The sequence below is a fragment of the Gorilla gorilla genome, chromosome 1 (assembly GCF_029281585.2).
Source record: "Gorilla gorilla gorilla isolate KB3781 chromosome 1, NHGRI_mGorGor1-v2.1_pri, whole genome shotgun sequence".
Lineage (NCBI taxonomy): Eukaryota > Metazoa > Chordata > Mammalia > Primates > Hominidae > Gorilla > Gorilla gorilla.
Genome location: NC_073224.2, coordinates 184,957,704 through 185,228,422, shown reverse-complemented (window position 1 = coordinate 185,228,422; position 270,719 = coordinate 184,957,704). Strand labels below are relative to the sequence as shown.

At 48.1% G+C, this 270,719-nt stretch overlaps 6 protein-coding genes, 1 long non-coding RNA gene, 1 other non-coding gene and 1 pseudogene across 10 annotated transcripts in view; 4 read left to right on the top strand and 5 right to left on the bottom strand.

Moving 5' to 3' along the window:
• Nucleotides 1-12,532: 12,532 nt before the first annotated feature.
• Nucleotides 12,533-20,199, bottom strand: PARS2 (prolyl-tRNA synthetase 2, mitochondrial). The gene is made up of 2 exons (XM_004025852.5): nt 20,089-20,199; nt 12,533-14,825 (listed from the first exon to the last, which is right to left on the bottom strand). The coding sequence occupies exon 2, from the start codon at nt 14,794-14,796 to the stop codon at nt 13,369-13,371; it is 1,428 nt and encodes a 475-aa protein (XP_004025901.3). The 5' UTR covers nt 14,797-14,825; nt 20,089-20,199; the 3' UTR covers nt 12,533-13,368.
• A 15,148-nt stretch (nt 20,200-35,347) lies between these two features.
• Nucleotides 35,348-59,748, bottom strand: TTC22 (tetratricopeptide repeat domain 22). 2 transcript variants are annotated; one of them, XM_004025853.5, is made up of 7 exons: nt 57,523-59,748; nt 43,641-43,696; nt 43,310-43,425; nt 42,556-42,674; nt 41,582-41,743; nt 37,923-38,075; nt 35,348-37,424 (listed from the first exon to the last, which is right to left on the bottom strand). In XM_004025853.5, exons 1-7 carry the CDS (start codon nt 58,087-58,089, stop codon nt 36,888-36,890), a joined length of 1,710 nt encoding a protein of 569 aa, XP_004025902.3. In that variant the 5' UTR covers nt 58,090-59,748; the 3' UTR covers nt 35,348-36,887. The 2 variants fall into 2 exon arrangements, with proteins under 2 accessions (XP_004025902.3, XP_004025903.3); XM_004025854.5 differs by lacking the exons at nt 35,348-37,424; nt 37,923-38,075 and adding an exon at nt 40,186-41,243.
• Nucleotides 59,749-62,990: 3,242 nt separating this feature from the next.
• Nucleotides 62,991-99,181, top strand: CIMAP2 (ciliary microtubule associated protein 2). 2 transcript variants are annotated; one of them, XM_063698353.1, is made up of 11 exons: nt 62,991-63,148; nt 63,919-64,006; nt 64,449-64,613; nt 64,812-64,934; nt 68,830-68,967; nt 69,082-69,225; nt 70,863-71,024; nt 71,966-72,091; nt 74,043-74,176; nt 98,730-98,866; nt 99,022-99,181. In XM_063698353.1, the coding sequence occupies exons 1-10, from the start codon at nt 63,045-63,047 to the stop codon at nt 98,800-98,802; spliced, it is 1,257 nt and encodes a 418-aa protein (XP_063554423.1). In that variant the 5' UTR covers nt 62,991-63,044; the 3' UTR covers nt 98,803-98,866; nt 99,022-99,181. The 2 variants fall into 2 exon arrangements, with proteins under 2 accessions (XP_063554423.1, XP_055205776.2); XM_055349801.2 differs by lacking the exon at nt 99,022-99,181 and adding an exon at nt 98,545-98,631 and having other exon boundaries at nt 63,008-63,148; nt 98,730-98,867.
• Nucleotides 99,182-106,483: 7,302 nt separating this feature from the next.
• Nucleotides 106,484-146,520, bottom strand: DHCR24 (24-dehydrocholesterol reductase). The gene is made up of 9 exons (XM_004025855.4): nt 145,554-146,520; nt 142,270-142,425; nt 134,609-134,714; nt 133,760-133,878; nt 128,021-128,284; nt 121,966-122,109; nt 110,892-111,089; nt 110,288-110,466; nt 106,484-109,242 (listed from the first exon to the last, which is right to left on the bottom strand). The coding sequence occupies exons 1-9, from the start codon at nt 146,004-146,006 to the stop codon at nt 109,089-109,091; spliced, it is 1,773 nt and encodes a 590-aa protein (XP_004025904.2). The 5' UTR covers nt 146,007-146,520; the 3' UTR covers nt 106,484-109,088.
• On the top strand, nt 146,151-223,260 carry LOC129524411 (uncharacterized). The gene is made up of 4 exons (XR_008668164.2): nt 146,151-146,446; nt 147,163-147,345; nt 166,351-166,439; nt 222,986-223,260. It is a non-coding gene; the product is annotated as an uncharacterized lncRNA (long non-coding RNA).
• LOC134758493 (syncytin-1-like) lies at nt 169,407-171,358 on the bottom strand (annotated as a pseudogene).
• TRNAK-CUU (transfer RNA lysine (anticodon CUU)) lies at nt 217,216-217,288 on the bottom strand. Its single transcript has one exon. It is a non-coding gene; the product is annotated as a tRNA-Lys (tRNA).
• A 17,005-nt stretch (nt 223,261-240,265) lies between the features above and the next one.
• On the top strand, nt 240,266-251,887 carry TMEM61 (transmembrane protein 61). The gene is made up of 3 exons (XM_063706098.1): nt 240,266-240,414; nt 245,698-246,047; nt 251,435-251,887. The coding sequence occupies exons 2-3, from the start codon at nt 245,698-245,700 to the stop codon at nt 251,700-251,702; spliced, it is 618 nt and encodes a 205-aa protein (XP_063562168.1). The 5' UTR covers nt 240,266-240,414; the 3' UTR covers nt 251,703-251,887.
• A 6,625-nt stretch (nt 251,888-258,512) lies between these two features.
• The window catches only part of BSND (barttin CLCNK type accessory subunit beta), an 18,518-nt gene continuing 6,311 nt past the window's right edge, over nt 258,513-270,719 (top strand). Inside the window, exons 1-4 of the mRNA XM_004025859.4 lie at nt 258,513-258,962; nt 264,935-265,029; nt 266,881-267,156; nt 268,098-270,719. The exon at nt 268,098-270,719 is cut by the window's right edge and continues 6,311 nt beyond it. Of these exons, the coding sequence (XP_004025908.3) occupies nt 258,786-258,962; nt 264,935-265,029; nt 266,881-267,156; nt 268,098-268,512 (963 nt within the window). The 5' untranslated portion in view covers nt 258,513-258,785 and the 3' untranslated portion in view covers nt 268,513-270,719. The remainder of the gene's footprint in view (nt 258,963-264,934; nt 265,030-266,880; nt 267,157-268,097) is intronic.

Here is a 270,719-nt window from a genome sequence, read left to right as displayed (position 1 = left end):
AATCTTTTGCCAAATGACGTTAATAATAGTAGCTGCACTCAGTATTACAGTGAAATGCTCCTGTCTGTCCTCCATCAGGAGGCAGTGGGAGCAGCAACTCAAGACACTGCATGTGAAAAGGCTTTGCCACAGGCTGCAGGGCGTAATTCCTTAAGAATTACGGGTATTGGGAGTACAGGCACCAGATGCAGGCCTGGTCCTCAAGGAGCTCACAGTCTGGTGGGGCAAAGGGGTAGGAAGTCCTGCGAGTGGACAAAGATGTTGGGAGCCACACCTGGGGAGGGTAGAGGGTCCTGTTTACGACCCCTGGAATCAAGGACACCTCCAGTCCATCGGGTACCAAGGGTACTCTAACTCTTGGGCAGAACTGCCTCCCCACCCACTGCTGTGGAGGTTGTTGGACATTTCCGGCCACACCAGGCTGGGGAGACCTACTTGCTTCTGTCACTTAGTCACAAGCCTCACCGAAGCTGGCTCTGGGTCAGCTCCCACCCTGGGCCCTGCCCTTGAGGAGCTCCCAGGCCATCAGGGAGAGTGATGTGGAAACCAACCAATATGAAATGAGGGTGCACAAAGGGGGCCCAAGCCCCCTTTAGCTGAGCAGAGGTAGGAGTGACTGATCCTGATGGGGTGTGGGGGAGCTTAGAAAAGGTTTCCCAGAGGTGACCTAAACTGGAGTTCAGGGATGAAGAGGCCCAAGCTGAGCATTCCTGGCAGAGGGCTCAGCATAGGCAAGGACATGGAAGCCTTTCCTTGACCCTCTGCCCTCCCCAGGTGTGGCTCCCGACATCTTTGTCCACTCGCAGGACTTCCTACCCCTTTGCCCCACCAGACTGTGAGCTCCTTGAGGACGAGGCCTGCATCTGGTGCCTGTACTCCCAATACCCCTCAGAGCCGAGCACAGAGGTACTCCAAGAATGTGGTGGTGCCTCACTGGCATGTCTGAGGACTAGTGAGTGTGATAATGCTGGAGCAAAGAAGAGATGGGCCAGTGGCAGGAGGTGCAGCCTTCCTTGATCGTGGGCCCAGGTGTTTGTTCCATACACCCTGGGCAGCCATGGATGCGTTTGGCTCAGGGAGTGGTATGCCCAGAGGGGTTTTCCAAAGCTCTGTCTGGCAGCCAGAGTACAGGCAGGGCCAGGAGGGCAAAGGGCCTGCATACCAAAGTGGCCTCCTCGTCGCGCTCCCTTGGCTGGCACACGACAAAACACCAGGTTGTAGAAGGTGCAGGCAGAGCCGATGTGGAAGCAGAAGGGGAAGATCCGGCTCTGGATGGAGCCCAGAATTCGCCAAGGTAAGCTGCTTTCCCACAAAGGCCGTGGGACGTGGTGCGTGCAGTATCAGTGGCTAGAAGTGACTGGTGGGCCCAAGGCCCCTCTTTACCCTCCCCGCAGGGTCCATCTACATCCAGGGTCTGTGGATGCTGATACTCCAAGGCAGTTGGAACATAATAGTTAAGAGCACGAACTCTCAAACCCAAGGGCCAGGGTTCAAAGCCCAGTTCTGCCACTTAATAGCTGTGTGACTCTGGGCAAGTTTCATAACCACCTTGTGCCTCAGTTTCCTTATATATAAGGAAATTTAATAATATATTCTCAGGATTGTTTTGAGGATTAAATGGCTGGCACCTGGCACACAGTAGGTGCTTAGTAAGCATTGGTTGTTATGGGTATCAGGCACTCTATTGCAGGGGTCCCCAACCCCTGGGCCGTGGACTGGTGGCAGTTTATGTCCTGTTAGGAACCAGGCAGCACAGCAGTTGAGTGGTGGGCAGAAAAGCATTACCACCTGAGCTCCACCTCCTATCAGGTCAGTGGCATCATTAAATTCTCATAGGAGTGCAACCCCTGTTGTGAACTGCACACACAAGGGATCTAGGTTGCACGCTCCTTATGAGAATCTAATGCCTGATGATCTGAGGTGAAACAGTTTCATCCCAAAACCATCTTCCTCCCCCATCCTGTGGAAAAATGGTCTTCCACCAAATTGATCCCTGGTGCCAAAAAGGTTGGGGACCGCTGCTCTATAGGACAACTCTTTGCCTAGGATGCTTCTCCCTGACTTGACCCCAGATGAGGAACTGCCATGGCTCTAAGGCCCCATGAAGGGTGGGCCTCTCCACAAGTGGACTCAGCCCTCAGGAGTCATCTCTAGAAATCCTGGATTCCAGAGGCATAGCCAGACTGAAAAGGGTCCTGCCTCTTTATTTTTATTAAAAAAATTAAAAAAAAAATTTTTTTTTATAGTGATGGGGTCTTGCTCTGTTGCCCAGGCTGGTCTCAAACTCCTAGCGTCAAGTGATCCTCCCACCTCAGCCTCCCAAGGCATTGGGGTTACAGGCGTGAGCCACTGACCTGTCCTTCCCTGTTTTAGAGTGTCCTGGATAGAAGGCAGGAGCCCTAGGACCTGCTGACAGGGCCAGCGCCCAGGGACTGCCTAATCCTAGCAAGTCCCTGCCCTCCCTGGGCCTTGGCTTTTCTATCTAAAAAATGGGAACAATATACTAGATCCTGTAAGGCTTATTATTCCTTTTAAACAGCATGTAGCGTAAGTCCTCACCAGAAAAGTAGTGTTCTAGCCCACAGACAGCATGGGTTGTGGTTTTTTTTCCTTTCTTTCTATTCCTTTGCATGAGAGACAGCATGGTTCTTGATATCCAACAGATACCGGTTTGAACTCTGGCTCTGCTACATAAAGGCTGTGTGCATGTCACTTAATCTCCCTGAGCCTCAGTTTGATCATCTGTAAATCTGGGCAAAAATACTGCCAAATATGGGAGGTTAGGGAGTGCTGCAATGCCTCCAGGCGGTGCAATATATTCAGTACTTTTACTTAATGCCTGGCATGCGATAAGTAGTGCTCAACAACCCTAGGAATCCAGCCAAAGTCATGGGCTGGACAAGTCCCTTCTCTGAGACATGCCTGAAAGAAATATCACCCAGATCTGCATGCCACAGAAGATGGCAAGGAAAACCAGATGCAGGGTCTTGATGAGGTCTGCAGGCTCCCTGTCCAAGGACACCTGCCTCCAGCAATCTCTCCATAGGTACTCCTGCTGCTTTAAAGGCCCAGAACGAGCCCTAGAGCTGAATACTCAGCCAGTGGGGTGAGGGGTTGCCTCTGCCACCTAACAGCAGTCCACCCACATACCCTGGCTCTGCCCAAACCTTGGCCTCTCCAGGCTTTCCCCCCAACTACCCACATCAACTTGATTACAGTGCCTGTAACACACCAGATGCTTCATATGTCCATGCCTTTGCTCCAGTTCCCTCTACTTGGAATGTCCTTCCCCTGCCTGGTCTACCTGCCAAAAACCTACCGATTTTCAGAGAAGTCCAAAGGGTACATTCACTAGGACGTTTCCCCTGCCTGCTGGTAGAGTTGGCCCTCCCTGATGGACATGCACACACTCCCATCATCACCCTCCATCTGTCCTGCCCCTGTAATACTGCACGGCACCCAGATGTCCAGGTGTCTGCCTCCCCTTACAGCAGGTGAGCGCTTAGTGGGCAGGGACCAGATAGGGATTCATCTGAGTGCCCAGCGCCTGACACATGGTGGAAGCTCCGTGCGTGTGAGTGTGCTGAGTGGATGGATGGATGAACCAACGAAGGAACTAACGAATGAAAGAGTAAAATAAGCCAGTGCCCTGTTCCCAGGCCCCCACTTGCACACACGAGCATCAGCAACAGCATTCCCAGGCTCAAGCCCAACGTGACCACCTTACATCTCCTCCAGGGAGACTCTTGGCCTCCCAGCCCACGGGCTCTGCCTTCTTTGGCCTCTGCTATCCATCTATTCTGGTTGCCAGGACTTTGGACCCAGCACAGACTGGGGAGCCCCGGGTTGGGGGGGAGTTGAGGTGGTACAGCTGCACCTGGCATTCTGGTTCCTGCCCACAGAAAGTGCAGGGCTTCCCTCCGCCCTGAGCCCGCAGAGGGAAGGACTAGAACTGGGCCGGGTGGGAGCCCCAGCTGTGGCTGGCTTGAGCGCAGTGCAGGAGGGTCCCGTTGCTTACGGCAGGCACAGAGCCTAGGCCCTGCTGCGGCGGCAGCGTGTTTCCAGGAGCCAGGGTGAGCCAGGTGAAGGGCCCTGGGGGCTTCCCTTTCTCCGGGGGCTGGCAGAACAAGGAGCAAGGCCAATGCTCCCTGCAGGAGATGTGGGCCTCCCCCGCCACCATGCCCATGCCTGGGACTCTGGCAGAGCCAACCTCCCCTGCCTCATCGATGAGAACCAGGCCAAGGCACCTGCACTCACATCAGCACACCTGACCACAGGGCAGAGCCTCCTGCACCCGCCATCCCTGGAGTGGAGTGCCACCCTTCCTTCTCAGGGCCAGGGGTCGGTGATGGAGGTGGGACCACCTGACTTCTGTCTGGTTACCTCTATGGATTTGGGGTGGCAGCTGAAGAAGTAGGCATGGGGACAAAGCCCCCTGAAATACACTGCAGGCAGGCAAGGAAAGACGCTGTTGACATTGAATTCTCGTACCGCGTTAACCACTGTACCTGGATTCTCTTATTTAATCCCAACGGCCACCTTCTCAGGTCTGTTATCCAATTTTATAAATAAGGACGTGGAGGCACACAGTCATCCCACTAATGAGTGCCAAGCCAGGAACTGAACCCAAGCACCTCACTCACTGGTTCTCATCTCATCTCACCTCACTCCAGAGCCCGCCTTCCTCCTCTTGTGTTCCCTATTCCGTTTGCTTTACGAACATTTATGTGGCACCTGCCACGAGCAGAGCATCGAGGCTGAAGTGCATCAGGCAGCCTCTGCCTTCAAGGTTATGCTGTTAAATGGATGCAATAAATCGAATGGTCTGGGAACTGCTCCAGTGAAGAGAAATACAGCCACAACGAGCAAGTCTGTCATCAGCCCTGCTCTGAGCCCCCAGTGACTCTCCCTTCCCTCATCAGCGCTCTTGGTGTGGCATTCAAGGCCGTTCAGGATCTGGGCCCTCACCACCTCTACAGCTCCCACTCTCTGACCTCCTTAGCCCAGCCATCCTGAATGGTTCAGCTATGGGGCAGGAGGGTGCAGTGGCTGAGTATCGATTGGCTGTGGAGCCAGGCGCCTGCATCCCAATTCCAGCCTCAAAGCTTACTAGCTGGAGGAGGCCTTGAGCACTTTGCTTAGGCTCTCTGTGCCTCAGTTTCCTCATCTGCAACATGAGCAGGATAACAGCACCTACCTCACGCAGGTGTTATGTGGATTAAATGCATTAATCTGCATGAAGCATGTGGAACACAGCTTGCCTCAAAGTACGTGTTCAATCTATGACATTGTTATTTTCTATTCCCTAACCTTGTCACGCTCCTCTGGGCTTTGGGCCTTTGTTCATCCTATTCTCTCTGCTGGGACCATTCTTCCTTCCGCTTGTTCCCCTCCTTCCACCCCCAACTGTTCCTCCCTTCACTATTTAACACGTAGCCTTCAATCAGGCCCAACTGCCTCCTTCAGGAAGCCCTCCCTGTCTGCTTATCCCACATGTCCCCATGGCACCTGCACCACAGTGCATTGTTAATTGTTTACTTGATGGTTCCCACTCTGTAAACTGAGTCAGGGACCCTGAGCTGTGCACTTTCTAATGCCAGGGGCTACTACTGCACCTGCTCAGCACATAGTAGATGCACAACAAATTATTACTAGCTGATGATATAGAGCAAGGAGTGATTAATTCTGAACAGATCAGGGATGGAAGCCACCACATATGATGGACTTGGGTCATGAAGTTGAAGAAGGAATTGGGGGGTGGGAGGGCCTTCTGGCATATTCCAGGGGTGGTGCCTGTGCTGGCCTGGCTCAGTAATAGCAGTGGCCACCTCTTGAGCACATAGGATATGCCAGGCAACATTCTTGGTGCTTTATTTGGATTGGTTCACTTAATCCTCTCAACACCTCTAGAAGGCAGGTAGCTTTATAGCCCCATTTTACTGACAGGAAAAGTGATGCGAAGAGATTAAGTAACTTGCCCAAAGTCAGCTAGCTAATGAAAAGTAGAGCCAGAACTTGAATTCAGGCTCTTGAAAGTAAGCCCCTCAGGAGATATCGATATTAATGAGACCAGCCCTCTGCCTTTAAGGAGTCTGCGGTAGACCCAGCTGCCCTTGCCTTGCTCAGTCCAAGCTTATGGTAAAGTCTTAGCACTCACTGTGTCATGCAGTGTCCCCATCCTGTCTGCCCGGGTAGAAGAATTCAGTCTGTGGAAACCCCTGCCAGATCCCACCGTCGAATCCCCATAGCACCCAATACCTTGCCAATGGGGCTCCCATCACCCTATGAGCTTTTCTTGGCAAGCCTTGGCAGCAAGTGCTGCCCTAGAAAACGGGCATCCTGAGTTACCATGAACTGGTGCCACCTTTTCACTCTCCTGGCCCTACACAGTTTTGATTAGCTAAGGGCACTTAAGCTTTAACCACAGGGGCTCATTAGCAGCCTTGGGCACTGCTGGCTTGACGGGAATCCCTGCACCAGGATGGTGCTTAAAGTTGCCACCCCGTTCTGCTGGCCATAGTGCACCACCCACCTACCTTCTGTGCAAAGTATCACTTAATATACAGGCAGCTCCACTTGCCAACCCTCTGCTGTGGGCCAGGCATTGTTATCCCCATTTTGCAGATAAGAAAGCTGAAGTGGAGGGACTATGAGGAAATGCCTTGCACAAATGTCACGGAGATAGTGAGTGGCCCAGATAGTCTGACTCCAGAGTCTGTAGCTGGGGTCACTATAAGCCTTTTATTCTAATTTTATTTTTGAGACAGGGTCTCTCTCTGTTGCCCAGGTTGGAATACAGTAGCAGGATCTTGGCTCACTGCAACCTCTGCCTCCTGGGCTCAAGCCATCCTCCCACCTCAGCCTCCCAAATAGCTGGTACTACATGTGCCCGCCACCACGCCCAGCTAATTTTTGTATTTTTCGTAGACACGGGGTTTTGCCATGTGGCCCAGGCTGGTCTCAGACTCTAGGATTACAGGCGTGCGCCCAGCCTCATTATATTAAATTAAGCAAAATACCTTGACTTTTTTCAGATGTTACTTAAGTTTGCAATAACATCATAAAAATATTTTCCCATTTTCCACGTTATAAGGAAACTTAAAAATCCTTTTCCTAACTCTAAAACAAGCCTCACATGCCCTTGGATGCGTTAACAACCCATTCTAAAAAGCACTCATGCATCTTGGTGTGGAAACGGATCATGGAAACTCTGGAGACCTGGCACTCAAGTAGTTAAGGAAATGACAATTTCAACAGATTTCTGCAAAGCTCCTTTATGGATAGCCCAGCAGGTGTTTCTTCCATTAAAACACAGAATATTAATGGAGGCCTTGATTTACATTCTAAGCCTGATTTACACAATGGTTTTGTTATGCACCAGCCTTTGTCCCCAAGTATTAATTCTGCTAAATATTTCCCAGGCAGTCACTGCTAGATCTCCCCAAGGAATGAGCAATGATAATACAGCCTGTACCTGCTATTTTGCCAGCATCCCATTTCATCAATTTATGGCAAGAGGTAAAACTGGCAAGTTCAGAAATGAGACAGTAAGGTACACAGTTTGAGTATTTCTGTCTTTTCTCTAAGGAGATACAGCTATTCTGCAGGTGCTTCCTAATTCTTGCCCGTGGCACTTCCCAGGAAAGTTGTCAAGCATCTTATCAAGAAAACAAGATCAGGTCTTGAGATAACAAAGTTAACGGCAGAACCTGAGCTCCCAGTGGGGGGATTTCCTAAGTCATCTGGTGTAAGGGAAGTGTCTCTGAATGCAGACTAAGGGGTAATTAAGCATTTCATATAAGTGAGCTTGGTCAACCCCCAAACCACCTACAAGGTGGGTACCGTTAGCACGAGTGTCTCACCGATGGAGAATCTGAGAGGCACACAGGGCAAGTAATTTGTCTGAGGCCACATCCCCAGTAAGTGAATCTAGGATTATGTCTCTTCAAGGTTCTGATCTTTTCGCCAAATCACACTGCCCCTGGCTACTAGAAGAAACACTGGCTTCCTGATCAGGACACTTGGGTTTCATTCAGCCTGACCTTGGGCAAATTGATGTCCTCCCTGTATTTCTCTCCCTATTGTAAAATAAAGAGAATGGGCACCTGTTTCACGAACTTACACAGCTTTGGCAGCTCAAAGGTTGATCCAGCCAGTCTTCTCTTCACTCAGCAGGACCAACCCGAGAGGAGTGGCGCCTGTCCTGTCCTCGGGTGTCTTGCGAGTCAGATGACATGTGGCAGGTTCATTCCTGCTCCAGGCCCACTTCCCAGCTGAGAGCCAAGGCCAGCTTCAAGTTTACCTAAACTCTAAAGCTCCAGGATTCTATATCATCCTCAATTCAGTCTAGGCCTTGAACATTAATCAAAAGTAAAATTAACTGGCTCTCTATTCCTGGAATCTGGTTTTTAAAAGTGCTTACATTAGGCTAACCTCCCATAAACAAGCAAGCTTATGGGGCATATATTTAAAGTTAAAAAATTATTTGGCCAAAAAATAAAAATAAAAATTTTTTAGCCAAAGTGGCACACTACTTGGGAGGCTGAATTTGAAGGATTGCTTAAGCCCAGGGGTTAAGTCCAGCCTGAACAACATAGCAAGAACTCCGCCTCTCTTTATTTTTTGAGGCAGGGTCTGGCTCTGTCGCCCAGGCTGGAGTGTAGTGGTGCCATCTCAGCTCACTGCAACCTCCACCTCCTGGGCTCAAGCGATCCTCCCACCTCAGCCTCCCAAGTAGCTGGGACTACAGGTGTGTGCCACCATGCCTGGGTTATGTCGTCCAGGCTGGTCTTGAACTCTTGGGCTCAAGTGATCTGCCGGCCTCAGCCTCCCAAAGTGCTGGGATATCAGGCTTGAGCCACTGCTCCCAGGTAAAAACCCTGTCTCTTAAAAAATATATATACATTTAAAGCACCCATTTGCATGAATCCGAATTTCTCGCATACTTTAGGCTAACTTGGTTAGAGAGATATACATAATTTAGTTTTATTTATTGAAATCACTTTTGCAGAGGCTAAGCAGTGTGGTGAGAAGGACAGTTTTTGGCCAGTGCCTGCAATCTAGCTGTGATCATAATAGCTGTGCATCCTTGGGTAAGTTGCTGAAATAGATCCTCATGCTTCCTCATCTGTAAAATGAGATAACAGCATCTGCCTTGCACAATTGTGAAATCTGAAAATGGTATATAGAAGTGCCTAACAGTGGCCAGGTGCGGTGGCTCACACCTGTAATCCCAGCACTTTGGGAGGCCGAGGCAGGAGGATCGCTTGAAGTCAGGAGTTGGAGACCAGCCTGGGCAACAAAGTGAGCGAGATCCTGTCTCTTAAAAAAAAAAAAAAAAATTAGCCACCATGGGTGGTGCACACCTGTAGTCCCAAGCTACTCAGGAGGCTGAGGCAGGATTGCTTGAGCCCAGGAGTTCGAAACCTGTTGCCTGAGCAACATAGCGAGGCCCCATCCCTAAAAAATAAAAGTAAATAAAAATTTTTTCTGATGCCTGCAGGCACCACCCCATATGGGTTTTCCAGCCCACTCCAGTGTGATCTGCACCCTGGCAGGGCCTGGAGGGCCAAGGCTGCCTTGCCCTTTGGGCTGGAGATGCTTTGCCAGACTAGCCTGAGGCCTTGTCTAGACAGGGCTGGGCTGTTTGTCGTTGGAAATTGAGGCTTGGCCAGAGGCGGGAGCCCCTAAGTGCTGTGATCAGGCTGAGGCTCACCACAACAGGAGAGATGAACCCGCATCTGCCTGCCGCCCCGCTATGCTCCCTCTCCCCCGACTGGCGTCACAGTGCCCCCACCCGCGTTGCTGCCTGTGGTGTGCGTGCCCTGGGGAACACAGCCCCCGAGGGCGGGGACCTTGCTGGGGGCCCCTCAGCGTCTTTCTGTGCCTCTGAATTGCCAATACTGTCCCTGCATCTCTGAGTCTACGTGCATGCTTGCCCCTGGCGTGCCACCTGTGCGGAGCGCGTGAACCTGGTGTGTGCGTGCTGTGTGTGTGCGCGTGCGAGAGAGGGTGTGAGAGTGAGTGGCGTGCTGGGCATGAAGGATCTGTGGGGTGCTGCAGTTCCTGCAGAATGGCCCAGTGGCGAATGGTGAAGGTGTGGGTTTCAGTCCAGGCCCTCCCCCTGGTAGTCAGGAGGTGCTGGTGTCCACCTCCAGGGCCCCCAAGCTATAGGGGGCACACGGACCCATCCGGTGGGTCACGACCTGCAGGGGACCCGGAGGCTCCCACCCTCACCTCTCAGGACTCTGCCTCCACCACCCCCGTGGGCATGCACTGAAGGGTTGCCCGCAGGGTCTCCAGGCAAGGGGGACCCCATAGGGTGGGCAGCACCTTCTCCCGGCTTCCCCACAGTCCCCTGCAGCGTCCCGTCTGGCTGTTGAGCTACATGCAGTCGGGCACACCTCACACTACAAGGCTACCCCTGGGCCCATCCCTGCCCCTTCCACGGCCCCCACCTGTGGTCAGGGGTTGCCACCCCCTCAGGACCTGGTCTCGAGGCAGCCCCACTCGAGTCTTCTGGAGTCCGAGGCACGCCACTAGCCCAAAAGGGAGGGGGTGTTTGAGGGGGGCTCTGACTGTCTCCAGACCTCAGGGAAGCTGGGCAGGCTCTAGCCAGTGGTCCTCCAGAGAGCAGCGTTGACCACCTGGACCCCTGTGCCGAGTGACAGAAGGCCCTGGTCCTGCAGGCCTGGTCTTGCCCAGCTGGGCCGCCTCAGGTGTCAGGAAGGGGATGGGTGTCCCTGGCTCCCAGGCCAGGCAGCTGCTGACCTCCAGCCCCCCACACTTGCTCACGAGGACCCCACCCCCGCAGGCCCTCCCGGGTCCTGACCAGCCTCTGGTGCAGCATCTGCTTTGGCCTCTAGGCCCCCTCGCTCCCCACCCACCCCAGCCCCTTCCTCCGGTACTCACCTGGGGCCTCCATCCCAGAAGCGCAGGGCTTATTTTTCTGATTAAAGAAAACAAAAAGTGCCGTGCCACTATTTAAAAAAAATTTTTTTTTAAAGTGCCTCACACCACAGTGGCATATGGCAGATCCTCAACAAATAAATGGCCAGCCCATTAAAAGCAGAGTGCGCACATCAGTCTGATAATGAACAACTGAAATTACTAAAAGAAATGCCCAGCTACAAAGTGGACCCAGAGGAGGCAGCTCTTGCACCAGGTGCTCTCAATTGACTTTGACTGCACATTACAATCAGCTGGGAAGCTTTAAACTTCCCAATGCCCAGGCCACACCCTACATGTAACCAGACCCTCTGCATGGGACCCAGGTGATTCCAATGTGCAAGGGTAAGATCCTCTGCCTTGTAATCTAGCCTTACTAGGTTTGCTCTCAGAATGCACGTCTCCTAGCCTGAAAATCCGAAGTATTCCAAAGGAATCCTGGGCCCGGAGCTCCAATGGCAGGGCTGGGAGCTAGTAGGGCTTGGCTACACATTCATTAGAAAACCTGATGCTGTCCGGGCATGGTGGCTCAAGCCTGTAATCCCACCACTTTGGGAGGCCGAGGCAGGCAGATCACCTGAGGTCGGGAGTTGGAGACCAGCCTGACCAACACGGAGAAACCCTGTCTCTACTAAAAATACAAAATTAGCCAGGTGTGGTGGCGCATGCCTGTAATCCCAGCTACTCGGGAGGCTGAGGCAGGAGTATTGCTTGAACCTGGGAGGCGGAGGTTGTGGTGAGCCGAGACTGCGCCATTGCACTCCAGCCTGGGCAACAAGAGCAAAACTCTGTCTCAAAAAACAAAAACAAAAACAAAAACAGGAAGCCTGATGCTATGTAGAGGCAGGCAGGGTTGCTCTACCAGTAATAAGCTGCCTGGAGGCTGTTTAGCAGGTGGAACCACTGGCCAAAATAAGAACTGCAGTGCACTGGGAATTAGCTCAGGGGCCTGGCCTCAGGGAGCTCACCATCAACAAGAGGCAGGACCACTGTACAATGAACTGTGTATGCACAAAACAAGAAGGGATGTGATCTGTGCTGTGGGAGGCAGAAGGAAAACCACTATTCAGAGCTGCCAGGCAGCTTTTTAGGAGGTGCTGGCTTTGAGCTTGGTCTTCATAGATTCTTGTCAGATATGGACATGTAGAGACCCTAGGGGGCCAAGGATGGAAAACTTGGTTATGTTCCTTATCTAGGATGCAGGAGCAATGAAAGTAGTTGGCATTGCTAGGGTAGTTCAAGCTTGCTCCATCTTTCCATACAATTCAGGCAGAGAGTAGCTTTTTTTTCCTTTAAAACCAGCTTCTACATTAAGGACACAAGAGACCAGCTCTTAATATTCACCCAATCTTGGCTCTAGGATCCAACTCTGCACCTAGGATAAGGTCACTGTGGCAGTTGAAGCCTGCTGCCCCGATACTTGGGGGAAGAAATGGCTTAAACCACATTTTCCTAACCACCTGATTTTTTATGTTAGGGGTGGGGTGTGTGGGAACAGTCAAAAAGGAAAGAAAAGGAGTAGGAAGCTGTTGCACTGTTAAAATGGCAGATGTTATCATTGTTTCAAATTAATGTGCAAGGCCCATTCCAATAGTTTGACTTTATTAAATCAATAGAACGGGATCTCAGTGGTTAAGCCGTCTTAACAGGGCCAGGTCTCTTGAGGTAGTTTTTGGGCCATCAGTTAATTACATCGACTTTCCAGGAAACAGACTATGGAGAATGAGAGGAATCAGACTGCCTGTCACACACCTCTCATGGAACCCCCTAGTGACGCCTATAAGGACGTTACAGATCTAGTTCCAGACTTTACAGATCTAGTTCCATTTTCTCAAGTTACAGATGGGGAAACTGAGGCCCCAGCAGGGGGAGGGGATGTATCTAAGTCACTAGTGAGTTGGCGGCAGTCAGGTCTCTTGATTCTTTTCCCCATACTCTCAGCCCAACTTCTCAGTGGAGAGGGGCTGGCAGGCCTGCTCTCTGGACAGAATGTAGCAAAAGGCCCGTGGTCAAACTGATACGGGGTGGGGAAGGTTGGTGGGCTCTCAGCCATCAGCCATTCTCATCTTACACGTGAAAAACTCAGCTGAGAGAAGGGAAGTGACTTCCCCCCTCAGGGTAACACCCAGGACTGGAGCTTGGATCTCCTGCTTCTCAGCCTCCTAGAAGCTTCCACAATGGAATACAAAAGGAAAGGTATATGGCGGCATGGCCAGTCTGGAGAAAGGGATCAAGTTAATGACTTTAAATACAAATAATCTGAACAAATGACTAGATAAAAATTGGTTTCCCTAACATGATCTCACCCTCCATGAGCTGTGCTGTTTCTGGAGAGAGCAGTCCAGGAAAGGGGTGTAGGAAAATGCAGTGTTAGAACGAACACCAAGGCTGCAAATGGGGGCAGGGGTGGGCTGGGGGCATTTAGACAGTCTGCACTTGGGTCAGTAAATCCATGACTCCATCTTTGGTGAGGAAGGCCACCTCACCAGTGTTCTGACACCAAACCTCAAAATGTGCAGGGTCCTCCAGGGCCCTCTTGCCAGCGATTATCACAAAGGGGTAGCCAAACTTGTTGGCATCTTTCAGTCTGTTTCCGATGGTCAGATGGGTCCTGTCGTCCAGGAGCACCTCCCCGTGAAGCTGAGGCACTGCCTCTGTGATGTGGTCGTACAGCTGCCCTATGAGCTCGGAGGCCGCCTGCTCCTTACTGCCCTTCTTAGGGGGGATGAGGCAGGCTTGGTAAGGGGCCAGTAGGCTGGGCCAGCGGACACAGTCTTCTGTAGAGAGGACTTCAATGGCAGCAGCCAAGATCCGTGTCACACCCAAGCCATAGCACCCCATTTCAGCCAGGGTTGGTTTGCCACAGACATTGGTAAACTGGGCATTGAAAATGGATGAGTACTTGGTACCCAGGTAAAATGTGTGCCCCACCTCAATGCCTTTGGTTTTAGTCAATGGGCCCTGGCAAGCAGGGCAGTTCATTTGTGACAAGTCTAGTGTCTCCATGTTGGCTGAGAAGCTGCAGCGGGGACAGATGGCAAGCCGGTCCTCTCCAATATCCACTGGGAGCTGGAACTCATGAGACACTGTGCCCCCGATGGTGCCCACATCGGCCTGGACCTTGACAAATGGCAGCCTTAGCTTGTTGAACAGGCTGCAATAGGCATCACACACCAGGCTGTAGGTCTGCTGGGCAGCCTCTGGGGAGGAGTCAAAGGTGTACATATCCTTCATGTAAAACTCTCGGCCACGGAGAAGACCAAAGCGGGGCCTGGGCTCATCCCGAAACTTCCTTGTCACTTGGTACAGCAGGAAGGGAAGCTGCTTGTAGGACAGTTTCTTCTGGGAGGCAATTAAGGCCGTAATGGCTTCCTCGTGAGTTGGTCCTAAGCAGTATTCCTTGCCATGCCTGTCTCTAAGTCTTAGCAGCTCTTTGCCCATCAAGTCCCACCGGTTGGTGGCTTGCCAGAGCTCTGCCGGGCTGAGGCTGGGCATGTTGACTTTCTGGCCCCCGATGGCCTGCATCTCCTGGTCTATCACTCGCACGAGCTTCTCCATGGCACGGACGGTATATGGCAGGAGGTGGTAACAGCCGGGGCTTGCTGGGTAGATCAGGCCCACCTGCAGCATCAGCCGCTGGCTCTTACAGGTCAGGTCATCAGATTTGTCCTGCAGGGAGAGCACCCGGTCTTCCCGAAGGTTCTGTGGCTGGAACACACGAGACAGCAGCAGGCGCCGCCCTCTTCTTGGGGCACAGTGGTGAAACCTGCAAGGAACATACCCAGAGAGCTGGCGGCTGCAGGTGGCCAGGGCGGGCAATGCTCTGCATCTTGTCAGCAGCCCTTCCATGACACCCTGGAACCGGGAAGCACAGGCACCTGAGGAAAAATGAGTTGTATGAGAATGAGCCTCATCCGTGTTCCAACACCACGAAGCAGCCAACCCAGCCTGCTCTCAACAAACTTTGAAGGCAGCCACTGATTTTGCAGATACAAATCCTTCCATTTCTAATATCCTAGCAGATCAAAGCACTATTTCTCTAACCTCTTACTTCCGTTTTTGAAAAATCAATATTTTCCTGATTATAAAAACATTAACAACATCCTGTGGAGAGACAGCGTCGTGTAGTGAGTGCACAGGCTCTGGAATCAGGCAGCCTGGATTCCAGTCAGGCCTCCCAATGGCTGCACCCTGTGTAGCTGGGGACACGTGTCTTAACCCCTCTGTGCTGTTTCTTCATCTGTAAAATGGTAATAACAACAGAACCTACCTTCTAGGCTTATTGTGGACACTTAGAAGAGTTATAAAAGTTCTTGGAACAGTATCTGGCATGTACTATGAGCTCAACTAATGTCTGCTATTATTATTATAGAAAACTAGGGGGGAAATCTGAAAACAAAAAAGAAAAGAAGGCTGGGCATGGTGGCTTATGCCTGTGATTCCAGCATTTTGGGAGGCCAAGATGGGCAGATCACCTGAGGTCAGGAGTTTGAGACCAGCCTGACCAACATGGCAAAACCCTGTCTCTACTAAAAATACAAAAATTAGCTGGGCATGGTGGCACACGCCTGTAATCCCAGCTACTTGGGAGGCTGAGGCAGGAGAATCACTTGAACCTGGGAGGTGGAGGTTGCAGTGAGCTGAGACTACGCCACTGCATTCCAGCCTGGGTAACACAGTGAGACTCTGTCTCAAAGAAAAAAAAAAAGGAAAAGAAAATCAACTGTAATCCCTCAGCCTGGAGTCAACTGCAGCTGACGTTTTGTTGCCATCTGTCTCTTGCAAACCCTGTCCTTTGCACATCCCTCTCTTGTCCCTCTACCTGCCCCCAACATTTAAATGTCATGGGCCTCTTCCCTCTTCACAGCACACACTCCCTGGACAGCCTGCATGCTGAGAGCTGACTCAAAATCTCCACCTGCCTCCTGGAGAATACATCAGGCAGGTACTTCAAAACTCTGTGTCCCAGAATGAACTCAGCATTCTCCCCGCAAACCCACTCCCCCTCCAGCACTGCCTGTCATTGTGAATAGCACCAAAAGTTGCACTTTGCCCAAACCAGAATGTGGGGTTCGCCTGCTCTGCTCCTCTCTGTGTCCCACATTCACAGCCCTCTTGGCCCTGTCATTCCTACCTCTTCACTTGCTGTTCAATCTGTCCCTCTTCTCTCTACAGCCTCTGCCCAGGTCCAGGCCACCCTCATCTCTCACCTGGATGGTTGCAACAGCCTCCCCACTGGTCTCCTGACTTCCATTCCTGCCCTCCTTCAATCCATTCTCTATACTGCAGCCACAGGGGAGACTTCCCAAGCACAGATGCTAACAGCTTTTCTTGGTTATAACGGCCTCCTGCTACCCTTAGAATAAGGTCTAAGCTTCTGACTTTCAGGGTATGCACAGCCCCACATAAGCTGACCCCCTTGGGCCTCATCTCACCACTGCCCCCTCTCTGATCAGGCTTCGCCACGCCCACTCTTTTTTTTTTGAGACGGAGTCTCGCTCTGTCACCCAGGCTGGACTGTAGTGGCGCGATCTCGGCTCACTGCAAGCTCTGCCTCCCGGGTTCATGCCATTCTCCTGCCTCAGCCTCCCGAGTAGCTGGGACTACAGGCACCCGCCACCATGCCCGCTAATTTTTTTGTATCTTTAGTAGAGACGGGGTTTCACCGTGTTAGCCAGGATGGTCTCGACCTCCTGACCTCGTGATCCAACTGCCTCGGCCTCCCAAAGTGCTGGGATTACGGGTGTGAGCCACTGCGCCCGGCCCCATGCCCATTCTTAAACATACTGTCCCTTTTGCACAGAACACCCCTCTCCCCTTTTCCTGCCAACATCTAGCCGTCCTCTAGGCCTCAGGATTACCATCCTCTCCCCAGGAAGCCTTTCTTGTCCCACTCCCCATACCCCCAAAGGGCTGGCTTTTCCCGCATAGCCCACTTGTCTCCTAGGGTTCCTGCCCATTTGGCTGCCTGTCTTCTCCCAGACACTTGGTTCAGTGCAAGCAAGGACCTGTCTAGCTTGCTCACCACTGTATCTTCAGCACATGACAGGGGCTCACTAGACATTGTCCAATAGGCAAGTATGTTTCTCTGATTTTACAAAATAATCACACATTTCTAATGGCAGTACGACATTCCACTGATTACATCAAAAATCAGTAGTTGGTTTTCTCTGTTATACATAATCTACAATGAAGAGAAGGCTTTTTTTGTTATATATTTGGGAGAGGCGTTGAAGAATGGAATTACTGAATCAAAGGCTATAAATTCTTTTCAGACTTTTTATTTGTATTGCCAAATTTAGTGAGTACCTCTACTTTTCAGCACAGTCCATGCAACAAAGCTCCCGGCAGTATGCTGGGTATGGGTTACTGATTCCCCTCAGCTCTAGGGAGCTGGGACCTCCCAGCTGGTTACCTCTAGCAGCCTCAGGTCCTCCAGCTTGTCCCCTCCAACCTCAAGCAGCCTCATTCATTTCCCCTGTGCACTGTACAAATGTTTAAAGGTGGTGAGGCACTGCCACAGAGCCCTAGTGTGGTGTTGTAGGAACGTACGGGCCATGGAGGCAAGGCACATGTGGATTCACCCCTGGCTCTATAACTTCCTTGTGATCCAACCTTACTTAGGGCCGTGGCTCCAGCCAGAAACTCATCCTTGATTCCTCCTAAAGCAAATGAGTCTGTCTCAAGGTTTCCCTTAAGTCCACCCCCTCCTTTCTGGCCCTTACTGCCTCAACATTAGGTTAGCCCCTCAACACCACTTGCTACATTACAGTTACCCAGTGGTTCTGAAATCTAATTGAGCATCAGAATCGCTGGAGGGCTTGTTGTTTTTTTTTTTTTTTTTTGAGACAGCGTTCACTCTATCACCCAGGCTGGAGTGCAGTGGTGCAATCTCAGATCACTGCAACCTCCGTACCCCCAGCCTCAAGAGATTCTCTTGCCTCAGCCTCCTGAGTAGCTGGAATTACAGGCATGTGCCACCATGCCCAACTATTTTTCGTATTTTTAGTAGAGACAGAGTTTCACCACGTTGGCCAGGCTGGTCTCAAACTCCTTGACCTCAAGTGATCGGCCCGCCACGGCCTCCCAAAGTGCTGGGATTACAGGCGTGAGCCACCATTCCCGGTTGGGTTTGTTAAAACAGTGACTGCAGAGGCCCATCTCCAGAGCTTCTGATTTAGTAAGTTTGGGGTGTGGGCAGAGAACCTGTGTTTCTAACAAGTTCCCAGGTGACACAGATGCTGCTGGTCCAGGGACCCCACTGGGAGAACCACTGCAGGGGTCTAGCTGTGTACCACCAATGACTAATGTCTTAAACTCCATGAAGACGACAGCTATGTCTATTTTATTCCAAGTTTTATCTGCAGCATTCAGCACAGTGCCTGGACACAGTGGACACTCAATAACATGTTCCTTTTTTTCTTTCTTAAAAAATAGAGATGGAGTCTTGCTATGTTGCCCAGGCTGGTCTTGAACTCCTGGCCTCATGCGATCCACCTGCCTCAGCTTCCCAAATTGCTGGGATTACAGGTGTGAGCCACTGTGCCCAGGCTCAATACATGTTCTATCAATGAATGAATGGAGTAATTCTTGAACCCTGTCAGTCCAGTCTCCGTATTAGTCTCCAGCTAAAAAGATAGCTGACCCAATCACTCCCCTGTTTACATCCATAACGGCTGGCTCTCATAATTTTCTCAGAATGGCACCAAAGCTCTTCACATTTTGATCCCAACACACCTCTTCCAGCTTCTTATCCTAGCATTCCCCACGTTGCTCATTATTCTTGGAACAGACTGACCTCCCCCCAACCCCCAGCAATTCCAACTCGAATTCAAGGTTTACTTACTCCAAGAAACTTTCTCCAACTCCTCTAAACAGAGAAAGTCACCTCCTCTGTGCTCCACTGCACACACCTCTTTTTAGTATACTGTATTAGAATCATCTCCAAAAATATTTTTGAGGAACTATTGTGTGCCAGGCATTGGAAGCGAATGGTGTTTCACATACTTTTTTTTTCTTTCTGGGGGTGTGTACGGGGGCCAGGAGGGGAGGTCAGTGTCGATGTTTAACATTCTATTCCTTGATGAAATTACAAGTTTATGAAGTTTTATACATCTTTAAATTTCAGAGTCTAGCATAATGCCTACTATTTAGGCTATTATTATCTGTTGATCAAATATGTTAATAAATTAAGAGCAAAGCAAACAGGTGCAATGATATAATTATCTGGATAATTTAAACGAGAGCTTTAAACTCTTCTCCTCCACGTTTAGCATGTCTGTCCTCAGACCCCTCAGCTTATACAAACAGGAGAATAAGTAGAATTATCTCAATTTTTCAGGAGCAATATAGTAACCAACGTATGCAACACTTCAGGCTCTGGCAAACAGCCTCTGAGTCATTCAGTCGATTTTTTTGAGTACCTACTCTGTCGGGACACTGTCAGCCCTTCCAGCCCAGGCCTTTTTAAAGATTCTTTGACTCACCATTGCCCCCCAGTCTAATCAGAAAAGTTGTACATAAAGCGTTTACAACGGTACCTGATACATAATATTAAGTCTCACAAAGTGCTATTATTATTATGCCCAACTCAGAAAAGGGAGGCTCTGAGATATAAAGTCACTTGTGTCAAGCCACACAGCAAATAAGCGCAGGGTCGGGCCTGGAAGGCAAGGTCCCCGCCTCCAAATCCTACAGTTTCCATCACGAACTGTGCTACATTAAACAGCAATGGAACCCTAGGCCTAGTTCTAAGAACAAGTTCGGCCTTCACTCGCTCGGTGACCCTGGACCACTCACTTCGCCCCGGACCTCCGTTTTCTCCAACATAAAACGGGAAGGCTGGCTCAGGCAGCAGGTGGTCCCAGGGCCTTTCCAGACCTGGCACTTCGAGAATTGTGTAACTCTCACGACGACCGAGGGAGAGACCAGGAAGTGCTGCCCTCATTTTACAACGGAGGACACGGAGACCAGGAGTATCGAAAAGTTTATGGGATTCTCAGCCCGCCCCAACTCAAGGACGGGATGCAAGTGGGAAAACGGACACCAGGGTCCTAGGTCTCCGCGCCCACACCGCGTGCTCGCTTCATTTCGCTGCCCGCGCCCGTCCCTCAGGTCTGGGAGTCACCCACGTTCACCTACCGCAATCCCAGCCCACGCCTCCCGCAAGACCACCGCCGTGCCGGGCCAGCGCGCTTGCGCCTCGAGCAAGCCCGCTCCTAAACCCCGCCTCCTGCCCTTCTCGCCAATTGCAAAGCCGCGCTCACGGAGGCGGGGCCGAGGGCAGGGGCGCTCTGGCCCCGCCCCACGCTAGGCGCGCGTGAGAGTTTTTCCGGAAGTGTAGCCAAAGAGCGAGTACCCGGCTTTCCCCAAGATCGTTGATTGGCCAGGGCAGCCTTGAGTAAATCACCGTTCCGGAAGTACTTTCTAGGAACTTGGGAGGTATAACTCTATGATGATTTGAGGGTGCTGTTCCTGTCCCTGCCAGGCCCCGCCCACTCCCCCAATAGGAGAACCACTGGCGACAGTGTAACCATGACGACACACTGGGCAGTGTAGTTTCTAATCTATCCTATGATTTTTACGGGCTTCCCATTTAAATAGTATAAAATTGTGAAACAGTTGGAGAAAGACGCCTTTATTACAGTGCCCAAGACAGTCTTTAAGACACAGATTCAAACTTCCATTCACAAAATATTTTTTGAGCTGCTACCACGTAGAAGCCACTGCTGTAGACACTGGGGACAGTGAAGTGAACCAAACAGACAAAATTAACTGGGTTCAGTGTAGCTTGTGTTCTAGAGAGGACACAGTCAATAAACCAATAGAGCGAAATTTAAGCAGGGCAGGGAATGGGAGCAAAGAACTCAGTAACCAAGATAAACAGTATTTTAATACAATTGTTTTTTTAAAAAAACAAAATGCAAAAAATCCATGGCAAACAAAATATCAAAATTTAAAAGAATCTGTCAGTCAGATGGTGATAAGGGCTATAAAGAAAAAACTAGGGAAGGAGAATGGAGTGTGGGAGTTAAGTGTTTGCAATTTTTTTCTTTGTTTTTTTGAGACGGAGTTTTGCTCTTGTCGCCCAGGCTGGAGTACAACGGCGCGTTCTCGGCTCACTGCAACCTCCTTCTCCCGGGTTTAAGCAATTCTTCTGCCTCAACCTCCCGAGTAGCTGGGATTACAGGTGCCCACCACGTCCGACTACTTTTTGTATTTTTAGTAGAGACGGGGTTTCACCATATTGGCTAGGCTAGTCTTGAACTCCTGACCTCAGGTGGTGATACACCCACCTCGGCCTCCCAAACTGTTGGGATTATAGGTGTGAGCCACCGCGCCCAGCCAAGTGTTTGCAATTTAAAATAGGAGGATCAGGAAAAACCTCATCAAGTAGGTGGCGTTTTTAGCAAAGACCAGAAGGGGGTGAGAGACAGAGCCTTGCAGGGGAAGAATTTTCCAGACACAGGAAACAAGAAATGCAAATGTCCTGAAGTGGGAACTGCATGTTATATAACTCAACCTGATAACAACTACAGTTATTGAATGCCTAAAACATACCAGACCCAGTGCAAGACACTGGTGATTCCGATACTGGCCCCAAGAAGCTCTCAGCACGACAGGATCTTCCAGGAACAACTCCGTGTGATCAGTGGTGTGATAGGGGCTGAGCAAACCCCTGCGGGAGCATGGGGAAAGAAGGCTTCACTGAGGAGGTTACCTTTGAGCTGGACCTGAAGGATGAATGCGGTCTACCCAGACAAGAATGGCAGTGGGAGTGGAGTGCAATGTTCAGGCAGAGGGACCAGGACATTCAAAGGCACAGCTCAGGAAATGATGAGCCAGTGTGAGGGAAGCATGGGGTGTGGTGTGGTTTACATCTTTATTTCTCCCAGCTCCTCACACAGAGCTTGGCACACAGGCCAGAGCAGTGATTCTCAACCTTGACTGCATTAGAGTCACTATATGCACCCACTGCCACCCTCTGTCTCAAGATGCTGGTTGTGCAGACATTATTATTTTATAGTTCCCCAGGAAATTCTAATGTGCAGCCGGGGTTAGATCTGCAGCCCTAGAGGAAAGGCACTGGATAACCTGGTGGTGGAGGCGGCAGGGGTAGATGCCATGTTATTATCCTGGTCTTACAGTTGAAGAAAACACAGCTTGGGTGGAGCACACGACTGCATTTGCCTACCAGCTAGGAGGCCAGGCAGGGCTGGGGTGGACCTGAGCTCTTTTGTCTCTAAGAGCCTTGCTCAACCTCTACAGCCCAGTGCTGTGGTAGAGGCTTTCCCCCAGGAGTGCAGTCCCAGAGGTTTTGCTGGACTGATATTTCTCACTCCTCCTCTTTGGGGGCAGGGGGCAAATAAACTTCAGAATTTCTTGGATCTACATATCCAAAGTAGCCTTTAATTTCTCCCTGTTCCTGTGCACGTTATTACATCCCTTCCGATCCTGGAAAAGCCAGGCAGCTGTCCTCAGCACCCTGAGGTGTTAATTATTTCTCAATTAGCAGTCCCTAGGCTGTAGAGCATAGTGGTGTGGAGAGGCCTAATGACTTGCCGTGTTTATACACCCCCACATCTTCAGAGCACTTTACCAATGGTAACTAATTAATGCTCACAACCCCCTTGGGAGGCAGGCCAAGAATGCTGCATTTTACTGTGAGATTGCAGGAGGATCTGTAGCTCCAGGCTGCAGAGTCCTATCAAGACAGTCACAGAGTAGATTTGCTCCCCATTGAGAGAGTCCAGGGTGGTGGAGATCCCAAGGTCGTGGAAACCCAGAATCTAGCCCTGTTGCTGCTAGTGACTTCCTGTGTGATATTTCAGTCAATCAATTGATCAGAATTTATTGAATGACTTAGTTTACAGAGCTTATTCATGGTTAAAGCCCCATGACGCACCACTCCACCCCCTGCAAAAAAAAAACAAAAACAAAAAAACCCACACAGAAAAAAATCTATTCATTCCCTCATTTATTAATTGGTTATCACAAAGAAATAAAGCAAGAAAAGGACTCCACACCTGCCTTGGTGCCCCACAGCTCTGGGGACACACCACGCACATAGCAATTTCCCCTAGCCAGAATAGGATCTCCTTGAGGGCAAGAAAAGGTTTTGCTTTTTTCTCTATCCTCATCCCTGAGCAGAGGGCCTGGCCCGGTGTTGGGGCTTATCACAGGGTTTTGCTTTTTGGTTTATGTGTTGTTTTAATATAGCAATCAATAAATGAATGGATGGGTTGTCTTCCCTCAGATCATGGGCTCCTCTGAGGACACACTGAATCGTCCTTGCATCCAGAGCCCCTTGCCTGGCATCAGGAGGGGCTCTGAATGTGTGTTGAATAAGCAAATGAAGGCAGAGTTAATGATGAACTCCCCAACCTCATGAGCTCACGGCCTCCTGGAGAGGCTGCCTCTGAAAGTGGTGACACAGTGCCCTGTGGTAAGAAGCTGTGAGGAGGGAAGTGCAAGGTGCCGAGGGAACACACTGCAGATTGGGGGGTTGGGAAAGGACGTGACATTCAGCCATGAGGTGGGATCAGGGAGGGCTTCTCAGAGGAGGGGTACTTGGAATTGACCTTAAGGAATACATAGGAGCTTCCCAAGCCAAAAATGGGATGGAAAGACATTCTGGTCAGAGAGGCAATAAATTGCTTCTGATAAGGAAGATGGCTAGAGATAGTTCTGGCTGGAGCATAGAGCACCCCCAGGTGTCATGGACACACAACTGGACAGCCATCGGAAGCCAGGTGCAGCAGGGTCTACTGGACAAATCTCTGAGTTTATCTCCATCTTTGTGGCCATTGAAACCTTTCTGATGAGGAACGATACTCCTCTCTGCCCCTCTCTTCCCCCCAACACACACTAACTCCTGCTCTGAGCACAATCCCTGGACACTTTGCATCCCATTCTGTAGCATGGACTTGTCGTAACTTGAAAGTATAATTGGCACCACAGGAAGGCAGCCTTCTCCTCTGCTGCATGCCCCTAGGCAGACACTGCTCATGTGAGAAGCAGGCCTGTGGGCAAAAGAGGGTTCTACACCAGGAGAGGACTGGTCCACTGTGTTTTTTTGTCTGAAGTGAGAGCTCAGATTGGAGGAGGAGGATGGCGAGAGAGGCCGGAAAGGAGACTCCTATAATAGCCCAGACTAGGGCAGTGGGTGGGAGAGGAAGAGACAGATTCCAGAGATATCTGTCCAGAGACAGTCCACCTGGTGGACTCCTGAGCCCACCCCTGCACCCTTAGCCCAGCTCAGCCCAGACAGGCTGGACTGTGAGGGTGGCTTTGCAGTCAGGAAGGCCTTGACTAGGAATCTGCCCAGGCTCTTCTCAGCTACATGACCTTGGTGAGTTACTTATCCATTTCTTTATCCATAAGACAGAAATCATAATAGCATCCCATGGGGCTGTTATGAAGGGACACCGAGCAATGTCATTGAAAGCTTCCAGCCCATCCCTCAACGCTTATTTACTCACTTTCTCTCCCATGTTGACTCTGGGGACCTTACTGCTCCCCTCATCCATCGTAAGGAGAGAACCCTCATCCTACTGCTGCTGCCTCTGGTTCTGAAAGACTCCCCACTCTTGCCACTGTGTAGGATGCAAATCTTTGGTCTTTGAGGGCCCCTTCTCCTTGGGCCCAGAGCACACCACTTGTTCATTTTTTCAGTGCCTAAGCCTAGCAGAGTGGAGGCCAGCAGGGATCAGGAAGGTGGGACTCTGTTTTTATGAGGAGTCCTCAGAATTAGAGTGTGGCTACTACTATCATCACCATCCGCATCATCAGTAACATTTATGGAGCCCTTGCTATGTGCCAGGGACAATATTAACTACTTTACACCCATGTCTTTTTCTTTCTTTCTTTCTTTTTTTTTTTAAGACACAGTCTTGCTCTGTCGCTTAGGATGGAGTGCAGTGGCTTGAGCTCGGCTCAGTGCAACCTCTGCCTCCCAGGTTCAAGCAATTCTCATGCCTCAGCCTCCTGAGTAGCTGGGACTACAGGTGCACACCAGCACGCCCAGCTATTTTTTTTTTTTTTTTTTTGTATTTTAGTAGAGACGGGGTTTCACATGCTGTCTAGGCTGGTCCAGAACTCCTGAGCTCAGGCAATCTGCCACCTTGGCCTCCCAAAGTGTTGGGATTATAGGCGTGAGCCACCACGCCTGGCCCATTTTACCCCTGTGTCTGATTAAATCCTTAGAACATCTCCAGGAGGCATAAATATCACGGTTATATCCATTTTACAAATGAGGCAACCACGGCTCAGAAAAGTTGGCTGGCTTCTCCATGGTCAACACAATTAGTAAAAGGGGAAGAAGGGAGTCATACCCGGGCTTGTTGGATGCACAGCCTGATGTCTACACTCACAGTTTCCAATAGCAACTTATTTGTATCAGGCATGTCTTGACCCAGCACCAAAACTGCAGGAGCAATCACCCAAACAGACCCTGTCTGACTTGGCCCCTCTGTCTGGAGGCCTGCTCTTCAGCTCAGTGGCACCCCCATCAGGAGCCCTTCCTTGAAGCCCCCTTGGGCAGAGACTCTCCCTCTCCTGGCACCCCTTGTAATTTTGTCTTTGTCTCCCATCTGACCGGCTCACTCTCTGACATGTGTCACAATTGTGTGTGTAAGTGTGACAGGGCAAACAGACCAGAGGAGTGCAAATCCTCATTTTGTTACCTACTTACCATATGGTCATTGGTGAGATACTCAACCTCCTCAAGCCTCAGATGCCTTATCCTTAAAATAGTAGTGACATCTCCCTCATGAAGCTCTAATGAAGATGAAATGAGTTTGCCCATGTAAAGGGCTTAGTACAGTGCCTGGCGCATAATCAGGGTTCAATAATGTTTGCTATTATTATTATTGTTGATGTTGACGGCAGTGCCCATGGCTGGCATGATGCCTGGCACACAGCAGGTTATGTAGCACATACAAAAAGTTCATCTCTTTATCCCACTAGACTGCAAGCTCCCAGAGGGGAGGGCCCATGTTTATCTCTGGCCCTGCTAGATGTCATAATGAATCTCAATACATATTGGCCAAATTAATGTATTTCTAAATAATTCCATCAATTCATAATAATGCCCTGCTAAAAATGCAATAGAGCAAAACCAGTAATAGTTAATCTGCCAACCAACAACTTCTTTTGCTTTCTTTTCTTTCTTTCTTTTTTTTTTTTCAGACAGAGTCTTTCTCTGTCGCCCAGGCTGGAGTGCAATAGCATGATCTCGGCTCACTGCAACCTCCGCTTCCTGGGTTCAAGCGATTCTCCTGCCTCAGCTTCCCGAGTAGCTGGGATTACAGGCAACTGCCACCACACCCAGCTAATTTTTTGTATTTTTAGTAGAGATGGGGTTTCACCATGTTGGTCAGGCTTGCCTCGAACTCCTGACATCAGGTGATCCACCTGCCTCGGCCTCCCAAAGTGCTGGGATTACAGGCATGAGCCACTGTACCCAGCCACCAACAACTTCTTTTGGAACACCTCTTTAGGTTAGCTCTATGGAGCACTGGGCACAGCCAGTAGTCTGGGGCACAGTGTGGGTGCTCCAGGACAAAGGCAAAAATCAAATGTATGTGTGTCTGGGTGTGATTCCAGCAGTTTATCTGGTGTCCCTCATCTGGAACGATGATGGGAATTCAGTTCCTTTTGAGAAAACTCCCTTTTCTCTTTGGTGCAGGCTTTTGGTTTAGGCGTGTGGGGTTGACGAATACAATGTTAAACATGGTAGAGTCCATGCCCTCCAAAGTTGGTGGCTTAGAGAGAGGAGTGCAACGTCTGGATCCAGACATACCTGGGTTTTCTTCCTAGCTTCAGCATTCACTGGCTGTGTGATCCGGGCAAGTGATTAGACCTATCTGGCCTTCAGTTACTCTATGATGGGGTCGGTAACCCCCCTGAAATGTTTTGGGGATCAAGCAAACAACAGTACAAAACTTTGCAAACTGAAAGAACTGTATTAGTGATAGAAATATATTAGTGATAGACGTATATTCAGATCATCTGTTTGTAAGATTAAGGGTATAATGAGATAATGACTTTTAAGTAATTAAATGAGATTAGGTACGTAAAGCACTCAAAGGGCCCCGGCACAGAGTGCTCATCCAGCATTAACCATTGTTAATACTCCCTTGCACCTGCTGCCCCTCTAACTGGTGTCTGTCCCTGCAGCCCCATTTCCACAGGGCTCACTCCTTCGCCTCCTTTGGGTCTTTGCTGGAATGTCACCTTTGAAGCCAGAACTTCCTGACACCCTATTTTTTGCTTCAATCTACTCCTACTCCCAGCACCTCCAGCACTCCTGATACTCTCTCTCTTGCTTTATTTTTCTCCATAGCATTTATTGCCATTTAATATAGTAAATATCTTTCGCATCTTTTGGTTTACTTGTATTCTGTTCCCCACCCCACCCCTAGCCCCAGTAGAATGTAAGCTCCATGAGGGTAGGGATTTTTGTTTAAAAGTTTTCTTCACTGCAGCATCCCCGTGCCTAGACTGAGGGCACCAAAAATTTTCTGTAAATGGCCAGAGCATATTTTAGGCTTTGCAGGCCATATGGTTTCTTTTTCTTTCTTTTTTTTTTTCTTTTTTTGAGACAGAGTGTCGCTCTTTCGCCCAGGCTGGAGTGCAGTGGCGCAATCTCAGCTCACTGCAAGCTCCACCTCCTGGGTTCACGCCATTCTCCTGCCTCAGCCTCCCGAGTAGCTGGGACTACAGGTGCCCACCACCATGCCCGGCTAATTTTTGTATTTTTAGTAGAGACGGGGTTTCACTGTGTTAGCCAGGATGGTTTCGATCTCCAGACCTCATGATCCACCTGCCTCGGCCTCCCAAAGTGCTGGGATTACAGGCGTGAGCCACCGCGCCCTGCCTTTGCAGGCCATATGGTTTCTGTCCTAACTAACCAACTCTGTCACTGCAGCACGAAAGCAGCTATAGAAATATGTAAACAGATAAGCATGGCTGTGTTCCAGTGAAACTTGGCTTAATTAGCCAGGCACTGTGGTGCCTGTCTGTAGTCCCAGCTACTCAGAAGAGTGAGGCAGGAGGATTGCTTGAGCCCAGGAGTTCAAGGTTGCAGTGAGCTAGATCTCACCACTGCACTCCAGCCTGGGCGACAGAGTGAGAGAGATCGTGTCTCAAACAAACAAACAAAAACAACAAAAAAGAAACTTTTTTTTTTTAAAAGAAGCAGGCAGCAGCCAGAATTTGGCCTGTGGGCCACAGTTTGCCAATTCCTGGCCTAGATCAACTCATGGCACATTGTATTAGCTTGATGCAAAAGTAATGGCAAAAACCATGATTACTTTTGCACCAACCTAGTAGCTGCTCAATAAATATTTATTGACTGAATTAATTGTGAACAAATGAGCACAGGACTCCCAGAGACACCTGGTATAGTCCCTGGTACACAGCTGCACTCAATAAATACATATTCCTTCCTATTTTGTACTTAATAAATATGACAAGATAGGCTATGATAAATTGTATTAGAGGCACGAAGAAAGTGCTGTGGGAGAATTGAGGTGGTGGCTCTGCCCCTTGGGATGAGGGAGGACTTCAAGGATGTCTGTATAAGAGTTCTCCAGAGAAACAGAACCAAAAGACCAATAGGATGTGTGTGTGTGTGAGAGAGAGAGAAAAAGAAAGAAAGAGCAAGAGATGTATTTTTAAGCAATTGGCTCATATGATTACGGAGGCTGGCAAGCACAATATTTGCAGAGTGGGCCAGCAGGCTGGAGACCCAGGGAAGAGCCAATGTTGCAGTTCAAGTCCAAATTCCCTCTTGCTTGAGGGAGGTCAGTCTGTTCTAGTTGGGCCTTCAACTGATTGGATGAGGCCCACCCACATTAGGGAGGCCAATCTGCTTTACTTGAAGCCCACAGATTAAAATGTTAGTCTCATTCAAAATATACTCTCCAGGTCCAGCCTGGCTAACATAGTGAAACCCCGACTGTACTAAAAATACAAAAATGAGCCAGGCATGGTGGCACACGCCTGTAATCCCAGCTATTCAGGAGGCTGAGGCAGGAGAATCACTTGAACCTGGGAGGCAGAGGTTGCAGTGAGCTGAGATCGTGCCACTGCACTCCAGCCTGGGTGACAGAGTGAGACTCTGTCTCAAAAAAATTAAAAAAAAAAACCAACAAAACAAACCCAAAAAACCCAAAATATACTCTCACAGAAACATCCGGAATAATATTTAACCAAATATCTGGGCACTAGTTGTCTTAGTGTGTATGTGCTGCGATGACAGAATATCTGAGACTGGGTAGTTTATAAACAACAGAAATGTCTTTTTTTTTTTTTTTTTTTTTGAGGCTTGGTCTCACTTTGTTGCCCAGACTGTAGTGCAGTGGCACGATCTTGGCTCACTGGCAACCTCCACCTCCCAGGCTCAAGCGATTCTTCTGCCTCAGCCTCTGGAGTAGCTGGGATTACAGGTGCGCACCTCTACTGCCCAGCTAATTTCTGTATTTTTAGTAGAGACAGAGACACTATGTTGGCCAGGCTGGTCTCGAACTCCTGACCTTAGGTGATCCTCGTGCCTTGGCCTCCCAAAGTGCTGGGATTACAGGGGTAAGCCACCGCATCCGGCCCAGAAATTTGTTTCTTACAGTTCTGGACACTGGAAAGTCCAAGATCAAGTCACTTGCTTTCAGTTTCTGGTGAGGGCTGCTCTCTGCTTCCAAGATGGCACGTTTTTGCTGCATGCTCACTTGGTGGAAGGGGACAAAAAGGGACCAGTGCTGCGTCCTCACATGGCAGCAGAAATGGAAGGCTAGTAAGGGCCAGCCAGCTCTCTGAAGCCTCTTTCATTTATTTATTTATTTACTTATTGAGATGGAATCTCTCTCTGTTGCCCAGGCTGGAGTGCAGTGGTGTGATCTTGGCTCACTGCAACCTCCACCTCCTGGCTTCCAGGGATTCTCCTGCCTCAGCCTCCCAGGTAGTTGGGACTATGGGCGTGCGCCACCATGCCTGGCTAACTTTGTATTTTTAGTAGAGACAGGGTTTCCCCATGTTGACCAGGCTGGTCTCTAACTCCTGACCTCAGGTGATCTGCCCGCCTTGGCCTCCCAAAGTGCTGGGATTACAGGCCACCGCGCCCAGCCCTGAAGCCTCTTTTATAAGGGCACGAATCCATTCCTAAGATCAGAACCCTCATGACTTAATCACTTCCCCCAAAGCCCCATCTCTCAATACCATCACATTGGGGTTTAAGTTCCAACCTATGAATTTCAGAGGGACAGATACATTCAAACCATAGCAGTAGTCCAACTAGGTTGATCCATAAAATTAATTATCACAGTGTGCAAAGCTGCTTCCCCCAGAAGCAGACCCTAAGTCAAGGATTCAAGGGCAAGTAGTTTATTTTGTAGTGATCCCAGGAAGCACTGCTGGGGAGTGGGGAAATAAGAGGAGAGGGAAATGAATACAAGGTGTGATAATGAGCAGGTTTTGCTGCAGACAACTGGGCCTCAATCCCTCTGGGCACCTCAATCCCTCTGGGAGACAATGCCAGGCTGCCTCAGAATTATCCTACTCCCAGGACTTAGGAGGCTGGGATATTTATCCTCCAATGTCCATTCACCATTATTAGCGGAAGGCTGCTCCTGGGGCCACTGACCACCCGGTGCTTCCCGTCTGCTTGGGCTGAGAGAGAGCCCTCGATTGAGAGTGACAGATGCTTGTGGTAGGATGAAGGGCACGCACCTGGTGGGTGAGGGCAGAGGGAATGTGGGCAGGGCACTTTAGTGATACTTGGGCTGGCCTTGCAGGATAAGCCCCCATCTTGTTTAATATACTGTTTTTCAAGTCTTTGACGCTCAGCGCTAAGACTAATCCTAAGTGGGGCAGTCACTAATAGCTGTCTCTACCTCTCTGTGCTAGCAGAGAGGCAAAGAGCATTTTCTCTTGTGCCCAGTTGGAAAACTCTCTGGGAAGGACTGTGATTGGCCCAGCTTGGGTCACATGCGTGCTCTTCAGATCAGGGGGAGGGGTATTATGATTGGCAACCTCCACCACCACTCATAGTGAGGGGAGGAGCAGTTAGTAGCCCACCAAGAAGAGGTGTGCTACTCCCAGCAGGGAAGGGGGCTGGGCAGGTGAAAAAATGGATCTCTTGTACAGGAAGAGTTCTTTCGTTTGTTTATTTTATTTTGTGGGTGACAAATAAAACTCACAGAGGAGCTGCAAGTTTAATGAAACAATTTACATGCCAAAATAGAACAAGCCTCACCAAAGAGCTATTGACTGGTTTGGAAACACAAACACAAAACATCCATCCTAATTTTATGTATTCAGTGTATAGAGCAACATATGTGATAGAAGAGAAAATAATTTAAACCCCAAATAGTTAAAAAGCCATTCATTAGCACTCTTTAGCCTGCCTGCCATTCAATGCTGTATAAAGGGACCTCAGGAGAGTTACTTAACCTCTTTGAGCCTCAGTTTCCTTCTTTGTAAAATGGGAATGATGCTAATCTCAGCACTTTGGGAGGCCGAGGCGGGCGAATCACGAGGTCAGGAGTTCGAGACCCGCCTGGCCAACATGGTGAAACCCTGTCTCTCCTAAAAATACAAAAATTAGCCAGGCGTGGTGGCACGCACCTGTAGTCCCAGCTGCTCAGGAGGCTGAGGCAGGAGAATCGCTTGAACCCAGGAGGCAGAGATTGCAGTGAGCCGAGACTGTGCTACTGCACTCCAGCCTGGGCAACAGAGCAAGACTCTGTCTCAAAAAAAACAAAACAAAACAAACAAAACACTACAGAGGTTGTATTCCAATGAGACCTGGGAGGCAGGAAAGGTGCCCTAGGTAGTGGATCATGGGGAGCAGAGGCAAGGAAGTGGGAAGTGAAAGCAGGTGTACAGCCGGCTGTGCAGCCTGGGGTGCTGTGTGGCAGGAGGAGCTGGGGAGAAGGAGGGAAGCCAATGTGTCTCTAACCTCATCAGCAAGCTCCACCAGAGACTCCGGCCCCAGGAGCCGGGGAGGGTTTCTCCCTGGAAGCGTGCCCGCAATGCCGGGGATCTGTTTCCATCTACTCATTTTACTGCTAAGTTGTAAAGTGCTAAATGTCATTATCCTCCCCTTCCTTAAACAAGAAAAAAAGTTAACAGCCTGAGAAAAGGAGATATTTCACTTCATTTGGCATCCAGCCACCGTTATCCACACAGGGTGCTCCCTTGGGGTTTGGCTAGGGATGGAGAGGAGCCCTAATCTGTTCTGTTCTGCTTTCAGCTTCTAGCACCCACTCTTTGCAGGCTCCAGGCTGGGTGGCCAGGTCAGAGCTCAGCCTGGCTGCTGGCAGAGTAGCCAGCCACCCTCTGAACAGCTCAAACACTGCAATAGGTGCCAAAACAGAGGGAAAGTAACGTGTTCAAGGTCACTCTGCTTATTAGGGCCTGTTCTATATGGCCCAAGAAGGTGAACTTGAACCAAGGAAAATTACAGATTTCAACTCAATAGAAGGACAAACTCAGAAGACTTAGACCTGTTGAAAAATGATTCCTTCATGAGGTAGTGAGCTGTTTGTCTGCCAGAGGCATGCAAGTGTTGACTAGACCCTCCTTTCAGAAGACTCACTGTAGAGAGGAGTCTGCTCTAGATGGCAGGGTGGGGGGTGGGGGTAAAAAAGCTTATGATTAAAGTTCTTTCCAACTCTGAGACTCTAGAAATGTATACCTGAGAAATCTCACCCATTTTCATGATCTTTAACATGCCTGGCCCCTGCTGTCTGAACAGGAGTTTCTGGCTGCCTGATGATGGCATGACACAGAAGGAGTGAGCAGGCAGAACAAGGTGTGATTCGTCTTCATTATTCTGATTATGGGGTCATTAAGGCTTTCACTCTGCAGTGCTCCCTCGAGGACCTCCTGCTGCTTCCACTGTATGACACTTGATCCTCCCAGCAGCCTAGTGGGCAGGGGTGTCCCACAGGGCTCAAAGCCGTACTTAAACATCACTCACCCATTGAAGCTGCCGTCCCTGTGGACTGCAAGGCCTGGCCTTAGCGGTGACTTGTTGAAGGGGGCAGCCATAGGCCAAATCCCAAGGTCTGGGAACAGCCATGCCCTCTTCTCCATTGGGCTGTGGAAAGGCCACTAACCCAGGATGAGTATGGCTAGTGTGGAGAGACTGAGGTTGCCAGCTAAAACCTTCAGTAGCTTCTCTTAGGTTTCCTACTGGTCCCTAGGGCCCAGTATAACTTGCTCATCACGGTCTAGACTGTGAGCTCCTAAAGGCAAGGACAGGGTCTGTTTTGTTTCCCACTATGGCTCCAGAGCTTGGCAGTATGCTTGGCACTTGACCAGCGCTTGGTAAATATCTGTTGAGTGAGTGAATGGAAAACCTGAAGTCTTCCCGAATGTGACAGAAGTGAAATTGGCAAGCAGGCATCCCTAAAAGGGTGGACAGCGCTGTACCATGAGTGATATGGTTTGGCTGTGTGTCCTCACCCAAATCTCATGTGGAATTTTAATCCTCAGTGTTGGAGGTGGGGCCTGGTGGGAGGTGACTGAATCATGGGGGAGGTTTCTCATGAATGGTTTAGCACCATCCCCCTTGTGCTGTTGACATGATAGAGTTCTCACCAGATCCGGCTGTTTAAAAGTATGTTGCACCCTGCCCCTCTCTCTTGCTCCTTCTCTGGCCATGTAAGACGTGCCTGCTTCCCCTTCACCTTCTGCCATGATTTGAAAGTTTCCTGAGGCCTCCCATGAAACCGACCAGATGCCAGCATCATGCTTCCTGTACAGCCTAAGGAAACATGAGTCAATTAAACCTCTTTTCTTTATAAATTACCCAGTCTCAAATGTTTCTTTGTAGCCATGTAAGAAGGGACTAATACAATGAGTCTGGAGGTTTGGACAAGTCCCTGCTCTTTGGGCCTCAGTTTCCCAATCACAGAATTGGGGAACTGGCATGAGGCTGGATGGGGGTAGGAAGAAAGGCCATGTTTCCTGGCTGAGCTCTAGACCTCAAGGGTCCTTGGGCTGCAGAGTTGGCCCCAGCCTCTGTCATTGGACTTGGTAATGGAGCCACATCTTTGGGACTGAGGTGCCACATCACTGCTGGGCATTTACTCAGTTCAACATCCAAAACTAAGTCTGTCTTATATGCCAAGTGCACTGTGGGCCATGGGGCCAAATGAGTTGTGGTTCCTGCTATGAAGAACCCAGAGTTGAGTGGGGGCAATGGACATGCAAAGAGAAGGAAAGAAATGCAACACAGTGGGACAAAATGCCCAAGAGCTCTCCATGCGTGAAAGGGAGTGATTAATGAGAGCTGAAAGGATGTGCAAGACTTCCTGGAGGAGGTGCCTTTGAGCTGACCATTTGGGGTAGAAATGACAGGAAAAAAGCCAGTGGAGGAAAAGGGTGGACAAAGGCACCAAGGTTAAGGCAGTGTGGGAGCAGAGATGAGGGGTAAAGTAACAGGTAGGGTTGGTGCTCACAGGGCATGGAAGAGGCCCAACTCTAGACTGAAGATGACACAGCTCTTGCACAGGTCCGTGTTCCAGGACAGAGCACTGAACGAGGCTGGTCTGGTTCAAATCCTGGCCCTTCGCATACTTACCTGTGACCTTGTTCTGTGTCTCAATTTTCTCATCTGTAAATGAGGATTCTAATACCTAACCTTCAGAGCTGTTGAGAACATTAAGTGAGATTACACCATGAGATTGCATTAAGTGAGATTACATGAGATTAGCACAGAGTAGGCAGTCTGGGAAATGGGGTTTCCTATCTCTCTTTGGCTTTTTGTTAATATGCAGATACTCCTGAGAAAAGCTATAGCGGGCATGTGTTAACCATTCATATAATTAGGGTGAACGAGATTATCAGAAAGTTTACTGAAAAAGTTATGAGAGGACAGGGAAGCAATGGAGGGAGAAATGCATGCCTTTAGGGACAGGAAAGGCAAGAAAGGAAACAAACTAGGGAGCCTGGGGCAAAAGATAAACTTCATCAACCTCTAAGTTTTGCCAGAAGACTGCCTTAATTTCAGTTTGTTTGTTTAAGGAAGGAGAAGAAAGAAATGGGTTCCCATCCTAGGGATGGTCATGGGTCACAGTCTTGGGCATAAGAGGGATAGGGGTGGGTGGGGGATAGAAGTGGACAGGGGTGCGTGTGGCCTGCTGTGGAGTCACCTCCTGGCCTCTGCTGCAATGGTGGTGAGAGGAGAAGGAGGGTGAGAGAGAATGTCACCATTCAAAGTGGTGAACCATGGTGACCCATGAGGTAGAATTCAGGAGCCTTAGGGTGGCCTCCCTGCCATATTTCACAGGTACCCGGAATGCCACCGTTAGCATTGAAGCATTGTCCAAGTGGATATCAGAGTGACTCGTGTAACAAGTGACACACAAACCTTTAACATATAAACACTGAATACTTTAGTGTTGATCAGTTTATTAGTATTTTTCCAAACCTGAAGAATGGTGAAAGTTTGTGGTACAGTGTGGGGAAAACAGTAAGTGTGGCTTTGGGCAAGCCACTTCCCTTCTATGGCTCTCAGTTTTCCCATTTGCACAATGAGGGGGTTGGAGTGTGTGGTCTCTAAGGCACTGAATTTCAGTCTGTTCTCCATCCATCAGTGGATATGTGAGATGCAATGCAGGGGTGCTGGCCTGTCCCTGGTAATGAGTGAGGATATGAGCAAAGCAGTGAGTACAGCCTGGAATTCCAGCTACTCATGAGGCTGAGGTACGAGAATCACTTGAACTTGGGAGGCTGAGGTTTCAGTGAGCTGAGATCTGGCCACTGCACTCCAGCCTGGGCGACAGAGTGAGACTCTGTCTCAAAAAAAGGATTCTACGACTATGATTCCAAGAGTGTAAAATTCCAAGATGTTCTTTAAAATTAGTAGAATGGTCAAGACTGGGGGCAGGGCCGGGTGCAGTGGCTCACACCTGTAATCCTAGCACTTTGGGAGGCTGAGGCGGGTGGATCAGTTGAGGTCAGGAGTTAGAGACCATCCTGACCAACATGGTGAAACCCTGTCTCTACTAAAAATACAAAATTAGCCAGGCCTGATGGTGCACGCCTGTAATCCCAGCTACTTGGAAGGCTGAGGCGGGAAGATCGCTTGAATCCAGGAGATGGAGGTTGCAGTGGGCCAAGATCGTGCCATTGCACTCCAGCATGGGCAACAAGAGCGAAACTCTCTCTCAAAAAAAAAAAAAAAAAAAAAAAAAAAAGATGGGGGCAGGTGGCACCTCCTAATGGGTGGGGCCCTTAGTTTCCCCCAAGAAGAGGGAAATCAAGTGAAGGTTCTATTGATGAGCTCTATTTCAGAGCATTTGGGAGGCCTTTTGGACCAAGCTGACCAAGAAAGAGGCCTACTAGAAAAGTAGCAGAGAGGCAGGAATGAGCCCTGAGCACGAGGCTTAGGCTAGGGCCCTGTCCCGTAACTCACTCGAGGTGCCACCTTGCCCTCTGCTTTAGCCAGGGCTTTTCTGGCTGCAGGAGCTGAGACCACACTTCAGTCAACTAAAGTAAACGGGGCTTTCTCATAAGGATAGAGTGTGGCCTACGGGAGTCCAAAGACAGGCACTCAGGCCTGAAGGATTGAGCGCCCGGACTAGAAAACTGCCACACTGAGGTAGCTGTCTTCTGTTTCTCTCAGAAGCCTCACAACCATCTTATTTTACCTGTATGTCTAGAAAATTCTGTCCCTTAATTGGCAGCTTCCCAGTGTTTTCTCACCTCTGCTCCCAGCCTCTTCTGCTCTCGGGAATCAGGCCTTCCAGTCTGGGTGGGCATTTCAAACCGCCTGGGTGTCGCAACATCCCCATTCACAATTCCCGACCAAGAATCGAACTGGCTCCGCTCCCAGGTCAGCCTAAGGCAGGGAGTCCATCCGCACCTGGTCCCATCAGCTGGGCGGGGCCTGGGCGGGGTCCCAGGGAGCCTTCGGCCTGGGCACCTGAGCCCTAGAATGAGACAGCCCGGCGGTCCCGCGGCGCGCTGGCGCCCTCGCCCTCGCGCTCCATGGTCTCGAAGAGCAGCCGCACCAGCGCCGGCCGTCCCTGGGCCACCAGGGCCCGGGCCAGCCCCAACACCTCGTCCGTGTGCCCGCGCCACACGCGCTGCAGCTCCTGGCGCAGGCGCGCCGCGGGGTACTTGTCCTGGGCGCGGCGCAGCCAGGCGTCGACCTCGCGGCCCAGCTCCCCGTCGCTCAGCTGTGCCTGGCTCCACTGCGCCAGCAGCGCCTCGAGCAGGCAGCGGAAGCCGTCGGTGTGGCTGGAGCCCGCGTCGTCCAGCTCCACTGCGCGCTTGAAGCAGGCGGCCGCGTTGGCGTCCTCGCCCTTGATACGCAGGCACTTGCCGCGCAGCAGCTGCAGCTCGGGCAGCGTGGCACCCAGCTCCGACTCGCCCGCCTTGGCCAGGAACACCAGCGCCTGGTTCAGCGCCGCCTCGTCCACCGCCAGCAGCTCCTGCACCGCGTCCACGCCCATATAGTAGTAGACCTGGGGTGGGGGACGCGGGGTGAGCCCTTCACCGCAGGCGCGGCTCCACGCTCATTCCCACCCTCTCTCCATCGACAATTATTAATCACACGTTTTATTCCTGCTCCTCTAGAAAAGGAGTACCCCGATTCCAGTTCCAGCCCCTTCACACCTAGCCATATAACCTTGAGTGAGTCAATCTCTGGATCTCGGTTTTCTTGTACCTAAAATTATGATATTGCCACTTCTTGGTAAACATTCGCTGAACACAGATAGAGAATAGGTATCTTCTAGATAAAGAATAATGCCCACACTTCCTGAGTGCTTAGGAAGAGCCAGGCCTTATTCTAAATACTGTACACACGTCTTATTCAGTCCTCACCACGGCTGGAGGAGATGGGTACTGTTATCAGGGAGTGAAACTTTTTCCTCTGCATCTTGGCCTAGCCCTTGGTCTAGCCTGGCAAGGAGTAAACAGATTCTTGCTCAGCTATTGGCTAAGCCAAGAGACTGCCTTACCTGGCCGATGTCCAGGTACGCCTTGAAGCCTGGGCACACCCTGACCACTTCCTCGAGGTCAGCCTTGGCACAGGCCAGGTGGTTCCTGTCAGGCATGCCCCCGAGACCCATCTTGGCCCGCTCGAGGTCATGCAGGTAGGCTCTGATGTGGATCTGCCAACAGAGAGCCAGCTTAGGAAAGATGATCCAGGCAAGGGCCTCTGCCTTCCTCTCTGCTCTAAATGAACCCAGTCTTTTTTTCAACAGCAACCAGGGAGGTTATGTGTTGCAGTAGAAAGACCCTGAGGCCAGGACCCAGGAGTCCTAGGTCCTAGCCTTGGACCAACTTGGGTTAGCCATACCCTCTTTCTGGTCCTTAGTTTCCCTGTCTGTGCAATGAGTGAGTAGGATGAAGTAAGAGTCCCTTACTCATTCAGCAGATATGTATTGAGTGCCCACCATGTGCCAGTTCCTATGCTGGGTACAGGAGGTACCGTGGTAACAAGATAGATGCGGTCCCTGCTCTGGCAGAACTTAACATTCCAGTAGGGGAGGCAGTCAATAGTAAACAGTTCTATTTCAAGTGGTAAGTGCTATGACAAAATAAATATGGCAATGGGATAGAGGTGATTGGGGAGGATTATTTTGGGTAGGATGGCAGCACCGATTTTGTGAGAGTCTATGTCAACAAGCAGTTCGGGAAGAATGGCAGGTGGCCCCAACTGACAAGCATCACATTACAAATGATCTCAGACCCTTGCTTTCCTGAATTCCTCCATTTTCCCCACACTTAGAGCATTTACAAAGTTTGGAGGTTTAGGAGGGGTGGGTTTGGGTTGGGTAGAAGGAAGCGAGGGAAAAGGGGTTATTGTTGTTGAAGGTATTAATGCTTTATAGTCATCAGAAGGGATTTGCTTATAAGACAGCATCATGGAGGCAGGGGGAGATGAATCTCTGGCTTTCGGGTCAGTTGGACTAGGGTTTGAATTCCAGTCCTTCCCTTAACCCCTAGCTATTAGCCATGTCATCTGGAGGGAGTTCCACAACTCTATGAACCTGAACCTCATTTCTATATCTGAAAACTTAGTACATGAATATCTTCCTTGGGGAATTACCATGATGTCTGAAAGAACATATTCTAGTCAGGAGCTAGCATATGGTAGGTGCTCAGTTCATTCATTCATTCAGCAAATATTCATTAAGAGCCTCCTCTGTGCCAGACACTGTTCCAGGCACTGAGAATACAGTAGACAACAAAACCACAAAAATCCCTGCCATTAAGTAGCTTATATGTTTTGGGGGAGAGAGAAAATAAACATGATAAATATGTAAATAGTGTGTAAGGGAGTGATTAGTGCTAAGAAGAAAACTAAACTAGGAAAGGAAAACATAAAATGTTGGCGGAGGCTGGGTGTGGTGGCTCACACCTATAATCCTAGCACTTTGGGAAGCTGCAGCTGGAGGATTGCTTGAGCCCAAGAATTTGAAACCAGCCTGGGCAACATAGGCAGAACCCTGTATCTACAACAAATAATTTTTAAAAAATTAGCTGGGCGGGTGTTGTGGTGCACACCTGTGGTCCCAGCTACTTGGGAGGCTGAGGTGGGAGGATCACTTGATCCCAGGAGTTCAAGGCTGCAGTGGGCCGTGATCATGCCACTCCACTCCAGCCTGGGTGACAGAGTGAGACCTTATCTCTAAAAGAATTTTAAAAATAAATTAATTAACAAATTAAATGTTGGCATGGCTTTGATATTTTCAATTAGATGGCCACTAGAAGACCTGTAGGAAGTGTGGGAGGAAGCCAATCAGATATCTGGGAGAAGAGCATTCCAGGCAGAGGCCCAGGCCAGTAGGGTTGGAAGACTGAGAGAGGCATGAGCAGAGGGAGGTGGGGTAGAGAGGTCATGAGGCCAGGGCCACGCTTATGGGCCGCAGCATGGACTGAGGCTTTTACACAGATAATGTGAGTTCCCTCCTCCTCCCATCTCTTCTCCACCATCCTGTGCTCCTCTAGTCATCTGAGTAGTAAGTGTGACCTTTGGCACCACAGAGAGGCCAGGATCATAAGACACCAGACGGTGATGGAGGGAGGAGAGTAAAGTTGGAGTTTCTGATTATTGAATGCAGTTCCTTGGGGAAGTTCCCTGCCTCCCTGGTTCTATGTGGCCTCATTTGTAGGATGGCACATGTCCGGCCTCTCTCAGAGGATTCTTGTGAGCATTAAATCAGACCATGAACTTGCAAGTGCTTGATGAAATGCAGAATTTTATAGAAATATTTTATTATTTACTATTATGGTTAATGTCATTATTATCTAGAATAATAACCACATCCACGACAGTGAAGGAATTTCACTCCTGCCTCGTACCTGCTGGCAAAGTAATTAAGCCACTGAGACCAAGACTGGGAGTAGATTTGCCACTAGGTCATGTGGATAGTAGTGGAGAAGATGAGGGGATGGGAGGACTCTTCGGCTTGCAGTGAAGTAAACTGGGAGCTCCAAGTCGGCTTCCTCAAGCACATGGGCTCTGTGTGGGCTCTGGGAGGCAGGTCTGGGACCAGTGCGGGAAGCTAGCAGGAGGCAGAACTCACCTAAGTGTGTAACTTGCAGAGCTGAATGACTATGCAGTGGACTGCATCAAGAGACAGTGAGATAATTCAAAAATATGCCTAATATTAAATTAGTAGCAGTCAGTCTCTTATGAAATCTTACTGTGTGCTTGATGCTGAGTTTTACATACAAAATCTAATGTAATTCTCATAACAACTCCAGTCTACAGATAAAGAAATTGAGGCTCAGAATCTGGGCAAGAGTATTTTGCCAAAGGTTCCGTAGCACGTGGTGTTGTGGGATTTGAACCAAGGCTGTCTGTGTTCAGAGCCAAAGCTCTGATCCACTATATTAAATGACCTCTACTGGCTTTCAGAAAAGCACCCCCTATGTCCAAGGCACTGTGCTTTAGATGCTACCTCACTGTGTCTGTTGACAACATTTTAAGGAAAGTGTTGTTATTTATATCTTACAGATTTGGGAACTGAAGTTTGTGAGGGTAAGTGGCTTGCTGCAAGTTCCACAAGGCGGAGAAGCCAGATTTCAACTCTGGTCAGTCTGATTCCACCCGTGCCAATCCAGAAGAGGCTGGGGGCTCACTGACCAGGAATTGTAGAAGGGATTCCTGCAGTGAGTGGAGGCTCCTGCATTCTTTCACTCAAAAACCTTACAGGGCTGGGTGTAGTGGCTCACACCTGGAATTCCAGCACTTTGGGAGGTCGAGGTGGGAGGACTGCTTGAGCCCAGGAGTTTGAGACGAATCTGGGCAACATAATGAGACCTCGTCTCTACAAAACAAAACAAAAATTAGCCGGGTGTGGTGGTGTGCACCTGTAGTCCCAGCTATTTGGGAAGCTGAGGCGGGAGGATTGCTTGAGCTTAGGAGGTCTAGGCTGCAGTGAGCCATGGTGGCACCACCATACTCCAGTTGGGTGACAGAGCGAGACACTGTCTCAAAACAAACAAAAAACTTTATAGAACCCAACTGTGTTTTTTGATGGCGCCTAAGCTCCCTTCCACCATGAGGACTCCCTGACCCTTGGGCCCTGGCAACAGGGTCTTGGCCTCTGGCCCTTGTTCTCTGATTCCCAATGGCAGGGTGTGGTGGGGCAGGAAGTTGACCCACCTTGGCCCTTGTGCAGTACGCCTGCCAGTTGAGCTCTGGATCTCGCAGGACATCCAGGGCCATGTTGCAGGTTCCAATGGCCATATCCTGCTTTCCCAGGAAGTAGAAGATTTTTGCCAGGCGATTCAGGATGGGAGGTTGGTTCTTGGCAATCTCAATGGCCTAGGTAAGGGAGGAGTGCAAAAACAAACCACTTGCTTGGTCATTAGCCAGAGCTGGCTAAACAGTGCTGAACCACAGGAACCCCATCTTTGGATACAGCCGTATCAACACGATGCCCTTTACCCATATCCACCCTTATCCACCTGCCAGTAAGTTGTCATATCACGAAGCCCCAACACCTTGGGGCACAACCTATTGGCACTCAACTCCTGAGAGCCTGGCCCATGACCACATCACCGGTCACATCCAGTAAAGCCTTCCAGAGCCCAGTCAGACCCCTCCTTCCCAGTGTATGCTCTCCCATCTTCCTAGGGCAGGTGAGAGGAAGGGCCAGAGGCAACCCCCATCCCCCAACCTTACAAAGTACAGGGTTTCTACCTGGGTAATAACACTTATGCCCACTATTGTCATTGACTGCTTCCTGTTGTAAGTGACTTGCCTTAGGGTCACACAGCCTATGGGCAGGGCTGGCAAGGAGACACCAGCTAAACCCATCTTTCTACTATGCCACTGGGGGTGGAGAGGTAGGGAACTCCTGGCAGAGGGAATACTGTGAATGAAGGCCTCAAGGGAAAAAGTCTAAGGGTCTATTTCAAGGCTGGAGAAATGGGCTGGGGCCAGACTGGGTATGGGGAGGGTCTCTTTTGTTTTGAATGAAGAGAGGATGGAGAGCAAGGTCTGGGGTAAGTGTACTTCCTGGGTGGGCCACGCGGTGGGGGTTGATACCCAGAGAAGCCTGGGTTCTGGGTGGAGAGGCTGGGGTGCCAGGCTCCTTCTCAGTTTAGAGGGTGGGTGTGGCTGGGGGCACGTACCTTGCCGAAGCAGTCTAGAGGGTCGGTCCCTGAGTACCCGCAGTCATGGACGCCCATGGGGGTGGTGGAGAAGGTGTCCTTCCGCTCCAGCAGCATCCCGAGGTAGCACCAAGCCAGGGCTGGGGGTGAAGGGTGGGAGAGGGTCTCTAGGAAGCAGCAGGGTGGAGAGAGGGAAGGGGCCATCCCCATCCTAGGTGTCACCCATGAAGACAAAGCAAGGGATAGTAGAGTGAGATCACTGAGGGCAACCCAGGGACAGAGAGAAGCAAAGGTGGAGAGAGGGGCCATGTGAGGGGTTAGTGAACCCAATTTAGTGCTTATTCTGTGCTCAATGTGTCATCGGGGGACCTCATTTCAGGTACGTAGGTCTCTTCTGACTTCAGCTCTCACCAGCTCTGGTGGTTCTAGTCCCTGCTCTTGCTGTCTGGCCCTGCAAAAAAATGACTCGACTCCTCTCCAACAGAGGCTTCAATCTTCTGACCATAAGTAGGTGGAAATAGGGGAAACTACCTCTCACCCTCCAGGTCATGAGCTGCAGACGGGCAAGCCTGCAGTCGCAGTGACTTGTAGTTGGCATGTTCACTTGGGCAAAGTATGTGGGCTCCTTGAGGTGCACAGATGAGTGTAGGGGACAGAGCGAAGGAGGAAGAAACAGGAGCCAAGAAGGGGAGGTAATGCCAGAGGTGGACGCAATGCCAGCGGGCTGTTGGCAGGGGGCAGAGGCTGCTGTCCCACCCATCCCCCGGGTCCCCACCTTGGTGGCGGGGGTCCTCGGACTTTAGCACTTGCCGGAGTAGGGCCAGCGTGCGGTTGAAGGCAGGCAGTCTCTTCTGCTCCTCACTGCCCAGCTCCAGGAAGATGCCATCTAGCCTGTGGCCGAGAAGGAGATGTGGTTGGGTGGCACCCCTCCCGGCTGTCCTGTGTGCTGCCAGCCCTGCCCAGGCCCGTGGTGGTGGGGGGTGGCGGTTTGGGGAGCCCTTTCCAGTAGGAAGGGCCCAGCCACCTCTGCCCTTACCCTGCTGGCTGGGTGCCAGGCCACACCTCTCCCTCCTCCATCCCGTACCCCCACCACCCTCTTGCCTGACCTGATGTAGAGTGTTGCCATGGTGAAATACCAGCCCCTTTTCTCCTCCATCGGGATCTAGGGAAACAGAGAACAGCCCACACTGCCATTACTGAGGTACTCTGGCCATTGTTCATAAACTCCCACACTCACTGAACCCCAAGAGGCAGCAGGCACAGTGGGAAGGGCTTTGACCTTAAACACCTTTGATTACAGTCCTGGTTCTGCCCCTGACTGGCTGGGTGGCCTTGGGCAAGTCACTTCACTTCTCTGACTACAGAGACTTTGTGAGGGCCCCCAGTGAGGTGCCTATCCTAGAGCAGGTATGGCGAGCATTTCCTCCCCCCCGCCACAGGCCCCCCAACCCCAGGGCGCACACCCCACTGCCCACCTTCTCCTCCACGCCCACCTGCCTCCCCATTTGGTGCCATCCCTGCAGTCTTCACTTTCCTGAGAAAGCCCCTTTGGGCATGTTAAGTGAGCCCAGCTCAGCTGAAGCCCAAGAACCCCCCTGAACTGTTTTGCCATTATTATTCTTGCCAACCTTGCTGTGCGACTTGGGCACCAGATAAAATATTTATGCTGTTATTTATGGGAGTAGCTGCTCCAGCTTCGGGAAGGAATTTTAATGAAAACCAATAAAACCCCCAGTGCATATCAGCAGCTCTCCCTCAGGCTCCAGCCCCTCCCTCCACATTCACCTCCCGTCCCTGATCTGGAGGCTTCACTCTGTACTCGCCACCCCCACTGTGGCCTCCTCAGCTGTGGGGGAGGGGGACCCGTCATCTCTCTACCCCCGTCCCCAGCAGCTGGGGTGAATGCATTTGTTAGCACCTATGGCATAAGGCCCTGTGCTGGGTGCTCTGGGAATGTGGCACTGAATGGGACCTGCACCCTGACCCAAACGCACTCACAACCTGGCAGGGGAAGCAGATCCAGGCTTCAGTAATAGGATGCCACTCAGTGCCTGCATGTGCCAGGATCCTGACACCCATTTTCTCCATCTCACAACAAACCTATCAAGTAGCTGTTATCCACATTTTATAGAGGAACATAGTGAAGCTCAGAGAGATAAAGTGACTTGCCTGAGGTCACACAGCTTTTGAGGGTCAGAGCTGGGATCTGGTCCCCGTTTGTCAGCCTCCAAAGCCCATGCTTGCTTCCCCACACTGGGTTGCCAATAGCTGTGGTATGAAGCCAGGCCTGATAGAGGCCATGAGAGTGGTACAGAGGAAGTGTGGGGGATGGGCAGGCCACTCCCAGCTGGGGAATGTGGGCTTAAGGAGGGTCTTGGGTCATATTGGCACTTCAAAGGGTGGGCTCCAGATGGAGGGCTCCCGTGAGCAGAGGCCTGGAGACGTTGGGGATGGGCAGCTGATGGGTGTGCAGCACACAGTGTGTGAATGGGGATCTGGGGGAGCCAATGCTAGCAGGTTAGGTGTGGCTGCTCCGGGGACACCTTGGATGAATTTGAAGGGAGGGGTCCTTGTGAGTCAGATCCCACCAACTGGTGTGACCACCCATCAGGACAGGGTCTGGAACCCAGGTCCCAGTCAGACCACCCAAAAGGGGCCCCACTAATTGCATTTCTCAGTCAGTATTCCCTGAGTATCTTCTCTGTGTGGCTCTCAGCTGGGCAACAAGGACAGGAGAGAAAAGGCAGGTCCCACATTTAGGGGCTCTAGGTCCTGCAAGAAAACCAGACCCAAAGACACAATAGAGTAGAAGGAACATGGGGGCAATGGGAGCCCAAGGAGGTATCCTATACAATCCAGGAACATCCCCATGGCTTTCCAGAGGAGGAAGTACTAGGGCAGGGTCTTCAAGGACAAGTAGGAATCACCCAGGTGGATACGGTGAGAAAAGGCAATGTAGGAGGATGGGACATCAAGTGCAAAAGCTCAGAGAAGAGCGAGCAAGGCGTGCTGGGGTCTGCATGCAGCTGGAGGGCTGGAACCCTGATGGTAAGGAGTGGAGGGAAGAGCCAGCAGGCGCATAATCAGGAGGGGCCCCTGAGTGCCAGGGTCAGGACTTGGAGCTCATCTGCAAGGTAGTGGGGAGCTATAGAAGGAGATAGAGCTGGAGGGTTGGGCGCAGTAGCTTATGCCTGTGCTCCCAGCACTTTGGGAAGGTGAGGCAGGAGAATCTCTGAAGCCCAGCAGCAGTCCAAGACCAGCCTGTGCAACATAATGAGACCCTGTCTACTCAAAAATCAAAATCAAAATAGCCAGGCACAGTGGTGCAAGTCCATAGTCACAGCTGCTCTAAAGCCTGAGATGGGAGAATTGATTGAGCCCAGGAGTTTAAGGCTGCAGTGAACTATGATATCACCACTGCCCTCCAGCCAGGGCAACAAAGTGAGACCGTGTTTCTTAAAAAAAAAAAGAGGCTAGAGCTCAGGAATGCCAAGATCCGACTAATGTGTGCTTTTACATTTGTATCACCTTGAAAGGTAATCCTGTTACTTACGTGGGAATATGTATATTGGGACTTTATCTGGGAATAGGACTGTCTGGAGGGGAGAAGGGATGGCCTCAAGGCTTAAAGGGCATCCCTGAGAAGTGGGGAACACTTCCCAAAGCAAAAGGCAGGGATAGGACTCTGGATACCCTTATCTGCTTTACTTACACTGGACCTGGGAAGGAAGAAGGAGACTGGGATTTATGGAGCGCCTAGTGTGGGCCAAACTGGCATGATGTGTCAAAGCCTGACCATGTAAAGGATCAGGGGCACATGGGGTGCCTCAGGCTTCCTGGCTCCTGCTGCTGCTTCTTCTTTCTTCTTTCTTCTTCTTCCTTCTTCTCCTTCTTCTTCTTTTTCCTTCTTCTTCCTTCTTCTTCTCCGTCCTCCTCCTCCTCCTTCTTCTTCTTCCTCTTTTTTTGAGATGGAGTCTTGCTCTGTCACCTAGGCTGGAGTGCAGTGACGTGATCTCAGCTTACTGCAACATCTGCCTCCTGAGTTCGAGCTATTCTGCCTCAGCCTCCCGAGTAGCTGGGATTACAGGTGTCTGCCACCACACCCGACTAGTTTTTGTATTTTTAGTAGAGATGGGGTTTTGCTATGTTGGCCAGGCTGGTCTTGAATTCCTGATCTCAAGTGATCTGCCCACCTTGGCCTCCCAAAGTGCTGGGATTACAGGTGTGAGCCACCGCGTCCAGCCCCCTGGCTGCTTCTATGTGAGCGATCCCATGACCTCTGGTCCCTCACCTGCTTTGAGGTTGGCTCAACTGAGTTATGGTGGGGAGAAAGAGAACCCACTCTGCCTTCCTTGCTCCTGGCAAGGGAGCCTAGCATCCAGCAAGAACAGGTGTAGTAGACTTGAGGGGTGGGAAAGCGAAGAGCTGAGGCTCGTGTGCCTGGCAGGCCTGGCCATATGAGATGGGCGACCTTGGGGGATAAGTTACCCCTGGCAGGTTATGTTCTTATCTGCAAAGGAGGATAATCATATGGGCCTCTCAGGAGTTGTGAGGGCAGTGCCTGGCCCAGAATAGATGTCTGTTCCCTTTCTCCTGGTCTGGGTAGAGCTGAGTAGGGTTAGCGTTCCCTAGGAGGTTACTTTGTCCGCTGTGGCGTGTTTCAGTGCCCGATGAGGCAACGTGGTCTTTGGCCCTGGAATCTGGAGCCATCCTGTGGCACCCTGCTGTCCTCTCCCCACTATGCTCCCAGGACCTCAGGACCTCCAGTCCCCTGTTGGGTCCCAGGCACCTTTCTTGCCTCCACAGGTCCCCAGTGTTGGAGACTAATGTGTTGTCCTCAGGGCTCTCCCAGCCACTCTCTTGTTTGGTATTCAAGTGGCAAGAAGTTAAATTATGTGTCCAAACCGCAGTACATAATAGAGCTGGGGCTTAGATTCATGCCTCCATGATCCTATTCCCAAGCCTTGTCCACAACACTCAGTTATCCTGATCATTCTCCTTACTAGATATCCGAGGACACCGAGACAAGAGAGGCGAAGTGGCTTACCTAAGGTTCCACACTAGTTAGCATCAGAGCTTACAGTCCAGTGGTTTCACCACCACTCTGCGCACCGTTGACTATTACTGATTAATTCAAGAGCCTGGTTAAGGTTTTCACTAAGCAAGCAATACCACCACCTGGTGGCAGTATGCCTGAATTGCAGGGGCAACTCCTAAGCGTCAACTCTCCTCCCCTTCAACTTGATGACTAAAATTGATTTTCAAAAAAGTAGCTAATTGGGTGACATCTGTGTGACAAATCCCTAAAGTAGTCCCTCATCAGATCCCGCTTGAGAGCAACATTTGCAGGAGGGCTTGTGGGGTTGCAGATGGGGTCAGTGGAAATGGAACAGAATTAATGGGATACACAGATCTAGTCAGAAGCCTCTTTGTGCCTGGGCTTTATTCCTCTATCCCTGTGGTGAAGCTGGTGTTGGCTGTTCACTCTGTGGTGCAATTCTAGCTCCAAAATAGACTGTCTCTCTCTTTTTTTTAGACGGAGTTTCGCTCGTTGCCCAGACTGGAGTGCAATGGCGCGATCTTGGCTCAACGCAACCTCCGCCTCCGGGTTTAAGCAATTCTCCTGCCTCAGCCTCCCGAGTAGCTGGGATTACAGGCATGTGCCACCATGTGCAGTTAATTTTGTATTTTTAGTAGAGATGGGGTTTCTCCATGTTGGTCAGGCCAGTCTCGAACTTCCGACCTCGGGTGATCTGCCCGCCTCGGCTTCCCAAACTACTGGGATTACAGGCTTGAGCCACTGAGTTTGGCTCTGGACTGTCTCTTTAAAAATCCTTCTGGTTGTAACTGAAGCAGTAACTGAAGCAGCCGCTGAAGCTGTTACCAGGGGCAACCTGGCAAGCCATAGTGCATTAAATTAAATTAAACAGGCTTGTGACTGCCCCCTCCCCTGCTGGAGAAGGGAGGGGGTATTCCCCCTCTATCCTGGAGAATAAAGTTGCTGTGAAACCTCTTACGGCTGCAAGGAATTCAGTTACAGAGTTTACGACTCCCAGAGGCAAGATGTTTGGAGGCAGCCTGGGAGGAGGCTCACAGGACTTCTGCCAGAAGAGGAGTATTTACAGTGAACCTGCCTGGGGTGGGTGGCCTCCGGTCAGGACACCCCCACCTTTCTCTCATTCGATCCTTATCACAATCCCGTGGGCTGGGGATTCCGTGCTCTATGAGAGAGGCTGGCCAGTGTGTGAGTCCAGGTTTATGCTAGAGGAGCTTACATTAGGCTGCTGTTCTGTGGCAGATTCATGGGAGGGAACTAGGCGAGGCCCATGTTGACCCTAAAATGAAATCTGTAGACCCTGGTACGAGCTGAAGGTGAGAATGAGAGAGAGACCTCAGGTGAGGTGTTCTCAGCACACCTCCCAGCTCTTCTGAGGCCCTTGCTATTACTTTCCTCATATTAGGGATGGGGAAACTGAGGCTGGCAGAAGCAGAGGCTTGCCTACTTAACCTGGTACTTCAGGCCAGGTCTCTCTGACTTCAGTGCTCTTCCCACAAGATCTAGCTGCAAGGAGCTAGTGTTTGTACAGTGTTTACCATTTACAAAGGGCTTTCACACAGATTCCATGTGATCCTCAGAACAGCCTCATGGAATGTAAATGGAGTATCATTACCCTCTTTGTACAGATGGGAAGACTGAGGCAAGATGCTATCTTCACAGTCACATGTCCAGTGTAACAGTCTCGACTGAAACCTGGAGATAATGCTCTTTTGCTATACTAATAATAGCAACTTTTGAACACTTACTATGCACCAGGCACTTCATTTACATGCGTTACCCCATTAGACTTTCTCAAGGGTTACCTATGGGGTAGGGATTGTTATTCTCCCAAGTTTACAGATGAGGCAACTGTGGCACAGAGTGGTTAGGGCATGCACCCAGAGTGACACAGCTAGCAGGTAGTAGGGCTGAGAACTCTGCGAGTTAGCTGCAGAGTCTTTGCCTCCAACTACCCTAGACAAGCGGTTTTCAAAGTGTGGCCCCCAGACCAGCAAGATCAGCAGCAGCACCTGGGAATTTGATAGAAATGCAAATTCTTGACCCACTGAATCTAAAACTCTGGGGTGGGAGCCCAGCAACCTGTGTTTTAACAGGCCCCCTACTGCATGCTGAAGTTTGAGAACCATTGCACGAGGCTCTCACTGTACTACCCTAAGGTGGAGCAAAAATGGGCTAGAAGATTTGTCTCTTTTTTAGTGAATAAAAGGATCAGAAATTGTGATCCTCAGGGAAGCCTGAAGATCAAAGCTCCTGTGGGCTGGGTGAGTAAGCAAAAAAGGTTAGTGACCTGACAGAAACTGCAGGAAATGGTAGGATTAGGATAAGCCATTACCAGAGTAGGTATGTCTTAACTCAGGTGGGGTACAAGGTTGGATCTCAGCATCCCATTTACTTCAAAAGATGGCCCCAAAAGAAGGAAATGTTGGGAAGCTTGGCTATTTTAAGTTATTCCAATAGAAGATCTTTCACTACACCAATGACTTACAATATATATGCAATTGAATACGCTATACAGACACCTTGCTGGTTCTTAAGGAAAATATTTGCCTTGTATTTTGAACTTTGCCCCTGATGACAGGCTGTCCTCTAGATTCAGAGTCAGTTCCTGAAAGCTAATTTTCTTTCTGGGGAGGAGGAATGACAAACAGGAAAAAGAATGAACATTTCTCCAGTGTCACTGGGCTCCTCAGTGCATCATGGCACTGGGTTCTCACAGCAGCCTCAGAAGGTATAATGCATCTTCCTCCTTTTACAGATCAGGAAACAGAGACTACAGAAAAAGCCACCGGCCCAGCCCCATAGCCCAGGGCAGAAGTGACGGGATTCAAGTTCAGATCTGCCTCCCTCCAATGCGCCTGTTGTTTCCACCTTATCATGCTGACTCTGTGAAGGCTGACACTGCAGAAATAAAAGTCACAAGGTGGCAGGCCTGTGGATATGTCCTTCCTGCACAACTGGAATGTCCTCTGTGATGACACAGAGCAGCCTTTCTGCTCCTGCATACCAAGCCCCGCCCCACCTGGCCCCAGCCTGCCACCTGTGGGCCATGTACAAGACAGGCCCTAGGGAAGGGGGTTGCTCTTCCCCACACCCAGCTGCGGGTGGTGATGCTCTTGTGCTCCTGCCTTGTCAGGTGTGGGGAGGAAACAGAAGATGAGATTGGAATCCCACCCCTGCCTCTCACTCCTCTAGGGGTCCTGGAGAGCCCACTGGCGTGGCTCAGCTTCTACATCTGCAAACAGGGGTGACCCCACGTGGCCTGCCTGCATCATACGCATGTTGGCTGAGGTGGTACGCGCACAGGTGGAGGGAATTTGGGACTTGGGTGTTAGGCCATGGAAACAAATATTTGGCCTTGTCTTGGGCTCCCCGGACAGTTCCCTGCAGATTTTAAGCTTTGAGCAGCTCCCTGCTGCCACCTCCTTTCTGGTCCTAGGTCTGTCATGCAAACACAGGCCTTGTGAGTCAGCTTTGCTCTGTGCTGGGTCCCAGACTTGCTGGCCTGTGTTGAGCCACTTCTCTGTTTCATTGTCCCTAGTGAGAGGGCCATTCCCTGTCTGGTCCAGCGTCCAAATCCAACTCTAGCACCGGTAGTAGCTGAGTGGGTCTGCAGAAGTCTCTTACCCTCTGCAGTAACAACAGTGATGCCTGAATTTTCTCAGCTCCTCCCATGGGTCTGTGTTGTGCTGCACTGGCGCATACATCATCTTTTCTCCTGTAAAAGAGGTGGTTGGGCCGGATGATGCTAAAATCAGCTTTCTCTCTGGGCTTCTGTATCTGTGAGGAGGAGGGTACCCAGCTCTCAAACTTTCCAGCTAAGTGGGGAGAGAAGCCAGTAGCAAACTTAGAGGGCACTGATATGCAAAGGTGAGCACCCCAAGACCACATAAGGCTGGAGCCAGACCCTTAGGAAAGCTGTCTCTCCTCCTGGGTTTTGATGTCCCATAGACCTGAGTTCAGTTCCTGTCAGCCACACGTGCCCTTGGGCAAGACACAACGCCTCTCTGCGCCTTAGTTTGCTGTCTATAGAATGGGGTTAATGGATCTGCCAGCATTTCTGTGATGATCAAATGAGATAATCGATGAAAAGCACTTGTGTGCACAGTGCCTGGGATATCATCCAGCTTCATCTACCTCCTCTTGTAGCTGAACCAAATCAAACTACTCAGAATTGTGGAGTCGTGTGTGTGTGCGTGTGTGTGTGTGTGTGTGTCTGTGCGTGTGCACACGTGTGGACATGCATGCATGCATACCAGGGATCCTGGGCTTGCTGACCTATGACACTCTCTTGGGCCTTCCTGCCAGGTCCCCACCCCGCTGGGCGCAGTGATGGATTGGAATGCCCACACCTTTGTTTGTGAGGCTGGCCACCTCCCTCCCCAGCCGCCTCAGCTGGCTGGTGAAGTATGGACAGCCCTGTGTGCACTGGGCCTACCTGGGCAAGTCCCTTCCCCTCCCTGAGTCTGTTATGCCCGGGGTGCAAGGGGGAATCACAATACCTGGCGGTGTGTCTGTGAGGTTTGAATAAAAATTAAATGCGCGAAGGCAGGTAAGATCCTGAGCTCAGTGCCCGGTGCACAGACACCATTGCGGGTGTGGTTCCTGTCATTACTCAGGGCCTGCCCTGGTGTGTATGTGACTGCATGTGTGTGTGTTAAAGCACCAGTGTTTTGGGAAAAGGGGAAGAAAATAACATAACTGAGTTGGCTTGGGACAGGGATTTTTTTTTAATCTTAGATAATAAATAGGGATTTTATTTTAAAAAATAGGGATTTTTAAATTTTATTTTAAAAAATAGGGATTTTAAAGGCAAAATCCAGTTATTCGACTAAATTAAACAATGGTTGCAAACTCCTCTTGGGTGTTCAGCTCTACATCAGACATTGAGGAAGGTGGATGGGGAAGAGAGAGAAAAGCCCAAGACAGAGTGCCCACACTCTAGGGGCAAGAAAGAAACCATGTGGGGGTAAGCCAGAGGTTGGGAAGGCTCTATTGAAGAGCAGTGGTGAAGTGCTGTGGGCCAGGGCAGGCAGGGAGAAGCCCCAGGCAGGACCTCATGTGCCCCTGCCTGGTGCTTTTCATGTTTTCTCAATCCTCACAGGAATCATGTGAGGTTCATGTTAGAATCCCATTTTACAGAGGAGGAAACTGAGGCTCAGAGGAATAAAGACTTGCCTGTAGCCAGCTAGTGATGGAGGCAGAATTCTCACCTGGTCTAACTCCAAAGCTTATGCTCTTAATAGCTACTTAATCTAGAGATTTGCTACCAAGGGTCCATCTGTGAGTGTATATGTGTGTAAGAGATGGCGTGTGTATACACATGTGTGTATATTTAGAGGGTTGATGGGAGGAGGAGGGGAGTGATCAAAGCGATCTGCCTCCTCATATTTTTTGTAATTTAAGAAAGAGAAATGTGGCTGGGTGCGGTGGCTCAGCACTTTGGGAGGCCAAGGCAGGCGGATCACCTGAGCTCAGGAGTTCAAGACCAGCCTGGCCAACATGGTGAAACCCAGTCTCTATAAAAATACAAAAATTAGCCAGGCACGATGACAGGTGCCTGTAATCCCAGCTACTTGGGAGGCTGAGCTGAGAGAATTGCTTGAACCCGGGAGGCAGAGGTTGCAGTGAGGCGAGATCGTGCCATTGCACTCTAGACTCAGTCTCAAAGAAAGAAAGAAAGAAAGAAAGAAATTGTAGGGAATGAAGAGCAAAGAAAGGAAGTCACAGAGACACACCCCCTCCCATACAAACAGTGATTATGTTTGGATTATGGGCTGAATGATTAACTTTTATAATGTTTTCTTTTATAATTTATTATTATTGTTATTATTTTGTAGTTTAGGTTAGCAGATGAGCAGCTGTTCACGGTTCTTCAGCAGCTCTTTGTCCTTTGAGCTCCAGAGGCTCTTCCCCACCTGGGAGAGTCCCAGCCCCACAAGGATGGAAAATCTCTCACTGCAGGGGGTCCCTCCTCCTCCTCCTTTCCTGGCCTGACTCTGACTTCACCTTCTACCTCATCCTCCCCAGTCTCTGGACACATGGCAACCCACCCACCTCCTCTCTCTCCATACTCCTCTACCTTAGATTTCCAGGAGTATGCCTGCGAGGGGTCTCCCCTCACCATCCTGCTCGCCATCTGCATTATACCCCATTTCTCTGAACTCTCCAGAAAGAGCAAAGGCTGTGCAGTCAACCAGGGTGGCATGGATTTAACTGCCATTTACTAGCTCTGTGACCCTGGGCAAGCCTCATTCCTTGCCCCAGTTCAGCTGGCACTCAAGCCCCCGTGCTCTGCAGGCCCCACCATGGGGCCTTTGCATGTACCATGCCCCTGCTGGGTGTGTCCCCCCTCGTTCCTGCCTGGGAACTCCTGCTGAAGGGGAGTGTTCCCTCTCTGACTCAGTCACTCCCACTTTATCCACAGGGCCCGGACTTTCCAGGTCACTGTTGATATCAACCTTTGGTCCCCATATCCCCAGAGTGTACTTTCATTGTCAGCCCCTGGGGCCCTGTTTTTGGTTCAGAAAGTGTGACCTCTGGGTGTACAGTACTTAGAGATGATTGCCAATGACACAGGCTTGTGATGAATGCCTGTGTCCTCAGCCAGTGGTAGACACATCTCTGATTTGTCCCTTTGGCCCCCATTCCCAGAAGAGGGGCTCAGGTAAGCATAGTTAATGAAGAAGCAAATGTTTGCTTCTCCTTTTGTTCAAGGGCTTCTTAGAGGCAGGGACTTCTTAAAAACAGAGCCTGACACATAGTAGGTGTTCAATAAATGTTAAAATGCTCAGTAAATGCCTCTCAGACATGCCCAGAATTTTCCAGTTTATGGGCATTTTTACTCTCATCATTTGTGGCATAATCCCAATAAACCTGGAGCTGATCAATGTTTATGAAGCAGAAACTCAGGCAAGTCACAAGAGATGACAAGTGACTTGTCCACAGCCACACAGCAAAATAATAACAGAACTAGGTGCTCAGAACCAAACCTCTGACTCTAAAAGTGATGCAACCATCATTATTGTCATCCTGCCTGCAACTATGTCTTGAGCACCTACTCTGCCAGGTGCTTTAGAAGCATGATGTCATCTAATCCTCAGATGATAAATAGGGTCTCCAAATCCCAAACTCTCTCTGGAGGTTTGTGTAGGGGGCTGACCACAGCTGCTCTGTGCAGAACTGTGGAGCAGCTGCTGGGCCATGCCCCAGGACACAGCACAGGGTTGGCAGCCACACCCCCATGAAGCAATCGGCTCCCTCCCTGGAGTGCTGGGCACCCTGCTTAGCACTCTCTCATCTGGATGTTCACTCACTGGGGAATCCCCACTGTGGCTGTGTTCCCAGAGAGAGAAGAGCCAGCCTCTGTTTGATAGCTACCCCTGAATCACTGCTTTCCTGCTCACCTCCTCCAGGAAGCCTTCCCCCAGTGAATGGCCTCCTAAGAGCAGGAAAGTGCCTCAGAGACCATGTAGCCCCTGCTTCCTGCACCCCTTTCACAGACGAAGAAACCACAGCCCGGGGAGAAGAAGGCCCCACTGTGGGTAGTGTTGCAGCTAAGACAAGAACCTAGGCCTCCTGGCTCCTAGCCCAGGGCTTTTCAGGCCCCTCTCTGCTGCCATGACCACACTCAACACATCAATGTTGGTTGTGCCTTCCACTGAAGGTAGCCTGGCATTCAGGGCCACAGGCTCAGGACTGAAACAAGAGACCTGGGTTCTTGTTGACCTCATGCAATCAATGGTCATGTCTACACCCAGCTTAGGAGCAGAGGAAGCTTTCCCAGCCGGGGAGAGGGAGGGGTCATCTGTGACCCTGCTCATCCCTGTGCAGGCTCTTTCTAGGTGCTTTACAAATATTAACTGTTAATTATGACATCAACCAAGTGAGGGATGTCCCTGTTTTACAGATGACAAAGCCTATGACATATGTAACATTACTATCTCCATCTTACAGGGAGGGAAAAGGAGCTTGGTGGTGCTAAGCACTGATTTGAAGTGAGTGAGCGCGGGGGAGCTGGAATTTGGATCCAGACCATCTAACCCAGGGTCAGCTCTCTTAACCCCTACCCTGCATGCTGTCCTTAAGTCAGGTCCATGCCCCCCAACCTGTACTTTCTGAGGTCTTGACTCTCACATCTTCTCTTACTGAAGCCATGAACATTCATGGAAAAGGCACTGAGGGGAGTGTGTGGAGCCTTTGTGAAGGGAGCTGTGCTACCCATGTGTGAAGGCTTGTTATTTACATATCACAAATCTAAAACATTATAAAACATCATTGTTATCAGCTCAACCCTGTCTGTGCTGTGCCTTCATGGAACCCCTCTGAACCGTGGTTTCCTCTTCTGTAAACGAGAATAATGCTCTACCACATCATTTGTCTGTCATTCAGTGCCCAGTGTGGCAGGCTGCCCCCGAGATAGCCCCAGTGATCCCCACTTCCAGGTATTCATGTCCTTGTGTAATCTTCCCCTTTGAGTGTGGGCTGAACCTATGACTTCCTTCTGATGAGCAGAAAATAGCAAAAGTGGTGAAATGTCCATGTGGCAAGGAAAAGAGGGAAGCCATTTGCAAGAGCCAGTGAGGAACTGAATCCTGCCAACAGCATGTGAGTGAGCTTGGAAGCAGATACCCCCTAGTCAGGCAAGCCTTCAGATGAGACCACGGCCCAGAGGCACTGAGTGAAGCCATCCTGGATTCCTGACTCACAAAAACTGGGTCATAATATATACTTATTATTTTAAGCTGCTAAATTTTGGGGGTATTTGTTATGCAGCAGTAGATAATATACCTAGTATTTGTCTATTGAATGCTAGGCCCTATGCTGCACATATATCCATTCATTTATTGGATACATTTATCGAGTGCCACTGTGTGCCAGGTGCTGTGCCAGTGTGTATTGGGTTTACAGTGGTAAATCAGACAGACATTGTCCTCACTCTCAGAGACCTCACGGTTGAGCTGGAGGCTTGGAAACAGACAGTGTGAGCAGTGCTATGGGAGCCCAGAGGAGGCACCTGACCCAGCCTGAGGAGTTAGTGGAGCCTTCCTAGAGGAAGGGATGTCTGAGATCAACCTGAGACTGAAGAGAACCTTCCAGGCAAAGGTGGAGCTGAAGGGAACCCCAGGAAGAGGCTGAGAAAGGGACAAGGTGAGCTGTAAGGAGATCTGGCCCATGGAGGAACAAGGGGGAAGTAGAGTGTGGCAAAAGCCTGGCTTGGAAGGGGGAATATGGCAGAGGAAGGACAGAGAGGTAGATCATGGAGGACGTCAAATACCCACCAAAGAGCCTAGGACTTATCTGCTAGGCAGTGGGGACATGGCCAGCAAGATGGAGCACCACCACACTGGCAGCAGATGGGAAGATGAGGCAGAAGGATCAAGCTGGAGAGCAGGACCCCAAGGATGGGTGACAGCAGCTACACTGGTGCAGGCAGGAAGGTATGGAGGCTGGGCTGGCAGAGGAAGGCTGGAGAAGTGTGGAGAGACCTCAGAGATAACAGGAGATTGAGGGGACAAGATTTGGGGACCGAATGGATGGGGATGGAGGTGAGGGGGAGAGAAGAGGTGGGAATGTGCCCAAGTTTCTGGCAGGATGCCTGACTGTGCCTTTTACTTAGGTGGGTGTGCACAGGCGCAAGAACAGGCACTTGCTGGGAGGAGCAAGGTAAGAAGTATGAATTGTCCAGGTTGGGCTTGTGCTGTTTCCAAAAGAGAGGCTTGGGCAGGCAGTCCCACTAGGAAGCGGTTCCACTCCCAGGAGAGAGCTACAGGCCTGGCTGGGGCAGGCGGGGGATGCACATTGGAAAGGCATTTGGGAGGCCAAAAGACCATGGTTGAGGGAGAGTCAGGGGTAGCGGGGCATCTCTGCAGACAGAAGGGACCATGGTCACAGTCCTCCCAGCGGGAGGTAGGGAGACAGGGGTCACGTACCTGCTGCCCGTAGCCTAGCGCCTTGTCGTAGAGCGCGATGCCTGCCGCCAGCCCCCGCGCACGCTCCTCTGGGCTGGCGCAGCCCACGTCGAAGCCGTGCGCGTAGCCCTGCTCGGCCAGGCAGCGAGCGGCGCGGAGCTGGGGGTCCCCGGCGGCCTCGGGCTCCTCTGCCAGGCCCATGAGGTCGGCCAGCCGTGCGGCGCACGCCTCCTCCTCTTCTTCCTGGCCCAGCCGCCCGTACACGTGTGCCAGATTGGCCCAGGCGTTGAGGTTTCCCGGGTGCTGGTGGGCCACCTCGAGGAAGCACTCGCGGGCCTCGTCCAGCTCCTCCAGGTAGAATGCGAAAGCGCCCAGGAGGTGACGCACAGCGGGGCGCTGCGGGGCGGCCGCCAGCTGGAGCTCCTGCCGCAGACCCTCCCGCTGCAGCTTCAGGTCCCGGGCGCGCTGTGGGGCCGGCGAGCGCGGCTCGAAGTTCAACTGCATCTCCAGGTGAAAGTGGCCCGGGAGGTAGTCCAGGTCGTCGATGAGGGCGTCTAGATCGTCGGCCACAGCCTCCAGCTCCGCCATGACTGCTCCCTCTGCTCCCCTGGCCTCACCCTTGTCCCTGAGGCTGTGGAGGGCAGTGGATGGGGGCGTTCCCCGAGCGACCTCCGTGCGGGAGGCGAGGGGCAGCCGGCAGAGGTCCCGGGCGCTGCGGCCTCTCGGTCTCAGGGCGCCTCCCGCAGGTGGGTGGGCCCGAGGAGTGCCCTGTAGGTGTTTCCGCTTTCGCTGCTCAGCGGCTTCTAGACGCTGACATTGCACAACCAGGTGTGCCAGAAAAACAGGCACATTGTCAAATACGGGGCGCGCAAACCTCGGTGCAAGGCAAAAGGCGTGTTTTTACTCTGCTAAGCAGAGGAGGAAACTGAGGCTTAGAGGAGGAAGAGAACTTGCCCAGGTCACAGAACTGGGGCGTACCCACGTAGGTAGACCTGGAACCCCAGTCTGCTGAAGGCCGGGCCCTTCCTCCAGGGGCGCTGCTCCGCCCTGTCTGCTTGAGCTGAGTCAGGACTGGCCGTTCTAGCTGCGGCAGCCACCCTTACTCCTGCCGCTGTCCCATCCTCTCTGCAGGTCCTCAGTGCTTTTCCTCTGAATGGAGCCTGCCACCTCCCTCCTCTCTTTTTTGGCCATTATTTATGAGGCTTCCTTCCTGGGATTTCTCTGCGCCCTCTCTGCTCAGCAGTGAGCTCCTGTGCGAAGACTATGGGCTGCATGTGCTGGTTCTAATCCTGCTTCTCCAACCCTAATAAAGTATGACCTGCCACACTTTCATCACCTGTGACATGAGGATGACAATCCTTCCGCATTTATCAGGTAAGCCTGATAAATGGCCACTCTGGATAAATGTCAGCTCCCACTCCTCCAGCTTGGTTCCCATCCCATCTTGCGCTTCACCTGTGGTCCCAGTTTTCTTGCTTTGGCAAGTGTTCCTCCCAGGTCTAGAGTGGTCCCCTAACCTCTAGCCTGGAGGCTGGGTGGCAGTGCTCCCTGCTGCAGGGGCCAGTTCCTCCCGCTCTTCTTTCCACCTGGGCCTGGCTCCTGCCATCCCTGTTGTTTCATCTTGACAGACAGATGAAATATATATCTAGATGAAATCTAGATAGAGTATCTATGAAGATATAGATGTAAATATTTATATTTCATATAGATGAAATATCTATGTATTTCAAGATGAAGCAACACAGACCAGCATTTCAAAAGAGGAAATAAAGCCAATTAGTAAACTTGAAAAAATATTTGACATTAGCAAAAAAAAAAATAGTTAAATTAAAACAACATCTTGGTGCCATGTTTCACCTGTCAATTTTTAAATATAAAATTAATTTTAATAATTTTTAATTGAAAATTTTGCTATAAATTGCTGGTGATCCTGTGATAAAACTCGTTCTCTCACCTGCTTGAGAGTATCAGGGGTGGACTCACAGAGGGTTTGGCTTTGAAAAAAAAATTGCGGGACAGGAGCGGTGGCTCACACCTGTAATCCCAGCACGCTGGGAGGTCGAGGTGGGCGGATCACCTGAGGTCGGGAATTTGAGACCAGCTTGACCAACATGGAGAAACCCTATCTCTACTAAAAATACAAAATTTGCTGGGCATGGTGGCGTATGCCTGTAATCCCAGCTACTTGAGAGGCTGAGGCAGGAGAATCGCTTGAACCCGGGAGGCGGAGGTTGCAGTGAGCCGAGATCGTGCCACCGCACTCCAGCCTGGGCAACAAGAGCAAAAAACTCCGTCTCAAAGAAAAAAAAATTGCAACAACATATACTTAACAAAAAATTTACAGTGTTAACCATTTTCAAGTGTACAGTTCAGTGGCATTAAGTGCATGAATGCTCCCCTGGCCTCATCCTTGTCCCTGAGGGCACTGCTGTACCACTGTTCCCACCTTCCATCTCCACAACTTCATCTTCCCAAATGGAAGCTCCATACCCATTAAACAATAACTCCTCATTCTCTCCCCACCCAGCACCTGGTACCCACCATTCTATTTCTGTTTCAGTGAATTCAACTACTCTAGTTACCTTACATAAGTGGAATCATATAATATTTGTTCTTTTGTGACTGGCTTATTTCCCTTAGCATAATGTCTTCAAGATTCATCCATGTGGTAGCACATGTTAGAATTTCCTTCCTTTTAAAGGCTGAATAATATTCCATTGTATGAATATATCACATTTTGTTTATCCATGTATCTGTCAATGCACACTTGTGTTGCTTCTACCTTTTGATTATTGTGAACAATGCTGCTATGAACGTGGGCATACAAATACGTGTTTGAGTTCCTGCCTTTAATTCTTCTGGGTATCTGCCCAGCAGTGAAATTGCTGGATCATATGGTAATTCTATGTTTAATTCTTTGAAAAACTGCCAGACTGTTTTCCACAGCAGCTGGACTATTTTACTTTCCCACCAGCAATGGCCAAAGTTTCCAATTTCTCTACAACCTCACCAACATATGTTATTTTCTTTCTTTTTTTTTTTTTAAGATAATAGCCATCCTAATGGGTGGGTTTGGCTTTTGATTTGACTCTGAAAAAGATGAGTAAGAGAGTTGGGTGGGAAGGGTAGGTTGGTGGGGGGCGCATATCATCAGCAGCAAAGGTATGAAAAAGCTAGAGGTTCTCCAGGGGAGGGTGTGTCCTAGGGACAGAGCAGCCTTGTGGCTGGAGGTTACAGAGCATGGGGCAGAGATGGTAGGAGATGAGGACTGAAGGCAGGGGCCACAGCCCTATCACAGAGGCCCAAGTCCTGACTGAGAAGCTTGACTTGACTCCACTGACATAACAGTGGCTCTGGAGTCTGGACGGGTTAAACAGTCTTGCAGCCAGGGAGCTCTCCAATGTCCTTATGAGTCCCATATTCATGGTGTGACCCTATGCCTCACGAGATGTGACCAGGGCAAGTTATTCTCCCCATCTGAGCCTTAGTTTCCTCTTGTGTACAATGAGGGTGCAATGGTGCCTATAAAAGAGAATGGGTGAGATGCTAGACAAGGAAGCTGCTGTGATGGGAAACTTTGGGCTGACCAGGCCAGGCGGCCTTGCTGCAGAGCTGACTCATTTAGCCTGTTCTGGCTTTCCTGGCAGCCAGGACTCCCAGCCCAGTGGACCTTGGCTTATAGCCTTTGGTCACTCCTCCATGAGTCCTAGAGCCATGGGGCTCAGGCCAGAGGAGAAGCAGCAATATAGCTGCAGGCATGTCTGGGCCACCCTGAGAATACCCAAGCAGACCCAGGGCTGGCTGAAGTGCACAGGACTGGAGAGTGTGCACATCCACACCTTGTTGACACCTCAAAACAGCCTTTCCAGGAAGCCACAGTCATAGGTCCATGTCACAGAAGAGGAAATCAAAGTTGGCAAGGGTAACTTGCCCAAGGTCAGCACCCAGGAAGTGGCAGAGCCAGATTTAAATGTGTCTTTGAGGATTTATGTGTTATTGGGTAGTTTGACCAGATGCATGTATTCATTCCCTTGTCATTCAACAAATATTTCCTGAACATTTACTGTGTGCTAGATGCTGCACCAGGAGGAAAGGAGACAAGTGTCTGTCCTCAGGCCTCTGTAAAGGTCTCTAACCAAGGGCTGGGAATGACCTCCAATTGAGCTCCTGCTGTGTGCCAAGAGTATTACCTAAATCAGGTCATTTCATCCTCACAGCAGCCTGGAAGATAGAGATGATTACTTTCATTTTATAGAATGAAACTGATAATGCTGTGACTCAGAGAAAGAAGTGACTTGCTCAAGATCCCACGGCTGGGAAGGGCAGAGTCTGCTTAGATGACCCAGGCTTTCCGTTCTGTGCATGTTCCTGAGGCCTGCCACCTCTGACCATCAGCTCAGTGGTGCAGTGCAGACGCGCTGCCAGCAGTGGCCCGCCAGGCCTGGAGCCTGAGTCCAGCTCTCAGCTGTGCTGGGGAGCCACACTTCTTATCTAACTACTAGCTTAGGATGTCAGAAGGGCACTGGGTGGGGCCTGGCAGAAGACCCACTGTGCCTCTGGTCCAGCTTCACCATGGGCTGGAAGCAGGGCCTCTGGTACAACCTACACCTCTCTGGCTTCAATCCTGTCACCACGGAATGGGGTATGGATCTCTGCCTCACCTTTGCCTAAGACCCTTGGGAAGATCACAAGCCATCGTGAGAGAAATTAGACAATCTCAGAGCATGGCTGTGGAGCACTGGTTGGGGGGTAAAGAAGGAGGGAAGAGAGAGCTGACTATGCCCTGTGTGGGGTACATACCCTCAATTCCTTTCTTTACTTGGAAAGTCATCCATATGCTTCAATGTTGAGTTTGGAATTCTCCTCCTCCAAGAAGTCTTCCCTGACCTACCTACCCACAGGCTGGTCAGAGGCCTCCCTCTCTCATAGACCTGACCATAGTATGTGGTCATTGCTTCCCCCATTATTTTCAGGGCAGGGACCACATCTGGGTCCCAGGCATTCTGCACAGTGTCTGCCCAGAGTGGGTGCCAGGGATGTCTAGGGGCCGGTTGAGTCCTGACTACCCCTGCAGCTTTGCCCAGCCCTCCACCCTCTGGCTCTCCTTGCCCTTTCCCCCTTACTTCTGCTCCCCTGACTCCCAAAGTGGAGAAGGAGCTGGGATGTCATTTGCCCAAGGCGGCCCTCTCTGTGGGCCTCAGTTTCCCATCAGCACAAGGTGAACTTTAAAAGGTTCTTTCTGAGCCTAGGCAGGCTCCATGCAGGGCTCTGGGATAAAGCCAGAAATCAGAAACACTTCCTCAACAAATGACTGTAAGACCCTACCCAATGGCATCCATATTAAATACAAGAAGGGCCATTACATCTGCAGGGGCCAGGGAAGGACCCTGAAAATGTGCACGGACAAGTTAAAAATCAGCGGGCTACGTGCGCACGCCGGTGGGGGCGCCACGTGGGCGAGGGCGCGGCCCACAGCTCCGGGGCGCATCACAAGGCCGGAGTTGCCGTGGCAGCAGCGGAGGCGGGCGGCGCGCAGGCCTGCCATGGGGGAAAGCCAGGATGCCGCCGGAGCTCATGGCTGGAACCGCGTCGGCTCCATGGCCACCAAGTGGTTCACCGGGGCGCCCTTCGGGGTGCAGAGCCACAGGTGGGGCCCGTTTGCGTCCTGGGCTTACGCCCACGGTCCAAGGCAGCTGCTGCCCACCCCGAAGCCACGCTTGGCCTGGGGAGAGAGGGTGTCCACCTACACACAGGGCTGAGCCTGGCGGGGAGGGGAACCAGAGGAGTGGGGGCCGGCAGTGAGGAGGGGCTGGGCTTTCTCTCCCCCTCTTGCTTAGTGCTCTTCCCTGCCCAGGGTTCTTTTACCATCTAAGTGAGTTCTTTAAAGCCATTTCAAGAGCACTTACTATGTGCCAGGTTTAGAGAGGTCACATGGCCTGGTCCATAGTAGGCCACTCAGCTCAAAAGTGGTGGGTGGGATTTCAACCCAGGTGTCTGTCTTCCATTCACTCATATTCCACTCTGTCTCTTTCTCTCTCTCACCTACTGTGTTCCAGGCACAGTTCTAGGATCTGGGGCTACAGCAGTGAACACAACAGCAAACCCCTGTACTCATGGAGTTTGCTCTCTTCTGTGGGGGCTGGGGGTGGGTAATAAACAAAAGTAAGTACATCTGTAAAACGTTGGGTATTGGTAAGGACTGTGGAGAAAAATGAAGCTGGGAGGAGGAGCTGGCGGGTGGGGTGGGGTGGGAGCTGCCTGGAACATTCGAAGCCACTGCAACTCCACTACTTTTCTTTCATGAGCTTGCTCCAAAGTCACCTTCCCGGGCAGCCAACTCCCCCATGCTCCAGAACTGCCCACGCCAGGGCCAGGTGCCAGGCACAGGGCTCTCACTGGGCCACCGTCCCTCCCTAGGTTTGACATCTCTGCTGTTTATCCCAACTGGAAGAAGTTCAGCACCTTCACTGAGGCCCCATACTCCATGCGTTATTCTACCCAAGTGGTGAGTTTGCACAGCTTCCCTGACTCCTCCCACAGGGTCTGGCCACTCCCCCTTCGAGCTGCCTGCTGTGGTGGATGAGCTGAGCTGTAGAAGGGGCGTACCTTCTACCTTCTTCCGGCACAGAGCTGGACCCACAGTGGGGGCTTCCAGTGTGTTTGATAAATGAGGGACTGCAGCACTCCCAGCTTGTGCACTGACTACCTCTGGGCTCTTGAAGGAGCTGTTATACCTTCCTGCAGTGTGAGGGGGCAGTGATAGAGGATGTCACGATTGCACCTTGAGTGCCAAGCCTGTTGGTGCCAGCCTTAGTGCTAAGGGTGGGAGCCACAGGGGGATTGCCTACTCCCTTCCTCCGGGTCAGGGTGGTGGCTTGGTGAGGGCCTGCTCTGTGGGTAGACTGGGCGGGCGTGGCTGTCACAGCTCTGACCACACTCTGACTCAGTCCCACATAGGCCCTGGGACTTACAGCTCCAAGGAGACCTGCTTCAGCAAGAAGAAGCTGATGAAGGAGGTGGACACAGGCTGGGCCAAGGCCCAGGAAGCCACGCGGCTGACCCAGCTACCCCACTTCCAGTACCAGGCCATCATGAAAGAGAAGCGGCTGAAGGTGAGGCCTCTGGGGCCATGCCTCTCCCTCTCTGGTGCCAGGTCTTCCTGTCCATTGCAGCTGCTCTGTGTGGCCTTCAGTGTCCTCCCAAGGCCAGATGGAGATTATCCTTTAAGGAACACCATCGTGCCTTGGGCTTCTTCCTGCGTGGATTTTCCCAAGTTTAAGGCTTTCATTTTCTCTCTTCTCTTGGCACAGGAGCAAAAGCTGGGGCCCGGCTCCTACAACCTCAAAGACTTCTTAGAACAGCTGCGGGAGAAACCATGTAGCACCCGGGGGCTGCTCAGCTCTGGGGAGGTTCGCTTCCGAGGACTCATCGGGGTAGGTGTTCTCATGTCTGGAGTCCCGAGCAGAGAGCCTGGCATACACTGGGTGCCCAACAAATTCATTCACTTACATATCCATCCATCCAGCCAGCCAGGAATAAGGATTAAGCACCTCCTAAGTGGCATACACTGTCCTAGACCTTGGGGATCTAGCAGTGACGAAGACAAGGTCCCTGCTCTCATGAAGTAGATGTCCTAGTGGTAGAAATAGTAGTACAAAGAAGGAAATATAATACATATATAAGCAGGGCTATGAACACAAATTAGACAGGCAAGGGACAGGCAGTGATGGTGGTGCAATTGATAGACACTAGTCAGGGCTCTGGGAGGAGGTGACATTTGAGGAAACCTACAGGTCGTGAGCAACGGAGACTTGCAATGTCTGGTAGAGCATTCCAGGCATTGGAAGCAGCAGAGGCTAAGGCCTTGAGGTGGGAACATGCTTGTCAAATCAGACCGGCAGGCAGGAGGCCAGTGTGGCCAGAGGGCACTGGCCGAGGGTGAGAGGAGGCCAGCGAGAGGGCAGAGGAGTGAAGGGCTGGGTCATGAGGGCCCTGCAGCCACCTTGGTGTTATTCCAGGTGCTGCCGGGGGGCAGTAGAGGGCTTTGACAGGAAGAGGACCTAACTTACCTTTTTAGAGGAAGACCTTCGAGAGGGCCAGGGTTGGGAGGAGGCGATGGTGCTGAGAGGTGGGGGTGGCAGCGCCAGGGGATGATGATCTCATCAGGAGGACACTGAGTGAGGCTGACACTCAGTAAGGGCACGAGGGAGAAGGCAGGAGTCACCCCCTACCAAGGGAGCCAGCACAGCAGTTTGTTTGCCTGGACCTCCTGGACCTCTCTGTGCTGGATGCTCTGTTATCCTTCTCCCAGCCCCTCATATAGGCCATGCTCTTTCACATGGGGCTTTGCCCTTGCTGTTCCCTCTGCTAGGAATGCCCTTCCTCCCTTGGCAGCCTCTTCTTCTTGGGCGCGCCTACTCATCCCGAAGCTCTCAGCTTCCAGAAGCCTTCCTCAGCCCCACTAGGTGGTGTCTCCCTTCCTAGGAGTCTCCACTGTGGTTGTGTGTTTAGCATCCCTCCCCCACTGGACAGCAGCCCCTGAGGGCAGACCACGTCTGCCTGGTTCCTTCACTGCAGCATTCTGAGGTTCTCGCAGTGCCTGGCACACATAAGCACGCAATAAGTATTTGTGGACTGAATAAGTGCACGCATCCTAAGTATCAGGTGCTCCAAAACATTCTCTCTAATTCTTTGCAACCACTCCAGATGAGGCCCTGGAGGCTCAGAGAAGATAAGCAAGTTGCCCCAGAGTGCGCAGCTGCCAAGTGGGCAAGCTGGGATGCAGACATGGGAATGTCCAACCCCAGAGCCAGGGTCTTTCTCCTACACCTCACCACTGGGAATGCTTCTATGAGGGCTGGAAAGTACTCCTGACAGGGTCTGGGGATGAGCAGATGCACCTTCAGGTGCAGAAGCTGTAACTGTACGTTAGGGAGAGGGGATACCTGGAGCATTTAAAAATGTCATTACCGTCCAATCTAAAGTAATAATAGTGGACATGTAGCATAGCACTTACCACGTACTAATTAATTTCATGTTCATGACAACCCTATGAAGCAGGCACTATCATTATGTCCATTCTACAGATGAGAAAAATGGAGTACAGAGTGAGTAACCTACTGCCCAAGGTCATGAAGCTACCAACTGGTAGAAGTAGGCTTTTGAATCCCAGGTGTCCAACGTGTACCTTGCATTTCACCCACAGGTTTGGCCCCCATAGTTCTTGGACTTTGCTCCCTGAGTCTCTGTGGAGGCCAAGGCCTGGGTGTGGGAACTCAGCCAAGCTGATGGCAGGGGAGCTAGGGGGACAAGCCTGACTCTGTTTCCTTCCTGCCTTTGCTCTTTTTGACTGGGGGACCTTCCCACCTTCCCTCGTACCTGTCTTTGGGGATCCTTTTCAAAGTCCAGCCTGAAAAAAAACCCAAAAACCAAAAACTTAGAAGTGATGATTCATTCATTTCCACACTCCCCCTCTCCAATTAATCATTCCTGTTTGAGTCCCCAAAGCTGAGACAACATAACATTCTAGTTAAAACCATAGGCTTTCCCATCAGCCCAAGTGTGGTACTGAACCTCTGAACCTGAAGGTTTTAAGGAAGAAAATAGGATTATCCTGACAAAGTGCCCAGCGCTGGGCTTGCCTCTGGGCTCCAGGGGCAGGGCCATTCTCACCCTTGGTATAACCCTCATCTTCGAAGTCTCCCAGGTCCTGTGGTGCTCACTGCCAACCCACCCCGGTGCCTTCCACAGAGCCTGGCAAACAGTAGAGGCTCAGAAAGGTTATGGATTTTGGAGTTGAAACTCTCATGCTGTCTCTTTCTGGCGGTGGGACCTCAGACATGCAGTTTGCCTCTCTGAGACTCAGTTTCCCCATCTGTTAATTGTGGATGGTGCTGACTTGGTCTCCCCCAGTCACTGCCAGGACCAAGATGTTAAGGCTGGTGAAGCACCTAACACACCATGCAGGGATCCAGCTATCCTTGGGGGCTTTCTCCAGAATGTCTGTGGGAACCCTGGAAGGAGACATGTAGTTCCATTTCTCTGGGAGCGAACAAATCTGATGCCCTTAGTGGCCTGACTCCCCATGCAGAGGTCCCTGCCCTCCCCGCCCCATCCTGCTTCCCCAGGGCTGGGTTCCAGGCTCAGAGGTAGGACATGGCCTAGCCATCTATGGAGCAGCAGTGACCCCGCGTGGCTAAAAGGTGCAGAGCAGCAGAAAACGTCCTGCCAGGTCTCTGCCCAATGTGGACTGCACTTTTCACTCTGCCTACAAAATCACGCTTCTGACCCTGGCAGCCCAGGTCCCAGATGGTCATTCCAACCAGTTGCTAACCTTTCCTCCTGCCCCCCAAGGTATTCAGCCACCCCACCCTGACTTATCATGTGTCAGTGTCCACTCTGTGCCAGACACCGTTGCCTGTGAGCCTCCACTACTGCTCGCACCTTCACTTCCAAGTTCAGCCTCTTCTCCAGGGCCCTACTGGCCCGTCCATGCTCTGTCTCACTGCCTCTTCCCTGCATCCCACACTCTGACATGGTGGGCTCCTCGCTGCTCCCCAAGCACGTGCCATTCCGCCCAACCTCCTTCCCTTGCTTGCAGACATTATTTAACTTCATCGTCATTACCTGGAAGACAGTATTCCTATCCCATGGTACCAGTATGGACCATGAGACACAGAAGGCCTGAGGTCACTCAGCTAGGAGGCAGCAGAGCCAGGATCTGAACCCAGAAAAGCAGTCCCTCCCTGTCACAGCACTGTTCACAGCACATTGAGAAAGCCCTCATGTCACGCAGGGCCGTGGTGCAGGGGTGTAAAGGTTGGAATTGCCAAATCCACCAAAGCAGGCCACTGTCTCAGGTGGCAGCAGGAGGAAGGCTTCATTCCCAGGAGAGATGACATGTGAGCTGGCTTTGCAGGAGCAGTAGAATTGTCCAAGGCAAAGAGGGCAGGAAGGGCATTCCGGGTGGTGGTTACAGCATGAGCCAATGAGGGAAGAAGGTTGGGCAGAATGGCATGTGCTTGAGGAGCAGCAAGAAGCCCGCTATGTTGGCCAAAGTGTGCAATGTAAGGAGGGGGCAGTGAGATATAACTTGCACAGGCCAATCCAAGTTCAGCTGGGGAAGAGGCTGAACTTGGAGATGAAGGTGTGAGCAGTGGTGGACGCTCACGGGCAACAATGTTGTGTGTCAGAGGGCAGGTAGCAAGCGGACACCCTGAAAATCCCATTCCCTTCTTGGGGATGGCAATCTCAGGTGTCTGTTCCTCAGGCACACTCAGCACAAGGAGTGGTTCTGACGGCCTCCATGCCCCCACCGCCGCCCCACAGAACTACTATCCAGGCCCTGGAAATTATGGGGAGAAGGGTAACCCATACACCAAGCTGGAGGAGAATGCCTGGAACCGGTCTCATTCTGAGGGCCTCATGTGCAGGATGAGCAACAAGCCGCACCCCCGGCCTCATCAGGTACCCCCTCGGCTGGCCAGGCCTTGCCTGCCTTCCCGTCCTGCAGGGGCACTCCCAGGGCAGAGGGGGAAGCTGAGCTCTCCTGCAGGCCTCATCACCTCTGCTGTGCTCTAGGGGAGTGGTCTGGGACCCGGCACCTACTTCTTCAAAAGCGACCTTGAGACATATGTGGCACGATCCGTCGGCACCCGCGGCCCCTATGACACTTTCTCTGGTGATCGGAGCAAGCCACTGCCTTATGGGCACTACTCCACGCAGGTGTGTACCCAGGGGTTGAAGGGTGTTAGTCCATGCCCCAGCAGGATGACAGGCCTCACTAGTCAGCACCAGGAACACCAGCCTGTGTGCCAGGCTCTGCACCGGGCCTTTCGCACACCCCCTCACTTCACCCTCACAGCCAGGGCTGGATCCGGTTTCCCGTGTTAGGTAGGGAAAATTGAGGCTGGCCACATGGCTGGAAGGAGCAGAGCTGGGATTTGAACCCAAGGATGTCTGTCTGACTTCACTGCCAACTCTCTCTTCTGCACTGGCATGAAGTGCCCAGGAGGTGAAGATGGCCCACAGTGCCAGGGGAGCTTGGCCATGAGGAACCTTGATGGCAGAAGGTGGGAGCATCCTCCTATTTTGGAAACAGCAGGCATTATAGACCAAGCTGGCTGGGTTAGGGCCAGCGCTGTTAACAAAGCAGAGAACAGGAGGCCCAGGAGGGGAACTTGAGGTAGAATTTTATCTTGATATCTCACAGCTTGCTGCGCTTTGCTTGCTTTGTGCTCATAGCCACTGGAATTAAGTTTTGTCTAATTGCCTGTTTATCTTGTCTCCATTATGCATTCTCGCAGTGGGTATGATTAAGCCAGGTAGTAGGTGAGGTACAGGGGAAAGCAGCCCTTGCAGAACTTACATTCTAGTGGGGAAAGAAACTCAGTCATCAATGAATAAGAAAAAAATTATCGAGTGTGAGCAGGCAATGAGTGCTACGGCAGCGCTCAGGAGTGCTTAGGAGGGTGGTGGTTAACGTAGAAGGACCTCAGGACCAGCTGGCAGGTAGCCACTGAGCTAAGGCCTTCCACCTGGCTGCTCCCTGGAGCCCCCCAGACCTCCCCATGACCAGCTATGGCAGGGGTCAAGGGACCCTCCTCAGGCACTGTGGCCAGTGCCCATTCTGGCTGGCCAGCGCCCAGGCCACGCTGTTTGCTTTTGTTTGTAAGACTTTTTTTTTTTTTTTTTAGATCAGTTTCAGGTTCACAGCAAAATTGAGTGGAAAGTACGAGGAGTTCCCATATACCCACTGCCCTCTCCACACCATGCACAGCCTCCCCCACCACCAACATCCCACAGCAGCCTGGTCTGTTTGCTGCAGTTGAAGAACTGATACATCATTATCACCACAAGTCTGTGGCGTACCTTAGGGTTCACTCAGGTGGTGTACATCCTGTGGGTTTGGCCAAATGCGTGACATGCAGCCACCATTTTAGTATCATTCAGAATAGTTTCACTGCCACCCAAATCCTCTGTGCTCCTCCAGTCACTCTGGTTTTAAATATTTAAGACATCGTTTCTGCTTAGAATAGTGCCAGACTCAATACATGTCCAACAAATGAAAGAAAGAAGAAATGGATGAAAAGGAGCTGGGCAGTAGGGTGTGGCAGGTGCATGGTGCAAGAGACTAACCCTGCCCCGACCCACTGGTTGGGGAAAGACTGTCTGTTTCCACCACACAGGGGGGCCTGTCAGGCTGGTCAGGGGGGCCTTGAGGCTGGCCTGGCCTCCGGGATGTCTGCACAGCAGGATAGTAAGTGATGCCCCATTGCTTTTCTCTGGTTGCGGGGGAGGGTTGAGGAAGGAGCTCTTGATTTTCCTGGCATAGCAGATTCCTTTTTCTCTCTTTTTCTTAGAAAAAAAAGCCCAGGGAACTGATGAATTTCAAGAGCTTCGTAGAAGAACTTAACTCACATCACAATAAGAAGCATGGGGTTTTTTCTAAACTTCCCCGAAACCCGAGAACCCCTACAGAGAGGATTTACTGGGCCAACCTTAGCCAGTGCCCCCGCACACTGGTGAGTTCGCTCCTATGGTCGGCCTTCCTCTCTCGGAGGGCAGCTCTCCTTCCGGGGCTGGGCATGGGGTAGGGTGACTAATTTCATAGGGAATAGCTCAGTCTTGGGATCAGACTGACTTGGTTTCCAATCCTGGTCTTGAACATTGGGACACTTTAGGTGAGACTTTGTTTGGGCGTCGGTTTACACCCCTGTCCTATGAAGATGGTGAAGTGGCTGTGGGAATTAGATGAGGCCCTGTACTCGGAGCCTACAGCATGGTGCCTTGTACCCAGGAAGCGCCCAGCCAGTGCCGACCTTCCCCCTGCGCCTCCCTCCTCTGGCCTCAGAGCGTTGGAGGATGGGCAGGGGAGACTGGAGCAGGGCAGAGTGCAGTCTACCCACTGGGGCCTGCCCACTTGCTCTGCCCAAGGGAGTGGTGCACTCTGCCCTAGTGTCAAAGCAGGCCCTCTGGGGGTCTGAGCAGACCCCCAAAGCAGGGTCTGCCCCTGCTAGGCACTTTCCAGCCTTCCTGAGATAGGGATTATCATCTGCATTTCACTAAAGGAAACTGAAGCCCAGATCTGGAAAGGGATTTACCAAGTTTCTCCAGCAAGGGTGAGAAGGGGCTGGGATTGGAACCCAGCTCATCTGGCTCCAAGTCTGGTGTGTTCTCCTTCCTCAGAAATGGGGTCTTCAGCTGTCTGGGCCCCACCAGACAATGAAGGCCCTTGGACACCTGAAAAGAGGCATCAGGCTGTGATGGGTGTTTGTTAGAGTGGGTGGCATGGGTCATGAGGGCCCCTTTGCTGGGAGGTAGCTGGGTACCTCCACCATCCTTGGCTCAAGACCCAGCGCTGCTGGATGGGTGGAGTCAGCTGGCCAGAGCCCTCACCTGCCCTGGGCCCAGGCCGACACTGCCAGAGCCTCTCCAGATTTCAGCCTTCCTTCCTTACTCGTAGGCCACATCTGGCCCCAGTTTCTGGCTTCCACAAGAGAAGAAATGCAAACCCGTCAACCAGCCCCCATTCCTGTTGACCTCCAAGGGGTCAGGTGCAAAGGCCTGCCAGATGATTATGGGAAGCTGGGTAAGTGGGTCTGGGGTGAGGGATACATGGGAACTCTCTCCTGCCTCTACAGCCAACACCAAAGCCTCTTTGTCCCCAGGTAACCGATGCTTTGAGTGAGCCATATGCCTCCCCTTTCTTTTCCCCAAGGGACCTGAGGTCCACTGCCACTGACTTATTTTCCTAAGGCATTGGTTCTCAAACTTGAACTGGTATTAGCATCACTTGCAGGACTTGTTAAAACACAGATGGCTGGGCCCCATGCCAGAGCTTCTGATACAGTAGGCCTGGGTTGGGACATGGGAGTTTGCATTTCCAACAAGTTCAGGTGATGGCGATGATGTTATTCCAGGGACCACACTTTGAGAACCAATTAGCTAAGAAACATCACACCGCAGCCATGCCATTCTCTTATTTTCCCAGAGAAATGCTCCTTCCATTCTCTGTGTTTGTCTTGGGCCTCAGGGGCAGCTGGTGAAGCTGGTGCATTTCCCGTCCCTCGCTGAGCAAGACCCCCTTCTGGCCCCTTCCCTTTCCCACTCTCTTCCTTCTCTCCAGAGGCAGCCATCCCCAAGTGTGCGATGTAATCTTCAGTTAGTGTTCTTGTAAACCAGCTAAATTCTTGGCCTTGGGCTTTGACCTCATTCTGTTTCTTACTCCACCCCTTTTCAGTTTGTAATGCACCTTTTATTGGAGTCTAATAATCATAGAGAAAGGCACTGAGTCCTAAGTGCACAGCTCCATGAATTGTCACATAATGGCCATAACTATCCCCCAGAGCATTTAACAGCTCTCATTTCCAGCTCCCCAAGAGCCCCTGCCATTCCCACCCCCACCCCAATTTGATAGCCTGTTGTCCTGACTTCCAGTAGCACAGGTCAGCTGCCTCACCTCCTTACCTCCCCACACGGTGGCAAGGTCCTCAGCCTGCCCAGACCCCAGTGACTGATTCTTGTGAGGACCAGCTGGTTGTCCCCGAATCCTTCCTTTTTTTTACCTCTAGCCTGCACTCCCTGCAGGGGAGAAAGTCTTTACCTGAGAGTCCCCAAATGAAATGTTTAGACCAGAGCCAGATGACCCTACTGCTACCACAGAGCCAGCCACTGTGAAGTGGGAAGGGCTGATGTGAGGTCTGGGTTCTGGTGGCTCAGCTGGCCGCACCCCACAGGGCGGGAGAGCCCCTCTGCTGGCACCCCCAAAACCTGGGCTCCTCATGAAACAGGCTTCTCCCTTGTGGGAGGCAACTTCTGTTTAGCATGGGACCAGCTTCTGGGTCCTAACATCTCCCCAGCCCACCCCTCAGGACTGCTTCTCTGCAGATGGCTGGGTTCTTGTCCTGCCTTTATTCTGCCCTTGCCGGGTTACCTTGGGCAAGTTGCATCTCCTTTCCCAACCTCTATGTTGGTGCCTCTAGGATCTGTGACCCCGATATCTGGGTGGGATGCTGTATTCCCCTCCTAGGGCTGCAACAAACTAGGTGGCTTAAAGCAACAGAAATATTCTCTGACAGTTCTGGAGGCGAGAAGTCTGAAATCAAGGCGTCTGCAGGTCCGTGCTCCCTCTGAAACCTGTTGAGAAGAATCTGTCCTTGCCTCTTTGTAGCTTCTGCTGGTGGCCAGCAATCCTTGATGTTCCTTGGCTTGTAGTCGTCACTCCAGTCTGTCTCCTGGCATGGCTGTCTTCCTGTGTATCTCTTCTTAAGAGGACACCAGTCACATTGGAAGAAAGGCCCACCTTACTGCAGTATGACTTAATCTTAACTAATTATGTCTGTAGCAACCTTTTTTCCAAATAAGGTCACATTCTGAGGTACTGGGGTTGCTCGGGGTTGGGACCTCAACATATCTTTTTGAGAGACACAATTCAGTTCATAACAGATGGAGTAGGGAAGCATCCAAGGGGAGGAGAGGAAGCCGAGACACAGTCTCCAAGCCAGGCTTGCTAATGTCCTGCCATCCTCTCCCTGTTGCAGAACCCAGTAGGTGTGGGCCGCTACCTCAACACCTGGCTGATGGAGACAAAGGACAGGCGGCAGCGATATCGATCCCTATTCCTGAGTGGATCCAAACGCTACCTCTCAGACCTTGCCCGGGATATGCTCATGCAGTGAGTGCAGCTGGAGCTGCAGGCGAAGGGGCGAGGGCAGTTGGGGGGGGGTCTTACTCTGGGGTGGGCTGGTGGTTCCCCATGTTTGGTTCCCATGGGAACACAGCTTCTGCCCCTAATGCCAGCCAAACAGCAGAGGCAGTGGAGGGACGTTCATGTTCAGATCCTGGCTCTGCCACTTACTGTACGTGTGAGGTGGGGCATGCCGCGTAACTTCGCTGAGCCTCATTTCCTTCAGCTGTCAAAAGAGCAGATGTTTGAGGAGACCCAAATGAAATGATCTGTTGAAAACCCTTGGTAAGGAAAAGGTACTCAATCAACCTTAAATCTGCCACCCAGAGCCCATACGGTCCAGTCTCGGCTCTCAGTGGCTTCACCACATGGAATCTGTTTCTTGGTGTTCATAATGGGGTTGGTAAAACTCATTTCAGAAGGTTGCAAAGCCTAAGAGGGAAAGGTACATTAAATACTGTGGCAAACTATACAACAGCTTGTAAATGTTAGCTGCTGCCATATTTTATTGACCTAAGAGGCCATCAATTGTAATATAGTAACAATTTCAGAAATGTTACAATGTTGACAAACATGCACTTTATAATCCAGTATTTTTTTTTTGAAATTATGGTGAGGACATGAGGACCAGATTCTGAGGACCAGATTTCTCAGGAGAAATCAGCTTTTAAATGTAATTTTAAAGAATATTTTATTTTTTATCAAAGTAGTGCTGTGTCTTCCTCCTTCTCAACTTACCCCCTTGTTCTGGTGGGTTCCTGAGAAAGGGCTGAGGAAGGTAAGATTTTTGATAGAATGTATGCCTGAAAATGTTTCTTATTTTTCCTTTCTGCACATCTGATCAATAGTTTGGTTGGAAATAAAATTCTAGGTTGGATATAATTTTCCCTCTGAATTTTGAAGGCCTTTCGTAGCCTCCTAGCTTCAAATATGGTTGTTGAGAAGTCTTATGCCTTTCTGGTTTTCTGTGCTGTGTATGTGACCTGCATTTCCTTCCTGGAAGCTTTCAGGATCTTCTCTTTGTACTTCCTGTTCTGATGCATCTTGGCATGGGTCTGTTTCATCCTTTGTGCTGGGTACATAGTGGCTTCCCTCCATCTGGAGACTCAGCACCTTCTATTCTGAGAGAATCTTCTGAGTTTTGTCTTTGACGATTTCCTCTCCTCTGTGTTCTGTCTGCTGCCTTTCAGATATCTCTTTTAGATGAATGTTAGATGCCCTGGTTTGGCACTCTATTTTTCTTTTTTTTTTTCTCTCTCTCTCTTCTTTCTTATTTTCCATCTTACCTTTCTGTTCTACTTTCTGGTAAAATTTTCTTGTCCTTATCTACCCTACTATTATTTTAAAAATTTTGGCTATCATATTTTTTAGTTTCCAAGAGTTCTTTTGTTGTGGATTGCTCTTTTCTTTCTTCTTTTAATAGCACCCAGTTCTGTGTCATGTGTGCAGTGTGCAATATGTTCTTTTTTTTTCTTTTAAGATGAAGTCTCACTCTGACGCCCAGCCTGGAGCACAGTGATGCAATCTTGGCTCACTGCAACCTCTGCCTCCCAGGCACAAGCGATCCTCCTGCCTCACCCTCCCAGGTAGCTGGGATTACAGGCATGCACCATCACACCCGGCTAATTTTTGTATTTTTTGTAGAGGCCAGGTTTTGTCATGTTGCCCAGGCTGGTCTTGAACTCCTGAGCTCAAGCAATCTGCCTGTCTCAGCCTCCCAAAGTGCTGGGATTACAGGTGTGAGCCACTGCGGCTGGCTGTAGTATGTTCTTTTATCTAAGGATGTTAATTAAGTTTTCCTGAAGTTCTTTTGCCCCCTGTGTTGTCTCCAGTTCTTCCAAGTTCCTTTTTTTCTTTTGCTTGTTTGTTCATACTGAAGAGGAAAGCATTAAATAATACTGTGAGTCTGGGTGGGGCCTGTCAGTCACTGTGAGTGATTGGCAGGGGATCTGGTCTTTCTGTTGAGACCCTCAAATGCCAGTGTCTCTAGGTGTTTTCTGTGGGACTATTCAGCTTCTCTAGAAAACAATCCTCTGTCCTGGGTGGGGATAAGTGTGGTTGTTGGCGATCAGAGGAAGGAGACTGGGCTGTCTCATTCAGCGTATGGACTGCCTCCTACCCCCTCTCTTCTCATTGTGGGACCTGTCTGCCTACATTCCACTGTGCACCTCCTCCTAGCCCCCTGGAATCTATCCACAAACCAAACCTCCAGTCTACTGCTGGCTGGGTGAGGAGTCAGCAGGAGGTCATGTCTAGATGGGATCTCATTCTGTTACCCGGGTAGGAGTGTAGTGGCACAATCATAGCTCACGGCAGCCTAGAACTCCTGAGCCAAAGCAATCCTCACCTTGGTCTCCCATGTAGCTGCAACTATAGGTGCCTGCCACCATGACTGGCTACTTTTTAATTTTTATTTTTGTAGAGACAGAGTTTCACTATGTTGCCAAGTCTTGTCTTCAACTCTTGGGCTCAGGCTGTCCTACCACTGTGGCCTCCCAAAGTGCTGGGATTATAGACATGAGCCACTGTGCCCGGCCTCACCTGTTTTTGAAGATACCTGTGTGTCCCATTCCTAGAACTTTCTGAGGTTTTGTGGCAGGAGGTGGCAAGTGTCTCCCCAGCTTTCCCTACCCTCCCTCCCTCCCTCCCTTCCTTCCTTTTCTTCTCTTTTCTTTTATTCTTTTTCTTTTTCTTTCTTTCTCTTTCTTTCTTTCCTTCCTTCCTTCCTTTCTTTCTCTCTCTCTTTCTTCCTTTCTTCTTTCCCTTCCTTCCTTTCTTCCTTTCTTCTTTCCCTTCCTTCCTTTCCTTTCTTCTCTCCCTCCCCACCATATTTCTTTTCTTTCTTTCCTTCCTTTCTTTCTGTTTTCTTTCTTTCTTTCTCTTTCTTTTTCTCTCTCTTTCTTCTTTCTTTCTCCCTCTCTTTTCCTTCTTTCCTTCCTTCCTTCATTCCTTCCTTCCTTCTTCCCTCCCTCCCTATCTCTCTTCCTTCCTTCCCTCCTTCTTTCTTTCTTTCTCTTTCTCTCTCTCTCTCCCTTTCTCTCTCTCTCTCTCTCTCTCTCCCCCTTTCTTTCTTTCTCTCCCTCTCTCCCTTTCTTTCTCTCTCTCTCTCTCCCTTTCTCCCTTTCTTTCTTTCCTTCTCTCTCTGTCTCTCTCTCTCCCTTTCTCTCTCCCTTTCTTTCCTTCTCTCTCTCTCTCTCCCTTTCTTTCCTTCTCTCTCTGTCTCTGTCTCTCTCTCCCTTTCTCTCTCTCTCTCTCTCTCTCCTCTCTCTCCTCTCCTCTCCCTTCCTTCCTTCTTTTCTTTTCTGCTTTCTTTCTCTCTCTTCTTTTCTTTTCCTTTTTTACAATGCAGTGGTATGAACATGGCTCACTGCAGCCTCGACTTCTCAGGCTCAAGCGATTCCCCAACCTCACTCTCCCTAGTAGCTGGAACTGCAGGTGTGCACCAGCGCACCTGGCTAATTGAAAAAGTTTTTTTTTTTTTTGTAGAGACAGGGTCTCACTATGTTGCTAGGGCTGGTCTCAAACTCCTGGCTTCAAGTGGTCCTCCCACCTCGGCCTCCCAAAGTGCTGGGATTACAGATGTGAGCCACTACGCCTGGCCTATTTTTAGTTTTTTAAAGAAACTTCCATACTGTTTCCCATAATGGCTGTTCTAATTTGCATTCCCACCAAAAGCATGTAAGAGCTCCCTTTTCTCCACATCCTTGCCAGCATTTGTTACTTTTTGTCTTTTCGATAGTAGCCATCTTAACTGGGGTGAGATGATATCCCTCAACTGGGGTTTTGATTTGCATTTCCCTGATGATTTGTGATGTCAAGCATTTTTTCATTTATCTGTTGAGCGTCTGTATGCTTTCTTTTGAGAAATGCCTACTCATGTCCTTTGTCCACTTTTTTTGTTTGTTTGTTTGAGATGGAGTTTCGCTCTGTCACCCAGGCTGAAGTGCAGTGGTGTGATCTTGGCTCACTGCAACCTCCACCTCCTGGGTTCAAGCGATTCTCTTGCCTCTGCCTCCTGAGTAGCTGGGATTACAGGTATACACCACCACCCCCGGCTAATTTTTGTATTTTTAGTAGAGACGGGGTTTCACCATGTTGGCCAGGCTGGTCTTGAACTCCTGACCTCAGGTGATCCGCCCACCTTGGCCTCCCAAAGTGCTAAGATTATAGGCATGAGCCACTGCACCCAGCCTGCCCACTTTTTAAATGGGATTATTATTATTGCTGTTGAGTTCCTTGAATATTCTGGATGTAAATTTCTTGTCTGATGAATAGTTTGCAAACATTTTCTCCTATTCTACACGTTGTCGCTTCACTCTATTGATTGTTTCTTTTGCTGTGCAAAAGCTTTTTAGTTTAATATAGTCCCATTTGTGTATTTTTGTTTTTGTGGCTTGTGCTTTTGAAGTTTTAGTCATAAAGTTGTTGCCTAGATCAGTGTCCTAAAGTTTTTCCCTTATGTTTTATTCTAGTAGTTTTATAATTTTGGGTCTGCCATTTAAGTCTTTAATCAATTTTGAGTTGATTTTTATATATAGTGAGGGGTCTACTTTCATTCTTATGGATATTCAGTTTTTCTAACACAATTTATTGAATGGTGTTAGAATAATACCATTCTATGTAAGGTCATTTTAACAATATTAATTCTTCCAGTTCATGAACATTGGATATCTTTCCATTTGTTTGTGTCCTCTTCAATTTCTTTCATCAGTGTTTTGCAGTTTCCATTATAGAGGTCTTTCACCTCCTTGGTAAATTTATTCCTAGGTATATTTTTTGGCAGCTATTGTAAATGGGATTGTTTTCTTGTTTTCTTGTTTTCTTGATTTCTTTTTCAGCTAGTTACTGGTGTATAGAAATGCTACTAATTATTGTATGTTAATTTTGTATTCTGACAACTTTACTGAATTCACTTCTCAGTTCTAAGAGTTTTGGTGGAGTCTTTAGGTTTTTATCTATATAAGATCATGTTGTCTGCAAGGAGGGACAATTTATAACTTCCTCATTTCTAATTTAGGTGCCTCTTATTTCTTTCTTTTGTCTGACTGCTCTGGCTAGGACTTCCAGTACTGTGTTAAATAGGAGTGGTGATAGTGGGCATCCTTGTCTTGTTCCACTCTTATTTAACATAGTACTAGAAGTCCTACATGTTTATTGATTTTATGTTTTCAAAAAACCAACCTTTCATTTTGCTGATCCTTTGTATTGTTTTTTCCTTTTCAGTCTCTATTTTGTTTAGTTCTGCTCTAATCTTTATTTCTTTCCTCCAACTAATTTTGGGTTTGATTTGTTCTTGCTTTTCTAGTTCCCTGAGGTGCATTGTTACGTTGTTTATTTGAAATCTTTCTACTTTTTTGATGTAGGCATTTATTACTATATTCTTCTTCCCTCTTAGCACTGCTTTTGCTGTATGTTGTGTTTCCATGGCTCATGATTCTCCCACCTCAGCCTCCTGAGTAGCTGGAACTACAGGTGCACATCACCATGCCCAAGTAATTTTTTTGTATTTTTAGTAAAGACAGGATTTCATCATGTTTCCCAGGCTGATCTTGAACTCCTGGGCTCAAGTGATCCATCCACTTCAGCCTCTCAAAGTGCTGGGATTCCAGGCATGAGACACTATGCCTGGCCTCTTTCTTAATTTATTCCTTGACCAAGTGGTCTTTCAGGAACATGTTGTTTAATTCCCATTTATTCGTACAATTTCCAAAGTTCCTCTTGTTATTGATTTTTTAGTTTTATTTTATTGTGGTCTGAGGAGATACTTGGTATGATTTTGATTTTTAAAAATTTGTTGTGACTTGTTTCATGGCCTAACATATGGTCTATCCTGGAGAATGTTCCATGTATTGATGAGAAGAATGTGTATTCTGTAGCTGTTGGATGAAATGTTCTGCAAATGCCTGTTAGGTCCATTTGGTCTATAGTGTAGATTAAGTCTCATATTTTTTGGTTGATTTTCTGTTGGATAATCTTTCCAATGCTGAAAGTGGGGTCTTGTCTACAACTATTATTGTATTGAAGTCTATCTCTTTCTTTAGCTCTAATATTATTTGCCTTAGGTGTCTAAGTGCTCTGGTGTTGAGTACATATATATTTACTATTGTTATATTCTTTTGATAAATTGATCACTTTATCATTATCTAATGACCTTCTTTGTCTCTTTTTATGTTTTTTTTTTTACTTAAGGTCTGTTTTGCCTGATATAAGTATAGCTACTCCTGCACTATTTTGGTTTCCATTTTTGTGGAATATTTTTTTCCATCCCTCCACTTCCAATCTATGTGTGTCTTATCAGGTGAAGTGAATTTCTTATAGGCAGCAGATAGTTGTCTTCTAGACAGCAGCCAGTCTATATCTTTTAATTGGGAAATTTAAAACACTTACATTCAAAGTTGTTATTGATAGTTGAGAACTTACTCCTGTCATTTTGTTGTTTTCTGATTGTTTTATATATCTTTTGTTCCTTTCTTCCTCTTTTATTGTTTACTTTTACAATTTGGTGGGTTTTTGTAGGGATAACGTTAGACTACTTTCTCTTTCTCATTTGTGTATTTGCCCTACCAGGGAGTTTAATACTTTTGTATGTTTTCATGATTGTAGATGTTGTTCTTTCCCTTCTAGATGTGGGACTCTCTCAAGCATTTCTTGTAGGACCAGTCTAGTGGTGAATAATTCCCTGTTTTTGCTTGTGCTGCAAATAATTTATTTCTCCTTAATTTTTGAATGATAGCTTTGCTGGGTGTAGTATTTGTGGTTGGCAGTTTTTTTGTTTGTTTGTTTGTTTTTTCCTTTCAGCACTTTGAATAATCATCCTATGCTCTCCTGGCTTGTAAGGTTTCTGCTGTTTTGGACTTTTTTTTTAAGACAAGATCTTGCTCTGTCACTCAGGCTGGAGTGTAGTCATGCAATCATGGCTCAGTGCAGCCTCAACCTTCCAGGCTCAAGCAATCCTCCCACCTCAGCCTCCCAAGTAGCTGGGAGCATAGGCATGTGCCACTATGCCTAGATATATATTTTTTTACTTTTTGTTTTTTGTAGAGATGGGGTCTGTGTTGCCTAGGCAGGTCTTGAACTTCTGAGCTTAAGCAATCCTCCTGCCTCGGCCTCCCAGAGTGCTGCGATTACAGGTGTGAGCAACCATGCCTGACCTGTCTTTGACTTTTGACAGTTTGACTGTAATGTAACTTGGAGAAGGCCCTTTTAATTGTATCTATTTGGGGTTCTGTGAGCTTCCTGTATCTAGGTGTCTATATCTTTTGCAAGACTTGGGATGTTTTCAGCTATTATTTCATTAAATAGGTTTTCTAATCTCTTTTCCTTCTGGAACTCTCAAAATTATAATATTTTATTCCATTGTGGTGTTCTGTCACATATACTTTCTTAATCTTGTAAATTTTTTTCTTCTTTTTTCTGTCTGACTAGATTATTTCAAGATGCCTGTCTTCAAGTTCAAAAATTCTTTCTTCTGCTTGATGTAGTGTATTGTTGAAGTTCTTGATTGTATTTTTAATTTCCTATATTGAACTGTTCAGTTCTAGGATTTCTGTTTGGTTCCTTTTTAGTGATATCTTTTTGTTGAATCTCATTCAGATCATCAATTGTTTTCCTGACTTCTTTGTATTTTTTATCTGTTTTCTCTTGTATCTCATTGATTTTCTTTAATATCATTATTTTGAATTATTTTTCAGGCATTTCATAGATTTCCTTTTGTTTGGGATCTGTTACTGGAGAAATATTGTATTCCTTGGAGGTATGATGTTTCCTTGCTTGTTCATGTTTCTTGTGTCCCTGTGTTCATATGTGTGCATCTAGTATAACAGTCACTTTTTCCAATTTTACGATTGTCTTTCATAGGGAATTACTCTTTTTTTTTTTTTTGAGATGGAGTCTTGCTCTGTCACCCAGGCTGGAGTGCGGTGGCCCCGATCTTGGCTCACTGCAAGCTCCGCCTCCAGGGTTCACGCCATTCTCCTGCCTCAGCCTCCTGAGTAGCTGAGACTACAGGCACCTGACACCACGCCCAGCTAATTTTTTCTATTTTTTAGTAGAGACGGGGTTTCACCATGTTAGCCAGGGTGGTCTTGATCTCCTGACCTCGTGATCCTCCCGCCTTGGCCTCCCAAAGTGCTGGGATTACAGGTGTGAGCCACCATGCCCAGTGGGAATGACTTTTACCTGTAGATGCATATATAGTGTTGGTTGGGTATGGTACTTTGGCTTTGATTCTGGGTGGATGCAGTAATGTAGTTTCTGTATGATTTCTTCAGCTATGATCAGCATCAGTGGTGTCTTTGGGTTTCTTAGTGGCTTAGGCTGTGGTTGTTAGGAGAGGCTATGGCAAGGCTTTGCTGGGGGTGGGGGTGCCAGGTGGGCTAGTCCTCAGGGACCAGTGGTGGCACAGTGGGCTGGGTATGTCAGTCCTTGGGCCCCTAGTTAACATATGTGAGTGCTGGCAGAGGCAGGTCTGGGCGGGCTGGTCCTCAGGCCTCCAGGTGATGTGTTTGGGTGCTGGTGTTGGCAGTGGTGGGCTGAGCCAGTAGGTCCTTGGGCCCCTGGGTGATATGCATGGCATCGGTGGTGACAGTAGTTGCAATGGGCCAAACTTCTACTCTAGCCCCTGAGTAGTGCATGTGGGTGCCAGCAGTGGCAGTGGTGAGCAAGAGGGGCCAGTCCCAGGCTCCTGGGTGGTGTGTGAGTGGGTGCCAGCAGTGGTGATGGCAGGCTGAGTAGGCAGGTCCCTGGGCCCCCGGGAGATGCATGCATGGGCAGTGGGTAGGTGCACTAGTCTACCCCAAGGTCCCTGGACAACATGCACAAGCCCTGGTGGCAGTGGCTACAGGTAGCGTGGGCCTAAGGGCTCCCTGACAGTGTACATGGGCCCTGGCAGTGGCAAGTGGGGCGGGTGGATTCTTAGGCCCCAAGATGGCACGTTTGGGCACCAGAGTTCAGGTAGGGTGGGCCTGTCCTCAGGCCCTGGAACAGTGTGCAGGTGTGCAGCAGCTCTGCCACTGGAAGAGGTAGTGTTGCTGTTAGTGGCAGTGGCTCCAGGCAGCTAGCTCTCAGGCTCTGGGGAGCACAAACTTCAGCTTTCTTTGCCCTAGGTCAGCTTATTTAGTACACTGCCCTGCCCATTCCCCAGGGCGTAGGACACTGCATGGGCTAGAATGCTAGGGACCTGGCCGCACTGCTGGGTCCAGCTGGGATTGGAACACTGCAGCTGTCTGAGTGGACATGAGGGGATGTCAGCAGGGCCCCAGGGATTTGGAGATACAGGATCTGTAGGGCTCCAGGACAAGATGTAGACTGGTGGGGACTGCGCTCTCAAAATGGTGCTGTGCTGCAGCTGCTTGGGTATCAGGGGATCAGTGGGACCCAGTGCAAACTCCCTCTTGGGAACAATGCTGTCACATGGACCCCCAGAAGTCCCCTGTATTAGTCTCAGGGCCTGCAAGGCCTGAGGGCTCTCCTGTGGGTAGGATTGCAGGAGCCTGTGGGGGGAATGTGGAACACAGGGGATCTCTTGCTCACCCTTTCTCCACACTGGGGACTTTTTCCTGGCTCTGAGCTGATCCTGGCCAGGCCAGCTGCTTCGCTTCCTTCTCCTTCCGTGCCTCAGAAGTTCTGTGCTGAATTCCAGTGTTCTCTCATTTGCTACATTCAATGTGTGGTTATCTACTCGCTGTTTTGGTCCTTCTGTGTGGAGGAGGCAAGTGCTTCGCACCTCTAGTCAGCCATCTTGAAGCCCCCCTCCTATTGGTCTATTTTTAAAAAATTCCTTTATACTTTTAGTGGGTTGCAGGAGGAAGTAGAGATAAATGCATGTATTCATCTGCCTTGTTGAATGGTAAATCATATGAAATGAAACAATTTTTGGGTGCAAAAGCATTTTCTTCCCCTTTCTAGTTAAGGTAGTTAGCCTTATTTTAGGGATGTTAAAACCAGGACCAGAGAGAGGAAAAGAGGGGGACAGCTTGCCTAAAGCCACACAGCTGGTGAGTGACAGAGCTGGCACTAGAATCTGGTCCTTCCCCTTCTTGGGCAATATCCTTTACACATATTAACACCCATTTGAGGATTTGGGGGTGCTAGGGCAAGTACCATGCCCAGACTCCTGCAGGGCCACTCCTCTCAGCTGCTCTTTTGCGAAGTCCAGTCTATATGCTGTTTGCTTAGCAAAAGACTCTAAGGAAGGGAAGGGTGCCCCATCCCCGCAGGACTCTCCCCCTGGACACCTGTGTTCTCCCCCTGGACATCTGTCTTTCTCTTGTGTTCAGCATTCTCCTTCACCACTGTTAACACATCCAACACTCAGGCTGGTGAGAATTATAGGATTTCTAACCCCGGCTTAGAATTCCATGTCTGCCACTTAGCTGTGTGACCTGGGGCAAGTTGCTCGGAGAAGATTTCCCTCATCTGAAAAATGAGGGTAAACTAATAATCACCCTCAGAGTCCATTATGAGGACTGAATGAATGACACAGGTGAATGTACACTGCCCCTATCGATGCTGTTTTGGAGGCATGTTGGACACACTAGCTTCCTTTTCCCTTAGCAGCTGCTCCTGCCTTGGCAGAATTCTGTTTTACTTATTTATATAAGGAAAAATTTCTTTACAGAGGCTTAAAATGCACGACATCCAGAAAGAGAAACTACAATTACTTAAAACACCCTCTGTTGCCAAAGACCCAAGCAAAAGCCTCTAGTAAGATAGAGATTTTTATATAGAGACTGGGGGAGAAATAGCAGGTCCTTTGAGGCTTGAGGAGGATGAGGGCTTTGAAAGAGAAGGCCAAAAACATTGAGTAACTAGAGGTTTCTCAATGAAGTCAAGAACAAGATAGGGATGCTTGTGTCACTGGCATTATTTAACATTGTTTTGGAGGTTGTAGCAAAAGCAATAAGACAGGAAAAATAAATAAGAAATATAAAATATTGGTAAGGAAGAGCAACATTATTACAACTGATAATGATATGTGTGTTTACTAAAAAATTCCAAGAGAGTTAATTTTAAAACTGTAGAGCTAGGAAGGCAAAAACAGGCAACAAAGTGTATAAATGAATATTTTCGTCTTATACTGCAGCCATAACAAATGGAAAATTAATTGAGGCAAAAAAAGGATTCCATTTTTTTTTTTAGACAGGGTCTTGCTCTGCCATCCAGGGCGGGGGTGCCACCCAGGGCTGCAGTGGCGTGATCATGGCTCATTGTAGCGTCCACCTCCCAGGCTCAATAGACCATCCTGTCTCAGCTTCCTGAGTAGCTGGGACTACAGCCATGTGCCACCACACCTGGCCAATTTTTCTTTTTTGGAGAGAGATGGGGTGTCACTGTGTTGCCCAGGCTGGTCTCAAACTCCTGGGCTCAAGTGATCCTCCTGCCTTGGCCTCCCAGAGTGTTGGGATTACAGGTGAGCCACTGCACCCGGCCAAGATCCCATTCTTTTCTTTCTTTTTTTTTTTTTTTATTTTCGAGGGCTCTTTTTGCTAAGACCCCATTCTTATTAGCAACACAAATGATAAAACACATTTGGGATAAACTTAATACGGTGTATTTAAGGCATAAATGAAGAAAAATAGAAATCTTTATTAATGGATGTTAAAGAATGCCTGAATAACTGGATGAAAAGACATGATATTGGAAAAATATTAAATCTTCCCAGTGATGTACACATCTTAAGTCAAATCCTAGAGAGGTTGATGGGGCCAGAGGGGGCAACTGGATAAATTGATTATAAGCTTCATCTGAAAGAATAAGGCACATAGAAATACATTTTAAGATAGAAGAATAATGATCCCACTTTAAAATGCATTGACATATGCGTAGAAAACATAATATGGAGGACTAAGCACCACACTGTTGGCCATGATTACATGCAGAGGGCAGGGTTACCAGATTCTTTCATATTCTACCTTGTTGAAATGTTTGAGTTTTTCAAAATAAGCATATATTGTTTTATAATCAGAAAAATAGTACAAATAGAGGACAAGAGCTCTTGAGATAAGCTACACAGAATACGAGTTCCCCTTTTAGACCCATCTCCAACCAAGAGTTACCCTTTGTCTTCCAGACCTTAGTTTTCCCATCTGTAAAAATGGAAGAATTTATACCCTGGGGGACCTGGTGAGGCCTAACTAAGTCTTATGAATGCTGCCAAACTGAAACCAACCAGCAGGTCCCTGTGGGTGTCAGACTGTTAGGCTGGGGCATGATTCTCTCAGAGGCTCAAGTTCAGCATTGTCCATGAAGCCTTTGCCCTACTTGGGCTCCTGGCTCAGAATTATGATGCCAGGAGGCACAGAAGATCGATCACAGGTGTGAAGGATTTCTTTATGCACTCTTTCACTGACTGATTCATTTGAAAAACCTGCCCTGTGCTTGGTTCTGTCCTGAGCGCTTCTGAGCTGCTGATTGTTTTCAGGTGACCAGAAAAAGTCTGCCATTCCCTCACTGAAAATTTCATTTTTGCATTCATATTTTTTAAAGTTTTTTAATTTTAAGAGTTATTTTTCGTCTTTTGAATGTTCCTTTGATAACAATATGCTCTGGTTTCATGAAGGCAGTGCTTTCTCATCTTTCGAAGATATTAAGACAAATATCTTCAAAAGATTAAAGATTAATATATTCTTTTTGAAGATATTAAGACTATTTGCTTGACATTGTCCCCAATTTTTTTTTCAAATCTCATTTTTCTGTATGTTCATTTTGGCCTCAGTCTTCCATATCAGAGGTTTTTCCTCAAATGTCTGGTGATGCTTGGCTCTGCATACCTGTCCAGCTCTAAATCCTTCTGAAGGCTCTGGGCACTTGTTGATTATGGACTCCACCACACGATGATCAAGCTGGGTGTTTTCACTGGGTGAACTCCCAATGTCACTACTGTTAGAACTTTCCTCTCTGGGGGGTGTAAGCTTGGCTGTACAAGCTCTAGGATCTAAGTGGAAGGGAAAAGGCTACAGTTCTCAATATTTAGTGATTAAAGCTCCATTTAATTCCCTCTTTTCTTTCTTTCTTTCTTTTTATTTATTTATTTTTTTTTTTGAGACAGAGTTTTGCTCTTATTGCCCAGGATGGAGTGCAATGGCGCAATCTCAGCTCACCACAACCTTCGCCTCCTGGGCTCAAGTGATTCTCCTGCCTCAGCCTCCTGAGTAGCTGGGGTTACAGACATGTGCCACCACACCTAGCTAATTTTGTATTTTTAGTAGAGACAGGGTTTCTCCATGTTGGTCAGGCTGGTCTCGAACTCCTGATCTCAGGTGATCTGCCCGCCTTGGCCTCCCAAAGTGCTGGGATTACAGGCATGAGCCACTGCACCTGGCCCAATTCCCTATTTTAAATATGGTACTCATGATTTCAACTATGCCTGGTGCCATCCTGAACAGAGAATCTGTCTCCAGAGAATAAATCTCCGATCTTCTGCCAGGCTAAATGAAGGGCACTCATCTGGCTGCAGACAGTGGGGGAGAGAAACTGATATTATACAGATTATCAAACTGATATTATACAGACCAATCCCTGTTTTCGGTTTCATCTTCATTCCCACTTCTAGGGGTACCTAGTGCTGCCAATTCCTTAGTCTTTTGGAGTCGGGGGATTCTTAGCTTTACCCTTTACTGATTTGGGGTTTAGCTTTCTTAGGTCTACCAGGTTAGTCACCATTCTTCCATCTGCTTTTCAACTTCCAAAATATTTTTTCTTCCTGGTGCTTCTCCTGTTCTTTTTGCCCTTGTGGGTACATGCCTTAACATTTTTATTCCTTTACTTTGTTTTAGTGAGGTTTCAGCGGGGAGAGAGGTTAATATACCCATTCAATCCATGAAAAGTGTGGTGAAATTTCTGGGTTTCAAAGGTAAAATAAAAATCTTGCTAGTATTATATCTAAAATGACACTGAACCTGCAATCTAAATCAAAGACAATCAGGCATATTTCATACTTCTCTTCTGAAACATAAATGACAGAAAACACTGTTTATATAATTCTCAAGGAAAAGAATTGGGACTTTGTAGAGTCCTCTATGTAGTCAACCAGTCATTCATCTGCAAAGCAAATGAGAGATGCACAAATATTGGGATATATATGAAATGCATATTTTTCTGAAAATATTACTGAAGGATATACTCTAGTCAAATGAAAAATGAATTAACATGGAGAGCTTAAGAAAGGGGAAGACGTGGGCACAATGGCTCATTCCTGTAATCGCAGCACTTTGGGAGGCCGAGGCAGGTGGATCACCTGAGGTCAGGAGTTTGAGGCCAGCCTGGCCAACATGGTGAAACCCCATCTCTACTAAAAATGCAAAAATTAGCCAGGTGTGGTGGCGCACACCTGTAATCCCAGCTACTCAGGATGCTGAGGCAGGAGAATCACTTGAATCTGGGAGGTGGAGGGTGCAGTGAGCCAAGATTGCGCCATTGCACTCCAGCCTGGGTGACAAGAGCGAAACTCCATGTCAAAAAAAAAGAAAGGGGAAGACATGCATGTAAAAATACATCTGGCTATGATATATCAGATAAATGTAACCAACAACGAAAAGGAAGAGTAGTAATACAAACACTAATCAAAATAGAATTCAAGGCAAAAATGGTAAGTGGAACAAAGATGAGTATTTAATCATGGTAAACAATAAAAAAATCCATGAAGAAATTATAATAACCATGAACTTTTTTTTTGACACAGGGTTAGGCTAGAGGCTGGAGTGCAGTGGCACAATCACAGCTCGCCGCAGCCTTGACCTCCCAGCCTCGAGCAATCCTCCCACCTCAGCCTTCCAAGTAGCTGGGACTACAGGCATGTGCCACCACGCCCAGCTAATTTTTGCGTTTTTTGTAGATGGGGTTTCACCATGTTGCCCAGGCTGGTCTCAAACTCCTGGGCTCAAGTGATCCACCAACATTGGCCTTCCAAAGTGTTGGAATTACAGTCATGAACCACCATGCCCAGCCTAACTATGAACTTTTACACACCCAAAATAACAGTAACAAAATCCCGTAATAATAATGAGAATTCTTAATAGACCTATCTGAAAATTTGACAGCTAAGGATATATAAATAATTATTTGGAGGATTTGAATAGATATATTTTATTCCACATTATTTTCAGATACTTATAGAACATTTATAAAAATTGATCTCTAAGAAAATCTCATTTAAAATGTTTAAGTTAACACCCTACATAGGAATTTTTAGGTTACTTTTTCTAAACATAATACAACAAAACAAGAAGTTAACACAAAAGGATAACCCCAAAACCAAGTACTTGGAAAGTAGAAAGCACTCTTCTAAATAGCTCTTGGGTCTAAGGGAAAATCAAGTTTAGAGTTACAGACTATTTAGACATTAATTATAATGAAAACTATAGATCAAAACCTGTGTAATATGGTCAAAGCACCCATTAGAGGAAAATTCATGGCTTTAGTTGTTTTAATATCAAACAAAAAAGATTGAAACCAAAAGAAGCAATCATTCAACTCTGTAAGTTTAAACAAAAAAAAATCAAAATAAATAAAAATAAAGCTGGAGTAAAGAATCAATAAAAATGGGCTGGATGCAGTGGCTTACACCTATAGTCCCAGAACTTTGGGAGGCCGAGGCAGGAGGATCACTTGAGGTCAGGAGTTAGAGACTAGCCTGGGCAACATAGGGAGACCTGTCTCTACAGAAAATTTAAAAATTAGCTGGGTGTGGTGATGTGCACCTGTAATCCCAGCTACTTGGGAGGCTGAGGTAGGAGGATTGCCTGAGCCTAGGAGGTTGAGGCTGCAGTGAGCCATGGTTGTGCCACCACACTCCAGCCTGTGAAACCTTGTCTCAAAAAAAAATTAATAAAAATGAATGGAGACTGAATGGACGGAGGAGCTCCCATTGGATCCTCAGCTCTTTCATGTTAATGCCTTCTTCTCTAGAGTGGTGGTCAGGCAGGAGCCAGTCTGATTGCGGGTGTAAAATCTAGACATCTGCAGATGACAGAGGTGCTAAAGCAATGTGAAGGGTGACTGTCTGCCCTGTCATCCTCATCTCATGTGTGAATAAATGATGCTTGGAGAGGTGGGGTGAAGGGGATTGCTGAGTCCCGCAGCTGAACAGAGGCAGTGCGGGGACCAGAAACACATGGCTCCGACTCTGACCCTGTGCTTCAGCCTCACCTCCTTGGCCAGGTTGGGAGGAGGTCCTTGGTGGCAAAACACAACACGTTCTCAACCAGTGCGCTGCCTTTGATCCAGGCGAGGGAGTGCATGTGTGAGAGTTGTAAAGTCTCCTTCTGGAATGTGTGGCTACAGCTAATCTTTCTCACCCCTCATCCCTAAGCTGCCTTCTTCCCTGCTTCTTCATGCAAACTAGTGTTCTGGGCTTCCAGCCTGGAAGCCTGGGATTTAACTCATGTGTGGGAAAGGCAGCCTTTTGTTTTCCATTCTGTAGAGCTGTGTATACACTAGGTGCTTCATAAATGTGGCTGACTGATGAGTGGGCCAGGTTTTTCATCTAGCCAACTTTCTAGATCTTCTGGATCTTCCAGCAAGGTCTTTTTTACTCCGTCTGGTCTACCTCTGGCCATGTGGATATCAGAACTCTGCTCCAGGCCAGGCTCTGACCCACTCCCTTTGTCTTCCCCACATTGTGACATTGGCCACCCTATGATTTGTTCTTTTTTTTACATTTTTATTTCTTGAGATGGAGTCGCACTCTTTTTGCCCAGGCTGGGATGCAATGGCTCACTGCAACCTCCACCTCCCAGGTTCAAGCAATTCTCCTGCTTCAGCCTCCAAAGGAGCTGGGATTACAGGCGTGCATCACCACAGCCGGCTAATTTTTGTATTTTTGGTAAAGATGGGGTTTCACCATGTTGGCCAGGCTGGTCTCAAACTCCTGACCTCAAGTGATCTGCCTGCCTCAGCCTCCCAAAGTGCTGGGATTACTGGGGTAAGCCACCATGCCTGGCCTATGATTTGTTCTTGAAACATCTTCCCCACAGTTTTTGTTTGGAAAACTCCTATTCACCCATCTATAGCGCTGCTTAAATAGGGAGTCTTCCCTGATTTTTTTTCCAGGCAGCTTCAAAAGTTCATACAGAACTTTTCTACTTTCCAGCTCTGGTGTCTTGCTGGCAGGCACAGAAGGAACTCAGTGAATATTTGTTAAATGATGAGTCAGTACATTAATTAGTAAAATGGGCCAGGATCTGATAACTCCATGAAAGGAACTCATGAGAAACTTCTTGTCTGATTTGGCAGAAGTTTATTTTTCCTTTCAAGTTTCTTTCCCTGGTATTTTATTACAAAAATTTCAAACATATAGCAAAGTTGAAAGAAATTTACAGTGTATACCTGTATACCCACTACTCAGATTATACAGGTTGAGTCTCTCTTGTCTGAAATGCTTAAGATTAGAATTGTCTTGGATTTGGGATTTTTTTTCAGACTTTGAAATATGTGGATATATATAATGAGGTATCTTAGGGATGGGACCCAAGTCTAAACATGAAATTCATTTATGTTTCATACATGCCATATACACACAGCCTAAAGGTAATTTTCTACAATATTTTAAATAATTTTGTGCAGTAGCAAAGTTTTGACTGCCACCCATCACATGAAGTGAGGTGTGGCATTTTCCACTTGTGGCATCATGTCGGTGCTCAAAAAGTTTTAGATTTTGGAGCATTTGGATTTTGGATTTTCAGATAAGAGAAGCTCAACCTGTACCACTAATGGTTTACTCTTCTTGCTTTATGACCTATCTTTCTACCTATCTGTCTATCCATCTGTTAATTATCTTCCATTTTTGATAAAGTTCAAAGGAAATGGCAGCCATGAGTATACCTTCTAAATGCTCCAGCACGCATACTGCATTTTTAGTATTTGAAGCTAAAAGGCATATTCTTTGTCCAGAAATCTGAAATGGAAATCATAAATGTCTATCCTCTGTAACGACAGTAATAAATTATTATATTCTTGGAATATCTTTAAAATGGACAAAGTGATGGTTTTTTTGTTTGTTTTTTGTTTTTTTGAGACAGAGTCTTGCTCTGTCACCCAGGGTGGAGTGCAGTGGTACGATGTTGGCTCACTGCAGCCTTGACCTCCTGGGCTCAAGCAATCCTCTCACCTCAGGCTTCCAAGTAGCTGGGACTACAGGTGCGTGCCACCACGCCCAGCTAATTTTTGTAATGTTTGTACAGGAGGTTTTACCATGTTGCCAGGCTGTTCTCAAACTCCTGGCCTCAAGTGATCTGCCCGCCTCGGCCTCCCAAAGTCCTGGGATTACAGGCATGATCCACTGTTCCTGGCCGGACAAAGTGATTTTGTATGTACTTATTGTATGCAATAGCTTTAAAGGGTAGGGATTACGCTCAGTGCTTTTCAGTTGAGAGTATTGAAGTTTGAAGAGAAAAAGTGATTTTCCAAAGTCATTGTTAGTAAACGGCATTGATGCATATATTTCTCAAAAATTGATTGTGCACCTACTGTGTGCCAGGCACCTTGCTGGTTCCTAGGACACTGCAGAAGAGAACCAGACAGCAGTCTGGTCCAGAGTGGCTCCAGCTTCAGGGGGAGGGCACTCACCCACCTCCCCAGAGTTACAGGGCAGCCTGAGAAGAGGAATGAAGGCAGGTGGGGCCCAGGACTTCTCTCTCTCTGTCCAGAACACTTTGCCCACTCTTTCCTCCGAAGCTTTCTGGAAGATGAGAGCAGAAGGGAAGGCTCTTTGAACCCAGGAAGGCTGAGGCATATTTGGCCTTCACCATGACCCATCTTCCTGCCCTTACCCCACCTGACCTTATTTGATCACTCTCCTTTTACCCTTTGTGCATGCTGTTTTGGTGAGATTTGGAAGTTTGGGTAGGAAAGAGGGACTCAGGAAGCTCAGGATGTGGAGTCCTCTCCTTCTCCCCTCAACCCCCTCTGCATGTTTACTCTGGGACACAGAAGTCAGGTGGTTGCCGTTGAGACTGTGTGGCACCAGGGGAAACTGGGCTTAACTCCAAGGGAAGGCAGTCGGGAGAGAAGGCCGTACTTTTTCATTTCTCCTTCCTTCCCTCTCTCCCTCCCTCCCCCCTCACCCGCCCACCCGCCTGCCTGCCTTCCCTCTGTCCCCCTCTCCTTATTCCTCTCTGTATTTCTGGTGGTGCTGGATGGGGTAGAGACTTGAGCATATTTCTGGCTGATGGGCAGGGAAGGAGGGGGAGATTCTCTTGTGAGGTGGTGGAACATGCTCGTTGCTTGGGCTGGAGGGGTGATCACCCTGAGCACAGGGAGAAACGTTGGCCTTGGATGGGGGTAGGGGGTGGGGGAGAAAAAAGTTGATGATTTAATTGAATTTAGTGGACATTTGCTAGGGGTCAGAACAGAGAAGGTCTCAGGCAAACGGGGCAGAGAGGAAGGATTGATTTAGCATCAGGTACATGAAGGAGGGCTCAGCCAGGTGCCATAAGTGTGTGGGGCAGAAATGCCCATGTCTACCTGGAAAGGTGGCCTGGAGAGATGGAGGATATTCTGGGCTGGAATATCCTCAGCCTGGCCGTGAGGGCTAAACGAGCCTGGCCTGATCAGGGATGGCTGAGCAGCGGGAGGGTGGGGTGTGGCAGGGGATATGGAAGAACGAAGCCAGGTGAATCAGGTGGGGTGGGATCGGCCGAGTCTTGATGGAGGAGTCTGGTCTCTGCTGATGAATACCTGCAAATCAAGCAGCCAGTAAGCGTTCTTCAAAGTGCAGTTGACATGGGAGGAAATCTTTGGAAAACGCCACTTGGAAGATGTAATGTTAGGATGGGGCTCGCCTTTGCCTTCTCATATCTGAATTACCAGTTGCTCAGGTAGGAAACCTTCAGGGGGTTATGAAATATTACAGTAGACCCTTTAAAAATGAGTCCTAGATTGAGGTAGGGGACTGTGGTTCTGTTGTTTATAAACCATGTGCTATTGACAAGTCATGTGACCTTCCTGTTGCACATTTTGTTCCCCAAATGACATCAGCATTTATAGCCCATGTCCCCATAGGTAGCCTGGACTCCGCTCTGTGTTGTCTGCTTGATGGCCTTCAGATCAGCATGGACTTTTCACCCTGACATGGCCCGTTTGAGGCTCCAACAAGTTGGTGAACATCGGGAGAAGATGCAGGTTAAAGTCTCCACTTTGGCATCTCTTAGCTGTGTGGCCCTGGGCTATTAAGCACAACTCTCTTTTCTTAGCTGTAGAATGGGCACAATGAAGCCTGTCTCACAGGCCAGGGTCTACATGTAAGACTTGCCCATAGCCCAGCACTGCACAGCAGGGTACTGCTGGCATGTGGGAGGGGTGAGGTGCCTCTTCTTCATGGTGCCAGACTCTCCTGCCCAGTGGTGGGACAGTTGGCATTCCAGGTGCCTGCCCACTGGTTGGGGAGTAGTGGCCCCCAGTCTTTGGGACGACCCCAAAACCCTCCTGCATGTGTTCATTGCCCCCAAGGGGGAAAATGCCACCCCCAATTTAGCTGATTCAATTCAGGATACATTTACTGAGCGCCAACAACATGCAAGGAAGTCTGCTGGGATCACCCTTGAAGGGGGCTGTGTGTAATGGTTGGAAGGAGCAGAGGCCTGGGAGGCAGGAGAACAGACTTTCTGTCCCTAATCTATACAGATCATTTCATCTTTTTCTCGCATTGAGTATATATCTGTACTGGATACCTATGTTTAAGGCTATGGCTGTTTTTCCAAATTGCTTATAGTTGAGGATAGAGTGTATTGGAGGGGGAGAGAGGAAATACTATGGGAGTTCAGAGGAGGCAAATATTATATTGAATTTGGAGCCTTCCAAGCAGGGAGGGCTGCTTGGAAGAAATGGCATTTGATCTGGTTCTCAAAAGCTGGATAAGAGTTGGGCTTGGAAAGGGGTAACAACTGTTAATCAAAGGTTGACTATGTGCCAGGCACTGTACTCAGCTCTGTATAAACATCTTTCATCCGGGCATAGTAGTTCATGCCTGTAATCCCAGCACTTTGGGAGGCTGAGGCAGGCAGATCACCTGAGGTGAGGAATTCGAGACCATCCTGGCCAACATGGTGAAAGCACGTCTTTACTAAAAATACAAAAATTAGCTGGGTGCGGTGGTGGGTGCCTGTAGTCCCAACTACTCGGGAGGCTGAGGCAGGAGAATCGCTTGAATCCAGCGGTGGAGGTTGCAGTGAGCTGAGATCCCGCCACTGCACTCCAGCCTAGGCAATAGAATGAGACTCCATCTCAATTAAAAAAAAAAATCATCTCTCATGGGCATCACAAAGCTCTGTGAGGTATGTAATAATTGCTTTTATTATATAGGTGAGGAAACTGAGTAACTTTCCCAGGGCCACAGCGAGTTACTCACTGTAGCAGTTAGCTATTGCTACATAACAAACCACCCAGAAACTCTGTGGCTTAAAACAATAGCCATTTGTTATTGTTCATGAGTCTATGGGTTGGCTGGGGGCTGGCTGGTCTGGGATGGTCTTGGATGGAACAACTAGACTCTTCCACACAGACTCCGGCCTTCAGTGGTGTAGCCCAGGCTTGCTCCTATGGAGGAGGCTGGGGTTTGTGAGAGGAAGTGTGCAAGGCCTTTTGCAGCCCAGCCTCAGAATGCCACACCATTATTTCTACCACATTCTGTTGGCCAAAGCAAGTTCCATGGCCAGCCCAGATTCGAGTGGGGCAGGGATTGGGGGGGAGTAGACTCTACCTCTTGATGGGAGAGGCTGCAAAGTCACATTGGAAAGGCCACCAATACAAGGAGCTATGGAGGCCTGGGCCATTTTTGCTCTCTGTCTAGTACAATCGCAAAATAGGATTGGATCTCTGGTCCATCTGGCTCCAGGCTGTGTTCTTTCCTCAAGGGTTTTCTTCTTCCAGGGAGGAGAAAAAAATTAGGACAGAGGGAAGAGCATGAGCGAAGGAAAGGAAGCAAAAAGTTCAGGACATATCTGGGCAATACTAAATGGCCCATTTTGAGTGATGTGTGGGGTGTGTAGAGGGGAATAGTGGAGAATAAGGCAGGAGAGGTGGTTCGGTCAGTCCTTAGAGGGCTGGAATGCTATAGATAAGCTGCTTGGACTTTATTCTGTATTTGAGAAGCCACAGAATTTTTTTAAAGTTGAATTTATTTATTTATTATTTTTTTCGAGACAGAGTTTTATTTTGCTCTGTTGCTCAGGCTGGAGTGCAATGGCGCGATCTCGGCTCACTCTAACCTCTGCCTCCTGGGTTCAAGCGATTCTCTTGCCTCAGCCTCCTGAGTAGCTGGGATTACAGGCACCTGCCACCACGCCCGGCTAATTTTTGTATTTGTAGTAGAGACAGGGTTTCACCATGTTGGCCAGGCTGGTCTCAAACTCTTGACCTCAGGTGATCCACCTGCCTTGGCCTCCCAAAGTGCTAGGATTATAGGCATGAGCCACCGTGCCCAGCCTAAAGTTGAACTTATTATAGCATAACTCACATGCAGTAAAATTCATTCTCTTTAGGTATACAATTCTATGAGGTTTTGTTGTTGTTTTCTGAGATAGTGTCAACACTCTGTCACCCAAGCTAGAGCACAGTGGTGTGAACATGGCTTATGGCAGCCTTGACCTTCTGGGCTCGAGCAATCCTCCCACCTCAGGTCCCAAGTACTGGGACTACAGGTGTGCACTACTACACCCAGCTAATTTTTAAATTTCTTGTAGAGACGTGCTTTTGCTATTCTGCCCAGCCTGTTCTTGAGCACCTGGGCTCAAGCAATCCACCCACCTCAGCCTCCCAGAGTGCTGGGACTACAGGCATGAGCCACCACGCCCAGCCCAATTCTATGAGTTTTGACAAATGCATGTAGTTGTCATACATATCACCTCAGGCAAGATATAGAATATTCCCATCCCCCTTGTGCTATCTGTAGTCAGTCTACTCCTCCCACTGCCAACCCTGGCAATTCTACCATCCCTGGAGTTTTGCCTTTTCCAGAATGTCATATAAGTGGAATCATCTGTATGTAGAATTTTGTATCTTTTTCTTTCATGTTACACGGTGCTCTTGAGATTCAGCCATGCTGTTGTTGTGTGTATCATAGTTTGTTCCTTTTCAATGCTGAGTTGGATTGCGTTGTATGGTTGTGACACAGTTTGTTTATCCATTCCTAAGTTGAGGGACATTTGGATTGTTTACAGTTTGGGGAATTTTTAATAAAGCTGCTATAAACAGTTAAATACAGGTCTTCATGTAGACGTATGTTTTTATTTCTCTCTGGTAAATATCTAGGAGTAGGATTTCTAGGTCACTTGGTGGGTGTGTGTATAACTTTGTAAGAAGCTGCTGAACTATCTTGAAATGGCTGGTTCATTTTGCACTCCCACCAGCAACGTATGAGGGGTCTAAAGGTTCTGCATCCTTGTCAGCACTTGGTATTGTCAGGGTTTTTCTTTTCTGATTTGAGCCATTCTAATAGTATATTTCATTATGGTTTGAATTGCATTTCTCCAGTGACAAGATGTTGAGGATCTTTTCATAGGCATCCTCTGATGTCTTCTTTTGGTGAAGTGTTTTCAAATCTTTTGCACATTTTAAACAAAGGGGCTGCTTAGTTCCTTAGATATTCTAAGCATAAGTCCTTTATCAGATACGTGTTTTGCAAATATTTTTCCCCAGATATCCAGAAGGATTTTAATGGGAAGTAATTCTTGTGTTTAATAAACATACTTAGGGCATTATGGACTGTTGTGGGGATAGAGACAGGGAGGCTGCCTCAATAGTAGAAATGAGAAATGAGGCATGGGGCTGGGCCAGGGGCTGTGGGCATGGTGAGGAATGGAGAGACAGGAGGCGTGGAGACCCACTGGATGGTGGGAAAGACCACTCTTACCCTAGTGAGTCCTCCCTCCTTTGACAAATATTTGTTAAGCATGGGTAATGATCTAGGCATAGGGGAAATACCAGTGAAGAAGTGCAAGTCCTGCGTTCATGGAGTTCACATCTTGTTGGGGAGGACAGACAACAAACAGATACATAAAGTGTGTAACGTAAGGGCTGGCGGATGCTGTTTGACACACACAGCAAGGGGTTCTTATGGAAGTGCCATCTTCCAAAGGGCTCACGGGATGGGAGGTTGAGTCCTCAGGGTTTCCACTCATGGGAAAGAATTGGAGCAGTGGAGGGAAAGTGGGACTGAGGTCAGGGCCTACATTCTGGCCCTGATGCTGGCCTTCAGGTGACCTCAGGTAAGTTCCCTCCTCTCTCTGGTCCTTGGTCTTCCTCTCAGGGTTGGGTTAGATAATTTTCCAGGGACTATGATTTTATACCTGAAGTTCTTACAAGCCAACTTGGGTGCTTTAATGAGCTGAACTGAGTGTGAATTGCTGTAATCCCATCCTTAGAATCAGGCTGTTTTGTTGGAAAGGCCTAGAAGTCATCAATTTTGGCCTCTCACCAATGTAGGATCTCCTGTGAAGCAGAACCAACAGGTACCTGTTCATTCCCTATGGGTGTCCCTCCAGGGATGAGGAGCTCACTCCCTTCCAAGGGATCACTTCCTTTTTTAATTTTTTCTGTCTTTTTAAAGGGAAAGGATCACACCATTTACTAAGGGGAAGTGCCCTCCAACTGTGGATTACAATTCAGATCCTACTCCTTAAAGCCACATGTGAAGGACAGCCTGCAGTGACCGGAGAGCCCAAAGGCCTGAAGACAAATCTGGGGGTGACAGCATGGGCATGGGAGTGGGGTGTCTTAGAGAAAGGACACATGGGTCTGGGAGAGGGGAGAGATGTATGGGGATCACCTTTGCCAGAGCTGCATACCTGAAGGTCACAGTGTCTTCCGGGACAGCTGGGGACAGGTATCTTTTGTTGCAGGAGATCAATTATCCTGAGAACTCAACTCAGCCAGTGACATGAACATGGGGGCCAGAGAGCAGATGGACTGAAGGGATGGGACGTGGTTGACCCTCGTGGGACCCTTTCTATTCCAAAGCCAGAGTGCTTGGCTCCTTGTTTATTAAAGTTCAGAAAGTGGTGGGAGAGTGTAGCATGTATTACACGGCAATTCTAGGACTCTGCAGGAACACCTCATTGCCATCCCAGGATGCTTCTGGAAGCTTAGCAGGGCCTCACTGATGAGGAAACTGCTGACCTCAGGCAATGTCCAGCCATGGGGAACATCGGCTTCACCCCTGAGTCAGCCCTTGTGGGCACCCTTCCCTCACTGTTTCATGTCAGTGAGAATGGGGGAGCAGGTTGTCCCTAGAGGAGACTGGGATACCACAGCTTCGTCCACAAAGCATACATAATGATAAAAAATACTTGAAACACTTTCTTCCATGCGCGAGTGTCTTACAAAAAGCGGTTATTCTCCTGTGTCAAAACAAATGTTTTTGAAGAAGTAAAGCCATCTTTATTCACCTTGCCAACGTATTGCACATGACCAGGTGCCCATGCCCACTAGGTGATCCTCAGAACCTGGTTGCCGCAGGACTGCCTATGTTTGACACCCACTCATTGTCATGTTACTTGTGGTCCATGTTGCAAGGGGGTGCTGAAGGCATACTAAGAACCTGGACGTTAAGACTGGGGAAAAACTGCTACCCTCCTGAGCAACCAGGGAGGTGCTAGAACCTGATGTTACTTTTTTAAGATTTATGTGCTGGGGTGTTCAACCCAGTCACCCGCAGGACCACTTCTAGAAACTGAACTGGAATTCGGTGGTTATGAAACATTTATTCATTTATTTTTGGGGGCTGAGGAGCTCTTTTTTTTTTTTCCCCGAACAAAAGCTTTTAGGGAAAGTCCAATATAACAAACATGTAGCCACTTTGAATCAAGCTGGGTGAGGCCAGGAGACCAGCCCTCGTGGCCAGCCCCTGTGCCCTCCTTCCCCAGGGATTGTTAGGAACCAGGCCTCGCGGTAGGAGGTGAGCAGTGGGTGAGCTCCGCCTCCTGTCAGATCAGCGGCGGCATTAGATTCTCACAGGAGCCGAACCCTATTGTGAACTGCACATGTGAGGGATCTAGGTTGCATGCTCCTTATGAGAATATAACTAATGCTTGATGATCTGAGGTGGAACAGTTTCATCCTGAAACCATCCTCCCCTGCCACCCCGCCCTACCCTGGTCTGTGGAAGAACGGTCTTCCATGAAACAGGTTCCTGGTGCCAAAAAGACTGGGGACCGCTGTAATAAAGGACTTACATCCAGAATATATATGTGAGTTCATATATATCTCAATAAGAAACAACAAAATAAAAAAATGTATAAAAGATGTAACAGACGCTTTAACAAGAAGATATATGGATGGCAAATAACCACATGAAAATAAACTCAATGTCATTAGGCATTAAGGAAATGCAAATTAAAACCACAATGAGATACCACTACCCACCTATTAGGATGGCTAAAATTGAAAAGACTGACCATACCAAGTGTTGGTGAGAATGTGGAACTCTCGTATACTGCTGGTGGAAGTGTAAAATGGTACAACTATCTTAGTTCATGTAGAAGATGTTAACATCAGGCCAGATGTGGTGGCTCACGCCTGTAATCCCAGCACTTTGGGAGGCCAAAGCGGGCGGATCACCTGAGGTCAGGAGTTCGAGGTCAGCCTGGCCAACATGGTGAAACCCTGTCTCTACTAAAAATACAAAAAAATTAGCTGGGCGTGGTGATGGGCACCTATAGTCCCAGCTACCCGGGAGGCTGAGGCAGGAGAATCGCTTGAACCCGGGAGGCAGAGGTTGCAGTGAGCTGAGATCGTGCCATTGCACTCCAGCCTGGGCGACACAGCGAGACTCCATCTCAAAAAAAAAAAAAAGATGTTAACATCAGGGGAAGGCAAGTGAGGGGGATTGCTGTACTACCATTGTGATGTTTCTGTAGAATTAATTACAAATAAAAATAAGTAATAAAACGAGTTAAAATGTATGCAATAAAACTTTTTAAAGAGACTGTTTACCTTACAAAATAAGTATATTTGTTCAAATATCTCTATCAGCTATTATATTATAGACAGTCACTGTCACTGTAGAGAAGGTCAGCAAGGCCAGGTGCGGTGGCTCACGCCTGTAATCCCAGCACTTTGGGAGGCCAAGGTGGGCAGATTACCTGAGGTCAGAAGTTCGAGACCAGCCTGGCCAACATGGTGAAACCCCGTCTCTACTAAAAATACAAAAAAAAAAAAAATTAGCCAGGCGTGGTGGAAGGCACTTGTAATCCCAGCTACTCGGGAGGCTGAGGTAGGAGAATTGCTTAAACCTGGGAAGTGGAGGTTGCAGTGAGCAGAGATCAAGCCACTGCACTCCAGGCTGGGTGACAGAGCAAAACTGTCTCAAAAAAAAAAAAAAAGAGAGAGAGAAGGTCAGCAAATCTGTGATGCTTGCCTTTTTATAAGAGAAACCTGTGTAACAACTTCATTTATTTATTTATTGAGGCAGGGTCTTGCTGTGTCCAGCCCAGGCTGGAGTGCAGTGGTGTCATCATGGCTAACTACAGCCTCGACCTCCTGGGCTCAAGTGATGCTCACACCTCTCAGCCTGTCAAGTAGCTGGGACTATAGGCTGCACCACCACGCCTGGATAATGTTTTTGTTTTTTCAGAGATAGGGTCTTGCTATGTTGCCCAGCTTGGTCTGGAACTCCTGGGCTCAAGCTGTCTTCCCACCTTGGCCTCCTAAAGTGCTGGGATTATAGGCATAAATCACCGAGCCTGGCCACAACTTTTTTTTTTTTTTTTTGAGACAAAGTCTTGCTCTGTCGCCCAGGCTGGAGTGTAGTGGTGGGATCTCAGTTTACTGCAACCTCTGCCTCCTGGGTTCTAGCGATTCTCATGCCTCAGACCCGCAAGTAGCTGGGACTACAGGCATGAGCCACCACGACTGGCTATGTTTGTATTTTTAGTAGAGATGGGGTTTTGGCTGGTCTCAAACTCCTGGCCTCAAGTGATCTACCAGCCTCGGCCTCCCAAAGTGCTGGGATTACAGGTGTGAGCCACCGTGTCTGCCCCCTGGCCACAACTTTAAATTAGGCAATTCTTTTAAATATTTTGCCATGAGATAAGAATGAGTTCATGTTACAAAAATAATGTGTGCTGGGGAGGGACATTCATCTATAATGGAGCAAAAGGCTCTCTGGCTGCCAGGGCCGGCTTTGCTGCCTATGGAGGGCTAGAAGTGCCAGGAACTCCACATCCCTCTGGAGCTACCCTCACTGAGGGTAGTTGGTGTATAAATACCAGCTCCCTCAGCCCTTGTGGGATGTACCTTTGAAATGCACGTTTTACACTGGTTTCCAGTTTTCCCAGTGCAGTCACACTGTAGTGGCCCCCATTGGTAACCTGCTTGAGAATGAACCCATTATTTGCTGTCATCCCTTCTCCACTCCCCTGCTGGTGTTTTCTTCACCTCCCAAATAAACTGCTTGCATTCAAATCTTTGTCTTAGGGTTGGCTTCTAGGGAAACCCAAACCAAGACAAACACTAACATTTTCTCAGGCATCCTGATGGATCATCCTGTTACACCCTGGGCTTGGGAACCTCATTTGGTGACCACTGCTCTGCTCTGCGACAATAACTCCATCTGTCTGTCCAGGCTCTCCTTGCACACCCTCAAGACAGCCCTTCCCAGTGCAGGGCAGCTATGATTGTAAAAGGGTCCTTTGGATGTTGAGCTAAAATCTGGCTTGTTGTGACCCTTGCCCTCCTGCCTGGGCAGGGCCATAAGAGGACATGGAGTTCTGCAGGTTGTTAACTGGACTCTGCTGGGGCCTCCAGCAATCCCTGGAGAAGGAGGGCACAGGCCCTGACCATGAGGGCTGGACTCCTGGCCGCACCCAGCTTGACTCAAAGTAACTCCATGTTTGTTATATATTGGACTTTCCCTAGAAGCTTTTGTTTGGGGGAAAAAGCTCCACAGCCAAAAATGAAATGAATAAATATTTAATAACCACCAAATTCTAGTTCCATCTCTTGAAGTGGTCCTGCAGGTGACTGGGTTTAACCCTCCAGCACATACATCTTAAAAAAGCAACAGCAGGTTCTAGCACCTCCCTGGTTGCTCAGGAGGGTAGTGATCTCTCCCACTCCGGTGTGAGATGCTGCCAGGTTGTGGGAAGCCCTGAGCAGGCCAAAAATAGCCTTTTACAAGCCATGCCACCAGACTTAACATCCAGGTTCTTACTATGCCTTCAGCACCACCTTGCAACATGGACCACAGGTAACGTAACAATGAGTGGGCATCACACATAGGCAGTCCTGCTGCAACCAGGTTCTGAAGATCAGCTAGTGGGCATGGGCAGCTGGTCATCTGCAATGCCTTGGCAAGGTGAAGCATGGCTGGCATAGCTGCTCACTTTACAGAGAGAAACTGAGGCCCACAGGAGGAACAAGTTTACGTAGGTTGCACGGCGTGGTTGCTTTAGTAAACATTAATAGAATGGGACTTCATTTGCTGTGTTAGGTTCTTATCAATACCTAAGGGTGACGGTTCTGACCATCATGAACGCTGTACCGTGCTGTCTTTGGCTTTTTACCTTGAGTTCACAACATCCCTGGGCACACCAGCCAGGCCAGCTCTGGGAAGCTCCCTTTGTTAAAAGCTCAGGTCCTCCCATCCTCATTGCTGTGGGCTGCTTGATGCCTGTCCTGGGCCTGAGCAAGCCCAGGTCCCACTCTGGCCCTGCCATAGTCCTTTGGCCCTGAAGGCAGTTTCACCTTCGCCAACTTGACCCTTGGAGCTCCTCCTTCTCAGGAGCAGTTTATACCTGTTCCCAGGTTCAGTTGATCCACTTCCTCTTCCTGGACCTGCGGCAGCATTAGCCAGGGAATGGGGGTTCACCAATAATGAGAATGATTAACAAGGGAGTGGGGATGATCATAGAGATGCCTGAGGTTCAGAAGCCTGAGAGGCGAATGTACTGAGGCCAGAGCCAGGGTGCAGGAGCTACCTTTCCTGCTAAGCTTGGATTTGGAGGGCTCATTAAGAGAGGTCTCTGTTAAGTGGTGTGCTGGTAAATGTTTGTCTCTCAAAACAAAACAAAGCCCTCCTGTGATAGTTAATTCTGTGTCAATTTCACAGCGCTACGGGGTGCCCAGACATGTGACCAAATATTAGTTTGGGTGTGTCTGGGAGGGTGTTTCTGGATGAGATTGACATTGAATCAGACTGAGCAAAGCAGGTTGCCCTTCCTAAAGCAGGTGGGTCTCATTCAATCAACTGAAGACACGAACAGAACAAAAGGACTGAATGAGAGGAAACTCCTCCTGCCTGAGTGCTTAAGCTGGGACATCAGGGTTTTCCTGCCTTCAGACTTGAATTGAAAAATGGGCTCTTCTTGGGTCTTGAGCCTACCAGCTTTTGGACTGGAACTTACACCATTGGCTCTCCTGGTTCTCAGCCCTTTGGACTCAAACTGGAACTGTATCATTGGCTTTCCTGGGTATCTAGCTTGCCTACTGTAGCTCTTGGGGCTTCTTAGCCTCCATAATCACATGAACCAATACTTTATAAGTCTCTGTTTCTCTGTCTCTGCATGTGTCTTGCCTTTCTATACAGTCATGTGATGCATAACATTTTGGTCAATGACAGACTGCATATACAATGGTGGACCCATAAGATTATAATGCCCTATTTTTACTGTACCTTTTCTATGTTTAGATATACAAGTACTTAGCATTGGGTTATAATTGCTTATAGTATTCAGTACTGTACCATGTTGTACAGGTCTGTAGCCTAGGAGCAATAAGCTATCCCATATAGCTAGGTGTGTAGTAGGCTGTACCATTTAGGTTCGTGTAACTACACTGTGTGATATTCACACAATAATGAAATCACCTAATGATGCATTTCTCAGAACTTATCCTCGTTAAGGGATGTGTGCCTGTTGTGTGTGTGTTTGTGTGTATCTCCTATTGATTGTTTCTCTGGAGAACACTGATTAATATAACAGAACAAGCCCTGATTCGTAGTGCTGCTAATTTCTGTGGTGTAAATGCTCCCCCTGTGGGTGATTTCAGGCTGCCAATGTCACTGAACATGGAAGTGGAAGGAGGTGTGCATGATGGTCCTTGTAAGCTGGTACAAGCCGTATCCAGCACACCACTGACCCCCTCCCACAAACACCTTTCTCACCCCTCCCCCAGAGGGATCAGACCTCAGGTCTGCCAGTGGGGTAACTAGAAGTTCCAAGGATACGCATGTGAATTCTCTTCTACTTTCAGCTTCCATTAGGTCAGGTAGTGAACAGATTGTTGACACCCTCCTGTAAGGAGGTTGGTAAACCAAGCCAAGGCCCCTTACGTGGCCCTCTTGCTTCTTCTCATAGGTCTTGATGCCAGGTTCATGGCTTGAGGTTTGTAAGGCAGCTGCTGCTAAGATTCAGATTTGGAACTGGGAGCAGCAACATACAGATTGTCCAGTCTAGCGCCTAAGCTCAGCAAACCAAGGAGCTCTGGGTTGGGCTCTCAGGCACCAGCCCAGGTAATGCCTTATTTATTTATTGAGACAGGGTCTTGCTCTGTGTCACCCCGGCTGGAGTGCAGTAGCACAATCATAGCTCACTTCATTCTCAAGTTTCTGGGCTGAAGCAATCCTCCTGCCTCAGCCTCCAGAGTAGCTGGGCCTACAGATACTTGCCACCATACTTAGCTAATTTTTAGATGGGGTCTCACTATGTTGCTCAGGCTTGGTCTTGCACTTCTGGCCACAAGCGCTTCTCCTGCAGTGACTCAGGAATCCAGGTTCCTTCTGACATAAGACTCTCCAACCACCTATGGCCTGGTTGTCATCTGCACTGAGTGAAGGGGAGAGCCAGGAGACCTCATATAGGTTTTTATGACTTCTGTTTACATTCCACTGGAAAGCTCTTAACACAAGGACACAACTGACTGTAAGGAAGGCTGGGAAAGGTAGTCTAGCTATGTGTCCGAAGAACGGAGGAATGCATTTTAATGGACAGCTAGTGAGTCCACCAGTTTGTAGATGAGGACAATAGTCTCAACAGGATTAACTTGCTAAAATTAATTGGTCACAACCAAGTGACAAAGCCAGGCCTCCACCCTAACCAGAGCCACCATCGTCTCACGTGGACTGCAGTGGCGGCCTTCTCACTGGTCTGCTTGCCATCCTGCACACAGAGGGATCCTTTCAACACTTACTCCAATCACACTCTGACAGTGATAGAAATAAACTTGTCAGTTCCTGCATGTTCTTCTAGCCCTTGGCCATGGGCTTATGGGTTCAGTGAGAGCAACTGAGTTGGGGAATGGCACAGCCTGCACCCGAGCCCAGATCTGACGCCACATTTTGGTCCCCCAAGCAAGAAACGACAAACGCCAGCTTCCAGGCCACTTTTATTTAAACAGAAGCAGCGGCCCCACAGCCACGGGGACATGTCTTCCAGACAGTAGACACAGTGCCTGTGGCTGTAAGAGCCTGACAGGGGAGATTCATGCCTTTCTCCTTGGCCCCCATGACCAAAGAAGAAAATAAAAATCACACACCATACACTGCCACACCCATCTCCACCCCTCCCTTTCAGTAATATCCAATTATTCATCCTTCTGGCCAAAGAAACTGGCTACAATTCTGATTCTAAAGAAAACCTTCATGCAGCCAAGAAACTCGAGGCTCTGGAGGGGAGAGGCTTACTCTGATACTTTCCACATGCACTGCCCACTGGCATCAAGTTTAACTCCATCCAAAACCATCACATGGATGGCCAGGGACAGGACTGGCTACAAAAAAAAGCCATGAACTCAGCTCACCATGCTAAGAAGACTGCCTCTTTCCAGGCAAGATTTTACTGGAGCAACATAACCTGAGGGTGTGATTCCAAAATACCTTCCTTTCCAAGCCCCAGGTTGTGGATAAGGTCTGGATTTTGGTTATATGACTAAGGGCGACAGAGGCTGCTGGCATCTCTGGCCACAGTCCCAGTGGCTTAGGGTTGGAGGCTTCACTGGCAAAACAATGGCACTGTTTAACTAGCTCGTGTTAACCATTCATCTACAGCAAGTAGAATCATCAGTTTTGCACTGAGCAAGGAAGCACATGGGTCTCCTATGAGAGCTAATGCCAGAATTCACATGCTTTGTAAAATATAGGATGAGGTTTGTTTCTTTCTTCTGCCCCCTCCAGAGGCCAAATGGGTAGGGTGGTTCCTTTGCCTTCTGAGTGCCTGGATGCCCCCAGCCCTCACAAGACCCTGCTAAGACACTGGCAGTGTGCCAAGCCTTGGGTGGGATGGGTGAACACCCTTCAGTGACTCTGAGAGGATTCTGGCACCTGGAATGACAAGACAGATGCTTCCCTGCAAGCCAGGTATGAGCCTTTCTGAAAATGAGATGGGAGCTGGCCTTGGGGTTGAAGGAAGGATCTTGAATGACAGATAATCCCCAAGTGTCCACTGGATTATTTTTCCTCTGACTTTCCACACAAATGAGGCTTTCCGTGGGTTTTGCATCCACAGTGTCTAAGACAATCAGAAGGGTTCCAGGGAGGTCTTGTCTGTAGCGATGTGACAGATGAAGAAACTGCAGCTCAGAGGACAATGACTTGCCCACGTTGCACAGCTCGCTGACAGTAGAGAGGGGCTGAAACCTAGGTCTCCTGACTCACACGCCACAACCATGACTGGCTCAGCTCCCTTAATTCCAGCTTCCCTTACATGACGCAATTCCTTCTCAGATTCGGGTTTTCAGCTGAGGCTGGGCAGTTCTTAAGATAGAGTTGCATAAACAACCAAGCTTTGCGTTATAACAAGCCAGGGAAGGACCTAGGGAGGTTCCCTTCCCTCTGGAACGGAAATGGAACTTTCTCTGAGCTTAGGATTTGTAAGGCACTGAAATTAACTACAGCTGGGGTGGGGAGTGGTGGGAGAAAGAAAAAGAGGGATGAGTGGTTGGAGAAATCAAGTCGATGCTCTTTTCTTCCAGCCCCACGGTGAGAATCCTACAGAAACATGAGGGTGGACTCCACTTTCCCACCTGATGCTGTCCACTCCCCAGCCCCTGCTGCAGAGCAGCGCGGACCCACTCCCACCATGACAAAGTGGGTTTTGGGAAAGATGAGGCCTGCAGGGTTGGTGAGCCAAGAAGAATGAGCCCAGGTACCCTGGATCCAATTCAGAGCGGAGACCACTCTCTCCACCTAGGTGTCCCAGGCTGAGGCTGGGACAAGATTCAACCCTGGAATGCCTTCTCCAGGAACACAGGGCACTCCGAGTGGACTCAGTGGTGGCTGGGGTGGGCCTGCAGGCCCAGGCATGAAGGAGGAAGGGGCAGGACGGCACCAAGGATGGCAGGGAGAACTTTGGCCTCGGACCTGGCTTTGGCACAGCGCATCTGGGGCCTCCCCACTCCGTGGCTGCCCTCCTGAGATCCCAGGGTGGGGAAGAGCTGTCCTTCTCCTGTGAGGACCTCGTCTGGCTGATGGAGGCGATGGCAGGGCAACTCCAGGGTATCCCCTTCATCATTCCAGCCATGGCTGTGCACAGGTGACCTAATGTGGAGCCTTTTCAGGCTCCACTGCAGATGTGACGCTGAATGGGAAGCAACAAGAGCTACCACTTACCCAGCACCTTCAATGTGACCAGTGCTCAACTCAGATGACAACAACCTGCAAGTAGGTATTACTATCCCTTTCAACTGATGAAGAGACCCGGGCTCAGAGGGGTTAAGGGACTCACCCAGAGTCACACAGCTAATGAGTTCTAAACGGGGAACTGGACTCAGGCTTGTCTGACTCCAAATCCCACATTCTTTCCATTCCACTGGGCTGCCCCCTGGAAGCCAGGAGGAAGGTGGTGTTGGGCTGTCAGGGTGGGAGTTCTGGAGGGGTTTCTCTTTGAAAGTGTGGATCTAGGAAAGCAGCCAAGCTTGAGTGAAGGGAAGATGCCTGACCACTCACACGTGTCTGTCTCTCCAGGCGGGCTCCAGCTCAGTGCCTGGCGGCCTTGCAGATCTTGTCGTACACCTCGGGGAAGGCGTCCTGGCAACCCAGCTTCTCTCGCAGCTTGTGGTACAAAGAGCCGTCAAACATCTCCCAGAACTCCTCCCGGTTCATGTAGCAGTCGGCATACAGCATCTGGAAGCTGCAGAGGCAGAGAAGTGGGTGAGGACGCCAGGAGGCACATGGAACGCGAGGCGTGAGAGAAACCCAACTGCTCATTCTGCAGCCCAGAAAAGGCTTTTGGAGGATTTCTCGTTTAACCCCCTTAACCTGATGAAGAAGATGGTGCAGGTATTCTTATCCCCCTTTTGCAGGTAGGGAATTGGGGCTTGGGGGTTAGGTAGCTTAGCAGTGGAGGCAGAGTCAGGAGTAGAGCTCAGACTGCTGGGCTTCTGCCCCTCTGCTTGGCCAGAGGCACAGCTGCCTCCCCTAATGGAGCAGTGGGGTTGTTTTCCTTTAATCTGTTATTGACTTTCAATAAACTAGACATAATTTAAAGTACACAATTGGATAAGCTTGACACATGCATGCAACCAAGGACTCCAATTACTGCAGTCCAGATCGTGGCTATAACCATCAGCCCTAAACTTTCCCCGTGCCCCTTAGTTATCCGTTGCCCTCTGCCATCCCCAGGCAACTACTGATGCGCTATCAGTATGGATTCATGTGTGTTTTTGGGAATTTTATATGAAAGGAATCATATGGCATTGTTTTTTCCTGGCTTTGTCCATGTTCCACTCAATAGTTTATCCAGGCTGTTTTCTGAGCAATCCTCTGTCCTGGGCCTCTCCGTGGTTTTTATAGACAGGAATCCCTCTCTCCTTAGCTTTGGCCTTTCCATCTGGAGCAGTTGCCCCTGGACACAGCTAAGCCCACACCCATCATCTGTTCCGTGGGGAGGAGTGGGGTGACTCCCAGGTTTCTGGCTGGGGCTGCTGGGAGGGTGTGATGTGTTCACTGGAGGAGGGGGTGCAGGGAGAAGAGGGCAAGTAGTCCTGCAAGCCCACCCCCTGCCCATCTTTCACAGCTTACCTCCTGACCCAGAGGCTGCCACAGCTGCAGGGGCCCTAAGGAACCAGTTGATAGGCCTGGGGCTCCTGGTTCTCCATAGAGCTGGCCTCATTCCGCTGGAGCAGTACCCTGGGGCTGTCAGCTAGAGGGACCATACTATACTCTGGGCCACTCACCCATGCACGCTGCGGACAAACTTCTCCAGCTGCCTCATGCAGGACCTGGCTTCAAAGTGTTTCACACGAGGCTCCCCATATGCTCCAATGTCGATGTAGAGCTCTGCCTCATTTCCTTTGGGGTGCACTAGGCCTGGCTGGCTGGGCAGGATGAACGGACACAGCCAGATGGGGTAGACCTGGGTAGACCAGGGAGGTGGGTATTGGTGCTTTTTCTCCAACAGGTGACAGGCTCATGGCTGGCCTGCTCATACCCACCCAAATGAAGGCTTTGCAGCATTCTCAAGACCCCCTCAGGTGCTCTCAGCTTCACTGCCCCGCCCCCCAGCCCTGGCTGAGAACACCCTGACTCCACCACCTTGGAGGACACAATCGGAGCAGGTCATGGGAGTGCTCGATGCCAGACCCTACGACTCCTCTCCCAGGGGGGCCATCACTGAGTGGGTTGAGGCCTCAGCAGACATAGGGACAAGGACCTCATCTTAAAGTTGGGAAAACACCCAGAGGGCAGGAGTGCCCAAGGTCAGTCACACGGTTCAGGGGAGGAGACCATGGATTCCAAGGGAATGCACCTGGTGCGCCCTCCCTGCCCTGCCCCACTCACGTGGATGTCGTTTTGGAAGGTGTGCAGGGCCTGCTGCAGGCACTTCATGGGCACCAGCATGTCCTGCACCACGTGGTGCTGCTCGTACAGCTTGCGCAGGGTCTCACCCTGGGTCAGCTTCAGGAGGGAGATCTTGGGAGGCACCATCCAGCCAAAGAGGTAGCGGAAGATGGGGTTGTTGCCAAAGGGGATGATGTCCTGGAAAACAAAGATTAGGGTTGGAGAGAAAAAAACCAACAAGGGTTGAATGTCTCCAAGTGCAAGGGGCCAGGGGCCAGGTCCCATTCTGTGCTTGACAGAAGCACGCCTGAGTCCAATTCCCCTCTTTGGAGGGGGTGTGATGGGACCTAGGACTTTACCAGTCCAATCTAGGTTTGCTTCTCAGCTCTGGCATTCGCCAGTAGTGATGACCCTGGGCTAGTTACTTAACTTCTTTGAGCTCAGTTTCCTTATCTGTAAAATGGGCCTTGTGAGGATAATGAGATATTAATACCAAGTGGAAGGCACTCAACCCCATGACTGGAGTGCAATAATGAGGTAGCTGTCATTCCTGATCTAGCTGTTGAGATCTGGCTGGAATAGAGCTGGCATTCCATAAATGTTTGAGAAACGAATGCTGTTGAATGAGCATAGTGATTCTCAGAGAACTTAAGCAGTCTCCCTAGGGGCACACAGCCAGAGACAGCGCTCACGGGGTGGGTGTAGTCTGGCTCAGGTTCGACAAGGAGCCCACTGGTTTGCAGCATCCCTTGCTCACAGCCTGACCACCCGCCTCGCTCCCCCAATTCGGTCTCCCTGGAAACCCTCCTGCGCAGAAGCTGTTCTCTTCCACGCCTCAGACTGCCACGAGGCGGGAGCTTCCTCACTCAGTACTGCTGCCTCCTGACGATGGCCCCCTCTTCCCTCCAGCTCTGCCCACCTCCAACAGAGAAGACTTTGGCCCTTGGGTCACAATCCTCCTCCCTGCTTGAGTCCTACCATGTTCCTGAGGGTCCCCAGTGTCCACTGATGCCCGATTCTCACAGCTCTGGGAGCCCTTGAAGCCAAGGCTGCTCCTCCATTCATTAAACAGTTCTGGCCAGGCGCAGTGGCTCACGCCTGTAATCCCAGCACTTTGGGAGGCCGAGGCAAATGGATCATGAGGTCAGGAGATCGAGACCATCCTGGCTAACATGGTGAAACCCCGTTTCTACTAAAAATACAAAAAATTAGCTGGGCATGGTGGCGGGCGCCTGTAGTCCCAGCTACTCAGGAGGCTGAGGCAGGAGAATGGTGTGAACCCGGAAGGTGGAGCTTGCAGTGAGCCGAGATTGCGCCACTGCACTCCAGTGTGGGTGACACAGTGAGACTCCGTCTCCAAAAAAAAAAAAAAAAAAAAAAATACAGTTCCAAGGGGCCTCCGAGGTCAGGAACCAGGTTCTATGCTGGGTGCTGGGGAACCAAGATAACTGAGACATGGTCTCTGTCCTTAAGACACCCACTCCCGCAGGTGTGGAAGACACAGGCCACTGGATGAGTGTGGGAAGAGTGGGGACAAACACAGGCTGGGGCAGCTCATGAAACGGACCACATCAGACTAGGGGGCATGGTGACTCCCCAAAGCAGCCATGTGTGTAAGCACTGAAGGCTGAGTGACCCTTTCCCTCACTCCTCTGGAGCTGCCGGACCACTCCCATGAAGTCAGGGACCTGCCTGTTTTCTTCTGTTAGATCCTGCACCTTTGCCAATGTCTGGCATGCAACAGGATCTCAATAAATAGCATGGCTTTTATTGTTTCCTTGGTTACCTTTGGAAGACCTACACATGCCCACAGCAGAAATCCCCATAGTACAAAAATTAAGCCTCCCTGCGCATTCCTGACCCTGTTTCCCTCCCAGCAATGACCTGACCTCGCTCCCGCCCCGCCCTCAACTCCCCTCCCCCTCCCTAATGGCAAGCATTGGTATGAATGATTTGCCTACCCTTCGGGAGACATCTGATACAGAGCAGAGGAGCTTTGAAAAAACAGAAAGCAAAAAAAACCTCATAAATGCTGGCATCTTAGCGCCACTGGCTCATCACTGTATCCTGTATCAATACAGAGGGCACTACTGCCTTCGGTTGTGGGTGTCTAATGTGTGCTGCAGGGGTCCACAAATTCGGCCCGCCCTCTGGTTGTGTGTTCCTTTACAAATTGTCCATGGCTGCCTCCAGGCTACAAGGCAGAGGAGCAGTTACTAGAGAGGCCTTATGGTCCGAAAAACCTAGACTGTATACTATCTGGCCCATTGTATAAAATGCTTATTGGATCGGGTGCGGTGGCTCATGCCTGTAATCCCAGCGCTTTGGGAGGCCGAGCGGGCAGATCACTTGAGGTCAGTAGTTCAAGACTAGCCTGGCCAACATGGCAAAACCCTGTCTCTACAAAAACACAAAGGTTATTGACCCCTGCTCGATTACAGCAGATGTGTCATAATTTATTTAATCACTTCTATACTGGCAGACATTTAGATTATTTCCAGATTATTCCAACTAATATATTTCGTATATGTTATCTTTGCCCATTTATATATGTGTCAGAAAGATAAATTCCTAGAAGTGGAAGATTTTGGCTTAAACAGTGTGTGCAATTTTCATGGATACCATTTCAGAGCTTGTACCATTTTATACTCTCCCAGACAATGTAGAACACTGTTTCCCTTCTCCCTTGCCAGCATAATGTGACATCAAACTTCTAGATCACTGTCATTCATTCTGATAGATGAAAAATGAGACTCCTGGAGTTCTGTTTTGCCTGTCTCTAATTCTGAGTTAGACTGTATCACACTGTGATGTTTAAAAGCCATTTGTGTTTTTTTCCTAAAAATAGTCAACTGGTATCCAAATATATCAGCTGAAACCATTCCTTTTCCAGTCTTAGCCTCAGAAAGTTCAAGTTTTAAACATGTGCCCTGCCCTTCTCCTTTCCCGCTTCTGTCCACCCATTACTTATCCTATGTGGCTTAGTGACCTGGGATGTCAGGGTCCTAAGCTGCCCCCTTGCTGAGGCCAGTCATTGCAGAGAATCTCACTGCAGCCCTTGTTCTCTGGCCATCCTTGCTCACTGGCTGTAGGGCCCCATGGCAAATCCAAGGGGCCCAGCCTGAGCCAGGAACCCCAGCCCCAGCAGGAAGTCCTGGGGCAATGGCCTTCTATGAACACAAGGACCCTATCTTATCCTTTCTTACTGGTGTTAACTCCCTGTGTTAGCCAACCGCTTATACTAAAATGATGACATGAAAAGGAATGACAAGACAGAGCTGCCCAGCTTGGCTCCTTTTCTTTCAGTCCTTCCTTACTCACCGTAAGTCAAAGGTAGTGTTGGTAGAATGTGCATGTAACAAAGAGAAGTAAAAAGAGTTTATGCAGCATTCTTAATGAAACCAAGAAATACATATACATGAGCAGTTAAATGTAACATTTAAACAATGAACAGTAAAATTCATACTAATAATTTAAATTTTTCTTCACTTAGAATGGCATTAAGTTGCAAATATTTATGACGAGAGAGACCATGGAGAAAGAAAAAAGCTTTATATTTAGTACCTTTAATGGCACTTTTGGCCTGCTTTTTGCACCCGGCCCTGCAAATTATGCAGCTAACCCTGACCCCATGTGTTGCTGATTGACCAAGCTGGGGGAAGGGAAGTGACTGGACCAGCCAGGCCTGGCACAGGTGTGACCAGAATGGACCAATCACCCAGAATGCAGCTTGTTAAGGGGCTTAGCACGCAGGCCTGGTCACACTTGGTTCATTCCAGGGCCTACTCATCAGGGAGGAACCTGGGGGAAAGGCTGCCAATGGGAGGAGAAGAGTTATCCCAGCAGAGGGGGGGGAAAAGGCATGCATTTGAAATTGTTTATTCCTCCCCTCTAGAAATGTCTTGGCTTCTGCATTTCTACTGTAGAGGATGCTGCGCGTAGATGCCTGCTCCAGGGAGGCACCCGTTCCCCCAGCTGCACAGGGTGCTGACTGCTGACACTCAGGGAGAACTGCCCTTGGCAGAAGGGAGCTGCCTCATCCAAGGTCAGTCTGAACAATGACTGGTTGATGGGGCAGCATTTGGTATAAAGTCCTAGCCCACTGGCCTAAAGGTGACACAACTCTGGAGGGCCGTCTTACCCCAGGGCTGCCTGTGGGTCAGCTGAGTTCTTCCTTGTGACTGCACCACAGCTTGACTTCTCCCTATTCCCAGTCCCGCTTCCCTACTACCGCACAATGACAGATCACGAGATGTCTGAACGTTCACTTCCTGGATGCAAATGCAGGCTGAACACACCTATTCTTCCAGATTCTTCCTTTACCTGAAGGCAGTGTGGGCCAGTGTTTACTTAACAGAATATGTAAGACAAACCTCATTTTGAATCCTAGCTCTGTGTAGCAGTTTTATTTTTATTTATTTATTTATTTATTTGAGATGGAGTTTCACTCTTATTGCCCAGGCTGGAGTGCAATGGCGCGATCTCAGCTCACCACAACCTCCGCTTCCGGGTTCAAGTGATTCTCCTGCCACAGCCTCCTGAGTAGCTGAGATTACAGGCACGCACCACCACGTCTGGCTAATTTTGTATTTTTAGTAGAGATGGGGTTTCTCCATGTTGGTCAGGCTGGTCTCAAACTCCCGACCTCAGGTGATCCGCCCACCTCCGCCTCCCAAAGTGCTGGGATTGCAGGTGTAAGCCACTGCACCCGGCCTTCTGTAGCGGTTTTAACATATGCCCCTAGATTCTTTGCTAGTCCTTTCTCAAGAAGTGGAGCTCAGTGCCCCTCCCCTGAGTATGGGCTAAATTAGTGACTCTGATCTAATAAGGAGAATATGGTGGAAGTGAGAGGTGTGACCTAGGACTGGGTCATAAAAGGCACTGCAGACTCTTCCTTGGTCTCTCTCTTGGATCACTTGCTCTGGGGGAAGCCAGCTGCTTTGTCATGAGGTCACTGGAGGAACCCATGTGGCAAGGAGCTAAGGTCTCTGGTCAACATCCATGTGAGCTGGAAGCAGATCTTCCAGCCCCAGTCAAGCCTCCAGATGACTGCTGCCGTAGCCCACGGCATGAGAGTCCCTGAGCCAGGACCACCCAGATCAGCCACTCCCAAATCCTTGACCTTCAGAAACTATGATATAATAGATGTTTGCTGCTTTAATCTCTAACTTTTGGTTTTGTTCATTATGCAGCAATAGATCACTAATACACTCATTCTCTGAGTTGTGTTATTTACTTTGTCTCCAACAGTTCCTTTTTTTTTCTTATTTTTGAGACAGAGCCTTGCTGTCGCCCAGGCTGGAATACACTGGCGTGATCTTGGCTCACTGCAACCCCCACTTCCTGGGTTCTCCTGCCTCAGCCTCCCTTGTAGCTGGGATTACAGGCATGCCCCAACCCACCTGGTTCATTTTTGTATTTTTAGTATAGACAGGGTTTTGCCATGTTGACCAAGCTGGTAGTTACTTTGGATAACCTAATCCTCAGTATTCTCATCTATGGAATGGAAATAACACTAATATCTACTCTCAGAGGGTTGTTGGGAAGATGAAGATAATGCGTGGAAAGTGTTCAGCATTAACGTCCACCCACATCGGGAGTGGCTAATGTTAACCACTGCTGTTATCTTTCTGATCCTCTTTCACTAGTTCCTCTCCTTTCTCTTAACAAAACCACACTCCACAACCTTAACACTGCTCTTGGCAGGGATCAAGAAGGACTCATAGTGGCTTCTGCTTTTGGCAAAATTGCCCACCACCTGCTATGGGCCTTGACATTGCCCAAGATTAAGACTAATGGGTGTGGGGGAGACCCCATAGCCCCCCAGGCCATGATGAGACCCTCACCCCTACACTCCTCCACCCCTACCACTGCCCAATCACATTCTGCTTAAGATACCTGCCCAATGTCAGAACTGACCAATCACTCTCTCCTAGGAGCCCACCAGGTATAATTCCGTCATGCCTTACATTCTGTTGTCCTTAGTCACCATGGCCTGCCAGATGCCTTGTTACTGTGATCTTAGCCTACTACAGCAATGCAGCATCTCTTAATCTGACTTCACTTGCCACTGCCCCACCGCCTTTCCTCTCAAGCCCTGCTCTCATGGTCTGACCTTAATAAAACCCTCTCCATTCTCAGTCGCTTCTCTGAACATTCCTCTCCCTTCCTTGTTAACTAGAACCCTGAAGCCCTCTTTAAGTGGTATCATTTTCTCCCCTACAACCCTCCTGCCACTGGGATAGACGGAGGTGAGGTAGGGTCCCCCTGGCCCCTCATTACTGCTTCCAGATCTCTGTTCCTCCCCCATGCCCAGAAACCAACCTCAGAAACTTGGCAACATGTGCCCAATACCTCCTCTGATAACCACGGCTCCCCTCACTAGAGTGTGGATCACTGAATTCCCCGAATCCCAACATCCTTGGTTCCTTTCACCGGATCCTGGAAAACTGTCACTTTCTTCAACATTAACTTTTGGTGAGGCCAGGCGCGGTGGCTCATGCCTGTAATCCCAGCACTTTGGGAGGCCGAGGCGGGCGGATCACGAGGTCAGGAGATCGAGACCATCCTGGCTAACATGGTGAAACCCCGTCTCTACTAAAAATACAAAAAAAATTAGCCAGGCGCAGTGGCGGGCGCCTGTAGTCCCAGCTACTCGGGGGGCTGAGGCAGGAGAATGGCATGAACCCAGGAGGCGGCACTTGCAGTGAGCCGAGATCCAGCCACTGCACCCCAGCCTGGGCGACAGAGCGAGACTTCATCTCAAAAAAGAAAAAAAAACAACAAAAAACTTTTGGTAATTTAAAACCCACAGAGAAGGTCCTGACCACGCCTGGCCTCTCTGCCCTTGGCCTTCTTTCTTTACATTCCAGTGATCTTATCTTCCACATGTCCTTGGCCAGTGGCTCTCACAACATACCCTGGAGGAGGGGACAGAAATTACTACCCATGGGGATCCAGTGTGGGAGCGGAAGTGAGCCCACTGGCCACATGTGGCCTAGTGACTGTTTTTGTAAATTTGGTTTTACTGGGGCCAGTCATCCCTATTCATTTATGTACCATCCCTGGCTGTTTCCATGTGGCAGATCTGAGGAGCTGTGATAGATTCTGTGGCTTGGAAAGCCTAAAATATTTGTTGTTTGGCCCTTTAGGAAAGTTTGCTGACCCCTAGGCTCTGTCACCCTGCCCTACATTCAGTCTCCATAGCTTCCATTGCAAGTGTTTGCTCTCAGCCATCACCGCCTCTCTTCCTAGCTTATGCCCTCTAGTCCCCTGACTTCAATGCTCCACTCCACCCAGGGCATCCTGTCCACCATATCAGTCCCTTGTCAGTCCCTGGGGGCCTCTCACATCCGGCCTCCCCTCCATAGCTGGCTTAGATTTCATCATAACCACACCCTTGGGTCCTCACTCTTGCCTACACATCACACTCCCTGCAAAACCTCAGCCATGGTTAAATATAACTCTGCCTACTCTGTACCCCACCAACACAGATTCCTGGGTGAAAACCTACAACCACAGGGCTGGTCTCACTGTAAATTCATGAGTGTGAATCCCTGGTAGGCCCAGTGCTGCCTGGCAATGCCACAGTGTTTCCCCAGTTAATTCATTTCCCACTCTCCGAGGGACAGCTTCACATCTCTTCTCTCCTCAAACCATCAAAATCCTCTCCCCTTTCATCTCAGCCAAAATCCTTATTTTATTGAGAAAACAGAAGCAATCAGAAGAGAACTCCCACACCCTCCCACCACCCTGTGGTCCTCCCATTAGTAGCAACTGTAGCCATTAGTACTGCTTCCCTCCTGACCACTGGATGAACTTTCCATGTGCCCATCAACAGGCAGCCTCTCCACCTGAGCTCAGGAGCCACTCCACTCCCCTACTCAAGACTTCACCCTATCAATATACCCTCTCTTCTGCATTGTCATTTTCCCCTCCACTGGATCACTGTCATGACTGTCATCTGTCCCATCTTAAAGCAATCACACAGACAAAGTACCTTCACCTGGCCCCACACCCGCCTCCAGCCATCACCCTGTTTCTCTGCCTCTCTTGATAGTGAGCCTCAGGTTTGTTTTCAGTGTCCACCGCCTTGTCTCCAGTTCTCTCTCAAACCCACTGGTCAAGGATTCACCCCTATTGCTTAAAGTCATTGATGACATTCCTATGGCCAAATCCAGAGGTCGAGTCTGTCTTCATCTCCTTCAGCAGCATGTGGCACAGTTGCTGGTCTTCCTTCTGAAACAGTCTTCCCTTAGCTTCTGGGATGCCACATCCTCCTGGTTTTGTTCCCCTGCCCTGGTTGACAGCACTTTCTCCTGCCCTTGGCTAGTTCCTCCTCCCCTAACCTGCAGGGTGTCCCAGGGTCTTCTCTATCCGCCCTCACTCATCTCCCTCCATGGCTTTAGAAAACATTTCTCTGTGGCTGAGAAATGTGTATATAGGGCTCCAACCTCCACTGAACTCCTGAAGTCCCGGCACACGTCACTGGCTCCTGCTGTCATCCCACCTGGACATCTGAATGGCTTCTGATTCCCCTTTCCAGTCCCCTCCCCCATGTTTCAAATGGCAGTCAACCAGGCCGGGTGCGGTGGCTCACGCCTGTAATCCCAGCACTTTGGGAGGCCGAGGCGGGCGGATCACGAGGTCAGGAGATCGAGACCATCCTGGCTAACACGGTGAAATCCCGTCTCTACTAAAAATACAAAAAATTAGCTGGGCGTAGTGGCGGGCGCCTGTAGTCCCAGCTACTTGGGAGGCTGAGGCAGGAGAATGGCGTGAACCCGGGAAGTGGAGCATGCAGTGGGCGAGATCGCGCCACTGCACTTCCAGCCTGGGTGACAGAGCAAGACTCTGCCTCAAAAAAAAAAAAAGGCAGTCAACCTTGGCCCTGAACCTTTGAATCACATCCATGGCCAATCTGTCTGGAATCCTGCTGGTTGGTTCAGCCTGCACTGCATCTCCCAGATTTGACACTTCTCCTCTGCTGCTGCCCAGACAACAGTATCTTCTTTCTTCTACTCTTCCACTCTTGTCCACTCCCGTCCCCATCCACTCTATCCAGCTGTCACAGTTATTCTTTTAAAACAAAAATCAGGCCATGCCACTTTCCTGTTCAAAGCCCTCATTGGCTTCCTATTATACTTAGAATAAAATATAAAGTCCTTCCTAACCTACAAGGAGCCATATGATCTAGCCTCTGGCGCCTGTCTGACCTCATTCCTCACCATAGCTCAGCGTGGGCGTGCTGGCTCCGAAGGCTTCTTGCTGTTTTTCAAACACATGCAGCCTTGCTGGGACACCTGGATAGCTATAAGCAAAAGAATGGAGCCTGGACTCCTACCCCACTCAACAACCTAAATATTAGAGCTGCAACTATAAAGGTCTTTGAAGAAAACAAAGGGGCTTGGACTTGACAATAAATTCTTATATATGGCACTAAAAGCACAAACAAAAGGGAAAATAGATAAATTGGAATTCATCTAAATTAAAAACTTCTGTGCATCAAAGGACGTTACCAAGACAATGAAAAGAAACCTACAGAATTGGAGAAAATGTCTGCAGATCATATATCTGATGAGGGTCTAGTATCCAGAATATACAAAGGACTCTTACATCTCAACAACAAAGACAAATGACCAAATTTTAAAAGGTGGCAAAGGATTCAAATAGACTTTTCACCAAAGAAGATACACAAAACGGTTAACATGCATATAAAAAGATGCTCAACATCATTAATTTCAAGGAAAATGCAAGTCAATACCATAAACCCACCAGAATGGCGATAATAATAATACTAATAGTTTAAAAACCAGAAAATAACAAGTGTTGGTGAGAATGTTGAAAAAATAGAGCGCTCATACATTGCTGGTGGGAATGAAAAATGGCACAGCCTCAGTGGAAAAGAGTTTGGTTGTTGCTCAGAAAGTTAGACACAGAATTAGTATATGACCCAGCAATTCCACTCCTAGTTCTATATCCCAAAGAACTGAAAACAAGTATTCAAACAAATACATGCACATGAAGGTTTGTAGCAGCACTGTTCACAGTAGCCAAAAGGTTGAAACAACCCACATGTCCATCAACAGATGAGTGACAAAACAAAATGTGGTCTCTCATATAATGAACTACTATCCTGCCATAAAAAGAAATGAAATATTGATACATGAAAACATTATGCTATGTAAAAGAAGCCAGTCACAAAAGGCACATACTGAATGATTCCATATATGTGAAATATCCAGAATAAGTAAATCTGCAGAGACAGAAGATGAATTGGTGGTTGCCACAGGCTGGGGAAAGGGGAGAGAATAGGGAGTGGCTGCTAAATGGGTATAGGGTTTCCTTTTCAGAGATGAAAATGTTTGGAACTACACAGAGTTAGTGGTTGCACAACACTATGAATGTACTAAACTACCCTGAACTGTCCATTTTATAATGGTTAATTTCCTGTTAGCCCAGCTCAAGCCCTGGGCTCTGGCTGTCCCTCTGCCTGTGAACAGAGTTCCAGAGTCCTCCCCAGAGTTGTTCCTGGCCTGCCTTCCCTATGTTCAGGTCCCTGCTCACAAAGTCATCTCCTGAGGGGTTCTTCCTGACCTTCCCCCACTTAAAGTGTCACTGCTCCTCATCCACCCACCCATCTACACATGCAACAGCAAATTCTCACTCACCTTTCACAGCCAGGCTTGGCTGTTACCTCGAGCCCTAGGCAGAACTAGCCACTTCCTACTAATGTTCCTGCGGCCCTTTACAGTGCAGGGATCTGTCTGCTCACCGTGGCTAGAGGCTAACCCTTCCTCAAAGGCGGAACACGTCTGTGTTCCCCAAAGTACCGGCCCAGGGGCTTACTCCCCAGCACCAAGCAGATGCTTGCTAAGAGCCTGCTGCTTGAACTGAAGGTAGTCGGTTCCTTCAGAAGGAAACGACTGTGTTGCTGCTTAAGAAGGCATTGCAGTTCCTTAGGACAAAGCCACTCTTTACCCTGAAGGGAGAGAGTATGGGTACAGTGTTAACTGTCCGGGCTCCCTGCCCAGCTGGCCTGGAGGAGCCAGGGCTACAGAAACCCAAGCCTCACCTGGAGCTCCCAGAAGATGCTGCGCGTGTGGCGGTGGTAGTAGTGTCTCAAGGGAATGTACTCCAGGCCCTCTCGGTTTGTCTTCAGATAGTTCTCCACATGCTTAAAGAACCACGGCTTGTAGTAATTGCCAATGCTATTCAGCTGAAATGACAGAGGGCATTGTGATCAGCCTGCAGACAAGCGCCCAGCGCCATCGGGGTGTAACAGCGACACCCGGCTTCTGTTCAGCACTCCTGGCCTTTTCAAAGCTCTTTCATGTCTATTACTGCCTTTGAGACTCTTGAAAGCTGGTGAGGTTAGGCACAGCAGGTATCCTCTAGCAGAGAGAGCAGGAGCTCAAAGAGGTTAAGTGGTGTGTGCCCAGGGCCAAACAGTGAGTCCCCGACAGTCTAGAGAACTCAGCGACCCCAGCCTAGCCTGGTGCAAGTGTTTAACAGAGTTAAACATTTAACTGCCCTGATGCAGTGCCCCATGCAGGCGAATTCCCTCCCTCCCTCCCTTCCCACCTTCCCCGAGGCCAGGGAAGCACGAACTCTGGGAAGGGGTCAGCCCCTCAGTGCAACCCAGGGCTCATGGCACCAACTGGTCATGGCACTTTCCCTGCTGTCCCTGGACCAAGCTCCACAGTCCTCTGGGCACAGCACTCCCCAGGCAGCCACCATCATCTGGAGGATGCTCACATGAGTAAGGCTCATACCTCCCTGGCCCTGGGGGCTCCCACACCCAAATCTTCTATTGAGCTGATGTCTCCTTCAGCCCTAAATGGTCATGACTCAATGTGCTGTGTGCCTTGGGATGGCTGAGCTTCTCCCGGCCTCAGCTTCCTCATCCATAAATGAATTCTGGCAGATGCTCTCAGGGAGAGGCAGGGGGGATCCTAGAAAAGCACAAGCTTTAGGGTGGGCAGCTGGGGACACACCCAGGCAGGTCATCTCTGAGCCTGTTTCTTCACATGTAACATGACAATAAAAATACATACTTTGTGGGAGTTGTCTATTAGAAATTACATACATATGCCCACTGTTTTTAAAAAATAGGACCATCTTTTTTTTTTTTTTTTGAGACGGAGTCTCGCTCTGTCACCCAGGCTGGAGTTCAGTGGCACGATCTTGGCTCACTGCAAGCTCCACCTCCCTGGTTCACGCCATTCTCCTGCCTCAGCCTCCTGAAAAATGGGACCATCTTACACGTACTGTTTGCCAATTTGCTTTTTCCATTTACAAAACACTTAGCAGAGCCTAGGCAGGTTACTTAGCATTTCTGGAAGACTAAAAGAGATGATGTAGAAAGTGCCAAGCACAGTGCCTGGTCCACAGGTGGCTGAAGTATCAGTCCCCACCCATTCCCTTGCTGACCTGCTCTACCCTAGAGCCAGGCAACCCTTTGCCCTGGATCTCTGGCCTCCAGCACTTGCAGCTTATCTGTGTGCCACCCTCTTGTGCAGGCCCCCCCTGCTGGTAAGGCCACCCTGCTGGTGAGGCCACTCTGCAGGAAGGAAACTGGGGCTAAAGAGCCTCTTTGCCCAAATTAGTTTTGGTGTGGACGGTATGGGGCAGGGCAAAAAACACTCACGCTGGCCTCTGCCTGCTAATGTGAACAGGGGAACCCAGCAGGAAACAGAGCAACCTGATCTAACCCCAGGTGAGGTGTGTCACATACCTGGCAGTGGCAGCAGCTGCATAATGAAAGTGAGACTTAGGGCCACCTGGATACAGGCGCTCCTGGTGCTCACTGATGCATCAGGAGCCATGCAGAGAAGCCCAGGACATGGGAAAGAACCCAGATAGTCTGTCTCTTCCAGGCACACACCAGCTGAGGAGGCCAGGTGGCTGCATGAGCTCCAGTCCACCCCAGCCCTTGACTGCAAGCCACTTCCTATCTCTGGGCCTCCTCTGTGGAATGGGGGTAGGCTGCTTCTCACAGGATTGCAGCAAGCTTTACACGGGGCAGTGCCTGCAGAGGGCCCATCACAGGGCCTGGCACACAGGGACAAATTCCTGAATGCCTAGAAACAGAAATGTTTGGAAGCAATGCTTCTAAAATGAAATGCCCAGATGTCTAATGGCATCCACCACTCTGCCCCAGCCCTGTTCCCTCCGGTATCAGGGTCTTGCTCACTGGGGCACTTGGCAAATATCCCTCTGCTGCTGATTCTGGGAGGGCCTTTGGGTAAGGCTCTCTGTGCCTCACAGTCTTCTCCTTGGGAAATAAGGGAATCAGATCAGGTCTCCAAATATTGCAAAAGCTGGGCAAACCCCTCTGCCAAATCATAATCTTAGGGGGCATCTAATACATCAAATGGATGACAGCAGAGCCACTTTGGGTACAGTGGGGGTGGTGACTCCCCTTGGTCCCATCCCTCCTCAGCTTTCCTACCCCTGAGAGCCTCAAGGGAACACCTCAGAGCAGTTGGAAAGCTCTGGTCTAGATGTCCTTGCTAGGTGACTTGGTGCTAGGTGACACACACTGTCTGGGCTTTGGCCTCAGTCAGGCAGATCCAGGGGCCCAGGAGGGCCAGAGCACTTCAGCTCAATGTCCGGTATTGCCACCGCTGTTCCAGGACCTCCAGCACTTACTGCAGTGTCCCACAGGGAGCAATGTTTGCATAGTGCTAAAGTCTGCAGGCTGATATGTCAGGGAACCAACACTGAACCAGGAGTCAGAAGCTGGAATTTAAATCTGTTCTGTGCTAGCTGTGTGTCTTCAGAGAAGTCTCTTTCCCTTTCTGGGCCTCATTTCCTTATTTGTAGAGAGGATTGTACCGGATGATTTTATAGCCCTTCACAACTTTAAAATGTTTTAAGTATGTATATAGGTATAGATTAAGAGTCTTAAGGGATGCCTATCCTTTGATCTGCGATTTTATGTTAAGATATTACTCAAATTGGCCGGGCACGGTGGCTCACGCCTGTAATCCCAACACTTTGGAAGGCTGAGGTGGGTGGATCACGAGGTCAGGAGATCAAGACAATCCTAGCTAACACAGTGAAACCCCGTCTCTACTAAAAATACAAAAAATTAGCCGGGCGTGGTGGTGGGTGCCTGTAGTCCCAGCTACTTGGGAGGCTGAGGCAGGAGAATGGCGTGAACCTGGGAGGTGGAGCTTGCAGTGAGCCGAGATCCCGCCACTGCACTCCAGCCTGGGCGACAGAGTGAGACTCTGTCTCAAAACAAAACAAAACAAAACAAAACAAAAAAAGATATTACTCAAATTACAGACAAAAGATGTTCACTGCTCCATTAATTAAAATAATAAAAAAATTGGAAGCAACTTAAATTTCCAACTATGGGCAGCAATAGGGCATTCATTTCCTCAATGCAAGGTGCAATGCAAGGTTGGCCATTCTAATTGGGATTCTTTAGTTCTAATAAGAATGGACATTAACAGTGATGGTTATGAAGGCAATGTAATAGTTCTAATAAAAGATGGATATTAACAATGACGGTTATGAAGACAATGTAACAACAGGGGGAAATGCTTATCACAATAAACAAGAAAAAGGCTGGGTGCAGTGGGTCACGCCTGTAATCCCAGCATTTTGGGAGGCCGAGGCAGGCGATTACCTGAGCTCAGAAGTTCAAGACCAACCTGGGCAACATGGCGAAACCCCGTCTCTACTAAAAATACCAAAATTAGCCAGGTGCAGTGGCATGCGCCTGTATTCCCAGCTACTCGGGAGGCTGAGACAGGAGAATTGCTTGAGCCTGGGAGGTGGAGGTTGCAGTGAGACAAGATCGCACCATTGCACTCCAGTCTGGGTGACAGAGTGAGACCTTGTCTCAAAACAAAAAACAATAAACAAGAAAAGACAAATGTGAACAAGTGATCACAGCTGAAGACAAACAAACTGCAAAATGCTGCAAAGAGAGGCTCACCCTCACAAGTGATCCAAGAACTGCAAAATAAAACGAGATACTATTTTTAACCCTATCAGATTGGCAAAAATGAAAGAGTGATCCTATTTAGTGTTGGCAAGAATGTAGGGAAAAAGGTGTTCTCACAGACCATTACTACAAGTAGGCATAAACACAGCTCTTCTCGAGGGCTGTTTGGTCATATCTATTAATATTTAATGTTCTCAAACCTTTGTGTAACAAAGTCCATTTTTCTGACTCAATCCTACACAAATATTTGTACAGAAGGACAGGATAAATGTGAGTCTTAAATCTTCAATGCAATCTTATTTGTAAGAGCAAAACAGTTTATGCAACATAAATGTCAGTAAGGGCTAAATTAGGCCAATTATTTACATGCAAAAATGGGATATTACAGAATGAAATGAAGACATGCACACATACATACACACACACACACACACACACACAGAGAAATAGGTCTCGGCTGGGTGTGGTGGCTCACACCTGTAATCCCAGTACTTTGGGAGGCTGAGGTGGGAAGACTGCTTGAGGCCAGGAGTTCAAGACTAGCCTTGGCAACATAGCAAGACCCTATCTGTACAAAAAAGTTTTAAAAATTAAAAAATTAACCAGGCCGGGCACCGTGGCTCGCACCTGTAATCCCAGCACTTGGCTTGGGAGGCCAAGGCAGGCAGATCACCTGAGGTCAGGAGTTTGAGACCAGCCTGGCCAACACGGTGAACTCCATTTCTACTAAAAATACAAAAATTAGGCAGGCATGGTGGCGCATGCCTGTAATCCCAGCTACTTAGGAGGCTGAGGCATGAGAATCGTGTGAACCTGGGAGACAGAGGTTGCAGTGAGCTGAGATCACGCACTGCACTCCAGCCTGAGCGACAGAGTGAGACTCCATCTCAAAAAAAAAAAAAAAAAAAAAAAAAAAAAATTTTTAACTGGACATGGTGGCACACGCCTGTAGTCCCAGCTACTTAGGAGGCTAAGGCGGGAGGATTGCTTGAGCCCTGGAGTTCAAGGCTACAGTGAGCTGTGATCGTACCACTGTACTCCAGTCTGGGCTACAGAGACCCTGTCTCAAAAAAAAAACAATAAGAAAATAAATAAATAAAAATAAATAGGTCTCGAAGAATGCACACAAAACTGTTATACGTAAGTGGTTACACCCTGGTGTAAAGAGATGCACTTTAACTTTTTCTTTATATATTTCAGCATTGTTACATTACTTTTATAGTTTAAAAACTTTCAAAAGAATCCATACACAGAAAGAGGAAATAAATACAGTTGTCTCTCAGTATCCATGGGGGATTTGTTCCAGGATCCCCCAAAATCCATGAATGCTCAAGTCCCTTACATAAAATGATTTAGTATTTGCATATAACCCTATGCACATCCTCCTGTATACTTTAAATCATCTCTAGATTTCTTACAATACTTAATACAATGTAAATGCTATGTAACAGTTAAGGAATAATGACAAGAAAAAAAGTCTGTCCATGTTCATTTCAGATGAAACCATCCATTTTTTGGCCCCTGAACGCTTTCAATCTGCAGTTGGTTGAATCCACTGTTGTGGAACCCACAGATACAAGGGGCCAACTGTATACCAAACACATTAGCAATACTGGCTTTGGGTCATATTTACAGGTGGAGTCTTTTCTTTCCTTTTTACTTGTTTGTACCTTCCAAGTCTCTTACAATAAGCACAAATCCTTTCTAAATGGAGAAAAAACTGCTAATAAAAATTACATGGTATATGTGGAAGGAATGTCAATCTAGATTCCAAAGCATCAAATCGATTACTCGAATCTTGTGGAAGTTTACATTACCTCTTTTAAGTGTTGGGATTACAGGTGTGAGCCACTGTGCCCAGCCTACATTACCTCTTGAAGACTCAGTTTCCTCATCTATAAAATGGGTTTGCTATAAGGACCAAAGATTACATCCACTAAGAGACAAGCACATCCCAGGCAGGTGGTAGGGGCAGAGTAGATGAAAGCTTCCATCACTGTCTAATACATTTCTGACGATAGATCCTGTTGCCTGTACCCCGGGTGGGTTGACCCAGGCAGCAGCCTTGAAGAGGTGGCTGCCAGGGTCAGGAGAGGTGAACCGGCTCAGTCCCAGCACACTCATGCCTCCCCAGTCTTGGTCAGCAGCAGCTGACACCCTGGCTTACCTTGCTGGGCTCTGCCTCATCTGTCATGACCCCTGTCATAATGACGGCCTCATCCAGGGAGTAGAGCAGCCCTTCCACGAAGTGGTTCTCCTGCCGCTGGGACTCGTGGGTGAACTTGGCACAGATAGCCTCCAGGCCCCGCACTGGCTCGAAATGCAGCTTGACGTACTTCTTGGCAGGGATGATGCGGATCTCAGCGGCCACCAGGAAACCCAGCGTCCCACAGGACCAGGGTACGGCATAGAACAGGTCTGAGTTTTCGGACTGTGAGACAGAATTGATGTGTTGTGAGCTGAAACCTTGGGCCCCACATTGTGGCATGCAGTCAGTGGGGGAGCAAAGCCTGGGAGAGTCCCTATTCTCTCACTCTCTTGTATAAACCCAAACAATGAGCTTTACAAACTGTGCTTGCTGGGCTTTAGTTTCCTCTCTGCAGCTTCGACATGACATGGAACCTAATACTGCCCTCTGTCTCAGGGACCCTCACTGAGAGAGCATCCTCCTTCTCCCATCTAGGCACAGCCCCTGACCCAGAGGCTATTCAGGAAAAAGCTGGGACTGGCACTGCTGCCCAACAACCCACAATGGCAGGGGCATTGAACAAGGGCAGGGGTCCAAGGCCAGGCCTTGACACCCTTAGTGGGTGTCAAGCAGTGTAGCTGGGGAACATTAAGATGCCTCCCTTCTGAACCATTACTAAAATTTACAAGGCCTTTCCCAGCCCATCAGCTTGTGGGATCCACCCCCGACAGAGCCCAGGGAGAGCGCTAGCACCCCCTTATGACAAGTAAAGAAACTGAGTCTCTGAGAGCTGCCATGACTCACCAAAGTCTTCCCAGAAAAGTCAGCTGCAGCAATGCCAGGGCTCAGGCAAGACCATCTAACTCCCCAGCCAGCGTTTTTCCTACAACACCTCATCTGCTTCCATAAATCAATGTCCAACCTCATCATTTTATTGTTTTGACATTTGTCTTGGACACAGACAACTGACTTTTCCTTGGCCATTCTGATTGGGATTCTTCAGTTCTAGTAAAGCTCTTTTGAAAAAGTCCAGCCATGTCTTGCCTTTACTAAGAGGACAGCCCTGTGCAGTCTCCACAAAACCTGAATGCTCTTGGTGGTGGGCACAGTGAATGCAGCAGGGCAGGAGAGCTGGAGCAAGGAGGCTCTGCAGCAGGCTGGCAGAAACCTCAGGAACAGCAGCACTAGGCTCACCAATTCCCCCTTGGGCCCACAGCTAATCACATTCTCCTGGCCATGGCAGTGAAGATGACACACTTGCTGCATGCCGAGCTCTATGCAAGGAGCTTCCCATACAGGACCTACTTATTCCTCTCAACCACATATTTGTCAGTGAGGAACCTGGGCCTCAGAGAAGGGAAAGAATTGACAAATGTCTGTCTCCTTTCTCTGCCGATACTAAATAGGTCAAAAGACAGGGCCCCGCAAGCGTTCAGGAAAGCAGGATGAATTGATGTGAATCTTGCTAGGGGTATCTCTCATCCAAGACCAGTGCTGCCAAGCTGGGGGTCTTTCCCTGGGCCCTCTTCTGTGAAGTGAAGGAGTCGGGTGGCTCCCTGAAATACCCACTTCAACAGGACCAACTGTCCCTCCCATCCCAGGGGTCCCTCACACCTGCCAGGACAGATCCAAGGTTATTTAAAGTGTCACTCCTATCCCACCCCTTAGGTAAAACGCTTTAAATGTTTGAATCCCAGTTTGGGTGGTAGAAGTGTCTCTTATTTTTCTAAAACATCCTCTCTAATCACTTTTACTTACATGATCACGTGCTACATAAAGACGTTTCAGTCAACAATGGGCCACAGATAAAATGGTGGTCTCATAAGATTATAATGGAGCTGAAAAAGTCCTGTTGCCCCTCCCCCTCTCCTTCTCCCTCTCCCTCTCCCTCTCCCTCTCCCCACGGTCTCCCTCTGATGCCGAGCCGAAGCTGGACTGTACTGCTGCCATCTCGGCTCACTGCAACCTCCCTGCCTGATTCTCCTGCCTCAGCCTGCTGCGATTGCAGGTACGCGCCGCCACGCCTGACTGGTTTTCGTATTTTTTTGGTGGAGACGGGGTTTCGCTGTGTTGGCCGGGCTGGTCTCCAGCTACTAACCGCGAGTGATCCGCCAGCCTCAGCCTCCCGAGGTGCCGGGATTGCAGACGGAGTCTCGTTCACTCAGTGCTCAATGGTGCCCAGGCTGGAGTGCAGTGGCATGATCTCGGCTCGCTACGACCTCCACCTCCCAGCCGCCTGCCTTGGCCTCCTAAAGTGCCAAGATTGCAGCCTCTGCCCGGCCGCCACCCCGTCTGGGAAGTAAGGAGCATCTCTGCCTGGCCGCCCATCGTCTGGGATGTGAGGAGCCCCTCTGCCTGGCTGCCCAGTCTGGAAAGTGAGGAGCGTCTCTGCCCAGCCGCCATCCCATCTAGGAAGCGAGGAGCGCCTCTTCCCCGCCGCCATCCCATCTGGGAAGTGAGGAGCGTCTCTGCCCGGCCACCCATCATCTGAGATGTGGGGAGCACCTCTGCCCCGCCGCCCCGCCTGGGATGTGAGGAGCGCCTCTGCCCGGCCGCCCCGTCTGAGAAGTGAGGAGACCCTCCGCCTGGCAACCGCCCCGTCTGAGAAGTGAGGAGCCCCTCCGCCAGGCAGCCGCCCCGTCTGAGAAGTGAGGAGCCCCTCCGCCCGGCAGCCACCCCGTCTGGGAAGTGAGGAGCGTCTCCGCCCGGCAGCCACCCCGTCCGGGAGGGAGGTGGGGGTCAGCCCCCACCAGGCCAGCCGCCCCGTCAGGGAGGGAGGTGGGGGGGTCAGCCCCCCGCCCGGCCAGCCGCCCCGTCCGGGAGGGAGGTGGGGGGGTCAGCCCCCCGCCCGGCCAGCCGCCCAGTCCGGGAGGTGAGGGGCGCCTCTGCCCGGCCGGCCCTACTGGGGAGTGAGGAGCCCCTCTGCCCGGCCAGCCGCCCCGTCCGGGAGGGAGGTGGGGGGCTCAGCCCCCCGCCCAGCCAGCCGCCCCGTCCGGGAGGGAGGGGGGGCCGGTCAGCCCCCTGCCCGGCCAGCCGCCCCGTCCAGGAGGTGAGGGGCGCCTCTGCCCAGCCGCCCCTACTGGGAAGTGAGGAACCCCTCTGCCCGGCCAGCCGCCCCTACTGGGAAGTGAGGAGCCCCTCTGCCCGGCCAGCCGCCCCTACTGGGAAGTGAGGAGCCCCTCTGCCCAGCCAGCCGCCCCGTCCGGGAGGGAGGTGGGGAGGTCAACCCCTGCCCAGCCAGCCGCCCCGTCCAGGAGGTGAGCAGCGCCTCTGCCTGGCTGCCCCTACTGGGAAGTGAGCCCCTCTGCCCGGCCACCACCCCGTCTGGGAGGTGTACCCAACAGCTCATTGAGAACGGGCCATGATGACAATGGCGGTTTTGTGGAATAGAAAGGGGGGAAAGGTGGGGAAAAGATTGAGAAATCGGATGGTTGCTGTGTCTGTGTAGAAAGAAGTAGACATGGGAGACTTTTCATTTTGTTCTGTACTAAGAAAAATTCTTCTGCCTTGGGATCCTGTTGATCTGTGACCTTACCCCCAACCCTGTGCTCTCTGAAACATGTGCTGTGTCCACTCAGGATTAAATGGATTAAGGGTGGTGCAAGATGTGCTTTGTTAAACAGATGCTTGAAGGCAGCATGCTCCTTAAGAGTCATCACCACTCCCTAATCTCAAGTACCCACGGACACAAACACTGCGGAAGGCCGCAGGGTCCTCTGCCTAGGAAAACCAGAGACCTTTGTTCACTTGTTTATCTGCTGACCTTCCCTCCACTATTGTCCTATGACCCTGCCAAATCCCCCTCTGCGAGAAACACCCAAGAATGATTAAAAAAAAAAAAAAAAAAAAAAAAGTCCTGTTGCCTAGTGGTATCACTGCTATCACAGCTGTCCTAATGTCATACTCATGTGTTTATGGTAACACTGGTGTAAGCAAACCTACTGTACTGCCAGTTGTATAAAAGTATAGCACATATAATTATGTACACTACATAATACTTGATAATGATAAATGACTCTGTCATTGGTTTATGTATCCACTACACTACACTTTTAATTGTTATTTTAGAGTGTACTCTTTCTGCTTATTAAAAAAAAGTTAACTGTAAACAGCATCAGGCAGGTCCTTCAGGAGGTATTCCAGAAGAAGGCATTGTTGTCAGAGATGACAGCTCCATGTGTGTTATTGCCCCGAAGACTTTCCAGTGGGACAAGATGCAGAAGTGGAAGCGTTATTGATAATCTTGACTCTGTGTAGGCCTAAACTAACATGTGTTTATGTCTTGACCTTTTTTCGAGACAGGGTCTCGCTCTGTCACCCAGGCTAGAGTGCAGTGGCGTAATCACGGCTCACTGCAATCTCTGCCTCCCAGGCTCAAGTGATCCTCCTGCTTCAGCCTCCACAGTAGCTGGAAATACAGGAATACACCACCATGCCCAGCTAATTTTTGTATTGTTTGTAGACCATGTTGTAGGCCATGTTGCCCAGGCTGGTCTCAAACTGCTAAGCTCAAGCAGTCCACCTGCCTTGGCCTCCCAAAGTGCTGGTATTACAGGAGTGAGCCACTGCACCCAGCCTTGTGTCTAAGTTTTTAACAAAAAAACTTTAACAAGTTAAAAAAAAAGTTTAAATAGAAACAAGCTTATAGAATAAGGATATAAAGAAGGAAACTATTTTTGTACACCTGTACAATGTGTTTGCATTTTAAGCTAAGTGTTATTACAAGAGTCAAAAGTTTTTAAAAAGTTTATAAAGTAAAAATGTTATAGTAAGCTAACAGTATTTATTATTGAAGAAAGAAAATTTCAAAAAATAAATTTAGTGTAGCCTAAGTGTACAGTGTTTATAAAGTCTACAGTGGTGTACAGTAATGTCCCAGGACTTCACATTCACTCACCACTCACTCACTGACTCACCCAGAGCAACTTCCAGTCCTGCAAGCTCCATGCATGGTAAGTACACTACATAGGTGTACCATTCATCTTTTATACTGTATTTTTACTGTACCTTTTCCAAGTATACGTATGTTTAGATACATAAATACCATTGTGTTACAGCTGCCTACAGTATTGAGTACAGTACCATGCTGTATAGGTCTGTAGTCACAGAGTAGTAGGCTATCCAAATAGCCTACGTGTGAAGTAGTCTATCTCATCTAGGTTTATGTAATTACACTCTTATGATGTTTGCACAATGACAAAATTGCCTACAACTTGTTTCTTATAACATATCCCTACTGTTCTGTGACACATGACTGTACCTCAAAGTGTTAAGACACACAGCTTTGATGCCAAGGCCTGACTTCCTCCAGAGAGGCAGGATGGCATAATGAACGGCTAAGGGACCTGGGAGCCTGATTACTGGGGTGTGAGTCCCAGCTGTGTGACCTATGGCAAATAATCTCTCTGAGCTTTAGTTTCCTATCTATAAAATAGGGATAATAATCCTTCTATTATTTAATAATAATCTATAAAATAGGGATAATAAACCTCCCTCATTAGGTTGTTGAAGGATTACATGCATGCCTTAATATATATAATGGATTTACAACATTGCCTAAGCTCATATAAGGGGCTACACAAATTTTTGTTTACGGATACAGACCCAGACTGAACAGGTATTGGGAATGAAGCACACCTAGAGGAGCCACCTCCCTGACCTCAGGATCCTTAATGCCCAGAGCAGGCTGGCATGGACATCTCCCATTGCTGAACTCACCGGAGTGCATCGCACAAAGCTGCCATCAGCCAGGACCAGCTCGTAGGCAGTGCAGATGTGTTGGAATAGGCCGTACTTGTGGGATGATGACTCGATACCTGTGCCCATGATCAAGCCCCCTGCAGAGACATCACACACAGTGTCAGCAGGGAGAGCTGTGGGTACAAGGTTGGGGGTGGGTTGGAGCTGGGGGGCCTCCTAGCATGAGGGAGGTATGGCAGGCTAGCAGAAATGGGGCTGTTAACTTAGGGGAGATTTCCCACCTGTCAATCTAGAGAGCAGGAGAGGGAAGGAGGGGCTCAGATGGGAGCATGAGGGCGTCCTTAGAGGAAGGGAGTGGCGAGCAGACCTTGTCAAGTGTACTCACACCTCACCTCTGGCCAGACTCAACCTAGAAATCTGTGTGCATTCATCTTGAGAGGGACTTTAATGAAAAGGGGGGTTGAAGGGGTGACAGGAAGCCCTGTCCCATGGGAATAGTTAAAAGAACTGAAGGTGTTTTCCCTGAAGAAGAAGAGGCTTTGGGGGCTATGAATCCTATGGGAGGAGAAGAGAGACTATACTTATTCTGTGTGTTCCATGGGGTGGAATTGGAGCAATGGGAACAAGTCACAGGGAAGCAGATTCAAACCAGAAATTAAAAGTGCCTTCTGATAACTTGAGCTGCTCAGAAATGGAACAGCAAGCAGTGAACACCCTGTCATTGGAGCAGGCAAGTAAGAGACTGAATGACTTCTGTCACAGATGGAATAGCGGCAATTCCAGGACTAGATGGAGGGTGTCCAAGGCCCATCAGCTCCGGTCCTAGGACCGTGTGTCTCTTCTTGCCCGCTAATATAGGGTCCTCACCCACTGTGAGGTCATCAAGCTCAGGCAACACGGGGAGAGTCCAGCCAATGGAGGTCAGCAGGGCAGTCACCTGGCCCATGGTCACCAAGGGCTCCACACGGACAATCTGTTGACACAAGAAAAGAGACCCTGGGTCAAAAGGAGGCTGCCAGGCCCAAGGGGAGCTGCTGCACACAGAAGGTGTCATCTCAAACCTTCCCAAACACTGCAGGGATTCCTATATAGCCTTTGCAGGCTCTTTCTAGAACATTGCCTTTAATTACAGGGAATGTGATTTCTGGCTCTCGGTTAGCTAGTGTTCAACCTCGCCCTTCAAGTATCTTTATACTAAATATTTGACTTATCCTTTTCTAAATTACAGGAGAAATACTCATTCACTTAGAAGATAAGCAAAAGTGAAGAAGAAGAAAAAAATCACCCATCCTGGCTGGGCGTGGTGACTCATGTCTGTAATCCCAGCACTTTGGGAGGCCAAGGCAGGTGAATCATCTGAGTTCAGGAGTTTAAGACCAGCCTGGCCAACTTGGTGAAACCCTGTTTCTACTAAAAATACAAGAATTAGCCAGGCGTGGTGGCGGGCACCTGTAGTCCCAGCTGCTTGGCTGAGGCAGGAGAATCACTTGAACCTGGGAGGTGGAGGTTGCAGTGAGCCGAGATCGTGCCACTGTACTCCAGCCTAGGCAACAGAGTGAGACTCCGTCTCAAAAAAAAAAAAAAAAAAAAAAAAAATTCACCCTTCCTAGTTCTTCAGAATTACTAATGTTAATAACAGAGTGTATTTACTTTGGTTTTTTTTTTCCCACACATACTATATTGGTACTGTGAACCCCGAATATCAGAGACAGGTCTCAGTTAATCCAGAAAGTTTATTTTGCCAAGGTTGAGGATGTGCGCCCCTGATACAGCCTCAGTACGTCCTGACAACATGTGCCCAAGGAGGCTGGTGCACAGCTTGATCTTACACATTTTAGGGAGACAGAACACATCAATCAATATATGTAAGAAGTATAGTGGTTCTGTCCAGGAAGGCGGGGACAACTTGAAGCAGGGAGAGGGCTTGCGGTCACAGGTAGATAAGAGACAAATGGCTGCATTCTTTTCAGTTTCTGATAAGCCTTTCCAAAGGAGCTAATCAGAATATGCATCTATCTCAGTGAGCAGAGGGATGACTTTGAATAGAATGCGGAAGCAGGTTTGTCCTGAGCAGTTCCCAGCTTGACTTTTCCCTTAGTTTAGTAATTTGGGGGCCCCAAGATTTTCCTTTCACACTATTTTGTATGTTTTAACACAACACACACAAACCAAAAGCATATCTCATTTTCTGTTTTGCCTTTTTAAAATTTAACACTATACTATGACCATCATCTCTTATCATTACACATTCTTGGAACACACGATTTTTAACGTATACATCCCTTGGACTTCTAGCTGAAGTGGAATAACAGGAACCACATTTACCCTGCTGCCTGAAAAAAAAAACCTGACAAAATATATGAAATGAGAGTTTTCAATGCAGTGGACATAAACAATGAAAGTTAGTGATCCCTCAGGGACAGGAAACAAGGTGAGCTCTGAGGCGGGAGGATTGCTTGAGGCCAGGGGTTCGAGACCAGCCAGGACAACATAGCAAGACCTAAAAATAAAAAAATAAAAAATTATTTTAAAAAAGGTGAGCTCTAGGGATGGCCCATTTAACTGCCTGGAGTTAGGCAGTGCAGGGAGGGAAACCCACGTGGAGTCCAGTGGACTTTCTAAGAGTTAAAAAGATGGAGGTGAGGCTGGGCATGGTGGCTCACGCCTGTAATCTCAGCACTTTGGGAGACCGAGGTGGGTGGATCACCTGAGGTCAGGAGTTCAAGACCAGCCTGACAACATGGCAAAAACCTGCCTCTGCTAAAAATACAAAAAATTAGCTGGGTGTGGTGGCAGGCGCCTGTAATCCCAGTTACTCAGGAGGCTGAGGCAAGAGAATCACTTGAACCCATGGAGGTTGCAGTGAGCCAAGACTGTACCACTGCACTCCAGCCTGGATGACAGGGCGAGACTCTGTCTCAAAAAAAAAAAAAAAAAAGAGGTGAGAGTTCCAGAAGACCAAGGTGAATACAGTGTGCAGGACTGAGTACTGGGGAGGAGAGAGTTGCAAAGAGAAAAAACTGAAGAAATGCAAAAGGTGTCCTTGGGAATTCAACTGAGTACTAATCAGTAAATACGCATGAGGCTATTACCTGAGGCTGAAGCCAGGGAAAAAACTGCCAGAAAAGACAACAGGTAATAGGCTAGGCATGGTGGCTCATGCCTATAATCCCAGCTCTTTGGGAGGCCAAGGCAGGTGGACCACCTGAGGTCAGGAGTTTGAGACCAGCCTGGCCAACATGATGAAACCCCGCCTCTGCTAAAAAAAAATACAAAAAATTAGTTGGGCGTGGTGGTGGGTGCCTGCAATCCCAGTTACTCAGGAAGCTGAGGCAGGAGAATCGCTTGAATCCGGGAGGCGGAGGTTGCAGTGAGCCGAGATTGCGCTACTGCACTCCAGCCTGGGCAACAAGAGTGAAACTCTGTCTCAAAAAAAAAAAAAAAAAAAAAAAAGATAATAGGTAATAGTACCAGGGACTCACACAGGGCAGGAGATAGTGTCTGTTCCCACAAGCCAGACTGGAAAACCTGATGATTCACAGGGCACTGTGTAGAGTACTCAAAATGATCTTGCCTCATAATTAACTCGAGATTAAATACTTCCCTGGCCCCATCTAAAAAATCGAGACCCAGTGGGATCAAACTATTTCCAAGTAACTTAGCTGCCTCCTAGAGCAAAACTCAAAATTTATAGGAACATAAAAATACCCAGCTCCCCAAAAGGTAAAATGTCAGAGTATCACAATGTCAGAATCCAATAGAATTTTACCAGGCATACAGAGGCAGAAAAATTCAACCCATAATGAGAAAAATCAATCAATCAAACAGATCCAGAACTGACATAGATATTAGAATTAGTGAACAGGGACATCAAAACATTTATAATAACTATATTCTCTATATTCGAAAATTTAACTAGAGACATTAAGAATATATTAAAAAGATCCGGCCAGGTGCAGTGCCTCACACCTGTAATCCCAGTGCTTTGGGAGGCCAAGGCAGGCGGATCACCTGAGATCAGGAGTTGAAACCAGCCTAGCCAACATGGCGAAACTCCGTCTCTACTAAAAATACAAAAAAATTAGCCAGGCGCGGTGGTGCGCATCTGTAATCCCAGCTACTCAGGAGGCTGTGACAGGAGAATCGCTGGAACCCAGGAGGTGGAGGTTGCAGTGAGCCGAAATCACGCCACTGCACCCAGTCCAGCCTGGAGGACAGAGCAAGACTCCGTCTCAAAAACAAAAACAAACAAACAAACAAAAATCCAAATCAAACTTCTGGAAATGAAAACCACAATGTCTGAAATGAAAGATACAATGGATGGCACTAACAGCAAATTAGAAATTGCAGAAGAAAAGATTAGTTAACTTAAATACACAGCAACAGAAACCATCCAAAATGAAAGAGAGGAAAAAAATTTTTTTTAAATGAACAGTGCCTCAATGACCTGAGCTGTAGAACAACTTGAAATGGCCTAATATATAGGCCTAGCTGTCTCTAAACTAGATGAGAAAAAGGAGGGGACAGAAAAACAGATGAAGAAATAATGGCCCCCAAATTTCCTGATTTGATGAAAAATTACGCCAAATTCCAAACAAGAATTATGAATAAAACTATACCAAAACACATCATAATAAAATTGCTCAAAACTAGTGATAAAAAATCAACATACTTCTAAATAATCCATGGGTCAAAGCAGACGTCAAAAGGGAAATCAAAGTATTTTGAACTGAAATAAAAAGAAAACATATAGAAATTTGTGAGCTGCCTCTAAAACAGTGCTTAGGGGAAAATTTATAGCACTAAACATTTATATTAGAAAAAAAAGGTCTAAGTCAATGACTTAAACTTTAACCTTAAAAAACTAGAAAAAGAGTAAAATTAAACCCAATGTAAGAAAAGAAATGAAATAATAAAGACCAAAGCAGAAATCAATGAAATTGAAAACAACACACACACACAAAGGGAAAAATCAGTGATATCAAAGCTAGCTTTTGAGAAGATCAATAAAATTCAATAGCCTTTAGCCAGACTGTTCAGGAAAAAAAGAGAACAGAAACAAAATACCAGTATCAAGAACGAAAGACTTGACATAGCTACAGATATCTATAGGAAGTATTGTGAACAACTTTATGTCAATAAATTATACAACACAGTGAAATGGACAAATACCTTTGAGACACAAACTACCAAAGCTAACCCAAGAAGAAATAAATAAACTGAAGAGCCCAGTACCTATTAAAAAAATTGAATTTGTGCTTAAAAACTTTCTTACAAAGAAAACTCCAGGCCCAGAGAGCTTCACTTTAAGGTTTCCATAAAAATTCTACAATAAAATATAGGAGAAAGCCTTTCTGACATTGGATAGGCAAAGATTTCCTAAATAAAATATCAAAACGCAAAGTAGGCCAAGCGCGGTGGCTCACGCCTGTAATCCCAGCACTTTGGGAGGCCAAGGTAGGTGGATCATTTGAGGCCAGGAGTTTGAAACCAGCCTGACCAATGTGGTGAAACCCCCTCTCTATTAAAAATACAAAAATTAACCAGGTGTGGTGGTGTGCACCTGTAATCCCAGCTACTTGGGAGGCTGAGGCACAAGAATTGCTTGAAACCGGGAGATGGAGGTTGCCGAGAGCTGAGATAGCACCACTGCACTCCAGCCGGGGCCACAGAGCAAGACTCTGTCTCAAAAAACAAAAATATAAACAAACAAACAAACAAAACCCCCACAATGCATAAAAGAAGAAATTAACAAATTGGGAAAAATTAAAACTTCTGATTTGGCCAGGCGTGGTGGCTCACGCCTGTAATCCTAGCACTTTGGGAGGTCAAGGCAGGCAGATCACCTGAGGTCAAGAGTTTGAGACCAGCCTGGCCAACATGGTGAAACCCCGTCTCTACTAAAAATACAAAAAATTAGCTGGGTGTGGTGGCACATGCCTGTACTCCCAGCTACCCAGGAGGCTGAGGCATGAGAATCACTGGAACCTGGGAGGCGGAGGCTGCAGTGAACCAAGATCGTGCCACTGCACTCTAGCCAGGGCGATGGAGTGAAACTCTGTCTCAAAAAGAAAAACTAAATAAAGCTTCTGGTTTTCAAAAGAGAAGCCACAGACTGTGAGAAAATATTTGCAAATCATGAATCTAATAAGGGGTGTTATTTCAGGGTCTAATATCCAGCATCAATAAGGAACTTAAACAAACTTACAAGAACAAAACAACCCCTATTAAAAAGTGAACATAAAAAGGACATGAACAGACACTTTTCAAAAGACAAATATGTGGCCAAGAAGCATATGAAAAAAAGCTCAACATTACTGATAATTAAAGAAATGCAAATCAAAACCACAATGAAATACCATCTGACACCGTCAGAATGGCTATTATTAAAAAGTCAAAAAATAACAGATGCTGGTGAAGTTGCAGAGAAAAAGGAACATTTATACACTGTTGGTGGGAGTGTAAATTAGTTCAACCATGTGGGAGACAGTGTGGTGATTCCTTAAAGACCAAAAAACAGAAGTAGCATTCGACCCAGCAATCTCATTACTGGGTATATATACCCAAAGGAATATAAACCATTGTGTCATAAAGACACGTGCATGTGTATGTTTACTGCAGCACAACTCACAATAGCAAAGACATGGAATCAACTTAAATGCCCATCAGTGGTAGACTGGTTAAAGAAAATGTGGTACGTATACACCATGGAATACTATGCAGCCATGTTCCTTTGCAAGAACATGGATGCAGCTGGAAGCCATTATCCTTAGCAAACTAATGCAGGAACAGGAAACCAAATACCGCATGTTCTCACTTATAAGTGGGAGCTAAATGATGAGAACACATGGACACATACAGGGGAACAACAGACACTGGGTCCTATCAGAGGGTGGAGGGAGGGAGAAGGGAGAGGATCAGGAAAAATAACTAATAGGTACTAGGCTTAATACCTGGGTGATGAAATAATATGTACAACAAACCCCATGACACACGTTTACCTACATAACAAACCTGTACAGGTACCACTTAATTTAAAAGTTAAAAAAAAAAAAAAAAGTTTCCAGAATATATAAGAAAACCACCAGATTTTTTTTAAACTGGCAAAAGATTTGATCAGGCCTCACCAAAGAAGATATACAAATAGCAAACATGCACATGGAAAGATCATTAGTCACTAGGGAAATGTGAATTAAAATTACAATGAAAAACTACTACACATCTATTAGAATGGCTAAAATTAAGACTAACCATATCAAGTTTATTACAATGCAGAACAAGAACAACACTCACGCTGCTGGTGGAAATGTAAAATGCTACAATCAGTTTGAAAAAAAATTTGGCACTTCCTTAAAAAGTTAAATGTACACCCACCTTATGATCTAGCCATTCCACTCCTAGATATTTGCCCAAGAGAAAGGAAGGCATATGCCCATACAAAGACTGTTCACAAATGTTCCATTTTATTTGTAATTGCCCCAAACTGGAGCCAGCCAAAATGTCCATCAGTAGGTGAATGGATAAACCGGCTGTGATACATCCACACAACATGTGTGGGAATATGACTCAGCAGTGAAAGAGAATGAACTATTGACACACCTTTCAACATGGATGAATCTCCAAATAAAGATGTTGAGTGAAAGAGGCTAGACAAACAAAAAGTACTGTATGATTCCATTTATATAAACTCTAGAATCAAACTAATTTATAGTGGCAGAAAGGTCATTGTTTGCCTAAGGCTGTGCGGGGCGGGTAGGGGAAGAGGCAGGGCTAGGGGCTAGAGGAAGGGATTACCAAGGAGCTTGAGGAGATTTTGGGGTGTGATGGGTATGTTTGTTGTCTTGATTGTGGTAAGAGTTTTACCACACTTTAAATACATCAATAAAGCTATTAAAAAAAATGGCACAGAGAGATTAAGTAACTTGGCCAAGGTCTCACAATAATAACAAAATGCCATCAAGTAGACATACCATATTTAATGACTCCCCTATTATTGGATATTGTGTTGTTGTCAATTAGAAATAAAGCTGTGATATAATCACTCTGTCTTGGGTATCTTTATACTGAAGCCTATTTCCTTTTTCCTTAAGCCAGGTTTCGAGAAGTAAAATTACTAGACGGGCCAAAAAGTATGTACATTTCGAAGGCTATTAAACAAGAGGGTCTCCAGGAAGCTTATAACAAGACCCACGCCTCTCAGTCACTTCTGTAGCCCATTTTTTACCAGCACACTTCCTTATCAGGAAGGGGTAAGTAGATTCCTTTTTGCCTCTCATTTTTGCTCATGAATTCCCCATTCCTGACTTCCTGTGGAAACGCAAAGGGTTCCCCTGAGCTATTATGACCCATCTCTCCCCTGGTGGCTGTGAGGCTTGAGGACAGCAATGGCAGGGAGTATCTTCTATGACTGTGGGCATTGGTCCTGTCCACTCTGCAATGCCCTTGGCTAAAATCATCTCCCTATGAGTCACTTGCACCAGGGGCAGTGCCCCACCTGCTCCCAGAGCCCGGAAAAGTGCTACTCTCACCTGTTTCTTGGTGTCCACTTCCAGAATGTCCATCAGGTTGATCATGATGTTTTTGTGTGTCTTCTTGTACTTCCCGACACGTAGTGAGACAGTGAGCCAGCCAGGGCGCCCCGTGCACATGAAGGTCTTGCTGCCCTGCTCCTTCCATTCCCGCACCTGCAACCACAGGACAGAGGGTGAGCTGGCCCCACTGGGAATCCCCAGAGCAGCCTGCAGCCCTGCTTTCTTCAAGGGCGAGCTGGGAATGATGCCTCCATCAGGCACTGGAGAAACAGAACAATGAAAAGGCCTGCTGGCCCTACCCTCTGGCACCTCCCTGGCCAGCAAGGCTGACAGAAAAGCCAACATATTGCTACACCACAAGGCAGAATGATGAAAGAGCTAGAAGAGAGGATCGAAGTGTTCTGAAAACATTAACTCTAGCTGGGAAGTTCAGAAAAGGTTTTGTAATGGTGATAATAGCAAGCATAAAAATGAGGACCATTTACTGGGTATTCCCAACACACTAGGCAGCTACTGCACACTGTCTTGTGTAATTCCTACAACAGTCCCAGGAAGTTAGGATGACACCCTTTTTTTGAGGATAAGGAAACTCAAAAGTAAAAGAACTTGTCCAAAGTCACACAATTGGTAAATGGCAGAGCTGAGATTCATAGCCAGGACTGTTTGACCTCAGGACAGGAAAGATAGATGGAGTTGTGGTAACAGTTCACAGGGTAATAGCTAACACGTATGGAGGCTTATCACATGCCAAGGCCTGTTTAAACATTTGTATATGTTAACTCATGCATCACTTTGAGGGGAAGAGGAGGAGCAGGGAAGGACCACCAAGCCAATGGAAGGAAGAGGTTTTACAAAACCGCTAAGGTAAGTGACCAGAGCACAAAACACAGAACAAATGGCCCACGGATGACAAGCCCATCAGAAATGCAGGAGGAAGTGTTTCTTTTCTGCTGAGATAGACAAGTGCAAGGGGAGGTGGATATTTGTCGTTCTGACCTGTGACCATCCATTTCCTCTTCATCCACTTTTAACAATCTCCATCTTCCTTTGGTCCAAGTGAGACTGATTCTACTCCCCTACCCCAGGAGGTGGGTACATGACTGAGGTCTGATTCTATACTTCTGGCCAGAGACAGGTTAAGGACATCTCATTAAGTCAAGCCAATGAGACCAGTTCCAGGACAGCCACTCTCTCTTTACTGGGGTCGCTAAGCTGGTTGGATATGAGCCAGAAACTGTTGGGGCCTCTGCAGGGAGAGAGGCTCCAGAGAATGAAGTCAACCTAGAAAAGCAGGGCCAACAGATGGCAGAGGGATGGACAGATGGAGATGGGGGACAGAGGATCCTGGATCCAGCCATGCCTGATCCAGTTGTACTCCCAGACTTTTCAGGACCTGAGCCAATAAAATCCCTTTTTGCTCAAGTCAGTTTGAATTGAGCTTCTTTCACTTGCAACCAAAAGTCTGGTCAAATACTGGTCAGGTCTCCTGGAGAAGGCTGCACTGGAGCTGGCTAGGCAAACAGCTCAACACGGGGAAGGACTTTTCTTTGATCAGAGGCCAGGGAGCCAGTAGGGGGCAGGTATTAAGGAAGAGATTCCTGTGATTTGGGGGAAAAGGGATGATAGATGGGATTCCATGACCAACCAGGTCTCGTCCCTGCCTGAATCTGCAGCCACGGAGTTTGATACAAGCCCAGAGATGGGAGGAAGTGATTAGGGTGCTGCACTGAAGCTGGAGGCCAAAGAGAGAGCCCAGAAAAAAGGGCAACTAGGTCAGACAGCTATTACAAGCCAGGTGTGAGGCAACTGAACCAGACCTATAGTGGGAAAGGGAAAGCCTGGGAAAGAAGAAATGTCAGAGTTCAGGCTCTGAAATCGAGCTAACCTAGGTTCCAGCCCCATTTACTGACTAGTCTTCCTGAGCACATGACTCACACTCTGAAATTCAATTTTCCCTGTTTGTAAAATAGGCACAAGATCTACCAGGGTTGCTGTGAGGATGGCAATGGCACATGGCAGGTCTGGGGTAGAGGCTAGTCCAGCTGGGCCCCTGTTTTCCTGCTCACAGTGAATCTTGTGGCTTAGCTGAGATTAATAGGCACTCGCTAGGCTGTTTTGAGCCAGGCCCTATGGGCCACAGGCGAGTCACATAACAGTCCCTGCATTCTAGGAGCTCACAGTCTGACAGGGGAGACAAGCAGGTAAATGGAGAATTTGAACTCGAGAAAAGAGCTAGGAAACAGGGTGCAGGTGGGGAGGGAGGACAGGCAGAGGCTCTGGAGCCATGACTGTGACCAGCAAAATCCAGAGCTACAGGGCAAAGCACTTCCAGACACTGCGTTCTCCCACCAGGCCCCAGGTCTTATGCCTCATGGGAACGTCTCTCCGCATCCATCTTCATGCTCTTGCCTGAAGCACCCAGCGCGGAGCAAGCAGAATATGGAGGCTGCTACACCTACGGAAGGGTGGCAGCAGGAAACAGAAGCTCTCTGCAACCTGATGCCAACAAGAGAAGAACATAAAGAGAAGCAGAGGGAGTCAAGAAACTGCCCAGGTCCCTGGATGCAGAGGAGGCTCCACTGTGAGCCACAGAAGGTCACAGGCTCCGTGGGTGCCTGAGGAACTGAGAGATGGACCGACTGTCTTTGTCAAGGAGTGAGCCCTCCGTCACCAGAGGCTGTGAGGTTCTTCCCTCCCGCTTCTGGGCTGGGTTCTACCTTCTTGCTTTAGTCTTCTATCCTAAACCCAATCAAAAGCGTCTTGCTGCACAAAATAAAGTCCAAACTCGGCCTTGGCATCAAGGCCCCTCTCCAGCCTAGCACCAAACGGACTTTTCCGACGTTCTCCTGCCCCTGCCCTGCACTTGTCCGCTTCCCAGCATTTGCTCACACCAGTCCCTCCACCCACACACCTTCCCCCAATCATTTCCCATACTTCCCAATCTCTAGACCCAGCTCCACCTCCCGGAAGCCTTTCCTTCTCTGAAATGCTTGGGCCGGGTGAGAGTTACCTGAGTGCTGCGCACCTCCCCCTCTTCCCCTTCTTCATCTCCCTCCAGGTACCCGCATATGCCCTGCACACAGTGGGCACTTTGCCTGTTCTGTTCCCCCGCCCCCATCACATTTTTGTTTCGTTCCAACCCCTCTCCAACGCCAGCTCCCCACCCCCCCGGGAAGTCCTGGCCGCCCCCGCACCGCAGCTCCCGTCGCCACCTCGCGTCCCGCTATCCCCGCGCACGCCGCCCCCGACCCTGAGTCCCGGCCGCACCCGGCCCCGCTCACCTGCTTCTGGATGTCCCGCACGCGCTGCTCGTGCAGGCGCGGAGCGCTGCTGAGCTTGAACACCACCCAGGCGCGCACGTAGTAGTAGATATCGAAGATAAGCGAGAGCGGCAGGAGGAAGAGGCACACGAACACCCAGCGCTGGTGGATGAGCACGAACTCCAGCCCCTTCACGCGCACCCACAGCAGGAAGAGCAGCGCGCACACGGCCAGCGACACGGCGGGCTCCATGGTGCGGCGCCGCGCGGTAAGGGCTGCGGGTTCGCGCCTCCTGTCACCGCCGCCAGCTCCGCGCCTGGCCCGCTCTGCGCCTGTAGCCCGCAGCCAGGGGAGCCCGGGATCGCCCGCCGCCTCGCGATTGGCTCGGGTCGCCGAGGTTCGGTGGGCCGAGACCCGGGCGGCGACCAATGGCGAGCCGCGCCGGGGATCGGACCAGGAACCCGCAGCTTTCATTGGCTGCGGGAGTCGGACCGCTCCACCCTTTTCTCCCCGCCGCCGCGCGAGGCGGGGGTGCCAGGGACTGGGTGCCGGTGGGGTCCGCTGCGAATACCGGGGGCGGGCAGCCGGGACTCAGGGCCCCAGGCCCTCGGGGCTGCGGGGCCGCCTCCTCCAAACGCGCCTTAAGCGGTTTTGCAGTGGCTTTCCGCCGGAGGGCTGGGAGGCGCCCCGGCCGAGTCAGTCACCCTTTGGCCGGACAGGCGATTCCCGAGCGCGGAGAATGGAAACCTGGCGGTAACCTCTGCAGGTCGTGCCACTCGGTGTGCGCAAGGCCTCCAGAGGCATCTTTTCATTTTTAGGGGGCACTTTCCACGAATTCATTTGAGCTACACAGCAGTCCTGGGCAGTGGGGAGTGGTGAGCTCCATTGTGTACACTTGGAAGCAGCCCAGAAAGGTGAAGACCTGTTCGTGAACTCCAGAGGCCATTGGAAGCGTGGAAGGCTATGGCTGGCACTCTTCCTCTTCTTCCAGTTCACTGAGGCAGATGGGAGGCCCGGAGGAGAAAGAATGAAGGAAGGCATTTCAGCCCGAGTAAACTCCCCAGGCCCGCTCTGTGCCAGGCAGTGTTGCAAGCCTCGGGTAGGGTGGTGAGCAAAGCAGATGGCCCGGCCCTCACTCAGCAGCCAGTGTAGGGGAGCTGCCACGGTTACCAGCAAAAGCTGAAATCCAGCGCCATTTGCATTTCATATGGAATTTTAGGAAGTTTTCGAGATGTTTTAGTTTAGAAGCTAAACATGACATACCAGGTTCTTCTCTGTCTGGCCTTGCATACCTATCCAGTTCCCTCTCCATTCATCTCTGCCCTGACATGCACTCAGGAGGCTCCCTAGGCCTCAGCATTCCTCATCTGCGCGCCTCTGGTCAAGCTAGTACCTCTGAATGCCCTTTCCCATCCCCTTCTCAGAGTTCACCTCGCACATTCCGAAGCCAGCTGAGGGCCACCTCTGAAACATTTAGAGCACTCCCCTGCCCATCCAGATGCTCATTAAATAGTGTGCATCTCTGTCACCGTTCTTTCATGTTATTTTATAATTGTCTCTTTATGTGTCTCTCACCCCCACAGACTGAGCCTTAGGGCAAACAATGTCTTGTTCACTTTTGTCCTTCCAGCTTCTAGCACAGTGCTTTGTGCACAGTAAACACTCCAGCGGCTGTTGACCAATGAATGAATGAAGATTGTAGGCTCAAATATTCAAGTTATCAAAGTGCAAAGAATGCGAGGCTGTTGGCACTGGACTTCAAAAATAAATAGGCTGGACCTGTACTGTCTTACACAACAGCTATGAGCTACTGGTATGTGGCTAGTCCAAACTGAAATGCCCTTTAAGAGTAAAACACACACTGGATTTCAAAGACTTAGTACAAAGAAAAAATGCAAAATAGCTCATTAGTAATTTTTATGTTAATGACATGTTGAAATAACATTTTGATATACTGAGTTAAGTAAAATATAGTATTAGAATTAATTTCACCTGTTTTATTTACTTTTTTAAGGTGGCTACTAGAAAATTTAAAATTACAGATTTGTCTTGTATTACATTTCTAGAAGCTCCAACCAACAGGGGGACACTGAAGTATGAAGAGGAAAGCCAATGTGAAAAATGCCTCTCCCCGATTCTGTCTGACTCTGTTAGAGAGGGCTTTGCTTTAGAAGCTTAACCATTCTGATTATTTTGGGGGTGTGAGGTAATCTGGAAAGTAAAAATTACCTAAAAATTAACTGAAGAGTGTTGTGTAGGAGAAACAGTGGAAATTACTGGTTAATCAGAATAGTTTTATACTTGGGAAGAGAAGGATGGAGTCCCAGAAAGTAGATAAAACTGATCTTTAGGAAACAACTCCCAAAAAAGGAAAGGAATAAAAAAGTACTCAGGCTGGGTGTGGTGGTTCATGCCTGTAATCTCAGCACTTTGAGAGGCCAAGAGGGGCAGATTGCTTGAGCCCAAGAATTCAAGACAAGCCTGGGCAACATAGCAAGACCCTGTCTCTAAAAAAAAAAAAAAAGAATAAAAAAAAAAGCTGGGCATTGTGGCATGCACTTGTAGTCTCAGCTACTCAGGAGGTTGAGGTGGGAGGACTGATCACTTGAGCCTGGGAGGTCAAGGCTGCAGTGAGCCATGATCACGCCACTGCATACCAGTGTTAGCAACAGGCTGTCTCAACAACAACAAAAAAGTGAAAAAGTACTCAGAACAATTGTTTATTCAGTGTGCACGTTTCTCATTCTCTCTTCCTGCCTACCCTCCTCGTATTTCTGATTCTTCTTTTCTCTCTCCCCAAACTCTAATCCTTTGGGTTGCTTTTATCCAGGTAAGGAAAGCAGTCACTTGAGTCGAGCCAATCAATTAATTAATTTTTTAAGTTAACGTATAGTAAAACTGCTTAATCTTTGTACAGCTGATGAATTTTAGCATGATGAGGATTCCTGTAACTACTACCACAATGAGGATACAGAATAGTTCCACCACCCCAAAAAACTCCCTCTGCTGCCCCTTTGTAGTCATACTCTCCCCCACCTCCTAGCCCCTGGCAATCATTGCCCTGTTCTGTCACTATAGTTTTGTTTTTTTCCAGAAGGTCATATGAATGGAATCATATGATATATAACCTTGGACCTACTAATTTTTGCTGGAGTCAAAGCAGCTTCCTTTGTCAGGGAATCTATTCATATTATACATTACTTACAGAGTTGATGGAGCATGCAGACAGTCAGAATGCTTAGGGATAGGATGTTCTGGGCAAGAACTTTTCAGGTTAACTAGGTAAACCCCTTTTATAGTTTGACCACGTAGCAATCTTTCTACAATGTGAGCCTCTATTTCTTTCTTAATAAATAGAGTGTAAAGAACAGTTTTTTTTTCTTCGGTAAAGGAGCATGATAAATACCAGAGTCCTAACAAATTGCATTTTCTTATATTTGTACAGTGCAGCTACTGAGATCATTTGATCTTTGCAACTGGTCTCAGGAGTGGCAATGCAGGGAATTAATATGTATTTTTTTTAAATAAATGGGGACATTTAGACTCAGGTTAAGTGACTTACCTGATCAATGTCTTATTCTGGTGAATAGAGAATTCTAATGCAGTTGGTCTGCAAACTACACTTCACACAATAATCAAGGGAGCAGATTCAAATGATGGAAAGATCCAGAAGATGGGAGCCATTCATGTGGTTCCGTTCCATAGATATGAAGTAGAAGTTTTAGAATAGGGTTTGTTGAAGTGTGGTTTGCAGACCAACTACATCAGAATGCTTGCTAAAATGCAGAGTCCTAGACTCTACCATATCCCACTGAAGCTAAATCTCCAGAAGTGGGGCCAGAAATCTACTTTTTAAGAAGTCAGCTACGTTATTCTTATGCATGCTAAAATTTAGGAGATTGGACTGAGTATTAATCCTGGAACTTCTTTAAGAATATTACCTTTGTTTGGCCAGGTGCGGTGGCTCACGCCTGTAATCCCAACACTTTGGGAGGCCGAGGCGGGAAGATCACAAGGTCAGGAGATCAAGACCATCCTGGCTAACGTGGTGAAACCCCATCTCTACTAAAAATACAAAAAATTAGCTGGGCGTGGTGGCGGGCACCTGTAGTCCCAGCTACTCGGGAGGCTGAGACAGGAGAATGGCGTGAACCCAGGAGGCAGAGCTTGCAATGAGCTGAGATCATGCCACTGCACTCCAGCCTGGGCAGCAGAGCAAGACTCTGTCTCAAAAAAGAAAAAAGAAAATATATATATATATATATATATATAGTATTACTTTTGTTTTCTTTGTTTTAAAATAAAGCCCTAACAGGCCAAGGTTGGTGGCTCATGCCTGTAATCCCAGCACTTTGGGAGGCCTGGGGGAGGTGGGTTACTTGAGGTCAGGAGTTCGAGACCAGCCTGGCCAACATGGTGAAACCCCGTCTCTACTGAAAATACAAAAATTAGCCTGGCATGGTGGTGCACACCTATAATCCCAGCTACTTGGGAGGCTGAGGCAGGAGAATCGTTTGAATCTGGAAGGTTGAGGCTGCAGTGATCTATGAATAGCACCACTGTACTCCAGCCTGGGTGATAGACTGACCCTGTCCAAAACAAAAAAGAAGTCCGAATGCAGATTGACCAAGAGTTGGTTAATTCATTGGTTCAGTGACAATTTGAAAGACCCAGTTCTTTTTATCTTTTGCCTACTCTGTCTTCTCAGGTTAACTCCCCTGATGATGGCAGAGCAGCCATGTTCCAGGTGCTACATCAGATACAGCAACATCTAGCAAAATAAGGGGAACCAATTTCAGATGGAAATTAACCATTTCTGCAGCACATTCATTCAATGATTTTAAATGTGCGGGAATTGTGCAAAATGCTGGGGACACAGTAGTGAATTAGACACAATTCTTTTCCTGACAGATCATGTGTGGATCTAGGCAATCAACAAATAATTATAAATCAACATCATAAGTACTATGATAAGGGTACTATGGAAGCACATGAAGATATCTATCTATCAATCAATCCATTGATAGGTAGATAGATATATGCAGTCCCGAAGGGCTTCTGAGAGGAAGTGATGACTAAGCAGAGATACCACAGGATAAGTGGAAGTTAGCCAGGTGAAGTATTGGGTCTAAGGAATAAGAGCATTCCAGAAGAGGGATGCCATGCCCAAAAAGCTCAGAAGCAGGTGAGTGGATGTGATATTTAGGGGAAGTGAAAGTTTATCCTGTACAGTACAAACAATAGAGAACTACTGGGAGATTTTTGAAGAGAGAGTGCCACCATTATCACAATATTTAGGATAATTGCTCTGACTGCAGGAAGGGAGACAAATCAGTAGTGAGCAGGAGTGAGGCCAGGTAGGATGCCGACAAAAATCCAGGGGAGAAGTGATGAGGTTACAAAGCTAAGGCAGTATCAGTAGACATGGAAAGTAGATGAATAGTTGGAGACAGATTGAAGGAGAAGGTAGGAAAAAAGAAAAGGAGTCAAAGATGATTTCCGGGCATTTTGCCTGGATGACAAGGATGTTTAGCAGCATGGCAGAGAATGTAGGTTTAGAATCAGTCTTGGGGTTAGAGAGGGAGGGAAGATGAATTAGAGGTCATCTGGTCTGGTGAAAAGAAATGATAGCTGGACATCTTCAGGGTGTGCATAGCAAAGCCACAGAGTACGTCTCCTGTATCCTTTCCCTTTGGGTTGCTGATGTCTTCTTCCCAAGATGTCAATGAATCAATCTGACAAATTAGCCCTTATTAGCATGGCTGTCTTTGAAGCAATAATATTTTCTTGAAAGGAGATTAATAACAGCTATAACATATTTTATGTAAAAATCATTGTATTGCTTCTGTAAACATGGCATATGCTTTTGTAAACAATTCAAACTATACAGGGAAGTACAGAGAGGAAACTAAAAATTGACTCATTCCATCATGCAGATGACTGAAGTTCACATTTTCATGACATTCCTTTTAGACATATCTCTAGGCCCATATACATGTATGTATAGTATTTAATAAAATAAGAGCAACTCTCCCGGAGCTTTACAATTTGTTTTTAAAAAACTTAACAATATACAATAGACATATGGTTTCTTTGTATTCCAATGTGTGTATTCAGGTGTATGTGTTTAGGTGTGTGCACACCTATATGTGTGTAGCTTAATTTATTCAAAAAGTCTATTATTGAAAGACATTTAAGTGTTTTTAAACTTTTGTTATGATGAGCAAAGTTTCAGTGAATTTCCCTTATTCACATTTTCAAACTGTCAACCTAAATAGCAACGAGAGGCTCTCTAAAAGAAATATATTTGGGAATAAAACATTGTGATGGGAATACATGTGCCATACTAAGCTATGTGCATTTTCAGGGAGGTAAAGGAAGATGAAGATTTTTAAAGGAAAAAATAAGGAGGATTACACAATTGTTTTGAAATAATTATCCTTGGCTGCAAAGATAAGTAACAAGGGTTATGCCTTACCGAGAGTACACAGGAAGTTTCTGGGCAGATGTCCTTGCAGAAGCATTTTTTATGTAAGCTTGTGATGGCCTTTAGTCCAAGGTTGTGGTTTTCGTAGTCTTTTTGTGTTATCAGGCATACACGATAACCCTCTTTTCACGGCCTTCCCAGTTCTATTTATCAGGGTTTTCTTGACATTAGTGACTCCATTTTGATGCTGACAACTGTTACAAAACTTATAAAATTTTCTTAAAATAAATTTATATTTTAAAACCTAAGCCAGGCATGATGGCTCACACCTATAATCCAAGCATTTTGGGAGGCTGAGGTAGGAGGATAGCTTGAGCTCATGTTTTGAGACCAGCCTGGGCAATATAGCAAGACCCCATCTCTACAAAAAAACAAACAACACAACCTATTGCAAAATCACTCTCTAAACATGCTACCCACAGGATATAAGAATAACAATGTCTCCACCTTTTTTTTTTTTTTTTTTTTGAGATGGAGTCTCGCTCTGTTGCCAGGGTGGATCTCTGCCTCCCGGGTTCAAGCCATTCTTCTGCCTCAGCCTCCTGAGTAGCTGGGATTACAGGTGCACACCACCACACCCAGCTAATTTTTGTATTTTTTTTAGTAGAGACTGGGTTTCACCATGTTGGCCAGGATGGTCTTGATCTCCTGACCTCGTGATCTGCCTGCCTCGGCCTCCCAAAGTGCTGGGATTACAGGCATGAGCCACCGCACCTGGCCGAAATGAGATGTTCTATGCCCAACCCTCATGAAGCAAGACTTGTCAACCTCAATATTATTGACATTTTTGGTCAGATAATTATTTGCTGTGGGGATGTCTTAGGTATTGCAGATTGTTTAGTAGTAGCTAGATGCCACTAGCACTCTCCACCGAGTTGTGACAACCAGAAATGCCTCCAGACATTGCCACATGTCCCCTAGGAGGTAAACTCTTCCCTGGTTGAGAACCACCGGTGTAAGGGGAAGACAGACAGAACGAGTAATCACCAGTGAAATTCTTCTAAAGTTACACAGTAGAGAAACATAGACTGGTAAAGCAAGGACTTCATGAAGTCCAGGGCCTGACTGCTCAGAATGTGATCCTTGGACAGGCACTCCAGTCTGGACGACAGAGCGAGACTCCATCTCAAAAAAAAAAAAAGTGAAGGCCCGGTCACAGTGGCTCATGCCTGTAATCCCAGCACTTTGGGAGGCCGAGGCGGGTGGATCATGAGGTCAGGAGATCAAGACCATCCTGGCTAACACCGTGAAACCCTGTCTCTACTGAAAAGTACAAAAAATTAGCCGGGCGTGGTGGCGGGTGCCTGTAGTCCCAGCTACTTGGGAGGCCGAGGCAGAAGAATGGCGTGAACCCAGGAGGCGGAGCTTGCAGTGAGCCGAGATTGAGCCACTGCACTCCAGCCTGGGAGACAGAGCAAGACTCCATCTCAAAAAAAAAAAAAAAAAAAAAAAAAAAAAAAAAAGAATTAAATCACACATATCACAAAATCTAGTAAAATAATGTTATATTTTAATTAAACTGCCAGATACACTTCTCTAATACTTTTCCCCCCCTACATTTTGTGGCTACATTCTCTTTTATCATTTCTTCATGTGACAACAATTTTTTTGCATTTTATATAGAGAGAATAAAATGATAATCCAGACCTTCCAACATGGTTGATTAAAATTTATTTTTTTATTATTGATAGTTTGGAACAGTTTTAGGTATATAAATAGCTATTGTTAATACTATAATATAATTTGATTGTTGTCAAATTTGGTAAAGGCTCTATTAAGTTTCTTTTTTTTTTTTTTGAGATGAAGTCTCGCTCTGTCACTCAGGCTGGAGTGCAGTGGCAAGATCTCGGTTCGCTGAAACCTCTGCCTCCCGGGTTCAAGCGATTCTCCTGCTTCAGCCTCCTGAGTAGATGGGATTACAGGTGCCTGCCACCACGCCTGGCTAATTTCTGTATTTTTAGTAGAGATGGAGTTTCACTTGTTGGCCAGGCTGGTCTTGAACTCCTGACCTCAGGTGATCTGCCTGTCTCGGCCTCCTGATGTATTGGGATTACAGGCGTGAGCCACCGCATCCAGCTATTAAGTTTCTTTTAATTATGAGCTGTAAGGTTTCAAAGCATTTCAAATTTTCTCATGTAGTGAACAATCTCTGCTTTCTGAATTGAGTATACTCATTAACCAGGGCTTCAGGAGATGATCTATGAAGTGAGTAGCTCTGAAGCTGAAGTACCATTAATTTCATGTAAATACTTTTCTGTGTATGCAGTTTCAATGACAGATAATAAACTGAGCTGGGTCTTAAATGACAGAGACTCAGTCCTTGCCAAAAGGACAGTCATGGACCAATGGGGAAGATATGAAAACAGCTAGCTATAAAGCAGGCAGTATGAAGCACTAACAAACTCTACGAAAAATACAACCTTCACTAAAAATGCTGGGCATATCACATACATGTTCATAATGGTATAAGATAGGCAATAATCCTTTCCATAAATGTTCATCAAGTGACTATTATGTGTCTAGCACTGCTAGGCATAGATTGAGAGGAAATATGAGTATATTCAGCAGGACTTCTGTCCCATGGATCTTAATTTAGTAGGTAAGATGTGTATGCAGAAAAAGCAATGCCAATCACAGTAGTGGTAACAGGTCATATTTATTGAGCATGTCTTATTTGTCAGGCACTGTGATGATTAATTTTAGTGTCAACTTGACTGGGTTAGGGAATACCCAGATCGCTGATAAAGCAGAAGAGAACTAGCATTTGAATCAGTAGACTGAGCAAGGAAGATCCTTGGTATGGGTGGGCACCACCCAATTGGTTGAGGTCCCAGATAAAAAGGCAGAGGAAAGATGACTTTGCTCTCTCTTCTGGAGCTAGGATACCTATCTTCTTTTACTCTAGGTCCTCAGAAATTCAGGTTCTTCAGCTTTCAGATTGGGAAACTTACTGTGGCCCCCTGAGGTCCTTGAGCCTTTGGTTTTGGCCTAAGAGTTACACTATCAGCTCCCCTGATTCTCAGGCCTTCAGACTTGAACTTGGAATGAGTGAAGCCACTGTTCCCTGGTTCTCCATCTTGTGGACAGCATACCATGGGACTTCTCAGCCTCCATAATTGCATGAGCCAATTCCCATAATAAATCTCCTTTTATCTATCTATCTATCTATCTATCTATCTATCTATCTATCTATCTATCTATCTATCTCTGTCTGTCGTCTGTCTATGTTTCCATCCATTCATCCATCTATCCTATTGGTTCTGTTTCTCTATTGAACCCTAACTAATACAAGCACAGTTCTAAATGCTTTACGTTTAAATATAATACAATAATGTGATTAAATACAATAGTAAAAAGTAGAATGTACTTTTATACTTCCCAAGCGGTCCAATACTGAGTAGGTACTTAAAAGGAGGGAAAATCTTCTGACTCAATAATAACAGGTATTGAGTTTCATGCATGTCTGTGTGAAGAGACCACCAAATAGGCTTTGTGTGAGCAATAAAGCTGTTTATTTCACCTGGGTGCAGGTGGGCCGAGTCCGAAAAGAGAGTCAGCAAAAGGAGATAAGTGTGGGGCCATTTTATAGGATTTGGATAGGTAAAGGAAAAAGGGGGGTTGTTCTCTGGCGGGCAGAGTGGGGGTCACAAGGTACTCAGTGGGGGAGCTTTTGAGCCAGGATGAGCCAGGAGGACAAGACAATGTCATCAGTGAAAGCAGAAACAGGCCATTTTCACTTCTTTTGTGGTGGAATGTCATCAGTTAAGGCAGGAACCAGCCATCTGGATGTGTACGTGCAGGTCACAGGGGATATGATGGCTTCGCTTGGGCTCAGAGGCCTGACATTCCTGTCTTCTTATATTAATAGGAAAAATAAAATGAAACAGTGGTAAAGTGTTGGGATGGCGAAAATTTTGGGGGACGGTATGGAGAGATAATGGGCGATGTTTCTCAGGGCTGCTTTGAGTGGGATTAGGGGCAGCATGGGAACCTAGAGTGGGAGAGATTAAGCTGAAGGAAGATTTTGTGGTAAGGGGTGATATTGTGGGGTTGTTAGAAGGAACATTTGTCATTTAGAATTATTGATGATGGCCTGGATACAGTTTTGTATCAATTGAAAAACTAAATGGAATAAGAGAAGGAGAAAAACAGGTATGAAAGGTCTAAGAATTGGGATGACTCAGGACATCTGATTAGAGAGTGCCTAAGGAGATTCAGCATAGTCCTGCCAGCAAAGATTATTTATTTATTTCAAGAGTTAAGAGTGGCAGTTTGGGGATAGCACTAGGAGATATCAGCTGTGATGGCTTGGAGAAAGAGTGTAAACCGGCATTGTAAACAAGAGCAGGGCATGTATGAGTAGTTGAGAACAGTGAATAGAAGTATGACTAGAGAGAAGATAGTAGGGATGACAAGTTTTTTGGGGGCACAGTCTAAGTTGGTCAGGTGTCTGGAATGAGACTGGGGTCTAATAAAAAGGAGTGTCTATACTGGAGCTCAAATGGGCTCTGCCTTGTAGCATTCTGAGGACAGGTCTGACTTCTGAGAAGGGAAACTGGTAAAAGTATTGTCCAGGCTTTTGTAAGTTGGTGGCTGAGCTTGGTGAGGTGTATTTTTAAAAGACCTTTAGTCCGTTTTACTTTTCTTGAAGACTGAGGACTGTAAGGGATATAAAGGTTTCACTGAATACTAAGAGCCTGAAAAAATGCTTGGCTGATTTGACTAATAAAGGCTGGTCTGTTATCAGACTGTATAGAGGTAGGAAGGCTAACCTGAGGAATTATGTCTGACAGAAGGGAAGAAATGATGCGGTGGCCTTCTCAGACCCTGTAGGAAAGGCCTCTACTTATCCAGTGAAAGTGTCTACCTAGACTAAGAGGTATTTTAGTTATCTGACTCGGGGCATGTTGAGTAAAGCTAATTTGCCAGTCCTGGGTGGGGGCAAATCTTCGAGCTTGATGTGTAGGGAAGGGAGGGGGCCTGAATAATCCCTGAGGAGTAGTAGAATAGCAGATGGAACACTGAGAGGTTATTTCCTTGAGGATAGATTTCCACAATGGAAAGAAAATGAGAGGTTCTAAGAGGCAGGCTAGTGGCTTGTACTATAGCATAGCCTGACTTTGCTGGTGTGTGGCGATTAGGCCTGGTGGAACTGCCATCAATAAATCAAGCATGATCAGGGTGAGGAACAGGAAAGAAGGAAATATGGGGAAATGGGGTGAATGTCAGGTGGATCAGAGAGGTACAGTCATGGGGGTCAGGTGTGGTATCAGGAATAATGTGGGAGGCCAGATTGAGGTCTGGGCCAGGAACAATGATAATTGTGGGAGTTAACAAAGAGTGAGTACAGCTGAAGGAGCTGGGGAGCAGAAAGTATATGCATCAGGTATGAGGAAGAAAATAGATTTTGGAAGTTATGAGAAATGTAGAGAGTGAGTTGAGCATAGTTCGTGATTTTTAGGGCCTCTAAAAGTATTAAAGCAGTGGCAGCTGCTGCACGCAGACATAAGGGCTAGGCTAAAATAGCAAGGTCAATTTGTTTGGACAGAAAGGCTACAGGGTGGGGTCCTGGCTTTTGTGTAAGAATTCTGACCCCACTAACCATGCCTAGGAAGGAAAGGAGTTGTTGTTTTGAAAGGGATTGAGGTTTGGGAGATTAATCGGACACGATCAGCAGGGAGAGCACGTGTGTTTTTGTGAGAATTATGCCGAGAGAGGTAACAGATGAGGATGAAATTTGGGCTTGACTGAAGTAATGGGGGATGTCTGTGAATCCTTGCAGCAGTACAGCCTAGGTAATTTGCTGAGCCTAATGGGTGTCAGGGTCAGTCTGAGTGAAAGCGAAGAGAGGCTGGGATGAAAGGTGCAAAGGAATAGTGAAGAAAGCATGTTTGAGATCCAGAACAGAATAATGGGTTGTGGAGGGAGGTATTGAGGATAGGAGAGTATATGGGTTTGGCACCACAGGGTGGATAGGCAAAACAATTTTGTTGATAAGGCACAGATCCTGAACTAACCTGTAAGTCTTGTCTGGTTTTAGAACAGGTAAAATGGGGGAATCATAAGGAGAGTTTATAGGCTTTAAAAGGCCATGCTGTAGCAGGCGAGTGATAACAGGCTTTAATCCTTTCAAAGCATGCTGTGGGATGGGATATTGGCATTGAGCGGGGTAAGGGTGATTAGGTTTTAATGAGATGGTAAGGGGTGCATGATCGGTCGCCAAGGAGGGAGTAGAGGTATCTTATACTTGTGGGTTAAGGTGGGGGGATACAAGAGGAGAACGCAAAGGAGGCTTTGGATTGGGAAGAAGGGCAGCAATGAGATGCAGCTGTAATCCAGGAATAGTCAGGGAAGCAGATAATTTAAAGTGTCTCGGCCTAATAAGGGAACTGGGCAGGTGGGGATAACTAAAAGGGAGTGCATAAAGGAGTATTGTCTAAGTTGGCACCAGAGTTGGGGAGTTTTAAGAGGTTTAGAAGCCTGGCCGTCAATACACACAACAGTTATGGAAGCAAGAGAAACAGGCCCTTGAAAATAAGGTAATGTGGAGTGAGTAGCCTCCGTATTGATTAAGAAGGAGACAGACTTACCCTCCACTGTGAGAGTTACCTAAAGCTCGGCGTCCGTGATGGTCGAGGGGGCTTGCGAGGCGATCGGGCAGTGTCAGTCTTCAGCCGCTAAGCCAAGAAGATGTGGGAAGGAGTCAGAGAGCCTTGGGCCAGAGTTCCAGGGGCTCTGGGAGTGGCTGCCAGGTGAGTTGGACAGTCCGATTTCCAGTGGGGTCCCGCACAGATGGGACGTGGCTTAGGAGGAAACATGGGCTGCAGGCATTCTTTGGCCTGGTGGCCAGATTTCTGGCACTTGTAGCAAGCTCCTGGGGGAGGAGGTTCTGGAGGAACACCTGGCCACTGTGGTTCAGGCGTTTGGAAGTTCTTGTGTGCTGGAGATGTGGCTGGGGTTTGTCTCACAGTGGAGGCAAGGAATTGCAACTGTTTTCTATTAGTGTACACCTTGAAGGCGAGGTTAATTAAATCCTGTTGTGGGGTTTGAGGGCCGGAATTTAATTTTTGGAGTTTTATTTAATGTCGGGAGCAGATTGGGCAATAAAGTGTATATTGAGAATAAGACGGCCTTTTGACATTTTAGGGCCTAGGCTGTAAAGTGTCTCAGGGTTGCTGCCAAACAAGTCATGAACTGGGCTGGGTTTTTCATATTTGATGAAAGAGCCTAAATGCTCACTGATTTGGGAGAGGTCTGATAAAGAAAAAGGAGCATTAACTTTGACTATGCCTTTAGCTCCAGCCACCTTTTTAAGAGTAAATTGCTGGGCAGGTGGGGAGGGCTAGTCACGGAACGAAACTGTAAGCCAGACCAGGTGTGAGGAGGAGAGGTGATAAAAGGATTATAGGGTGGAGGAGCAGAGGCTGAGGAAGAATTGGGACCTAGCTTGGCCTGGCAAGGAGCAGCCTGGGGAGGAGGGGAGAGGTCAGATGGGTCTGTAGAAAAGGAAGATTAGGAAGACTCAGCGACGCTTGGGGTTGGGACTGAGGGGGCAGGTGGGAGGGAAAGAAGGAAGATTTGGGATGAGCTGCATTGGGAACAGAGACTAGAGAGGGACCGATGTGTAAAAGAATGCCTGGATGTCAGGCACCTCAGACCATTTGCCTATTTTACGACAAGAATTATTTAGATCTTGTAGGATGGAAAAATTGAAAGTGCCAATTTCTGGCTATTTGGAACTACTGTCGAGTTTGTATTGGGGTCAAGCGGCATTACAGAAGAAAATAAGACACTTAGATTTTAGGTCAGGTGAGAGTTGAAGAGGTTTTAAGTTCTTAAGAACACAGGCTAAGGGAGAAGGAGGAATGGAATGTGGAAGGTTGCCCGTAGTGAAGGAGGCAAGCCCAGAGAAGAGAGTAGAGACACGGAGGGAAGGGGTTCAGGGGTTCTTACCCTCCAGAAAAGTGGGAAAGGGGTAGGGGCACAGAGATACGAGATAGGGGCATGGAAATAAGGGATTGGGGCACAGAGATATAAGAGGTTGGGATGCGGAAATAAGGGATTGGGGCGCAGAGATATAAGAGGTTGGGGCATGGAAATAAGGGATCAGGGTGCAGAGATATAAGGGGTTGGGGCATGGAAATAAGGGATCGGGGCACAGAGATACGAGGTTGGGGTACTTGCCCCTCCCCTAGAAAAGCAGGACTTGCCACTAAGGGTGAAGGAGAAGGGGTTGGGGGTTTCTTGCCCCCCAGAAAGGTGGAGAAGGAGTAGAGACATGGAGAGAAGAGGTTGGGGTAGTTGCCCCTCCCCCAGAAAAGCGGGACTTGCCACTAAGGGTGAAGGACCAAGGCAGGCGTCCCTGCATGGTCTGACACCTCTGAAACGTGGATGAATAATCAGAGAGGTGTCCCTGCAATGATTAAACACCAAGGGAAGGCTGCCTTCCCAGTCCATGACCGGTGCTGGAGTTTTGGGTCCACGGATAAAACGTGTCTCCTTTGTCTCTGTCAGAAAATGAAAGGAATTGAAATTAAGAGAAGGCAGAGATGGAAGAGTGGAAAGGAGAAAGTGGTTGAGGGATAGTGAGAGAGGTTGGAGAAGAGAGTAAGAAGAGGCCGCTTACCGGATTTAAAATTGGTGAGATGTTCCTTGGGCTGGTGGGTCTGAGGACCTGAGGTCATAGGTGGATCTTTCTCATAGCAAAGAACAGGAGGACAGGGATTGATCTCCCAAGGGAGGTCCTCCGATATGAGTCACGGCACCAAATTTCCTGCGCGTCCATGTGAAGAGACCACCAAACAGGCTTTATGTGAGCAATAAAGCTGTTTATTTCACCTGGGTGCAGGTGGGCTGAGTCCAAAAAGAGAGTCAGCAAAAGGAGATAAGGTTGGGGCCATTTTATAGGATTTGGGTAGGTAAAGGAAAAAGGGGGGTTCTCTGGCAGGCAGGAGTGGGGGTCACAAGGTACTCAGTGGGGAAGCTTTTGAGCCAGGATGAGCCAGGAGAAGGAATTTCACAAGACAATGTCATCTGTTAAGGCAGGAACAGGCCATTTTCACTTCTTTTGTGGTGGAATGTCATCAGTTAAGGCAGGAACTGGCCATCTGGGTGTGTACGTGCAGGTCACAGGGGATATGATGGCTTCGCTTGGGCTCAGAGGCCTGACATTGAGCACCTGTTGTGCACCAGGCTTGACACACCCATCATCTCAATATAAATCTTAACACATCTCTACCAAGTGGACATGCCCTCCATATATCAGTGTTCAGAGAAATTAGGGAGCTGGTCCAAGGAGAGTAAGTGGTGGAACCAGGTGCCGGACACTGGACTTCTTAGGAAGGATGTCACAAATCAGGCACTGATGGCCAGAATGGGTCTCAGCTTTGTTCAACTTAAATATAGGATACAAGCAAGTAGTCCAACAGACCAAAGAAGAGTGAAAGTTTTTTAACAAAAATAGCAGCCTCCTCCTCCTCTGTTCCATACCCCAGCCCTACTTTTTTCTCTTACAGCTGGTTCCATTTGGCAGGACAGCTCCTTGAGGGCAAGGACTGTCCCCCAATCTCTGTGTGCCCAGTGCCCAACACAGGCCAGTGTCCTGAAGTCAACTGGTCCTTAGTTTGATCCTTTTTTTTTTTTTTAAGACAGGATATTTCACCATCGCCCAAACTGAAGTGCAGTGGCACGATCATAGCTTATTTGCAGCCTGAAACTCCTGGGCTCAAGTGATCCTCTCATCTCAGCCTCCGGAGTAGCTAGGACTACAGGTATGCACCACCACACCCGGGTAATTTATTTATTTTTTGTACAGATGGGGTCAGGCTATGCTGCCCCAGTCTACTCTCAAACTCCTGTCCTTAAGCAATCTTCCCACCTTGGCCTCCAAAACTGCTGGGATTATATGTGTGAGCCATGCCCTCGGCACCCAGCTTGATTCTTGAGTAAGAATTATTTCAGTTTCTTCTCACAAAGTGAGAACATTAAAAAAAAATTAGTGAGTAAGCATAGTATACAAAAATATTTCCACTTAGTGGTCAGACTAACAGTAGCTTACTGTTGAAAACAACAACGAAACCAGGTGAAAGTTAGCCGTACCCATTTCATTCAGACAGTCCCAGCTGGAGTCCCTGCTCTTCTCTCCATTATGCTTGAGCAAGTTATTCAGCCACTCCAGATAAGTTCTGGCATGTGTTAATTCTCCATGAATATCTGTCATTACCATTTCCTAACAGAAAGGAGCAAATGTCTTTGATCATTTACTAAGCCTATGCCCACATTTCTTGGCAGGGATAAACTATCCAAAAGTCACAGACTATTGACTTAAATGAATGTATGGAATGAAAGCACTGATTTAATAAGCTCGGTGGCATGACATTCTTGGGGCATGGGTAAGGAGGAAGCTGACGCAGGAGCAGAGATGCTAATGGGGGTGAGAGAAAACTGCAGAGGCAGCAGGATGGCTGTGCACCCAACAGAAAAGCAGCATGGGGGTTTAATGCGGGACACACAGTCCTCTTTCTTAAGTAGCCTCCTAGAGGGCATGACCGTGAGTTTGACAGCTCTTTATAGCAGTAGGTGCAGATAATGATCACTTGAAGTATCAGTAAAAGTGTCAATCAAAAAAATATGTTCAGAGAAGCACCCAGCCAGGCCAAAAAAAAAAAAAAAAAAAAGAAAGTGTATAATGCTTTTTTAAAAGACACCTGAGAATCCGTTTGACTTTGGGAGAGCTTTAAGAAGCAGTGTTTTCTAGATTTTAGGAGTTCATGGCCCAAAAAAGAATTAAAAAAAATCAAGGCCCACCATAGAGCTGCCAACTTGTTATTGTGGCACATAAAGACACTAAGAAACAACCAACAAAAGAATCACCACCTACTCTTGTCATATTTTCATAGAAGATAGAAAATTTTAATGTCAGAAACAGGAAGATCCCAATCTTAGCATAAAGGATAGTCCTTCAAATGGAATACATTTAGCATTATGAAAAGCTTGCTGCATTTCATATTTTTTCTGACTTTCCTGCAATTTCTGGAAGCATTGTCACGAACCAACCAAATGGACCCTGCATTTAGAAACTACTATCCTCTAATGCTGTGGTTTTCAAAGAATGGGCTGTCGGCCAGCAGCATCAGCATAACAGGGGAACCTGCCAGAGATACAAATTCTCAGGCCCCATCCCAGACTGAAGCAAAAATTCTGGAAGTGGGCCCAGCAACCTGTGTTTTGACAAGTTTTCCAGGTAGTTGTGACGTGCCCAAGTTTAAGAATTAACTGTTGTGGGCCAGGTGCAGTGGCTCATGCCTGTAATCCCAGCACTTTGGGAGGCTGAGGTGGGTGGATCACGAGGTCAGGAGATTGAGACCATCCTGGCTAACACGGTGGAACCCCGTCTCTACTAAAAATACAAAAAAATTAGCCGGGTGTGGTGGCAGGCGACTGTAGTCCCAGCTACTTGGGAGGCTGAGGCAGGAGAATGGTGTGAACCCGGGAGGCAGAGTTTGCAGTGAGCAGAGACGATGCCACTGCACTCCAGCCTGGGTGACAGTGCAAGACTCTGTCTCAAAAAACAAAAACAAAAACAAAAAACAAGAATTAACTGTAGTGAAAGGAAAAGATCTTGGGGCCCCAAGATCACTAAGCTACAAGGAAAACTCAAGCTGGAAATTGCTCAGGACAAACCTGCCTCCGTTCTATTCAAAGTTATCTCTGTTCACTGAGATAAATGCATATGTGACTGCCTCCTTTGGAAAGGCTAATCAGAAACTCAAAAGAATGCAACTATTTGTCTCTTCCCTATGAGTGACCTGGAAGCTCCCTCCCACTTTCACTTAGAGTCTTCCTGCCTTTGCTTCAAGTTGTCCCACCTTTCCAGACCAAACCAATGTACTTCTTACATATATTGACTGATGTCTCATGTCTCTCTAAAATGTTTAAAACCAAGCTGTGCCCCAACCACCTTGGGCACATGTCATCAGGATTTCCTGAGGCTGTATAATGGGTACATTTCTTCAACATTGACAAAATAAACTTTCTAAATTAACTGAGACCCAGCCGGGTGTGGTGGCTCATGCCTGTAATTCCAGCACTTTGGGAGGCTGAGGCAGGCAGATCACCTGAGATCAGGAGTTCGAGAGCAGCCTGGCGAACATGGAGAAACCCTGTCTCTACTAAAAATACAAAAATTAGCCAAGCACGGTGGCACATATCTGTAATCACAGCTACTCCAGCCTGAGTGACAAAGCAACTCTGTCCAAAACAAAACAAAACAAAACAAAACACGTTTCCATGTGAGTTACCTCAGCTAGTTGGAAACTGCAGACTAATCTCCTTAGTCCCAGTTCTGCCCTCTTGAGCCACAGTCTCCCCCACTTGACAATGCTGTATGCATTTGAAGATGACTATTCCATCTCCCTTCTCTGTGCTCTTAATGCAGGCAGTGCTCTTAATTGGCCCTCGCTTTCACTCGCATCTGTGTGAAGAGACCACCAAACAGGCTTTGTGTGAGCAGCAAGTCTGTTTATTTCACCTGGGTGCAGGCAGGCTGAGTCCGAAAAGAGAGTCAGTGAAGGGGAGATGGGGTGGGGCCGTTTTATGAGATTTGGGTAGGTAAAGGAAAATTACAGTCAAAGGGGGGTTGTTCTCTGGCGGGCAGGAGTGGGGGTCACAAGATGCTCAGTGGGGGAGCTTTTTGAGCCAGGATTAGCCAGGAGAAGGAATTTCACAAGGCAATGTCATCAGTTAAGGCAAGGACCAGCCATTTGCACTTCTTTTATGGTGGAATGTCATCAGTTAAGGCAGGAACAGGCCATTTTCATTTCTTTTCTGATTCTTCAGTTACTTCAGGCCATCTGGGCATATACGTGCAGGTCACAGGGGATGCGATGGCTTAGCCTGGGCTCAGAGGCCTGACATTCCTGCCTTCTTTTTTTTTTTTTTCTTTTTTGAGACGGAGTCTCGCTCTGTCGCCCAGGCTGGGGTGCAGTGGCGCAATCTCGGCTCACTGCAAGCTCCGCCTCCCGCATTCATGCCATTCTCCTGCCTAAGCCTCCCGAATAGCTGGGACTACAGGCGCCCGCCACCACACCCGGCTAATTTTTTGTATTTTTAGTAGAGAAGGGGTTTCATCGTGTTAGCCAGGATGGTCTCGATCTCCTGACCTCATGATCCGCCTGCCTCAGCCTCCCAAAGTGCTGGGATTACAGGTGTGAGCCACTGCACCTGGCCCCTGCCTTCTTATATTAATAAGAAAAATAACAAAATACTATTGAAGTGTTGGGGCAGCAAAAAAAAATTTTTTTGAGGGGGTGGCATGGAGAGATAATGGGCGATGTTTCTCAGGGCTGCGGATTAGGGGTGGCATGGGAACCTACAGTGGGAGAGGTCAAGTTGAAGGAGGATTTTGTGGTAAGGGGTGATATTGTGGGGTTGTTAGAAGGAGCATTTGTCATATAGAATGATTGGTGATGCCATGGATACGGTTTTGGATGAATTGAGAAACTAAACGGAAGATACAAGGTCCGAATAAAAGAAGGAGAAAAATAGGTATTAAAGGACTGAGAATTGGGAGGACCCAGGACATCCAATTAGAGAGTGCCCAAGGGGGTTCAGCGTAATTACTTGCTTGGTTGGCAAGTTTTTTTATGTTGTCATATACCAGGCCAGATTGATTTGGGTAAAAACAACACTCTTTATTTAAAAATATACAGAGTCCTCCTTTTTCAGCAGTGAGTAAGTCAAGGCCTTGGCGGTTTTGGAGGACAACTGCAGCTAAAGAGTCAACTTGGGCCTGGAGGATTGATAAAGTTTGTGATATGTCTCTGATGCTACCAGAGAAGTCATTAGAGAGGCTACGGAAGGTCATGACAGAGGTTGAAATGCTTGCTATTCCAGTACCGAGAGCAATAATGGAGGCAGACAGTCCTAAACCGACCATCAAGGGAATTAGTGGAATAACTCTTTTTTGTCATGTCGATGTCATGAGGGGAAAAGGGAGCTCTTAGGTCGCATTTGCAAATTGAATTTTGGGAGTAAGGAAAACTAGTGTGCATGTGCCTGTCCAATTAGCAGGTAGACACATGTAGGTAGAGGATCCACAGAGGAAGAAGAGACCTTGTGCGAGGTAAAACTGGAGATGCAAAGTAAAAAGATGAGAAGGAGTGCTGAAAGGGGTGTCTTGTACCCAGACTCCTAGGGATCCAGCTAGGGTGGCAGCCATCAGAGGTTGTAATGGGGACTGAGGAGGTAACTGCGTAGGGGGGGAGGTTCGATTTTCATGGTGTAGGAGAAAACGTTGAGTGTCTATGAGCAAATTTTCACTGTTATTTTCAGGGCTTGTTTACTAAGTAAACAAGAAGAGGGCCTGGGAGGAGAGTCTGATGAGCAAGGGGAAGGTAGCCAAGGATGGAGTGAAATACAAGGTAAGCGTCTTCCTAAGCAATAATTACTGCTAATGTTTTTAAGTTTGCCAGTATTGATAGAGGGCTTATCTGTAATATGGAGCTGGAAGGCTCCAATTGTTTCAGTGATGTGTATAGTTGGGCTTTGGAAATGAAGAGTAAAGGAACATTGAGAAGGTGAAAAGTTACCCAGGGGAATTCCAGTGGGTCTTTGCCGAGAGATACATAAATGAGTGGAATAGTAGTTTGTGTTGTGAGGGGTCCAAATACGGGGGGAGTAGAGTTGATATAAGGAGAAAGGTTTTTTAAGTAAGTGTGAAGGAGGGCGGCAGCTTGCTGATGTGAAATGTCTGGGGAGGTCCTGCTGGACCTATCTAGAAAGTAAATGAGTTCTTCACGAAGGTAAAGGTGAGGGCTGTTAAAGTTAGGAGGCACAGGGAGACAGAAGATGTTGCTCAGTCTGTATGTAAGGCGGGGACAGCTGTGTAGGCGCTGGAAGAAAGAGAAATGCAAAGCCAGCAGTTGTTTGCTAAGGAAGGATTAGAAACAGCTAGGAGAGAATGGGTAAGGTTGATAGTGTGGTGGAGATAGCTGGGGAGAGGTAGAGGGTGGCATAAGAATGGGAATGAGAATCACAGTGAGTATAAAAGTAAAGAATAGAACTTCATCAGGGTGAAAGTATTGGAGGGTCCCCTGCCAGCAAAGATCATCTATCCACTCTAAGAGGGAGTTAAGAGTGGCAGTTTGGGGATAGCACCAAGAGATATCAGCTGTGATGGCATGGAGAAACAGTGTAAACTGGCAGTGTAGACAAGAGTAGGACATTTATAAGTAGTTGAAAACAGTGAATAGGAGTATGACTAGACAGAAGATAGGAGGGATGACTAGTTTTTGGGGTTCGGTCCAAGTAGTGGGGGTGACTTCATAAAGCCCTGTTGCAAAAAAGTAGGGTAAGGATGAACAGACCTAATAGAATGAAGGGATGTATTAGGCTCACAAGGGTTATTACTGTTCTTCAGAAATATGAGTGAGTTTAAGGGAAGTAGGGGAGAATACTTGCGACTTCCAGGAGGAAGAGGAGGGATTAGGCTGGCTGTCCGACGGACACAGCTTTATTCTGGAATGGTGAACCCAGTGGGAAGGATCCTGCAGGCAGACAGCAGTTGGGGTACTATAGATGACTAAATAGGGTCCTGTCCATTGACGTTGTAGAGTTTGAGGGGTCATATTCTTAACAAGAACTGATCGTCCAGCTAGGGTGTCTTCGTATGGCTGAGAATCTGGAGTAGGCAAGAGAAGATTAGCAGCCTGGTGGATTTCCTGTCTAGCCTGCTGGAGAGCTGGAAGATAGTCGCCTACAGGGCTGGTGTCTGGGATGAGGTTGGGGCTGAGCAAGAAAGCGCGTGCGTATAAAAGTTCAAATGGACTGTACCCTGTAGCATCTCAAGGACAGGCTCTAATTCTGAGAAGGGCAAGAGGTAAAAGTACTGTCCAGTCCTTTTAAAGATGGAGGCTGAGCTTGGGGAGGTGTGTCTTTAAAAGACCATTAGTCCGTTCTACCTTTCCTGAAGATTGAGGATGATAAGGGATATGAAGGTTCCACTGAATACCAAGAGCCTGAGAAACTGCTTGGGTGATTTGACTAGTAAAGGCTGGTCTGTTATCAGCCTGTATAGAGGTGGGAAGGCCAAACCGAGGAATTATATCTGACAGAAAGGAAGAAATGACCGCGGTGGCCTTCAGACCCTGTGGGAAAGGCCTCCACCCATCCAGTGAAAGTGTCTACCCAGAGCAAGAGGTACTTTAGTTTTTTGACTTGGGGCATGTAAGTAAAGTCAATTTGCCAGTCCTGGGCAGAGGCAAAACCAGGTATCCACAGTCAAAAGTATCTAACCATGCCTAGGAAGGAAAGAAGTTGCTTTGTAGAAGGTGTTGGGGTTTGAGAGATCAGTAGGACACAATCGGCAGGGAGACCACATGTGTTTTTATGAAGAATTATGCCAAGGTAGGTAACAGATGGAATGATTTGATCTCCTGTCCTCCTGTCAGCCTGGTCTGGATGCCTTTTTATTATTAATCAGCAACTGCCACTTATTGCACGTTAGTTATCACGTGCCACACCGCCTAGGAATGTTCCATATGTTCTTTCTTTAAGTCTTCACAACAGCTCTGGTGTTACCAGGGGGTCGTTGCTCCCAGAGCTCCCAAGATGGTGGCGGGCTGCTTCCAACATGGTGGCAAGCCTCGTGTTCTCTGACCTGGGGTTCTTGGCCTCACGGATTCCAAGGGATGGAATCTCAGGCCATGCAGTGAGTGTTATAGCTCTATTAGAAGCCGTGGGTCATGGAAGAGAACCGTGGAACCCAGTGACTAGTGTTCAGCTCGATTAGGATGAACCCAGGCACTTAGCCATGCAGGAACAATGGCAAGCCTTTAGCCCGATCAGGAGTGGCAATGGGTGCCTTGCTGGATCAGGAGCACAGTGGACACCCTGCCAGATTCGGAGGGATGAAAGTCAGTGGCGGGTCTGTGACGGTGGCAAACAGCAGTGGTGCACAGCGAGCGAAAGCTCAGCTCCAGCTGTAACAAACATGGACCAGAAGAGAGTGCAGTTGCGAGATTTAATAGAGTGAAAACAGAGCTCCCATACAAAGGGAGGGAACCCAAAGAGGGTAGCCATTGCCAGCTCGAATGCCTGGGTTTATATCCCGATCATTGTCCCTCCCGCTGTGCTCTCAGGTGATAGATGACTGGCTATTTCTTTACCTCCTGTTTTTGCCTAATTAGCATTTTAGTGAGCTCTCTTTACTACTTGATTGGTCGGGTGTGAGCTAAGTTGCAAGCCCCATGTTTAAAGGTGGATGCTGTCACCTTCCCAGCTAGCTTAGGGATTCTTAGTTGGCTTTGGAAATCCAGCTAGTCCTGTCTCTCAGTTCCCCCTCTTAACAGGAAAACCCAAGTGCTGTTGGGGAGGTTGGCCGACAATCTCTAACTGCTTCCTGCTGAATTGGGGCATAGTAGGGGTGGTGCAGTTGAGATTTCCTTGGTAGGATTTCCCTTGATGTCATTAACATCGGAGCATGGACTAGCAGGCCGGCCCAGGGGTCCGTGCTAGATTTTAGTCATGGACTGCATCTGGAGCTCCATTTGAAGAACAATTTGTAGCTTTAGAGCTTCAATTCTGGAAGAGACAAACTTAACAAGGAGGTTGAAGATATAGAGTCCAAAGAGGAGTAACAATATTATAGCTGCTAGAGGTCCTAAGAAGGGGAGAATCCAGGGCATCCGTTGGCTGAGGAGGCCCCAGGTTCTGGTGTTTTGAAGCTCCTCTGCTCTACATTATATTTGATCTCAAATTTCTTTAACTTTCTCGGTGAGGATTCTGGATTGATTAACATAACAACAGCATTCTTCCCCTAAAAATAAACAGGTTCCGGCAGGACGTGGTGGCTCACGCCTTTAATCTCAGCACTTTGGGAGGCCGAGGCGGGGTGATCACGAGGTCAGGAGATGGAGACCATCTTGGCTAACATGGTGAAACCACATCTCTACCAAAAATACAAAAAATTAGCCGGGCATGGTGGTGGGAGTCTGTAGTCCCAGCTACTCAGGAGGCTGAGGCAGGAGAATGGCGTGAACCCGGGAGGCGGAGGTTGCAGTGAGCCAAGATCGCGCCACTGCACTCCAGCCTGGGTGACAGAGCGAGACTCCGTCTCAAAATAAATAAATAAATAAAATAAAATAAAATAAAATAAACAGATTCCCCCTCTTTCGGCGGTTAGCAAGTCTAAAGCTGTCTGATTTTGAAGGACTACTGCTGCTAGGGAGTTAAGTTGATCTTGCAAGGTGACCAGGGAGTCAGCGACCCGTTCCATGTCACCATTTAGTTCTTGAGATAGTTTGTAGAACTGAGTAGCTGCTGTGATACTGCCAGGGCCAGTACCTAGTCCGCCTAGCACTCCTGCTCCAATAACAAAAGGAAGAATGGGTACTTTTTTGTTGCAGGGCTTAGGCACAACATGATTGTATAAATTTTGTTCAGTGTAGATGGTCATAGGGGCACTAAGAATGAGAGGAAGCACATAGATTCTGAAGAGCCATTCAAACAATGATAGGCTGAAGTACCACAGACAAAAAATATTCCTGAGGGTAAGCAGACTATTCGTGTGGGAGGAGTAACCCACCTGATGCACTGGGAGTTGGCTGTTGCTATAGTATTGTTAAATTTTACACAGGTGAGGTTTGAGGTATGGATTATTCCAGATTGGAAACAAGAGGTCCTACAAAAACGGAAGTGGTGTTTATTTCTGTGCTGAAGTTATTCCATTGTTCAGGTACAGGGACTGAAATGTACGGCCTGAAGTGCAGGGGGAGGCACATTCAACAGTTAGTAGGGTTTTGGGCCGAGACCTCATGGAGCCCAGTGAGGGTGGTATTAAATAGGCTTACCAGGTGAGTATGGGTACGGAGGGGTTCATGTAGTTTTAAGAGATTGAGTCCTTTGTAGGGGCTAGGAGTACTATGTACCTGGGTCAGTTGGGAGATTACTTCCTTTACGTGTTTTTCTCTTGCCTGATCTTGAACTCCACCCCCATCAGACATACTGGTATGGGTGAAGTAAGTCCAATAGATAGTGGCTCCAAGTCCTCCAGGACAACTAGGATTAATCATTTTCCCTGTCCAATAATGAGTATTTGCATGCAGACAAAGAGTGGCAGAGTTATAGCAGTTGCGGGACATATGGGTGTGGGCAGTGAAGATGGAGGTTCCCTTAGATAATCTCCTATACAATGGGGCATCAATATTTCCGGGAAGCTGCATTCTCCAAGAAACTCTTGGTAAGGGGAGCTACTGGTCATAGAGTGGCATGGAGGGGGTGCAGTGAGAGTGAAAGGGGGTAAGAGAACAGTAAAGAGAAAAATACGATAAGGGAGAGCCATGGGGATTTATGACTTTAGTTACTTTCCTCACAGTTGTCTGACAGCCACAAGTCTCCTTTAGCAATGAGTATGGCGTTCACATCATGAGATGTCCACACAGTAAGATCTCTTCCCTGTATTTTAACTGCTTCAGATACTAAGACTGCTACTGCTGCCACTACCCATAAACAATGAGGCCAACCCTTTGCCACTACATCAATTTCCTTGCTCAGGTATGCCATGGGTTGCAAGCTCATCCCTCGGACCTGTGTAAGGTCTCCTAGAGCTATTCCTGTTTTTTACTGTGACATATAAAGAAAATTCTTGCCCCGTTGGCAAGCTTAACACTGGGGCTTGGGTTAGGGCCTCCTTTAGGGCCTGGAAAGCCACTTCTGCTTCAGGTGTCCATCTTAGTAAATGGGTATTGGCTTTCTGAGTTTCCTTAATTAGTATATATAATGGCCTGGCTATTTTGCCGTACCTGGGAATCCATATTCGGAAGAAACCTGTTATGTCAAGGAACCCTCTTAGTTGCTTTAGGGTTTTGGGATGAGGATAAGCCAGTGTAGGCTGGATACATTCCTCACTGAGGGCCCTGGTGCCTTTGGATAATTTTAGCCCTAAGTATTTAACCTGCTGTGAGCAGAGCCGAGCCTTTGGTTTGTAAACCTTGTAGCCACAGGTAGCAAGGAAATTTAAGAGTGCTTGGGTGGCTTGATGGCACAAGATTTCTGAATGGGTGGCTAAAAGTAAATCATCCATGTACCAAAGGACAAGAATGTCCAGGTATGAGAATTGGCTCAAGTCTTGGGCTAATGCCTGGCCAAATAGATGGGGGCTATTCCTGAACCCTTGAGGTAAAACAGTCCAGGTGAGTCGAGACGTTGGGTTTGAAGGATCTTCAAAGGCAAATAAGAATTGAAAGTCAGGATGTACAGGGATGCAGAAAAAGGCATCCTTAAGGTCCAGGACTGTAAACCACTCTGCTTCCTCTGGTATTTGGGAAAGCAGAGTGTAAGGGTTAGGTACAGCTAGGTATAGAGGGACAACGGCCTCATTGATAATCCTGAGGTCTTGCACTAACCTCCACTGCCTGTTGGGTTTCTGTACTCCTAAAATTGGAGTATTGCAGGGGCCATTGCATGGTTTTACTAGGCCTTGGGCATTTAGGTCCATAACGATCTTTTGGAGTCCTTGTTGGGCCTCGGGTCTAAGAGGGTACTGCCTTTGGTAGGGAAAGGAGGTGGAATCCTTTAGTTTAACTTGAACAGGATGGGCATTCTTTGCTTGCCTATATTGTCCTTCTGTTGTCCAGACTTCAGGATTAATTCCTTCCTCAAGCAGGGGACAACAAATGGGTGTTCTTCTCCTATGTTGAGGTGTATAATGGCCCCTGCTTTTGCTAGAATGTCTCTCCCTAACAAGGGAGTGGGGCTTTCAGGCATAATTAGAAAGGCATGTGAAAAGAGTAAAGTTCCCCAGTCACAACTTAGTGGCTGGGAGAAGCATCTAGTGACTGCCTGTCCTAGGACCCCTTGGATAGTGACAGTTCTGGAGGACAGTTGTCCAGGACAGAAGAGTAAGACTGAGAAGGCCGTGCCAGTGTCCAGGAGACAGTTAACCTCCTGGCCCTCAATGGTCAAGCATACCCAGGGCTCTGTGAGGGTGATGGCATGGGCTGGCACTTGCCCCGGGCACCCTCAGTCCTGCTGCTGGATCATCTGGTTAGTGGCTTCTGACACAGAGGACCTTCGTCTCCTGGGGCAATGGGCCTTCCAGTGATTCCCTTGACATAAGGGGCATGGACGAGGGGGCGGCTTATTTCTACTTGGACAATCTTTTTTAAAGTGTCCTTATAGACCGCACTGGAAGCAAGCCTTGTTAGGCATTCAATATGCCCACGTTTTCCCTTTTCCAGAGCCTCCAAAGTCCGCTTGCTTGAAGGCCATGACTAAAGTGGTGGCTTTTGTTTTATCCCGCTTGTCCCATTCCACCTGCTCCTCCTGATCTCTATTATAAAAAACTGAGGTTACCAAGTTCAATAGGGTTTCTAAGTTTTGCTCTGGGTATAAGGTGACTTTTGAAGTTTTTTTCTAATGTCCACAGCTGACTGAGTGATAAACTTTTCCTTTAAGATTAGTTGGCCTTCAATAGAGTCAGGTGACAGACAGGTATGCTTCCTCAATGCCTTTTAAGTCTCTGCAGAAAGGCAGTAGGATTTTCTTCCTTTCCCTGTGTTATAGTGGACATCATTGAATAATTCATAGTCTTCCTAGTTTTCCTTAGTCCTTCTAGCCCACAAGTTAGCAAATGTCTGCAGCACCAATCTCCATGTTCTGATTCTATGTCCCAGTGAGGGTCTACACTGGGAACTGCCTGCTGGCCTATACAGAATCATTCTCTTTCCTCTGTTGTCATCCTATCATTGACCTGACTGAGACACCAGAGATCACCAAACTCTCGGGCTGCAGTTATGGTGGCACTTCTCTCATTTCGGGATAGTGTCTGATCTAGCAGTAACATTCTCTCTCTCCACATCAGATCAAAGGATTCTCCTAACCCTTGTAAAACATCAATATAGCCATCAGGGTTATCTGAGAATTTACCTAGGTCTATTTTAATTTGCTTTAAGTCTGGGAGAGAAAAAGGTACATGCAGTCTGGCTGGGCTGAATTCTCCTCCCACTGCTTGGAGGGGGCATAATCAGGGAATATTGGCACTCTTTGGTTCATTGTTTACCCCTTTGTCTATGTCTTTTTGGACCACTTGGGGTGAAGGGGGGGTCCTTATTAGTTGGGGAAGGAGTCAGTGGGATGCTGCGGTAGGGAGGTAGACTCTGAGGCTTCCTGTAGGGCATAAATCACACTTTTTACAAAATTGCGAGTTGTCTCTTAATGAAAAGAAAGTTTGTACATATGGCACTTCACTCCATTTGCCTTCTTTTCTACAAAAGAGGTCTAGCTGTAAGATGGTGTTATAATTTTTACTTCCCTCAGGAGGCCAGGTTTCTCCCTCTTGAAGAGTATATTGTGGCCTGGCAGGACTGCAGAAGAATATAAGTCATTTCTTTCTTAGTGTCTGAGGGTCAAATTGGTCCCAATTCTCCAGAATACATCTTAGGGGCGTTTTTGCCTTGGGGGGAACGTTTCCCATCTGAAAAAAAGAACATAGGGATGACAGCACCCCTAGTCATTTTCTGATGAGCATTAGTCCTAGAGCATCCTCTGTGGTCCTAATGCTTATTCCTTTCCAGGGTGCATAACAACCCATGGACCTCTGCTTATCGGATTAGTTACGCTCACCAACGTAGCAGTCCTGCACCTGTTTTCTCGCCTTTCTTGACCGCAAAGAAAGGTCCAGGCTGCTGGATTCTAGTGGTCCTTTACCAGCATGCCCAACATTGCCTTTGTGCTCAGGGGTGAGTCCTAGAGCTGGGCTGGGTTCCTGAGTATTTCATAACAACCCAGCTGCCCCATCAAGATGCATTCCCATAAGCAACAGTTCTTATGCAAATTCATTTCAGAGAGGGTGTAGGTAACCTTTTGAGTCAGGATTGAGAGTCTTTTTTGATTCTGTAAGTACTTTAAGGCTTGGCTGAGTGCAAACAGCTCCCATGTTTGAGGAGACCAATTATTAGGCAATTCTTCTAATTTTGCTTCCACAAGAGTCTCCCTATCAATTACTGAATACCCATTGTGGTTTTTTTACTCAATCACCTGGGAGGAACCATATATTGTCCTGTCCTGAAGGGAGTTCCTCCTAGGTCTGGTTGGACCTTTGTATGGTAATTAAGATTTAAATCCCATTAGGAAATCTGCTGGGTTAGGGGAATTATCAGTGGTTAGTGTTAAATCACCTTTTTCCAACCGAATAGCCCCATACTTTAAGATTTTTGAGTTAGTAAGCTACCTTTTTGCTTTTTTTGACTTAGAATAATTCTGAACTGGTGAGGTGTGCTCACAATGAGGTTTCTTCTAAAAGTTACTTCTCTACTTTCTTCTGTTAGCAAAGCAGTTGCCGCTACAGATTGAATGCATTTGGGCCACCCACAGGTTACCGGGTTAAGGATTTTTAATAGGAAGTCTACGGGTTGTCAGTGGTCTCAGTGTTTTCAGGCTATGCCCTTGTTTACACTGACAGGTAGTATTGGAGTGTTACAGGGTCACGGAGAAGACCTTCAATTATCAATTATAGGTTTTAAATTTACCCTGGCTTTTAAAGGAATAGGGCACACTGTTTTTTTTGTTTTTGTTTTTTAACTATTTCTTTTTCTTTGTCTCTCTCCCTCCTCTCCCTCTCCCTCCCTCCTCGATCTCTCTCTCCTTCTCTTAGCCATTACAAACTTGGGGCCCTGGCAAGGGTGGTGGGGAACGGGTCCCACATAACTGCCCATGTCGAGAGCTGTATACCTAAATCGGGAGGGACACCAGGGATAAGACTCCCTGGGTTATAGCCTAGGGGCCTAAGAACTCAGAGTAGAGCTTCCTTAGATCCCTTTGGAGATACAACTTGCCAGAGGAAATATAAGTCTGAACCATTAGTACCTAGGAGGCAGGGATCAGAGGAAGTACATTCAGAGGTACGAAGAATTTTGGGGCTATACTTTCAAGAAAGTCGTGGTCGGGACCCAGGAGGTATGGGTCAGAAGGAAAGGTAGGGGCGCACGCATGGGTGACTGTCGAGTAGAGACTTCTGGCTGTGCCATGATCTCAACCGGCTAATGCCGGGAGTTTGAGACAACACTTTCTGCCTCTAGTCGGCTCTGGGCTTCCCCAAGAATATTGAAAGTGGAAGGTGGTTCTAGGCAGATGAATGCTCCCAACCCAGAAGGGTTGGGGGTTGTTAGAGAGCCCTTAATACTCAAACCTGAATCTTAAGTCCAGTGGCCACGCTAATCGTTTTTAACTGGCTGACAGGTGCCCGGTTATTTTCCTCCTATTCTAAGGAATGATAGGACAGAATAGCAAGCGAAAGTGGTCCAATTATTACTCACTGCTTCGGAGGTCCCTTCGTGGTTACCAAATGTTATCGGGGGGTCGTTGCTCCCAGAGCTCCCAAGATGGTAGCGGGCCGCTTCCAAGATGGTGGCAAGCCTCATGTTCTCTGACCTGGGGTTCTTGGCCTCACGGATTCCAAGGGATGGAATCTTGGGCCATGCAGTGAGTGTTATAGCTCTATTAGAAGCTGTGGGTAACGGAAGAGAACCGTGGAACCCAGTGACTAGTGTTCAGCTTGATTAGGATGAACTCGGGCACTTAGCCATGCAGGAACAATGGCAAGCCTTCAGCCCAATCAGGAGTGGCACTGGATCAGGAGCACAGCAGACATCCTGCCAGATTTGGAGGGATAGAAGTCAGCGGCGGGTCTGCGACAGCGGCAAACAGCAGTGGTGGACGGCGAGCGAAAGCTCAGCTCCAGCTGTAACAAACATGGACCAGAAGAGAGTGCAGTTGCAAGATTTAATAGAGTGAAAACAGAGATCCCATACAAAGGGAGGGGACCCAAAGAGGGTAGCCGTTGCTGGCTCGAATGCCTGGGTTTATATCCCAATCATTGTCCCTCCTGCTGTGCTCTCAGGTGATAGATGATTGGCTATTTCTTTACCTGCTGTTTTTGCCTAATCAACATTTTAGTGAGCTCTCTCCGGTGTGAGCTAAGTTGCAAGCCCCATGTTTAAAGGTGGATGCGGTGACCTTCCCAGCTGGGCTTAGGGATTCTTAGTCCACCTAGGAAATCCAGCTAGTCCTGTCTCTCATGGGAAGCAGGTCTGCTCTCTCCATTTTACAGAAAGAAAATCAGCTCATGTAGGCCAAGTAACAAACATACCCAGTATCACTTGGCTTGTGAGTAACTGAGCCAGGATCCCACACTCAGGTCTGTGGCACTCTGGAGCTCATGCTATTTCCGTTTTCTCAGAATGCTCTGAAAATTCCACATAAATATTGTTAATTTGGAGGAGGCTGAGCCAGGAAGAGGTGGCCACGAGGGCTGAGTAGGTAGTGTGGTGAGTATGATGGACTTGGGAGTCAAACAAATCTGGGTTGAGCTCTGTCTATGCAATTACTAATTATATGACCTTGCGTGTATTTCTACTCTCTCTAAGCCTCAATTTCCTCATCTTTACAATAGGTATAATAATAGCAACCACTTAAAAAGGCTGCTATTAGTAGAAAATAAATTAGTGCTTATAAAGCACTTAGCAAAGTGGCCAGTACAAGCAGGTACTCAATAAATATCTCTGTTTTTACTACTAAACATATGTGTTCAGAAATTATAAAATTGTAATATAGATGGGTTGCATCTAGACACATGTACATTATAGCAATGTACATCATTGTCACCTTTCCAATCCCATTGCACACCAACTATTTCTGGCCCTGGACTACGTCAACAACCTCTTAATAGATTCCTGGCCTCCAATTCCTCTCCGTTTGGTAAGCCAGCCTACATACGCTGACAGGCTGATCTCCCTAAAACCTAATTCTGATTATGCATTACGATGCATCATCCCCCTGCTGAAATACTGTCTTCAAAGTAAGTCCAAGTTTCTCTTCTTGGCTTTCAAGGACTTGCATATGATACAGCCCCAAATTCCTGCTCCCACCTTGTCCCCACTATTGTCCCACCTTGCTTGTCCCACCTGCTCCCACTTTGTCCCACCTAGTCCCCAGTATGTGGACTCTGGTTCCAGTTGAACTGAGTTGTGGGCTTTTATTTATAGACACAATTCCTCCTGCATTTTCCCCATCCAAAAATGGCCACCCATCTCCACACACCTGCCCTCAAATTGGCTTGCTGTCAAATATTTTCAGTGACCCAGTACTACTTCTCTCATGAAACTTTTCCTGCCATCCCCAAAGAGATGTGAGCAACTTATTCCTTTGAACTCATTTTGCCTTTATTTTTAAAATTATAGTGGTGTTATGAAAAGAGCTTAGGTTTTGCCACCAGTTAGACCTGGGTTCGAGTTCTGAATCTTCCTTTTATTAGTGTATCATGTCCCTGAGATTAAATTCCTTGTCTGTAAGTTGGGGATAACAAAATCCTTTTCCTATGGTGTCTGTGAAGACTAAATGAGACCAAGGCACAGAAGGCCTCCTGCTCAGAACCTTCAGCGTCTGTCTTGCTCCTTTCCCCTGTGTGGGTAACATGTTTTATGTCCTCTATTTGTTGAGAGTAGGGACTTCACCTTAATCACCTTCGTATTTCTTTCTTTTTATTTGAGACAGGGTCTCACTCTGTCACCCAGGCTGGAGTGCAGTGGCACAATCTTGGCTTACTTCAACCTCTGCCCTTTGGGTTCAAGTGATTCTCCTGCCTCAGCCTCCTGAGTAGCTGGGATTACAGGGGTTGGCCACCACGCCTGGCTAATTTTTGTATTTTTAATAGAGATGGGGTTTCACCATGTTGGCCAGGCTGGTCTGGAACTCCTGACCTCAGGTGATCCGCCCACCTGAGCCTCCCAAAGTGCTGAGATTACAGGTGTGAGGCACTATGCCCAGCCTACCTTTGTATTTCTCACAGTGCTTAGAATAGTACTTTCTGGTTTTTTTTTTTTGAGATGGAGTCTCGCTCTGTCGCCCAGGCTGAGTGCAGTGGCGCCATCCTGGCTCACTGCAAGCTGTGCCTCCTGGGTTCATGCCATTCTCCTGCCTCAGCCTCCCAAGTAGCTGGGACTACAGGCACCCGCTACCACGCCCAGCTAATTTTTTTTTGTATTTTTAGTAGAGACGGGGTTTCACCATGTTAGCCAGGATGGTCTCGATCTCCCGACCTCGTGATCCGCCCACCTCGGCCTCCCAAAGTGTTGGGATTACAGGCGTGAGCCATTGCACCCAGCCAAATAGTACTTTCTACACAGATGCTCAGTAAATACATTTTGGACTGAACTAACTACCACTTACTAGCTAAGTGTGCTCCATTTTGTTAACCTCTTTCAGCATTCCTTTCCTTGTCCTTAGGGTTAGTGACATTAAATATAAATCTTTATGTTTTTTCCAGCTGTGTCATTTTTTCATTCATGTGTTAGGTGGTCTCCTAGGTGCTAAGGAAGCAATGGTGAGTAAGTCAGGTATCCTATAACTAGAACTCTGTTCCATAGTAATGAAAACTCAGCCTAGCAGTGGTCCCAGAGTGTGGACTAGCAGGGTTAGTAGAGGCAGATGTTGGCATTAGTGAGAATGTGTGTAGCAGCTTGAAAGAGTTGGAGCCTCTAGGAAGAAAGCATTCTTTCATTGTAGGTGGAAAACTAATTGTTTCCCTTGGCTTAGTGTGTCACATTGTACAGGCTGTTTTTAGAACATGTATTGAGATAGAATTTGTATATCGTAAAATTCACCTGTTCAATGTGTACAGTTCAATACTTCTTCAGTATATTTACAGAGTTGTGCAACCATCACCATTTCTAATTTTAGGACAGTTTCATCCCCCAAAGAAACCAGCATGTTTATTTTTTTTTAACTTTTAAGTTCAGGGTTACAGGTGCAAGTTTGTTACATAGTTAAACTTGTGTCATAGGGTTTGTTGTACAGATTATTTCATCACCCAGATATCAAGCTTAGTACCCATTAGTCGTTTTTCCTGATCCTCTTCCTCCTCTCACCCTCCAACAGGCCCCAGTGTGTGTTGTTCCTCTCTAAGTGTCCATGTGTTCTCATTATTTAGATTATTTAGCTCCCACTTGAAAGTGAAAACATGTGGTATTTGGTTTTCTGTTTCTGTGTTACTTTGGTAAGAATAGTGGTCTCCAGCTCCATCCATGTCCCTGCAAAGGACATGATCGCATTCTTTTATATGGCTGCATAGTATTCCATGGTGTATATGGATGACATTTGCCTTATCCAGTCTATCACTGATGGGCATTTAGGTTGATTCCATGTCTTTGCTATTGTGAATAGCAACACATTTATATTTGTGAAACAGGCTGAGTTAATACCTTTGCCCAAATCAAGTCCTAGCTTTCTTCACCAGCACAGTAATGTTGCTCAGCTAGTTATGAAGATGATAGGGTTGAAAAATCATAGTATGATTCTCAAGTAAGTGGGCTTGAAACTAAATGTCAACCCAAGATCCTCTGAGCAGACTCCCCAGCCAAATTAAAGGCAGACGCCCCAGCTAACTTAACCTTCGTTACATGCAGCAACAATCCTATCAGCCTTTTGCCCAACCAGCTTCATTGCTCTCTGCCAAGGACAAATTCCTTCTGCTGGCAGTCACAGGCTAACCCAACTGGGGCCGGGCCTCTCCTCTCATTATTCCTCACATGTGCTCTTACATCCCCTTCCCCGCAAACTCCACTCACTCCAGTTATCTCTCTGTCCTGTCTTCAAATGTGCTCTTGCAACAACAAAACCCTCTCCTGATCCTGCCTCCCTCCCTCCCCACCCCAACCATTGCCCTCATGTCTCATTTTCTCTTTACACAACAAGCACCTTTGCAAAATAATACCTTTGCCAAAGTCAAGTCCTACCTTTCCTCACCAGCACAGTAATGTTGCTCAGCTATTTTGTGAAGACAAAAGGGTTGAGAAATCATAATGTGGAAATACACCTTAATTTGATGTTTGGTATTCATTTGGTAAATTGGCCTGAACATGTCATAACCCTAGATGTCCCCTGGGAAGACTCTGTTAAAGGCAAACACCTCAGCTAAGTCAGTCTTCTCCAGGTGCCTCAAGGATCCTATCAGCCCCTTGCCCAGCCAGCATCTCTCGCCTTCTCTTAAAGACAAGTTCTTGGCTGGGCACAATGGCTCATGCCTGTAATCCCAGCACTCTGGGAGGCCGAGGCAGGAGGATCACTTGAGGTCAGGAGTTTGAGACCAGCCTGGCCAACATGGTGAAACCCTGTCTCTACTAAAAATACAAAAATTAGCCGGGCTTGGTGGCATATGTCTGTAATCCTAGTTACTAGGGAGGCTGAGGCAGAAGAATTGCTTGAACCTGGGAGGCAGAGGTTGCAGTGAGACAAGATCACACCACACTGCGACCAGCCTGGGCAACAGACCGAGACTCCATCTAAAACAAATAAATAAATAAAAAAGACAAGTTCCTTGGCTGAGGAGTGGCCATACTGGCTGCTCCCACTTCCTTGCTCCTATACCCACAGTAGCCTTGCTTCAGCTCCTGTGACTCTCTGCTAATCACTGGCTTCTAGGCCACCAATGGCTTTAGAATTGCTAGATCCAGTGCACTCTTGTCAGTCCTCCCACCTGCCCTCTCAGTCCCTTTCTCCTCCTGAAACCTATCGGGGAACCTGCCCCCAATAGTCACGTAGGTTCTTTTCTATTTTCCCTAAGCGTCGGCTGGATTGAGAAACAAAGGGACAGAGTACAAAAGAGAGAAATTTTAAAGCTGGGCATCCAGGGGAGACATCACATGTCAGTAGGTTCTGTGATGCCCCCTGAGCCATAAAACCAGCAAGTTTTTATTAGTGATTTCAAAAGGGGAAGGAGTGTACGAATAGGGTGTGGGTCACAGAGATCACATGCTTCACAAGGTAATAGAATATCACAAGGCAAATGGAGGCAGGGTGAGATCACAGGACCACAGGACCGGGGCGAAATTAAAATTGCTAATGAAGTTTTGGGCACACATTGTCATTGATAACATCTTATCAGGAGACAGGGTTTGAGAGCAGACAACTGGTCTGACCAAAAATTTATTAGGCGGGAATTTCCTTGTCCTAATAAGCCTGGGAGTGCTATGGGAGACTGGGGCTTATTTCATCCCTACAGTTTCGACCATAGAAGATGGCCACACCCAAGGGGGCCATTTTAGAGGCCTACCCTCAGGGGCGCATTCTCTTTCTCAGGGATGTTCCTTGCTGAGGAAAAGAATTCAGCGATATTCCTCCCATTTGCTTCTGAAAAAAGAGAAATATGGCTCTGTTCTGCCCGGCTCACCAGCAGTCAGAGTTTAAGGTTATCTCTCTTGTTCCCTGAACATTGCTGTTATCCTGTTCTTTTTTCAAGGTGCCCAGATTTCATATTGTTCAAACACACATGCTCTACAATTTGTGCAGTTAACGCAATCATCACAGGGTCCTGAGGTGACATACATCCTCCTCAGTTTATGAGATGACAGGATTAAGAGATTAAAGTAAAGACAGGCATAGGAAATCCCAAGGACATTGATTGGGGAAGTGATAAGTGTCCATGAAATCTTCACAATTTATGTTCTTCCACCATGGCTTCAGCCGGTCCCTCCATTTGGGGTCCTGACTTCCTGCAACAGAAACCCTGTCCTCCCATGGATCTGTGAACAGCAGCCTCCTTCCATCAGTCTGACCCCTTGGCCCCATGCCTGGCTCTGCCCCTACCCCAGCCCCAGCCTTGGTGTGGCTCAGGGTTCCCTTCTCACCCATTGCTCTCTGAAAACTTGACATTCCCCACTCCTGGTGTGACCTCACTCATCACCTACATGCAGAAGCTCCCAAACCTGTCTAGGCAGGAAGTCTAGCAGGCAGAAATGTAGTTTTCAAGCAAGACGCCTTGGCACTGATCTTCTGAGTTCTGTGAAGGGTCTCAAGAGTCAGCTCTGTTTGTGTTACAGCTCTCTCCGTCTCACGTTTTACAAACGTCCCTTCAGATTCCAGTCTTTTTGGTTTGTCTGTTCACATCCTGTGAATTCTTTGAGACCCAGCTTCAATTTTGCTCTCAGGAGGCCTGCCCTGATGTCCTGACCCACACTGATTCTACAGTAGAGTCTACAAAATGATCCTGAGTCCCTGCTGGTGCTGGGTGTGTCTGCCCTTCATTTCATCCTTATCACAATCCTGTGAGTTTCATGTAATTCCGCTCCTCTCCCTTCTTTTTCAGGTGAGGAAATTAAAGTTGAGAGACACTAAGCAACTGGCCCAGGCTTCCATGGCAGAATGAGGATTCAGGTCGAGCCTGTCTAACTGTTAACCCCATCCCTTTCCATCACATTTTTATGCCTACCTAGCATGGGCCTGGTTGGCGGGGCTCTTGAAGTAGAACTTCTCAAATGCAACTGCACCTGTGCATGTTGCTAAGATGTGGATTCTGATGCAGGACTTCTGGGTGGGGGCTGAGACTCTGCATTTCTAACAAGTCCCCAAGTCATTCCAATGCTGCTGGCCTGCAAAGCACAATGTGAGAAGAAGGAGTTCAGCCCCCGCCCCCCTCATTTTGCAGCAGAAGAAATTGAGGTTGTTGAAGTCAAGTGACTTACTTCAAGCGGTATGGCACGTTAGTGGAAGAGGCAGGATACAGACATGGGAACGCTAATTTCCAGTCCAGAGCCTTGCCTTTACCATGTGTGTCAGTTACTAGGCTATTGTCTTTTTGCTCCAACCCCATCCTTCCGCACTTAGCTTTGGATGCTGGGGTTGTGCTATGGACTGAATATTTGTGTCCCTCCCCAAATCCATGTGTTGAAGCCTAATCCTCAGTGGGATGGAATTAGGAGGTGGGGAAGTAATTAGGTCAGGAGAGTGGAGCCCTCATGAGTGGGATTAGTGCCTTCATAAGAGACAAGAGAGAGCTTACATCCTCGTGCTCTGCAATCCACTGTATGAGCATAGAATTAGAAGACAGCTGTCTGCAAAGAAGAGTGTCCTCATCAGACACTAGATCAGCTGGCACCTTGATCTTGGACTTCTCAGCCTCCATAACTGTGAAAAATAAATGTTATTTGAGATACTCATTCTGTGGTATTTTGTTATAGTAGCCCAAAGAGACTAAGATAGGCTGGGACTATGCAAACCATATTTTCCTGCTTTGCCCACTGGCCCCATGTTAGGATCTGTGCATGTGCTCAAGGAGAAAGAGAGAGAGAGAGAGAGAGAGAGAAAGAAGCACTACTCAGCTACCTGCTAGACAGGGGAGGAGGGATGTCTAGTTTCCTCTTTCTGGGCGCATCACCCAGCAACACTGCCATTGCAGTAGCGTTGCCTTTCTGTAACAGCAGCTGGATCCAGTTTGCATTTTCCCAGTCCTTGCAGAACCATCCTCATCACCATCAGCCTCAAAGGCACCAGGACCAGCCAATCAGCAACCCGTCCCCAGGGGTTGGGTTCCAGACCCACAAGAACCTCCTTTAGCACTTACTTTTAATAATTCCAACCTCCTCCCTTCGTTCCCCAAACCTAGGAATGGAGGCAGTTTCTTGCACTTGCCACCTCCATGATATTTAAGTGTTTAATTCTTGACTTTTCTGCTACTGAGTCAGCAATTTAAACCTAGCTTACATTTCTCTATACTCTCTGTTAAAACAACTGGACCTTGACTAACCTACTCTATGATCTGTTAATTTAAAAGTAAACAAAATATCCCCACTAGACTCTGAATTATTGGAAGGCAGCCACTGGGTCATTGTGATGAGTCCAGCCTCTGTCAGAGTGAGAGCCCGATGTATAGTAGCAAACACACACACACACACACACACACACACACACACACACACCCCAGAATGGGTGAAGCTACTACATGTTTTTCCCTTAATGCTAGGTCCATAGAAAGGCCTTATTATTAACTATTTGCTAGTTGAATTGAAAATAATTTTTTAGCTTTCTAGAGGTAGTGAGGAATGAAAAAGCGTCCAGGTTTTAGAATAAACAGGACTTCTTCTAACTGTAGTTCTCCCACTTGCTAGGCAAATTGCTTGCTCTTCCTTTCCATTTCTTCCTCTGGAAGGTGGAGTTAATAATACTTTCCTTCTGGTTATTAATAGAACTAGAAGTAATGTCAGTGAAAGGCTGACTCCTGTGACTGGAGCCTCCTTTGGAGAGCTGCCAGAGCACAACATGTTAAAAGGAGATTAAGTCAATCTTTGAAACAGAACAAGAACAAGAAGCACATGGTGAGTTAGGAAGGTTGAGTTGTCCGTGAAGATGAGATTAGTGGGAGATAATTTTCTGATGAAGTAACAATAGGAAGGAAGTTGAGGCCTAAAGTCTTCTCAGAGAAGATTTGGGGTTTATCAGGAATTTTTGGATTTATGAGGAGTCTGGGGTCCACAGAGGGGCTATTCAGTTCATAAACATGAGGACCCTCTAGATGCCAGGCCCTGTGCTGGGCACTAGGGGGCAGAGAGGAATGAGATAGGGTTGTTCTTGGAGGCACTCAGGACATTCAATTAATTCATTCAACCCATATTCACCGAGGGACTAAAGCAGGCCAGGGGCTGGGGCTACAAAGATGAATTAGAGTAGGCTCAGACCTCAGGAATTCAGAATGTAATAAGAGGCAAGTGAGAATGAAACAATGGCGGGCACCTAAACCTTGGAGGATGCCCTGCTATTTTTTTTTTTTTCTCGAGACAGTGTCTTCTTCTGCCACCCAGGCTAGAATGCAGTGACGCCATTTCGGCTCACTGTAGCTTCAACATGCCAGGCTCAAGTGATCCTCTCACCTCAGCCTCCCCAAAATGCTAGGATTACAGAGGTGAGCGACTGTGCCTGGCTGATGCCTTGCTGTATAAACTGCAGCCTGCTGGCTCTCCCTCTCCAACCCAGCCTGCTAACTCACCACGGTTCCATTCACATCCCTAAAGCTTAGCTGTACCCTGAAAAAGAGCTTAGTAGTTGAGAACTCTGGTTCAGGGGACAGAAATATCTGGGTTCAAATCCTAGTTCCTCACTTGTTACTCATGTGGCCTTGAACAAGTCTGAGCCAGATTCCACCTCTAAACTTAGATATTATGTAACCTCATAAGGTTGCAGTGAGGATTAAACAAGAAAATGTGTGCAAAGTGCCCAGCACAGTGACTGGCACAGGATTAAGTGCTCAATCAATGCTAGTTATTGCTACTACCTTTCATTAAAGGCTGCTTATAGGGTGGGTGCTTTGCATACTTTATCTCATTTAATATTCAGATAATCCTGCAAGGTAAGAATCATGAATCTTTTTGAGTGTTAATTAATGTCCTATATCTCGTTTCAGTGGAGGAGTAAGTTTCTATCTCACTCCCCAGGGGAGTGACTTATCATATGGAGAAGTTTTAAAGAAGGTGAGCGTGGGGTCCTCTCTTTTTGTAGAAAAGCCTGTCCTTGGCATGTAGAGCTTTTCAACTTTAGTACCCAGATCTTCCCATCACCCAGCACTGTTTCTCTCTACTCCGTTCCAACTCATACATGACACAGCTGCTGGGAAACCTTCAATGGCCCCATTGCCTACAGAATAAAGCTCCAACTCCTTGTCCTGGCATTGAAGACCCTCCAGGTGTGGCCTACCCTACCTTTCCAGTCTTTATTCTAATTCACTCCACCACATGCCCCATGAACTCAGGGCCAGCTATGGGGGACAGCAGTACTACCTGGGCTAAATAATTTAAGGATTTTTGTTGAGCTACAAAATTTTTGCAGTATCTTAAGCTATCTCACCAATAGTGGTGAATAGGTTTTGAATAATATCTCTGTTGACATAAACTCTAGCATTTGGAATTGGTATTCTCAGGATGTTTTCACCTATATTATCAAAATATCTTATTAACATTGACCTTTTAGCTCTATAATGAAGAGAAAAAGGGGGTCCTTCTGTATGTTTGTATAGGGATAACGGGGTTAGAAAATGTTCCAGCAAGTGTAAACCTTTTATTTGTAATCTGTTGAGGCGTTGGTGTGTCCATCTTTGTGTAGGTGATTCAGACCACATGTCACACACAAACACATGTCCTGGGGGAGCACAGGTGGTACCCCTGAAGGTGTGCTCACTAATAGATTCATTCATGGGGAATGCTGATAACACCAAACTGAACCATGGGTTCCTTTCTTTGCAAGCTTTTCAGAATTTGTTTATATCATAGCCTATATATAGGTATTGTTGGCATAGTAAGGACTTATCTTTAACTTTGTTCATATCATCTAGAGTGTATTTGTTTACCCAGTAGCACATGGATTGAGGAGGTCTCATGATATAGAATGGATTTCTACCATTAAAAACAAGGGACAAATTAAAACAAGGGATAGCAGTATTTGGGTTATACAGTAGTAAGACCTGGAAAGTTAATCCAGCAAGATGTCAGTCTAAATAAGTGGTGACTTTAACTTTAGGGACATCTGAGAAGTCAGTGACAGGTGTTACTATGGCCTATATTGGTCATAAATGAAGCTAGAAATCATATAACAAATCCAACAATCTGATAGGTTTTCTCCAGTGTGATACTTAGAGATAACTTAGCCAAAGTGTTATCATGCCATCCTTTGCATTGGGACAGAGAGACAACTATAAGGAAAAATTAGTTAATTTAAGGAAGTTAAAGTAAACAAGGCAAATGTCCTACTTTACATAGGATGGTAACAATTATCTATCTTCCTAAGACAACAATAATAACAGCTACTATAACGTAAGTATAAGCATTCATTTAGGTATAGGACTGGTCTCATGTCTTGGGAAACCTGACCATCTCTGATGTTGTCGTCTTTTTGTCCAGGCATTGGCTTAAACTGAAGATCACCTTCTGGTGTAACAGTCCATTCAGGAGGTTTTGCCCTCTTTAGATAAGAGATAAAGAGATTCCAGGAGTCTATGCCTTTTAATTTAGCTGCACAAGGATTCGAAAGCAGTACTTGGTGGGATCCATTCCACCATGGTTGGAGAGTCCTTTAAAAGATGTTTCCAGCTCTCCCTCTCCCTCTCCCTCTCCCTCTCCCTCTCCCCACGGTCTCCCTCTCCCTCTCTTTCCACGGTCTCCCTCTCCCTCTCTTTCCATGGTCTCCCTCTCCCTCTCTTTCCACGGTCTCGCTCTGATGCCGAGCCGAACCTGGACTGTACTGTTGCCATCTCGGCTCACTGCAACCTCCCTGCCTGATTCTCCTGCCTCAGCCTGCCGAGTGCCTGCGATTGCAGGTGCGCGCCACCACGCCTGACTGGTTTTCGTATTTTTTTGGTGGAGATGGGGTTTCGTTGTGTTGGCTGGGCTGGTCTCCAGCTGCTAACCGCGAGTGATCCGCCAGCCTTGGCCTCCCGAGGTGCCGGGATTGCAAACGGAGTCTCGTTCACTCAGTGCTCAATGGTGCCCAGGCTGGAGTGCAGTGGCGTGATCCTGGCTCGCTACAACTTCCACCTCCCAGCCACCTGCCTTGACCTCCCAAAGTGCTGAGATGGCAGCCTCTGCCTGGCCGCCACCCCGTCTGGGAAGTGAGGAGCGTTTCTGCCTGGCCACCCATCGTCTGGGATGTGAGGAGCCCCTCTGCCTGGCTGCCCAGTCTGGAAAGTGAGGAGCATCTCTGCCCAGCCGCCATCCCATCTAGGAAGTGAGGAGCGCCTCTTCCCAGCCGCCATCCCATCTAGGAAGTGAAGAGCATCTCTGCCTGGCTGCCCATCGTCTGAGATGTGGGGAGCGCCTCTGCCCCGCCGCCCCATCTGGGATCTGAGAAGTGCCTCTGCCTGGCCGCGACCCCATCTGGGAGGTGAGGAGCGTCTCTGCCCGGCCGCCCCATCTGAGAAGTGAGGAGACCCTCCGCCTGGCAACCGCCCCGTCTGAGAAGTGAGCCCCTCTGCCAGGCAGCTGCCCCGTCTGAGAAGTGAGGAGCGTCTCCGCCCGGCAGTCGCCCTGTCCGGGAGGGAGGTGGGGGTCAGCCCCCCGCCCGGCCAGCCGCCGCGTCCGGGAGGGAGGTGGGGGGGTCAGCCCCCCGCCCGGCCAGCTGCCCCGTCCGGGAGGTGAGGGGTGCGTCTGCCCGGCCGCCCCTACTGGGAAGTGAGGAGCCCCTCTGCCCGGCCACCACCCCGTCTGGGAGGTGTACCCAACAGCTCATTGAGAACGGGCCATGATGACAATGGCGGTTTTGTGGAATAGAAAAGGGGGAAAGGTGGGGAAAAGATTGAGAAATTGGATGGTTGCTGTGTCTGTGTAGAAAGAAGTAGACATGGGAGACTTTTCATTTTGTTCTGCACTAAGAAAAATTCTTCTGCCTTGGGATCCTGTTGATCTATGACCTTACCCCCAACCCTGTGCTCTCTGAAACATGTGCTGTGTCCACTCAGGGTTAAATGGATTAAGGGCAGTGCAAGGTGTGCTTTGTTAAACAGATGCTTGAAGGCAGCATGCTCGTTAAGAGTCATCACCACTCCCTAATCTCAAGTACCCAGGGACACAAACACTGCGGAAGGCCAGGCCGCAGGGTCCTCTGCCTAGGAAAACCAGAGACCTTTGTTCACTTGTTTATCTGCTGACCTTCCCTCCACTATTGTCCTATGACCCTGCCAAATCCCCCTCTGCGAGAAACACCAAGAATGATCAATAAAAAAAAAAATTTACAAAAAAAAAGATGTTTCCAGTGAGAAAATCTCCAGGTTTAAGACTGTGGTTCTTGAGATTTTCATCTCTTGGGAGCTCAATGTGAAATACTTTACCAAATATTTTTAGTTAATTGTTTCATAAGATCATTAATAAGTGAATATACCTTCTTTTATTATTAAGGAGGTGCAATTTCCAGGAGAGAATTTCATAAGTCTGTCTGTTATAATTTCAAATGGAGATAACTGGTGTTTACTTAAAGGAGTCAATTTTAGGTTTGGTAAAACCAGTGGAAGAGCTTTTGGCCAATGTGTTAGTCTGTTTTGCATTGCTATAAAGGAGTACCTGAGACTGGGCAATTTATAAAGAAAAGAGGTTTATTTGGCTCACAGTTCTACAGGCTGTACAAGAAGCACAGTACTAGCATCCACTTCTGGTAAAGCCTCAGTAACTTACAATCATGGCAGAAGGTGAAGGGGGAGCAGGTATATACCACATGGCAAGAGAGGAAGCAAGAGAGAGGGAGAAGGTGCCAGGCTCATTTAAACAACCAGCTCCAGCTGGGTGTGGTGGCTCACACCTGTAATCCCAGCCCTTTGGGAGGCTGAGGTGGTTGGATCGCTTGAGGCCAGGAGTTCGAGACCAGCCTGGCCAACATGGTGAAACCCTGTCTCTACTAAAAATGCAAAAATAAGCTAGGCATGCTGGTATGCCCCTGTAGTCCCAGCTACTCAGGAGGCTGAGGCACGAGAATCACTTGAACTCAGGAGGTGGATTTTGGGTTCCAGCCTGGGTGACAGAGACTCTGTCTCAAAAAAACAACAAACAAACAAAAAACCAGCTCTCATGTGAACTCATTACCATGAGGAAAGCACCAAGGGATCTGCCCCCTATGACCCAAACACCTACCACCAGGCCCCACCTCCAACACTGGGGATCACATTTCAACATGAGATTTGGAGGGAACAAATATCAAAACCGTATCAGCCAAAGAATTTTAAAAGCCTTGATTAATTTTGTTAACTGGGTTTTTATTATTTCATTTGTGTGTTCCACTAATGCAGATAGCTGGGGTGATAAGCACAATGGAAATGTTGAAGAATAGGCCAGATTCTACATACTGATTGAATTATCTGTCCAGTGAAGTGAGTGTCTCTGTTGCTGTGAAGTCCCAGAGGAAACTCCAGCTTGGAATAATCTTTTTAAAGAGAATTTTACTTACTGCTAAAGCCGTTGCTCTTTTGCATGGAAATAACTCAATGAGAAAACATGCAGATCATTACCAGGACATATCTGTAGCCCTGTGAAGGTGGTTGCCAGATAAAATCCAGTTGCCATATTTCAAAGGGAGCCTTAGGTAAAGGAAAGTGTCTTTGGGAGCCATGTAATGGTTTTCCCTGACTATACCTTGTGCAAATATGACAAGAGTTGTATGTCTTTTGAGCTATAGTCAGAGAAGGCTTTCAATAATATTGTTTTCCCCAAGCAACCATTCTGTCAGGACTCTAGCGAGTTAGATCATATACCCATGTTAAAAATAATTGTAATTTGGCCAGGCGTGGTGGCTCACGCCTGTAATCCCAGCACTTTGGGAGGCTGAGGCATGCGGATCACCTGAGGTCAGGAGTTTGAGACCAGCCTGGCCAACATGGTGAAACCCCACCTCTACTAAAAATACAAAAATTAGCCAGGGGTAGTAGCAGGCGCCTGTAATCCCAATTACTTGGGAGGCTGAGACAGGAGAATCGCTTGAACCCAGGAGGCTGAGGTCACAGTGAGCCGAGATTGTGCTACTGCACTCCAGCCTGGGCAACAAAGAGTGAAATTCTGTCTCAAAAAAAAAAAAAATATATATATATATGTGTGTGTGTGTGTATATATATGTGTATATATATATATATATATATAATTCAGCTGGAAGTATGGGCAAGTCATTTGGCCCATACCATACCTCATGTTTTGGGGAGTATATTTCCCCTTTTGTTTCACAGCCTTTTTGTTTTGATTTTGGGGTTCTGACTTGAGCTAATTTTTTGTCAAATTCAAGTGTGTCCTTAAAAGTTAATATAGGTTGTTTTTTGTTTGTTTCTTTGTTTGGACATGTTTGGAGCAGTTCTCTTTGTTACTTCATCAGCTAGCTGATTTCCTCTGCTTTCTGGAGTATCTGATCTGGAATTACCTGGAATTTTACTAGTGGCCAATGACTGTGGTAATAATATGGCTTCTAGTAGTTGTGAAATAAGATGTCCATTTTTTATGCATTGATCCAGAGAGGTTAAGATCCCTTTTTGTTTCTATAACATTTCAAAATCATGGGCTACTCTAAAAGCATACCTACTGTTTGTATAAATATTAGTGGATATTTCTTTTGCCAACGGGCAGGCCCTAATTAATGCTATTAATTCTGCTTGTTGAGCCGAGGTGGCTTCCAGAAGATAGGCACTTTCCATTTCTTCAGATACCATAGTGTAATGTGCACACGAGATTCCAGATTCATCCTTGAAGTAAAATCTGTCTGTAAACTAAACAACATCAGCATTTATAAGTGGGAGTGTCTTATAGGTCTGACCTGAGAGAAAGAAATTGATCAGTTGTGTTTAGGCAGTCATGGGCATTTCATCTGAAAATGAAGGCAGAAGTGTTGCAGGTTTTAAATTGTTACACCTAGAGATGGTGATATGAGAGGCTGACAGAAGCAGGACCTCATATGAAGCCAGTTGGCTAACCAAGTAATGTTGAGTGTGATATGAATTCAGCAATGCTGCAACAAAATGAGGGACAAACATAGTAAGAGATGTTTCCGTTACAATTTCTTCAGTTGTCTTAATTAACACAGCAGTGGCTGTTATGGCTGTCATACAAGGTGGCAATCCTCTTGCTACGGGGTCTAATTGTTGGCTATAATACTCTATGGGTCTATTTTGATCTCTCTTTTTGAGTTAGGACCGCTAAAACATTTCCATCACTTTTATGTACAAATAAGGAAAATGGAAGGTTATAATTTGGATGGCTCAAGGCTGGGGCATTAACAAGATCTTTTTTTTTTTTTTTGAGATGGAGTCTCTGTTGCCCAGGCTGGAGTGCAGTCATGTGATCTCAGCTCACTGCAACATCCGCCTCCCAGGTTCAAGAAATTCTCCTGTCTCAACTTCCTGAGTAGCTAGGATTACAGGCATGCACCACCCCACCTGGCTAATTTTTTGTGGTTTTAGTAGAGATGAGGTTTCACCATGTTGACCAGGCTGGTCTCAAACTCCTGACCTCAAGTGATCCACCTGCCTTGGCCTCTCAAAGTGCTGGGATTACAAGTGTGAACCACCACACCCAGCCCACAAGATCATTTTTGATCATTTATAACATTAGCTGATTTTCTTCTGTCCAGTCTAGAGCATCTGGTATATCCTATTTTAAGACTGCATATAAGGGCTGGGCTTTTGAAGAAAAGTTTGGAATCTAATTTCTATAATATCCTTTCAGTCTCCAAAACCCTCTTAACAGTTTCTTGGTACTTGATGGAGGAAAAGCTAAAATTCCTTTAAATCTAACTGGAATAATAGAAAATCCTTCCTTGGATATTAGGTAGCCTCGGTACTTCATTTGTTTTTGACAAAATGGAAGCTTTTCTTTAGGAATTCTATTAGTCGTCTTCGTGCTGCTGATAAGGACATTCCTGAGACTGGGCAATTTACAAAAGAAAGAGGTTTAAGGGACTTAGAGTTTCACATGACTGGGGAGACCTCACAATCATGGTGGAAGGCAAGGAGGAGCAAGTCACATCTTACATGGATGGCAGCAGGCAAGAAGAGAGAGCTTGTGCAGGGAAACTTTTGTTTTTAAAACCATGAGATCTCATGAGACTTATTCACTACCATGAGAACAGCATGGAAATGACCTACCCTCATGATTCAGTTATCTCCCACTGGGTCCCTGCCACAACATGTGGGAATTATGGGAGCTACAAGATGAGATTTGGGTGGGGACACAGAGCCAAACCATATCAGAAATCTTATGACCATTTAGGGCCAATTGTTCTAACAGGTATATTCCATTTGCTGTGGAAGCTTGTTTGTTCTCTGAGCAAAGAAGTAAATTATCTATGTATTATGCGAAGACAGACTTCTCAGCTGGGCGTGGTGGCTCATGCCTGTAATCCCGGCACTTTGGGAGGCCAAGGCAGGTGGGTCACTTGAGGCCAGGAGTTTGAGACCAGCCTGGCCTTTAGTAGAGATGGGGTTTCTTCTGTACTAAAGAAACCCCATGTCTACTAAAAAATACAAAAATTAGCTGGGCATGGTGGTCCATGCTTGAAATCCCAGCCACTTGGGAGGCTGAGGCATGGGAATCATTTGAACCTGGGGGGCAGAGGTTGTAGTGAGCCGAGATCACACCACTGCCCTCCAGCTTGGGTTATAGAGTGAGACTCTGTCTCAAAAAAAAAAAAAAAAAAAAAGAAAGGAAAAAAGAAAAAAGACAGACTTCTCTATGAAGTCAACATCTGAGGAGGTCTGTTTTTAATATTTGTGGAAAGTAAGTTGGGCTTTCAGCATATCCTTGGGACATGACTGTCCAAGTGTATTGTTTGTTTTCCCAAGTGAAGGCAAAGAGAAATGAACTGTCTTTATCTACAAGAATGTAAAGAATGCACTGCATAAGTCTATGACTGTAAAAAAAAAAAAAATCCTCCACTGGATGTAATAGTTGTGAGAAATGTATGAGGATTAGGCACTACTGCATTCTGTGGAATTACTCTGTTGTTTACTGTTCTTAAATCCTGTACAAACCTTCCTTCTCTACCATTTGGTTTTCTTTCTTTCTTTCTTTCTTTTTTTTTTTTGAGATGGGGTTTTGCCATGTTACCCAGGCAAACTCCTGAGCTCAGGAGATCCTTCTGCCTCAGCCTACCAAAGTGCTGGAATTGCCTGAGCCACTCAGCCTCCCAAAGTGCTGGAACTGCCTGAGCCACTGCACCTCGCCCCATTTGGTTTTCTTACCTGAAGGGTTGGTATATTACAAGGGCTTGTACAAGAAATGATCAATCCTTTTTCTATATAATCTCACATTATAGGTTTTATTCCTTCTAGGGCTTCAGTTCTCAAGGAATATTGTTGGATATTTGGAAGTGATTTTGATGACTCTATTTGAATTTTTATTGGAGTAGCTGAAAAAATAGTTCCTATATCAGTGGAGGACTTTGACTATAATTGATCAGGTACTACCTTTAGTAAGTTTTGTGATTCTTCATTGCTTAATAATTCAGTGTCCTCAGGCAGAGGTGGGAGGATCATGAGGTCAGGAGATCGAGACCATCCTGGCTAACACGGTGAAACCCTGTCTCTACTAAAAATACAAAAAATTAGCTGGGCGTGGTGGCGGGCGTCTGTAGTCCCAGCTACTCAGGAGGCTGAGGCAGAAGAATGGCATGAACCCAGGAGGCAGAGCTTGCAGTGAGCCCAGATTGCACCACTGTACTCCAGCCTGGGCAACAGAGGGAGACTGGGTCTCAAAAAGAAAAAAAAAAAAGAAAAAAGAAAAATTTCAGTGTTCTCAATGGCAAGGTGGGTAGCAATTGGATTGGATTTTGAAAAATTTGCTCTGTTAATTCTGTTTTATCATCTATAGCATTTAATTCTAAATACATTTCCCCTTCCAGGAGAAAGAAATATGGGTATTGTATAGATCTAAGGAGTTCTTTCTTTCTTTTCTTTCTCTTTCTTTCTTTTCTTTATCCTTCTTTCTTTCTTTTTTTTTTTTTTTTTTTGAGACAGAGTCTTGCTCTGTCGCCCAGGCTGTACCGCCACCATGCCCGGCTAATTTCTTTTTGTAATTTTAGTAGAGACGGGGTTTCACCGTGTTAGCCAGGATGGTCTCAATCTCCTGACCTTGTGATCCACCCGCCTTGGCTTCCCAAAGTGCTGGGATTACAGGCGTGAGCCACTGCACCCGGCCTCCTCTTTATCCTCCTTTATCTGCCTTTCTTTATCCTTCTTTCTCTTTCTTTCTTTCTTTTCTTTTCTTTCAAAAGAAATATGGGTATTGTATAGATTTAAGGACCTTCCTTCCTTCCTTCCCTCCTTCCCTCCTTCCCTCCTTCTCTCCTTCCCTCTTTCCTTCCTTCCTTCCTTCCTTCCTTCCTTCCTTCCTTCCTTCCTTCCTTCCTCTTTCTTTCATTCTATCGCCCAGGCTGGAATGCAGTGGTGTGATCTCAGCTTACTGCAGCCTCTGCCTCCCAGGTTCAAGTGATTCTCCTGCCTCAACCACCTGAGTAGCTGAGATTACAGGCACCTGCCACCACGCCCAGCTAATTTTTGTATTTTTAGGAGAGATGGGGTTTCAATATGTTGGCCAGGCTGGTCTCAAACCCCTGACCTCAAGTGATCTGCCCGCTTTGGCCTCCAAAAGTGCTGAGATTACAGGCGTGAACAACTGCACCCTGCCAGGAGTCTCTTTCTATCCGATTGATGGGGGCTGATGAAACCAAAAGGAAAACATGAATTTCCTCGTAAGGGACCTAGTTGAAAAGTTACAGGTTGAGACTTGTATGCCGATACAGGAGTATTTGTGACAGCCACTATTTGGGCCAAGTTTTTACTTCAAAGAATGGGACCTTGTAATAAGGTGGATTTATTACAGATAAAGTTGCTCTAGTGTCAGTGAGGGCTTGGGATTGTTCATTTAAAATAGTTTCTATTTCTTCCAGAGTGCCAGTAAGGAAAAATAAAAGGTCCCTTTAAGTTCCTTGGAGCACCCTTATTTTCCTCCTTTGCTGTTGTTGTTCCTCTTGTTTTAGTTTTCAGCATCTTTTTTTATTTTAAGTGGCCAGTTTTTTTTGCAGTAATTGCATTTGGAAGGTTAGATCTGTTCAGAGATTTGTTGGGATTTTTTGTCAGTCTAGACTGTGTGGATAATTTAGGTTTTTTTCTTCTTTTTTTTTTTTTTTTTGAGACGGAGTCTCGCTCTGTCGCCCAGGCTGGAGTGCAGTGGCGCGATCTCAGCTCACTGCAAGCTCCGCCTCCCGGGTTCACGCCATTCTCCTGCCTCAGCCTCCCGAGTAGCTGGGACTACAGGCGCCCGCCACTGTGCCCAGCTAAGTATTTTTAGTAGAGATGGGGTTTCACCGTGGTCTCGATCTCCTGACCTCGTGATCCGCCCACCTCGGCCTCCCAAAGTGTTGGGATTACTGGCGTGAGCCACCGCGCCCGGCCGGTTTTTTTCTTCTTTAGTTAAAGTACAAGACAACTGGTCAGCAGGGTTAACCAAATTGTGAGTTTGAGAAATGCCCCAACTAGGGCATTATCCCTTTACTATTAGTGCTAATACCTTATCGAGCCCTTTTATAAAGTTGGAATTGAGGAGAGTATCATTTTGATGATTAACATAGCTTGCCTCAAATAAGCCTGACTAGTGTCTAAAAGTCTTTTCAAATCTTTCAAAGCATGACATTACTGACTCATCGGGTTTTGCTGACGTTGTATTTTATTTCAGTTGACTACCTTTTGGAAGATGAAAGGAATGGCTGCATGCAGAGCCCTTGCAGTTTCACAGGCATTCCTGCAGTCTTCTTGTGAACAGTGATAGAAATCCTCTAGGGGGTTTCTCCAGTGGGCTTTATCTAGTCAATCTTTAGCCTTACTTTCTGAAACTAACATGTGAACTAGTTGATATCAATCAGAAAACCAGGGTCATAAGCTCGAATATGTAGTTCAAATTCCCTGACAAAACCAGTAGGGTCCTGATGGGGTCAGGAAGTTCCTTAATTATGCCTTTAAGTTCTGTCTTTGATCATGGTTATTAAGCTAAGGCAGGTTCTCCCCTACCAGACACTGGCTGCTTGCTGAACAGAGCCAGAACAGCAGGGGCCAGAGGAGGAAGAAGGAAAAGAAGGTTAAAGAGGAAGGAAAGGCAGGTCAAGGAGAAGCTTCTGAGGGAGAAGAAGATTCAGCAGCCTTTTAAAATTCAGAAATTGTTTGACAATCTTTTTTCTTCCTGCAAAGAAATAACTTTATCAGAGTCTCTTTTAGACACCTTCAAATACCACTGGAAATAACTCTCCCAATTATTCTATTTTATCCTAGAGCCAGCTTTTTTCTAATTGAGCATGCAAATACATTAGTTTAAGCATTTCAAAGGTATTCCATTTTCCTAAATAAGAACAAGAGATGGTGCCATAAGTATGGATCACGAGTCTAGCTGGAGTTTCTAAAGGCGCATCTCTCCTTAAGGAAGACTTGGTATTAGATGGCAGATTGCCCGCTATTTGTATTCTCCTCTTAAGGGACCAAAGGTTGAAAGGGAAAGATATTTTTAATCGTGTGTACTGCTTATGGGAATGGCTTCCCCCAGGGGTCACCCTTGGGTTGGTTCTTCCCTCTTACGTGCCTTGGTAAAACCCAGGAATTCTGGGCACTTAAAGCACTGGGAGATCAGCCCTTTATGTATGCCCATCAATTTAAGCAAATTTCTCTGCATGTTCTTCTTTGGAGACTCCTTATGGGACCATTTCTCATCATAAGCAATAAACTCTGACACTCTTATGAGACCTTAGTCACCTAAGGTGTCTTTTGGCCAGAAGGAACTGTGTCCTGCATCTTTGTGACTTATCATGTCCTCATAAAGGTCTTTTATACATTTTTCTATTCTTTCTTTTTATGAAAGAAGAATCTAAATGTGGCAATTTCAGCTGACCTTCAAAATCTAGCCAGCTTAACATCACAATTTTGCTTAAGCCACAGACATTTACTTCCTGTTAAAGAGAAACTGCTTTCTCTTTAACCAAATTTCAAATGAGAGAAAAGTTCATAAATTGTATTAGTTTGTTCTCACATCACTATGAAGAAATACCTGAGACGGTTTAATTTATAAAGAAAAGAAGTTTAATTGACTCACAGTTCTGCATGGCTGGGGAGGCCTCAGGAAACTTAAAATCATGGCGGAAGGGGAAGCAGACACCTTCTTCACTAGGTGGCAGGAGAGAGTGTGAGAGCACGGGAAAGACTACCTTTTATAAAACCATCAGATCTCGTGAGAATTCACTCACTATCATGAGAACAGCAAGGGGGAAACCAGCCCCCATGATTCAGTTATCTCCATCTGGTCCCACACTTGACACATGGGGATTATTACAATGCAAGATGAGATTTGGGAGGGAACACGGAGGCAAACCATATCACAAATTTTAGCAACTAAGACAGACAAAACCTTAACTTCAAGGAAGAGTAAAACCACAAACCTGCCTGCAACAGAATCTCTAAATAGGTAACAAACAGAACCCATACCTTAAAGCTTTAAAGTCGAGCTTCAATTCCATCCCCATCAAGCATGGAATCAGGTCACTTGAATAAAATCTGAATTCACCTAAGCTGGGGAGAATCGAAACCCATGGGGGGCTTTGCCAAGAACTTTTGCAAACTTCAGCAAAAGTTGGTTGGATAGGAACAGTGTGTGCAGGTACCAGGGCCCCAATCTGTCTGTGAAGCAGCAGGAGTCAATGGAAAGAGACCACCTTGGGTCCCATCTGAATCATCAGAATGTCATAGAGAAATAATCAAAAGGATCAGAATCTAGTTTAAAAGAGTTAATTCAAGCGCAAAGCTGAGGATGACCATCTGGGAAACACAGACTCTAAATGAATGGGGCCAGTGTCCCTAAGCTGAAAAGTGGGGGTCTTATTTAGATAGGCAGAAAACAAAGAAATTAACGGGTATACAACATTTTTCATACAAGGCTGGTTTATGGGTTACAGAAACATATGATTAGTGATAGTTTGTTTTCTTCTGATTTTGCAATTTAAATGAGTATCTTTAACACCCCATTTAGACAATGTGATAGTTGTGAGATCTTTGTGTAAGAGAAGTCAAAGGGAAATTCATCTATAATGAAGATCAACAGTGAAGAGGAAAGGGTCTTCTCTGGTGCACTTTTTTTTTTTTTTTAAATAACTTTTTACAACACAAGGTAGGCAAAGAAAAGGCTAATCTGCAACAGAAGAACAAAGGTTACAGCTGTCTAGGTTACAGCTTCCTGTCACATGACTCAGGCCCCATAACAACATTCCTTTAAGGCTCAAAATAAAATTCCAACAGCTTTGACTTTGAATTACTTACTTTTACAATAGGAAGGTTATCCAGATGCTGAGCAGCTATTGGATTTTTAATATTCATCTTCCTTAATTTCATACTGAATGCACAAGGCAATTTAGATGAGAGGGATTATCATTAGTCACTTAAAAAGCAAAGAAGGATCACTTGGCTCCCTCCATCCTAATTCTTACCACAGAGATGACACAATGACCGTCAGAAAAATCTCCTACACATAAAAAGTTGTATCCTAGGAGAGGAATGAACTTAAGAATTTTCTCTGCTTATAAAAGGGAAGGAGCTGTCACTTGCCACTCCTGGAAGGGTCTCCTAAGAAACCACAGGGCTTGAGTCCTTATCACAACACTTTGGCATGAAAGTCAGCCTTTCTAGGAGCTAGGTAAACTGAGTCTCCATTCTTCCTTGAAATGTAAACACATTCCTCCAGAATTAGGTAAATGTCTTCAGAGTTCTCTCACTATCTATACAATTGCAAATAATTTTAAGATTTGCTCTTGTGGGTCCCATGTTTCAGGAAAATTTGCTCAGAAAGCCCTAACAGTACAGAAACACAAACATATTTTATCTATACAGCAACCAAAGTGACAAATGTCTACCATATCCCTAAGCATTCATGGCACCCATATGGCACCAGGCTCTGTGTTGAGCACTAGGGATAAGCAAGGACTAAGCCAGGATCCCTGCCCTTAAGGAGCACTCAGGTTCAAGGGAAGGGCAGACATTGCTGTAGACCTAGTTTAAGTACCAGCTTGTATCTGCTCAGCCCACTTGTCTTGCTTCTTGGCCAGAGTGGCCTTAGTGATAACGCCCACCTCATAGTGGTCTTAAGGCTGGGATGCTATTGCCACAGACTGAGGAATCCCCATGTCAGTGACAGTTGACAAGGAGAGACTATTGGACATCTTCTTCCAGAAGAGCCCGGTTTCACCATGGTTGAAGACTTGCTTTGAATGGTGTGCTTTCGCCTTAATCAGCTTCTTCAACTCTGCTGGAAATGTGGCAGCAGCTTCTTCATCAGCAGATGCAGCCTCTCCAGTAATTTTTATATTTCTCAGTCCAACCCATTCCTGAATCTGTGTAATTGTCCCTTACTTGCAGTAAATGGCCTGGCGTCACTTGTTTCAGGAGATCACTTGCTGAAGTCTTTGTATAGACCATGCTTTCTGATACAACAAATTGCCTTCAGTGGGAACACATTTCTGTTCATATCTTCCATCCACAAATTTAATGTATTTTTCATCTTAACTAAGCACTTACCATGCACTGTAGCTTATCTTTTGCAATTTAAGGTGTGACGGCAAAACTACCACAAATTTCTCTTCCTTTCTTCCTAGTTTCATGGATAGATTTGTTCTTAACAAAGATTTTAGCAGCATCAGCATACTTTTTTTCTTTCCTTACTATATCGAAAACTTTCTTCTTTTCACTTAAAGGAAGCACTCTCCTCACAGGTCTCCCTGAAGCCATCGTGCCCACTCCAATTCATCCTCCATGTGGCACCGAGTGGTCTTTTAAAATAAAGCATCTGATGCCAACCCTCTGTCTAAAGCCCTGGTTTCCCATTGCTCTTAGACAGACCTGGCCTATGAGCCCCCAAATGGTTTGGCTCCTGCCCCACCAACGTGGCCAGATTCCACTTGCCCCTTCCCTTTCTCTCCATGCTCCAGCCATCTGATCTTCTTTCAATATCTCGAACAGTTCAGATTCCTTCAGTCTCAAGGTCTTTGTACATACCATTTTCTCTCTCATTTAGACATTCTTCAGAACTCAGCTCAAAAGTTACTTCCTCAAGGAAGCCTTTCCTGACATTGCCCACATTAGAACTGGCCCCTGTTATTTGCTTTTGAGGCCCTGATATGGTTGGGCTGTGTCCCCACTCAAATCTCATCTCGAATTCTAGCTCCCATAATTACCATATGCTGTGGGAGGTACTTGGATCATGGGGACAGTTTCCTCCATGCTGTTATCATGATAACGAGTGAGTTCTCAAGAGATCTGATGGTTTTATAAGGGGCTCTTCCCCCTTCGCTCATCTGCCTTCTCTCCCTTTCTCTCTCACCTGCCACCATGTAAGTCATGCCTTTCACCTTCTGCCATAATTGTGAGGCCTCTCTAGCCACATGGAACTGTGAGTCCATTTAAACCTCTTTTTCTTTATAAATTACCCAGTCTCAGGTACGTCTTTATCAGCAGCATGAAACTGGACTAATACACTAAATTGGTACCAGGTAGGTGGGTGCTCTGTAAAGATACCCAAAAATGTGGAAGCAACTTTGGAACTGGGTAACAGGCAGAAGATGGAACAGTTTGCAGGGCTCATAAGAAGACAGGAAAATGTGGGAAAGTTTGGAACTTCCTAGAGACTTGTTGAATGGCCTTGACAAAAATGCTAATAATAATATGGACAATGAAATCCAGGCTGAGGTGGTCTCAGATGGAGATGAGGAACTTTTTGGGAACTGGAGTAAAGGTGGCTCTTGCTATGTTTTAGTAAACAGACTGGTGGCATTTTGCCCCTGCCTTTGAGATTTGTGGAACTTTGAACTTGAAGGAAATGATTTAATGTATCTAGTGGAAAAAATTTATAAGCAGCAAAGCATTCAAGAGGTGACTTGGGTGCTGTTAAAAGCATTCAGTTTTAAAAGGAAGTAGAGCATAAAAGTTCAGAAAATTTGCAGCTTGATAATACAATAGAAAAGAAAAACCCATTTTCTGAGAAGAAATTCAAACTGGCTGCAGAAATTTGAATAAGTTATGAGGACCCAAATGTTAATCGCCAAGACAATGGGGAAAATGTCTCCAGGGCATGTTAGAAACCTTTGCGGCAGCCCCTCCCATCACAGGCTGAGAGGCCTAAGAGGAAAAAATGGTTTCCTGGGCCACACCCAATGCCCCACTGCTGTGTGCAGTCTAGGAATTTGGTTCCCTGCATATCAGCTGCTCTAGCCATGGCTAACAGGGGCCAAGGCACAGCTCAGGCCGTGGCTTCAGAGAATGCAAGCCCCAAGCCTTGGCAGCTTTCATGTGGTGTTGAGCCTACAGGTGCATAGAAGTCAAGAACTGAGGTTTGGGAACCTCTGCCTAGAATTCAGAGGATGTATAGAAACACCTGGATGTTCAGGCAAAAATTTTCTACAGGTGTGGGGCCCTCATGGGGAACCTCTGCTGGGGCAGTGGTTCTCAGTGGCCCCCTGGCACAGAGTCCCAACTGCGGCCCTGCCTAGTGGAGCTGTGAGAAGAGAACCACTATCCTCTAGACCCCAGAATGATAGATCACCGACAGCTTGCACCATGCACCAGGAAAAGCTGCAGACACTCAACACCAGCCCATGAAAGCAGTCAGGAGGGAGGCTATACCCTGCAAAGCCACAGAGGCAGGGCTGCCCAAGACCGTGGGAACCCACCTCTTGTGTCAGCATGACCCGGCTGTGAGACATGGAGTGAAAGGAGATCATTTTGGAGCTTTAAGATTTGACTGCCCTGCTGGATTTTGGACTTGCATGGGACCTTTAGCCCCTTCATTTTGGCCAATTTCTCCCATTTGGAATGGGCATATTTATCCAATGCCTGTACCCCCATTGTGTCTAGGAAGTTACTAACTTGATTTTGATTTTACAGGCTCATAGGATAGGAGGAAGGGACTTGCCTTGTCTCAGGTGAGACTTTTGACTATGGACTTTTGAGTTAATCCTGAAACGAGTTAAAACTTTGGGGGACTGTTGGGAAGGCATGATTGGTTTTGAAATGTGAGGACATGATATCTGGGAGGAGCCAGGAGCGGAATAATATGGTTTGGCTCTATCCCCACCCAAATCTCATCTTGAATTGTGGCTCCCATAATTTCCACATGTTGTGGGAGGGACCCAGTGGCAGATAATTGGGTCATGGGGGCAGATGCCCTCATGCTGTTCTCATGATACTGAGTGAGTTCTCTCAAGATCTGATGGTTTTATAAGGGGCTCTTCCTCCTTGGGTTTGTCTGCCTTCTCTCTCTTTCTTGCCTGCTGCCATGTAAGACATGCCTTTCACCTTCTCCCTTGATTGTGATGCTTTCTCAGCCATGTGCAACTGTGAGTCCATTAAACCTTTTTCTTTATAAATTACTCAGTCTTTGGTATGTCTTTATCAACAGTGTAAAATGGACTAATTCAGGCCCCATTTACAGTTTCTTCATTGAATTTATCTGTTTGAAATTATATATTTACATGATTATTTGAATAAGACCCGTCTTGGCCAGGCACAGTGGCTCACACCTGTAATCCCAATACTTTGGGAGGTTGAGGTGGGTGGATCACTTGAGCCCAGGAGTTTGAGACCTGCCTGGGCAACATGGTGAAACCTTATCTGTACCAAAAAAAAAAAAAAAATGCAAATAATTAGTTAGGTGTGTGGTGGTGTCTGTCTGTAGTCCCAGCTATCAGGGATAGCTGATAGTCTCAGCTATCAGGCTGAGATGGGAGAACGAACCCAGGAGGCTTAGGCTGCAGTGAGCCATGATTGCACCACTGTACTTCCACCTGGGCAACAGAGACACTGTCTAAAACAAACAAACAAACAAACAAACAAACAAACAAAAAACCCATCTCTGGCTCCAGACTCTAAGCTCCTGGAGGCTAAGGACGGCTCTGTTTTGCTCACCATGGATTCCAGTCCAAGTAGAGTCTGGCACAAAGTAGGCACCTGGACTGCTCCCTCCGTGAACGAGGAGGGGTGGAGTGGGGTTCCTGAGTATTTCTCCAGTTCCAAAAGACGTAAGTCATGGCCACGGGTAGAGTCATGGGCTATTGCAAGCAACAGGGATTGTAGCTTTGGTTGGAATTATAGCTCAGTGTGAAGACACTGGTGACCTCTCACTGTTTGTTACTTGAGTATATCTTTTATTAGTGGAATAGGAAGATAAGTTTACTAGGATTAAATCAATTCAGACGGATTTCACCAAGTCTTTTAAGTCATTGAGCTCTTGGGGTTAAAAACGAAAGCTCTCCCTGTGAGGCCACAAGGTGGCAGCACAAAGCAGCAAGTCAAAGAGCGCCCAGCTCCGCTGCCTTCTTGAAAGGACCGGATGAAGACACTGGGCTGACCACCTGGGACAGAAACTAGGAAGCCTGGGTTCTGCCATCTTTGCCTTTAGCCAGGATTCCAAGAGACAGACATTTAGCTGCCTTGCGCCCCCACTTATCTACCCCTACAGTTGGAATAATGGAATTATTCCATTCCTACTTCCCTGTTCATTCATTCATTCATTCATTTGTTTGCTCGTTCATCTTTGAACAAACATCCAGAGACCCTTAGGTCTTGGCTGGGCACCGGGGACCCAGTGAGTAAGACCAGCCCTGCCCCTCCACAGTGTGGGAAGTGCTCTGACTGATCACTGGGCAAGGTGCGAGGGTTGCCCCACAGGGCAGGAGGAGCCTTGGGTGTGGCAGGGCACTGGTGGAAGCCCAGGGAGATCCCACAGAGGGGTGGGGTGGGGCAGGGCTGGCATAGGCAGCAGAGGCTTCTGTGCAAGCAGGAAAGAGGGAGAGAAGCCACAGGTGGTGGCTGAGGGTGGCTGCAGTCCGAGGGGGAGAAAAGGGAGGCGGGAGAGGGGCTAGAGAGGTGGCAGGGGCCAGGTCACAGAAGCTCTCCAGTTAAGGTGCTTGGCCTGTTTCCTGTGGAAGGTGTGAGGTCCCTGAAGAACTCTGATGAGGGCTTTGTGAGAAGAGAGGGAGACAGACCTCCAGCATTGAGCCGGGAGACCAGCAAGAAGCTGAGGTTACTGCGTCATCAGTCCTGAGCTAACTAGTAGGCACCTGGAAGCAAAAATGTTAGAAACTAGAACACTCCTGGGGGTTTTCTGTAACACAGAGGTTACTTGGACAAGATCAAATGGTGAACATGCTGTGTGTGTGCGCACATGTGGTGTGCATGAACATGTGATTGATGACCCCCATCCTTCCCTCTGGTAGCCCGTGCCTGCCCCAGTGGGTCCAGGGAAGAGCAGAGCAAAGCCCTTCCTGCCTGCTCATCAGAGCTGCCCCAGGCTTGAACGCTGGGGTGAGTGAATGCAGGACAACAAGTGTGCTTACTGCCAGGGAAGAGAAGCTGAGCCTTCGGACTGGACTTGGATCTGACCCCCCAACTCCACCTTGAACTAGCTGGGAGAACTTGGGTGAGACTCTGCCCCTCTCTGAGCCTTGGGTCCTTCTTCTATTAAATGAGGAAATTGAATCTACTTCATGGAATTGTTGAGAAGCACCCAGCCCATGGTAGATCTCTAAATATGGGTAGTTTCCCACCCCTTCCGCCCCTTCATTCTTCCCCACCCTCACCCATTCTGACGATGCTGGCAGCCAGCTGGGTGGTGACTCAGGGAGACTGTGGCTCATGCAGCTCACCTCTAAGGTATGACGTTCAAATCAGCCCAACAGACTGGCCTGACGTTCACTGGGCCATGATGGGGAGGTCTGGAGATTGTTAATGCACCTTGGGACTCTGGTCTTCCATGAGTCTGATGCTGGGCTTTGCACCCCTCCCCCAACCCTAAGAGCTTTTAGGGATTTCTTTTCTTTTCTTTTTCTTTTGAGATGGAGTTTCGCTCTTGTTGCCCAGGCTAGAGTGCAATGGTGTGATCTTGGCTCACCACAACCTCCGCCTCCCGGGTTCAAGCGATTCTTCCGCCTCAGCCTCCCGAGTAGCTGGGATTACAGGCATGTGCCACCACACCTGGCTAATTTTGTATTTTTAGTAGAGACCGGGTTTCTGCATGTTGGTCAGGCTGGTCTCGAACTTCCGACCATCCGCCTCAGCCTCCTAAAGTGCTGGGATTATAGGCGTGAGCTACCGCACCCGGCCTTTGGGATTGATTTTCAAAGCTAACTTTAGTGTTCATTTTAGGAAACTAAGGAGAAGAGAAACAAATTCCAGGCTCCTATGATGGAGGCACTGCAGTAAAAGGGCACATACAGACCTCCCAACCACCCTAAGATGTAGGCGCTGTTAAAACCCAATTTAGAAGAGGAAATTGATTTTTATTTTTTTTCCTGAGACAAAATCTTTCTCTATTGCCCAGGCTGGAGTACAGTGGTGCCATCTCAGCTCACTGCAACCTTCGTCTCCTGGGTTCAAGCAATTCTCTCTGCTTCAGTCTCCTGAGTAGCTGGGATTACAGGTGCCTGCTGCCATGCCCGGCTAATTTTTTTTGTATTTTTAGTAGAAGTAGAGTTTCACCATGTTAGCCAGGCTGGTCTCAAACTCCTGACCTCAAGTAATCTACCCACCTCAGCCTCCCAAAGTGCTGGGATTATGGGCATGAGCCACCGCGCCCGGCTGAGAAGAGGAAATTGAGATGCAGAGAGGTGAAGGTGTATCACTGGTAGGATTGCCCAGCTGGTGAGGGGTGGAATCACATTTGAAATGCACGTCTGACCACAATGCCTGTTTCTAGCCGCAGAACAGATCCAGGGCCTGGCTCCTCGAAATCAGGACCTTTGAGAGGAAGAAGAGCCTGCCCATCCTTGCCTGCTTTCATTTTGCCACAGAGTTAAACAAGGCCCAGAGAGGGCAAGTGGCTTGCAGGGTTACACAGCAAACTATGTGGTGGAGACCACACACCCCATTCAACTGCCATACCCTCCCATCTCCTAGTCTTAGACAACTGTCATTAAAGACTTTGTATCTTTTTTTTTTTTTTTTTGAGAGTCTTTTTTTTCGGAGTCTTGCTCTGTCGCCCAGGCTGGAGTGCAGTGGTGTGATATCGGCTCACTGCAAGCTCCGCCTCTCAGATTCACGCCATTCTCCTGCCTCAGCGTCCCGAGTAGCTGGGACTACAGGTGCCCGCCACCACACCTGGCTAATTTTTTGTATTTTTTTTAGTAGAGACGGGGTTTCACCAAGTTAGCCAGGATGATCTCAGTCTCCTGACCTTGTGATCCACCTGCCTCGGCCTCCCAAAGTGCTGGGATTACAGGCGTGAGCCACCACATCCGGCCAAGATTTTGTATACTTTTAACTGTGAAGAGAGCCCTCCTCCCCTTACTACCAGACATAAGTAATGCAGAGAAAGGACCCAAGAGGGTGAAAAGGAGTACTTGGCAGGGAGTGGTGGGGAGAAGGGGTGAGGCACTTCCTTGGTTTCTGGAAAGGAGAAATGACAGTGCTTTTTATTGTTGCCTTCTTAATGAGAAAGCTTTCATAACAAACTGGTGGCTTCTCAGTGTGTTTGCAGCTGCTCCAGGTTATGTGGAGATTGTCTGCCCTGCACACAATGACGTCAAGGTTATAATGTCTGTACAACAAACCCACTGAGTCTGCCAGACAGGGTGGTTCTACATCGCTGGGGTGCACAGGGACCAGCCTACAAGAGGCATGGTTGGGACAGGCTCTGCCATATGTACCTTCTTTCCTCTGTTCTTTCTCATGCATTCCCTGCGAGCCAGGTGAGGGCTGGGGTGGGATACTGTATTCGTCTTTTTTTTTTTTTTTTTTTTTTTTTTTGAGACAGAGTCTTGCTCTGTCACCCAGGCTGGAGCGCAGTGGCGTGATCTTGGCAGACTGCAAACTCCGCCTCCCGGGTTCATGCCATTCTACTGCCTCAGCCTCCCCAGCAGCTGGGACTATAGGCACACGCTGCCATGCCCAGCTAATTTTTTTGTATTTTTATTAGAGACGGGGTTTCACTGTGTTAGCCAGCACGGTCTCAATCTCCTGACCTCATGACCCACCCGCCTCGGCCTCCCAAAGTGCTGGGATTACAGGCGTGAGCCACCGTGCCTGGCCTGTATTAGTCTGTTTTCACACTGCTAATAAAGACATACCTGAGACTGGGTAATTTATAAAGGAAAGATTTAATGGACTCACAGTTCCACATAGCTGGGAGGGCCTCACAATCATGGCGGAAGGCAAAGGAGAAGCAAAGGCATGACTTACATGGCGACAGGCAAGAGAGCGTGTGCAGGGGAACTCCCATTTATAAAACCACCGGATCTCATGAGACTTATTCACTACCACGAGAACAGTATGGGGGAAACCACATCCATGATTCAGTTACCTCCACCTGTCCCCACTCTTGACACGTAAAGATTATTATAATTCAAGGTGAGATATGGGTGGGCTCACAGCCAAACCATATCAGATACTGAGGTGACAGGGCAGGGCCTGCTCTTTTGGAGCTCACCCTCTGCTCCCCTGCACATGCTGGCCCAGGAGCAGATCCTGCTTTAGGAGGTCTGAGGTGGGGTCGAGACTGTGGTCTCCAGACACACCTTGAGGAGCAAAGTTCTAGTGGCTATGAATTAAAGATCTTCTGGGTGCCAAACACGGCACACTTAAAAAAAAATAGCTTCCTTATGACTGGGTGTGGTGGCTTACACCTGAAATCCTAGCACTTTGGGAGGTTGAGGTGGGAGGATTTTTGAGGCCATGAGTTCAAGACCAGCCTGGGCAATATAGTAAAACTATGATTTAAAAATTAAAAAAAACTTCTTTACATTTTTTCTTTTTTGAGATGCAGTCTCGCACTGTCACCTGGGCTGGAGTGCAATGGCATGATCTCGGCTCACTGCAACCTCTGCCTTCCAGGTTCAAGTGATTCTCCTGCCTCAGCCTCCAGAGTAGCTGGGGTTACAGGTGACCGCCACCACGCCCAGCTAATTTTTTGTATTTTTAGTAGAGACGGGGTTTCCCTATGTTGTCCAGGCTGGTCTCGAACTCCTGACCTCGTAATCCGCCTGCCTGGGCCTCCCAAAGTGCTGGAATTACAGGCATGAGCCACCACGCCCGGTCATATATATTAGTTCTTATATTCCCTTTATATATCCATCTTGTACATTTTCCCTATTTTCCTCCCTTTTAGTCATGTCCTGGAGTTGGAAACTTGCCCTGGAGTGTTTCAACAAGGAAATTTCCATTGCTCATATTTCCCTTCCAAAAGGTTGACTCTGATCACGGTGTGGAGAGTTGGTGCAGGCCTGTGAGTGGAGGGGGCTTTGAAGCTGTCCAGGGCAGACATATTAGTGGCTTGAACTAGGACAATGAGCGAGAGGGAGAGAAAGGGAGGGATGCACAAGTTATTTAGGCGTGGTAATGGTGGGGCCGGGTGTAGGACGAGGAGGATCCCCCGGGGTGGAAGTGAATGTCATAGCTAGGCTCTTGGAACTGGGAGGAAGGAGCTGGAGTAGGGAGGGGGATGCGGCCCTCGCAGGAGCACAGGACATGGCTGCCCCTGGGATCAGGCTTGGCAGATGGCCAGACGGCCAGTGCTCAGCACAGAGCCTGGCATAGTGGCTGCGGAATGAGTGAAAGCTGAAGTTCTGGACCCTGAAAGAAGGAGGGAGAAGGAAGGGCATGGCAGGAACCACCAAGTAGGCAGCTTGACCACATCGTGCCCGAGAGAGCCTGACAGTGCCAGGTGCCTCGGCCCCGGGCCATGAATGATCGTTTGTGAGCCTTCTGAGCTGCAGGCGGGCGACTGAGAACAGCCTGGCGGGCTGAGCCCCTGGCCCTGAGGACGCAGCCGTGTATTTTTTCCCCTGTGGCTCACGGGGCCTGGGAAGCACTATGTCCTCCATTGCCGCAACTCCTCAATTAGACATGTGATGGCGGAACTCATCACTAGGTGGCGCTCAGAGGCTTTTTGTATTTTTTCCCATCCTTCTGTGACAAAGTTGGGATTCTTGCTGTGTTGCTGCACAAAGAAAACCCTGACTTAGTCTTCACAAGTTACGAAACTGACCCAAGGGCTGTGCTGTTTTCAATTCTACCATGCTGCAACTATCCCTCCCGCAGCCTGGGAAACAGGGTAGGATTCCAAGAACAAATAAAGGCCCTCCTTCAACAACCCCATGGCATCCGCCAGCCGCCCGATAGTGCCCGACTCTGACCAAGCGGTGAGACCTCGGGCAAGTCATTTTGCAACCGTCCAGTGGATTCACCTTGCCCGCTGCATAGACACAGCCGATTTATTAAGACAGGGGAATTGCAGCGGAGAAAGAGTAATTCATGCAGAGCCGGCTGTGCGGGAGACCGGAGTTTTATTATTACTCAAATCAGTCTCCCTGAGCATTTCGGCATCAGAGTTTTTAAAGATAATTTGGCAGGTAGGGGCTTCGGAAGTGGGGAGTGCTGATTGGTGAGATTGGAGATGGAATCCTAGGGGGTCGAAGTGAGTTTTTCTTGCTGTTTTCTGTTCCTGGGTGGGATGGCAGAACTGGTTGAGCCAGATTTCCAGTCTGGGTGGTGTCAGCTGATCCATCGAGAGCAGGGTCTGCAAAATATTTCAAGCACTAATCTTAGCTTTTACAATAGTGATGTTATCCCCAGGAGCAATTTGGGGAGGTTCAGACTGTCGGAGTCAGAGGCTGCATGACTCCCTAAACGGTAATTTCTAATCTTATAGCTAATTTGTTAGTCCTGCACGGGCAGACTGGTCCCCAGGTGAGAAGGAGGTCTTTTCGGGAAAGGGCTATTATCAATTTTGTTTCAGAGTCAAGCCATGAGCTGAATTCCTTCCCAAAGTTAGTTCGGCCTACGCCCAGGAATGAACAAGGACAGCTTAAAGGTTAGAAGCAAGATGGAGTCGGTTAGGTCTGATTTCTTTCACTGTCATAATTTCCTCAGTTAAAATTTTGCAAAGGTGGTTTCAATTTAACCTCTCAGAACCTAGTTTTCTTCAAGTGGGAAATGGGGATAATAATCATTCCTCTCTTGTCCTGAGTTAAGATACATGTGAGAAAAAAAAAATCATAGAGTTCGTGGGAGAAGTAAGAGCAAACAGAAGCAGTACTGTCAGAAGCATTTGAACCAGAGCAACTCCATCTTGAATAGGAGCTGGGTAAAATTAGGCTGAAACCTGCTGGCCTGCATTCCCAGATGGTTAGGCATTCTAAGTCACAGGATGAGATGAGGTCGGCACAAGATACAGGTAATAAAGACCTTGCTGATACAACAGGTTGCAGTAAAGAAGCCGGCCAAAATCCACTAAAACCAAGATGGCCATGAGAGTGACCTCTGGTCGTCCTCACTGCTACACTCCCGCCAGCGCCATGACAGTTTACAAGTGCCACGGTAACATCAGGAAGTTACCCTATATGGTCTAAAAAGGGAAGGCGTGAATAATCCACCCTTTGTTTAGCATTTCATCAAGAAATAACTATAAAAATGGGTAACCAGCAGCCCTTGGTGGGCTGCTCTGTCAGTGGAGTAGCCATTCTTTATTCCTTTACTTTCTTAATAAATTTGCTTTCACTTTACTGTATGGACTCGTCCCAAATTCGTTCTTGCATGAGATCCAAGAACGCTTTCTTGGGGCCTGGATTGGGACCCCTTTCCTGCAACATCTTTCTGGAGACCACAAAAGGACGATACTGAGGAAACCCCTGACCCAAAGGCTAACTTTGGATAAGTTGTCGGGTCCAGGAACACTACTGTATTTTATTAATAAAATGTTTTTATCAGAGCCTCCAGAACCCAGCCCTGCACTGCCACCTTGGTTGGATTCCTCCAGCCACATTTACAGAGCTCACACTCCCCACCTGCCCCCATGCATGCTGGAGGGAAGGGAGAGATAAAGGTGATGCTGTGGCTGTCTCAGGTGCCCGCAGCCTGTAGGAGTCTCCCTTGAGGATGGGTCCTCCCTGGGCATAGAATTGTGAGTGACGTCCCTTAGGTCTCACAGTCAATGTGTGGGCTGTCTAGGGTCGCATCCTGAGTGTCCTGACTTCAGCTCTCCAAGACAGAACAGGACTCCTGATACCTGGCCAGGATCTGTTAACACCTTGGCATTAGGTTGGCTGGTCCTGGTGAATGGAGGCCACAGTTTGAATTCCAACATGGGAATTTACAAGAAAACAGTGTCCAAGTGCTTCCAAATGTCACATGGTTTCCTGCAGGTCTAGGCCTTTGCAAAACCATAACAGGAGTCGCTGTCCACTTGATGACTCAGGGCCTCCTGGACAGGAACCACATGATGTACCTCTCCTTGAATAAAGTTCCCAGGAAGGGTTTACCTCTGTGCACAAGGTTTAGTCTGGTTTTTCTTCTTTGGAGAGAGACACCAAGTGAGCCTGGCTTTTCCTCAATTCTGCTAAGCCAGAGAATGGCTGGAAGTCAGGTTTGGCTCTGGTAGTTCTCAGATGCCTGGTATCAGCAGCTCTCTCTGTCTCTTTCCAACAGGGATCTCCCCACTGGGAAGTATAGCATTGTGGCCGTGAGCATGTGCTCTGAAGCCACACTGGGTTCAATTCCCAGCTCTACTTCTTGTTAAAGCTATGTCAACTTGGTTAAGTGACTTAACTTTACTGTGCCTCCGTTTCCCCATCTGTAAAATGGGTTGCTCTGAGAATTAAATGAGTTTATTTTGTAAAGTGCTTAGAACACTGCCCATTATATAATAACTGGTATGTAAGTGTAGGCTGTTCTGTGTCTCTTCCAGTTGTCTTACTTTGCCCTCTAAGTAGAGATGCAATAGAGAGTGAGGGACACAAACATTAATAAGGCAGCATGATCTCTGAAGCACTTTACATATGTAATTCGTGAAGCTCTTAATATTCATACAAGGTAGGCACGCTCACCCGCATTTGGCTTATGAGGATACAGAGTCTCATTGTGGGGAAGTAATTCTTGCAAGGTCACCTCTGCTGTGGGGAAGCTTCTAAGACCTCAGCACCCTTGGTGGGGCATTCTCTTCTGACCTCCTTGTCTCCTGGCCCAAGCCTGCTAGGCCCTCAGCTGTCTCTCAGTTCACTCCTCACTCTAATCTGTCTGGTCTTGGAGTCAGGACAGTCATCAGGAGTATTAGAGTAAATACACTGCCTGCTCTAACAAATATCCTCCGCTCTCAACACTTACCACACTGGAGATTACTCACTCACATCACAGTTTAATAAAAATCAGGTATGGTGTGTGGGGAGAATCCTGTTCCACACAGTCACTCAAGGACCCAGGATCCTTCCATCTAACGGCCTTGCCACCTTTGCCACCCTCCAAGGGCTCAGAGTGCCCCCCGCCTCAGGTCCTCTGCATTTGGTCAGCCAACAAAGGAAGAGGGAGAGCATAGAGGCTTGGAGGGTGGCCTATGAGGAGAGAGACTGTCTGCTTCATCTGAATCTCACTCCTGCCCAGGAGACATGAAATGCATGCTTGCTAAACTGAGGGGCTCATCATGGGGAAACTTGAAGGACACCTAACTCTGCCTGGGAAAGGTGGGTAAGTGTTCAACAAAAAGGGGACATCTGAGTCAGGTCTTGAAGAGTGAATAAGAGTTCTCTGGATAAGCAGGAGGGAAAGGCATTCCGGGCAGGAGGAACAACGTGTGCAAAGAACATCAGGAAAGTGCCCGGCCGGCAAAGAGAGGACAGGTAAGGAAACAACAGTCAGAGTCATGGAGTGTGAGATGGGGGCTGCAGGGAGGAGGCTGGAGAGGCAAGCAGAGCTGGAGTTTGGAGGTTTCTGTTCCTCCTTGCTTTCTATCCTTCAAGTCCCAGCCCCAGGTTTCTTCCCCAGGACTCTGAGATGTGGGGATCCCTCCCTTCTGTCCTCAGAAACACTGATGTTCAGGGCATTTTAACCTGGAATGATCCAATGTGACCTTCACAGCAGCCCAGTGAGGTGGAAAGGACATAGATAATTATGGTCCCCATTGCTTTTATATTCTGATTGTTTATTAGGGGCTTATTTCAAAAAGTTGACTTTTGTTTATTGAAGTTGTATATGGTAAACTTGCTAACTTCATCTACAGATGCTTTTGGATTTGCTAGGTAGACAATCATGTGCAAATAATCACAGTCCTATTTCTTCCTGTTTTTATTTATTTTCCTTACCTTATTGCACTAGCGACCATCTCCAATAAAATGTAATACAATCAATGCCAGTGGACATCCTTGTCTCTTTCCTCATTTCAGTGGGAAAACTTTCGATATTTCACTATTAATTAAATATTTGCTTACAGACATTTAAAATGTTTGCTTAAAAGTAGGTGCCTTTTATCAGATTAAATATTTCCTCTTATTCTAGACTGCTAATTCTTAAAAAAATCATAAATCGGCGTTGAATTTTATCAAATGCTTTTCCTCCATCTGGTAAGATAATCTTATAGATTTTTCTACTTTTTGTGTTAATGAGATAATCATCAGTGCTTTCATCAGTGGTGCGCAACTGATGTTAATTTTTCTCTCTAGGGGACATTTGGCAATTTCTGGAGACATTTTTTATTAACTCAGCTGGGTGTGTGTGTGTGTGTGTGTGTGTGTGATTGGTATTTAGTGCATAGAAGCCAGGGGTGTTGTTAAACCTTCTACAATGCACAGAAACTGCCCTCCACAACAAAGAATGATCCAATAGTGAGGCAGGAAAATAGGTCTGGGGCCAGGGAACATAAGGCTGATTCACACTTCAGCTATGACAGGAAATATCCTCTCCATAGGGTGTATGCCAAGTAAATAACTTTGTAACTTTACTTCCTCCTCTTCATTTACATAGGGCATAAACCAAGTAACCAGTGAGATCCTCTCAAGGGTATTTAAACTGCCCAAAATTCTGTAATGGGGCCCCTGAGCCCCTATGCTCAGGCCCACTGCCACACTGTGGAGTAAACTTTCATTTTCAGTAAATTTCTTCATTCTTTCCTTGCTATGTTTGTGTGTTTTGTCCAATTCTTTGTTCAAGATGCCAAGAACCTGGACACCCTTCACCGGTAACATATTTTGGTGAGCCTGCCAGGAGAAATTCCAGGAGAAGTTAGGCCCAAAGTTTGGGATTTATTTTTCTCCTTTTCCCTTTTCTTTCTGCTCCATACAGGGGAATCTGTCTCTCTCTCTCTCTCTTTTCCTTTCCAACTCAAGACCCTTGGTGGACAATGCCTAAACACAGAAGCAACTGCAGGTTTCTGGCCATGGTTGGTGAAACTAAGGGGTTCCCATGTGGAGGTGCCTAACCGCCACCACCCGGTTCGCTTAAGGGACCAGGGTTGTTTTTTTTTCTTCCCCCTTTCTTTTTCAGTCTTTCAGCCACTATTTCCTAGTAGCTCTTTGGAAATTGAGGGCAATTGGCTGGGGTCATTCCCTGGTATTGCCTGAAGGCCAAGGAGTGAATGGGAATAATTGCCCTAACTGGAAGGGGAAAGGACTCTTTTTTAAAAAAATATTTTCTGCTTGTGGTCCCTGGTCCCTACATGTGATCCAGTGCAGAGCAAACTCACACGTTTCAGGTGACTTAAACCATTTTTTTATGCTAAATTCTTTCCTTCCCCTATTCAACTGGCTAAGGGCAAAAGAAGCCTACCCAGCCTCCAGTTCCTATAATTAAAGTTCATGGAATGGGAAGCATGGGAAAGCGTGGCCTTAACAAATTATAAGGATGCTAAAAGTCGGAGATTACACCCAGGTACCAAGAGAAAGCTCACAGTAGGCTCTGGAGGGAAAGCATGCAAAGTGGCACCCGTGCCCACCTAAGGTCAGAGACTTGTAATACTCTAAGATTGGACCCCACAGGAGGACGGATGCTCCAGGGGATCCTACAGACCTCAACCTCCCTGAAGGGGATGCTCTTGGCAGAGGTTCTGAGGTCTAGTAATGAGCTGTCTTTATAATTTTCTCTCACAATTGCAATGTTGTTTGGACCCAACATTGTTTGGAATCTGGAGTTTACCGTTGAATGGGAAAGTGGAATGGCATTGCATGTATCCAGGCTTTTGTGCTGCTGTTCTAAGAAGGGAGCCTGGTTAATGTGTGACACTCTCCTTTGGTGCTGTTTGGAGCCCCAGCACTCTTTGGAGTCTGGGGAAATTCGGCCTTTAAAAATCAAATTGCCATGGAGACTGCCTTAACCTGAAATTTTGGTTCACAGCCTTCATTGGATTATCTATTGGTGCAAACAAAGTAAAACTGACGAGCTTGTATTACTGTCTCATGGCTAAGGTTCCAAGCTATTGGATCTTTGTTTGTGTGTGTATATAACTTTGTATTGCTGTGAGAAATGGGAAAGTTCTTCTTCAAAGATTATAAAAAGTCATAATTTCTTCTTATAAGACTGTTAACCACTATTAGTGTGTACATATGTGTGTGTGTGTATATATATACACATGTATATATTTGATATATATACGTATATATTTGATATATATACACATATATATTTGATATCTATATACACATATATATATTTGATATATATATGTATTTATATATATTCCAAATCAGCTGTCCTAGCTTGCTCTGGCATACCTGGACAGAACTAGGCAAGCCCCAGCCCATAGTGCATGCCATTCCTTATTTGGAGATTCTTCCTTAACTATCCCTAGACAACTTCCTTTTCTTTCTTTGTTCTGTTCCCCTTACCTAATTAAGAAAGTTTTAAGCTAATAGCCACAATCGGGTAAAGTGTAAAATGTGAGGTCCTATTCCAGCCAATGGAAACTGGACACAGCAGTAGGGTAAATGCATCAGGTTATAAATAACTCTGTCTCCTTTGTTCGGTGTACTCTTGTGGCTGGACAGCTACTGAGTAACACCCTTTCTGCAGAAAGTAAAGCTCGCCTTGCTGAGAGATCATTTGTTCCTGCATTAATTCTTTTTTTTTTTGTGACACCGAAATCTTAATTCACAACAATTTGGCACCAAACGTGGGGCTCAAACCCACGACCCTGAGATTAAGAGTCTCATGCTCTACCGACTGAGCTAGCTGGGCTTTTGCAACACCAAAAACTTCATTCCCAACATTGCTATCTCATGGCTAAGGTTCCAAGCTATTGGATCTTTGTTTATGTGTATGTATACATGTCTTTTGTATTGCTATCTCATGGCTAAGGTTCCAAGCTATTGGATCTTCATTTGTGTGTGTATACATGTCTATATGTGTTTATTTGTATGTACACTTATTGTTCCATGTTGTGTCTACCAAATTGGCTTATAAGTAAAAGAGTGCTTATAAATTAAGTAAATAAGCCTAAGCAATTTTCAAGTTCACATGACTTAAGTACAACTTTACTAAGCAAGCTAGTTTTAAAATTATTGGAATAAAAGTAAAAATGCCTTCAGAACTGTCAGCATACATTTTGTCTAAATTTTATGTTTGTCTTTGCTAGATATTTTGAGATGTCCGTGTTTGGCATGGAAGGTTATAAAACTATAAACCCAGCCAAAACAAAATAATCTTGGTTTGTGTGCTTTCTTTTGACAAATGTGAGTAATTTATAAAAGGAAAATATCTTGGGACCCCCAAAATTACTAGGCTGAAGGGAAGATTTAGGGTGGGAGCTGCTTGAGCCTGCCTCCCATTCTATTCAAAGTCTCACTAAGATAAATGCATATCTAACTGCCTCCTTTGGAAAGGCTAATCAGAAACTCAAAAGAATGCAACCATTTATCCCACACCTACCTGTGACCTGGAAGCCCCAAGTCCCCTCTCCCGCTTTGAGTTGTCCTGCCTTTCCAGACAGAACCAATGTTCATTTTACATATGTTAATTAATGTCTCATGCCTCCCTTGTTAAAAGTGAAAGAATTGAGTACTGAATGGGATAAATGTTTTAGGTAAACTTTTTGTATAAATTAAAATCTTAAAGTTATTTTTCATGCTCATTTAATATCTGGGTCATTTCCAATTATGAAAGTGTTGTGATATGGGGAAATATGTTTCTAAAATTGTGGAATTATTCTTATCTATAAATGCCCATATCTAATAGTTCAGGATTTCTTGCTTTTTAGGGTTTCACTAAAATTTTAGCATAAGAATCCTAGTTAACACGTAAGTCTGTATACAAAATGTGCCCAAAAGGGTTATTAGTGAGAAAAAGAATAATTTTGTCTAATTCAGAAGTTATCCAAAAGTTAGTTCAAATTACAGATTTGAAAAGGTTATTTATGAAACAATGTAGTAAGGAACCATTAAGTAGTAGGGGAGAAAAATGTGGAAAAAGTTTAGATAATAAAATATTCTTTAAAACCTGATAAAGTGGCTCACGCCTGTAATCCCAGCACTTTGGGAGGCCGAGGTGGGCGGATCACGAGGTCAGGAGATCGAGACCACGGTGAAACCCCATCTCTACTAAAAATACAAAAAATTAGCCGGGCGCAGTGGCGGGCGCCTGTAGTCCCAGCTACTCGGGAGGCTGAGGCAGGAGAATGGCGTGAACCCGGGAGGCGGAGCTTGCAGTGAGCCGAGATTGCGCCACTGCACTCCAGCCTGGGCGACAGAGCGAGACTCCGTCTCAAAAAAAATAAAAAATAAAAAATAAAAAAAAAAAAAAAAAAAAAAAACCTGATAAAGAATTGGAGACATTTGGCTAATTAACATTTTTGTAGTTAAAGCTCTTAGTCTTGATTAAAATAAAATAAGAAGTATTGTAGAAAATGCATCGGCAGTTTGGCAGTTCTTTTTTTTTTTTTAATGTAGTTAAGCATGAAGCCAGATTTAGTGTGGAGCCAAATTTCACATACACACTTGCATTGCTTCACACTATGTTTACTGTTTGTGTAGATAGTGCCGGCACTGGAGTACTTATTGGTTATGTGCCTAAAGTGAATTTCTTAATTGCACAGGATGTATGATGTGGGTTTTTTTTTTTTTTTTTTATTGGGGGAGCTCTGTATAACACTGTAGCTTCCACAGTAAATTAAGTAGAAAAGATTTAGGGTTGTTTTCCTGTTTATTAATTTTTGCTTCTAGTTTTCATTTGTTTGCTGTTTATTCTCCACTGGATTTTCTTTATGTATGCATATATAAAAACCATGATGTTTTTTAGCCTGGCGTGGTGGCTCACGCCTGTAATCCTAGCCCTTTGGGAGGCCGAGGTGGATGGATCACGAGGTCAGGAGTTCAAAACCAGCCTGGCCAAGATGATGAAACCCCGTCTCTACTAAAAATACAAAAATTAGCTGGGCATGGTGGCAGGAGCCTGTAATCCCAGCTACCTGGGAGGCTGAGGCAGAGAACAGCTTGAAGCCAGGAGGCAGAGGTTGCAGTGAGCCAAGATCGTGCCACTGCACTCCAGCCAGGGTGACAAAGCAAGACTCCATCTCAAGAAAACAAACAAAACAAAACAAACCATGATTTTTTTAGTTTTTAGTGGAAGGCTCTTATTTCGTTCTGTGAATAGTTGTTTTTGTTTCCTTGCATTTCTGGCAAGTCATCCTTTGTTTCATCTATCTGGAATTCCTAAGCTACCTTTGTCGGGTCCACAGGAATTAATGGAGCACACTAGCCTTTTAACCTTAAACTAACTTTTTGGATTTTAGGGTTCTTGATACTTTAAGTGTGTTGAGTATACTCTCGTAAATAGAATTTAAGATATATTTCTCTCTCTTTGCCTAATTTCTCCAAAATTTATAAACTATTTGTGAATATTCTTAATTCATGGCAATGTGTTTTTTTGCATCCAGTCAAGCAGGGTCTCCAGGGCTACTCAGGGAGAGAGAGCCCAGAAACCTGGCATGCCAGCAAAAGGGTAAGAATTTCTTACCAGTCAGTCTCTGGTCTCTCTCTTTCTGTGCAAACTGGTTAAATGAAAGGTAAAAGCCACTGTTTATTTCCTCTACAAGGTTTTAAATTAATTGGTTTAATAATAATAAGAGCTTAAATCAAATATTTTGTCAGAAAAGTAAAAAGTGCAATGCCTTTTATTTAATTCATGTGACTTGAGTAATTCTTGGGAAATAAAGATGATTTTAATGATTATTAGTAGAATACAAATGTCTTCAAAATGTAAATATGTGGTCCAAATTATGTTCAAATATTAGGTTTGCTAAATGCTTTAAGGTCATAAGCTGCTTCTTTGGCTTTTGAAAATTGTTTAACTCGCCTCCTTTACAACTAGGTAAGGCCTGGGGACATGTGGAGTTGGCCATACCCCTAGCTATGCTGGAAATAATCAGACCTTATTAGCACCTAGCACATAGTTAACATAACTTACTAGATTTTACATTAAAATTAAAATTGCTAAGAGTCAGCATTATAACATGCAATTAAGACTGCTAGAAACAGTTTTACATGCAAGGTGTGTAAGGACAGTAAAATGTGTGGGGTTTTTTTGTCAAAGGTTATAAAAGGTTTTTCCTTCTTTAAAATTTCTGAGTCATCATTTTGGCAAAATAAATAATTTAGTTTCAAAATTGTCTTTCTAATGCCTGGCTTTTTAGATGGATCAGAGGCCCCTGAAAACATCTAGAAAAGAGGTAAACAGGGTTATTTAACATGTTTAAGTACACAGAGTTGCCAGAATGATGTCCAATCTTCTTTAGGTTACATTTTTGTAAATAATACTAATATATGTTCCAAAATTGTATGAGATTTCTAAAATTCTAACATCTAAGTGTATTCTATCAATCAATTATAATTACGGTTATTATGTTAAGTTATAGTAAACCACAGAAATAACCAAATATCCTTTTATAAAGCTACTAACCCAAGTAGAAAAAAAAAGTAATTAAATACCAAGAAAATACTTTGTCAGATTTTCATGTTAAACCAGCTGATACTGAAATTGTTTAGATATACAATTTGAATAAACTTCACGGTCTAAGTCGAATTACCTATGATAACCCATCAGTTATCAGTGCTGTGATTTAGAAAAACAACTGGCACTCAAGAGGATATTAGTCTAATGTTAATTAAGCCTGGCCTTCTGGAGAACCAGGATGATCACCTTGTCCTCCCTGAGTCCTTAAAGATTTTATTATTAAAAGTTTTGTGTTCCATGACTCATCATGGAAAAGATAAAATAATCCAAATTAAATACATTGGTGTGGTAACTTACAAATTACAAAAATAGTTTATAACCAATGTTTAGTCCCATATTCCTGGGAAAACAGTTAAAGCATCGGGTACACTTGGTAACCTGATGGGCCATTTAAACATCTTATAAAGGAATTTCATTCAATTGTTATTATCAATGCATATTTTCTGGTTGATAAAAGCTTTCCCATGCAAGAGGGCTGATGTTATAACAGCAGATCATTATGCTACAGTGTGTTTTCACTGGGTAAAGAAAGCTTTTTATGGTTTGAATCTTTTGGGAAGATCAGAGAAAGAACTGTTGTTGCCATCCACACTACAACAGAACTTCGGGACCTTGAACTTTGGGTTCATAATCTCACAACTGAGAAGGGTACCTCCATATTCTTGGAACTGTGTACCCATTGGAACCCTTGAGATTTCTCCCCAGAGGAGGATGGCATCCTTGATGTAAATAGCTTTTCCGAAGTTCACAGATTAAGACTTCTACTATCATGAAACTCTCATCTATGAGTATTTCCCTTGCTTATGCCTCTCTGAACAATAGAAGTAGAAAAGAGGTCTGTTATGTGACCTTATGGGGTATACTTTTATTTGTGAAGGAGTTTGCAGCCAGGCTTATACAAGAATAAACTTATACTTTGATAGATAAAAGATGAAGGCCCAAAGTAGGTGAGAAACTTTAGTGGTGCATATGTTGCCTCATAATCAGTCAGAAACAAAACATTGGTTCATTCCTCTTAACCCACATCATGGGTTAAAGAGAACATTGCCAGGAGGCCTTCATTCTTCTAGAAGGGCATCATTTGTTAGGTCCTTTTTCCATGGTTTAAAGTAAAAGAAGAAATGATTAAAAATGTATCCCTCATGATAGGCTCTATAGCAAATTCTACTGTAAAGGACACAAACTAAATTCTCTTGTGAAACTTACGATAGAATTGGCTGAACAGAGATGTATCTGTGCAGCTGCTGGCACTTATGGCCTATGGAGAAAACATCTGGTATTATAGAAATTCAGTTGTAGTGGATTAACAACGAAACTGCTTCTTTAAGTCAACCTTTGATCTATTTGGTTTTAGGAGGTTTGGTTTATGGGGACCTTGGGTAAGAAGCATACTCTGAATTCTTGGTATTATCCTCCTGATAGTAATAATAATAGTCTCCCTGGTGCGCTGTATTCTCTCAAAGGTTTTAAATGCTTGCATGCAGCCATCTCTAGGATGTCATATGGTCTCTCTTCAACTGGAATGACAAAAGCTGAAAGAAATGTACAACCATGAAGACACCATAACCCATGAATGACGGGCTGAGACTGGAAACCAAAAATGATAGTAACTGAGAGTGGTGCTAAGGCCCTAAGTTTTGGTCACACTCTTACCTAAGTGAGAACCTGACCAAAAAGGGGGAATATTTTAAACAAAATTCTGGGAGCCTATTGTTTTGGACTAAGCTCATGCACTAAGCCCCAACAGACCAAACCAAACAAAAATGGAGTCACTTGTGCTAAGACTTTAAGGAAACACAGATTCTAGAACAGACCAGGTTTTGTTTTTTCTCCTGCAAATCTCTATAGCAAACATTCTTGACAACAGAGGTATCCACCCCCTGAAGTTCCCATTAAATCTTTTAGCCAAATTCATTTCTTCTCTCCTAGAGACCACCAAGCTTTAGATGACCATGCAACAAAGGTTCCAGCCAGTTCCAGGTGAAGACGCCACCCCTGACCATCAAGAAGCTACCCCGCCTCCACTAGACAGAGCAGGGAGAGAGTTCCGTCATCCTTAATAGGTAGGGACTATGCCGCAAGCCAGCATGAAGCAGTTACAGAAAAAAGATGATTGGTCCCTCTGCCTCCCATGAAGATTTATGGGGATCACATCTCTTACAGAGGAAATGAGGCAGGAAAATAGGGTCTGGAGGCAGGGAATATAAGGCAGATTCACGCTTCAGCTATGACAGGAAATATCCTCTCCATAGGGCAGATGCAGAGTAAATGACTATGTAACTTTACTTCACCCTCTTCATTTACATAGGGCGTACACCAGCTAACCAATGGAATCCTCTAGAGGGTATTTAAACTCCCAAAAATTCTGTAACAGGGCCCCGGTCCCACACTGTGGAGTGTACTTTCATTTTCAATAAAATTTCTTCATTCTTTCTTCACTTTGTTTGTGTGTTTTGTCCAATTCTTTGTTCAAGATGCCAAGAACCTGGACAGCCTCCACTGGTAACAATAGTGCTGAGGTTGACAAACCCTGATTTCTGTTGCTTAATTTTTTTTTTTTTTTTGAGACAGGGTCTCACTCTGTTGCCCAGGCTGGAGTGTAGTGGCATAATCATGGCTCACTGCAGCCTCAGTCTCCTGGGCTCAGGTGATGCTCTCGCTTCAGCCTCCCAAGTAGCTGGGACTACAGACACATGCCACCACACCCAGCTAATTTTTGTATCTTTTGTAGAAACTGGGTCGCTCCATGTTGCCCAGGCTGGTCTTGAACTCCTGGCTCAAGCAATTCGCCTACGTTGGCCTCCCAAAGTACTGAGATTATAGGCATGAGCCACCACACCCGCCCCATGTTACTTGATCAAACTTGCACTTTGGAAATAAAACCAACTTGGTTGTAATGTAATATTCTTTTTATGTATGTATTACTACATCTAATTTTCTTTTTTGTTTGTTTGTTTTGAGACGAAGTCTCGCTCTTGTCACCCAGGCTGGAGTGCAATGGCATACTATATCTAATTTTCTAATATTTTGTTTAGGATTTGTATCTATGTTCATGAAAGAAATTATCCTATATTTTTCCTCTCATGTAATGTCCTTGTCAGGTTTTGGTATTAATGTTGATTTGGCCCCATAAAATGAATTGGAAAGTGTTCCTTCTTTTTCAATTCTCTGAAAGTGTTTGTGTAAGATAGACGTGTTCTCTGACTTCCTTTGTGATCAGACCTGCCTCTGCTCACCTCTTCAACCCCATAAGCCATTGATGGGCTTCATCTGAGCCTGAGACATTTACTGAACCCAGTTATAGCACTAAGCAAAATTACTGTTCCTTAAAGGTCAGAACTCACCTGACCTTACTGGACCCCTGCAAAGCTGGGGACAGGTAGAAAGTCTCGCTTTGCCCTCAAGTCTAAGTTTGATGATCTACCTCAGACTTTTATCATTTTGGCAGTTATTAGGCACTGACTCAAATGCTTATAAAGTAGGCTACCAATTCCCATTCAGCCATTGTTCCTAGTCTATAGCTGCCTTGGGCAGGAAACCTATGACAAGAATAGGGCAGGATCAAGACACTCTTGGGACCCCTGCCATAACACTATCATAGCAGCTCTGAAATCTTACCTTTTACCACTGTTATCTACTGTGTCTTCTATTGCTAACTAAACTTTTAACTCCTTTGCAGGAGTGGAAAACCTTTTCCATACCTTGACTGTCAAGACAGCTGGGTGGGTACAGGAGGGGAGAACATAGGTTTTTGCATTGGACAGATCTGGTTTAAATTTTAGTTGTGCCACTATTAGTAGGGTTACCTGAAACAAGATATTTAGCTTTTCTAGTGGAGCCTCTGTTTACTCATATGTGAAGTGGAACTAATAATGTCCACTTCAGTGGTGTGTTTAAGAAAAAAGGGATTTGGCTGGGTGCAGTGGCTCAAGCCTGTAATCCCCGCACTTTGGGAGGCCAGGGTGGGTCGAACACCTGAGGTCAGGAGTTCGAGACAAACCTGGTCAACATGGTGAAACCCCATCTCTACTAAAATTACTAAAATTACAAAAATTAGCCAGGTGTGGTGGCGGGCAGCTTGTAATCCCAGCTACTCGGGAGGCTGAGGCAGGAGAATTGCTTGAACCTGGGAGGTGGAGGTTGCAGTGAGCCGAGATCCTGCCACTGTACTCCAGCCTGGGGAACAAGAGCGAAACTCGGTCTCGAAAAAAAGAAAAAAGGGATTCATTAAGGGGTTTAGATGGTGCACAGCCTCAGAGGGCTGAAGACACAGACACTAGGCTGAGCTTCTAGAAACAGCTCTCAACACCAGCACAGAGCTGGCCCACCCAGGGAACTGCTGCTTCTATCCTAATCAGCAAGACTGCCCTTGACAACGAGGAAGCAGTGCTGGACCCATGCCCACAAAATGTCCTCATCCTTCCGGTTTCTTCACTAGACTCAAAAGCCTATTCATGTGCAACTGATTGGAGAAACCAAAATTGCATTTGTGATGCTAGCTGCAAGCAAGTCTGGAAAACATGGTTTTTTGCTTTCCAGCCTTTGCATGCTGGGAAGGAGTTGGAAATGGGGATGAGCAAGCCTATTCACTGTACCCACTACAGTTGGCTATCCTATTTTCATACTTGTTTCCTTCCATGGCTGTTTCGGGCATCTGTGTTCTCTGGCCCAGCTAATGAATCATTATTCTTGGTCAGTTATGACAACCCTCTTCCTCTTGCAGCTAGGTGTAGTCAGGTGACTCAGTTCTGACCAATGAGAGTAAGGAGAAGTCTGCTGTGGGGCTGTGGGTAGAGGCTTCTGTGAAGGCTTTTGCTTTTCAATAAAAGGGACAGCTGTAGATTGATGCCAGTTCTTCCCCTTTCATTCTGCCTCGAATGTCTGGAGCTGTAGCAGCCATATTGTCAGCGTGAGGATGAAAGGCCAAAGAAAAGTCTGGCAAGAAGAGAAGTATGGAAGATCATAAGCTCTTGTTGGCAACGTTGAGCTGCTGAGCTAACTGGAATAAATGCCTCCCTCTAGACTTCTTGAGAAAAATACATTCGTATTGATTTAAACAACTGCTAGTTGAGTTATCTGTTGTAGCTGAAAGTATTCCTGACTGATAGATTCTTCTTCCTCTTAGCAAGGATGCGACTGGACTGCTGATGAAGTGGTCAATCTACAAGATTAGATAATTCACAAATAGACTTTTAAATCTTCCATATCCCCTCTTGAAGCTGAAATTTCCATAAGAACAAACAACGCTGCCTTTCTCTGGGGCAGAGGGGAGCTTTCTAGGAGTCTAAGAAGAGGGGCTGGTGGTGTGAGCAGGAGATACCTGTGACCCTCCATCTTCAGAGCACAATCAGGGGGTCAGTGGAGAATGGGGGATCTCTGAGAGCACGGCTGAGAATTAGAGGAAACGTTCGAACAGTCAGCGGCATGGTGACCAGCCCTGAGGTCATGACGGCCATGCCTGACCAGAGAGGAGGTGCTGCTGGGCAAGTGGATGAGAGACAGAAAAAGTAGAGAACAGAGTTGGTCCCTGGGACCAGGAGAACAGTGTTGGGGAGATGACACTCAAATGAGGCGACTCAGGGAGAAACGAGTTTTCCAAGTGATGGCCTCAAGCACTGCTGTGTTCGGTGCCCATCTTCTGGTCTGCAAAGTGTGGGAGACAGAGGATTGAGGTTGGCTGTAAGAACCAGGGATCAAGTAGACAATGTGTAATTTAAAAATGTTTACCCTCTCTGCTTGCTGTGAGCTTCCACCCATTTCTCACTGATCCACACAGCCAGTGAGCGCTGGGTTCCCACTCTGCATGAAGAGCCGCACCAGGTACTGGTGATGGTGCAGGGAGAACATTCCCGTCTCTGAGGAACTCAGGCTAGTCATGGAGAAATAGGAAGGTAAACTGACACTTTTGGGGAGTGCTCAAAAAAGGGGTGCTCATCTGATTTGGGAACACCTCCTCAGGAAAGGGATGGCTTGGCAGCAATGGGAAGGATGAGTGGGCAAGGGACATGGCAGTGGAGGGAAGACCTTTTGTACAGGCTCGGGGGCAGGAGAACCTGAGGTTCCCACTTGATCACAGCTGGAGTGCGGCGTTCAGGGGAAGAGATTGAGAATCTGGAAAAGCACTGCAGCCTGGTTAAGTGGGAAAGAGGCTGTGGAGTCAGACCTCTGACTCATCTCTGTGGCCTTAGGCATGTCACTTAACCCCTTGGAGCCTGTTTCCTCTTCTATGATATAGGCACAATTGTTCTTTCCTCTTGGAAAAAGTTTAATTGGGATAACAAATAACCAGGAATTGTTAATGAGGAAAATGATTATAAAATAACTATCATATTTTCTGGCACATGATAGGGATTCAAGAACAATTTAATCAATTCCAAAGAGGCATCTTCCCCCTAAATTTGAATATTTCTGATACTGAGGTTCATTGTTAAGGCCTAATTGGCAGCATCCTTTCTTTCTTGGTGGCACACGAACTAATGGTGTCATGCAATTGATGCCATATTACTTTCAATAAAATATGGCAGTTCTTTGGAGTATCTACAATAAAGATCAGAAAACTTTTCTGTAGAAGTTCAGATAGTAAATATTTTAGGCTTTGTGGGCCGTATGGTCTCTGTTGTAATGACTCAAATTTGCTCTCGTAGTGCTAAGGAAGCCATAGACAATACGGAAATCTTAAATGAGTGTGGCTGTGTTCAATAAAGCTATTTTTGGACACTGGCTTTTCAATTTCACATAATTTTTTTTTTTTTTTGAGATGAAGACTCACACTGTCGCCTGGGCTGATGTGCGGTGGGGCAATCTCGGCTCGCTGCAGCCTCCATCTCCTGGGTTCAAGTGATTCTTCTGCCTCAGCCTCCCGAGTGGCTGGGACTACAGGCGCATGCCACCACACCCGGCTAATTTTTGTATTTTTAGTAGAGACGAAGTTTCACTATGTTGGCCAGGTTGGTCTCGAACTCCTGACCTCGTGATCCGCCCACCTCGGCCTCCCAAAGTGCTGGGATTACAGGTGTGAGCCACCGTGCCCGGCCGAATTTCACATAATTTTTATATGTCATAAAATATTATTATTTTGATTTTTTTTGTTGATGATTCAAAAATATAAAAACTATTCTTAGTTCACAGGCTATACAAAAACAGCCTGGATTTGGCCCACTTTGCCTGGACCATAATAATGTCTATTGGGAGATAGCCAAGAATTGCTTTTCATCAATGTGTGTGCTTTATGCTTCTATGACTACCTGGACAGTTTCCAGAACACTTTCAAGCCTTACTAGGAATGATTTGTAATGGCGTTTGGGGGTATCAGAGGCAATTTGAATTTAGAAACTCAGCTTGGGTAGACTGGAATCAGGGACGTTTCCTGGAGGAGCTGACTCATGAACTGAGTTTTGCAGGATGAATTCCATGTGTGCGGTGCAGCGGAGAAACACAAGCAAAAATGTGGAGCAACTCTGTCCACATGTGGAGTCAGGCATGGCTAGAGAATAGGTGCTGAGGACAAGGGGCCAATGCAGAGTGATGGGCTCAGAGCATGCTGGGCTTCGGAAGCCAGGCAAAGACGTTGATTCCAAGGCAGGAGCTCTTCACTTGAGGACCATAGATTGGGCTTTAGACAGTCTACACGTCTCTTGCAGTTTATGCAAAATCTGTGGAATGCTCATTTTTCTAGGAATAAAGTCTATGCCTTTTATCAAATTCTCAAAGGGGCAATGTAATCGCCACTAAGAAAATAAGATGACGGCACTAAAATGAGTGAGGAGTCCTTTGCGATAGACATCATCAATCTGGATGGCTGGCTGCCTTGGTCAGTTTCCCGCATCTCTAGAAAGGTCCTGATATGCAGGGATGGGCCCCCATTGTCATTTCTTTGCTACATGACTCCGCTGCCTGGCCACAGTTTATTGGTCCAGGGGTGGGCACCTCATTCAAGTGATTGTCCCCAGAATTTTTAAAACCTAGAACAAAAGGTGGTAGCTGGTACTGGAGGTGACAGCTAGATGAAGATAAGGAATATGCAGCTTGAGGGTGATAAGTGGCTAACGTTGCCCATCCCATAGCGGAAACTGGTATGAATTAGGAGAGAGTGAAACCAATATACCAGGAAAAGTAAAAACACAAAACTTCAGGTGAGAATTCTGATGGTATTGAGTCAAGATACCCTGGCTTTCATCCCTGCCCTTTTCATGGTGACGTGAGGTAGTCCTATGTCCCAATATTAAATCGGTTCTTGCCTAACTTTAATCAGATTTGGTTTCTGGCAAATTAAAGAATCCTAAGCAAAGGAGGTGGCGCAATCAGGTAGCTGCCATGAGGGGAATGAACTGGAGTGAGGAGGTCAGGGACCAGAGGGAAGTTATTGCAGTGGTCTTGGGGGGAGATGAGAGGCCTGGAACAGAGATGGCTGTCTTGGTATGGACAGCCAATGAATGGATAGAAAACATATTTCCAGAGCAAAATCAGCAGACATGGTTATTGATTAGATATGGAGCCTGAAAGACGGGAAGGAGCAAGGGTGGGTGCTGGAACCACAGGAGGGTGATCAGGTTATGCCATATGAGGCTGGAAATCCAGGATAATGGGTTTGAGGTGTAGGAGGAGGCTCTAGGCTGGATATGAAAATTTATCAGCTGAGAAGTAGTAACTGAAGTCACGGCAGTGAATGAGGTTGTCTAGGGCAATGTAGCAGGGGCCATCGCATGCTCTGCCCAGTCCAGCACAGTCAGTGGACACCTGGTCACCAAAGGAGGGAGACACAGAACTCTACCCAGAGCCCAGTGAGGGTTGGGGGGCAGGCTGTATGGCTGTATATTTATTTTGGTGGTTGAGGGAGCAGTGACCTCATTTGCAGGCATTGGAGAAGAGGAAGCCAGGATTCACTTGGCTATGTATTCCTTCTTTATACCTTTTCCTTTTTTCTTTTTTTTTTTTTTTTGAGACAGAGTTTCACTCTTTGCTAGGCTGGAGTGAAGCGGTGTGATTTTGGCTCACTGCAACCCCAGCCCCCGGTTCAAGCGATTCTTTTGCCTCAGCCTCCTGAGTAGCTGGGATTATAGGCGTCCGCCACCACGCCCGGCTAATTTTTGTACATTTAGTAGAGATAGGGTTTCTCCATGTTGGCCAGGCTGGTCTTGAACTCCTGACCTCAGGTGATCCACCTGCCTTGGCCTCCCAAAGTGCTGGGATTACAGGCATGAGCCACCACGCCCGGCCGGTATACCTTTTCTTTTTTAAGGGCAAAGTAGCATGTGACTAAGGAGGTGTTAATGATCTGTGCTTGGTAGGAAGAGAAAGGGGGCTGGTGGGGGACATGGGATTAGTAAGGGCAGAAAAAGAGAGCCAAAGGAGAGACTGGGAGTGACAGAAAATCCCCATCAAGCCCAATGGCGATAGGGTGGGGGAGAAGCAGAGCCCAATGTGTGCAGGGCCATGCTGTGAGGTGGAAAGAACGGGGACACAGTGGATGACAGATCTTGTTTCCATTCAGGTTAATTCAGCCCTCTGAGTCTCAGTTTCCCCATCTGTGAAGCAGGAATAACAGCAGTTGTGGGGATTACAAATAACCAGTCAAATTCAGGTATTCCTTGATATTTGAACCCTCTCTATCTGAATACTCATGATGATGACTTGCAAAGTTATTACCTATGATTCACTGCCCTGATTGAATACCTGCCTGATTGGTCGACTTGTGTGCCAGCGACAACATGTATGTTGTGGGTGAGCTCTTGTGAGCGTTATGTAGTGTGCACCGCAGTCCGGTTTCAGCTCTTTCTCCCTTTATTGCATTGTCCAAATGTGTTGGGCATCATTTGCTGGCATCTTCCTCACATTATAAGTGCAAATATCTTTTAGGAAAATGCAAAACCAGGGAAGAAAGTGAGTGAGCTTAGGTGGCCTAGAAACACTCTTCATTAACAGAAAAAGCAGAAGTGATGAAGAGTACTGAGGGCAGGGTCACGTGCACAGAATGAGGCTGGTGATTCACGTGCCCATCACCCACGCCTGCGTCAGGCAGGCAAGCTATGATGACAAGAGAGTGTGGCCTTGACACAAGCAGATTAGTCGTATGCAAAAATGCAATGACCAGAGCATGGTCCCAGAGCTGTACAACTGTAAGCAAAGGAAAAGCAAACAGATATGCACTTGGATTTTTTTTTAACCCAGTGATTCATTTACAGCTTCAGATAATGAGTCAGAGCCATTTACTTCCTGAATCTCAAATGTCAAAAAGAAAGGGTATCCCCAGTTCCTGGGATGTGGACACGGACCAACCTCAGGCATCTCACCTACCACTTATAGCCACCACCTCCTCCTCTTGCCCCTGTACCTCATGGAGGAAACTATTCTATTGATTAGTGTGATTTTCAAATTGGTTTATTTATGTATTTTGTTATGCTAAGTGGCACTTGTAGTCAGTACATGTTTAATATACCATTCAGTGTAATTTACATTACAGTAAATGTTCATTGAAAGAAAATATAACATGCATCTACTACTGTACAGTATCATTATGTATCAATAACATCAAATGAGGTCAATACTTTGTATTATATAGAGATTATAAGGCTTCATATTATGTAGAAATCCTTAGTTGTTTGTTAAATAGATGTTTAAGGATGTTTTACTGCTATTTGGACAAATTGGCTGGGCTTTTTAGGTGGGCTGTGAATACAATATTAATTTTTCTATTTAAAATAATGGAATATAAGCTCCTGCTGGCCAAGTTTTCTCCAGCTGCCTGGGAAGCCACAGTGGTTAAGGGACCTCCAAATGTTCCAAAGAACAATCTGGAAGCTTCTACAGTGATTGAGAGGAGACAAACACATCCTGGAACTGTTAAATGACCTAAAGAATCTGGTGCCAGAGTCCCAAAATGTCAGAGGCAGGGGTAGGGGGACCTTGGAGAGCAGGCAGGCCAACCCTCCCCATCGGACAGAAGGGAAAACTGTGGCCCACCTGGGAAGGGACTGGCCCAGGGCTGCGTGATGAATTAGGTGAAGCCTAATTCATTAGGTGGTCATTAGGTGAAGCCAGATTTTCTGCCCCCAATGCCAGTGTCTTCCCACTCATCTGGTCCATTTCAATTACTAATGGGGAAACCGAGGCCACAGACAGCAATGACTTAGTTGGCCAGGGTCACTCTGCAGGCTAATGGCAGAGTCAGGAGTAAATCGGCATTCAGGCCCGTCACCATACTTGGACACCATCAAGCCCAACCTGTCATTCAGCTGTTGAGAAGCCAGGCCCGGAAAGGGGAGCAAGAGATTGCATTTCTACCAGGGTATCGTTTTGCTGCCCCTGGTGTTCTGGGTTGGGTGGGTGGAGGGTCAGACAGAGGTGCAATTCTCTGAGCCTGGATCAGGCTTAGAGGGAAAGGATGATTTGGTCTGAATGGGCTGAGTAGGAGGTTCTTGAGGGACATCAGCCCTTGGGTGAATGGGGCTCTATGGGGAGGGGGATTGGTGCATGGGGCAGGGGTTGAGGCAGGAGGTGGGGTTCTTTAGAAATCCTGGGGTAGCAGGCAGGTGATTCCAGAAGAGCCTCCAGATGCTGACTCAACAAAGTCCAGGATTTCTATTCAATTTGAATGGAAACTTGTGGATTAGTGAGTTCAATTCAAAATAAGAGGACAGAGAAGAGGAAGAAAGAGAACTAAGCCCCAGCATAGAGTCTCAGAACTTGAAAGGACACCCGACTTTTTACAGATCGGGAAACTGAGACTGGGAGGGTGCAAGGACTTGGCCAAGGCCACTAGTCACAGTCAGGACCAGAACCAGCCCCTCCTGTCCAGCTGTCTTCCCACCCATCCAATTTCGGCACATTGAGATTTTGCAACACTGACAGCTGGGCTTGCTGTGATTTTTAGAATCTGTCAACGGAGCAGCTGGCTCTTTCCCGGAATCTGAGCCTTTTCATGGGTCTGCCTGAATCCCTGAGGTCACTCTTGGAGTCCAGGCTGTCACCAGCCCTCTCCATCCACAGACCCTCCCGGCTCTTAGCTCTTTGTCTTGGTTCCCAGACAAGATTTCCTCCTCCTGCTGGCATGCAGCTTCCCCAAGTTCCAAGTTCCAGGGCTGCCCTCCCAGAACAGCAGCCCCAGAATAGCCCTGGCCGACACACTTGGGCAAAAAATGTATTCCAAGGAAGGCAAAGCCTTGAGGTTTCTAATCCATTTCTTATCCACAGACTGTCATTTCCTTTTTTAGAGCATAAACTCAGAGGACGCAGCTACTTCTCTCCATGAATAGGCTGTCTCCCAGGCACAGAATTCCAGGAACCAGCAGGGCCTTTCAAGGTTGGTTTCAAGGGAAGAGTGTGTCCCTTGCAGGGTGGCTGGAGCCAGCTCCAAGAGCCTGAAAAATCATCTTGGCACCAAGTCTGATGCAACTCTGGACCCAACAGGAATCTTGGAGGATTTGCCACAACCTTAGTCATTCACCTTCAAATCATCCACACTGATTCAGCCTCTCCTTCACTGAACAAGTATTTATTGAGCACCTACTATGTGTAACCTTCTAGGCAATATAACTTTTTGGATACAGCAGATTAAACAAAGATCGCTGCAATCACTAAATGAGTATCTTGAGAGGTGGATTGTAAAAGAGACTTCTGTACTATTTTATGTGTACATAGAATCAAGCGGGTATAGAACTTTGGTGTTGGATGGACCTGAGTTTAAATACACTCTGTTCTGTGATCTTGGGTAGTTATTTGAATTTCTCTGAGCCTCAGTTTCCTCAGTCCTTAGGTGGAAATAAAAATTCCTACCTTATCCAGAATCAGTTAAATATAGAGTTATCCATATGACCCAGCAAGTTCATGCCTAAGTTACATAACTGAGGGAAATTAAAACATATTTTTTATCTTTCACACAAAAACTTGTATCTGAATGTTCACAGCTGCAGTATTCATAATAGCCAAAAAGTAGAAACAACTAAAATGTCTGTCAACCAAACAATAAGTAAACAAAATGTTTTATATCATACAATGGAATATTACTCAGCAATAAAAAGGAATGAACTGATACATGCTTCAACATGGAGGAAACTTGAAAACATTATGCCACATGAAAGAAGCCAGATCACATATTGTATGTTTCCATTTATGTGAAATGTTTAGAATAGGCAAATCCATAGAGACAGAAAGTAGATGAGTCGTTGCCTCAGGCTGGGGGAAATGAGGAATTAGGGTGTGATAGTTAAGAGGTGTGAGATTTCTTTTCAGGGTGATGGAAATGTTTTAAAATTGATTATGATGGATGCACAACTCTGTGAATATACTGAAAGCTACCGAATTGTACACTTTAAATGAGTGAGTTTTACAGTATATAAATTATATATCATAAAGTTGTAAAAAGAAAAAACTCTTACCACGCAGGGCTCTTTCAGGATTAAATGAGCTAAGAATACAATGCACCTAGCCTGGTGTCTGGCACTGGCCCTTGGTACACATTCAATAGATGCTTTTTTTTTTTTGAGACAGAGTTTTGCTCTTGTTGCCCAGGCTGGAGTGCAATGGCACGATCTCGGCTCACCGCAACCTCCGCCTCCTGGGTTCAAGCGATTCTCCTGCCTCAGCCTCCCGAGTAGCTGAGATTACAGGCGTGCGCCACCACGCTTGGCTACTTTGGTATTTTTAGTAGAGACAGAATTTCTCCATGTTGGTCAGGCTGGTCTCTAACTCCCAACCTCAGGCGATCCGCCCGCCTCGGCCTCCCAAAGTGCTTGGATTACAGGCATGAGCCACTGCACCAGGCCCAATAGATGCTTTTATTCTGCTAATAATCCTTCACAGTCTGGCTTATACAAAAGGTTAAAATTATGTCCGTTGTCAACATAAGGATGATAGAAACTTTGGTAATCAGTGTTGTGCCTTGAACAGATGTTCTTTCCTTACTCCCAGTCCCTGCCCTTTCTCTGCCTGTTGACATCCTTAGATGTATCACAACCCGGCTCAGATGTCATCTCTTTGAAGCCTCCTTATTGGTCCAACTAAAAACCCTGGGGCATTTTTAGTGACCCCCAAAAGGGGCATTCAGGGACACACTCTTGTCACCATCTGGCTTTCTTCCAAATTCTTTGTGAACACACCATCTTTCCATGTGTCCTGCTTTCTGCATCCAGTGCCATGGCACCTGGCACAGCAGGGATGATCCTCTAATGAGTGTTCACAACACACATGCTCTGTCTTCCTTGCCACAGCACCTGCAGAAGGCAGAATTCTGAGATGGCTCTCATAGCCTTTGCCCTCCGATGTTAATGTTTTGATTATGTGACATGGCAAGAGGAATTCTGTAGGTGAAATTAAGATTACTAATCAGCAGACCTTAAGGTAGGAGATGGGTGGGTCTAACCTAATCATGGGAGCCCTTTAAAAGCAGAGAGTTTTCTTTGGCTAGTGGTAGAAGAGGCAGTCAGACAGGTTCAAGGCACGAGGCAGACTTGGCTTGAGGGAGGTTTTCCCTTGCTGGGTTGGAGGGGGCTAGGGGGCAGCCACTAGGAGCAGAGATTGGCCCCCGGCTGACAGCAGGAAAGAAAATGAGGACCTCAGTCCTATGACAAGGACCTGGATTCTGCCAACAACCTGGATTACCTTGGAAGCAGATTCTTCCCCTAAGCCTCCAGACAAGAGGCCAGCCCAGCCAACACCTTGCCTTTGACTTTGACAGACCCTACGCAGAGAACCCAGTTGACTCCAGCTGGATTTCTAACTTACAGAAATATGAGATAATAAATAGATGTTATTTTAAACTGCTAAGTTTATAATAATTTGTTGTGTAGCAATAGAAAACTAATGAGGCACCCATATCTGGAGAGAAGTTTTACCCCTATTTTTTAAGTGATGAGGTCCAGGGAGGTATGGTTGCTTGGCCAAGATTGCACAGCACATGAGTGACAGGCTGAGCTACAGCCTAGGGCAGGGGCCAGCAAACATTTTTTGTAAAGGTTTAGATAGCAAATATTTAGGCTCTGTGGGCTATACAGTTTCTGTCATAACTATTTCATTCTAACATCGTAGCACAAAAGTATGTAAAGAATGAGCACAACTGTGTTCCAATAAAACTTTTTAGAGGCTACATTTTGAATTTCATAAAATTCTGTATGTAATGAAATATTCTTATTTATTTATTTTTGCGACAAAGTCTCGCTCCGTTGCCCAGGCTGGAGGGCAGTGGTATGATCTTGGCCACCGCAACCTCTGCCTCCCAGGTTCAAGTGATTCTCCTGCCTCAGCCCCCGAGTAGCTGGGATTACAGTTGCCCACCACCACACTCGGCTAATTTTTGTATTTTTAGTAGAGATGGGGTTTCACCATGTTGGCCAGGATGGTCACGAACTCCTGACCTTAAGTGATCCATCCTCCTCAGCCTCCCAGAGTGCTGGGATTATAGTCGTGAGCCATCACGCCCGGCCATGAAATACTCTTTATTTTCTTCAACCATTAAAAAGATGTGGAAACTATTATTCTTAGTTGGCAGGCTGTATAAAAACGGGCAGTGAGCCAGGTCTGGTCTATGAGCCACAGTTTGCCAGCACTCCCCAGGTGCCCGACTCCTAGCCCAGGGTGTCAGTGATTATCAATAGGGCTAAGGGGTGGTACAAAGCGTGCTGGACACCAAGGCTCTGTGTCTAGGTCCCTGTTGTACTTCAGATTTGCTATGTGACTTCAGGCAACTCACTTTCCTTTTCTGGGCCTATAAATCAAAGCAGGGTAATGGTGTTCAAATCTTTTCTCTATGCACCCCCCTACCCCCAGGGACTTTTCCAAAGCAAAGCTAATACAGAACTCTAGCTTCAAAAGCTGACCTAAAGGGCACCTGCTCTGACTGGCCGGGAATGTGGTTGGGGTCCCTGTCCACTTCCTCTCGTTCCACTCCCAGGAGCTCCAGAGTCTCTGTAGAACACAGTGTGCAAACCTTTGAACCAGCCAGTCTCTAAAACCTAACTAAGGCAGTCTAAACCAGGGATTCTCAACCCGGTGCTTGACATCTGGGACTGGATAATTCTTTGTTGGGGGTGCTGTCCTGTCCTGTGCATTGTAGGTTGCTACTAGAAGCTGTTTGAGATGGGGTCTTTGTCACTCAGGCTGGAGTGCAGTGGCGTGATCTCGACTCACTGCAACCTCTGCCTCCCAGGTTCAGGGAATTCTCCTGCCTCAGCCTCCCAAGTAGCTGGTATTACAGGTGCCCGCCACGATGCCTGGCTAATTTTTGTATTTTTAGTGAAGCCAGGGTTTCACCATGTTGGCCAGGCTGGTCTCAAATTCCTGACCTCAGGTTATCTGCCCTCAGGTGATCTCGGCTTTCCAGAGTGCTGGGATTACAGGCTTGAGCCACTGTGCCTGGCCTTATTTCTTTTAACTTACTGACATTTTCTGATTTTTGTGCAATGTCCAGCAATTTCTTTTCACTGAAAAAAAAAAAAAAAAAAAAAAAAAGAAGAGGGCAGGCATGCAGTTTTATTTTTGTCAGTGTGCTCAGGGCTAGGATGGATGGACCTGTAAAGCCCTTTGGAAGCCTGGAAGAGGGACCAGATTATACTACTTTGGGACACTGAGAAGTCACCTAGAAAAGGTGACCTGTAACCTGAGTTTTAAGGGAAGTGCATGAGCTCACCAGGTGAGGAAAGGGCCTTTGTGACCAAGGTGTGGCATTGTCCCTGGGACACAGTGAACAGTGAGTTCAGGCATGATATGGTAGGGAGCACAGGAAGTGAAGCTGGGAGGTGGCCAGGGATTTGGTTACAAGACTGTGGATGCTTGGAGCTGGGGTTGTTATTCTGAGGGCAGTGGGGGAGCCATTGAAAGGTTTGGCAGGTGAGGGACTGATGCGGATGCTGGTTTGGAAGCTCAAGCTGGTGTCTCATGAAGGGCAGTCAGCTTGGGGGCAGAGAGGCCAGTGAGAGGCAGGAGCAGTAACACAGGCTGTAACAAAGAGGGGACAATGTGGCAAAAACTGGAGAAGTGCATACGGGTCTGCAAGATTCAGAATGACATGGATTTCAGCACCTCCTCTCCCCAATCCCCACTTATTAGCTGTGAGCCCTGGGCAATGCACTTCTCTCTGAGCCTCCATGACTTAGCTGAGGTGACAACGAAATGGGAAGAGTATGTGGCTGGTGACATGTAATAAGTGGGTACAAATGGTAGCTCCCTTCCCTACCCGCTTGAGGCAGAAGCTGATGGCCAGTTTTCTTCTGAGTCGCCCAGCTGAGCCAGGGAAATTCTGAGTGTGCTTGTTTAGAGAGGGTCACCACCATGCCTGGGCAGCATCGCAGATCTGACGCTGGGACCAGTTTCTGAAAGGTGGGGAAGAAGACAGAGCCAGAAAACCTGGGTTAGATTCCTGGATTTCAATTAGCACCCAGGCCCAGCCCCTTCTGATCCCAGCTGTACTGCATCCGGCTGGGTCCTGAGCCAAGTGACACCTGGTCCCTGCACTCAGGAGGTCCCCACACTCAGGAGGTCCCCATAAACTAGGGGAGATTCACAAATAGAGCCATTGTGTCATGTGAGGACATACCCTGGCCAGCTCCTCAGGCTAAGGTCTTACTAAACCCCAATAGCTACTCTAGGAAGGAGGTGCCATTGTCTCTATTTTACAGATAAAAATGTGGCCAGTCTTCTAGTCTGAAAGTGGCTAAGGCAGGAAGGAACCGTGACTTGTCCAGTTCCAGCACCTGAGCTTCCAGCCTGGCCCAGGGATTCAGGTTGAAGCAGGGCCCGAGGGGTGTGCTAGCAACATCAGCCTGTCCAGGCCTGGACCCCAACATCAGCAACCTGTGACTCACTTCTGGGACTACACAGGCAGAGCTGGGAGGGTCCATTTTGACCAGTGAGGGGCCCACAACACACACAGATGCCTGCCCTGTGGAAATGAGTGGAGCCAAAAGCTCTGTGGCCTCCAGCTTCCCATTCATATCTCCCCTGTGCCCACAAGGGTGCAAAGAGGGCTGCCAGTGGCCTTGGTCCCACCTACAGACTGAAAGTCAAAGGAAGTCTGCCTGGTCCTTGTCTCAGCTCTGTAGCCTTGCACACACAGGCCTGTGCCCTTCTCTGAGCCTTAGTTTCCTGGTGGGATATTTCTTCAGAGACAGAGTTTGGGGGCCCAGGGCCCTGCCGCTGACCTGCTCTGTGACTTGGAGCCAGTGGCTTCCTCTCTCTGGGCTTCAGATCCCTGCTGGCCAGGCTGCTCCACCTTCTATCCTTGGGCTGGGAAGAGAGTTAGTCACCCCCAGCTCACTGGGGAATCTAGGCCATGCCAATGGCAAGCTGGCCCCAGTCCCCCGGCTTGCTGGAGTAGCAGGAAAGGGCAAGAACAAAACCCAGACCCCAGCTGGTTCTGGAAATGGCTTCCCTTGGCCCACATGAACTTGTCAGGATCTCACCAGCCTGTGACTTCACCTACATGCTGCTCCTTCTGCCTGGATGCTGTTGTGCACTCCTGCTCTCCTAAGACACCTCAGATGTCCTCTTACGGAAAGATTCTTACACACACGCACACACACACGCACACACGCGCGCGCACGTAACCCTTCCTCCAGGCTCCCAAATCACCTGTCCACAAAAACTGCCTTCAGTAGCCACTTAACCTGCATGCTTAAGGCATTCAATCCTCACAGAACTGTGAGTTAGGGATTATCAGTTCTCCTTGAGGGAGGAAGGTTCAGAGAAGTTCGGTGACACATCTTCAGCCCCTCTCCGGGGCCTCCACTGGCTGGGGCAGTGACGCCGGTAACGGGGAGCACTTTAATGCTGGTCGTTATCGCTGAGAACGCCTTCCTCCCCAGGAACTAGGGTCCTGGAGGGACGGGAGGGCTTGCTGTCTGACTGCTGTGAAAAAGCAGGTTCGGTCAACGCAGTCTGCAGTAAACACCTCGGCAAGTGACTTTCCCCTGTCTGGGCCTCAGTTTCCCTTTCTATAAAATGGGGGTGAACAGGACTGGGCTCGGGACTCCTAAGCCCTGTCCGGCTGAGCGTCAACGGCTCGGAGGAATTTGTCTCCATTTCCAAGCCCGCCCTGGAGCGCTCGCGGGGGCGTGACGGCCCCCAGGACCCAAGGTTCCGATCCGCGCCAAGGCGTTCCGGTCAGCAGCAGCCCCGCGGCTCCTCGGGCCCCGCCGCGCTGGCAAGCCCCAGTCCCCGCCAGCCCAATCGTGCTGGCGCTTTAAGGACGGGCGGGGCCGGCTGGGCGACAGCGCTGGACACCTGGAGCTGCCCGAGGACGCGGAGGAGAGGTGGGGCGGGCGTCACCACCGGAGTGGAGGGCGAGGCCCGGGTCCCGCGCTCCGCTGGGCGCCCCACGGCAGCCTCAGAGCCCCGCGGGGAGCGCGCAGCCCTCGGGGCGGGCGCCGGAGGTGAGGCCTGGCTTGGTCCCTGCGCACCGGGTGCGGGCGGCGGAGAGGGGGCGGCTGGTGAGCCCTGGGAGGGCCCAGGAGCCAGACCTCGGTTTTGCGGGCTGGGGAGCAGGGCTCGGGGACAGCGGCCAGGTCTCTCCGCCCCTAACACCCGCGCCTCCTGCAGACCCGAGGGTCGCCGCTGGTAGGGTCGCTCAGCCCTGGCGTCCTCCACCACCACACCTTCACCTGCGCCCGGCTCCCTGTGCGCCTGGACAGCGCCTGCTGCCCGCCTCCCGATGGCCCTGCCCCAGGTGGGTGGAAACGGCCTTCTGCCTCCTTTATGGGCACTCAGCCCCTTCTATCGTCGACCTTGCCCCGACCCCTTCCCCTAACCTCGGTCACGGTGGCTTGGTGGGCAGTGTGGACACCCGGGGCTCTGCCTGGGTTTTATCTTGCTGGGTGGCTTGAGGCCATGGCACTCAGGGCCTCAATTGGGGAACAAGAACAAATTCTTGTTCGGACAGTTTCGTCTTTACAGAAAGCGGCATCTAAAGTGCCCTTATTGGGGCCGGGTGCGGTGGCTCACGCCTGTAATCCCAGCACTTTGGGAGGCCGAGGCGGGCTGATAACTTGAGGTCAGGAGTTCGAGACCAGCCTGGGCAACATGATGAAACCCTGTCTCTACTAAAAATACAAAAATTAGCCGGGCATGGTGGCGGGCGCTTGTAATCCTAGCTGCTTAGGAAGCTGAGGCAGGAGAATCACTTGAACTCAGGAGGCAGAGGGTGCAATGAGCCGAGATTGCAGGACTGCCCTCCAGCCTGGGCGACAGAGCAAGATGGAGTCTCAAACAAAACAAAACAAAACAAAAATGCCCTTATTGGTATGGAGTAGGGCACGGAGAATGGCATGGCGTTCCATCCTGGCTTTGTGCAGGAGTGGGTGCAGGAGGGAGGCTCTGTCCTCCGGACTCTCCTGACAAGAGCAGGGCCTTTCTACTAGACTTTTACTGAAGATGCTGCCCCCTTGCCAGGGGGCAGATGATAGATTCAGGCTGGCCCTGCCACTAGTGAGCAGATAGGGCAAGATGAAGGGCAGGGACAGGTGCTGAGCACTGCTGTGGAAATAAAAATAATCATAATAAGAATAAATTTTATTTTAATATACTCTCATTCTCAGAAGCAATATGGTATTATTGTGCCCATTTACAGGGGAGGGCACTAAGGCGTGGAGAAGCTGGATCCTGCCAGTGTCAGAGCAGGGTGCATCCTCGGTCCAGCCTTGTGTCCCTGTGCCTCACTTACAGCCTGCCATCTTGCCATCTCATTTTCATTACCTGCTTTCCCCTTGCAGGCAGGGATTTGAACTCAGAGATGCTGGGTGGTCACAGAGCTAACAGGGAATGACCACTGTAGTCAGAGGGGGTGATCAATGGATGCATCTGATTCCCGGAAAACCCTCCTCTGGCTGGAGGGAGGTGGGGGCAGCTGCAGTAGACAGCCTGCTGGGAAGGGGTGCAATGAGGGTCCTGGATGTGAGCAGAGGGCGCTCCAGGTGGAAGGAGCACAGGTCTAGTAGAGGGTCCAGGTGAAAGGAGTTTGGGTGAGAACACCCTGCTGATAGTGACATCCCTGACCTATAATAATAAGGAAAACAACCACTGCACAATGGAACAGGCTGCCCTTCATCCAGTGGACATTGACCTTCTCCACCCCAACCGTCCCCCAGGATGGCAGGTTAGCATGTGCCCTGCCTGCTGTGGGGGATCCACATGGAAGGAGCGAGACCCACACAGAAAATGACCCCGACCCCATGTGAGAACACGCAAAGGGCAGTTGCAGGGGCTAGTCTGAGGCCCGGGAGGAGTTAAGCTGGGAAGGAGGGCCATGCATTCTAAAGAGTGAGAGCTGCCCGTGCCAAAGACAAGTACATCTATTTGCAGCATGGTCTCAACTTTCTATATTAAAAAATATTGATAGACCTAGCTGTACACACAGACAGGGATTTGACTCAGACTAGACCTGGGTCCAAATCCAGCAGTAACCCTAGTGGACAAATTGTCACCCTATTATGGTCACCAATTGTGGAGAAATTGTCACCCTAGTGGCCACAGTGTCTTTAGGACACAGTGCTGTTGTGGGGATTAAGTGAGGGGACACCTGTAAAGCCCTTGGCATGGTGCCCAGCCTGGTAAATGCCCAGCCTGATAAATGCACCGCACACATCTGCTGCTGCCATCATCCTGTATGCAGGACAAGGGGGCAATGAACAGGAAACAGCCACCTGGGGATTTTGCTAATCTTTGAGAGGCAAGATTAGTGGTGATTTGTGTTTTGCTTTGTTTTTTTTTTTTTGTTTTTTGTTTTTTGTTTTTTTTTTTGAGAAGGAGTCTCACTCTGTCACCCAGGCTGGAGTGCAGTGGCGCGATCTGGGCTCACTGCAACCTCCACATCCTGGGTTCAAGTGATTCTTGTGCCTCAGCATCCCGAGTAGCTGGGACTACAGGTGCCCACCACCACGCCTGGCTAATTGGCTAATTTTTGTATTTCTAGTAGAGACGGGGGTTTCACCATATTGCCCAGGCTGGTCTCAAACTCCTGACCTCAGGTGATCCACCCACCTCGGCCTCCCAAAGTACTGGGATTACAGGTGTGAGCCACTGTGCCCAGCCTGTATTTTTAAATTTTTATTCTCTTCTGTGGTTTTCTCCTTTTTCCACAATAAGCAGCGACTATTGTTTGGTAGAAAGTAAAAAGCAGTGTGGGTTGCCCCACGCAGGTGGGCCTAGGTGTGTGCTCCTCCAGTGCTGAGAACCCTGCTGTACCTGGCTTTGGACCAGGTCCTTCACCTTTTTGGGCTCACTCTCCTCATTTGTAAAACGGGACTTTTCATCTGGCCTGCCCACCTGTAGGGAGGCAGGTGCGATGCTAGGTATAAAGGGGGACTGTTGAGTACCATAACATACAGGCAGTGGTTACTATTCTTGATTTGCTTGTATGTTTTGTTTTTTGAATTTTTTTTCCCAGAAGCAGGTTTCTCATCTTGACAGCCTCTCCTAGCTCTTTGACTTTGGGGATGGGGGACCAGGAGTAGTCAGAATTTTTTGCTCCCTATGTGAAAAGGCTTTGAGCTGGAGACAGGAGGCACTTGCCCCCTGGACAGATTCACAGGAAGAGAACTGCAGGTAATTTACGAATGGAATTTCTCTATATGCATCCAGAGGTCTAGGGGTGCAGAAAGATTGAGGTCCACTCCCAGAGCGCCCCTTTTACATGTATACATTCTCTCTCTCACACACACACACACACGTGTGTGTTTTTAAACACATTTGGTAACATGCCCTTTTGAAATCTAAAGTTTCACCTACTGCATCTTGAACATTTGCCATGCCCTTCAGCTCCCATGGGATCATGCCTTTGAGCAGCCGCACAGCAGTATGTCATTTGGATATATTGTTGTTGGCTGGGCAAGCCCCACTTGGAAGGGATTTGTGATCACTGAAGCCTCCCTTTAAGGTCTGTGGCCCCCGCTGCCTGCTTCACTGGCTCAGCCTCTGGAAGAGGAGACAGTGCTTCTGCAAATCCTCCTAGCAGCCTCCTAGAGAGCCTGCCTTTTATCCGATGAGGAAGCAGGCCCGGGGCAGGTGAGAGGCTTATCCCATGATACAGCTGTAGAGGGGGGACCAAAGCCAGGACTGTCCTTCATGTCCCTGTGCTGTGGCAGCTGGAATCCTGCACTGCCTCCTCTCTCCCAGCTCTTCACAACTGTGAGGGTGGATTTTCACCCAACCAGCATTGATTTATCCAGCAACACTTTCCCTCAGTTCAGAGGATTTATTGAGCAGCTATTATATGCTAGGCCCTGAGGGGATATAGTGGTGAACAAGGCCAACATGGACCCTGCCCTCAGGGAGCTCACAGACCGGGGAGTGGGATAAGTGAAGCAGAAGTTAAGCACAGGTTTCTGCTGTGGCAAAGGTGGCCCAGGGCACTTAGGGGTTTAAAGTTAAAGTGTCTTCAGAGAAGGCTTCCCTGGTGAGGCTGAGCTGAGCCTTGAGGGGAGCTAATGGGAAGTTACAGGTACAGGGACTGGAAGGTACAATGGACAGCCTAGAAATTGGCTTTGGGGACAACTCAGACCTAGGTTTCCGCCTCCTACATCTGTGTGATCCGGGGCCAGGACCCTTCCAGGTTTTTCCCCCCATGCATTCTTTTATTTAATTGAGACAACACTGTATGCATAATTTAGTATACTAAGTTGAAAAAAGCAAGATATGATAAATGTTTCCTCCTCTTGTTAAACCTTTGTGCTGAGCTTGATTTTTTTAAAAAATGGGCTAATATTAATTATTCATTCTAGAGATTATGCCGTAGTTTACTCACCATTTCTTTACAATTGAACATTTTAGCACTTTCCAAATTATGACCATTATTAATAAGGCCACGGTGAACGTGTGTATGTGTGTGTGTGTGTGTGTGTGTGTGTGTGTGTGACAGAGTCTCACTCTTTTGCCCAGGCTGGGGTGCAGTGGTGCGATCTCGGCTCACTACAACCTCTGCCTCCCAGGTTCAAGTGATTCTCCTGCCTCAGCCTCCCGAGTAGCTGGGATTACAGGCACGTGCCACCATGCTCAGCTAATTTTTGTACTTTTAGTAGAGATGGGGATTCACCATGTTGGCCAGGCTGGTCTCGAACTCCTGACCTCAGGTGATCTGCCCGCCTTGGCCTCCCAAAGTGCTGGGATTACAGGCGTGAGTCACTGCACCCGGCTCGATGAACATCTTTTTCCGTAAAGTTTTGCTCTATGTTGCGAATTTCGGCCTCAGACTCTTCAATATCCCTCTTTCTCACTTGTTCTGGGTCTCGGTATCTTCCTCTATTCAGTAACAGTGTCCATCTCACAAGATTATGACCAGGTGAAGTCAGGCAGGCCTGGAGGTTCCAACATGCGTTACTTTTCTCTGTCCCAGCTTCCTGTGTGGCAGTCAGGGTGGGAAGTTTTAGACCCACCAGGCAGATGGGGCCCCTGAGGCCTGGAGGGAGGCCCTGAGTGAAAGTGGTCATACTTAGCTCCTGAGATTTCCCAGTCATGGTGCTGATACATGTTTACCTCTGACCTTCAGAATAGCCCGGCAAAGTCAGGGGCATCATCTGCACTTCACAGATGAGGAAACTGAGGCCCAGAGGAGTTAAGTGACTTCTCCAAGGTTGTACAGTGACCTCAGGCAGAGGAATTAACACCTGGCCTCCAGCACCTTTCATATGGCCCATTTCCTCTTCTCCCTCCTTCTCTGTGTCCAGATGTGTGACGGGAGCCACTTGGCCTCCACCCTCCGCTATTGCATGACAGTCAGCGGTACAGTGGTTCTGGTGGCCGGGACGCTGTGCTTCGCTTGGTGGAGCGAAGGGGATGCAAGCGCCCAGCCTGGCCAGCTGGCCCCACCCACGGAGTATCCGGTGCCTGAGGGCCCCAGCCCCCTGCTCAGGTCCGTCAGCTTCGTCTGCTGCGGTGCAGGTGGCCTGCTGCTGCTCATTGGCCTGCTGTGGTCCGTCAAGGCCAGCACCCCGGGGCCACCTCGATGGGACCCCTATCACCTCTCCAGAGACCTGTACTACCTCACTGTGGAGTCCTCAGAGAAGGAGAGCTGCAGGTCAGCAGGGCGGGGTGGGGCAGCGGGTGGGGACTGCAGGTAGGGGCCCAGTCACACCAGCCCACCAGCCAGCATTTGTAATTCCAGCAAATTCTCATGGGGTTCCTCCTTTGGATCAGGCTTTGCCCTGTGTCCTGGGTACACAGAAGCTGATCAGTACAGCCCTGAAGGAGTTTAAAGCCCCATGACAGAAGCTGATGACGACAAACTGGAGTAGGTAGTGCTGTGTGAGAGAGGCATGGCTTTTAAAGACATGGAGAAACCCAGGAAGGCTTCCTGGAGGAGGTGGCCGCTGAGCTCAGCTTGGTATGGGACAGAATAGCAGAGGGTTAAAAGCCTAGGCGCAAGAGTCAGACCCACTGGGACCCTGTTCTGGTTCTATCACAAACTAGCAGTGGGACTTTGAGTAGGTCATGCAATCCCCCTAAGCTTTAACTTCCTCATTTGAAATGAAAAGGACTAATAGCAACAGCAATAATAGCAAACCCCTCTACAGTACAGCCCTGTGCCAGGCACTGTTCAAAGTGCTCTTCCATACTCGCTCAGCTGATCCTTACAGCAGCCCTCTGAAGTAGCTACTGTTATGAGTTCCATTTGTAAAGGAGGAAAAGGAGGCATGGAGACACTAAGTAACTCAGCCAAGGACATCAGATAGTGTGTGTCAGAACCAGGACTTGAACCCAGGCAGTCTGGCCTCAGAGTCTATGCTCACGCCCACTCCCTACTTCAGGTGACACTTGGGAAAATTAAATGAGATATGTATGTTGAGCTTTAGCCCAGTGCCTGGTACACAGTAGGTGCACAGCAAATGTCAACTTTTCCTCTAGTGGACATGGTGGAAAAGAGGCATTTTAGGCAGACAGAAGAGCATGCACAAAGGTATGGGGTTGGAGACAAAGTGTTGCATGAAGACAGCATCTCTCAACCTTTTATTTTCATTATTGGTCTCCCCACCCTGCCTTGTGCCATCCTTCTTAGACTTTTTTTTTTCCAAATCCTCCTCCATGAAATTGTAACACCCCAGATACACTGTGTATTTGTTTATGTTCTATATGTATATCTGTGCTTTATACATAAAAAGAGTATTACCCTCCCCAAGAACCAATGTGTGTCCTGTTGAGAATGCATGTATTATGCATGCCCTTTTATGTACTTATGTATTCAACAAAGTACAGAGTGTGCCTATGTACTACGGGCCTGTGTACATCACCTCCTGTCTTTTCTATTTCCTGCAAGGTAAGAATGACTGTTGTGTCTGCAGAAAAGGAAGGGGAGGCATAGCTAGAAAGTGGCAGGAGCCTGCTGGCCGCACGGCTGGCATTCTTCCTCCCACGTCAGTCCTAAGCCCTGGTTCCCTGTGTGTGAGGGGCTAAGCCAGACTGCCGTGAGCTGGCCTGGGACCTGGGACCTGAATGCTCTTCCTCCCTGTTTTAACAGGGAAAATGTTTTCCGAGTCGAAGAATGTAGGAGCATTTCTGCTACCAGCCTGTGACTTCTTAAAGCTAGAGATGATGCAGTACAGTCAGCCCTTTCTGTCTATGGGTTCTGCATCCATGATTCAACCAACCATGGATCCAAAATACTTGAAATAGCATTTACATGTGTATTTACATAGCATTTACATAGTGTTAGATATTGCAGGGCCTTGGGGACTCTCCAGCCAAACCCTTCACTTCTCAGATGAGCGACCTGGGTCTCAGAAAGACCAAGTGACCTAGCTGGTGATACAGTGAGTTAGTGGTCAGTTGGAACCAGGCCAGGCCCCAGATGCTCTGGACCAGAGCCTGCTCCTCCCACCCAGCCAGGCGTGAGTGCAGGGGGTGGGTGTTGCCTGTACACACAGCCATGTTGTTGCAACAGGGTCTAGGCACAGCTGCACCTGGCAGGTGGGGCCCCTTGGCCTTCACTCCCAGTGGGCCAGGGAGGAAGCCCACCTAGGAGGCCACAGGGTGATCGTAGCCCATCGAGCTCCAAGACCCCAGTCGTAGACTCAAAACTGGGTGGCTGGGGGTCGAGGAGGCTGCTTCTGCTGGAGGTGCTCTTTCCTGTCCCGAGGCTGACTCAGCCCAGCCCTGCTGCCTGCAGAGCCCAGCACCTGGCCCCCATGGGTGGCTACTCTGCTATTCCTGCTCCCAGGCACCTCAGTCTCTGGTGGTGCCCGCTGTGGGTAACTCTAGGTCAGAAATAAAGCCTTCCTGGGCTGATGGCTTGGGCAGGTCCCTTCCCCTCTTGGCCTTGGTTTCCCCGTTTATTCATCTACTTACTCTTTCATGCACGTGCCTAATATTGATTGAGCACACGTAGGTATGCTGGGTGCTATTCAGAGAACTGACGGTGCCACAGTGGGCAAAACAGACAAAATCCCTGCCCTCAGGAAGCTCCTATCTTGAGTGTAAGTCCCCTTAGTGAGGTGGCTGGATGTGGGGCCTCCAGTAGTCCCTGCTCTTTCTTTTAGAAGCTGTGTGTCCTTGAGGATGTTACTTAGACTCTCTGAGCTGTGTCTGACACCTCTTCTCTCAACTGGGGTGAAGACCTTTTCCCTATCATCGCTGTCAGGCCCAGATGAGATGAGAGTTAGGGAAGCGTGCACTCTGTAGCTGGTACACACATCTGCTTTCTCTGCTATTCCTGTTTTAATTTACAGTGCGCCCTCATGCCCACTAGATTTGAGCCTCAACTGCTTATGAGATAAGTGTAAGGATTAGGCCCATTTGACAGCTGAGAAAACTGAGGTGAGGAGAGATGAGGTGGCTTGGGGGAGAGGTGTGATAGGTGGACTTAGCTTGAGCTTTGCAGTCAGACGAAGCTGGGGCTTTGCCACTTAGTTGACACATGGCCTTTACTCATCTGTAAAGTGGGTGCAGGCCTCTACCCCCCAGGGTGGTTGTGAATATGAAAGTAGATTAGAGAACTTAAGTGTTGGGCAAGTTGTATTTCATCCCTTGCCCCACTCTTCCTGGGTTTGCCTGACTCAGCTGAAGGGCAGTGGAGCTGGTGCCAGGCCCAGGTCTCCTGTCCCAACCAGGCTCCAAAGATTGGGGTGAGCCCTAGCCTCCATGGCACTTCCCGTGCGGGGAGACCACTGTGGCAGGACTGCCCCACACAGCTGCCGAGGCGCCACATCCATGAATGGGGCCTGCTCCCAGAGGGGTGGATGCAGCTGCCCTGCTTGCTGAGTTCCTGGCATCCTCGACTGTGACCTTGGCGACTTGGAGCTGGGTGGGCCCAGCTGGTCACTAAGGTGACAGAAGGTGGTGTGAGGGCTGCTTCACATCTGCCCTCTAAGCAAACTTCCTGCTGTGGGCAGAACTCACCGGCACCTGTGCCCTGCCCTGCCAGCTGTCACTTGCTGGGATGGCCCCAGGCCTACCCAAAGCCTGTCTCAGGTGTCCAGGGCTCTAAGTGGGGCTGGAGCATGGCTGGGAGGTGAGCAGGCAGGAGATGGGGCTCTGGAAGCTAATTACTCACACTTTTCTGAGTGTTGTGAAACATTTGTTTTTCATTTTTTTTGCCCCTGAATCTGAAAGGAGAAATATTATCCTCATTTTACAGATGAGGAGAAAGAGGTTCAGAGAAGGTGTAAATGTGGTCCAGGTCACACAGCAGTAGAACCCAACTTGCCTCCTTCCAGGAGCAATATTCTCTGTCCTGCCCTCATCTGCAAGGATGCTGGGAGCTCAGAGGAGGGTGAGGACAGGCACTATCTCAGCTTCCTGGGCTGTCTTCCAGAGAAGGAAGGGAGGTCTGTGAGAGTTCACAGGAGCACTGGACAGGGAGTTCCATGTTTGGGACTCCTGGCTAGTGTCCCAGGGATTTCTGGCTGGGGCCCTGCCCTGTACTGACATACAGGCTGGGGTTCAAATCCAGGATCCCATCAATCTGCTCCGTCACCCTGGGCTGTGATTGGGAGCAGTGAGCCTCCCAGCAGGCTGCTGTGAGGCTGCAGTGGGCCGAGAAGACACATTGCCGGAGAAAGTCCAGGTCCCCGGTGGTTGCTGGGTGTTCACCTGAGGGGCAGCAGCAGGTTCCATCTACCAGCATGGGCCCCTCCATCAGCTAAGTCCCATCTACTGCTTCTTCTGTTCCCCAGACTGGCCTCTTGCCATTGGCCCCTCCTAGGTCTAGACAGTAGGACCACAGGTGTGGAATAAACTGCTTCCCAGCAGCTCCAAACTGAGGAGCCTGGCAAGTGACTCAGCCTCTCTGAGCCTTGTGGGGCCTGCCATCTTGAGGCCTGTGATAAGCTTTGCTCCCCCACCCATTCCCCACAGGAGCCCCTTGAGATTCTGCTCATAACCCCACTTACGTCCCGGGCGCTGAGTGCTGCCCTCCGTGAGCCCATTTAACCTGCACTCTGTCCTGTGAGGCAGGTGTCACTACCATCCCCCATTTTACAGATGAGGAAACCAGGCCTTGATGAATGGAATTACAGACCCATGATCTCCCAGCAGGAATGTGTCCAAGCAGGGAGGTGAACCAACCAGTGCCGAAACTCATAACCACCCTCAGTGTTGGAAGGGACCTTCAGGATCACCCCCAAAGCAGGAGCAGCCCACACCCAGGATCAGCGACATTCCCACCCCACTCCCCACTGTGTGTCCCAGGTTGGGGAGGGGCATTGGATCCCCAGAGATGACCCGCCAGGGCTCTGAGGGGGCCGACAGCTGGTCTCATTCCTATCAGCCTTAGGCTGGCTGGGGCGTGGGTGATCTGTCTCAGGGTCTGGCCTGCAGAACTTGGTCTCTGCCTCAAGCCTCTGTGGGGTGGTTTAGTTGGCCAGAGGTGGGGACAAGAAAAGAGTCACAGGATAGCAAACTGTCCAGAGATAGAAGTGGTTGATCAGATAAGTTGTAAGCTCTCCATCCCTGGAGGTATGCAAGTAGAGATAATCACTTGGCAGACATCATATCAAAATCTAAAGCATCCAGATGGGCAGAGGAATTGAGGTCTCCCATTCTGCCCTGGGCATCCCAATTCTGATCTTGTAAAGGATATTTCAATAGGCGGGAGTCTTCTGTCTATGGACCACCATCACTCAATCTTTCAACATGAAACACCCATAAGCAGCTACCCTCAGCCCCTGGACTCTCAGTCACTGCCCTAGGGTAGGACTTACCCTGCAGAGAGAACTGAGGAGGCACAAGGAGGTGCTGGGAGCACATACAGGGAACTAATTCTATGGAGCAGGGAGTGGGTGGCGGGAAGGCTGAGGGCCGCAGGGGCTGGCTTATGCCAAGTTTCAACTGTGTATATGGGACCCTGGAGAGCCACAAAGGCTTGGAGCAGGGTGTGAAGACTTCTCTGCCCCCAGCCTTCCTCACTGTCTCTCTGGCAGGCAGCAGGATCTGCCCCAGCCCCTGCTAACAGCTTCTCTTCTGTTCCTGCAGGACCCCCAAAGTGGTTGACATCCCCACTTATGAGGAAGCCGTGAACTTCCCAGTGGCCGAGGGGCCCCCAACACCACCTGCATACCCTACGGAGGAAGCCCTGGAGCCAAGTGGATCGAGGGATGCCCTGCTCAGCACCCAGCCCGCCTGGCCTCCACCCAGCTATGAGAGCATCAGCCTTGCTCTTGATGCCGTTTCTGCAGAGACGACACCGAGTGCCACACGCTCCTGCTCAGGCCTGGCTCAGACTGCACAGGGAGGAAGTTAAAGGCTCCTAGCAGGCCCTGAATCCAGAGACAAAAATGCTGTGCCTTCTCCAGAGTCTTATGCAGTGCCTGGGACACAGTAGGCACTCAGCAAACGTTCATTGTTGAAGGCTGTTCTGTTCATCTACTGCTGTATAACAAACCACCCCAGAATTTAGTGGCTTAAAATAAATCCCATTTTATTATGTCTCATGACTCTATGAGTTGCCTAGGCCCAGCTAGGGGTGTTCTGCCCTCCGTGGTATGGGTGAGGCTACAGTCTTCAGGGGCCCAGCTGGCCAGGACATCCTGGGTGGCACTCCTATGGCCAGCGGTGAGTGCTGGTTGTCAGCTGGGAGATTGTGTGCAGGTGAGAAAACTGGGGCCCAGGGGTACACATCATGTTTATAACCAGAAGAACATGGCCTCTGAATTCAGACCACCTATGTATAGGTTCCACCAGGTACCATTTTTTTTTTTTTTTTAGATAGGATCTCACCGTGTCACCCAGGCTGGAGTGCAGTGGCTCAATCATGACTCGCTGCAGCCTCTTCCTCCCAGGCTCAAGAGATCCTCCCACCTCAGCCTCCCAAGTAGCAGAAACCACAAGCTTGCCCGACTAATTTTAAAAAATTTGTTGTAGAGAGGGAACTTGCTATGTTGCCCAGGCTGGTCTTGAACTCCCAGCCTCCTAAAGTGTTAGGATTACAGACGTGAGCCACTGTGCCCAGTCTGCCATGTACCATCTTAGTGACTTGGACAAGTGATTTTTCCTCTCTCTGCCTTAGCCTCCTCATCTGTAAAGTGGGAATTGAAGATTCCCTCAAAGAGCTGATTTGTGAGGATTCGGTGAGATGGTAGCAACTGACATGTGAGTTCACACTGACACCGCCATCAATGGCTCGGTGCTGAGGCACCAGATAATAAAGGCAGGCGTCTTAGCCCTGAGCCAGGTGCCTAGTAAGTGTGCAGTAATTGTCAGTTTTATGAGTAGAGGTAACCCTTCTCCACCAAGTGCAAATTCAGCCTCTGCTCCCATACCTCCTTTGACGGGAAGCTCACTACTTTTGCTCACTTTGCAGATGTGGCAGAAACATCTACTTTTGACCAGCTCTGTTCTGCATCCCTACGTCTCTAGCCCACCCCACTTCCATGAAAGGAGGTGAAGTGATCTTCCCAGGGTCACACTGCCAGCAGGGGTCCAAAGGCCTGGGGCTTAGTCAGCTGGAGAAGGGTGTCATCCCCAGAGCCTACTATGTGCTGGGCCCAGTCCTCTGCTATTGTATCATCTTCAGAGTGCCCTGCGACAGGTGGTGGTGTCAGCATTTAACAGGTGAGGAACTAGCCTTGGAGACGGAAAAATCCCAGACAATAAAGTCGCAGCCGGTGTGGGGTTCTCCCACCTAGGCTGCATCATTGTCACAGTAGCCACAGTCTTGGTCTCTCTCTGCTTCTCCCTGAGGCCCTTGCAGTCTCTTCTCAGTCCAGCAGGCAGAGTGAGCTGTTCAGACCCAGGTCAGATCATGACCCACCCTGCCCCTGGCCCTGCTGCACCCCACCCTTCCCACCACACTCCCCCTCCCCCCACCCCCCACTGTGGCTCCCAGCTCACTTTCAATAATGAAAGCCCAGGCCAGGCGTGATGGCTCATGCCTGTAATCCCAGCACTCTGGGAGGCCGAGGCGGGTGGATCATGAAGTCAGGAGTTCAAGACCAGCCTGGCCAAGACGGTGAAACCCCGTCTCTACTAAAAATACAAAAATTAGCCGGGTGTGGTGGCGGGCGCTGTAATCTCAGCTCCTCAGGAGGCTGAGGCAGAGAATTGCTTGAACCCGGGAGGTGGAGGTTGCAGTGAGCTGAGATCGCACCACTGTACTCCAGCCTGGGTGACAGAGAGAGACTCCTTCTCAAAAAGAAAAGAAAAGAAAGCCCAGACACTGGTCTGAGGAGAGGGGGGCTCTGAGGCCTGGTCTGAGCCTGTCCTCTCTCCTGACCCTCTCATCTCCTGCCACTCTCTCCCCCTGCTCTCTGCTCCAACCAGTCTCACTGAGGCTTTTGCACTGGCTGTTTCCTCTCTCCTGAAATTCTTCCTGGGGGCTGGCTCTTCAGCAACCTGGGTGTCTCTTCTGACCCTCTCCCTCCCCCGTCACCAAACTCTAGATCCCTCCTGTGCCTCCCTCCCTTCCTCTCCTCTACATCACTGCTTCACCCTCCTCTTCTTGGTATTAACCCAGGACAGTCTAGGAGCCTGGAGGTGTAGGTATGAAGTGACCTTGGGTGGGTTAGGTGAGTTAATGAGTTGCTGGTGTGACCAGGAGGCACCACTTTACTAGGCAGGCACTGAAAGGGCAAGGGCGGGAGGGCTGGAAGCACAGAGACCTTTTCTGCCTTTCTCTCCGATCCACTCATCTGTGTCCTAACTGGAAGCCCGCAGGAGGGGCCATGACTTGCTCAAGGTCACCAGCATCATGAAAGAGGCTGAGTCAGGGCTGCAGAGGGAAGACAGACTCCTGACCAAGCCATGTTACTGTCCCCTTCCAAGCCAAAGTGGCCTTGCTGTGAATGGGGGTTCCTCGTGTCCACTGGCAGGGTGCCTGACCATGGAGCCACATGAGGGCCAGCTCTGCCACTCTGCAGCCCCCAGGAGGCACCAGTTTGCTTGCTGGTTTCTTTCCTCCTGGGCTCGACCATCCAGTTTCTTCACCCCCTATTCAGACCTCATCTTGTGCTGGCCACCAGAGTCTCAGATGACAGGGATCCTCAGAGCTCAGACCTCCCCCGTGCTTTCCTTTGGCCCCTCCCGGGCTTCTGCTACCCACTGGGTGGGCTTGGTGACCCCTGCCCCTGGAGCTCTCCACCTTAGATCAGCCCACCCCAGTCACAAATCCCTGTGCTACCCCCTCGGTGGCTCATTGCTGCTCACTGGGATCTTTCTCTTTCTAATTGAAAAATTAAAATCTGGTTCTCATCTTTCCCATGCATAACCTCTGTGAAAAATGTCAGATACCTTAGCCCCAGCAGGTTTCCTGCCTGCATCTCCTCTCCGGCCTCTCTCTCCCAGGCACGCAGATTCCATCCCTGTATTCACACACGCATCCAGAGCCTACCCTGTCCTAGCCCCTGGGGATAGAGCAGTGCTCAAAACAAAGTCCCCACCCTGTGGGGGCTTGAGTTCTAGTTGAGGAGAGAGACAGACAAGAGACAAGATAAATCATGCATATAGTATGATAGGTGGCTGTGAGCACTATGGAGAAACATTGAGAAAAGAATACAGGGAACCCCTGGGGAGGTGATTCTGCAGTTTCAAAGCAGGATCAGGGAAGACCTCACTGTGAAGGCGACATTTGGTCAAAGTCCTGAAGAAGGTAAGGGAGGGAGCCATGCAGCTACAGGAAGAACAGCACTCCAGGTAGAAGGAACAGCAGGTGCGGAGGCCCTGGGGTGCATGCGTGTTCCAGGAACAGCATGGGGCCAGGGTGGTGGAATGGGTGAGTGAGAGGGGGCGTGGCGGGAGGCAAGCTCAGAGGGTTGATATGCAGGCAGCGTGGGCCAATTATCCAGAGCCTTTCAGGTCATCTTAAAGCATTTGGCTTTTACTCTGATGAGATGGGGAACCATTCCAAGGCTCCGTGCAGAAGAGTGACATGATCTGACCCAGTATTGGGGCTGCAAAGACACTTCAGAGGTCAAGGATGGAAGTAGAGACCAGTTAGGGAGAGAAAGAGATGATGGAGGCTCAGACCCGGTGACGAGCAGTCGTCAGGGGTGAGAAGTGATTGGATTCTTACATGTTGGAGGTAGAGCCCATAGGATGTGGGTGTGGTGGAGGAGGTGAGGTTGGTGACATGGCTTGCTAACTGGAAGGATGGGGTTGTGGGAGGGGCAGGTCTGGGGAGGAAGATGCAATACAGGCAGCCTGTGCACAGCACTTAGAGCTTTCTCGCCAGCCGTGTGTCGGCGGGTACGTACCTCAGTGCCTTTGCACATGCTGGCCTCTGTGCCTGGGAGGTTTCTCCTGCCCCGTCAGAACTCCAACTGCCTTCTCAAGTGTCCCTTCTGTGAATCTGTCCCTTCACCCCTCATCCCCATCTGTTCCTCTCTCTGCTTTGTGCACATTCGGGATCTCGCATGCATCGCAAAGCCATTACCATATTGTGCCCCAGAAGGTGCCCCAGAAGTTAGGACTGAGCGCCATCCATCCCTGAAGCCCTGTGTTTACGAGTTCCTAACACCTCAGTGTCCCCCACACAGTAGGGGCTCAACCAGAGACTGCCTGGGGACCTGGGTGGACTCCTAGCTCTACTGTCTGTTCCCAGGTTCTGCCACGTTGGGTCGCTCGCCTTGCCTGCGTGGACCTCGATGCTTACCTCCGTCAAATGGGCGTGCTCTTTCCCTCCCTGCCTCGGGGTGTCGTGGGAGTCCGCTCGCAAGGATCCCGAAAGCTGGGGTTAGCGCGCCCTCTGCTGGACGATGAAAGACTCCGCGCGCTCTGCTCCCCCGTCCCCCAAGTGGCCCGGGGGAGGTGAAGTAAGGCGGGAGGGCGGGGGGACTACAGGAGAGGAGGGGGAGCTGCTGCACCCGAACATTTCCAGCGCACCCTACACACATGTCCTTACTTAATCCCTAGCCCGACTCTGTGGAAGAGCTTAGGTGAGACCCATTTTCCAGAGTTCCTACTTGTTTCCTACTTGCTACTGAATTTCTTACTCGTAGTTACCTTTTTTTTTTTTTTTTTTTTTTTTTTTTTAAGAGGAGAAGCGACTCAGAGAGAAAAGGGGCGAAGAAGGCTGGGCCGTGTAGAGGAAAGAAAAGGCGCGAGAGGAGAAGACTGCCCGGGTGACCGCGAGGCCTCTGAGGAATGGCTGAAGACCAGATCCATCTACATGGGGCTGGGAGGGGAGGTCCGGTCACCGCTCAGCCGCCGACTCAGCCGAGGGAGACCTTGGCCAGCCCCTGCCACTCCGCGGGCTCGGTTTCCTCGCCTGTGAAACGGGGGCGATGACTCCCCTCCCCGCCGCGACTGCTCATCACCGGGTCCGAGCCCAGCCGCTGACCCCGGGGGAAGCGCCTTGCTCAGCGCCGGCCGGCGCACGAGGCCCTGCAGGACCGCGGCTGCGGAGACCGTTCCCGCCACCCGCCTGGGCTCCAGGGCCAGACGGGCTGAGGTTCCTCTGGGCCTCCGTCTCCTTTCCAGGGAGGGGCACCGGCTAGGGGACACGGGATCCGCCGAGGGACTCGCCCTTTCCCTTCTCTGAACCTGTAGTAGATGATGATAATAATGTTTCCCTGGAGGGTCCTGCTTTGTTAATAGTCATAGATTACAAAGTACTTGCCTTTTCCCACTCCCCTTATGTCCCTTCCCTGTACAAAACCTGGGAGGTGGCCTAATACCTATCCCCAATCTGCAGTTGACAAAACTCTAGCCCGGAGCAGAGCCACCTGCCTGAGCTCACCCTGAGAACCAGACCTGGATATGACCTGATAACTCAGCCCTTTCCTGCCCCTCAGCCATCGCTCAGCCAGGGCCCCTGAGCTCCCTCCAGGACCTCCTCTGCGAACTGTCAAGTGCACCTGGACTCTGAGGGCTGGCGATGGTGGGTGTGAGGAAGCAGAAACCCCTGTTGGAAAAAGGGCCTATGGGAAGGACGTCTAGTTAGAGGGGCAGCTGTGAGCACAGGTGTGGGGTTAGGGAACAAGGGCAGCCCTGCTGGCAGGAGGGGAGAAGGTGATGACCGCCAACAGGAAATCCCCAAGCCTAGCAAGTCAGGGAGCCCAGTGAAAGCCTTTGATCCTGCATCGGCGATTTAACCCCATGTAAACGCCAAGTGAACATTCTCTTGTAGAGACCGATGGTCCTCATTTTCCTGTAATCCTGTAAAGGAATCTGATTTCTTCCATCAGCCTGTCCCTAGGACTAAAATGCCTCATTAGTGTTATTCTTAGGAAGGCATCTTCCTAGATCAGGCTGCAAGGAAATGGAGGAAGTGACTGTCAGTCACTCACACCCTGCAGGGGCACTAATTCCGAGAGCCTTAGGGGTGGGTGGGGAGCAGTTCATTGAAAGCAGAACTGGGTGGTGCATAGCGTGTGAATGTGAAGGGGACGGAGGAACCCAAGGAGGCCAGGCCTGGAGACAGCACCAAATCTGGGAGGTACAGTATTATTCCCATTTTACAGAGGAGGAAACTGAGGTAACCTGATCATGACCACACTGCCCCACAGTAGAGGAGCCAGAATCCAAACCCAGGCAGCCTGCCTTGCCACCAGAGCCACGCTTTTCACCCTCAAGCTGCAGTTAAGAAGTATCACGCTGTGGCTAGGCCCACGGCCTCTGGCTTCACATCCCACTAGCTCTGCCATCTTTAGCTGTGTGACCTTGGGCAAGTTACTTGTCTGTGCCCGAGGGTCCTCTGTAAAGTGGGGATAGTAGTAGCTGCTTCACTGGGTTCCCTTCAATGAGTTAATAGCTGTAACATGTTTAGAATGGTGCCCTGCACATAGTCACCAGCCAGTACATATGGGCCATTATTCCTGAACCCTGGATAGGCACATGTCCTTGAAGAGTGTAGAATTCTTCAGGATTCTGAAATGCCAGCCTGTGGGATCCTGGAATCCTCCAATAGCATTCTAACAGCTCTCGGCTGCAGAACTGTACCCTGTTTTCCAGAGCTGGAAGGTGTGAGGCTGCCTGTCCACCCAGCTCAACCCCACAGTAGGCAAATGAGGTGATGTCAAAGCCTTGGCTGGGGCCCAGCCCCGGTAACCTCCCACTCTCCCTCCCCTGTGTGCTCCCTCGCTCAGATTCACACACACACTCCAGGCCAGCCGGGCCCAGAGGGAAGGTGAGAGGGCAAGGAGTAAAGGTGGCTGGGTGGGTATGTGGGTTCGTTGAAGCGAGCTGCCTCCAGCCCTGTTGAACTGGTGGGCCCAGGGACTGGAGCTGGATTGAAAGGGACCTTGCTCTCCCTTGAAGCTCTCCCTTGAAGCCTCGAGTTGCAGCGATTTCAGTGTCTTCTCTCCCTGTGTAAGCCTGTCTGGGTGTTTAGGCTGAACTACAGCCACCCCCTCTTCCGGGGGTGTGCAGGCCAGGGACTGGCCAGGCAGCCATGGCTGATGAGAAGACCTTCCGGATCGGCTTCATTGTGCTGGGGCTTTTCCTGCTGGCCCTCGGTACGTTCCTCATGAGCCATGATCGGCCCCAGGTCTATGGCACCTTCTATGCCATGGGCAGCGTCATGGTGATCGGGGGCATCATCTGGAGCATGTGCCAGTGCTACCCCAAGGTAGGTGGTAGTGGGGCTGGGTGGGGCCAGGTCAGCTGGGGCCAGGAGGGCTGGACACTGTGCCTGTATGCCATGCCTCACCCCCTATCCTTTAGTTGTCTTTTCATTCTTCTCATTTTGACTCGGTCTTCTCTCTGCTCTCCTGAGCGTCTGTCCCATCCATCCATCCATCCATCCATCCATCCATCCATCCATCCATCCATCCCTTAGCCTAAGGGTTGATCAGAAGGCCCCTGGATCTGGAGCCGTGAGCCGGAAGCTATGGTATAGACACAGTAAACACAACACACCATGTGCTTGAAACAAAAGCTAATGAGCGCTGACCCCCTGCCAGGCACTCCTGCGTTCAGGGTGCAGTTCAGCCCTCATCCTAAGCCTTTTGGTGCTTTCTGTAGTTCCACCTTCTGAGCCTTTCTGAGGTCCAGAAGGAGAGGCTGCACAGCTAACGAGCAAGGTTTGGAGCTCAGATGCGTGTGACTTACATGTCACCCTTCACCTTGGGTCTTCTACCTCTGGGTCCCAGAGTGACTGAGAGCTCCAGGGTAGGTCAGGTCTAACCTTGGTGGCATGCACTGGGCAGTATCCTTTAGAGTCTTCATGTATTCTCAGCCTTATGTATAATTTAGTGATGGGAAGAGCACTGGTTTGGGAGTCCTGAGTTCTAGTTCAAGTCCTGTTCCAAACTCTCTATGACCTTTGTCTTTCTGAGCCTCATTTTTTTCATCTGCAAATGAGATCCCTGCCCCTATTTTCCACAGAGCTTCACAGGGTCATTATAAAGATCAGAGAAGAGATAAGATATAGGAATATTTTGTAAACTGTAAGGTGTTATTTATAGATGAGGGGCTACCACTGTTACCCATACTGATCCTCCCAACAGCTCTGTGGAATGGAAATGCCAGGAGTTGCGAATCTTCAACGCCTAGAGAGGCTGGGTGACTTCCAAGGTCACACAGCTGGTCAGGTACAGACCCAGGGAGAAAAGGAGGGAAATAGGGACTCTAACTTGGGCTCTGTCTCTTACTGCCTGGGAGACTTTGCTCAAGCCCCTTTCCTCTCTGAGCCTCAGTTTCCTCATTTGTACACTGTGTGAGTTAGGAGGAGGGGGTGGGAAAGGGGGTATATCTGGGGGCCCTGCTGGACCTAATATCTAGGGCTCCAGGTCCAGGCAGTCCTCAGCAACCCCCACACCTCCTCTCCTCCCACCTGGGTGGCTGTGCTCAGGGTTTCAGGGAAGGAGGGGGATGGCTCCCTGGGGCCTGGGCAGGCTCTCCCCAGCCCTGCCCCCTCCACGGGCCAGCCCTGGGCTGTCATTCTGTTCAGTGCTGGAGCGGTCTGGGCTGGTTTGTAGTCATTTAGCAGGCAGTTTACAGTCAACTTGCCTCTGTCTGTGCAATTCCTTGAGCAGAGGTCACTGGGAGAAGTCCTTGGGGCCAAAGCCACTCATGTCACCACTGCCATCATAATCCTTCTCCCAGTGAGGAGGCTGAACCCTGGGGGACAGCAGAGGGATGGCAGAGGTGTGGAGGGGAGCATGCTTCCTGCCCCGCTCTTAAATAGAGCTGGCTCTGGGATGGTGGGTAGGCTGATGGGAGTGACGGTAGAGGGGAGGGGAGGGGAGGAGGGAATATTGCTGGGTATTAATGAGTAACTGTTGATAGATTCATGGGTTCACGTGCTGTGGAGGCAGCGTGGTGGGCTGAAAATGGCACATGTTGTGGCAACCTCCAGGCCCAGATTCAAATCCCTGCTCCTTCATGTCCCACTTCTGTGACCTTGGCAGAAAGAGTCCCTCCCCCTCAGCTCTGAGCCTTGTACGGCTGATTGGGAGAACACAGTGGGATCGTGTGTGTGTATGTGTGTGTGTGTGTGTGTGTGTGTGTGTGTTGGGGGAGACCTGGCATCACACCTGCCATGGAACATATGTGAAGGCATTGTTCTTAGGATTGAGGATTGGTATTTGCGGCACTGGGTGGGCCTCTGCATGAGTGCAGGTGTGTGTGAGGGTGTGTTTCAGAGATGCAGGCTGGTAGAGCCAGCACAAATTGACTCCAATAAGGGAAGGGAGGAAAGCACCTTGTAAACCAGGGAGACACTCTAGAGGCGAAGCTCCCTGGATCCTGCTTGGTCTCATTGGTGCCTGGGCCAACGCTGCCTGCAGTGCTCCTGCCTGTCCTCCCCTCAGCCTCCTCCCCGTGGCTCTCTGTGCCAGACCTATGGAAAGTTTTGATAAATGGGGAGATATAAATATAAGGGAATAGAATTAGCTAATTAGGATATAGGGGTGAGGGGTAGCCAATACCAACATGCATTAAGCTGTCCGTGTCTTTTAGGGGCTAGAGGTCCAGTGGGAGAGGCTATTTGCTGCCTGATGGGGAGGAAAGAGGCTTCACAGAGAAGGTGAGCTGGGCTTTGTAGGTGAGATAAGAGTTCACCAAGCAGAGAAGATGGGGAAAGACATTTCAGGCAGAAGAGTAGCATGATCAAAGCAATGTGGTAAAAGAATAAGGCAAGTGGGCCATTGTGGCTACGAGAGGCAGAGGGGAGGAAGGTAAAGGTAGAGAGGGAGTGGGGCTCAACTCTTCAGGGCCTGGGATGCCATGGTAAGGAATTTGGAGCTTGTCCTTTAGTTAATGGGACACGACCAGCTTTGCAGTTTGAGAAAGACATCCAGAAGAAGGAAGGTCTGGGGGCAGCCATACCAGTGGGGAGGCTTCTTCTCTGGTCTTGGTGAGAGCTGACAGTCATCTGGAATAATGCAGAATTCAAACACAAAGCTGTAGGAACTAAGGTGACATTTACCGTTCACTTCACATAGAGTACCCGCTGTGGCTAGGCATAGCACCAGCGCTTCCACCCAGGTTATCTTATTGAATTTCTGAAGTAGACCTGGTCAGATTTGGTGGTCAGCTGGGCCTCAGGCATGAGAGAGGAGAAGGGATCAGGGCAAATCTAGTGGATGGGACAGTTGGAGGTGCTGAGCCCATTAGTGAAGATGGGGCAGGGGAGCTGTGAGCAGGGAAAGGAGTGGCAGGGAGAGCAGGGTCTCTGCCCACGCATCCCCCATTCCTCACTCCTGCCTGCTGTGCTGGAGGCCAGGACCAGGGTCCTGACTGGTGGCCTCCCTCTCTCTGGAGATTACTCAGTGTTCTGCCTAAACACAAATCTGACAGTGTACTTTCTTGCTGAGAGTCCTTCGGGACTCCCCATTGCTTCTGGAGAAAGGCTAAGCTTCTTAGTTTGGTGTTCTGGTGGTCTCCATGGTCTGATATCCCCTCTCCAGCTTCAACTCTGCCTGTCCCTCCTCATCAAAAAACTTGCATTTTAAGATGCCCCATCCTTTCCTTCTCCAAGCTTTTCCTAAGGGTGGTGATGATGATATGATGGTGATAATGAGAGTGCAGTGGGGATAGTGAGGGTGAGAATGGTGATGGTGATGATGATGATGATGATGTTAGTGATGGTGCTGATAAGAATGATGATGGTAAAGATGGTGATTATGAGATGATGATGGTGAGGATGGTGATGGTGACAATGGTGATGATGATGATAATGATGATGATGATAGTGATGATGATGGTGAGGATGGTGATGGTGACAATGGTGATGATGATGATGATGATAGTGATGATGATGGTGATTAGGAGATGGTGATGATGAGGATGGTGATGGTGAGAATGGTAATGGTGATGATGATAATAGTGATGATGATGGTGAGGATGGTGATGGTGAAGATGGTGATGATGAGATTGGTGATAGAATGGTGATGGTAATGACGATGTTGATGGTAATGAAGATGTCAATGATGGTGATGTGATGATAATGATGGTAACGGTTATGATGATGGTGATGGTGATAATGATAATGGTGATGATGATGGTAATGGTCACGATGGTGATAGCGATGATGATAGTGGTGATAATGATGGTGATGTTGATAATTTTGGTGGTGATAATGGTTATGGTGATGATTGATGGTAATGAGGATGAGGATGATGACAATTATTATTATGATGATGATGGTGACAGTGATGATGATGGTGCTGACTGGGCCATGAGGTAATGAGGCAGAGGAAGAGGCAGCTTCTAGGAAGTGCAGTACCAGCTGGGAAGTACAAAGCATCCTTAACGGGGGTGGAAGAAGCCCAGGCCCCTGCCTTATTTCTTTCCTTTTCTTTTTTGTTTTTAGGAGACAGGAGCTCAGTCTGTCACCTAGGCTGGAGTGCAGAGGCGCAATCATAGCTCACTGCAGCCTCGAACTCCTGGGATCAACCAATCCTCCTGCCTCAGTCTCCCAAGTAGCTGGGATGACAGGCTCACACCACCACATCCAGCTAAATTTGTTATTTAACTTTTTTATTTTTTTTGTAGAGACAGCATCTTTCTTCATTGCCCAGGTGCTCTGTTTTATTTCTGGACATCTAGAGGAAGCTCACTCCTCGTGGGAGTACAAAGGCCCCCTCCATCCATCATTCCCTTCTCCCCATCAGAATGGAGCTTTCCTAGTGCAGACAAGTGTCTTCTACTCACTTTGCTCTATGGGAAGGGGAATAGGGAAGTGCTATTTATGAATCTGGTATAATACAGTGGGGTCTCAACACATATTTATTGGAAAAATTTTCAGCCGAGGAGAGCAAGACTCAGAGAAGTCAGACAACTGAATCATCAATAGCATCAAGTTATGATTTACCGAGTAGTTACTATGTGCTGGGGACCATGCTGAGGGATTCCCTATATATGATCTCATGAAATTTTCACAGCAACCTCAGGAGACTGGCATAACTAGCCCCATTTTAAAAGCTCATGGTAAAATACATGTAACATAAAAGTTAGTGTCTTAAACATATTTAAGTGTACAGTACAGCTAAGTACATTCACATTGTTGTCCAACCAATTTCCAGAATGCGTTTTGTCTTGTAAAGCTAAAACTCTATACCCATTAAATCACAATTCCCCATTATCCCACTCTCTAGCCCCTGCCAACCATCCTTCTTCTTTCTGGCTCTATGGATTTGACTATTCCAGGTGCCTCAGAAAAGTAGAATCATACAGTATTTGTCTTTCTGCTCAGCATAATGTCCTCGAGGTTCAGTGATGTTGTAGCATGTGTCAGAAGTTCCATCCTTAAGGCTGAATAGTATTTCATCATATGGAGAGACTATATTTTGTTTATCCATTCATTCAGCAATGGATACTTGGGTTGCATCTACCTCTTGGCTCTTGTGAATACTGCTGCTCTGAACATGGCTGTGCAAGTATCTCTCCGAGGGTAGCCCCGTTATACAGAGGAGCACAGAGAGACTGCGAAGAGAGATGACCTGCCTAGGGCCCACAGTGAGAATCTGGCAGAGGAGGGATCCTCACCCCATCTCCCAGATCCCACAGGCACAGCTCCTCTCCCTCACCCACTGCCTCCTTCATGATCTGCCTCCGACTGCACCACGCAGTGCCCACCTAGGGCTGGACTTGCAGAGACCTCTTGATTCCTGAAAGTTCAGGGACAGGGACTGGCGGGCGTAACTTCTCTGTCACCCACTGCAGCCCATGTGGCAAAAACACATGACAATGACTTGCTTTCCACTCATTCACCAAATATGGATGAAGCACCTACTATGTGCCAGGCTTGTGCTGGGCACTGGACGAAGACCCCTGGGAAATGACAAGATGTGAGCTCCTCAAGGACAGGGTTCTCTTTCACTCCCTGCTGCTCCTAGTGCCTGCGACAGTGCCTGCACACAGCAGATAATAAACGTTCGTAGAGTGAATGAAGAACCAGGAAGGGAGCAGGAGCGCAGAGGTCCATCCTCCCACTGGTGCTGTGCCCCAAGTAGGCCCCTCTCCTGTCAAGCAGGGAGGCCTCCGTGGTGCAGCCTGTCTCCCAGAGCTCATGGAGAGGTTTGCCAATTCCCTGAGGGGACAGTAGCCCCCCTACCCTGGTCAACTGCACAGAGGCTGTCTCTCCTTTGCTTGCAGATCACCTTTGTCCCTGCTGACTCTGACTTTCAAGGCATCCTCTCCCCAAAGGCCATGGGCCTGCTGGAGAATGGGCTTGCTGCTGAGATGAAGAGGTAGGTGCCAGGCCCTCTGGGGAGGGGAGGAGTAAGCCCCATAGGCCAGTCTCCCCTGACTGAGGAGAGTGAGAGAGAGGGCGGGAAGGCTGTTTGCCTTCTCACTTACTGAGAATGTATTATTAGAAATTATGGACTGTTTTCAACTCTCAATTCTGTGAGTTAGGCATTATTATTCCCATTGTACAGATGAGGAAACTGAAGCCCAGGGACTTTGTCTTGTCAGGGACGAGACTGTTTCGGTGAATACAAGATCTCCATGAAACAAATCATACAATGAAATAAATGTACTGTGAGAAATACAGTGCCATAAAGTCACAGGAGTAAGTGCTTCTACTACTGACAAACAAGAGGCATGGTGGTGGCCAAGGCTCAGCCTCAGGGCTCTGCCGCCTACTTGCTGCCTGACTTCCAGCAAGCTACTGACCTCTCTTTGCCTCGTCTGTAAAATGGGGATACTAATAGTACCTATCTCCTAGGGCTTCAGGGAGGGTTAAGTGAGATAATATATGCAGAGTGCTAAGAACAGAACCTGACACACAGTAGGTCTTCTATGAGTGTTTGTCATCATTAGTAAGTGCCTTCTGTGTGCCAGAGACTGTCAGGCACTGACTCCCTCAGTCCCCATAGAAACCCTGTGAGGTGGGGGTGTTAGGCTCTTTACACAGATAGGAAGATTGAGGCTCAGAGAAGTGTAGTCACAAGCCCCAAACCTCATGGGGAGTCAGTGATGGAAGCCGGGCCTGCACTCAGCAGTGGTGGAGGCGGGGCCTGAATTCCAGCCTGATCTGGCCACAAACTGCTTCCCTCCCTGGAGGTTTTGAGCCCTGGCTCCCATGGCACAGCCAAGAATGCTCCAGCCCTGGAGAGGCAGTGGGACCACCAACCCCCTGGGCTGTGATTCTGCGCTCAGGAGGCCGGGCTTCAAGCCCAGAGTCTGTCGGCTGGGTCAGGGATGATCTCTGCTTTGCTTGGGGAAGGGGCTCATAATGGCGTTTTCTGCCCCTGGCACCCAAGGTGAACAACTGCCTCAGTGGGAAGGAAGGGGATAGACCCTGTGGGTACGGAGGCCAGCTGGAGCTCCGTCTCAGGGCCGGTTACTTGGGGTGGGCTCCTGTGATAAAGTGGGGGCTCCGGCCACCCTGGGTTCTGAGCTCTTCCCAGTCACTTCCCGGCTGTGTGACCCTAGGCAAGGGGCCGAGTCTCTGAACCTTACTTTCCAGAGGGACTGTAGCGCAGTCATAGAGAACATGATGTCTGGAGCTCCAGTACTATCACCTAGGGTCCATGTCACCCGGGTACAAGTCTGTTAGAGACTCTGTGCCTCAGTTTCTTCATAGTATCTCTTGTAATTATGGTGAGGGTTAGATGAGCCAACTAATGGAGCCTGGCGGGAAGGAGTTCCCCATTGCTGTAGACTGTCATTGCTGGGTATGTCCTCATCTGTAAACTGGGAATGAGAATTTCTGCCTCAAGGCATTTTTTAGAATAATGTTTAGAATAATGGGTTGATAAGCATTCAGCCTTTACCCACCATCTGGGACCCAGCAAACTCAATGTTAACGGGTCTTCATTTTGCAATTGCATCCTTGTGGTTAACTTTGGAGGCATCAGGTGAAAAGAACACTGGATAGAGAGTCAGACTTGGGGTCAGGCTTGAGCTTTGTCACTTAATTAACTCACCTTGCTGGGCCTCAGCCTCCTCATCCCTGAAACGGGCACAGTAACATCCCCCAAAGGCTTCTTGTGAGGTGAGGGGAGACCACATACCCAAAGCAAACAGGGCCGGGGAGAACACTGGTGTTTGCTGAGTGACTCTTTGCCGCCTGCCTGTTCTCTCTCCCACTCCAGCCCCAGTCCCCAGCCGCCCTATGTAAGGCTGTGGGAGGAAGCCACCTATGACCAGAGCCTGCCTGACTTCAGCCACATCCAGATGAAAGTCATGAGCTACAGTGAGGACCGCCGCTCCTTGCTGGCCCCTGAGATGGGGCAGCCGAAGCTGGGAACCAGTGATGGAGGAGAAGGTGGCCCTGGCGACGTTCAGGCCTGGATGGAGGCTGCCGTGGTCATCCACAAGGGCTCAGACGAGAGTGAAGGGGAAAGACGCCTAACTCAGAGCTGGCCCGGGTGAGTGCTTAGAGGGCAGGAGTGGGGCTTCTGCCCAGTTCAAGGGTTAAAAAGGAGAGGAGCGGGGGACCGCCGAGGGGTGAGTGGGGACACTGGGAGTAAGGAGAGGGCAGTGGAGGGTGTGGGACACCCTGAGATGTGGCAGATGTGGCAGACAAATGAGTATGGGCTTGGGAGTCAGGCCTCAGTTCAAACCCCAGCTCCTGTGCTGTGTAGCTGTGGTAGGTTCCTTACTTTCCCTAGCCTCGGTTTCCCCACACAGGGATGATCATTCCTACTACCCAGGAATGTTGAGGGTTGGGACAGTGCATTTAAGTACCTGGCATACAGTAGGCCCTTGATGTCTCTGAATGCTTGTCATGAGTAGCAGGGGGCCAGGAGCCAGAGGACCCGAGTTCAAATTTGGGTCTGCCGCTGACCTGCTCTGTGACCTTGGGCAAGGCCCTCCCCACTCCACTCCCATCCCTGTCTGTTTGTGAACTGAGCTCCTTATTCATCCATGTATTTATTCATTCCATCCACATTACTGGGCACCAACTCCCTGCCCAGCCTTCACTGGAATCTACCCCTGAGGAGCTCTGAGTCCAATGAGGAAGGCAAAGACACCCGGGGACACCTCAGTGTAACTGGGCCTATGAGCAACAGAGGAGAACCCTGAATAATTGGAGAAGTAGATGAGTGACCTGGTTCAGATAATAGCATAGTAATAGCCCTATTTCATGAGCACCTTCTATGTGCCAGGCACTGTGCAAAGTGCCTTGCACATATTATCTGCTGTAAACCTAAGAAAGAACTGCAGGAGTGAATTCTGTTATTGGGAAGAAACTGAGGCCCGGGAAGGTGGATTATCCTACCCTAGGTCTTGCAGCTAGCGGCTGGAATGTGGACCCAGGCATTCTGACTCAGAGATACCCTTGCCCTTGTGGTCTTTGCCCCTGCAGCCCCCTGGCCTGTCCCCAGGGCCCTGCCCCCTTGGCTTCCTTCCAAGATGACCTGGACATGGACTCCAGTGAAGGCAGCAGCCCCAGTGCATCTCCACATGACAGGGAGGAAGCTTGTTCCCCACAACAGGAACCTCAGGGCTGTAGGTGCCCGCTGGACCGCTTCCAAGACTTTGCCCTGATTGACGCCCCAACGTTGGAGGATGAGCCCCAAGAGGGGCAGCAGTGGGAAATAGCCCTGCCCAACAACTGGCAGCGGTACCCAAGGACAAAGGTGGAGGAGAAGGAGTCTTCGGACACAGGTGGGGAGGAACCTGAGAAGGAAGAGGAAGACCTGTACTATGGGCTGCCAGATGGCCCCGGGGACCCCCTCCCGGACAAGGAACTGGGTTTTGAGCCTGACACCCAAGGCTGAGATGGTTGTGCTCCGTAGCTTCTAGTCTGGAACTGCTGCTGACCCCTGTGTGACATCACAGGGCCTCAGTTTCCCTATCTGCAAAATGGGATGATATGGAGGTTCAATGAGATGGTGGCATTTTGAGAATGGTAAAGAAATACACAGGGAGGGGATGATGACTATTAGTTGGCTGTTGTTTTTCCAATAGTTAGTGGTCTTTGGCCAACCTTTGAAGGCAAAATATGATTTGTTGAGGTTTGCAGCAGCTGAAGCCCTCAAAAGCATTTTCCACCTTCCCCCAAAGCTGACCTCTGAGAGGAACCTTCCTTGGTGCTCCCTCTGGGTCCCTGATCCTTTGTGAAGGCCTGTCAGGTTTCCCATTCCTATTGTGTCTTATAGTCCACTTGGTAGATGGCGTGATCCGTCTTTACACAGAGGGAGCCTCATCTCCTCCTGGGCCACATTCCTCCTGCAGCTCCCATCGCTCCTTGGCCAGGACCCAAAACCTTCTGTGACTGACCCCTGCTGACCTCATTCTCTCTGGTCCTCCAATTCCAAGCCTAGCCCCCCTGCCCATCTTGCGGCTCACACTCTTGCCCAAGCTGTTCTCCTCCACCAGGATGCCCTTGGCTCCCTTTTCAGCTTGGCAAATTCGTGCTCACCCTTCAAACCCCTACACAGATGACCTCCCTTGGAAAGGTTTTCCTGATGTCGCTGCCTCCTGGAACCAGGCGGTCTTGCTTCTCTGTGCTGCCTTTGGGACCTGTATATTTGTCAGCATGGCATGGCTGCCTGCCTCCCGTTGAAGGGCAGCATCTTGACCTTTACTCACCTTGAGATCGCCTGTGCCCAGATGGGCCTTTGGCCTGGCCCAGAATCGGTGGTCATCAAGGGTATACAGAACTCACCAGGATCCAGGAACCTGTTGCAGATAAAATCACTCTCCCCCACGTTCCCAACTTTTAGACTCACAGCCCTCTTACTTTCTAGCATTCAAACTTCTAAATGGCCTGTATGTATTCACAAAGCAGGCAAAAAGTCCCCAGAGGAACACCACCCCCACCCCTGCCTCTGGAATACATTTGCTTTGACTTGGAATTGTAGGTGAAATTCATCTTCTTGGCCTACTTCGGTTTGAATCAGTTGGCTAGCCAGGTGCGGTGGCTCATGACTGTAATCTGAGCATTTTGGGAGGCTAAGGTGGGTGGATCACTTGAGGCCAGGAGTTGGAGAGCAGCCTGGGCAACATAGCGAAACCCTATCTCTACTAAAACTACAAAAATTAGCTGGGCGTGGTGGTGCATGCCTGTAGTCTCAGCTACTTGGGAGGCTGAGCTGGAGGATTGCTTAAGCACAGGAGATGGAAGTTGCAGTGAGCCGAGATCGCACCACTGCACTCTGGCCTGGGCGACAGAGTGAGACCCTGCCTCAAAACAAAACAATTGAAATTGGATGGCATTTAGTGAGCATCTACTATATGCCAGATATTGAGCTGTGATCTCTAGGGGTAAAGAGACATGAACTACTGACACCGTCCTTGCCTTCAGAGGGCTCACAATCTAGTGAGCTTGATTTCTCTGAGTGCAGAGCAGAAGCTGAGGTGGGAACAGAGAAGTAAAAAATGGACACACCAGAGGCAGAAGAGTGACAGCCTCCCAGCTGTTTGGGGCAGTTGAGCATGGTGGGAAATTGCTCAAGCTGTCTCTGCAGCCCCTGAAGACATCACTGTACCCTATTGAACCATCTCAGGGTGATGCTATTGTTATGCTGATCCCTGCAACGCTTGCCTGTGCCCCAGCCCAGGATCCTGGCAGCTGCAGAGAAAATGGCAGTAACACTACCTCAAACCAGGACCACGCCCTCAGAGCCTGCGCCCTGGGCCACCTGAGAGTCGGAGACCTTCACCTGGGCTATGGGGCTCCGGGTTGAGGCTAGGGGTCCCGGCCTAGGGAAGGGCTTCCGGGTTGAGGCTGGGGGTCCCGGCCTAGGGAAGGAGATGCCCCTGTGTGCTGGGTTACAAGGTCATGGCCCTAAGAACACACTCACTTTTCTTTCTGGGTCATTTCTGCCTCTGCAGTGAAGGATGCCACAGGGTACACCCTCTCTGCTGTCATGACTCAGGACAGGAGTTACTGGTCACAGCTGAGTCTTCGGATGAGGTGAGGGGTAACAGGCTCCTGTGCTCTTTTGCCTAAGGCAGGGCAGTCTACAACCCACATTAGAAA

Coding starts and splice junctions, on each gene's coding strand:
- PARS2 (XM_004025852.5), bottom strand. CDS start 14,796: ATGGAAGGGCTGCTGACAAGATGCAGAGCATTGCCCGCCCTGGCCACC.
- DHCR24 (XM_004025855.4), bottom strand. CDS start 146,006: ATGAAAGCTGCGGGTTCCTGGTCCGATCCCCGGCGCGGCTCGCCATTG. Junction 133,879..134,608: donor GCTTGATGACCTCACAGTGG/GTGAGGACCCTA, acceptor ATGTCTCTGCAG/GGGGCTTGATCATGGGCACA. Junction 128,285..133,759: donor GCTTTGTGCGATGCACTCCG/GTGAGTTCAGCA, acceptor TCTGTCTCACAG/TCCGAAAACTCAGACCTGTT.
- TMEM61 (XM_063706098.1), top strand. CDS start 245,698: ATGTGTGACGGGAGCCACTTGGCCTCCACCCTCCGCTATTGCATGACA. Junction 246,048..251,434: donor TCAGAGAAGGAGAGCTGCAG/GTCAGCAGGGCG, acceptor CTGTTCCTGCAG/GACCCCCAAAGTGGTTGACA.
- TTC22 (XM_004025853.5), bottom strand. CDS start 58,089: ATGGCGGAGCTGGAGGCTGTGGCCGACGATCTAGACGCCCTCATCGAC. Junction 43,426..43,640: donor ATGGCAACACTCTACATCAG/GTCAGGCAAGAG, acceptor TCTCGGCCACAG/GCTAGATGGCATCTTCCTGG. Junction 42,675..43,309: donor CGAGGACCCCCGCCACCAAG/GTGGGGACCCGG, acceptor CTTCACCCCCAG/CCCTGGCTTGGTGCTACCTC.
- CIMAP2 (XM_063698353.1), top strand. CDS start 63,045: ATGGGGGAAAGCCAGGATGCCGCCGGAGCTCATGGCTGGAACCGCGTC. Junction 68,968..69,081: donor CGCACCCCCGGCCTCATCAG/GTACCCCCTCGG, acceptor GCTGTGCTCTAG/GGGAGTGGTCTGGGACCCGG. Junction 72,092..74,042: donor AGATGATTATGGGAAGCTGG/GTAAGTGGGTCT, acceptor TCCCTGTTGCAG/AACCCAGTAGGTGTGGGCCG.